Below are 267923 nucleotides of genomic sequence, written 5' to 3'. Positions count from 1 at the left end.
TATCAGGTAATACATTGACTTGTTAAAAAAGTCTATTTTTCTTCTTTTGTTGTTTTTATTTATTTTAATTCCACTATAGTTAACATACAGTGTTATGTTAATTTCAGGTGTACAATATAGTGATTGAACAATTCCATACATCACTCAGTGCTCAACATGACAACACCTATTTCACCCATAACCCCCACCCTCCTCTCTTCTGGTTACCATCAGTTTATTCTTTATAGTTAAGAGTCTGTTTCTTGGTTTATCTCTCTTTTTTTCCTTTGATCATTTGTTTTGTTTCTTAAACTCCACATATGAGTGAAATCATATAACTTATTTCATTCAGCATTATACTCTCTAGCTCCATCATGTTGTTGCAAATGGCAAGATTTCATTCTTTTTTATGGCTGAATAATATTCCATTCTATATATACCATAGCTTGTTTATCCATTCATCAATTAGTGGACACTTGGGCTCCTTCCATAGTTTGGCTATTGTAGATAATGCTGCTATAAACATCCTGGTGCATGTATCACTTTAAATTAGTGTCTTTGTATTTTTGGGGAGGGTGCAATTGCTAGATCATAGGGTAGATCTATTTTTAACTTTTTGAGGAACCTCCATACAGTTCTCCAGAGTGGCTGCACCACCTTGCATTCCCACCAACTGCAAGGGGGTTCCTTTTTCTCCACATTCTTGCTAACACGTTGTTTCTTGTATTGTTGATTTTAGCCATTCTGACAGGTGTGAGATGATATCTCATTGTAGTTTTGATTTGCATTTCCCTGATGGTAAGTGATGTTGAGCACCTTTTTATGTGTCTGTTGGCCATTTGTATGGCTTCTTTAGAGAAATGTCTGTTCATGTCTCGGCCCATTTTTTTAATTGGATTATTCATTTTTGGGTTGTTGAGATTTATCAGTTCTTTATATATTTTGGATACTAATGCTTTGTCAGATATGTCATTTACAAATACCTTCTCCTATTCCATAGGTTCCCTTTTAGTTTTGCTGATTGTTTCCTTTGCTGTGCAGAAGCTTTTAATTTTGATGTAGTCTCAGTAGTTTATTCTTGCTTTTGTTTCCCTTGCCTCAGAAAACATATCTAGAAAGAAGTTGTTGCAGCCATTGTCAAAGAAGTTACTGCCTATGTTCTCTTCTAGGATTTTTATGGCTTCAAGTCTCATATTTAGGTCTTTCATCCATTTTGAAATGACTTTTGTGTATGGTGTAAGAAAGTGGTCCAGTTTCATGCTTTTGCATGTAGTTGACCAGTTTTCCCAACGTTTGATGAAGAGACTTTTTCCCATTGGATATTCTTTCCTGCTCTCTCATAGATTAATTGACCATAAATTGTGGGTTTATTTCTGAGTTTTTTATTCTGTTCCATTGATCTATCTGTCTATATTTGTGGCAGTATGATACTGTTTTGATCATTACAGCTTTGTGATATAAATTGAAGTCTGGAATTGTGATGCCTCTAGCTTTTTTTTTTTTTTTTCTTCAAGATTCCTTTCGCTATTTGGGGTCTTCTGTAGATCCTTACAAATTTTAGGATTGCTTATTCTAGATCTGTGAAAAATACTGGTGGTCTTTTGATAGGGTTTGCTTTAAATATGTAGATTGTTTGGGTAGTATAGACATATTAATAGGATTTGTTCTTCCAACTCATGAGCATAGAATGGTTTTTCATTTCTTTGTGTCATCTTCAATTTCTTTCATCAGTGTATTATAGTTTTCAGAGTACAGGTCTTTCACCTCTTTAATTAGGTTCATTCTTAAGTGTCTTATTATTTTTGGTGCAGTTGTAAATGGGATCAATTCTCTTTCTGCTGCTTCATTATTGGTGTATGGAAATGCCACAGATTTCTGTACATTGATTTTGTATCCTGACACTTCACTGAATTTGTTTATCGGTTCTAGCAGTTTTTGGTGTAGTCTTTCTCATTTTCTATATATAGTATCATGTCATCTGCAAATAGTGAAAGTTTTACTTCTTCCTTACCAATATGGATGCCTTACATTTCTTTGTGTTGTCTCTTTGCTGTGGCTAGGACTTCAAGTACTATATTGAATAAAAGTGGTAAGAGTGGACATCCTTGTCTTGTTCCTAACCTTGGGGGAAAGGCTCTCAGTTTTTCCCCATTGAGGATGATGTTACCTGTGGGTTTTTCATATATGGCCTTAATTATGTTGAGGTATGTTCCCTCTAAACCTACTTTGTTGAGGGTTTTTATTATGAATGGCTGTTGTACTTTATTAAATGCTTTTTGTGCATCTATTGAGAAGATTAAATGGCTCTTCTTTCTCTCATTGATGAGATGTATCATGTTGATTGATTTGTGAATACTGAACCACCCTTGCACCCAGGAATAAATCCCACTTGATTGTGCTGAATGATTTTTTTAATGTATTGTTGGATTTGGTTTGCTAGTATTTTCTTGAGGATTTTGCATCTAAGTTCATCAGAGATATTGGCCTGTAGTTCTGTTTTTTTGTGGTGTCTTTATCTAGTTTTGGTATCAGGGTGATGGGAACCTCCTAGAATAAATTTGGAAGTTTTCCTTCCTTTTCTATTTTTTGGAATAGTTTGAGAAGATTAGGTATTAACTCTTTTTTTAAATGTTTGGAAGAGGGGTGTCTGGGTGGCTCAGTTGTTTGGGTGACTGCCTTCGGCTTAGGTCATGATCCTGGAGTCCCCGGATCGAGTCCCGCTTCGGGCTCCCTGCTCTGTGGGGAGTCTACTTCTCCCTCTGGCCCTCCCCCCTCTCATGTGCTCTCTCTCTCTCATTCTTTCTCTCTCAAATAAATAAATAAAATCTTTCAAAAAAAATAAATGTTTGGAAGAATCCACTTATGAAGCCATCTGATCCTGGACTTCTATTTGTTGGGATTTTTTAGTTACTGATTTAATTTCTTTGCTGATTATCACCACATTCAAATTTTCTATTTCTTCCTGTGTCAGTTTTGGTAATTCATGTTTCTAGGAATTTATCCATTTCTTATAAATTGTCCAATTTTTTGGCACATAGTTTTTTTATAATATTCTCTTATAATTGTATTTCTGTGCTATTGGTTGTTATTTCTCCTTTCTCATTTGTGATTTTATTTATTTGGGTCTTTTCTCTTTCCTGAAAATTAATTTTTAAAATGGCAGTAAGTACATATCTATCAATAATTACTTTAAATATAAATGTAAAAGTGCTTCAATCAAGACATAGAGAGGCAGAATGGATAAAAAAGAACACCCATCTATATTCTGCCTACAAGAGACTCACCTCAGACCTAAAGATGAATACAGAGACTGAAAGTGAAGGGATGGAAATACATTCACTATGCAAATGGAAGGCAAAAAAAGCCAGGGTAACAATACTTATATTAAGACAAAAGAGACCTTAAAAATACAATGTAACAAGACACAAAGAAGGGCATTATATAATGTTAAAATGATCAATCCAGTGAAAGGATATAGCAATCGTAAGTATCTATGCACCCAACACTGGAGTACATAAATACATAAAGAAAATATTAATGACATAAAGGGAGAAATTGATAGTAATACAATAATAGTTGGGGACTTTAAAAATCCACTTACATCAATGGATAGGTCATCCAGGCAGAAAATGAATAAGGAAACAATGTCTTTGAATAACACATTGGACCGGATGGACATAACAGACATATAAAGAACATTCTATACAAAAAGAACTCATTCTTTTCAAGTGCACATGGAACATTCTACAGGATAGATCGCATGTTAGGCCACAAAACAAATCTCAATAAACTTAAGAAGACTGAAATCATATCATGCATCTTTTCCAACCACAACGATATGAAACAAAAAATGAATCACAAGAAAAAAACTGGAAAAAAACACAAACACGTGCAGACTAAACAACATGATACTAAACAACCAATGGGTCAATGAAGAAACCAAAGAAGAAATAAAAAAATACATAAATATGCAAATGAAAACACAATGGTCCAAAATCTCGTTCTTGTTCTTAGAATCTCTGGTTCTAAGAAAGCAGTTCTAAGAGGGTAGTATATAGCAAACAAACCTAACTCAAGAAACAAGATAAAACTCAATCTAACCTTACACCTAAATGAACTCGAAAAAGAAGAACAAACAAAGCCCAAGGTCTGTAGAAGAAAGGAAATAATAAAGACTTCAGAGCTTGGGGTGCCTGGGTGGCTCAGTCGTTAAGTGTCTGCCTTCAGCTCAGGTCATGATTCCAGAGTCCTGGGATCCAGCCCCACATCGGGCTCCCTGCTTCGCAGGAAGACTGCTTTCCCTCTGCCACTCCCCCTGCTTGTGTTCCCTCTCTCGCTGTGTCTCTCTGTCAAATAAATAAATAAAATCTAAAAAAAAAAAAAAAAAAAGACTTAAGAGCAGAAATAAATTACATAGAGATTAAAAAACAAAAAACAATGAAACCAAAGATAGTTCTTTTTTTAAAACTTTTTTTAAAAAGATTTTATTTATTTGACAGAGAGACAGAGAGGGAACACAAGCAGGAGGAGTGGGAGAGGGAGAAGCAGGCTTCCCGCCAAGCAGGGAGCCTGTTGTGGGGCTTGATCCTGGGACCGTGGGATCATAACCTGAGCTTCGCGAAGGCAGACACTTAACGACTGAGCCACCCAGGTGCCCCTAAAACTTTTTTTAAAAGATTTTTATTTACTTACTCGACAGAGAGACACAGCAAGAGAGGGAACACAAGCGGGGGGGGGTGGGAGAGGGAGAAGAAGGCTTCCCACCAAGCAGGGAGCCCGATGCAGGACTCGATCCCAGGAACCGGGGATCATGACCTGAGCCAAAGGCAGATGCTTAAAAACTGAGGCACTCAGGTGCCTCTCAAAGAGAGTTCTTTAAAAAGATAAACAAAATTGACAAACCAATAGCCAGACTCATCAAGAAAAGAAAAAAAGAGGAAGGACAAAAATAAATAAAATCAGAAATGGAGGTAAGAAGTAACAACTGACACCACAGGAATACAAAGGATTATAAGAGAATATTATAAAAAATAATATGCCAACAAACTGAACAATTTAGGAGAAATGGATAAATTTCTAGAAACATACAATCTTCCAAAACTGAACCAGGAAGAAATAGAAAATCTGAATAGACCAATTACAAGTAACGACATTGAAGTAGTAATCAAACTCTACCAAAAAATAAAGGGACCAGATGGATTCACAAATGAATTCTACCAAACATTTAAAGAAGACTCAATGACAGAATGCCTGGGTGGTTCTGTCGGTTAAGTGTCTGCCTTCGGCTCAGGTCATGATCCCAGGGTCCTGGGATAGAGTCCTGCATCGGGCTCCCTGCTCAGTGGGGAGCCTGCTTCTCCCTCTCCCTCTGCCATTCCCTCTGCTTGTGTGCTCTCCCTCTCTCTCTGATAAATAAAATCTTGAAGAAGAAGAAGAAGAGGGAGGAGGAGGAGGAGGAGGAGGAGGAGGAGAAGGAAGGAGGAGAAGAAAGAAGAAGAAGAGGAGGAAGGAGGAGAAGAAGAAGAAGGAGGAGGAGGAGGAGGAGAAGAAGAAGAAGAAGAAAGAAGGAGGAGAAAGGAGAAGGAAGAGAGGGGAGAGGGGGAGGGGGGAGGGGGAGGAGGAGGAGATTCAATGCCTACTCTCCTCAAACAATTCCAAAAAATAAAAGAGGAAGAAAAGGTTCCAAATACATTCTGTGTGGCTAGCATTACCCTGATAACAAAACCAGACAAAACACCACAAAAAAAGAAAACCACAGGCCAATGTCCCTGATAAACAAAGATGTAAAAATCCTCAACAAAATGTTACCAAACCATATTCAACAATACATTAAAAGGATCAGTCACAATGTTCATGTGGGATTTATTCCTCGGCTATAACGATGGTTCAATATTCACAAATCAATCAATGTGATACACATTAACAAAATGAAGAATAAAAAAATCATGTTATCATCTCAATAGATGCAGGAAAAGCATCTGACCAAAATTCAACATCTGTACATTATAAAGATTCTCAGCAAAATGAAAAACCCACAGGTAACATCATACTCAATGGTAAAAAACTGAAAGATTTTCCTCTAAGATCGGGAATAAGACAAGGATGTGCATTCTCTTCACTTTCATTCTCTGTAGTACTGAAAGTCCTAGCCATAGCAATAGACAAGGAAAAGAAGAGACATTTGTATTGGTAAGGAAGAATTTAAATTGCCACTATTTGCAGATGACAGGATACTTTATGTAGAAAACCCTAAAGACTACTACACAATTATTAGAATAAGTGAATTCAGTAAATTTGCAGGGTAAAAAATTAAAACCCAGAAATCAGTTGCATTTCTATACACTAATAACAGAGAAGCAGAGAAATTAAGAAAACAGTTTCATTTACATTTGCACTGAAAAGAATAAATTACCTAGGAATACACTTAACCAAGGAGGTGGAAGACTTATACTCTGAAAATTGTAAAATATTGATGAAACAAATTGAAGATGGCACAAATAAATGGAAAGATATTCTATGCTCATAGATTGGAAAACTAATGTTAAAATGTCCATATACCCAAAGCAATCTACAGAATAATGCAATCCTTACCAAAATACCAATAGATTTTTCACAGAAGTAGAGCAAATAATACTAAAATTTGTGTGGAACCACCAATGACCCCAAGTAGCCAAAGCAATCCTGAGAAAGAAAAAAAAAAAGCTACAGACATCACAGTTCTAGATTTAAGAGACATTACAAAGATGTCATAAGCAAAACAATATGGTACTGGCACAAAAATAGACAAATACATCAATGAAAGAGACAGGGAAACCAGAAATAACCCCACATTTATATGATCAATTGATCTATGACAAAGGAGGCAAAAAATATCCAATGGGGAGAAAACAGAGTCTTCAATAAATGGTGCTGGGAAACTGGACAGCCACATACAAAAGAATGAAACTGGACTGTTTTCTCAAACCATACACAAAAATAAACTCAAAGTGGATTAAAGACCTAAATGTGAGACCTGAAACCATAAAATTCCTGGAAGAAATTATAGACAGTAATTTTTCTGACATCAGCCATAGAAACATTTTTCTGGATCTCTCTCCTGAGGCAAGGGAAGCAAAAGCAAAAATAAACTATTGGGACTACACCAAACTAAAAAGCTTTTGCATAGCAAAGGAAACCATCAACAAAACAAAAAAGGAACCTACTGAATGGGAGAAGATATTTGCCAATGATATATCTGATAATGGGTTAATATCCAAAATATAAGAGGAACATATACAACTCAACACAAAAAAAGCAAATAATCCAATTAAAAATGGACAGAGGACCCGAAGAGACATTTTTGTAAAGAAGACATCCAGGGTGTCTTCTGGGTGGCCTGAGTGGCTCAGTCGGTTAAGCATCTGCTCAGGTCATGATCCCAGGGTCATGGGGTCAAGCCTTTTGTCAGGGTCCCTGCTCAGCAGGGAGTATGCTTCTCTATCTGACCCCCATGCTCTCTTTCTCAATTAAATAAATAAATAAAATCACTTAAAAAAAAAAAAGACATCCAGATGGCCAACAGACTCATGAAAAGAGGCTCAACATTACTAATCATCAGGGATATGCAAATCAATGAGATATCACTTACACCTGTCACAATGGTAGAATGAAAAAGACAAGAAATAACAAATGTTGGCAAGAATAACAAATGTTGGCAAGAGAAAAAGCACTGGCACACTGTTGGTAGGAATGTAAATTGGTACAACAACTGTGGAGAACAGCATAGAGGTTCCTCAAAAAATTAATAATAGAAATAGCATATAATCCAGAGGTGCCTGTGTAGCTCAGTTGGTTAAACATCCAACTTTTGGTTTCAGCTCAGAGCATCATCTCAGTGTCATGAGATCAAGTTGTGTGTCAGCATGGAGCCTGCTTAGGATTCTCTCTCTCTCTCTCCCTCTCCCTCTCCCCCTTCCCCCACTAACACGCGCACTCTCTCTCTCAAATAAATAAATAAATCTTAAAAAAAAAGATATAGTATATGATCCAATAATTCCTCTACTGGGTATTTACCTAAAGAAAACAAAACACTAATTTGAAAAGATGTATGCACCCCTATGTTTACTACAGCGTTATTTACAATAGCCAAGATATGAAAGCAACCCAATGTCCATCGATAGATGAATAAAGAATACACACACACACACTGGAATATTATGTAATCAAAAAAAGGATGAGATCTTGCCAGTTGCAATAACATAAATAGACATAGAAAGTATTATGCTAAGTGAAATCAGAGAAAGATAAATAGCATATGATTTCACTTAAATGTGGAATCTAAAAAGCAAAATGAATAAACAAACCAAAAGCAGAATCAGATATATAAATATAGAAAACAAACTGATGGTAGCTAGAAGGGAGAGGGCTGGGAGATGTCAAAAAGAGTGAAAGGGAATGGAAGATACAGGATTCCAATTATGGAAGTCATGGAATAAAAGGTATAGCACAGGGAATATGTCAATAATATAACAGCATTGTATGGTGACAGGAGGCAGCTACACTTCTGGTGATAGCATAATATATAGAGTTGTTGAATCACTATGTTATATACCTGATACTAATGTACTAATATTGTGTAAACTATACTCAAATAAAAATAAAATTTAAAACCAAAAATTCTAAAATTTATATGGAGAGGCAAAAACCCCAGAATAGCCAACACAATATTGAAAGAGAAAAGCAAATTTGGAGGTTAGATACCACCTGATATCAAGAGTTACTATGAAGATACAGTAATCAATACAGTGAGGTATTGGTGAAAGAACAGACAAGTAGATCAATGGAAAAGAATATAGAGCTCAGAAATAGACACACCTAAATATAGTCAACTGTTGACAAAGGAGCAAAGGCAATACAATGGAAGAAAGATAAGTCTTTTCAACAAATGGTGCTAGAACAGCAGGATATCCAAGTGCAAAAAAAAAAAGTAGACACAGACCTTACAACGTTCACAAAATTTTTTTTAACATTTTATTTATTTATTTGACAGAGAGAGACACAGCAAGAGAAGGAACACAAGCAGGGGGAGTGGGAGAGGGAGAAGCAGGCTTCCCGCTGAGCAGGGAGCCCGATGCGGGGCTTCATCCCAGGACCCTGGGATCATGACCTGAGCCGAAGACAGATGCTTAACGACTGAACCACCCAGGTGCCTCAACCTTCACAAAATTTAACTAAAAATGGATCATAAACCTAAAAAATAAAAGCCAAAACATAGACCTCCTAGTAGATAACATTGTCAGAGAAAGACATACCATAATTTCACTCATGTGTGGAATTTAAGAAACAAAACAAACGATCAAAGGAATAAAAAGAGAGAGAGACAAACCAAGAAACAGACTCTTAACTGTAGAGAACATACTGATCATTTCCAGAAGGGAGGTGGGTGGGGGGATGGGTTAAGTAGGTGATGGGGATTAAGGAGTGCACTTGTAATGTGCATTGGTTGATATGTGGAAGTGTTGAATCACTATATTATACACCTGAAACTAATATTACACTGTATATTAACTAACTGGAATTTGTTTTTTTTTTAAGATTTATTTATTTGAGAAAGAGAAAGAGAGCACTAGGGAGAGGCAGAGGGAGCAGCAGACTCCCTGCTGAGCAGGGAGCCTGATGCAGGCTTGATCCCAGGACCCCCAGATCATGACCTGAGCCGAAGGCAAACGCTTAAGCTACTGAACCACCCAGGTGCCCCAACTAACTGGAATTTAAAAATTTATTTTCTGGTTCTTCTTGTAGTTCTTTCTTTCTTTTCTCTTGCTCTCTTTTTTTGTGGTTGATGAGTATAGTATTTTGTTTGGCTTTCTTTCTCTTTATTTTTTGTTTATCTATCATAGTTATTCGATTTGTGGTCACCATGAGGTTCATATTTAACATTATAAGTAAATAGCAGTCCATATTAATTTGATGGAGATTTAAGTTCAAACACATTCTTTAGCAACAACAACAACAACAATAAAACAGAAAAAGAAAAAGATTTTTTTCTTTTTTTGTTTTCCCCTTGTCTTCCTTTTCTACTCCTTTCTCCATATTTTATGTATATGTTGTCATATTTTACATCTTTTTTCCCCTATATTTCTTATGTCCAGTTATGGCCGTTTGTTTTCCATTTAAAGAAGTTCCTATAACATTTTTTGGAAGCTTGGCATAGTGGTGATAAACTCCTTTATCTTTATCTATCCTTTATCTTGTTTTTCTGGGAAACTCTTTGTCTCTCCTTCAAATCTGGATGATAACATTGCCAGGTATGGCAGTCCTTGTAGGTTTTTTCCTTTCAGTACTTTGAATATAACATGCCACTCCATCTGGCTTGCAAAGTTTTTGCTGAAAAATCAGCTGAGAGCCTTATAGGTTTTCCTTTGTAGGTAACTTTTTATTTCTCTTTTGCTTCTTTTAAGATGCTTTCTTTGTCTTTAACCTTTGGCGTTTTAATTATTATCTGTTGCGATGTGGACCTCCTTGGGTTCAACTTCTCTGGAACTCTCTGTGCCTCTTTGACTTGAATATTTATTTCCCTCCCTAGGTTAAGAAAGTTTTCAGTTATTATATCTTCAGATAAATTTCCTACACCTTTCTCTCTCTTCTTCTGGGACATCTATAATGCAAATGTTTGTTCACTTGATGTTGTCTAAGGAATCTCTTAATCTATCCTCATTATTTTCAGTTCTTTTCTCTTTTTGCTATTCAGCTTGTGTGCTTTCTATTCCCTTGTCTTCCAGATCACTGTTACATTCTTCCACATCCTCTAATCTGTTGATTTCCTCTAGTTTGTTTTTTATTTCAGTTATTGTTTTCTTCAACTCTGACTGCCTCTTTTAATGTCTTCCATCTCTTTATTGAAAGTGTCATTGACTTTGTCGAATCTTTTCTTCAGCCCAGTGAATGTCTTATGATCATTACTTTAAAATCTTTATCGAGCATATTGCTTATCTCTATTTCATTTAGGTCTTTTTCTGAGGTTTTTTTCTTGTTCTTTCTTTTGGAGCATATTCCTCTGTATTTCCATTTATGTGACTTTCTGTGTTTGTTTCCATGGATTAGAACTACTTCTTCTAATGTTTAAGGAGTTGTGTATGGAATCCCCTATGCAGACTGTGTGTGCTTAATGACTTTTTCTGGCTGGCTGGAGTTGTGGCTGTATATACTAGTCTTTTATACCATGGCTTTTTATAGAAAGAATACCAATAAAAAGAATAATAAAAGAAAATAATAAAAGAAGAAAAGAAAACAAAAAGAAAAAAGTAAAGAGAAAGAACAAAAAGAAGAGAATTTTAAAAAGAGAACAGGAAATAAAAGAACAAAACCAAAAAGAAAAAAATAACAAAACAAGACAAATTTTACAAAGTAAAATAAAATTAAATTAAAATTAAAAAAAAAAAAAACCCACACACAACCCACCAAACAGCAGCTTGTTTTCTGTGCCTCAGCACCTCAAGGCAGCTGGTGTGGGCTTGTGGTCCCTGGGCTTGCTGGGGTCAAAGGCTCACTGTAAGCCAACTCTAGTGGCTCTGTACTTTTAAGGTGGAAGGGGAGAGAGTATTCCCGCAATTCCTCAGCACTTTTTAACCATGGCGTTTTTTTCCTGTGTCCCAATGTGTCCAGGGTTGGTGTGGTCTTGTAGACCTGCGCTCGCTGAAGTTGCAAGCTCATAAAGATGACCAGACCCACATGTTACATAGTCTGGACCCTGCTCCAGTCTAGGCTCTTAAGGTGGGGTGGGAACCCCAAACTATGTCGTTCTCCAGTCCCTCTGACTTGGAGAGCTTTCCCACAGCTCCTCCGATGTTTGGCAGATTTCTAGTGTGTCTTTTATATGCTAGTTACTTTTTTAAACTTTGGGTTTTTTCCTATGCCCAAGGACAGAGGGATCTGTTCCTGGTCCCTCAATACTATCCTTCCCCACTACTGTTTGCAGTGTTGGGGGTGGGGATTCCCTTTGTTACTGTAGCTCTGTCGCTCTTGTTCTCTGGCCATTCTCTTTGTCTTTGGTTGTTCAGTCAGACTTCAGTTCTTTCTCACGTGGAATTGTTATGTTAATAGGTGTAAGTTGGTGTGTTCTGTGAAGGAGGTGAATTCAGAGTCTTCCTATGTTGCCATCTTGAATTGGAATCTCCTGTATTTTAAATTTTATTTTCAGTTCTTCACTGCTGGTACATAGTAAAGCAATTGACTTTTATATTTTAACCTTGTATCCTGCAGTCTTGCTATTATAATCATGGAGGTACAGGAGATTTTTTGTCAATTCTTTTGGTTTTTCTACATAGCTGATCATGTCATCTGGGAAAAAAGACAGTTTACTATCTTTCTTTCCAATTTGTATACCTCTTATTTCCCTTCCTTGCCTTATTTCATTAGCTAATACTTGGACTGTGGTGTTGAAAACTAGTGCCTTGTTACTGATCTTAGTGGGAAAATTTATACTAGTCTCTCACCATTAAGTATTATTAGGTATAGGGTTTTTTGTAGATGTTTTTTATTCATTTGAGGAAGATCCCTTCTATTCCTAGATTATTGAGAATTTTAATCATCATGGGTGTTGGATTTTGTCAAATACTTTCTCTGCATATTTTGAAATATTCATGTGGTTTTTCTCTTTTTAGCCTGTCAGTGTGATGGATTACAGTAATTGATTTTTTAATGTTGAACCTGCCTTGCATACCTGAGATAAATCTCACTTAGTAGTGGTATATAAATCTTGTTTGATTCAATTTGCTAATATTTGTTGAGAATTTTTACATTTATGTTCATGAGAGATATTGATCTATAATGTTTTTATGTTTTATTTTTGAAAAATAGAAGTTAGTTTTATGATAGGAGAAAAGGAACATTGTAAATAGAATTTCATTTAATTTTAAATGTACCCATCCAACTTCTGGGAAATAAGAAATGTATTTTATAGGCCTTGCCTCATATTAGGGTAACCTAATTTTGCACACTTAAAACTTCTATTAGGAAATAGTCACATGTTGACCCTCTTGAACTCACAATGTTCATTTAGTAATCAAAATGTAAAAGGCATTTATTTGTCATCATTCAAATCAAGCTCTTTTTTCTTTTTACTTTTTTATCCATTTCTCCCACCCCTCACACTCTGCCTCTGGCAACCACCAATCTGTTCTCTGTATCTATGAGCTTGTTTGTTTTGTTTTTGTTTGTTCATTCTGTATTTTGGGATTCCACATATAATAAAGATCATATGGTACTTGTCTTTCTCTGACTAATTTCACTTAGCATAATGCCCTGTAGGCCTACCCATGTTGTTATAAGTGGCAAGATTTCTTCTTTATTATGGGTGAATAATTTTCCATTGTATATACATACCATAATTTCTTTATTCTTTCACCTATCAGTGGACACTTGGTTTGGTTTTATGTCTTGCCTACTGTATATAATGTTGTAATAAACATAAGGGTGTATATATCTTTTAGAATTAGTTTTTGTTTTTTTTGTGTAGATATCCAATAGTGGAATTACTGGATCATATAGTAGTTCTATTTTTACGTTTTTGATGAACCTCCATACTGTTTTCTATAGTGGCTCACCAATTTACATTTCAACCCACAGCGTATAAGGATTTACTTTTCTCCATATCCTTGCCATCACTTATCTCTTGCCTTTTTTTTTTTTTTTAGTATGGAACGCTTCATGAATTTGCGTGTCATCCTTGTGCAGGGGCCATGCTAATCTTCTCTGTATTGTTCCAATTTTAGTATATGTGCTGCCAAAGCGAGCACTCTCTTGCCTTTTTGATAATAGCTATTCTTACAGTGTGATATGATATCTCATTGTGGTTTTGATTTCATTTCCCTGATGATTAATGAAGTTGAGCATCTTTTATTGTGTCTTTTGACTATCTCTGTGTCTTCTTTGGAAAAGTGTCTGTTGAGATCTCCTGCCCATTTTTTAATTGGATTGTTTGTTTGGTTTTTGCTATTGAGTTATATGTGTTTTTCATATATTTTGGATATTAATCCTTTATTACATATAAGACTTTCAAGTATTTTCTCCCATTCAGTAAGTTGCCTTTCCATTTTGTGAATGGTTTATTTTGTTGCGCAGAAGCTTTTTAGTATTACGTAGTCCCACTTACTTATTTTTGCTTTTGTTGCTTTTGCTTTGGTGTCAGATTCTAAAATTCTCAACAAGACCTATGCCAAAGAGCTTACCACATATGTTTTCTTCTAGTTTTATGGTTTCAGGTCTTACATTAACATCTTTAATCCATTTTAAATTTATCTTTGTGTATAGTGTAATTTACTGGTCTAGTTTTATTCTTTTGCATGTTAGGATTTCTGAACACCATTTAGTGAACAGAGTCTCCTTTCCCCATGGTATATTCTTGCCTCTTTTGTTGTAAATTAATTGGCCATGTAAATGTGGGTTTATTTCTGGGCTCTCTATTCTGTGCCCCTGATCTAGATCTGCTTTTATGCCACTACCACACTGTTTTAATTAGTATAACTTTGTAATGGAGTTTGAAATCAGGGAGTGTGATGCCTCCAGCTTTGGTCTTCTATCTCAAGACTGCTTTGGCTGTTCAAGGTTTTTTGTGGTTCCATAAAAATTTTAGGATTGTTTTTCTGTTTCTTTGAAAAATTCCACTGGAACTTTGATAGGAATTGCACTGAATCTCTAGATTAATTTGGGAAGCGAGGACATTTTAGCAATAATCAGTCTTCCAACCCATGGGCACAGAATATCTTTCCATTTGTTTGTGACTTCACTGTCTTTTATTAATGTCTTACAGTTTTTAGTATACAGGTCTTTCACCTCCTTGGTTAAATTTACTCTTAGGTGTATTTTTTTTTAAGATTTTATTTATTTATTTGACAGAGAGACACACAGCGATACAAGCAGGGGGAGTGGGAGAGGGAGAAGCAGGCTTCCTGCTTAACAACTGAGCCACCCAGGGACCCTCAGGTATATTTTTTTGAAGCAGTTGTAAACAGGGTTGTTTTATTTCTCTTTCTGATAGTTTATGATTAATGTGTAGAAGCATAACAGATTTTTATTATTTTTAATATTTATTTATTTATTTATTTATTTATTTATTTATTTAGAGCATGAGCAGTGGAGGACGGGGCAGAGGGAGATGGAAAGTGAGAATTTAAGCAGGCTCTACACGAGCTCAATCTCACGACCCTGAGATTATGACCTAAAGCTGAAATCAAGAGGCTCCACACAGAGCTCGATATCACGATCCTGAGATTATGACCTAAAGCCGAAATCAAGAGTCAGACACTTAACAGACTGAGGCAGGCACCCCAAAAAGTAATCGATTTTTGAGTATTGATTTTGTATCTTGCAACTTTACTAAATTTGTTTATTAGTGATAACAGGTTTTTTTTTGCTGGAGCCTTTAGGCTTTTCTACATATTAAATCATGTCTTCTGCAAATAGAGACAATTTTACTTCTTTTTTTTCTAATTCTGATAGATTTTTTTTTCTTGCTTAATTGCTCTAGTTAGAATTTCAAGTATTGTGTTGAATAGAAGTGGTGAAAGTGGACACCCTCATCTTCTTCCTGGTCTTAGAGGAAAAGCTTTCAGTCTTTCACCATTAAGTATGTTGTTAGCTGTGGCCTTGTCATATAGGGCCTTTCTTATGTTGAGGCATATTCCCTCTATACCCACTTTATTGAGAATTTTTATCATAAATGAATATTAGTTTTTTGCAAATGCCTTTTCTGCATCTATTGAGATGAGATGATTTTTGTATTTTATTTTGCTAATGTAGTGTATCACATTTACTGGTTTGTGGATGTTGAACCATCCTTGCATCCCTAGAATAAATGCCTCTTGATCATGGTGTATGATCCTTTTTATGTATTGTTGACTTTGGCTTGCTTATATTTTGTTGAGGTTTTTAATGTTTATCAGGGATATTGGCCTGTAACATTGTCTTCTTGTGGCATCTTTGTCAGGTTTTGATACCAGAGTACTGACAGTCCCATAAAATGAGTTTGGATGAATTCCCTCCACTTCAGTTTTTAACAAGAGCTTGAGAAGGGTTGGTGTTAATTCTTTGAATGCTTGGTAGAATTTATCACTGAAGCTGTATGTTCTTGGACTTTTGTTTATTGGGAAGTTTTTGGTTACTGATTCAGTCTCCTTACTAGTAATCAGTTTGTTCAGATTTTCTATGTCAGCATGATTCAGTCTTGGTAGAATGTATGTTTATAGGAATTTATCCATTTCTTTTAGGTTGTCCAAGTGCTTGGCATATACTTGTTCATAGGAGTCTCTTATGATCCTTTGAATTTCTGTGGTATCCAGTTGTAATATCTCTTTCATTTCTGACTTAGAATCCTTTATTTTCTTGATGACTCTTGCAAAAGTCTTGTTACTTTTGTTTATCTTTGCAAAGAACAACCTCTTAGTTTCATTGATCCTATTGTCTTTTTAGTCTCTATTTCATTTATCTCTGCTATAATCTTTTTTATTTCCTTACTCCTATTAACTTTTTTTTTTTTTTGTCCTTTGAGGTGTAAAGTTAGGTTGTTTATTTGAAACATCTCTTGTTTCTTGAGGTAGGCATTTATCACTGTGAACTTTGCTCTGAGAAGTGCTTTGGGTGCATCACACAAATTTTGGTATGTTAGATTTCCATTTTTATTTGTCTCAAGGTATTTTTCTTTCTCTTTTGATATTTTCTTTGCCTCATTGGTTGTTTGGTAGCACGTTGTTTAGTCTCTGCATATTTGTGAATTTTTGAGTCTTCCTGTAATTAATTTCTAATTTTATACTATTGTGCTTGGAAAAAAATGCTTGATATGACTTCACTTCTCCTAAATTTATTATGATTTGTTTTCTGTTCTAACATATGATCTATCCTGCAAAATGTTTCATCTGTGCTTTGGAAGGATATGTACTCTGTTGCTTTTGGATGTAATGTTCTATGTATATCTGTTAAATTCATCTGATCTAATTTATCATTTAGGCCAATGATCCTGTATTGATTTTTTATCTGCATGATCTATCCATTGCTATAAGTGAGGTGTTAAAACCTCCTACTATTCTTTCAAAGAACCAGCTCCTAGTTTCGTTGATCTGTTCTACTGTTCTTTTGGTTTCTAGTTCATTGATTTCTGCTCTGATCTTTATTATTTCTCTTCTCCTGCTGGGTTTAAGCTTTATTTGCTGTTCTTTCTCCAGCTCCTTTAGGTGTAGGGTTAGGTTGTGTATTTGAGACCTTTCTTGTTTCTTGAGAAAGGCTGGTATTGCTATATACTTTCCTCTCAGGACTGCCTTTGCTGTATCCCAAAGATTTTGAACAGTCGTGTTTTCATTTTCATTGGTTTCCATGAATTTTTTTAATTCTTCTTTAATTTCCTGGCTGACCCATTCATTCTTTAGTAGGATGCTCTTTAGTCTCCATGTATTTGAGTTCTTTCCGACTTTCCTCTTGTGATTGAGTTCTAGTTTCAAAGCATTGTGGTCTGAAAATATGCAGGGAATAATCCCAATCTTTTGGTACCGGTTGAGACCTGATTTGTGACCTAGGATGTGATCAATTCTGGAGAATGTTCCATTGGGCACTAAGAAGAATTTGTATTCCGTTGCTTTGGGATGGAATGTTCTGAATATGTCTGTGAAGTCCATTTGGTACAGTGTGTCATTTAAAGTCCTTATTTCCTTGTTGATCTTTTGCTTATATGATCTGTCCATTTCAGCCAGGGGGGTGTTAAAGTCCCCCGCTATTATTGTATTGTTGTCAATATGTTTCTTCGCTTTTGTTATTAATTGCCTTATACAATTGGCTGCTCCCATGTTCGGGGCATAGATATTTACAATTGTTAGATCTTCTTGTTGGATAGACCCTTTAGGTGGGATATAGTGTCCTTCTTCATCTCTTATTGATAAACCCCTGGCCAGACTTATCAAAAAGAAAAATGACCCAAATCAACAAAATCATGAATGAAAGAGGAGAGATCACAACCAACACCAAAGAAATACAAACAATTATAAGAACATATTATGAGCAACTCTATGCCAACAAATTAGATAACCTGGAAGAAATGGGTGCATTCCTAGAGATGTATCAACTACCAAAATTGAACCAGGAAGAAATAGAAAACCTGAACAGACCTATAACCATTAAGGAAATTGAAGCAGTCATCAAAAATCTCCCAACAAACAAAAGCCCAGGGCCAGATGGCTTCCCAGGGGAATTCTATCAGACATTCAAAGAAGAATTAATACCTATTCTTCTGAAACTGTTCAAAAAAATAGAAATGGAAGGAAAACTTCCAAACTCATTTTATGAAGCCACCATTACCTTGATCCCCAAACAAGACAAAGACCCCATCAAAAAGGAGAATTACAGACCAATATCCTTGATGAACATGGATGCAAAAATTCTCACCAAAATACTAGCCAGTAGGATCCAACAGTACATTAAAAGGATTATTCACCATGACCAAGTGGGATTTATCCCTGGGCTGCAAGGCTGGTTCAAAATCTGCAAATCAATCAACGTGATACAATACATTAACAAAAGAAAGAACAAGAATCATATGATCCTCTCAATAGATGCAGAAAAAGCATTTGACAAAGTACAGCATCCTTTCTTGATCAAAACTCTTCAGAGTATAGGGATAGAGGGTACATACCTCAATATCATAAAAGCCATCTATGAAAAACCTACAGCGAATATCATTCTCAATGGGGAAAAAGCTGAGAGCTTTCCCCCTAAGGTCAGGAACGCGGCAGGGATGTCCACTCTCACCACTGCTATTCAACGTAGTATTAGAAGTCCTAGCCACAGCAATCAGACAACAAAAAGAAATCAAAGGCATCCAAATTGGCAAAGAGGAAGTCAAACTCTCACTCTTTGCAGATGATATGATACTGTATGTGGAAAACCCAAAAGACTCCACCCGAAAACTGCTAGAACTCATACAGGAATTCAGTAAAGTAGCAGGACATAAAATCAATGCACAGAAATCAGTGGCATTCCTATACACCAACAACAAGACAGAAGAGAGACAAATCAAGGAGTCGATCCCATTTACAACTGCACCCAAAACCATAAGATATCTAGGAATAAAATTAACCACAGAGGCAAAGGATCTGTACTCAGAAAACTATAAAATACTCATGAAAGAAATTGAGGGAGACACAAAGAAATGGGAAAACGTTCCATGCTCATGGATTGGAAGAACAAACATTGTGAAGATGTCAGTGCTACCTAGAGCAATCTACACATTCAATGCAATCCCCATCAAAATACCATCCACTTTTTTCAAAGAAATGGAACAAATAATCCTAAAATTTGTATGGAACCAGAAGAGACCCCGAATAGCCAGAGTATTATTGAAAAAGAAGAGCAAAGCTGGCGGCATCACAATTCCAGACTTCCAGCTCTATTACAAAGCTGTCATCATCAAGACAGTATGGTACTGGCACAAAAACAGACACATAGATCAATGGAACAGAATCGAGAGCCCGGAAATGGACCCTCAACTCTATGGTCAACTCATCTTGGACAAAGCAGGAAAGAATGTCCAATGGAAAAAAGACAGTCTCTTCAACAAATGGTGTTGGGAAAATTGGACAGCCACATGCAGAAGAATGAAACTGGACCATTTCCTTATACCACACACAAAAATAGACTCCAAATGGTTGAAAGACCTAAGCGTGAGACAGGAGTCCATCAAAATCCTAAAGGAGAACACAGGCAGCGACCTCTTCGACCTTAGCCGCAGCAACTTCTTCCTAGAGACATCGCCAAAAGCAAGGGAAGAAAGGGGAAAAATGAACTACTGGGACTTCATCAAGATAAAAAGCTTTTGCACAGCAAAAGAAACAGTCCACAAAACCAAAAGACAACCGACAGAATGGGAGAAAATATTTGCAAATGACATATCAGATAAAGGGCTAGGATCCAAAATCTATAAAGAACTTATCAAACTCAACACCCAAAGAACAAATGATCCAATCAAGAAATGGGCAGAAGACATGAACAGACATTTTTCCAAAGAAGACATCCAAATGGCCAACAGACCCATGAAAAAGTGCTCAACATCGCTCGGCATCAGGGAAATCCAAATCAAAACCTCCATGAGATACCACCTCACACCAGTCAGAATGGCTAAAATTAAGAAGTCAGGAAATGTCAGATGTTGGCGGGGATGTGGAGAAAGGGGAACCCTCCTACACTGTTGGTGGGAATGCAAGCTGGTGCAGCCACTCTGGAAAAGAGTATGGAGGTTCCTCAAAAAGTTGAAAATAGAGCTACCATAGGATCCAGGATTTGCACTACTGGGTATTTACCCCAAAGATACAAATGTAGGGATCCAAAGGGGTACGTGCACCCCAATGTTTATAGCAGCAATGTCCACAATAGCCAAACTGTGGAAAGAGCCAAGATGTCCATTGACAGATGAATGGATAAAGAAGATGTGGTATATATACACAATGGGATATTATGCAGCCATCAAAAGGAATGAGATCTTGCCATTTGCAACGACGTGGCTGGAACTGAAGGGTGTTATGCTGAGGGAAATAAGTCAATCAGAGAAAGACATGTATCATATGACTTCACTGATATGAGGAATTCTTAATCTCAGGAAACAAACTGAGTGTTGCTGGAGTGGTGGGGGGTGGGAGGGATGGGGTGGCTGGGTGATAGACATTGGGGAGGGTATGTGCTATGGTGAGCGCTGTGAATTGTGCAAGACTGTTGAATCACAGATCTGTACTTCTGAAACAAATAATGCAAGATATGTTAAGAAAAAAGAAAAAGAAGAAGATAGCAGGAGGGGAAGAATGAAGGGGAGTAATTCGGACGGGGAGACGAACCATGAGAGATGATGGACTCTTAAAAGAAACTGAGGGTTCTAGAGGGGAGGACGATAGGGGGATGGGTTAGCCTGGTGATGGGTATTAAAGAGGGCACATTCTGCGTGGAGCACTGGGTGTTATGCACAAACAATGAATCATGGAACACTACATCAAAAACTAATGATGTAATATATGGTGATTAACATAACAATAAAAAAATAAAAAAACCCTCCTACTATTATTATATTGCAGTCTATTTCTCCTTTTAGGCCTATTAATTTTTGCTTTCTATACTTAGGTTTCTTATTGGGTACATAAATATTTATAAGTGTTATATCCTCTTGATGGATTGACCTCTTTATCATGATGTAAGTCCCATTTTTGTCTCTTATTACAACTTTGTTTTAAAGTCTTTTTGTCTGTTATAAGTATAGCTACTCTAGCTGTTTGTTTGTTTCCATTAGCATGGAATATCTTTTTCCATCCTTTCACTTTAAGTCTGTTTGAGTCCTTACATCTAAAGTGATTCTTGTGGGGAGCGTATAGATGGGTCTTGTTTTTTGTTTATGTTTTTGTTTTTTTTTAAAGATTTTATTTATTTAATTGACAGAGAGAGAGAGAGACAGAGAGAGAGGGAACACAAGCAGGGGGAGTGGGAGAGGGAGAAGCAGGCTTCCCGCCGAGCAGGGAGCCCGAAGCGGGGCTCGATCTCAGGACCCTGGGATCATGACCTGAGCCGAAGGCAGTCGCTTAACCAACAGAGCCACCCAGGCGCCCCTTGTTTTTATTTTTTAATCCACTCAGCCAGTCTATGTCTTGATTGAAGAATTTAGTCCATTTGTATTTAAAGTAATTATTGATAAGCATGTGCTTATTGCCATTTCGTTTTTGTTTACTGGCTGGTTTTGTACTTCCTCTCTGTTTCCTTTCTTCTTTTGCTCTCTTCCCTTGTGGCTTAATGACTTCCTTTAGTAGTTTAGTTATATTCCTTTCTCTTTGTCTTTTGTGTATTTATTACAGGTTTTTGCTTTGTTATTACCATGAGGCTTATATATGAAAACTTAGAGTATATTTTAAGTTGATAACAATTTAAATTTGATTCCATCTGAAGCTCAACATCTTTACTCTTACCACTGATAGTTTATATTTTTGATAACACATTTTACATTTTTTTTTTTTTTAAAGTAAGCTCTACACCCAATGTGGAGCTTTAACTTACAACCCAAAGATCAAGGGTCACATGCTATACTGACTGAGCCAGCCTGGTGCCCCACATTTTACATCCTTTTATCTTGTGTAACCCTTAACCAATTAATTGCAATCATAGTATTTTTTTTTTACTAGTTTTGTCTCTTAACCTTTGTGCTCACTTTATAACTGATTAATCCACTATTTTTTTAAAGATTTTATTTATTTGACAGAGACATAGCGAGAGACGGAACACAAGCATGGGGAGTGGGAGAGGGAGAAGCGGGCTTCCCCCTGAGCAGGGAGCCCCAGGCGGGGCTCGATACCAGGACCCTGGGATCATGACCTGAGCGGAAGGCAGACGCTTAACGACTGAGCCACCCAGACACCCCTAATCCACTATTTTGACACGTATTTACCTTCCCAGTGAGATTTATTCTGTCATCCATTTTCTTGTTACTAATTAATGCCCTTTCTTTTCAGCTTAAAGAAGTCCCTTTAACATTTCATAAAACTATTTTAGTGGTGATGAACTCCTTTAGCTTTTGCTTATAGGGAAAAACTATCTCTTCTTCAATTCTGACTGTTAACTGGGTAGGGTAAAAAATTTTTTTAATTTTATTTTTTATTCCAGTATAATTTACAGTGCTATATTATTTTCAGGTAATTTAGCATAATGACTCAACAATCCTCTACTTTCTTCATGCTCTTAATCCCCTTTATTTATTACAACCTTTATCATCCCTCCCCCAGCTCCCTCTGGGAACCCTCAGGTGTTTTTCTGGATTTAAGAGTTTCTTTTTTTATTTGTCTTATTTTTTTCTTTCTTCATTTGTTTTTTTTTTCTTAAATTCCACATATAAGTAAAATCATATGGTATTTGTCTTTCTCTGATTTTGAAAATTTCACTTAAGAATACACCCTCTAGGTCCACCCATGTTGTTGAAATGGCATTTCATTCTTTCTTATGGCTGAGTAATGTTCCATTGTATATATATATATTCCACATCTTCTTTATCCATTCATCTATAGATGGACATTTTGATTGCTTGCATATCTTGGCTGTTGTAGATACTAATGCTGCAGTCAACATAGGGGTATATATATCTTTTTAAATTAGTGTTTTTGTTTTCTTTGGTTAAATGCCCAGTAGTGGAATTACTGGATCATAAGGTAATTCTATTTTTAATTTTTTTTAAAGAAGCTGGAAGTTTCATAATTCCAGATTTCTTTCTTTTAAAGATTATTTATTTATTTGTGAGAGAGCACAAGTAGGGGGAGGGGCAGAGGGAGAGGGAGAAACAGGCTTCCTGCTGAGTGGGCAGCCTGCTATTGGGCTCAGTCCCAGGACCTTGGGATCAAGACCTGAGCTGAAGGCAGATCCTTAACAGACTGAGCCACCCAGGCACCACTATTTTTAATTTTTTGAGGAACCTCCATACTCTTTTCTCTAGTGGCTGCACAAGCTTGCATTCTCAACAACAGTGCATGAGGGTTCCTTTTTCTCCACATCCTCACCAACACTTGTTGTTCTTCTCTTTTTGATTCTAGTCATTCTGATAGGTGTAACGTAATACTTCACTGTGGTTTTAATTTGCATTCCTCTGGTGATTAGAGATATTAAGCATCTTTTCACGTATCTGTTGGCTATGTTTTCCTTGGAAATATGTCTATTCCGGTCCTCTGCCCATTTTTTTCCTCCTCTGCCCAATTTTAATTGGATTATTTTTTTGGTGTTGAGTTATATAAATTTTTTATATATTTTGTGTATTAACCCCTTATTGGATATATCATTTACAAATATCTTCTCCTATTCAGTAGGTTGATGGTTTGGTAGAATTCACCTGTGAGGCCATGTGGTCCTGGACTTTTGGGTTGTTTTGAGTTTGTTAATTACTGATTCAATTTCATTGCTAGTAATGGGTTTGTTCAAATTTTCTATTTCTTTTGAATTCAGTTTTCAGATGTTACACGTTTCTAGGAATTTTCTATTTCTTCTAGGTTGTCCAATGTGTTGTATACAATTTTTTATACTCTTATAATCTTTTGTATTTCTATGACATCAGTTATTTCTCCTCCTTCTTTTCTGATTTTGTTTATTGAATCCTCTTCTCTTTCTTGATGATTCTGGCTAAAGGTTTATCAATTTTGTTAACCTTTTCAAAGAACCAAGTCCTGGTTTCACTGACCTGTTCCATTGTTTTTTACTCTATTTCACTTATTTCCTTCCTTCTACTGGTTTGGGGCTTTGTTTTTTCTTCTTTTTCAACCTCCTTTAGGTGTAAGGTTTGGTTATTTTTTTGAGATTTTTCTTCTCGAGTTAAGACTGTGTTGCTATAAACTTTCCTCTAAGAACAGTTTTTGATATTTCCCAAAGATTTTGGTTTGTTGTTTTTTCATTTCATTTGTCTCCATGTATTTTTTGATTTCCTCTTTGATTTCTTGGTTGTTTCATCCATTGTTTAGTAGCATGTCATTTAGCCTCCATATATTTTTGTCATTTTTTTCTTGTGATTGATTTCCAGTTTTATACCATTGTGGTTGGAAAAGATGCTTAATGTGATTTCAATCTTTTTTAACTTATTGAGACTTGTTTTGTGGCCTTACATGTGATCTATTCTGGAGAATGATCCATGTATATTTGAAAAGATTGTGTTTTCTACTGTTTTTGAATGGAATGGTCTCAATATATCTGTTAATTCCATCTGGTCCAGTGTGTCATTCAAAGCCATGGTTTTCTTGTTGATTTTCTGTATGGATGATTTATCCATTGATTTAAGTGGCGTTTTAAAGTCCCCTACTATTATTGTACTGCCAATTTCTTCCTTTATTTCTGTTAATATTTGTTTTATGTACTTAGGTGTTCCCATGTTGGGTACTTATATATTTATCATTTGTATATCCTCTTATTGATTAGTTCCCTTTATCACTTTATCATATGTCCTTCTTTGTCCCTTGTTACAATCTTTGTTTTGAAGTCTATTTTGTCTAATATACGTATTGCTACCCCAGGTTAGTTTTTTTTTTTCTTTCATTTGGATAGTAAACATTTTTCCACCCCTTCACTTTCAGTCTTTTCAATCTACATGTCTTCAGGTCTGAAATGAATCTCTCATAGGTAGCATATAGAAGGATCTTGCTTTTTTATCTATTCAGTTAATTCTCTTGCTGCTTTTAAAATCTGTTTATCACTATTTTTATGCCATTTAATTACTGTGTGCCTTGATGTGAATCTCCTTGGGTGTTTTTGTTTGATACTTTCTGGGTTTCCTGGAACTGGATGTCTGTTTCCTTCCTCCATGTTATAGAAGTTTCAGCTATTATATTCTTAAATAAATGTTCTCTCTCTTCTACTTCTGGGATCCCTATAGTGTGAATATTATTACACTGGATGATGTAACTGAGTTCCCTTAACCTATTCTCATTTTTTATTATTCTTTTTTCTTTTTGCTATGTAGCTTCGGTTTTTTCCCCCAATACTTTGTCTCCCAGTTCACTAATCCATTTTTCTTTATCCTTTAATCTACTATTGACTTCCTGTAGTGTGTTTTTAATTTTAGTTCTTCTTCTCTGGTTCTTTCTTATATTTTCTATTTCTTTGTCAAAGGTCTCAGATTCTCCACTCTCAAGTCCGGTAGGCATCTTTATGACCATCACTTTGAATTTTTTATTAGGCATATTCCTTATCTCCATTTCATTTAGTCCTTTTGCTGTGGTTCTTGTTCTTCCATTTGTGACATATTCCCATCTCCTCATTTTATTTCTCTGTGTTTGTTTCTATGTGGTAGGAAACTTAGCTATGTATCCTGATCTTGAAAAATGTGGCCTTGTAAGATTTCCTGTGGTGCCCTATAGTGCAATGTTCCCTGTTCACAAGAACCAGGCACATCAGAGGTGTCTCCTATATGGGTTTGGTGTGCTCCACTCTTATAGCTAAGCCTCATTTGCTTTCATTCCAGTCAGCTTCAGTGGCCCATTTTGCCTCTTGTGGGCTCGGTTGGTTCTGTGCTGTTAACAAGCTAGTCCAGGGATGTTGTGGGCATGTAATTGGGCAGGGTCAGCAGTCAGACCAGACACCGTCCTCAGCCCATTTGTCTGGGCTGTGGTCCCACCAACTACAGCCAGCAATCCTTGTCTTGTCCATTGAGAGGCTTTTGTTGGTAGATGTGGCCTGTAGTTAGTCCATATGTTTGCCGCAGACCCTGTGCTAGGGCTGCAGATGCACTGATCAGGAGATCACTCTCTCCACACTACCAGTTTGGCTGCTCGGACTGCAAATGTACTGGTGTGTGTGGTCATTTTCCCTTCTCCACAGGGCAGGAATCACTTTGCCGTGGTGCTGGTCCTTGCCAGGGCTGCATTCAGGACAGAAAGTGGAAGGAGTTGCTTTGATGGGACTCCGGCTTGGTGGGGCAGTTTAGATCCAGAGGACCTGCAGAAAAATGGGAGAGGGGGCATGTGGTATTTGAAAGGTAGGTAGAGGGTGTTCATGCTTTTTCATGCAGACATTCCACTATTTAGGCTGGAGGTGGGGGAGAAATGGTGCCCATCAGTTTTTTTTTTTTCTTGAAGTCTCCTAAAGATCCCTGCTTCTTCAGCACACATTGAGGGATTAGTAATTTTCACTTATACCCCAGGTGCTTTACAAAGTGCTGCTTCTGTGCTGTATCTTGGTGGGGCCTCAGTTTTTTCCTATCATCCTTTGGCTCTCCCAGGACTAAATCTACTAAATTTTACCCAGAGTTAAGCTCCACTGATTGTAAAAATTCATCATGCTAAGCCCTACTGGTTTTCAAAGTCAAATGTTATGGGGACTTGTTTTCCCAATGCAGTTCCCGTGTCTGTGGTGTCTGGTGTGGGGTGTGCTCCTTTCCCTTCTCTGTGCTTGTGGTGTCCCTCCCATTTGTGGTTAGTCTCACTGAGACTTTGGTTCCAGACTGCATCTCTACCCGCCTCTTCTTTCCCATGTGTCCTCCTCTCTACGGTTAACCATTGAAAGTCTGTTCTGCCGGTCTTTGGGTCGTTTTCTGTGTTCAGTGCACCTATGTGGCTGTTATGCAGGTTTGTCTGTGGAACATAATGAATTTAGAATCCTCCTAATCCAGCATCTTCCAAGGATTGCAAGGTTTTTTCCTTCAGCACTTTAAACATACTGTGCCATTCCTTCCTAGTCTACAAAATATCTGCTAAAAAATATACCGTTAGTCTTTTGGTGTTCAATTTTTTTTTTTTTTATTGAACTAGAGTTGACATAGAATGTTACATTAGTTTCAGGTGTACACCAAAGTGATGCGACAACTCTGTACATAATGCTATGCTCACAATTGTAGCCACCATCTCACCTTACATTATTAAAATGCCATTGACTACATGCCATATTCTGTTGCTTTCATCCCCATGAGTTATTCATTACATAACTGAGAAGTTAAGGGTTCCTGTTTATGTAACAAATTGTTTTTCTCTTGCTGCTTTTAATATTTTTTTGTCCTTTAAATTTTGACATTTTAATTATATCTTAGTGTGGGTCTCTTGGTATTCATCTTTTTTGAAATGCTCTGGGCATCTTAGATCTGGATGTCTGTTTCCTTCCTTAGGTTAGGGACGTTTTCAGCCTTTATTACTCAAGACAAGATTTTGGCCCTTTGTTCTTTTTCTGGGACCCTTATGAGTGTTAGTTCACTTGATGTTACCCATAAACCCCTCAAGATATTTTTACCTTTTCCCATTCTTTTTTTTCTGCTCTGATTGGATGAGTTCCACTGCCTTGCCTTACAGTGGACTGATCCTTTTCTCTGTTTCATGCAACCTGCTGTTGAACTAGTGTATTTTTCAGTGAGGTTATTGTATTCTTCAGTTCTGTGACTTTTGTTGATTATTTCAAATCATTCTGAATACCCAAGACATCAATCTGAGGACTGAGAGAACAAACTGCACAACTAGAGGGAGAAAAGAGGCCGCATTGTGGAAGGTAGTTGGTGCAGAGACATGATTTGGGGAGAAAAGAATCACAAATGCTGTGGAGGTGATCACAGAGAGAGGAGAGGGTAAGAAGAGCTTGCAGGGCATTGCACAAGAAAAACACTTCCCTGGGGGCGCCTGGGTGGCTCAGTCGTTAGGTGTCTGCCTTCGGCTCAGGGTCCTGGGATCGAGCCCCGCATTGGGCTCCCTGCTCAGTGGGAAGCCTGCTTCTCCCTCTCCCACTCCCCCTGCTTGTCTTCCCTCTCTCGCTATCTCTCTCTGTCAAATAAATAAAATCTTTAAAAAAAAAAAAAAGAAAAAGAAAAACACTTCCCTAAAACCATTGATGGGGTAAATGAGAGGGGCTGATGATCACAAGTTTTAACAAGCAGTGGAGCTCAAAGACTGAAGGTTTAGAAGTCCATGCCATCGCTGGAGTAGAGTCTGGCAGGCATAGAGCTGCTCCTGTGGAGAAGGAGGGCAGAGGCCCTGGAGTGGACAGTGTGGTTTGAGGGTCCCCTGGGTCACATTGGGAGAGACAGTTTCCCTTCTTGGAGTGCATTTGGCAGAAGCCCACTGCTTCTCAGGGGACGAAAGAGCTGGTAAGTGCCATTAAGCTGCTCCGTTCATTAGCAGAGGAGCAGAGACATCTGCTGAGGGGCAGCTAAGCTAGATGCTGGCTTTTTGATGTGCTTTCCCATAAATTCCAGGCCCCTGTGTGTTCGTGCAACTGCCCTTCTGGGACAAACCAGAACTGGCCATGGTGTGGCGAGACCCACAGCGTGGGTCCATCCTGTGCTGGGTCCCTAAAATTTGGAGTTTTGAAACGCAGCAGGTGCACCTGAGATAAAACACAGGAGCTGTGCTTTTGAGTGGGCAGATGACTCAGACAGAGACAAAGGTGAAGACAGGGATTTGAGGAATGCCTGGCACTCACAAGAGGAGATTGGTCACTCTTATGTGAGGGTTTTCTGAACAGCAGCAGGTGTACACTTCCCTCTCTGGGGATGAGAGAACTGGTTAATGCCATTTTTACCCCTGCCCATCAGCATGCGCAGACTTCAGTGAGCATCACAGCACCCACAGTGGAGGCTCAAGCTGCTTACACCAAGCCCTGCCCCTGCTGCGTCCTTCAGGTGCTTTTTTACTAGGGCAAGCGTGTCTGCGAGCCAGAGCCGCAATGGACTCTTCCCCCAGCAGACCAGCACAAAACCCGCTGGATGCACCAATTCTACCGACCATAGAAAGCTGCAAAGCTGCAGTTCTAGTGGAAACAGGATCTAAGCTCTCTTTTTTTAAGGGGAGGGGTGGGGGAGAGGGAGGGAGAGAATCTCAGCAGGGAGCTGAGCCCCATCATGGAGCTCAATCCCACAACCGTGAGATCATGACCTGAGCCAAAATCAAGATACAGATGCTTAACTGACTGAGCCACCCAGGTGTCCCAGGATCTAGCCTCTTTTAACAAACAGACCAAAACACACCTAGTTAAAACTCACCACACACTGGCCAAGGTCCAAATGCTCCCCACTGCAGGAAAGGAGAAACTCTGCAGAGGACTGACTTGAGGGAAAGAGTAGCCAAAACATAGCAGCAGAGTGCATGCAGCATCCAACAGAGACACTTCCTGAAGCGTCAGGCCCTGGACAGTATATGACCTATTCTTAATATAGTCATCTTCGAAAAAGAAACATAGCAGGCTTTCCTAACACAGAGAAGACAGAGATCTAGACAAAATGCCAAGACGGAGGAAATCATCCCAAAAGAAAGAACAAGAAAATATCACAGCCAAGGATCTAATAAAAATGGATGTAAGTAACATGCCTGAACTAGAATTTAAAACAACAAACATAGGTATATGAGCTGGACTTGAGAAAGGCATGGAATACACCAGGGAGTCTCTTACCACAGAGATAAAATACCTAAAACTAGTCAGGCTGAAATAAAAGATGCTATAACTGAGATGTGGAACCATCTGGAGGTAATAAAACACAAGGAGGAAGAAACAGAGGAATGAGTATGTGACATAGAAGATAAAATTATGGAAAAATAATGAGGCTGAAAAGAAGAGGGAAAGAAAAATATTGGATCATGAATGTAGACTAAGGGAACTCAGTGATTCCATAAAGCGTAATAACATTCATATCATAGGAGTCCCAGAAGAAGAAAAGAGTGGGAAAGGGGCAGAAGGTTTATGTGAGCAAATTATAGCCCAATTTCCCTAATCTGGGGAAGAAAACAGATATCCAAATCCAGGAGGCACAGAGAACTCCCACCAGAATCAACAAAAGCAGGCCAACACTGAGACATATTGTAGTAAAATTTGCAAATACAGGGATAAGGAAAAAATCCTGACAGCAGCAAGGGAAAAGAAATCCCTAACTTACAAGGGAAGACAAATAAGGCTGGCAGTAGACCTGTCCACGGAAACCTGGCAGGCCAGAAGAAAGTAGCATAATATATATTTTCAATGTGCTGAATGGGAAAAACATGCAGCCAAGAATACTATATCCAGCAAGGCTATCATTCAGAATAGAAGGAGAGATAAAGAGTTTCCCAGACAAACAAAAACTAAAGGAGTTCATGACCACTAAGCCATCCCTGCAAGAAATATTAAAGGGGACTCTGGGAAAGAAAGACAAAAAGTGACAAAAACTAGAAAGGAAAAGAAAAAAAATCTCCAGAAACAACTTAACAGGTAAACTCATATCTATCAATAATCACTCTGAATGTAAATGGACTATATTCTCCAATTAAAAGACACAGGTATCAGAGTGGATAATAAAAAAACAAGACCCATCTATGTGCTGCCTACAAGAGACTCACTTTAGACCAAAGGACACCTACAGACTGAAAGTGGGGGAATGGAGAACAATTTATCATGCTAATGGACATCAAAAAAAGGTGGCATACCTATACTTAGACAAACTAGCTAATAAAGGGGTCTATCCAACATGAAGATCTAACAATTGTAAATATTTATGGTTCCGACTTGGGAGCACCCAAATCTATAAAACAATAACAAACATAAAGGAGTTCACTGATAACACAATAATAGTAGGGGACTTTACAGCAATGGAAAGATCATCTAAGCAGAAAATCACCAAGGAAACAATGGCTTGGAATGACACACTGGACCAGAAGGACTTAACAGATATATTAAGAACGTTTCATCCTAAAGCAGCAGAATACATTCTTTTTGAGTGCACATGGAACATTCTCCAGAATAAATCACATACTAGGTCACAAATCAGACCTCAACAAATACAAAAAGATTGAGATTATACCATGCATATTTTCTGACAACACTATAAAACTTGGAGTTGATAGCAAGAAAAAAATTGGAAAGACCACAAATACATGTAGGTTAGAGAACATCCTACTAAAAACTGAATGGTTTGGGGAGCCTGGGTGACTCAGTCGATTAAGCCTCTGCCTTCAGCTTAGGTCACGATCCCAGGGTCCTGGGATCTAGCTTTGTGTCAGGCTCCTTGCTCAACGGGGGAGTCTGCTTCTCCCTCTCTCTCTGACCCTCCCCCTGCTCGTGCTTTCTCTCTCTCTCTTTCAAATAAATAACATCTTAAAAAAAAAAAAGAACGAGTGGGTTAACCAAGAAATTAAAGAAAAATTAAAAAAATACACAGAAGCATATGAAAGTGAAAATACGACAGTCCAAAACCTTGGGGATGCAGCAAAAGCAGTCATAAGAGGGAAGTATACAGCAATACAGGCCTACCTCAAGAAGCAAGGAAAGTCTCAAATATACAACCTAACTTTACACCTAAAGGAGCTAGAGAAGGAAGAGCAAATAAAGCCTAAAGCCAGCAGAAGAAGAAATAATAAAGATTAGAGCCAAAATAAGTGATACAGAAACAGAAAAAAACAGAACAGATCAATGAAACTAGGAGCTGGTTCTTTGAAAGAATTAATGAAACTGTTAAACCTCTAGCCAGACTTACCAAAAACAAGGACCCAAATAAATCAAATCACAAATGAAAGAGGAGAGATCACAACCAACACCACAGAAATACAATTATAAGAGAATATTATGAACAATTATATGCCAAAAAATTAGGCAATCTGGAAGAAATGGATAAATTCTTAAAAACATGTAAACTATCAAAACTCAACCAGGAAGAAATAGAAAATTTAAAAAGACCATAACCAGCAAAGAAACTGAATTAGTAATAAAAAATCCCCCAACAAACAAAAGTCCAGGGCCAGATGGCTTCCCAGGGGAATTCTACCAAACATTTAAAGAAGAGATAATACCTATTCTCAAACTGTTCCAAAGAACAGAAATGGAAAGAAAACTTCCAAATTGCTTTTATGAAGCCAGTATTACTTTGATTCCAAAACCAAAGACCCCACTAAAGGAGGGAATTACAGGCCAATCTCTCTCATGAACATGGATACAAAAATTCTCAACAAGATACTAGCAAATAGAATCCAACAGTACATTAAAAGAATCATTCAGCACAATCAAAATGAGCTTTGAAGGATATGGTAAGGACTTTGGGTTTCACTGAATGATGTGGAGATCTATGGAGTGTTTTAATCAGAAGAGTGACCTATGATCTGATATACAAGTTTTAAAAGGATAAATTTGAATTGCGTTGGGAATGTCAGGAAGACCCATTAGTACACTACTGCAATGAAAATGGATGATTATTTTTCTAAATCATAAACGAACAATGAAATGTACTCTCAAGCAACTGTTAAAATATTTTTTTCTTAGTCAATGTGCAGAATGATAGATTTCCTAACATTAAACCACTCTTGCATCCTTGGGATAAAACTAATCTGATAACATATTTTTAATATGTTTATAAATTGTTTGCTAGTATTTAGAAAATTTGTAATTTGTTGCATTTATGTGCATGATTGGGTTTAGGAAAGTAATTTTGTTCCTCAGACCATCCTTTTCTGGTGTGGTATATCAAGTGTACACTGTGAGACTGGCTTTATAAAAGGAATTGGGATGTTTTCTTAAACCCTAACCTTTTAGTCTCATTTCTAGGATATTTGTAAGACATTCTGGTCTTGGTTTATCTTTTATGGGTGTATTTTTAACTCAGAATTGATTTAATGATTATGTTTTTTCCTTCATCAATTTTGCTAGAGGCTTTTTAAAAAAATTATTTTCAGATAGAGGTTTTGATTTTGTTGATCCTTTATTCTACTTGCTATTAATTTTTCCTCTATTCATTTTAATTTCTTTAGGTTCATTTTGCTATCGTCTTTCTCCTTTACTAGGATGATTAGGGTCATTACATTTTTAATCTTCATTTCCAGTATATGCATTGAAGCAAAGAAACTTTTAAAAAAAATAGTTGTATTTATTTATATTTGGGGTGGGCCGAGGGGTAGGGAGACCATCCCAAGTAGGCTCCATGCCCCCCGTGGAGCCTGACCTGGGGCTCCACCTCACAACCCTGATATCATCACCTGAGCTGAAACTGAGATGCAAATGCTCAACTGAGCCACCCAGATGCCCCGAAGCATATGAACTTCTCTAGCTGTACGTTACCATTTTTTTTTTTTTTAAGATTTTGTCAGAGAAAGAGCGAGCAAGCGAGCACAAGCGCGGGGAGCAGTAAGGAGCAGTAACCAGAGAGAGAAGCAGGCTCCCCGCTGAGCAGGGAGCCTGATGCGGGGCTTGATCCCAGGACCCTCAGATCATGACCCAAGCTGAAGGCAGACGCTTAACTGACTGAGCCACCCAGATGTCCCGTTACCAAATCTTATATGCAGCTTTATTTAAATACTGCTGAACACTTATGTGCATTCTTGTGTACTGCAATGAGAAAAACAGATTTTAAATCTCAAAGAGGTGCGTTTGCAATTTAAGATAAAAAAATCCTAAAAATATGTTTATATCGTCATTCCATTAGAAGTATTTTCTAATTTTTAACATGCTTTGATGTTTCATGAAGTTAATTTTTTCAATTCAAGCATATGGGCATAAGAATTTCTTTTGGACTGTCTTCATAGGTTACTTCTAGTCTTATTGTGCTGTTGTTGTCTGAAAATCTGTATAATGGTCTTTGGTGTTTATTGAGATATGCTTTGTGATTTACTGATATTTTTATAAATATTCCATGTGTAAAGTTTTACCTAACAATTCATAGCTTATGTGAGTCTATTGGATCTAGCTTTTAAAATTCTATTCTTTTAATTACTTATCACCTACTATCAGTTATCACAGATACCTTAGGCCTAAATTTCTTTGTAACTGTCAATTGCTTTATAGATTTCAAAGCTTGAGCTTTTTTTTTAATTCCTGGTGAGAATTGCTCCATTTATTATTATGAAAGCTCACTTTTTATTCCAACACTTTCTTTCACCTTAAAATCAATTTTATCTGATTAATATTTTCACAATTTCATTTGATTGGCATCTTATTCCATCAATTTAAACTATTACATCATTGTGTTTAATAGTTATCTTTGTAAAAACCACATAGTTTTTAAACTGGCAAGTTCATGGTGTTTACATTTACTGTAACTACTGACATTTGGATTTCTATTATTTTGTGTGATTTGTTCTTTGCTTCTCTTTGCCTTCAACAGGGTTTTCTTAACTACAAATTATTTCCTTCCTACTTAACTTTTAATTTAACCTAACTCTTGCGAGCTTTAAAACAGTACACAAATCCTTTCAGGTTTACACTGCTTTTTACCATCACAGTGAACTTAAATAGGAAACCAAATGTAGTCATTTGGCAATGCTGCTGCTGGACACTAGTTCACACTGCCTTCTGGCATTTGCAGGCTATGTGAACCTCTTGCACCTTTTTTCCTTTACACTTAAAAAGGGAGAATTTTTAGGGATAAAGTATTGGGAGGTACTTACAATCAACAGACATTCCTTCCTCATCTCTGGAAGGCTATGTCTTTCCTGTTTAATTACTAGTGACTTAGGTTTTTCAACAAACAAGCAAAACAAACCTAAATCCTATCCAATTCTCCCCAATTCAGCATAAGACGAATAGGAATGAAATGTCAGTTGTTAAGCCTTCTAGACTTAAGTATTTATTTGCATTTCATTGGGCAGTCTAAAGTACATGGGGGTATATTTTTCTAGACGGAGGATCCATTAGCCTTTGATTCTTTTGTTTTTCTGTCCCTATAAGATTAAGCACCAAATGCTCTAATCTAGACGAGGGGCCCTAATCATTTTCTTATCCCAACATCCTAAACTACTTGATACATTTTTGTTAAGAATAACAATTTTCTGGGGCGCCTAGATGTCTCAGTTGGTTAAGCATCTGCCTTCGGCTCAGGTCATGATCCCAGGGTCCTGGGATGGAGCCCCGCATCGGGCTCCCTGCTTGGCTGGGAGCCTGCTTCTCCCTCTCCCCCCACCCCCCACCCCCTTGTGATCTGTGTCAAGTAAATAAATAAAATCTTTAAAAATAAATAAAGAATTGCAATTCTCAAGCAAGAGCTATTATGAGACTTAATGGGGCATGGAGCTCCTCTATGCCTACTGAAAATGTCTAAAGTCTTCAAATTCATTGATTTCTACGTTTTCTCTTCCAGTATATAAAGCTCAATTATTCTGACAACACATCCAACATTAGCAAACTATTTTAGTTTTCAGAATCAATAGCATCTGAAGGTTTGAAAAATTTGCCAATTAAAGACCCTCATCAACAAGCAAACTTTTGTAAATGTTTCTGATGACTTGTCCACAAACTACCATCAAGTCAGTGAAGTTCAATATGTGAAAATTAAACCTAAGGTGTGCAAAACACATGGTTCAATAAGTGGATATATATTTATTCTAATTACATGACTTGACAATGTGCACTGTCATCCAAACATTAATTGCATTTATCAATTGCTATTTGTTCACTAGTATGAAGATGTCAATTTACATACATAAAATGTTTTATATACTTTGATCCTGCCATATGTAAACATTTTTAAGGATGTTTGTGAGCCAAAATTGTATTCCAGTTGTGTATTCCTAGAATGTTACCAACATAACATCTCAAACCATTCTCATGTTGGCTCATTGAAGCTGAGGGTCTATTACATGCAAAAATCAGTTATTATTTTTATAGGCACGTCATACTTGGTTATGATTTTATGCATTGCACTGGTTGCTCTTTGTACAGAAAACAAACTGGGAAATTAAGAAATCAAATGTAGTTTTCTTAAAAAAAAAATAGCTAGTAGGAACTAAACTGCCAGAAATTATTTTACACTAATGACTAGAGTCAGAGTCACCAGGTACAGAAATTATTTTAATAATGGTTGAAGAAAAAATGACTTGGATGCCATATTGTTAGAACTAAAACAATTTGATAATTTCATTAAAAAACTGCTTCTGTATACTGTAGTATTGAACAATGGCTTCATCCTACCAAGTATAAAAGGTAACCACTTTTAATGTGAGTCTCCTTGTAAAACACTAAGCCATAAAATTTTATTTCAGGGACAAAAATACAACACTTAAAACATTACCTTGATTTCCCTCTCTCTAATTACATTTTATCATCTTATTCTGGATGGGTCCGTATGATTTCAAGAGGATTTTACTCAAGGTCTTGGAAGCAAAAAGTTTAGGAAATTGTAAAAAACAAGATGCACAGCACATGTATGTAAATCAGAAAGCAACAAACAATGGAAGGTGGCTAACCCTTAAACAACTATTTTGAATTTCTGAGCCTTGTTATTTTGTCACATTGATATTTGTATTAAAAATAAGGAATGCTGGGTTTCCTAATACACAATAATTCACAAAATTGACCTCTTTTGGTCCAGAACTACTTAAAAGTATTCTACTTGAAAGTATTCTAAAGGCCAAAACATGAAAAATCTAGAAGCCATTATTAAACTTTAGAGATACTATGTATGGAAACTTACAACACGGCTTTCAAGTATGAATTTAAGAGTCAAAACATTCTTCACAGTAAGATTTGGTATTTAAAGGGGACAAAGGTAATAAAATTAGCTATCAAAGTGATAGGATAGCAGTGAAACTATTTTTAAGAATCCATGAAATAAAAGACCTAAAGAATAATCTAAAAAACCCCCACAAAATATGCTTGAGAAAAATAGGATTATTTAAGAGCTTAGAACCGGATGACAGGATAAATAAGATTAACCAGAAATAATAAGATCACTTCCATCTACAAGTTTATACACTATAAAAGTAAAATGTACTGAATTTTACTTATCTCTGTACAGGGTGGGTCATTTTTAGGTATCATTTTACTTCCTTAATAAATCACCCTGTGACTCAGAACATGACAGTAATAGATTCCAAAGCAAAGATTATACTGTTCATTTTTATTATGGTTATGGATTTTGACCTGCTTGACAGAGTCAAATATTCATGATTCTAGTTTTTTTCTTTGATTTGAATGTTCCAAGTCATTTAATAACATATTTTAATAGATGTGCTTTTTCTTTTAGTACCTACTCTAATAATATGCTAGAGGTATCCTTAGGGATCTGCAAGATGAGAGAATGGTTCCCACCTAATAGGTACTTGACCACTGTCATAGACATTTTTCTTCTTTTAAGCAGTGTCAGTTTAATATTCTAAGAATTCCAGGTGCCCTTTTTTGTGTGAAACAAGTACCCCTGAATTTAGCAAGAAAAAATTTAGACATCTGTTTTATAAACCCAAAGCTGTTTTCTTAGGAAACACAGGAATATATGGGAGAACATTAATTTTAGTACATTTTTAAATTAGAGATGTGGAAGCAAAACAGATGAAGTTTTTTGTTTGTTTTGGTCTTTTTGATCTGCATTAATTTTTGTTATTTTATCAAAAGAAAAAATTATATGCTTCCTGGGAACTTTTAAAATGATAAGACCTTGGATTAAATAAGACCTTGACAAAAACAAAAGGTAATTATACACCTGCTTTTTCTTTTTTGCTCAGAAAAGTCTGTTTTCTGAAATTGACTGCTTTAAAAAGCTTAGTTTGCTAAATGGAATGGTAGTTACAAACCACTGTAGAGTAAGAGGATAATAAAATATTAGAACCACACTCGCTAAGCATCCCTACTACCTATGTCATTTGAAAAGTTATCAAGTGGCTCCTTTAAGCAGTGCCATCAGATTTTAAATACTGATAAAATTAAGTTATGCCTATCATTAATTTTGTAGGATCAAATATCACAAAGCCAAATTCCACTTAAAACTTCCAAAGTTTAACCACAAAATAACATTTGCCTTAGAATTGAGGTTTTTGGTTGTAAAATTCTAAAAGGTGAGAAGGGTGAAGTTGTATTTTTCTTGTCATTGAAGAATCACTTCTATGGTATGTAAGACCAATGTCAGGGTTTCAGTTGTTGTGAACTACCAAATATCAGCTATTAAAAAAAATTCCTAATGGGAAGGTTTATAGGTTTATTATTACAACTCAAATTTATGAAAATGGAGGAATGGTTCTATCTATTTTGGGTCAAACTAAAGTCAGCTAATTGGTTTACTGTATTTGCCTCTTGTCAAATATTGATAATTTCTCACAACAGTTCAAGATGTGCTAATTTGGATAAAATGCTTTAACACTTATTATATTGAATATTGAGCCCCAAAATTCACTTTAATATAGACTTCTATCTAGGAAATAATCATAAATATACTAAAAATTGGCCAAGAAACTCTAAGAAATCTTTATTTCTTCTTAATAAAAGTCTAATTAATTATATTTAAACAGAGATGATCTGTTTATTCCAAAAGCCCAATTCTTTGGTGTGCTGTTTCTAGTTATTAAGAATTCTGTATACTGCTAAGGAATTGAAACTTCTCAAACTTATATTATTTAAGCAATCTTTGTTTTTAAAATCACAGTATTATTGGCTATCAGGAGTTGGATTCTGAAATCAAGTAATTTATACTTTTCCCAAAGTGTACTAATCTAGATTAATCATCCTAGATATTTTCTACATACTTAGTTCATATTTGATTATAGGAAAACATTCTAATTTTCTAGGTCTTTTAAAATAACTTCTAAAATAGTGGCCTTTTTGAAAAAATTTTTGTCTAGTACTGCATATATTTCAGTGCAGATTAAAATTAAACTGAACCATGCCTTCCACCCAAAACTGTATTAAGGAGAACATCTTTTCCTTTATTAACATATTCAATAAATAACCACATCATAAGGTTAAAGGGCTTTTAAAAATATCATTTAAGTTGAATGAGTAGGAAAAGTATACATATCATCTTTGGATGTATTTAACTTATTAAGTCAGGTGTTATATAACTGCAAGAAATGGAATGTTATATATCTGACTAAAACAGAGCTACATAAACTGAAGAGAAGAACAGGAAATGTCAGGTATAATTAGACAATTCAGATGCAGAAAGGGCTATTTCCTCATCTGTTTGCAAGAAGTTATGGAGCTACATAGCCCTTAACGAAGTTGGTGGAGATTTTCTTGTTAACTCAAGAAAAAGCTATAAACTCCCTAATGTGTACTGTTGAAATATTCCTAACTTTGATGCGCTTCCTGAAATGAACCTATATATTCAACCTATAAAGGAAAAGTAACTGATGCTTTAAAGAAAAAAAAAGTACTTCATTACTAATGGATATAATTAGTTCACTTTTTAGTATTAAGACAAGGATAAGTTTAAAGACTAGAAGACATTAAAAATATATTGGGTCTGTATGATTTTTTTAATGCAAAAAAGGGACATCTCCCTCAAAAAGGATGAATAAAAATCCCTGCAAAATGCACTGCTCCATACTCTCCCCTTCAGTGCAGACTACATTGTAGAAACAAAATCTCTCTTAAGAGAACTATTTGTGAGAAATAATGACTATCCCTAAAGATATTCAACTCTCAATTTTTACTACTTAAGAAAAGTCAGTATTAATTGTTCTTAATATAAAGGTTTAGCTTTGGGGAAAAGTGAGCCTTTCAAAGTTTTAACTTAGGTTAACCTAGTTGATTGGCATGAAACACAAATGCCCATGGCATTGTCTATGCTTCTAGTAGGTTTGGAAAGTCATTTCAGTCTGCTCCCATACTTAGTTTCAAGCCTCTGGAAGGAAATGAACAATGTGAACAAGTCTGGTGATGAAGCACAGATAAAGTCCTTCAAATATCTTAATTTCACAGTCCTTTGTCCCATGTAATAGATGTAAGAAGCACCAAAATTGGAGCCAAGATCTGAACAGGTAATGTAACAGCAGGAACTATAATTTAATCACATCATATCATATTACACTTATGTAACATTCTATATTTTGCCTGTTGATATGTAACATAGTTAAGTTTATTACAAGCATTATTTCCTAAGACTTACGGTAGAAGTACTTCTTTTCAAGTATTACCGCTTATTTAATAGTGTTTATCTATTTCTTAACATTAAGTAAATCAGTGATAAATGTATATTATGCAATACACATTGTGCCATTTCTCCCTACCCTGTGTTATTAACAAAATCAATTAAGAAAACCAAAACAACTATTAAAACTGAAACAAGGCTATCAACATCACAGATGCATGTCTGAGTAGGTCAACAGCATTTCCCCCTTAACATGAAGGTATTTTCATCAAAAATGCTTCTTATCTTTAGGCTAGTATTTACTTTAGCAGCAGCTGGTCTTCAGGACAAGTAGATCAGAAGTTTCAAGTGAAAATGACACTGAATTACTCTGAGAAAACATCAATCCACATTACTAATAAAAGATGCAAACTGCTGGTGTCACCGTAACATAAAAATTGTGTTTTCCCTTTCAACATGTGATTTATTTCATTTATGTGATGACAATACTTTGGAGTTCTCATGGCACACCAATGAGATTATCTGTTTTCATATTTAAATTCTAACTACAATAACTAGAAAAAAAGTCAGTGCCTCGGTGGCTTTAAACCACATCAATTGCAATGTTTTTCAAAATGATGATGCAATTAAATCTATGCTTCTGCAACAATAGTGCAATACAGTATCCTCTCCTGAATACAGGAGCTGAGGTTTATCCAAGTAGAAGCTTTAAATAAGGTAGATTGTTGCCAAATACGCATCAGTCTCCATGTTTGATATAACATGTATTAGGAAAGCTAAAACTGACTTGTAATCTATACTCAGCTAAAGCTTCACATAAGCAGCAATGGAAATGAACAGAGGTGCACTCAATATAAAACACTTTTCAAAACTACTCCAAAAAACAAATGACAAAAAGTGGTTAAGAACAACTGAACATATGTTGTGGGTACCACATTTAAAAGGAAGAATGGACCTTGTGGTTGCTTGCACTGTTTGAATTATGTGAAGATAAATTTAAGACTTAGTCCACTTCCATCTCTCCAGAAGATTTAGTATGCTGGGAGCTGTCTTTTGTTGTATCTGGTTTAGTTTCAGTCCCACTCTGTCCATCCATCGGTCCATTGTGTTCACTATTAGCTTTTGCTTTGTCTTCAGCAACCTCTACTTTCGGTTTGGGCTTGTAAATGATGGGGTTACAGAAATTATCCAGTTCCTAAAGGCATGAAGAAAAGTGATTATTTTAAAAATACTACAGAAAAAGTTACCATTAACTTTCTAATTTCCACATTAATAGGACATTCCTGAATTTATGTTAGTTCAGTTAGAAAACCAAGTTTCTTCAAATACTTCAATGAAGCATTTACTTCGGCGTTAGTGCATGTTAGTGTTGACAAGGAACTCTTCAATCTTTAATAAAATTCTTTGTATCTAACCTTCCTAAAAACTGGTTCCTCATAATCTAATTTTCTTGGCAGAAATAATTTTTATTTTTTTATTTTTAAGATTTTATTTATTTGAGAGAGAGAGAATGAGAGATAGAGAGCATGAGAGGGAAGAGGGTCAGAGGGAGAAGCAGACTCCCTGCTGAGCAGGGAGCCCGATGTGGGACTCGATCCTGGGACTCCAGGATCATGACCTGATCCGAAGGCAGTCGCTTAACCAACTGAGCCACCCAGGCGCCCGGCAGAAATAATTTTTAATTCATTTCTTTAAATTATGCCTAATGCTCTGAGAATTATGTCAAATAACACCTATTTCATAAATTGGTATTTACATGAAAACAGCTTTAATAAGTGGAATTGTAGAACTATGCTGAAGGAAAAATAAGTCATGAATGTAAATGCAACTTAATAACTTTAAGTACAATGTATTTTCTCTATCTTTGCTTATTTCTTTTTTTTTTTAAAACGTTTTATTTATTTATTCATGAGAGTCAGAGAGAGAGAGAGAGAGAGAGAGAGAGAGAGAGAGAGAGAGAGAGAGAGAGGCAGAGACAGAGGGAGAAGCAGGCTCCCCACCTAGCAGGGAGCCCGATGCGGGGCTCGATCCCAGGACCCTGGGATCATGACCTGAGCTGAAGGCAGACGCTTAACAACTGAGCCAGAACACAAAAATAAAAGACCATTAAAATCTTTCAAGACCAGTGTCACAGAGATTGGGATAGGGATGGAAAGATAGGAGAGCGTTAACACTCTGGGGAAACTGCTCTCATGACACTATGTCTCAATTGATGAGGCGTAAATTATTATGGCTTCTTCACAAAACTTTCTCAAAAGGAAAATACTTTGATTAAAAAAAATACCTGTTTTTGTTTAAAAAAAAAAAACAGCCTTGAAAACATACTGAACTAGATAAGAAAAAAAAAAGCACCTGAAATTCCATCTTCTACAGATTAACATGAACATTTTGGTGAATATCCTTCTAGATGTACGTCCATGCATATAAATACATGCAAAGCTACAGATGTATGAAGATGCTTGCTAAATACAGTGAAAGAACTTCATTTAGATTCTATAATCTTTCCTTTTTCATTCAATATGTTGTATACATCTATCTAAATCTCTCTCTATATCTAAAATTATGTAATGATTGCAAAGTGTTGTATGGATGCTTCAATTTATCTAGTTTCTTACTGCTAGGTATTTGTTTCTTTCAATTTTTTGCTAATTAATAAGCAAGGGTATTTATGTGCCTATACCTGTGCAATGATCAATTTAGGATGAATTCCTAGAATCGTGATTTCTGGGTTAAAGGGTATGTATACTTCCTTTAAATTTCTATACATATACTGATGAGAAATGTTTTAATGAATTCAACCAAGTTGCTCAGGGAGAGCATCTGTTTCTTTGCACCCTTGACAACTTATGACAAAGATTATGAATGTAAACACACAACCATGAATCACATGAAAAGAAATGGGGGAGAAGAACGTGATGAGGATGAACACCTTTTCTTATATTTATCAGACATATATGCCTTTTTTGGTCAATTGCTTATCCTATGTCTTTACTAATTTTTCTGCTTAGATGCTGATTTTTTTTAAAAGATTTTATTTATTTATTTGACAGAGAGAGACACAGTGAGAGAGGGAACACAAACAGGGGGAGTGGGAGAGGGAGAAGCAGGCTTCCCGCCGAGCAGGGAGCCTGATGCAGGGCTCGATCCCAGGACCCTGGGATCATGACCTGAGCCGAAGGCAGACTGAGCCATCCAGGCGCCCTGATGCTGATCTTTATTATAAAATTTGTCTCCATGTTTTTCATGGTGTTTTTTTCTATGATAATCTTTGACATTTTCATGGGTAATGTTTTTTAGACTGGGAAATTGAAGTAAGATTTTTACCACAGAATTTTACAGGTTTCAAATGATGTCAAAGACCAACACTGCCAAGTTTTACAATGGAGATTTTGAAGTCTTATCTAATCCTGAAAAGTCCAAAGTATTTAACAGTAAGTTGTCACATTGCTTTCTTTCTTTCTGCACTACACTTAAAATGTAAAAAAAAAAAAAAAACAGCCTTGTGTATGTGACTAAATCAAGAAACAGGGATGTCCCACCTAGAATCTTTTTTTTTGCAAAATTACAAGTGAGCCTTAAATTTGTTTCTCTAAGTTCTTTTGCAAGTTGATTATTTCTCAAAGTATGGCTCCCATTAAAAATGTTTAATGCTTGGGTGCCCTGGGTGGCTCAGTCATTAAGCGTCTGCCTTCGGCTCAGGTCATGATCCCAGGGTCCTGGGATCAAGTCCCGCATTGGGCTCCCTGCTCGGCGGGGAGTCTGCTTCTCCCTCTCCCACTGCCCCTGCTTGTGTTCCTGCTCTATCCCTCTCTGTCAAATGAAGAAATTTTTTTTTTTTAAAGATTTTATTTATTTAATTGACACAGAGAGAGAGCAAGCGAGAGAGGGAACACCAGCAGGGGTAGTGGCAGAGGGAGAAGCAGGCTTCCCGCCGAGCAGGGAGCCTGATGCGGGACTTGATTCTAGGACCCTGGGATCATGACCTGAGCCGAAGGCAGAGGCTTAATGACTGAGCGACCCAGGCGCCCCAAATAGAGTCTTAAAAAAAAATGTTTAATGCTTGAACCCATTAAAAAGAGAATTTAATAGTTACTTACCTTTGACTTCGCAACTATTTCTGAAACTTTCACCACAGGATCTTGAGTGAGACTTAGTTTGTTCTGTGCATTCATCTTACTGTTCAGCCAACTCATGGCTTCACTGATATATTTTTCAACTTTTTCCACATCAGCAGGATCCAAATGATCGTATCTTTCATCCTATTGAAAAAATTTTAATGTAAAATTGTCAGTAATGCATCAATTAATAATTTCTGTTTAAAAGACTTAGATTCTTATTGAATGTATACCTCACACATATCCATCTGAAGAAGCCACATACAAATTATATAGAATTGAAGAAACTGGGAGAAAGAAAAAAAATCACTGTTTTTTTTTAAAAGGAAAGGCTCTCTGAAGAAGTCAGCTTGGCCACAAAATGCCTAGTGGGGAATATTCAGGGGAACAGTACTTAGCCGAGAGCGCAGCTGCCGGGAATTAGTTCGTCAGGGAATAAAGAGAAGTAAGAGGAGAAGGCATGCTGCCAGCTGGACAGAAAGTTCTCCATCTACAGAACAGCGCGGTAAGTTGCTGAGGGGATTACGTCACATGCTGTCTGAAAAATACAACTGCAGGCACCACACATAGGAAACAATCTAAGAAATCATGGTTTAGGATGGTAGTCACAAGACCAGAAAGAAACGGCAATGCAACATCAAGAGGATTTCCTAATGGATTATAGATTGGACATAGAAAATAAAAGGAAATGGAATGAAAGAGTAGAACTGGGAGAATGGTGATGCTGTGTTTTAAAACCATACACACCTAGGGAATTTGAAGAGATTAAAGCCACATACCTGCCCTGTATTTTAAGTGTGTAAGTACCCTTTACCAATAATTTTCCGACAAAAAAAAAAAATTTTTTTTTTTTGAGAGAGAGTGTATGCATGGGGTGGGGTTGGGGACAGAGGGAAAGGGAAAGAGAGAGAATCCCAAGCAGTCTCCCTGTTCAGCGTGAAGCCCAACACAGGGCTCGATCCTACGACCCTGAGATCATGACCTGAGCCAAAATCAAGAGTTGGATGCTCAAATGACTGAGCCACCCAGGCACCCCTCCAATAAAAAAAAAAAGTTTTAAGTTTGGTGCACAAGCTCTCCGGAATTTGGTGGCAACAACTGCTATCGTTTTGTAGCTGAGAACTTACAGATTTACCCCACCGCCACCAGGTACTACCCCCACATGGCATCATCATCTGCTGGCTTTGTGGCTTTCATACCTTGTTTCTGTATGCTTCTATCACTTTCATAACAAGTTGAATCTTTTTTCCCAAGTCGTTTAAAGCTTTTGGTCTCTCTTCATGTTCCATGTACCTCATTTGAATAGGCTGGCCATATTTCTATTAAGAAATTTTTTTAAAAGAAAAAAGTTATTAACAGAAAACAATTTTTAACAGAAGACAACTTTTATGGGCCTTTACATGTGATGAATAGGAAAGAAAGCTGGCCAGATCAAAATATGCCTCCTCTGTTTCCCTACATGAGGATAAATTCCAGCGTCTACGTCTTTACGCAATCCTACAGACATGCCTGACTAATGCTTGAGGTCTTTCTCTCATTTATTAAGATTACCTCTTGATTCCTCTCAAATCCAAAGGCAACACTTTTAATTCCTTCAAAGTTAGGTGTTAAAAGTTTACAGAACTATTAAATGAGAAGACCGTAAGGACAATACTCCATGCAGAATTCATGTATTTGAAACTTGGTTTCAAATATTTCTGTGTATAACTCTGTAAACAACATGATTACTGGAATTTCTGGATATTATCTATTGAGTATTGTGTTTATTAATTTGATGGAAATTCTGGATCTATGAGTATAGCACTTAAAAAAAAAAAAAAAACACCAAAAAAACCAAACCTTTGGCCCCTTACCCTAAGTGCCTGGAATGGGGACTTTCTAAATGTTAAAATAGCCACTCTAACTTTGAGGAGGGGGATGCATTAGAAGAATGAATACCCATTTTCTTTTATATTCTTTATACACTTAAAAATAATCAACATATTTTAGAATAATTTTAGATTTTCAGAGAAATTATAAAGGAAATAACAGAACATCAAGTACCTCTCATTGCTGTCCTCTAATGTTAACATCTTATACCACCACAGAACATACAACTTGTTAAAACTAAGAAACCAACACTAGTGCATTACTATTAACTGAACTCCAGACCTCATGTGGATTTCATAATTTTCTGTTCCAGGATACCATATTGCATCTATTTACATCACATTTTTTATTCAAAAAAATTTTTTTTAAGATTTTATTTATTTGCAGGGCACCTGGATGGCTCAGTTGTTAAGCGTCTGCCTTCGGCTCAGGTCATGGTCCCAGGGTCCTGGGATCCAGCCCCTCATCAGGCTCCCTGCTCAGCGGGAGGCCTGCTTCTCCCTCTCCCACTCCCCCTGCTTGTGTTCCCTCTCTCGCTGTGTCTCTATCAAATAAATAAGTAAAATATTAAAGAAAGAGATTTTATTTATTTGAGAGAGAGAGAGGACATGCACGTGTGAGAGAGAGTGCATGAGCAGGGGAAGAGCAGAGAGAGAGAGTGAGCACATGGGGGAGGGAGGGGAGGAGCAGAGGGAGAAGCAGACACCCCACTGAGCAGGGAGCCTCTGGGATCATGACCTGAGCCAGACAGATGCTTAACCAAGTGAGCCACCCAGGTGCCCCTTATTGTAAATGTTTTTGAAAAGAGGACCAAGTACTGTATTTTCAACAGCCAACTCAAAAAAAAAAAAAGAAAGAATACTAAGGCCTGTGAAAACTTCTATAATGTTCATTTCAATGGTTACTTATATATTTGGGGTAAAATAATTCTTTCTGAGAGCTGCTTGGCCTTTCAGTTATTTCTACTAGCCTCAGATGCCTGGCTGCTCCTACTACCCAAGATATATACATTCTCTTAGGAAGATGGGGAGTAACACCACCATCAAGATAAAAATGTGATAAAGCCTAGTTTTGCTACCTTAAGCTTAGGTTTTCTAGTTGCTTTCTAATTATTCCATCTGGAAGTAATTTACTGGCATGAAGACAATTCCAACTTTTTCAAGATATTAACTTTTGCTTTTAAGTAACTTCTCTTACACCCCCCACCTCCCCAGTCCTAAAGGGCTGCCTTTTCCCATAGTCTAGGAATTGTTATCAATGTCATCATCTATGTTTTTCCCTTGCTACTCAGAGTGGCTCAGTGACCAGCACCACCATAATTTCTTAGAAGTTTGTTAAAAAACAGAGAATCGTGGGCCCACCACCTCAGATATATACTGAATCACAGTCTGCATTTAGTAAGAGCCCCTGGTAATTATGTGAACATTAAAGTATTGCTATGATCCACACTAGGAAGAAAAGACAAATTTCCTACCATCCTTGTAATCTGAACTTAAAACTTTTTTTTCCCAGGGTAGGGTAGACAAGCAGAAAGGAGTAATAGTGGTCTTTTCTTAAAATCATACCATTGGACCTAGAAAAGGGAGACCTGGGGGCCACATCTCCTTATTTCTTTGTGGAATGATATTCAAGAGCAGGAGCACTATTTTCGAATTTCTTCACTGGTCAGGTGTCCACATCAGTTGCAATGTGAAAATACAAAAGGGCAGTATATTACTCCTCTAAATCATGGCAGTGAAGGGGGAGAGAAGCAGAGAAAGGGTGTATCCTCCAATGGCTAAGAAGGGAGCAGGTTCACAAATCCCTTCTTAATGACATCTCAGAAATAGATGGCTAATATAAAAGTGGTAACACTGCAATCATCTGCTACATATTTCTACCTGAAAATCCTAACAAATATAATTATACATTACTTGATTTCAATTATCATGTAGCATTACTGCCCTCTAAAAATGCTTTTAAGATTAGACATTTCTTCCTACATGTACCTTTAGTATTTTCTAATATATTTATTAAAAATAGACTTTTACAGCATGATTTTTAGGAAGACTTAATGTTCTATTCAAAACTAACATGGACTTTAAAAAATTTACCTTTAGTTCTTGAAGCTTATCCACATAAATTTGTTTAGGTTGGTCTTCTCCTTCTTCATAAAGCCAATTTTCTGTGTCTTCCAATATTGCAGACAGTTTATTCAAGTCCTATACATTTAAAAGACAGTGACTGAAAATGCATGCCTTAGAAATAAAAGTTATCAAAGAAGGACAGAATGTTTTTCAAGTATCAAAGATTAAATTGCAGATTTCTCGGGCTTTTTATTCATAAACGTGTTTTTCACTATACTTTTGCAATTGAGAGAAACAACTAAGAACCATTCCTAAACATGGCTCAAGGAGATTGACGACAGTAACACATTTGGTATGTTTATTTACAAAATTCGTATTAACATTGTCAAACAAATCATTTTTTTTAAAGATTTATTTTAGGGAGAAAGTGTGAATGAATAAGAGCGCATGCGAGTGCAAGTGGAGGAAGGGTTGGGGGGGAGAGAGAGAGCAGACTCCACACTGAGCGTGGAGCCCAACATGAGGCTCAATCTCACGACCCTGAGGATCATGACCTGAGCTGAAATCAAGAGTCAGATGCTTCATCAACTGAGCCACCCACCCAGGTGCCCCTCAAACAAATAGTTCTAATAAAAAATTTTAAAATATAGACTTACTTCTTGAGTGATGAATTTTTCATAGACCGTGCCCAGCTTGTCTCTAAAATCATATACATATTCTTCAACGGCATTCTTAGCATCATTTCTTTCTTTCTCTAATTTATCTTGCATTATCATCTTCCCCTATTCAAAATGTTTAGATTAGCTATTAAGAATATGCAGGAGAGTCATCAGGGAAATGCATATCAAAACCACAATGATCTATCACCTAATACCTGTCAGAATGGCTAGAATCAAAAAGACAAGAAATAACAAGTGTCGCTGAAGGTATGGAGAAAAAGGAACCCTCATGCAGTGTTGGTGGGAACGTAAACTGGTGCAGCAACTGTGGAAAACAGTATGGAGGTTCCTCAAAAAATTAAAAATAGAAGTACCATATGATCCAATAATTCCACTATTGGGTATTTACCCAAAGAAAACAAAAATAATTAGATGTATGCACCCCTCTGTTTATTGCAGCATTATTTACAATACCAAGATACAGAAGCAGCCCATGTCCATTGATAGATGAATGGATAAAGAAGGTGTGGGCTCTGTGTGTGTGTAAGTGTGTGCAATAGAGTACTACTTAGCCATTAAAAAAGGACGAAATCTTGCTATTTGCAACATAAATGGACCTATACTAAGTGAAACAAGTCAAACAAAAACAAAGACCATATTATTTCACTTATATGTGGAATCTAAAAAACAAAACAAATGAATAACAAAGTAGAAACAGCCCCATAAATAGAACTGATGGTTGCCAGAGGGGAGATGGGGGGGGGATGGGCAAAATGGGGTTAAAGGGAGCGGAGATACAGGCTTCCAGTTATGGAATGAGTACATCATGGGGCTAAAAGGTACAACATAGGGAATATAGTCAATAGTATAATAATAATGTATAGTAAAAGATGATGTACAGACTGGTTTATCACTATGCTATATACCTGAAACTAAAGTAACACTGTGTATCAACTAGACTCCAATTAAAAGAAAAAAAAAAAAGAATGTGTATCAGGGAAATGCAAATCAAAACCCTTTCATACCTACTAGAATGACTATAATCAAAGAAATGGATTATAAGAAATGGACAGTGTTGGTGAGGATGTGGAGAATTTTTAACCCTTGCATATTGCTACTGGGAATGTAAAATGCTGCAGCTGTTATGTAAAACAGTTTGTTGGTTCCTCAAAAGGCTAAACAAAGAATTACAATATGACAGCAATTTCACTCCTAAGTATAGAACCAAAGGAATGAAAACAGGAACTCAAAACAGGTATTTGTATGCCCACTACAGCATTATTCACAATAGCCAAAAGGTGGAAACTCAGCTGTCCATTAACAGATGAATGGATAAATAAAATGTACATATATCTCCAATGAAATATTATTCTATTATAAAAAGGTATAAAGTTCTGATACATGTTACAACACAGATGAACTCTGAAAACATGCTAAGTGTATTAAACCAGACACAAAAGGACAAATATTGTATCATTATATTCATATGATTTTTTTTAAAAAATATTTTATTTATTTTTGTCAGAGAGAGAGAGCATAAGCAGGGGTAGTGGCAGGCAGAGCTGGCACAGGAGGCAGAAGGAGAAGCAGGCTCCCCACTGAGCAGGGAGCCCGATGCGGGACTCAATCCCAGGACACTGGGATCATGACCTGAGCCAAAGGCAGATGCTTAACCGACTGAGCCACCCAGGTGTCTCTATATTCATATGATTTATCTAGAATAGACAAATCCAGAGACAGAAAGTGGCTAGAGTTTATTGGGGGTTAGGGGAAGAAAGGAACAGTGAGTTAATAATGATTACAGACTTTCTGGGGTTATGAAAAAGTTTTGGAAATAGGCAGTGGTGACAATTCACAAAACTGTGAATGTAACAATGCCATTGAATAGTTGTAATTTAGTCAAAATGACAAATTTTATGTTATATACATTTTACAATAGTTTAAAAGATTAGTAATGTATAATATTCCAAAAGCTACCAAATTATACACTTTAAATGGGTGTATACAGTTCATAACAAGAACTGTATGGTATGTGAATTATATCTCAATAAAGCTATTTAGAAAACCCCACAAAGACTATGTCATTGTACATACTCGGGTTCAATTCCTTGGCTCCCCATTTACTAGCTTTGAGATCACAGGAAGGTCACTGAACCTCTCTAAGCCTCAGTTTTCTTATCCTAAAACAGAGACTACAACTATCTGTTAGGGCTGTTAGTAAGACTGACATGATTCACATAAAATTTTAGTATAGTGCCTAGCACATAACTCAAATGTTAGCTCTGGAAGGGATATAGTATAGTGGTTGTGATCTTGAGCTTTGGAGACAGATTACCCAGATCCAATTCAAAGGTAACTCTCTGGCCTTGTATGATTTAGTCTACCTGTTCCTGTTTCTTCATCTGTAAAACATAAATCTCTAACAGTACTTATACTTCACAGGTTTGTTTTGAGGATTAAATAAGATATCAATGTGTTTTAAGAGGTTAGCAAATATGATTATTGTTATAATTAAAGGCAAATATGATTATTGTTATAATTAAAGCAAAGAAAGAATCTGAGGATTGTAATACCTGAACCAAATTTTCACTTTAATAGAAATATAGTATTTTATTTATTTTTTAAAGATTTTATTTATTTATTCACGAGAGAGAGAGAGGCAGAGAGAGAAGCAGGCTCCCAAGGAGCAGGGAGCCCAATGTGGCACTCGATCCCAGGACTCCGGGATGATGACCTGAGCCGAAGGCAGACGCTTAACCATATGAGCCACCCAGGCGCCCCAGAAATATAGTATTTTAAACAGAAGACTACAGTGCACTGACATGTGGAATTTAAAATAGTGAGACATTTAAAACTTTAAGAAAAACTGTATACACAAAATTTGCCACAGCAGCACTTGCCTACAATTTATTCCTTTGCAAAAATTAATCTGTCTCAAAACAAATTCTGAATTACTCATGGTCTCTAGGAATGCTTGCTTCACCTAAAATGCAGCCTTTAATAGTTAGTGAATAGACAATATAGGTAGGAACTAAAAAGAGCAAGCATTATAAAGTCAAAATCTCTTGAAGAAATTCCAAAAATAATGTGCACCCATGGCAGTATGGGGCGCTTCAAAGAAAACTGACCTTCTCTAACACTAGCCAAGCCTGTAGAAATTACCACTAAAAAAGTTTTAAAAATAAAATTACTTCTTACACAACTGCTAGTCAAGAAACAAAACTCTTTTCCTCAAGAGACTGTAAAATTAGACACATAGACGTGTAAAGAAAATTTCATAAATGACAACAGATCTTAAGAAGTAGTAAAGGGAAGTCAGAAAACATTTTGAAAAGAGCCTTATCTTTAAGAACAACACATTAGAAAAGCGGAGCTGCTAATACTTCCCCATATGATGTCTGCTGTGTGTTAATGTTAAAGACAGAGTAGTGGAATAAGAATCCTTAGTATTAGAGTGGTCTTTCTTTATAGTGGAGACAATGCATGTTTTTTACATAACTCTGATGAAAGCTACACTGTACATGACATTAATATAGCTCAGTATTTTGTCTAAAAGTAGTTCAATAATTTACTAATTCCTAAGATTTACTAATTTTTTAAAAACCCAATTATTTCTGATATTTCCACCCTGCACCCCCCTAGCCAACTTCGAACTGTACAATTAACTCTATTTCATATAAAACTAAGTCCAAACTTAGGAGTTATGGACTAGGTCCCCAAATTGGGGGGGAGGTAATAATCACTGACTTCTACAAAAATTTCAGAATATACTACCACTTATTTCAACACCAACTCAGATTTATATACCTCATTTTCAATGTAGCTGTTGAGAAGATCTTGGCCCAATTGTCTACACAGGCTACTCTGAATAGGCAGATCAATACTCTTGACTTTTCCTTTTTTAATAGTCTGGTTTAATCGATCTTGTTTGTCTGAGGGAGCTGACTGCAAAGAGAAATGCAAGAGAAGTATAAATTTCTTAAACCAGCTTAAAAATAGATTTAAAAGTGATTTCAGATGAAACAAAAAAGTTATATAAAAACTTTTACCATCTACTATACTTAATACTACTTTAATATGGAAAATATTTTATATTCTGTGTACATTAAATCTTTCTACATAAAAAATACCAGGATGGAAATGCAAATTAAAGCCACAATGAGATGCCACTTCACACCCACTAGGGACATCTATAATGAAAAAAAGGAAAATAACAAGAATTGGTAAGGATGTGGAGAAATTGGAACCCTCATACATTGCTAACAAGATTATAAAATATTGAAACCATTCTGGAAAAACAGTTGGGCAGTTCCTGGGTGATGAAAACGCTGTAAAAATGATTGTAGTAATAGTTGCAAAACTCTGTGAGTGTATTAAAAACAACTGAATTGTACAGTTAAATGGGTGGACTATACGGTATGTAAACTATACGGTATGTAATCTCAAACTGTTGAACAATTAAAGCAAAAAATATCAAGTAAAATTAAAAAATCTAGAAAAATAGGTTTCAGGTTTTTTTTTAAATTTATTTATTTGACAGAGACAGACACAGCAAGAGAGGGAACACAAGCAGGGGGAGTGGGAGAGGGAGAAGCAGGCCTCCTGCAGAGCAGGGAGCCTGACGCGGGGCTCGATCCCAGGACCCTGGGATCATGACCTGAACTGAAGGCAGACGCTTAACGAATGAGCCATCCAGGCGCCCCAAAAGGTTTCAGTTTTTAAACTACTGGAGAGCCTAGGATTTCAAACAGAATCTTTATAACCTCTGAAAAAAAACCTATACAACTAACCGATATAGATTAAATTCTGTTCAGGTTAGAAAAACCTGTTGAAGATGGTATTTAAAACTCAGCCACATTCATCTGGGTGACTGGGTTGGGGTCTCTCCCTTTTATTGGCAATGACTGTCTCAGTAAAATAATGACTTTCAATAAAAGAGTTATCCTTTAAAGTTTTACCCACAAAAATATTTACTTTTGCACAAAGGAAAATATTTTATGATATGCAGAGATGTGACGTTACTGCCAATTTAAGTTTTCTACATTTAGCTTATTGCATTTCCTATTTTTCTGGGATTTTATGGTTTTTAATGAGACAAAAGATTACTGAAAAATGCATCTTCTTTTTCCTACCAAAGAAGTAATTTTACTTATATTGTTAGGGGTTCATTCTTTTAAAAATCCTCTATTATAACTAATCTAACTGTATTTATTCTGGTTATATGCTTCCATACTTTCCCAGACTACTAAGATTTAAAATATCAAGTGTATTAAAAGCATGCAATAAAAAGTAAATACATTACTCAAAATATCAATCTTAAAGAGACACAACTACAAAAATAGTAAAACACACCTTTGTTTTGGTTCCTGTATGATCGATTTCCTCTTCTGGGGTGTGTTCAGCATGACATTTTTGATGTCCTCCTTCTTCTTGGTCAACTTGCATTTTATCCTGGATAGAAAATATATAATTGGCAACATGAGTGTCTTCCTTATTCTATTTTTTTAATAAACAGCATCTTAGTGTTCAAAACTGCTTTGTAATATGTGAACATTGTAAAGCAGAAGGTTGTTTTTCAAATGAGAGTAACTACAAATAAATAGATTAACATGTAAAAGAAAAAGCTCTATTTGATGCTAAGTGAATAACGGTTTCATTCCGCTATGGTCAAATAACTGCAAAAGAAATAGAAAACTGTTCTCAAGTTAAATTCACAAATCAAAATTCACAAACGTAAGCTTACAAAAAAGAGAACATTAAACTTGACTTGAAAAATGTTTATAAAGAACTTGTGGGAAAATGAGAAAGATAAAAAAATACATGTATTACATAAGTTCCTTATATTTTTTAAATGTAGTAAAATACTCAATACATCAAAACTGTCAAAGTAGATGTCTCCAAATTATTACAATGTAAACTTCAAAGATTTTTTAATGTCTAAAGGACAAACTTTTAACCAAGAAGACTGTAAAAATAGACTCTACTTGGTAAACAATCACAAGTAATAGATTTTCGTGGTCTTAACCTTATTTATACCATCCTCCTAAAAAGAAGAAAGCTTGGAATTCAGGAATCAGTATAATTTAAGTCTTCTTATACACCTGGAGTTAAGCAAATGTAAAATACCCAGAAGGCTATCATGAATAAATGCTTATTTGTGCCAAAGAGAAAAAGAAGAAGATCCTTTACACCAGCGTCTTTGGAGTTAAAAGGTCAGGTATCTCTGGGGCGCCTGGGTGGTTCCGTGGAGTAAGAGGCTGATTCTTGGTTTTGGCTCAGGGTCCTGGTGATCAAGCCCCATTTGGGAAGTCTGCTTGTGGATTCTGGCTCTATCTCTCCCTCTGCCCCTCCCACTGCACTCTAATAAATAAATAAATCTTTAAAAAAAATTTTTAAAAAGCCAATTATTTCTGGTATTTCCACCCCGCACCCCCCTAGCCAACTTCAAACTGTACAATTTCCCCCACCGATTGAAAAAAGGTGAAAAAAGTGATATAGTGGTGAGTTGGTGTAATGGAGGAAGACACAAATACACTTAACTCTATTTCATATAAAACTAAGAACAGAATGTTGCCAATTAAGTGGCCAAAATGCTTGATCAGTTAGCATTTTTACTTGATACTTACTGAAAGAGCTCTTCAAACATGTATATATTTATATCTCTAAAAGATAAATCATGTAAACTGGTTAAGGTAGTTCTAAAACTTTACATTCAGAATCCAACTCTTCTGAATCAGTTAATTCAGCTAAGTAGTTTTCTACACAATATTGTCCTCTGTGCCATCAAAAGCATCAGTAACCCAGCATTTGTTTAAAAACTGTTCCAGTATATAGGTCTCAATATTTTCTTATAAGCCACTGATAAAGTTATGATGGTGTTTTCTTTACCATACCAAAAGGAGTCAGTAGATTGTTTTCAGACAACAACCAGGACTCGAATTCCTTCTATGAATAGTCTTTAAAACAATTTGTTGATGGAAATGTCTAGAGGATGCAATTGCCTAGTCATGCCACTGGGAATAGCAACCAAATTCACACACGTACAGGTGATGAGAACTGTATCAGGATTATTGCCATTGGCAAAAATAAGTATGATCATTTGCAAGACCTACCCCAATTTCAGATATATTAAAAAAGTGGAAAACTGTATAGATTACAATTGATTTGAGAGTAATATGTTAACCTTTTGAAATGATTTGAGAAAGTTCATACAAATATCATCCATAGTGGGGAAATTAAAAGAAGTGCTTCTAGACTCTGGCTTCTCTAACAGATTTTATTTTTTTAAAAGATTTTATTTGACAGAGACACAGCGAGAGAGGGAACACAAGCCGGGGGAGTGGGAGTGGGAGAGGGAGAAGCAGGCTTCCCGCTGAGCAGGGAGCCCGATGTGGGGACTCAATCCCAAGACCCTGGGATCATGACCTGAGCCGAAGGCAGACGCTTTAATGACTGAGCCACCCAGGCGCCCTCTAATAGATTTTAAATTGCATGAGGGTTGAGATCATTTTTCTGTTCCCTGCTATATCCAAACACACATGAATTTATCACTATCTTATTTTCTCCTCTAAAATTGAAACAATTATTCCAAAGTCTACTCTGATTTGGTTCACATTTTTTGGGAGGAAGGAAGAAACGACTTTATAATGGTATGTAAGCCTTAGCTTTTAAACTTCTGGATACAGAATTAAAGAAAAAAATCTTAGAGAAAACCATTAAGAAATACAGCATACAGGATGTTTTCTACACAGTATACTCAACCATCATCCTTTGTTAGCAATGATTTGGAAATAAACTACAATTTATTCAACACCTATTATATCCAGCTATGGTAGGGATTTAAAAGGAGGTAATATATGTGGAATGTGCTTGCCAAAAATGACAAGGATATGATCCATAATGTTAACCTTTCTTTTTCTCTTGATTATATATGTTGTAGAAAGAATATTTAGGAACATCTTACTTATCTAGAAGAAATCCCTTATATGGGAACATCAACTACTTGCCAAAACACTCTTACAGTAGGCAAGTAAGTCTCTTGAATGGCCAAAGCAGATGTCACAACTTTTATTTATGTCATACCCTTTATTCACAGGTGAATCCTTTAAGTCCACATCCAGATCATTCTTTCAAGCCCACAGACAAAATAAAAGCAGCAAATAAGAAATGCTAGAGGTGGGAGAAAAATGGGTGCCATATCCTAGGATTCACTATACAGAGAAAACTAAAGGTCTCAGCAGAGACTTTTAAGAAAAAGAGGTGAAGAAAACTGAAATGGTTATGAAAAATTCATCCTAAAGGCATACAGAGTGCTCTCAATTTTAGTAAAAATAAATCTTAATGGATTAAATTTACATGTCTGACTTAAATTACTGTGAACTCCAACTAAGAAAACTAACTTTTCAAAAAAAAAAAAAAAAAGAGGAAAACTTTTCACCTATTATTCTTACTCTTTACTAACAGATTAGGACATTTCTTTTCTCCTCAATTCAAGGAGAATTGAGGAGATAGCAAAATAATACACGGGAAGAAGAATGAAAGAAAATGCCATGATCATTAAATTGGTAAAGAGTAGTAGAATTCTGATCAATGTGGAACATTTTAGAGTAATTATTAATAAAAAGACAAAAAGATAAACCTCCCCAAAGGGAGAAATAGTCCTGAAATTTAACAGAACAAAATCCATTTTGTTTTTAAAGCTTTAGTCTTCTATTTGAGAGAGAGAGAGAGAGCACATGAGCAGGAGGGGCAGAGAGAGAGAGAATCTCAAGCAGACTCCCCGACACAGGGCTTGATCTCACAACCCTGAGATCACAACCTGAGCTGAAATCAAGAGTTGGATGCCCAGAGGCGCCTGGGAGGCTCAGATGGTTAAGCGTCTGCCTTCGGCTCAGGTCATGATCCCAGGATCCTGGGATCGAGTCCCGCATCGGGCTCTCCGCTCCTTGGGAGCCTGCTTCTCCCTCTGCCTCTCTCTGTCTCTGTCTCTCATGAATAAATAAATAAAATCTTTAAAAAAAAAAAAAAAAGAGTTGGATGCCCGACAAACCGTGTCACCCAGGCACCCCCAAAATCCATTCTTAATATACACAAATACACAAAAAAATCTAGGCCAGATCTCCAATTATGATTGGAACAAAAAAAATCTAATATGCCATTAAAAATAACTTATAAAAGGTATACATATAAAAAGATGAAACCTTTGTGGAATGGAATATATCATGTTCTCCTACAATTCCTGCATCTATAGTATACCAAGGGTAAATATAGTGTTAGAGTCATGTAACTCTTTCCTAAGGAAATAAACTGTCTAGAATCTGTATTAACGTTACTGAATGTACAGCACACTCTTATGTTCAAATGCCATAGATATCCCCTAAGCCCAGAAAAATTCTTTATTAAGCATGTACTTTATCTAAAAAAGGGTACATGTATAGTTCAAAATGTATCAGTCTGAATGGTTTTATCTGTAAACTAAAAAGTTAGCCAAAATACATGTTTTTAATGGAAATAAAGAAGAATTTAGGAAAGATGACTCCAAACACACACGTTTCATATAAGGCTATTAAAGATGCAAAACCTCTGAAGAGTTTAAAATGTGAAAGATGTACAGCACTTAAAATTATACTTAAAAAAAAAATCATTCTTTGCTTTCATAAAAAAGTTTATATTGATTCCTACAATAAAATCTCAGAGATTAATATTTTCAACTATTAAGGTATCAGTTATGATTAAGAAATTAAACATTTATTAAAGGAACCTTGCAATAGGTTTTCTACATACCACATCATCTTTGCTTTCATTCTTAAGTGAAGTTTCTGTCTCCATAGGAGCATCACTGTGATCCCCTTCCACATTTTGCTTCTCAATTACCGATGCACTGGCCACACTGAAGATTCCATGGATGTTCACACGAACTTTAACCTTCACTTTGGAACTATCACCATCAGACTGAGGAAAAACATTCTGAATAGTGAAGCTCCCTTAAGGAAAAAAGAGCTTCCATCAGTACATGGGCCTCCAATTAACCTATTCATTCAATAATTTTGACTGTTATCTTTCAGATGATGGCAAATAATCATAAATTATATCCAGAATAATTACTGTGGAAAATGCACTAACCCTAGATCATCTTTTTTTATATCTTAATAAACCTAATATTAAGATTTAGAAGGGTTAAGCAGCCTGCCCAAAATCAATGCTAGGACAAAGGTAAACTGGAATTTCAACAAAGGACAATCTGACCCAAGGCAATATAGCTTTTAAGTATTTTATAATACTGCTATTCTAAAACCAAAATAACAAAATTCAATTTCTGAGTTTGGAAACAAAATGGACATTATCCTTTTGCTGTAAGTTTTGCAAACCATAACCATCTTGGTAATTCACGAATAAAGCAATTTTAAAAAATTTCACCCTATAGCAAAACTGCTAAGTTATTCAGTTACTAGTACCTACAGAGATATTAACTTCTCACTTTAAGAAACTATTTTAATTATTTTTTTAAAAGATCTATTTTAGATCTTTAGATCTAAATAAAGATATCTTTAGATAAAGATATATTTTTTTAAAGAAAAGTATTTTTAGGTAATCTCTACACCTAACGGGGGTTTGAACTCAACCCCAAGATTAAGATTCACACACTCTTCCGACTGAGCCAGCCAGGTGCCCCTCTGCTGTTTTATTTTTAAAAACCCATAATACATAATGATATCCACAGTAGAGAGAGGATACTAGGCAGAAAAACCGGTAAGTAAAAAATTTGGTTGACCTTTGTTATAGGTTGAATTGAGACCTCACCCTCAAATTAATATGAAGTCCTACTCTCAAGTACCTCAGAAGGTGACCTTTTTTGAAGACAGGGTCTTAGCAGAGGTAATCAGGTTAAGATGAGGTTATCAGGGTGCGCTCTAATCCAATGACTGGTGTCCTTATTTGGAGACAGATACACATACAGGGAGAATGTCATGTGAACATGAAGATGGCCATCTACCAACCAAGGACAGAAGCCTGGAAGAGATCCTTTCCTCAAAGCCCTCAGAAGGAATCCTGTCAACACTGTGATTCGTACTTCTAGCTTCTAGAACTGGAGACAACAAATTGTTTAAGCCACTCAGTTGGTGGTACTTTGTTACAGAAGCCCTGGCAAACTAATTCCACCTTCCATTACTTATTTTTACTGCTTTGAATAACATATTTGAGATATTAACATTTCCCCTTTTTAGTCTATCAATAAAAGCAATACAAATAGAAATTTAAAGAATTATATTCTTTCTCTTAAGTGTTATAAAAATCGTACTTTGTTTTATATCTCTAAAATAGATTACTCAGCTAAAACAGTTATTACAGTCCCCAATTCTCACTTTTGTATTAATACAATGATATGCATTCTAGTTGTTGCCAGGGAACCTAAGTTTCAAGTCAGGATATACGGTCAGTCTGGCAGCACAATTTCAACTTACTGATTAAGGAGTTTTTCCATGAAAAATGACCCTCACCCAAACCTTTCAGGCAAATTACAGAGCATTTTAAATAGAGAAGTCAAAATGAATTAAAAATAATCAAACCTGTTACCCAGGATAAACTGTGAGCACTAAAAATGCATGTTTAGAAAAATATATGAGTATCTTTCAGTGCTAGCTTAGCTCGAATATCAATTTATTTATTTCCTTGATTCAAATATTAATATATTTACAAAAGGCAAAAGTTTGTGAAATTTTTTTCTTGAGTTCTCTTACCAATTCTTGGATCAGGATAAGGCACTTCATGTAAATTAGTATAAAATGCTTCTAGTTCAAATGGTTCCTTCTTGTGGAAAGTAATGACTTTTGAAAATGGGGCAGGATGGTTCTTACAGAATACTTCACATTCCCTAAAATGGAGTGGGAAAACAGTTCAAAAGAAATAGAAAGTTTTCTATGAATCTAATTACAGAATCCATGTCATTCCTAATTCAAAAGCGGCAACTGTAAAGACCTCTATCCACAAATGTAAAGAAAAAGAATTACTGGTTTTGCTATGAACATGCAATTTGATAGGTTTATGGCTCAAAGGTTTTAAAATGTCTGTCATAGTAACAGACAATTCTATCCTACTAAAAAAAAAAAAAAGAAAAATTAACTGCGATTAGGTATATTTTGAGGCCAATATACAGGAATCAGTTTTTTGCTCACATATGTGGACCAAATCCTACCCATTAGTTTCCAAAATAAATACTTGTCATATGTAACCCTTTTAATTCTAGTTCCCTTAAAAAAAACTTTTATTTGAAACTAATTTCAAATTTACAGAAAGAAGCAAAAATAAAAACAGCTCAAGGAACAAGGAACACCTGTGTATCTTTTACCTAGATTTACTACTGTCAGCATTTTATTCTATTTGTTTCATCACTTAAGTGCACACTCTGTGTACATGTGTATTTTTTTCCAAACCAGTGGAGGTTGATACATACATTATAGCTCTTTCCGCCTAAGTACTTCAATGTGTACTTCCTAACAGTGATATTCTCTACTATAACCACAGTACAGCTGTCAACTATAAATTTACACTGATACTTTAACATATAATCCATATTCCAATTTTTTCATCTGATGTAATAATGTCCTAGTATTTCCTCCTCTCCAGTACAGGAAGTTTTAAAACCTACGTAACAATTCCCACTCTTAAACAGTTTAACAGAAATGGCTTATAACTATTGTTTATAGTGGCCCAGAAACTCACTCTATAATACTATACCATCACCCTATTCATTATGCAAGGTTTGCAAATCTCATATCCATGGATCTTTCCCTCTATCCTAGTTTTCAAGAACCTACATTATCTTTTACTTTCTTACTGTAATCACTAGGATAGGTTTACTTTTCAATGTAACTCCCCATGTTTCTTATAATTTTTTTCTGGATCACTGTATCTTTAACTGAAATTAACTTTAGTTATCTTTTTAAATTTATTTAGGGGCACCTGGGTGGCTCAGTCGGTTAAGCATCTGCCTTCGGCTCAGGTCATGATCCCAGAGTCCTGGGATCAAGTCCTGTGTTGGACTCCTTGCTCAGTGGGGAGTCTGCTTCTCCCTCTGTCCCTCACCCTGCTCATGCTCACTCTCTCTCTCTTTCTCTCTCAAATAAATAAAATCTTTAAAAAAAATAAAGTTTAAATTAATTTCTTATGCCCAACATGGCGCTCAAACTCACAACCCCAAGATCAAGAGTTGCATGCTCTTCCAACTGAGCCAGCCAGTTAACCCCTGAAGTTAACTTTAAAGAACACCATTTCTTGCCTCAAAATTGACATTAGGACAAGCCATTTAAATGCTCTGCAAAACATTCAGATCAGACTGATAATCCATATTTTCAGAATTCGTGCAAAAATTTTAGTTTCTTTAGGGTGTTGATGTATAGAGCACAGAACAAAATTTCAAAAGCAACGTCAAAACCTAAATACAGGTTCACCTTACTGTACAAATTATAACCTCTGAAAAGTAGTCAAATATATTATTTGAAACACAAGTTTTTATTTTGTAGGGAAGCGAAGCTATTTAAATCTTAAGTAGCTCATGGAAAAGGAAATGTAAATGTCAATAAAAGCATGAAAAGATTGTGGCTCATAATAGAAATGCAAATCTAATAACAAAGTACTTATTTTCACTTTCAGAATGTTATCTTTAAAAGCATAGAAGAAAATGAGCTACAACAGATAATTCAGCAATGTTAAAAGGAATATAAATTAGTATAATCCTTTTGGTGAATAATGTGGCAATACTGATTATAATAATGCTCATATCCTTTGGGTCAATTTCAGTCCTATATAGTTATCTTACAGATAGAGTAAACACAACTAAACAAGATGTGTACAAGGATGTTCCTAATAGCACTGCTTGAATGAGAAAAAATAGGATTTTAGGGTGTACTGGTTAAATTAATTATGGCACACACAATTGCTGAGAAAATAGTCACTGTCTGTTGACATGGAAAGGTAATATATAACATTTTAAAAAGCAAGTTGCACTGGGAGACATTCAGGTAATTTAAAAAGTGCAGCTTTTATTTCTGGATATTCAAAAAATGGATAGATATAAGCATAGCTGTTAACAATGGTGAACTTTGTAAAATGGGCTAAGTAGGAGTTGGGGTATGGCAGATGCAGGTTTTTTAAGTTTTTATATTGCCATATTGCGATTTTATTTGAAAATATGATTTTATAAATACTAATTAAAAATATGCCATGATGGTTTACAGATTATATAATATAGTTCCTTTTCTCTAACATCTTATTTAAAAGTATTTGAGAGTTTTAGAAGCGTAAATTCCTCTAGTTTGGAAAGTAGGTTCAGTTGGTTATTTACAACAAGCTCTAACCAAGGCTTTAAAAGTAACTTACCCAGTTCCATCTTCAAAAGAGGTCTTCCATCTTAATGTGATTGAATAGGGAACAAGGTCTGTTATAGAAAATTCACGCACTTTAAATGCTGGTGAGAGAATCGCACACTGAAAATAAGATGTATACCATATTTAAATCAACAAACACAAAACATACTGTAGGTTACCCTGATTGAACTGCTTAATAAAGTCCTTGCAATAAAATCGTTACATCCTAAAAATTGCTGTTTTTGGTAACAGCTAAAGTGTCAAGAGTATTTTTATGACCTTACAAAAATATATTTTTAAATCTGAAAAGAATTTTAAATGGGAATAATTACAAGAATTCATAAAGTAAATGTTCTTTCACTACAGTACAGACATATTGTCCCATGACAGTTTAAAAACAAATTGGAAAAACACAAGACTTATCTTTCAGGAATAATTTTAATTTATTTTAGCCTATTGACAAGTGGGAACAGATAATATTAAAAGGTCCCTTTTAGGCCTATCACCATATTTCTGGCAAAATATACAATGTAAAAAAAAAAAGGATTAATAATCATACCTGTAATGCACATCCTCTTGCAACAGCTTCATCAGCATTTAATGTGGTACTTATGTCTTTAAGAAAAAATTTAGTGATTTGTTCTTTCACTGCAGGAATTCGAGTTGCTCCCCCTACAATTTCTATACTACTTATGTCTTCACGTTGCAAGTCTGTAAAACAAAATATTTTTAATTGAGAAAAATAAGATAGTCTTTATAAAAATGTGAAAAGACCCTGGAAAGTACTTTTTAAAAAAAAATGGATTTTGTTTTTGCTCAAAACAAGACTAAATAGAAAGAAGATAAAAACAAATTTTGGAGAAAGGCAAAACTTAATAAATATTAACTATGTGTCAGGCACCGCACTTGGTTCAGATGATAGAGTGACAATAAGAACAGACAAGTACCTCATGGGCTCTTCAGAGTCCTTCAATTTTCTAACTTTCACCTCACAAAAACCCATAGAAAGTACTGATTACCAAAAACCTTAACAAAAAGCAATCATGTCCCATTTCTACTGTCTTTTTATCTTAGACTTTATGGTATACTTACATATAAACACCTCCAAATATAACTAGTGTCAGTTTTATGATGTAAACAATAACATGAGCCAGGAGTTGTTCTCATAAACCCAGATTAATACTGCCCTTACTCTTATGAATGAAATTATAATCTCCCTCTCTAAAATGAGAAATACAAATCTTCAAAAAACAAATGGAAGTTTTTATTGCTTTTACCATTTCCTACCCCACTCAAGTGAGTTAACGCCATGATACAATTCTGATGGTTAGTCTAGTAATTTACACTTACTAGCTTGTTCCATTACTGCTTTTAATGGTGGCTCAACCCTGGTGAAGAGGGAAGCACATAATTGTTCAAATTGGGCCCTGTGGGAAAATGAAATAAAATTCATCATTTTGGGATATAAAACTCAAGTATATCTTCTAAACAGAATGAAAAAAAGTCAGACACGATCTAAACATCAAATAAGCCAACACTACTTAACCTGAAAACGTACACCGTACCTGTTCATTTTACTAGAAACATCAAGGTCATTCATGAAACACTCAATATTCAGTGGAAGATCTGATGCATTTGCACTCATTAGCTTCTTCAGTTTTTCACATTCCTGATATAAACGCAACAAGGCCCGAGAATTTTCTTTCACATTTATCTTGTATTTGGTCTTGAACTCCTCACAGAAGTAGTCTACTAAAGCCTCATCAAAGTTCCTGCCACCCAAATATGGATCAAAGGTGGTAGCCAAGACCTGTTTAACCAAAAAATCAGAACTGAATTTTCAGAAATATAAATGCTTTCAAAAAGACAAAAACCAAAAAAAAAACCTATATATATATATAAAACCTTTTAAATTTAAAGTCAAAGCCAAAGAACTTATCAAAAATCACAGGGGTGTCAAAACTTGCTATCACTGATATTAATTACCACTTATATTTAGCCAACATACTTACCCATTCTGAATATCTGTTTTGGGTTGCAGATCCATATATAATTAAAATTAATTCTATTTCTGAAATAACTGAGTTACAACAATTAAAACTTCACTATCTCATATCCATTAGTTCTACAACAGCACTGAACAGGTAGGCCAAAAACCAAGTTCGAGAAAGTCCTAACTATGTAACCAAAAAAAACAACCAAGAAAAGCCAAATCAAAGATTAAATTTAAAATACTGCAATTGGTCAATTTACAGATCAGAAATTAGGCCTTCTACTATTAAAAAAAAAAAGCAGGCTATTTTTATAAAAATACAGAACAAAAGAATACAGAAAAAACCAAAAACAAACAAACAAACAAAAAAAAACAGTAGGAAGTGAAGAGGAGAGACAAGAATATAATAAACTTGTTGAGCAATGAACCCCAGCCGGTGGATGGATGGAAGAGGAGTAGACAAGTCATAGAACTTCAACACTAAACCTCTTGAAAATGCAGGAACAAGATATCTAGTCTCTCTCCAAGGAGGGCACAAATGACTACTGACACTAGTCACTTAAAAAATAGAACCCCACCGCTGGTGTGGCTCATCAGGTTTTTTTCACAAGGATATGTGATGGAACAATAGAGCAAGCCCTACAGAAAGTTGTAAACGTAATGTGATGGGATGTCATCCCAAGACTAGCATGGAGAATTCATGGATTGACTTCTTGCTAGGACCAGTACTACTCAAAATTAAATGCAAAATTGTGTTGGTATGTGACTAGTGCAAACGTGCATCCTTCTGGACAGAAGGGCCACAGATATGGTTACTCTAAAGTATCTACTAAAAAGGAAGGAAGGAAAATGTTAAGTTAAAATTCAAGACTAAATAGCAAAGATTAAAACAATTTACAAAAAACTACCCTATATTCACTATGAGTCATTTCCTTTGAGTTTTCTGATTACAAGGATGTTACTATAAACTGTGAGACAAAAGGCTCTAAAAGGCCCACTGGATAACCGAAAGTATTTCATCTTCTAAATAACTTCTACACATGTGACTAATGGAGAGAGAGAAAGAGAGAACACATAAGTATGGATAAGATGACCAATATAAAAATGAGTATAAAATCCAATACAAACTATAAGATGAGCACAAGAACTAAATGATGCCACATTATAGAAAATTCTGATTAGAACTCCTGGATAAGGAAAGTTTATAAAACAAAGGGAATCATTTTAGAAAATGTTTTCTAAGTATATTTATGGATAGTAATGTACTTAATGTTCCCTGATAGGTGACTTAACATCTTGACAATAATAAAAAGCTAATACATATTACAGTATAAGGCATTCCAAGCATTTTATATACATTAACTCATGTGTCCTCAAAAATGCTGAGTTAATTACTGATATTATCTTCAAGTGGGGAGCCTGAGATTTAAGAAGGTTATGTAACTTGCTCAAGGTCACAGTTTTTAAGTGGCAGAGCACTTAGGTTCTCTATATCGTCTTACATGCTCTTAACCATAAAACTTACATATAGCAAATGATTTATTTACTTACTTTAAGTTTTCCTTTGTTAAAAGCACAAACTGAGACCTGGTAAGCAGAATGTCCCATATCAATAAATATTACATTTCTTGGTTTCTCATCTAATGGGGGAAGATCCTGTTTATAAATTCCATATGCTAGTGCAACTGTGTAAGAACAAAGAAATTATGTTACTATCAAGATAGCAATCACTTGGAAAACAAAAGATAAGTCATTTTGATACTGCACTTTTAATAGAGAGTAATATAAATTGTTAGTTTCAAAGTAAATTAACTTTTTATAATTTGGTTGTTTTTAATTTTATTTTTTCTCTACCCATCTATAACATAAATGATTCTTACAGCAAATGTAAGACATGTTTAACTTCTAGCAAAATACTGTACTACAAAAACCAAAGGTTACAAGAGCTAATACATAATGAGTTTAAAAAAAGATAAATGCTTTACATTAATTGGGAAAAAAACAAAAACTAGAACAGTATTTTTCTGACAGTGATTTTCAAGCTTACCTGACTACTGCTTACCTGCAGTAGTTTCATTCATCAACCTCAAACAATTTAAACCTGCAACCTGGGCTGCAGCCATCACAGATCTTCTCTCAGCATCAGTGAAAAAGCTAGGAATCTGGTATTTTAAAACAGTAATTAAATATATTGGTTTGATGTACTAGATTTTAAACATTTCATCAATTAAAAATGTAAAATAACTGCTCTAAAACTTATGTAGGGCTTAAGGCAAAGAATTGTGTTCTAATAAAATAAACAAGAAAAAAATACTAGTATTTTATTTTTTGGCAACTTCTATACCATAAAGTGTTGACCTAAGTATGAACACAAATTTAAAGCAATTAATAAGATGGAATAATACTTCAGGATTTCCAAAATATGTTCATCTAAATCCTTCTTCTGTTGGGTCTGCTCTATGGAAAAAATGTTTGTTCATCTTTAATAATGAAAAATTGAGAGAGAGAGAATGAGAGAGAGAGAGCACGAGAGGGAAGAGGGTCAGAGAGAGAAGCAGACCCCCTGCTAAGCAGGGAGCCCGATGTGGAGCTCGATCCCGGGACTCCAGGATGATGACCTGAGCCGAAGGCAGTCGCTTAACCAACTGAGCCACCCAGATGCCCTTTAATAATGAAAAATTGAAAGCCCAAGACTGTTAAAATGAGATTAAATACATCTTGGTGTATCTGTATAATGGAATCCTATGTAGCTGTTAGAATCAGGCAGATCTGAATGGTCATGGAACAGTACCTATATTGCATTAGAAAAAAGGACATGTGTAGCATGATTTTGTGCAGGTATATGTTACCCAGGAGAATATAATACCCAAAGGTTTACAGTGGCTATTATCTCAAAGCAAGGCAGGAACTATATTGCAGGGGACTTATGAGGAGCATGTGCTTCTTTTAAAATCACCAAAAAAACATTAAATGTTTAATTAATGTTAATTAAAGCCTTTATCAAAAGATAAACTGAGACTTAAACTTATAGTTAAGATTTACATACACTTAGTTCTGTCAAACTAAGAAGCACTTTGATTTGTGTCTACAGATTTCTGAGAAGCTAATTAAGTAGGAGCGCCTGGGTGGCTCAGTAGGTTAAACATCTGACTTAGGCTCAGGTCAGGATCTTGGGGTCCTGGGATACAGCCCTGCTGAGGGTTCTCTGCTCAGCAGGGAGTCAGCTTCTTCCCCTCTCACCCTACTCATGCCCCTCCCCCTGCATGTGTGCCTTGTGTGCTGCATACGTGTGTGTTCTCTCAAATAAAAAAAAGCTAAGTATATTCATGTACAAAATGACTTGGGGCTCTTCCAATTTAAGTTATCTCCAATTTTATTGCTTTTCGAAGGTAGAATTTTTTTTTTAAAGATTTTATTTGAGAGAGAGAATGAGATAGATAGAGAGAGAGAGAGAGAGAGAGAGAGAGAGAGAGAGAGAGAGAGAGAGAGAGAGCATAAGAGGGGGGAGGGTCAGAGGGAGAAGCAGACTCCCTGCTCAGCAGGGAGCCTGATGCGGGACTCGATCCCGGGACTCCAAGATCATGACCTGAGCCGAAGGCAGTTGCTCAACCAACTGAGCCACCCAGGCGCCCTGAAGCTAGAAATTTCATTTAACAGTTTTTTTTTTTTTTTTTAAGATTTTATCCATTTGACAGAGAGAGACACAGCGAGGGAGGGAACACAAATGGTGGGAGTAGGAGAGGGAGAAGCAGTCTCCCCGCAGAGCAGGGAGCCTGATGCGGGGCTTGATCCCAGGACCCCGGGATCGTGACCTGAGCCGAAGGCAGATGCTTAACAACTGAGCCACCCAGGCGCCCCTATTATTTGCTATTATTAAATGGTCAGAATACAAAATATTAAAGCTCTATTACTTCTCTCATTTAAAAAATTCTAAATACCTATAAAAATCTAATTACTAAATTCCACTGGAGTTCATAATATGATTCTATTTTTCTGAGGACATGAGACTCTCGAACTTAGGTAGGGAAGTTCAATAGTATTAGAAATATACTCACATTTAAGTGGACAACATGTAACTTCAAAAAGTTATCAGTATATAATGGGATCTCAAGAGATAGAGGAAATGATGGAATGTTCTAAGAATCCTTAAAGAAAGACTTTTTCTTTCTGAAAAATACTGCACGATCTCACTTATATGTGGAATCTACAAAAGTTGCATTCATAGAAGCAGAGAGTAGAGTAGTGGTTACAGGGGCAAGGAGGTGGGGGAAATGGGGAGATACGGGCCAAAGATTACAAAGTTTCAGTTATGTAAGATGAATAAATTCTAGAAATCTAATTATAGCATATGGTATCTAAAGTTAGTAATACTGTATTCGATACTGGAAATTTGCTAAGAAAGTAGATCTCAGGTGTTCTTGCCACCAAAAAAAAAAAAAAAAGGTACACGAGGAGATGCACATATTAATTAGCTCAACTGCAGTAATCATTATCATTTCACTATGTATATGTATATCAAAGTGTCATGATGCACACCTTATATGTAAATAATTTTTACTTTAAAGGAGGCACAATGGGGGAGCAGTGCCTGGGTGGCTCAGTTGGTTAAGTGACTGCCTTCGGCTCAGGTCATGATCCTGTAGTCCTGGGACTGAGTCCCACATCGGGCTCCCGGCTCAGTGGGGAGCCTGCTTCTCCCTCTGACCCTCTCCCCTCTCATGCTGTTTCTTACTCTCTCTCTCAAATAAATAAAATCTTAAAAAAAAAAAAAATAGGCACAATGGGATTCTGGAAGGGTGATAAATGTTTATAATATTGATAATGATTGATGGTTGTGTGTAAGCATGTCAAAATTTCTGAAAGTATAACATGTTAAATATATCCAATTTTTCATTTTAAAATAGATTTTTTTTCTTTCTGATACAGAATATATGAATATACATAATCTCAAATTCCCAAATGGGAATTTTCAACTTTGCCATAAAATGTTAAGGTCCCTATAAGTGGGAAGTTAAGGGCGACCAGGAAAGATTCTTAGGGATAACTGGCAGGTATAGCAGTCACTAATCCTATACATTGGTTTTTTAAGATTCACGGATTATCACAACTGACTTTATGGGAAACTAACTTAATCCTAAACTTTACCAAATAAGGTTTTTTTTTTTTTAAAACAAAAAAATAAAAGTGGATTTAGATTTACTAAATTAGATCGGAAAGAATAAAGGGAAGAAAAATATTTCAATAGAATATTAATATACTGGAAGGTGTGATTTAAAAGTACTGAAGTAAAACTTACTGAAATCACACAGTCGGCCACTGGTTTCTTCAAAGCATTTTCTGAAGTCTCTTTAAGTTTAGCCAATAGCATTCCAGTTACTTGCTCAATTGCAAAAGGTCTCTCTTCTTCTAGGTACCGCACCTACAACCAAAAGTTGAGATATTTATTAAGAGTCATTTATTCATCCAATATGTATTTTGTGAGGATCTACTCTATACATGATAGATAGACAACAGTGAAAAAGACAAGTTTTTGCTCAAGTTATATTCTGAAAAGATTATTCTAGTATTACAACCTCTCATCTCTAAAGTTCAAGTGCCTTACACATAGTAATATATCCAAATAGTTCTCAAAAATGTCTTCCTGCATTAGCTCTCTGCCTTTCACAATAGTAATGTTTTTTAAAGATTTTATTTATTTGACAGAGAGAGAGACAGCAAGAGAGGGAACACAAGCAGGGGAAGTGGGAGAGGGAGAAGCAGGCCTCCAGCGGAGCAAAGAGCCTGATGCGGGGCTCGATCCCAGGACCCTGGGATCATGACCTGAGCCGAAGGCAGACGCTTAACGACTGAGCCACCCAGGCACCCCCACAATTTTTTAAAAAGATTTTTATTTGAGAGAGAGAGAGAGAGAGAGAGAGAGAGAGAGAGAGTGCACCCGTGCACATGAGTGGGGGGCAGGGGGGTGGAGAGGGGCAGAAGCAGGCTCCCCACTGAACAGGAAGGCTGATGGGGGCTCAAACCCAGGACCCTGAGATCATGACCCGAATTGAAGGCAGATGCTTAACTGACTGAGCCACCCAGGTGCCTCTCACAAAAGCAATTTTTATCATTCAGTTTCCAGGCACATAATGAAGGAGAAAAAGATCAAATAATCTTTCTTTTGAAAGTTAGAACTCTTCTGGGTTTAAAATGAAAACTTTAGTCAAACAGTTTTAGGAAAAGGAAATGAGAACATCAGGAAAGAAAATTTCTTATTAAAAAAAAAGAGGTATAGTATGTATTATTCCAAGGTTTCTGGGAATAATCATAAATTAAATATTAGAGATGTATATATGAAATTTCAAAATGTTTTTTAGACCAAATAACCACCTCATCTTACACACAGGTTTAAGAGTAGGTTGCATTTAGGGGTGCCTGGGTGGCTCAGTTGTTAAGCATCTGCCTTCGGCTCAGGTCATGATCCCAGACTCCTGGGATCGAGCCCTGCATCGGGCTCCCTGCTCAGCGGGAAGCCTGCCTCTCCCTTTCCCACTCCACCCGCTTGTGTTCCCTCTCTCGCTGTCTCTGTCAAATAAATAAATAAAATCTTTAAAAAAAAAAAAAAAGAGTAGGTTGCATTTAAGCACACAAAAGGAAACTTTACAATACTTCTTGACAAAGGAATACTGGAAGATGTGTGCTTTAAGTAATCAAACCCTTTTATAATAACCAATAAATTTATGAGCAATACAAAGTTACCTTGGAACCCATATAATAACTACATTTAATTTACTGAAGAAAAAATTCTGTCTTACTTCTGTGTCCTCAGTGAACATAATTTTATTCTCTAACACTAAACCTTGGAAGAGCTTCTCTCAAGTAGCACAACATACGTGCATGTAAGTGTATATATGTATATTTATGTGGCCATGTTCATCTGGATGAAGTACATATCAGTACTTCATTCCAGTTTATGGCTAAATAGTATTCCATTGTATAGGTACCACATTGCATTTATCCACTCATCAGCTAATGAACACTTGGACTGTTCCTACTTTTTGGCTATTATGAACAATGTTACTATGAACAATCATGTACAAGTTTTTGTGTACACAGATCATTCAATTCTCTGGTGTATATAAATAAGAGTGAATCTGCTGGGTCAAAAGGTAACAATGTTTTCAGGTATTCTGTTAGTTTCTGAAAAATCAACAAACATGTTTTTGTTAAATAATCTACAACTTACTGTCTTAGGATGTAGAATTAAAAATCAAGAATCCATCTCTTACTTGGAAGTAGAGTTCATCTCTTACTTGGAAGTAGAGTTTGCTTTAATATAGCAATTAATATACTTATGGGGTCTTCTGCCTTTATTGCTTGAAAATTGTTCACCTCTAAAAGTTCTTCAAATAATTTTTCCTTGGGTGCCTGGGTGGCTCAGTTGGTTAAGCGACTGCCTTTGGCTCAGGTCATGATCCTGGAGTCCCGGGATCAAGTCCCACATCGGTCTCCCTGCTTGGCAGGGAGTCTGCTTCTCCCTCTGACCCTCTTCCCTCTCGAGCTCTCTATCTCTCATTCTCTCTCTCTCAAATAAATAAATAAAATCTTAAAAAAAATAATTTTTCCTTGACAATAAAGGTATTGTTTGGATTTTAAAAATTATCTAATTAGAATTTTTTTACACTCACTAAAGCTTACTACAAAAACTGAATCTTGGTACATATGTACTGCATCCAGAGGAAAAAGGTTAAATTACAAACAGGCAATATTATATTTGGTTTCTTGAATTTAAATAAGTTTGTACTCTGAGAAGCTTACCTTAACTCCTGCACTTCCATTAGGCATCTTCTGCAGTTCATAAGGAAGCCTGATCCTTTCGGTTTGCACAATGGGATCATCAAATGATCGCCCGTGAAGCTTTTTGAAGCCATGAATTGTATTTCTTACATTCGTGACTATCTGTTGGCAGTAAACACTTATTTATCAATATTTAATGAATGCAAAATAAACACTATGCTAATACTTAAGACCACCAAGTCTCTTTATTCTACACATTTAAGTTTAGAATTACACACAATCATTTGTCTGGCTTCCAGCTGACAGTAAAATTATACAATAAGAATGTATACATCTTATCTATTACCCCCCAAATTCTCTTCCTATCCTAGGAATGTAGACTCAAAATTAATGTTTTCAAAAAAAGAACAAAAATGTAAAACTTTTCAATACAGTGAAAATCTATCTATAACTTACCTCTTTGTTTTTCCTCAACCTTTTGCTTTAGTGAATTAGGTTTGAGTTCTCTTCCTTCCACATTCATTACTGTGTTTTTACTGAAACACTTTTCCATATTGCCCCCTCTTCTTTCCTCTTACTATCTAGTTCTTTGTGAAACTTCTCATGAAGCAAGAATGCAATTCCTCACGGTTGAGAAGTGCTCCTAGGCTAGTAAATTTAAACTCCTTCTGTGTAGCATGATGCAAAAGTTAAAGTGTCTTAATTTGCAAATGGCTTGTATTTTAGCAAAGTAATTTTTTCTTTAACTAGAACATGTAGTTCACACGACAGAATAATACTGAGATCCAGCTGCTGCCCTCTTAGTTAAAGCCAAATAGATCTTGCTCTTCAATTATGAGATGAAAGCTACTGGGATGCTGAATTACCACAGTGGTCTCTTTAGGAGGAGTAATTTTAGTTTGCTTTCTTCAGAGACTCTGTTATCTATGATACGGTTAGAAGATCACACAGAATATGAGATGTAAACTTTAGTGAAGAAGTCATTTTGGCACAAACACATTTGTTTATGTACAATATGAAAGTGTAGGAGAAGATAAACATTTTCATATACAGGCCAATTAAAAGACAACCTTGATAAGGTCTTAGGCAAAAATTCCTAGATAAATGAGTCAATTATCCTTATAAAGTCAGGAGGGGAAAAAAGCCTCATTAAACAAAGTTATTTTATGAGGAAAAGAAGACCCAAGTACACATTAAAATGTAAGAAGTAATTGTTAAGGGCTTTTGGTTCAGGGAAATAAAGTCTGAGGAAAATGAACCTCTAACAATGTTAAAAGTAAACGTCCTACTTATAAGCACTTCAGAAGCCTAGAAATATGAATACTTAAACAGATTCCATGTAAAGTAGCTACATTGGGTTACTCTGGAAATTAGTTCTTCCATCTTTCCCACCTTCTTTTACAAAGACATTGCTTACTTGTTGAAGTGTATACTCTAGATAGGATACCTCTTAGAAAAGTGACCATACAGGGGAAAAAGTGGTGTCATATGGTAGCAACACCCTAACGTCACAACTAAAAGGACTTTTTAAAAACTAAAACATAAGAAATATTTTGCAACCCCCAAAGCAAAATATATCTATTAAAATACAAAGATATATGGGTCTATCAAATCTCCCTCCTTCACTTTTCTCACTCTTAACTATGTAAAGTGGGAGCTTAGTTACCAAGATTCCATTAAATTCTTCCTGTAAGTCAAAACATCTACATTAACAATTTACCTGGCTCTTAGCTGCATTTCCAATGGCTCGAGTTCTTGATCCCAAAGATATACAGGCCCTAAACAAGCGAAAAACACAAAGTTTGTTCCCATGGTATGTTTAAATTGATATGCCATCATTCTGCCTCTCCTTATGAAAAAAATGAATTAAATGGATTAACATAATCAGGTATATTCTAAAAATAGGTTAATGGACATCAGAACTTTGCATATTTTGGTTTCATAAGTAATGGAATAGTGGTGAGAATGTTAGAATTTTTAGAATAAATGTTGCTAATAGCTGACAATGTTCTGTTGGCCCCCAAAATTGTTTTTCAAATTCTATTGGTCTATGACCTACTAAAAAAATTGACTGTGTTCAGTAAGGCCAGGTTGCATGGATCTAAATCCAGGCTCTGTAATCTTGTAGAAATTACCTAACCATTATTTGTCTCAGTTTCCCATCCAGAAGATAGTGCTGATAATAATACCTACTCACAGGTTTGTGTGAGGATTAAATGAGTGAATATGGGTAAATGCTTTTGAACACTATGATTGCTCTTTTTTATTAGTGCATTTAGATGTAATTCTGCTTATAAAAGCAAGTGTGGAGCAACATTTTCATCAAAATATCATTTCATGTTATAATTTAAGAAAGTGTTTCCATGATTTTAGTTGTAACTACAGGTACCATTCATATCAACCCCTAACTATGAACAATGTGTGTATACTAGCTACAATCACTGTTGTTGGGGAATTTACAGTCTACAGAAAAAAATCAACATATAGGACTATGACCATATGGACTATAATACTAGTGAAAAAGAATAATCACTTAGGAAAAGCAAGTGGAAGAGGTGATTTCTGAATTAAGATCTGAAAGAAGAGAAAAAATTTTAACACACGTCTGTTTTGTTCAAAAGGACATTCCCAGTATGTAGGGATATATCTATTCTCAATATGATAACCAGAGTGAACCTCTTCAAGACTAAGGTCATGAAATTCCCCCTCCAATGGTGTCTTGTCTCACAAAGCAAAAGCTTAAGTCTCCCCAACAGCCAATAAAACCCTTCGTGGTCTGGTGCTTGGCTGCTCTACCCTGTAACTTCAATCTAGGCACACTGGTCTCCTTGCTATTTCTAGAATAATGCAAGCACACTTCTTAGGGCCTTTGTACATGCTATTCTCTATCTCTGGAACACTACTAAATATATCCATCCACATGGCTTACACACCTCTCTCATTTTTTTTCATGTCTCTGCTCAAATGTCAGTTTATCATCAACACCTTTTCTATCTTACATAAACATTTTCTGCTCCTTCCCAACATATACATCTCCTACTGTTTACCTAATTTCATTCTCCTGCATAATGTATCACCATCTGATACAATTTATTTACTGACTGTATCTCCACACCAGGGCATGTACTCCATGAGGGCAGATAACGTGTGCTCCATTCCCTTGATCTGCACTATCCAATATGGTAGCCACTAGCCACACGTGGCTAATAAAATTTAGCCAAATTAAGAAATTCAGTTCCTCAGAATTGACATTTTAAGTGCTCAAGAGCCAACTTTCAAGGGCTTAACAGCTGTATGTGGCCAGTGAGTATACAGAGGACAGAATATACACAGAACAGGGGCACCTGGGTGGCTCAGTCTCTGTTAAGTGTCTGCCTTTGGCTCAGGTCATGATCCCAAGGTCCTGGAATTGAGCCCCGCATCGGGCTCCCTGCTCAGCAGGAAGCCTGCTTCTCCCTCTCCCACTCCCCTTGCTTGTGTTCCCTCTCTCGCTGTCTCTCTCTGTGTCAAATAAATAAATAAAATCTTAAAAAAATATATACACAGAAGAGATATACAGAATAGAAAGTTCTACTGGACAGTACTGGCCTAGATCATTATCTGGTAATATAGTAAAAGTACTTATTGAATGCATAGAAAGATGGCTCCTAAGGGTAATGCTTATTTGGAGAGTAGGAAGAATACAACTTGGCTAGTTTCATTTGACATTTTGATAGTACTGGGGTCAGATTATACAGAGCCTCAAATGACAGGTTATAAATTTAACATTTATTTCAGTAGGTAAAGGGAACTCATTAAAGGCTTTTGGATAAAGAAGAGAACATTCGATGCTTATATAGATGAACTGAAGAGGAAAGATCCCAGAACAATGCCCCCACCCCCGCTTTTTTTAGTAGGCTCCATACCCAGCATGGAGCCCAACATGGGGTCTGAACTCAAAACCTGAAGATCAAGACCTGAGCTGAGATCAAGAGTCTGACGCTTAACTGACTGAACCAATCCAGGTGCCTCCCCCCCCACCCCCTGCTGTCCCCAGAACAGTGCTTTTTAAGGGTTGAACAAGACACTTTTATACTGGGGGCCACAGCATTTTCAGGAAGGGCAAGCAGTTAAATTCATTTAGTTAACAGATTTTGGTTGAGTAATTTATGTCTGGCACTCTGTTAGTTACTAGAGATACAGTGAGGGGAAAAAGACATGGTTTTGGCTCTCTTGGAACTTACAGTGCTCACACAAATGAAAGTAAACTAGGTGCTACAATAGAGAGTATACCTGATGCTAGATGAGTAAATAACAGAACTGACCTAGAGGAGGATCAGGAAAGGCTCACCTGAGGAAGTGATGAGATTTTAACGAAGAGTAAATGATGATGGGAGTGGAATTAAAGGAGATTTGGCAGAGATCATTTTGACCAGTGTGAACTGATGGGAGGAAGGCTAGAACTTATCAGTAATCTATATCAGGATGATGGCAGCTGAGAGGGGAAGAAGGAATTAAGAGATATTTAGGAGGTATGACTCAAAGCACTTAGTGACAGACTGGATCTTCACTGTCTAATATGGTAGCCACCAGCCATATGTGATGATCAAGCACATGAAATGTGGCTAGTATGAATTGAGATGTATTCATTTTAAGTGTGAAACATACTCTGGACTTTGAAAATTTAATATTTAAAAAGGAATATAAAATATCTCATTGATTTTAAAATATGGAAATAAGATTTTGGATATGTTGAGTTAAATCAAATATATAAAATTAATTTCACCTGTTTCTTATCTTTTTGGTGTAACTACTAGAACGTTTATGCATGTTGCTAACATATTTTTACTGAATAGGGCTGGAATAGATAAAAGGAAGAGGCAAGTATCACGACTAATGTCTAGGTTTTCCATTTACATAAGAGGGTAGAGTGGTGTCATTTAATGAGACAGAAAACACTGTAAGAGGGACAGGTTTGAGGATGGACCATCGCAGTGCTAATCTGGACATGCTGAGACTGAGGTATGTTTGAGACATCCAAGCAGATGATCTCTTCCAAATAACTCCTTGATGCAACATAGTCCCTGCCAGAGTAGAGTATTTGCATACCTAATATGGTTATCTATGTGGATGGTTGGCATTCCATCCTAAAGTTCATCAGAGAAAATATAGATTTGCCATCTCTTAGCCTACTTTATTATAATCTGTCCTTTTCTCAACTCCATTATTTGGACACACATAAGAATACTTTTAATTTTTTCATACTAGGCTACCATCACTTCAGTACATAGATAATCTTATTCTTAGGTTGATTCTCAAGAAGTTCACTTCTCTTAGAACACTGGGGCCAAATAATATTGATTCAAGTATCAATTATTAAGTACTAGATTCTTTGAAACATGCTGCACACATATATCACTTCACAGAGAAAGCTAAACAGTTAGCATTATTAGATAATTCTCTAAAGTTAAAAGTAGGCAACTTTTAACGTTTAAACAATTTAGTGTTAGAGCTTGGAAATACCCAGTTTCAATACACAGAAAACCTTCCTCACATGGCTAAAAAAGTGCTTCAAACTCCTTCCTTTAATTTTCTTTCAAAAAGATTCTGGAATGCAACCATTAAATGAATACTTGCTAAGTATTTTCAGAAAAATCAAAATACCCAGCATCTCTCAAAACTTTTACCTGACTTTACTAACACCAAGGGAAATAAACACATTATACCATACTTTAGAGGCTGACACAAAAAAGTTTTTATAGAAAGGATATTCAGTAGTTTACCCAAATGTATATTGCATAATCCATTGATATTATGCTTTCTACACTTTATTTCAGCTGCTATTTAGAAATTCCATCTTATACCTAAAAACAAACAAAGGGTTTACAATGCAGCTTAAATCTATAATTTCCAATCTGATATTGCCACCACAGTGGTAATCCCAGATTCTCAGAGAATGCCACTAAATTCTAAACAAAACTTCTAAATGTCCTATGTCACTTTTGGTAGAGGAGGGGTATGAAAATCAAATGTCAGGTGTTAATTTAAGAAAGCTGTATTTTGGGGCATCTGGGTGGCTCAGTCTGTTAAGCATCCAACTCAGGTCGTAATCTCAGGGTTGTGAAATCAAGCACCATGTTGGGCTCCACCCTCAGTGGAGAGTCTGCTTGAGATTCTCTCTCTCCCTCTACCTCTGACCCCCACCCCCACATGCACTCTATCTCAGATAGATAAATCTTAAAAAAAAAAAGCTGTATTTGTATTTTCCCTTAAAACTTAAGATTAATTTTCTTTCTCTCTTATAATGCCTATTAAGGCCAAGCACGACCAGGCTGGAGAAAACACATACTGCCAAAAGACTATGAGATTCCTCACCTAAGAGGTCAGTACTCTTTAATTTGCTCACTTTGTCAGTCTCCACTAAAGATTCAAAGACTCTTGATTTTACCACTTTCATTTTAAAAATAACCCTATTTTAAAAATTGTCAGCTTTCCCTTGCCAGTTTCCATAAGATCACAATTACTACTTATAGCCTCTTCTGTTATCAACTACATATTAAGAAAACAATAACTGAATGAATGATGATATAAAAGGGCCATCAATTGGTTTAAATCAGGGGGTCAACTCCTGAGATGCCAGAAGCACTCCCCCCCAACACCTCACACCAAGAGCGTCAACCAAAAATGTATCTTCAGATAATTGTCAGATGTGCCCTAATGGGCAAAATTTCCAACTGAGAACCACCGCCTTATAGCACCATTTTCCAAATACTGTTCTGTGGAATATAATTCCCTTGGAGGTTCAAATAAGTTGGGGAAAACATTCTTTCCTGGGAGTTTCAATGCCTATAAACAAATTAACAGATATGAAAGTTCTGCAGTAAAGAAAATATAGGGTTATTATTTCTCAAGGTTAACTATCTGGAAAAAAATTGCCCTAGAAGGAAGTGGGGGAGGAATGTTCTCAAAAAGACTTATGGTTGGGGTGCCTGGGTGGCTCAGATGGTTAAGCCTCTGCCTTTGGCTCAGGTCATGATACCAGGGTCCTGGGATCCAGTCCCACATTGGGCTCCCGGCTCAGCAGAGAGCCTGCTTCTCCCTCTCCCTCTGCACCTCCCCCTGCTCATGCTCTCTCTCTGTATCTCTCTGTTGCAAATGAATAAATAAAAAAAAATCTTAAAAAAAAAAAAGACCTATGGCCACCATTTGCTTTCTAGCTTGCTACTTAGAAAAATAAGATGACTTTTTTTTTTTTAAAGATCAGAGAGAGAGTGAGAGCATGCGTACATGCATGGAGGTGGGGGGAGCAGAGATAGAATCCTCAAGCGGACTCCCAGCTGAGAGTGGAGTCCGACAGGGGGCTCCATCCCAGGACCCTGAGATCATGACCTGAGCCGAAATCGAGTCGGCCGCTTAACCAACTGAGCCACCCAGGTGTCCCCAAAAATAAGATTTCTTTTAGGCGTATATGATTTAGTAATAACAAAAACTTTCCAGTCTTTCAGTATGGACAATGGATAAAACTTTTTAACATATAAAAAATAAAAATTTAAGAGTTTCTAAATGCTTTTTTTTAAAGATTTTATTTATATATTTGACAGAGAGAGACACAGCAAGAGAGGGAACCCAAGCAGGGGGAGTGGGAGAGGGAGAAGCAGGCTCCTGTGAGAAGGAAGCCCGATGTGGGACTCAATCCTGGAACTCCAGGATCATGACCTGAGCGGAAGGCAGACACTTAACGACTGAGCCACCCAGGCGCCCTCCATGTATAATTTTTAACTTCCCACATAACTACTAATGGCGTACTGCTGACCAGAAGCCTTACTGATAACAGTTAACACATATTTTGTTATATATATTATACACTGTGTTCTTGTATTAAGCTAGAGAAGAAATGTTAAGAAAATTATAGGAGAAAATACATTCACAGTAGTGTATTGTATTTATCAAAAAAAAAAAAGTCCACATATCAGTGGACCTGCACAGTTCAAACCCATGTTGTTCAAGGGTCAACTGTACTTAGGTAGATATATTTAAAGAGCTGATTAGTTATATTAAATTAGATGTATTTAACTGTTAGATACATTATTTGAAAAGCTGTTTACCTTAAAAATCGACAGGTCAAATTCCAATAGCAATGCACCATAATCTTAAAGTTCTTTTATTTTTTTTTTTAAGATTTTTTATTTATTTGAGAGAGAGAGAATGGTAGAGAGAGCATGAGAGGGAAGGAGGTCAGAGGGAGAGGCAGACTCCCTGCTGAGCAGGGAGCCCGATGTGGGACTCGATCCTGGGACTCCAGGATCATGACCTGAGCCGAAGGCAGTCGCCCAACCAACTGAGCCACCCAGGCACCCCTTAAAGTTCTTTTGATTATGACTGATTAGACAAGGGGTTTGCAAATTACCATTTGCCACCTATTTTTTTTTTTAAAGATTTTATTTATTTATTTGAGAGAGAGAGAGAGAGAGCACAAGTAGGCAGAGTGGCCGGCAGATGGAGAGGGAGAAACAGGCTCTCTGCTGAGCAGGGAGTCAGATGTGCGGCTCGATCCCAAGACCCCAGGATCATGACCTGAGCCGAAGGCAGCCACTTAACGGAATGAGCCACCCAGGCGCCCCTGCCATCTATTTTTGTAAATAAAACTTCATCAGAACACAGCTATGCTGATTAATTTGTATTGTAGTAACCACATACGAAAGACTACCATAGCATGTTAAACACCTTAAACTCAAAATAGGATAGTATGTAATTTGTACTTATCCTTCCTTGCCTTCTAGAAACTTTTCAGAATTTCTCACCAACAAATTCAAGGCAATAACTAAAGATTCATTTTGTTTTATCATAGAAAATATTCATAGTAAAAGATTTTATAGTCTTGCTTTGGCCATGCTAATGTGTGAGCCATGTGCCTTTCCATTCCACTTAGCACAATTAGTAAAAAAAAAAAAAAAAAAAGTACTCATTGAATTTTTGTTTTTGTCAATAGCAAAATAATAATTTGAAACAACCACTAATAGTAGAGCATCTATCAATGGAATACTGTACAGCCCATTTAAATAAACAAGGTAAATTAGGTCAGAATGGCTAAAATCAACAACACAAGAAACAGGTGTTGGCAAGGATGTGGAAAGGGGAACCCTCTTGCACTGTTGGTGGGAATGCAAACTGGTGCAGCCACTCTGAAAAACAGTATGGAGGCTCCTCAAAAAACCAAAAATAGAACTACCCTGTGATCCAGCAATTGCACTACAAGGTATTTACCCAAAGGATCTAGACAGTATTATGCTAAGCAAAATGAGTCAGAGAAAGACAAGTACTGTATGATTTCACTCGTGGAATTTAAGAAACAAAACAAGCGAGCATAGGGTAAAAAAGAGAGAGGCAAACCAAGAAACAGATTCTGAACTACAGAGAACTAATGGTTACCAGAGGGGAGGTGGGTGGGGGATGGATGAAATAGGTGATGGGGACTAAGGAATGAAGTTGTGATGAGCACTGGGTGTTGTATGGAAGGTCGAATCACTAAATTGTACACCTGAAACTATTACACTGTGTGTTAACTGAAATTAAAAACTTAAAAAAAATAAAAAATGTGGGGTGCCTGGGTGGCTCAGTCATTAACTGTCTGCCTTCAGCTCGGGTCATGATCCCAGGGTCCTGGGATCGAGCCCTTGCATAGGACTCCCTGCTCTGCAGGAAGCTTGCTTCTCCCTCTCTCACTCCCCCGCTTGTGTTTCCTCTCTCGCTGTGTCTCCCTCTATCAAATAAATAAATAAAATCTTAAAAAAAAAATAAATTTAAAAATGAGGTAAATTAGAACTATACACACAAGTTTGAGATGTTCACAATATATGTTGAGACAAAGTTGCAAAATACATACCATGTAATTCTACTTTTGTTAAAAAGCAAACAGAAAAACATCCCAGTTATGTACACATACACTTGCATAAAACTAAAAACATACATATTAAAGTTTACTGGGTGGTTGGGAAGGGTTGGAGATTTACTTTCTCGTTTGTATTTAAAATATTTTAAATCAAAGTTAACATAAGCTCAGAGTAAGATATACAAAACCACTTCATATGGTACAAAGAATATTTAAATAAAATGTAAAAGACTCCCCTCACCTCCCCAACTGCTATCACCATGAAAAGTCCTCCTCCTACCCAACTATAGCTACTATTAATCTCTGGAGTTTGGCATTTCCTATGTATAAAAATGTTTATTTTTAATAACCCAAAGTAGGTGATTTCTACCTGTGTGCACGGAAGAGGACTTCTCAAATGTATAAATAATGTATTCCCATATTTCCAGATTATTCATACACTGGTAAAGAAATAGGGAAAAAGGAAGACAGAACACCAGAGAACTGAATACTAAGTCTGATCATACAGAATTTTGATAAAATACACCTAACAAAAATCTCTTGAAATACTTTCGCTTAAAAAAAAAATCAGTTTTCCTTATTGTAAAATATGTTCAGAAAAATTCAAACCATTACAGACTATGTATTAAAAGCATACCCTCCATAATTCTACCCACAAGAAATATGCAGTTTGTAGTTTACAGTCTTCCACATTGCTTTCCTCCATATACTAATCTATTTTGTGTTGGTATGCATTTTAATGAATTTTTCAAACAAAGTAAGATTTTTTACATGTTCTTAAAATAACTTAAAACCATATTAAAACATTTTAAAACAGTTCTTAGAAACTAGTCAAAAATAGATGAATTTATTGATATTAGAGCAAAGATGCTTCTAAGCCAGATAATTTGTTCCTTTGTTATATCCTCATTAACCTAATATGTATATACCATCCTTATGCTAATGGATAATGGAAGGACACTGAGGTTCTGGGGGTAAAAGAGGCCTGAAACTGAATCAGTTTCATTGCTTTAAGTTCTTGGCCAAAACAGGTAAGTTTGCTTTAGGCTTATGAAAAAAGCTAGTACTACCAAACTCACAGAATTGATGTAATATGTATGACAATAGAAGCACAATGCCTGTCACATAGCAATCACTATTATCAACAAAAGCAGCATGTTTTAGCCGATCACATGCTTTAGTCTAATATTGAATGAAGGTCCTTGGCTACAGTTTTCTTTTCCCATGTATGAAACTAATCACTTTGATATAATTATGCCTGGGATGGAAATTCCAATCCCCACATCTATGCTTAATTGAACAATACAAACTTATCCAAAAATGTGCATACTCAGTTATTCTAAGAATTTATTTGAAAAAATTATAAGGGTCAAAAAAATTATAAGGGTTAAACATTTAGTTACAAAGACAGTTATTGCAGTATGGCTTATAAAAAAATATAAACCATCTCACTGTCCAAAAAGGGATGGATTAAAGAAAAGATTATACCAACACTGAAACTAATGGTATAGAGAAGTATGTATTACATAGAGGTTACCAAACAGACTATAAAGTGTAATCTATCCTTGAAACACAGAGAAAACCATCTGGAAGTTTTATTTCTGGGTGGAGGAATTAAATTTTTACTTTCACTTTTTAATGTGCCTACATCTCTACAGTGAACATGTACTATTTGTGTGACAATTGTTTTAAATAAGAAAATGTTCTGAAATTAATTTTTTCCTCTTCAGCTTATGCATGTTAATTTCCTTCTCCCTCTTCAATTTATCCATGAGAGAAGAGCAGCTAGTACAAGCCCTCCAACTTTACAGAAGGGAAATCTGAAGATTAAGTTAAATTACTTGTTCTTGGTCCCTTAACCGTGGGGCCAAAACTTAAGCAATTATCTTTTCCATTAAACTGTCTTTGGTTTATACACCGGACCTTCCCATGTATATATAATCAAGTATGTTAAAGAATGAAACAAATGTTAAAAAGCATAAATGCCAAAACCAACTAAATGGAACATTTCCTTCCTCTTTCCACAAGGTCCTTTTGCAATGTATTTGTAAACACCTATGTCTTACTACCTTAGTGTCAGTGACTTGGAACAGGGAAAAAGTTTTTGAAAACTAGTTTATCTATATCATTAAATACTGTGGTGTATTTGAAAATTTACAGGTTCTCTAATAGTTATGCTTTTTGCAAGATACGTATTTAATAAACAAAGGTCCAGGGATCTAGAAAAGCTAGGTTTTCACTCAATAATTTAAGCTCCACAGAGTAAATATAGTGTTAAGAACAGACTACAGTCAAGTATTAGTTCAGTAACAATAAAAGATCCTGAGGTAACAGTACACAGCCATGAAAAGAAGGGCAGAGTTGCTGATGCAAGCTAAGAATACTTCCACCTTAGCAATTTTCTAGTTTGGATTAGGTTCATTAAATCTAGGTATTAGTGACTCTTACCCACTGATCAGAAATATCATATTAAATCTCAGCCATGTAGAATTAGCCAATGTGCCTAAGAACAGTAGCAAAGAGACTTATAGAACATGAAAATAAGCAGCCTAATTTTTAAAGAACTCTCTGTAAGTCCGGCCAGGTTCTTTAAAGAGTCATGGCACTACTAAGACTTCTGAGCCAGAAATGCAGTATCTGTCTTAGAGTTCTGGTTTCTGATCTTTTAGGATAAGGCTTTAAGGATTAGAGGAAGGTCCATCCTATATCCCTCACTTTTTCTCCATGGGCTAAGTCCCTGAAGCCAGAGACTGCCCCCATTAACCTCTACTCTGCTGAAAGAGGACAATGGAATTACTGGTTCTTTTCTGGCAGCCCATATCTGTTGTGGCTTAAAACAAGATCTTGCAGACATAAAGTCATAAAACAGTTCACAATTACTGCTTCAGCCTCTCATTGTGCATAAAGGCTGGAAAAAGCCGTAAAAGGAAGCAAAACTTGTAACAGTACTATGAAGATTAACTGATTTATGGTCATATTTGAGAATTTAAACATGCAGAACTTCAATAGAATATAATGTATATATCTAGAAAAATGTGGTATAAAACCTTCCAGAATATTCTTTGAAAGAAACCAAAGCACAGACTGCTTCAAGTAAGCTACTCTTCAACATCTCCTCGACATATTTTTAAATTATTCATAAAATCATAGTAATTTTATCATTTAAAGGCTTAGCTTAACACTGATCTTAAAATTAGTCTCATATTTATATAATTATATTTTGGGTCATCTTAAAGTGTCAAATCAAGATGTTTAGTTACTTTTCCACAGAAAGTAAGACAGGAACAGTTGGTTTGTTCACAAAATTACCAGTAACAGGAGCTGACAATAAAAGCCTAGTTTTTCATAGACCTGTCTTAATTATTGTCTAATTATTCTTTGCCAACAAACTTCGCAGACCAGAGAAACAATGGAACGTGTGGAAACATGTTTCCGTGACATAATGCCACTCCTAAGTCTTTCATTAAGTGTTCATAAAGGAATCATTCCACAATCCTGTTTATACAGGACAGCCGCCTCTGATTCTTCTATTCATTCTGTAGACATTCGCTTTTGATAGGTTCTGGCTGCACCGCTTTCCATTAATGGACATACATTACCAATACAATACAGGAGGCCAACAACTCCCATCCCCGATTCCCTCCCCATTAATGCATCATTAATATACGCCACTAGAAACCAGTCCGATTACCTCGAATTTTCAAGGGCACTGGGGTAAATCCTCGAATACCTCAACAACTTACCAAAAAAAAAAAAAAAAAAAGGCTTTCTGGGCCAGATGAACCTGCAACTCATCTTCTCATGTGTGCAGTCTAAGCTTTCATCTCTTACTTTTCTGAAAAGCCGTCATTCAGAGACAGATGGGGGAAAGAAGGAAGGGCAGAATGAAGAATTCTTTACTCAGCTTATGGGAGATACCAGCCCGCGGCCGATAATCCCACGCAAGCCCTGCTAGAGGTAACCAGACATCTTTTCAGAGATTTGTTCGGGATATCGAGGTGGTTCTGCACCACCCCCCGAAAACTAAAGCAGGCCCGCTGGGGAACAGAGGCCGGGGTGGTGATGTGGGCGTGAGTGGGTACAGAAAGGAGATGAGCCAACTATTAGAGTTAAGTCCCTCGTCCCTTAAGGAAAAGCAGCTTTGCAGCGCGACGAAGTCCGACTCCCACCTGGGCCCGCCAACCAGCGGTCTCCAGAGATTGCAGTTGATGGACTGCACCTGTCATCACAAGGTTCGGCGCGCAGAAGACACCAGCCGGCAGGACCAACGCAGGGTCGGGAGAAGACGTTTGTTAGGGTCGGGGTTATGATCAAGCCAAGGCACTTACGGGGTACACCTGTCGCTGTACTCATTGGCGATGGTCTCGATGCCGCCACTCCTTGCTACAGCGATGTAGCAGTTGAGGAAGCCGAGGTCAATGCCAACCACAGACATCCCGCCGCCCAATGGTCGGGGTGCTGGTGCTGAAGCCTTCTGTGCGGGAACCGCGTCCTTTTTTGAGCTGTTGCTCGAGTAATTGGGGCTCCTACGAGAAGCAAAGGAAAGATGACCCGAAGTCGCTACGCATTAAATCTAGGGCAGCGCGTCCGGGACCAGAGAAGGAGATGGAGGCCTCCAGCACCGCTGGCTCCGCCGCCTCGGTCTCTCGCCACTGCGGTTCGACCGCCTCCAACCGGCAGTTACAGAGGTCTGCGCCTGCGCGCTCGGCCGCCGGGGAGGTGCGCGAGCTGCCGCTCTGCGCCCGAGGCTGCTCCACGCCTCGACTTCGGCTGCTTCCGTCAGTACTCGGGCAACGGCTGCCCGAGAAGCTGAGGGTTCGAGAAAGATCTGGAAAATGGAGGCGGCTGAGCCAGCTGAGGGTGGGAGGGAGAAGGCGGAGCGGGGAGGATCAGGGAGGAGAGGACGCAAAGCGAAGGTAGTTTGCCCGCCATCGCGCGGCAGCTGGGAGAACAGCGACTGGCTTAGGTGAGAGGCAGCCGGCCGGCCCCGGGCTTGGCCAACGTGTTTTGAAGCATCCCTTTTGGGTTGTTTGTGGCAACCAGAGGCACGCCTATCACAGCGGCTGGATACCGCCGAGGCTTGCCCGAAGTGGGACGCGCAGGCCGGCAAGCGCTGGCCTGCACCGCCTCCTCATTCTTTCCCGACTTAGCGCCACCCGCAGCCAGAGTACCCACCCGCCGGCCTCGCCGCCCCGAGGGGCCCATGTGCCGCCAGCGGGCGCGCTCGCAGTCTGACCGCGCGGTCCTGCCGCCCGCCCGCCGCGCCGGGCTCTGTGAGGTGGCGCCCATTGTGCCGCATGGCGGCAGCCTCGCCTGCCAGCAGGGGCGCCGCCGCTCCCGGGGAAAGGAGTCCTTGTCATTTCACTCGCGGCAATGTCTTGTGTGAAAGCCAACGGAACAAATTTTAGGGTTTTGTTTTTCCTTACCAGGGCCTGAAATGCCAAAAAACAAACAAGGAAACAAGAGCACACTGATAACTTTCCCTTCACGTAACTTCCTTTACACCGTTATAAAGATGCAGTCTCCTCCACTAACCCTTACCTCTGAAAGCCAGTTTTACAGAAAACTGATCTTAAGTCTTTCTGTCACTATGACACCAGGCAAGCCAGTGCATTGCTTCCAGACTCGGCCCTTTGATCCGCAGAAAAGGAGCCTAGTGTGGTCCAGATGTCTGCCTTCGTTTGATCGGCATCTGTTGTCTAGCTGAAATGGAAGCAAATTATAATTTACACTTACAAAATTTGGCTGTCTTGTTTCTCCTCGTTCACTTCTTCGTGGGTTTCCTGTTCCTTCTCTCCCAATTCTTCTTGTGTTTCCTGTTCCTTCTCACCCAATTGTTTGTGTGTTTCCTGTTTCCTATTTGTTTCCGTCTTGAAATAGATTTTTTTACTCCTCTCATTGTCCCTACTTGTTCTCTTCTTAAGAGAACTTAGACTTTTTACTACTATCAATGCTGCAACAGCTGCAGCAGCAAGTGTGACTACAGCCCCTGCTGCTGTTGCTAGGAGTAACATGAAATCCATTTTCAAGGGTAATGCTAAGGAAACTGGAAGGTATGGTGTTGTTTTGACTCCAGCATTTCTATATTAAAGAATCCCATCTCTCTCCCATGTCACGAGCACACAGGAAGCCGGGTAGCTCCTGGCTGACGCTGTGGTTCTCTTGGATGTGGCTAGCCTGGGTGGAGGGGCCTCCCAGCAGGCAGGGATTGGGTACTGCCGCCCCCAGCAGAACCCTGGGCCCCCAATCCTACTGGGCGTCTCATGGCCTCCAGCTTTCCTCCTCAGGTGCCTCTTTAGCCATCATCCTTTTGAGATGGTGGCAGCATCTAGATTTTTTCCAGAATTATCCTGAAACTCTCCTAGGACCATTTATTTATCCATGCTTTCTGTCTAGAATTTGAAGGTGTGAGAATGATTCTTCCATTGAAGAACACTTAAAATATTAGAGTAAAAAGAAACAGTTGAGGTCAGGAGCAAGGGGTTACCACCACATTCTTTGCATAATTATGGGGAGGAAATCATAGAATCTAGTGGCTAAAAGCTTTGGGGTCACATAGACTTGGGTTGTAGTCCCGGGCTCACTTAACTTAACAGCAGTAGGACCTTCGCCAAATTACTTAATTCACCAAGTCCCAGGTTCAAAATCTGTTAAAATGACAGATATACCTACTATGCTCTTTTTATGAATAAATAATCTAAGTGTAACAACAGTGTCTTGCAGGCACTGAAAAGGCCGGAAAATGCCTGTTGCTAGAATATAGGAATTATATTGATTTATTCGCATTGATCCATGTATACAGCAACTGTGCTGTACTCTCATAAATTCTAGTATTTGTAGAGTTTCTTGAATTTTCTGTGTATAGAACAATATGGTCTGAGAAATAGCTAATTTTTTCTTCATTTTTAATCCTTCTACTTCTTGCTTTTTGTTGCCTAAACTCTCTGATGTTGAATATGAGCAGTAATGATGAGCATCTTTGTCTTGTGCCTATCGTTAAATACTTCTGTGTTTATAATGTAAGAAACTAAAATTATCCTCCTTTCCTAGCTTGCTAAATTTTTCTCGTAAGTGGACATTGAAACTTAACAAATGTTATCTATTGGTATGACCTTTTTCTTCTCCCTTAATCTATTAATGAGGTGAATATAATAGATTTTTCTAATATCCTTGTGTCCCTGGGATAAGCCAGTGAGGCCATGACATTCTAATTATTTTTAGTTATATTGGATTTGGCTTGTGATTATTTTATTTAGAATGTTTGCATTTATATGTAAGATTAAATTTTCCTTTCTTTACTCATCTTGTTGATATCAGGATTATACTAGCCTCATAGAAGGTGAGAGGTTTCCTCTCTTTTTTCTTTTCTGACAAAGTTTTGGTAAAATAAGCCTGTAAACATCTTGACCTGGAATTTAGGAGATTGATGACCACTGGTTAAGTTTCGTTAGTGGTTATATTCTATGTTTTCTATTATTTCTTGAATCAATATTGATGTATATTTTTATTGACAATTTACCATTTCATCTAAGTTTTCACATGTGTCGGCATCAAGTTGATTATTCACTTGTGAGTTTTGAAACTCTCTTCCGTAGTTACATATCCACTTTTTCATTCTTAATATTGTTTATTTCAATCTTTTTTTTCTTGGTTATTATTACTGCTTTGTTAGAAGAACCAGCTTTTGGTTTTCTTGCCTTCTTTATTATGTCTTTGTTTTCTATTTCATCTGCTCTTTAATATTTCCTTCTATATTTTTATGTTTACTTTGTTATTTTCCTAATCTCCTGAGTTTAACACTTAGATCATTAGTTTTCAGTCTTTCTTGTTTTCTAATATGTATATTTTAGCTACAAATTTCCTTCTAGAAACCATTTTAGCTGAATCTCTAGCTCAATTTTTGAACAACTGAGAAGAGTAGGCAATGAAGATAAAAATATCAGCATTATTACTGATAAAACTGGTATTATAGAAATGCATGTGTCTTATAGGCTTGTAATTATTGCAACACAGAATTAAGCAGACTTATCTAGTCATAATAAAACACCTAGTTCCACATTGAGGCCTGTCCCTGTAAAAATCCAAGAAAGAATGGATCAGAATGTGTGTAGGCTCCCAAGATAAGTGAGAACAAGGCTAAATTATCCCCAAATTCACCAAGTTAAGTCACTTTCCCCACCAAAAAGTCTTTTAGCCAGTGCTTATTTAGGTTTACCAATTTGTTGCTTATTGCATCCCACTCCTTCCTTCTGGGTTCAGTTTTCTTTCAGTAATTTTTTTTTTTAAGATTTTACTTATTTGAGGGCGCCTGGGTGGCTCAGTTGGTTAAGCGACTGCCTTCAGCTCGGGTCATGATCCCGGAGTCCCGAGATCGAGTCCCACATTGGGCTCCTGGCTCAGCGGGGAGCCTGCTTCTCCCTCTGACCCTTTCCCCTCTCATGCTGTTTCTCTCCCTCTCTCAAATAAATAAATAAAATCTTTTTAAAAAAAAGATTTTACTTATTTGAGAGAGAGAGTGAGAGAGAGCACAGGGAGAGGGAGAAGCAGGCTCCCCGCTGAGCAGGGTGCCCGATGCGGGGTTTGATCCCGGGACTCTGGGATCATGACCCAAGCTGAAGGCAGACCCTCAACCAGTTGATCCACCCAGGCGCCCCTCAGTAATTCTTTAAATAAAGGTCTCTGAATGGTGAACTGGTTTTTTGTTCTTTGAAAAATTTTTTCTTACCTTAATTTTTGAATAATTTAGCTGTGTGTATTCTTGATAGTAACCTTCCCTTATCTTTGGGCATCCATTACTATATACTGTTCCTTTAAAAGTCATGTTTGTCTTTTTTTTTCCTTTGATATTGGTAGCTTAATTATGATGTGTCTAGGTGTGGATTTCTAAAAATTTATTCAGAGACTTTTGTTAACCTGAGGATGAATGGTTTTGGGTTTTTTTTTTGTTTGTTTTTTTGTGTGTGTGTTCTTTTGGTTCTGGAGAAGTCTCAGACATTCCCTTGATTATTGCTTCTCACCCCTTCTTTCCAGTTTCTTTTGGATCTCCTATTAGAATGTGTAGATCTCTTTATTCTAACCTCTATGACTCTTAGCCTCTTTTTGTCATGTTTTTAATCTCAAGCACTCTACCAATTTTATTTTATTTTTTAAAGATTTTATTTATTCATTTGACAGAGAGAGACACAGTGAGAGAGGGAACACAAGCAGGGGGAGTAGAGGAGGGAGAAGCAGGCCTCCCACAGAGCAGGGAGCCCAATGCAGGGCTCGATTCCAGGACCCTGGGATCATGACCTGAGCCGAAGGTAGACGCTTAACGACTGAGCCACCCAGGCGCCCCAGCATTCTACCAATTTTAGATGTTCATTTTCAAACTTGTTTGTTCTTTCATACTGTACTATTTTCATTATTTCTCCTTTAAAAAATCTATTAATCATTTTAAACGTTCTAATTTTGTAGTCGATCTTTTAGAGTATTTTATCATATTTTTAGTTCTTGAGGGCTAATTCTAATTGTTTTATCTACCAACTCTGCCACAACGTACTTTCTTACTTCCTCATAAAATTTAAATATTTTGACCATAAATTCATCTTCACTAAGGCTACTTTTACTGTGGGATCTTTGTGTACCCTGGGTCATAGAAGTGTCCCAGAGATGTTTTATATTTGTCAGAACCCTGAGGAGTCTCACTGGTCCTAGAACAGTTTTAATTTTTCAGTTTGGAGTTCACATACCATTCATATAGTGTTTACATATATATACAGTTGACCCTTGAACAATATGGATTTGAACTGCACAGGTCCATTTATATCTGGATTTTTTTTTTTTGTTAACTACAGTACAGTACTATAAATGTACTCTTCCTTATGATTTTCTCAGTAAGATTTTTTTTCTCTAGCTTTATTGTAAGAATACAGCATATAACATGAAAAATATGTGTTGTTTATGTTATTGGTAAGGATTCTAGTCAACAGTAGGCTATTAAGTTTTTTGGGAAATCAAAAATTATACATGGATTTTCAACTATGCAGGGGGTTGCCACCACTAGCTCCCATGTTTGTTCAGGGGTCAACTGTACTTTGTTCTGGCACAAGCCTAGGTGTTTGATTTCTCAGAGATGACTTTTTTCCTACTCACTGCTTTGAGATGGTTGTCAATCCTCTTGTCTATATGGTTTGGTGACTCTTTTCCTAGTCTCTCTTCTTAAAAATAGGACTCTCTCACTCATATGTGGAATTTAAGAAACAAAACAGATGAACATAGGGGGGAAAAACAGAGAGGCAAACCATAAAAAAGACTCTTTAAATATAGAGAACAAACTGAGGATTGCTGGAGGGGAGGTGGGCAGGTGGATGGGTTAAATGGGTGATGGGTATTAAGGAGGGCACTTGTGATAAGAAGTGGGTGTTATATATAAGTGATGAATCTCTAAATTCTACTCTTGAAACTAATATTACATGATATTTTAACTAACTAGAATTTAAAAATTGAAACAAAAAAGAAAGCATATGGGAATAGCCATATGCTTAACTCTTCAAAAAAAAGAAAAGAAAAGAAAAACACTCCTTCCAAGCTTTCAGTACACATGACGTGTTCAGTTTCAGTCCCCTTACCTTACTAGGGCCCAAGCTCATAATTCCTATCTACATGAGGGTGTTGAAAGCACCCTTAAGGTCTGTATATGTTTCTGAATCTTCTGAGATGCTCTACATTATTAGCTCCCAGCAACGTTCCTAGCCTTGAGTATCTTTGTTGCAGACATCTGGTATTTCCCTTTTTATTAAAAAAAAAAAAAAAAAAAAAAAAACCCAACAAACCCTTTTGGATATATTTTATCCAATATGTTCATTATGTTTGTGGGAAAGGGTATCTGTGTAAATTCTATCTGCCATATTGCCAGATATTTAGCTCATATACTTGCAATAAATATTTGATCCAGAATCTCTACTTCCACTGGAATATTGCTGTAATTTGCTTCCTGGTCTCACATTCTTTCCCTATTAACAGTGCCAAGCTGTCTTCTTAAAGCTTTGCTATGACTTTGTTATTCACCTGTTCAAAAAATTAGTGATGGTTCTTTACTGTGTAAATTCTTCACTCTGGCATTCAAAGCCTTTCACAGTTTTGACCCACAATTTACTTTTCCAACTCTATTTCCTATCACTTTTCTACATCAACTGTTTTATCCTAGCCAGCTTGACCACTTACTGTTGTTCAAATATGACAGGTTTCTCCACCAAGTTCTTGTGCCACTGTCTTTCTCTGGGATATAACTCAAATTTTACATGCTTATTAAAATCTTCAATATTGTTTGAAGATATCATGAGGCCTCCCAAGACTGCCTCAAGTTGACTTTGTTTCTTTCCTTTGCTAACACTTTGTACCTTTCTTTCTTATGATATTTTTCACTTTCTGTTCTCCACCCGTTATTTGTTTTGTCCATTTTACTAGATTATAAGCTCTAGATTATGACCTTTGCAAGATTACCCTCGTAATCCTCCAAATACATATGGAATGTATGTTTTTGTATACTTCAAAATTAGTCAAGGCGTTGAACTAAAGAGTATATAATAAATAGTTGTGAAATAAGTAGGAAATTCACCCTAATAATAAATGCTATGGTAGAGATTTGCATTGAAGTCTAGAAGCTTCTGTGTTTGAAGGGCTAGAAATGGGACACCTGTCTGAAGGGAGGGATCCTATGAGGCAGGAAGAGCTCAGAGGAGGCAACTTTAGAATTATGCTTTAAAAAATGAATAACTTTCAAGGTAGATAATGAAAAGGAAGGAGCTAATGGGCAGAAAGAAAAAAAGTAATGAAAAGATAAATGACATTGAAAAAGAAGGTCCAATGGCATCAAAAAGCATATTGTATTTGGGGGATCAGAAGTTACTGGTAAGCCTACAATGCCTAGAAGGACAGATATGATGTACAGCTGAAGTCTAGAGCTAGAGCACAAAGGATACTGTATGCCACAGTAAGAATAAGAAGTCTTTCATTTATCCTGCAGGCCAGCCATTTACCTTTTCAAGAATGAAGACACATTTTTAATGTACAAAAAACTATGCCTCCCAAAGTAACTTTTTTCTTTTTTTTAAGATTGTATTTATTTGACAGAGAGAGACACAGTGAGAGAGGGAACACAAGCAGGGGGAGTGGGAGAGGGAGAAGCAGGCTTCCCACAGAGCAGGGAGCCGGGTGTGGGGCTCAATCCCAGGACCTTGGGACCATGACCTGAGCTGAAGGCAGACGCTTAACCAACTGAGCCACTCAGGTGCCCCCCAAGTAACTTCTTTTAAGCTTTTATTGAAATAGGATGTCCATGTACTACCATGAGTTCAAGAACATTTCAATACAATCCTGTATTTTGCTAATCCCCTAAGCTTGTACATATATGAACAAAATTGCTACATATACATAAAATCCTACTTTAAAATTCAATTTTCATTTTTAATTGGCATATGGACTCCTAAATTACTTGCAAAAACTGCCTCTCAACCTCGCCCAATCCTGATGACCTACAAGTCAGGAAGTACTACTATATTTAGAAACACTGAAATAGATGGAGACTCACACGATCAGATTGAGAGTTTAAAAAATACTTTGGTGGCAGTGTTAAGAATGGATTAGAGCAAGGTGAGAATGGATACAAAAGGGTCACTTAGGAGACTGTGGCAGACTACTAGCTGTCTTTCAAAATCTATTATTTTGTCTTGTATACATGGCTGCTCAAAGGCAGACTGTATTTCCCATCCTCTTTATAACTAAGTATGTCCATGTGACTAAAGTCTCACCAACGTGTATATTCAACATGTGCAACTTCTACCTTGCCTGGTTAAAATCCCTTCCACCTGCTGTGATTTATTTTTCCCTTTTCCTGTCAGTGGGAACACAGATTAGCCAGAGACCCAACTTTGACTATGCAAATGAGTACAGTGTTCTAGGACAAGGGTTCTTTACCCAGGGGGTCCCCATGTCCCTAAGGATCCATAGACAGAATTAAGGGGAGTTGTCTTGAACTAACCTTTAACGGAAATTTAACATTTCTTTCAATTATGAATATAGACACAAATCACAGTAGTATTTTTAAAATGATTTTATTTATTTATTCTGAGAGACACACACACAAACATACACAGTGTGAGTGGAGGGAGGGGCATAGGGAGAGAGAGAGAAGCTCAAGCAAACTCTGAGTGTGAAGCCTGACACTGGGCTCCCTCCCACAACCGTTGAGATCATGACCTGAGCCAAAATCAAGAGTTGGACACTTAACTGACTGAGCCACCCAGGCACCCCACAAATCACAGTAGTATTAATAGTATGTGATTTTTTCCCACTAATAGAAATCAGATATTTTCATACCACATTATAATTATTGGATATATATTATTTTGTTGTTGCTTTTTTGTCTTTGTTTTTTTGTTTTTTTCCCTAGCAAACCTTGCTGTGAGAAAATCATGTAAAATTCACCAAAACAGATGTATAGTTATACTTTTGCCGCTGTGCACCAGGAAGTTCACCTACTCTATTTCTGCAGATTCACAGCCTCCACGAGTTTATCCCCTCTAGCTTAACATTCCTTTACCCACTAAAATGTTAAAATCTTGGGGATTTCAAATGTACTATCTTCTACAACATTTCTGAAAAACAAGAGACTCTTGTATAAAACCTTGGAAACCCTGTTTTCTGTCTTTAAGTCAGTTCCAAATTCTGACAAAAAATTTGTTACTCTCTGCTTATTAATGAAGTTAGAATCAAGGAAAAAAGCTCATATATAACAGTTTTAAACTTTATTATCAATACAGAGACACAAACATTCTCAAAGGTATATTTTTTGTTCCAAGATATATTCACATTAGCCAAATTTTATTTTAAAGATAAAAGTAGGCACACCATTTTATATCTTTTCCATCCACATGTTTATACTATCATAAAGTCATCAATTTTTTATGATCAGATCTAGAATCTGTGCTTATAACAGGTATATGATAAAATAAACTATACATAGTAATACCTGAGCTGTCTTAATAGAGATGTTGTAGAAGAAAGTTTACTTCTGCCCATAAATATGATGCCATCTCCTGATAAGCTTTTAATATTTGTCATATCATATGATTTTAAAAGATGAGAAGACAGTTATATTAAGAGAAGAGCATTTAAAAAGAATATGCTTTCATTTCTTAGATTTTAGTGTTATACATTTTAATTTTTCATCAGAAAAGAAAAAGATTTTAAACTAATAGATATAACACATACTACTTATAAGTCATATGTCTCATTAAAGTTTGAGTCTAAGTAGGAAGGAAACCCACATTTATCTGATTTTTAGTATTTAAAATCCTTGAAAAAGCATATGCTTTATTGTAGAATTAGGATTCTAAAAAATATTGACAGTAATAACACTCTATTAAATTGTATACAAATGGCAGCTATATAATTTGTATGTTTAACAAGTTAAATACATGTATTTCTTAATCTCCTGATGAACTACCTCCAATATCAATATTAAGGAATTCTTTAATTTTATCATATAGTACCAACACCAAAGCACCCCCTGTACCACGAAGGATATTGGAGAAGGCACCACGAAAAAATGCGTTGATTCCCTCATGTTGGTGTATCTTCACAAAGCAGTCTAATGTTCCTTTATATTGCCGTTCAGCCTCACCACTCTATACAAAGGAAGACAAATAGTTTGCCATTGTTTTAATATCTTTCATCCTAAGAGATTTTTTTCAGCACTAAGGACAGATAAAATTAACACTCTGTTGAATAAGTATGTTGCATTAATAGGCATATATTGAATATTGCACCCAGTGGTTGGAGAATACTCATACTTCTCTGGCCCACTTGAAAACTGACCATATATGAGGCTTAAATTTCAAAAGATGGTCATCACATACTATGATTTACCTTCTCACTACATTGCAATTAAGTGAGAAACTGACAGCAAAAAAGACAACTAGAAAACTATCAACTGTTTGGATACTAAGAAAAACACATCTTAGAAGATATATAAAACCTAATAATAACCATGAAACTCCTTAACTAAATTTGTAAGATGAAGCTTGAGTGGTAACTTATAAGGAAATTAATGACGTTGAAATATTAGAAAGGAAAAGCTGAAAATTAATGAGCTACCCAAACATTTTTAAAAACCTAAAGAAAGTAGAAATAAGAAAGTAGCCAGCAGAAATTATGAAATTAAGGAAATAGGAAATAAATACAACAGAAAGCATACAAAGTCAAAGTTAGTTATTTGAAATACAGTTTACTGACATATTTCTAGAAACACTGTTCGAGGAAAAACGAGAAAAGTCTCCAAAGTTATTAGAAACATCAAAGGTATCATCACTGCAGATGATCCAGAGATTAAGAAAAAGCAAGATGATATTACAAACAACTTCATGAAACCTATTTTGAAAACTCAGAAGAAATGGACAAATTCCTCAAAAAGTATAATTTACCAACAGAATAAAAAATAAAACATTAGAATAATATATGAAATTCACTAAAGTAATCTAATCAGTTGTTGAAAATCCTCTTATAGAAAACTACAGGTCCAGATGGCTTTATATGTGAGCCTTACTAAATATTCAATGAATATTTAATTTCAATCTTACAGAAGTTATTCTAGAGAAGAGAAAAAGTGGAAGACTCCCCCATATATTTTATAAGGTTTGCATAACCTTGATACCAAAATTAGACTAGGACAATACAGGAAGGAAAAATTACAAACCAAAGTCACTGAAATAATGTAAAACTTCTGAACAAAAACTAGCAAATCAAACCCAGCTAAAAATATAAAATACAATATATAATGAACAAGCTGGGTTTACTAGACATATACAGTTGGTTTAGCTCTGGAAAACAGGTTAATGTAATATATTAACATATGAAAAAAGAAAAATGAAATCATCTCAACAGATATAGAAAAATGAAATTATCTCAACAGATATAGAAAATCATCTCAACAGATATAGAATCACCATTCATGTTTAAAAACTGTTGTAACCCAAAACAGAAAGGAACAGCCATAATATGATGAAGGATAACTACAAAAACCCCACAGCTAACATTAATTTATGTAACTTTGAAGGCATTCCTATAAGATTAGCAAAAAAGACATGTTGGTAATTATTACTTCTTTTTTTTTTAATTTATTTATTTGATAGAGAGAGAGCACAAGTAGGCAGAGCAGCAGGCAGAGGGAAAGGGAGAAGCAGGCTCTCTGCTGAGCAGGGAGCCTGATGCGGGGCTTGATCCCAGGACCCTGGGATCATGACCTGAGCTGAAGGCAGACGCTTAACCGACTGACCTACCCAGGAGCCCCTAATTATTACTTCTTTAATAACACTGAATCAGAGGTCTCAGTCAGTGCAGAAAGGCAAGAAAAGGAAATAAAAGGTACAAGAATTGATAAGAAAGGGGAAGAAACCTCGCATTAATCACAGATTATATATCTGTGTGTGTAAAACAACAAAAAACCCCCACACAACCTAAGAGTGTATATATAGATTAGCATTTGTAATAGGGTTTAACAAAGTTGTTGGATATAAAATGAAAATACAAAAATTAAAGTACTATTATGGGTTTGCATTGTGTCCCTCCAGAATTCATATATTGAAGTCCCAATCCCCAGTACCTCAGAATATTACTATATTTGGAGACAGGGTATGTATGTATGTATGTATGTATTTATAATGTATTATTTGTTTCAGGGGTACAGGTCTGTGATTCATCAGTCTTACATAATACCTAGGGCTCATTACAACACATACCCTCCCCGATGTCCATCACCCAGTTACCACCCCATTCTCCTCCAACCCTCCAGTTTGTTTCCTATGATTAAGAGTCTCTTATGGTGGGCGCCTGGGTGGCTCAGTTGGTTAAGCAACTGCCTTCGGCTCAGGTCATGATCCTGGAGTCCCAGGATCGAGTCCCACATCGGGCTCCCTGCTCAGCGGGGAGTCTGCTTCTCCCTCTGACCCTCTTCCCTCTCGTGCTCTCTATCTCTCATTCTCTCTCTCTCTCAAATAAATAAATAAAATCTTAAAAAAAAAAAGAGTCTCTTATGGTTTGTCTCCCTTTCTGGTTTTGTCTTGTTTTGTTTTTTCCTCTCTTCCCCTATGATCCTCTGCCTTGTTTCTTAAATTTTCATAAATATCAGTGAGACCATCTGATAATTGTCTTTCTCTGATTGACTTATTTCACTTAGCATAATACCCTCTAGTTCCATCCACGTCATTGTAAATGGCAAGATTCCATTTTTTTGATGGCTGCGTAATATTCCATTGTATATATATACCACATCTTCTTTATCCATTCATCAGACAGGGTCTTTATAAAGGTAATTAAGATTAAATGAGCTGGCTAGGGTAGGCCCTAACCCAATTTGGCTATCTTTATAAGAAGAGAAACAGAAAAAAGACCATGGGAAGACACAAGGAGAAAGCTCTCTACAAGCCAAGGAGAGAAGCCACCAGAAGAAACCAACCCTGCTGGACACCTTGACTCAGACTTCTAGCCTCCAGAACTGTGAGAAAAAATTTCTGTTACTGATGCCACCCAGTCTCTGGTGCTTTGTTATGGCAGTCCTAGTAACACACACATATACCTAAAACCCCATACACTCACAATTTTTTTTTAATTATTTTGATAATAAGTTGCAGATTATCATGTTCCTTACCTTTAAACACTTCCGTGTGAATTTTCTAAAAATAAGAATATTTTCTTGCAAACCCAAAGTACATCAAAACAGTATCATTTACCTAATCCACAGCCTGTATACAAATTGATTTTCCATTTAAAAAGGTTTTTCAATGTATTAAACTAGAGCTACATATAGATCAAGAGGAAACACACATGTAAAAAGGAGTAACTTTAAAAATAGTCTATTAGTGAATAATAATAGTTACGTTTTACCTTTTCAGGTGGCCTACAGGGTTCTCCCAGGACCAATTATAGACATAAAATGAGGATGAGGATAATGATAGTAACTACACATCATAGCATTGTTTTGAGAATTAAATGAGTTAAATTGCAAAATGCTTAGGACAATATCTGGAACACAATAAGCATTATATAACTATCCTAGCTTTCTGGCCTCATTATTTTATTTTCAATTGCCCTCATGAACCTTATCATCTACGTATACTGAACTACTTACTACTACTACTCAAGCCATACCTCCATGTATGTTTTTTCCCCTCTGCTTAGAATGTTCTCTATCTGGAGGAAAAAAATCTATTTACAGAGATTTAGCTCTCCAAGGGGCTACATCTGATCACTTTAAGCATTTAGGTATCCTTCTTCTATTGCATTCCCGGAATCTATGCACATTTCTATTTAAACCATTAACTGTATGCATTCAGTGCTATGCTATGAATTTGGAAGCAGGTTCTACCTTATTTTATTTGTGTTGCTGCAACTTAGCATAGATTAGGCACTCAAATATTTGCTGAATAAATGAATGTAACAAGTAACATCAATGAAGACTGTACCAAAATTTTGATTTGGAGATTTATATTTATTTATGTATTTATTTTTAGGGATTTTATTTATTTGAGAGAGAGAGAAAAAGCATGGAGGAGGGGCAGAGGAGGAGGGAGAGAGAGTTTTAAGCCCAACACAGAGCTCAAGCTCACAACCCCGAGACCATGACCTGAGCAGAAATGAAGAGTCAGACGCTTAACCGACTGTGCCACCCAGGGGCCCCAGAGATTTATACTTAGAGCACACATCATTTTAAACAAGTTTTCATCCGGGGCGCCTGGGTGGCTTGGTCGTTGGGCGTCTGCCTTCGGCTTGGGTCACGATCCCAGGGTCCTGGGATCAGGCCCCGCGTCGGGCTCTCTGATCGGCGGGGAGCCTGCCTCTTCCTTCTCCCTCTCCCACTCCACCTGCCTGTGTTCCCTCTCTTGCTGTGTCTCTCTCTGTCAAGTAAATAAAAATAAAATCTTAAAAAAAAATAAAAAAAATAAACAAGTTTTCATCCTTGGAGTTAAAAATTATTTTTACTAAAATGTATTACAACAAATAATGACATATGTCAGTAGCTTGTGACAGGGTTTATTCTACTTAACCTAATATTCATTTAGGATAGACATACTACTCATCCAATCACTGCCACCCCTCTCCACCTTTCAAACAATATGTTACAGGAGTGGAAGGCATTTCTATTCTAATAACAGAAAAGGAAGAAACTTTTGCTGGACGATGGCTGTTTTGGAATAGGAAAGGATGTAAGACAGAGCACATCATGCATTTATTTTAGTAAGTAAAACAGATGACCTGCCTTTCAGCCAAAATTTCTCTAAAATTTGAATAAATTATATTTGAATATCAAAGATATTGGAAAATTCAATTAAACTCACAAATAATAATATAAAATACCTGCATCATCATGCGTCTTCTAACTGTGTCAAAGGGATAAGAGAGAATTCCAGAGCATGTGGTCACAACTTGAGCAATGAAAAAGGAGACAAGAAATGGGGTTTCCTTTGGTTTTGGTAATAAGCCCTAGAAAAGAAAAACATGTCAAGTAACCATCTAAATTTCCCAAATATCTTAAATTCTTAAGTCAAAGTAGAACTTCCTATAATGAAAGAGGGTTCAATTATACTTAAAATGCAATAAAACACAGTTGGATTTAATGTGAAAAGATTAAAACAGTATCAGGAGATGAATAAGAAAGAAATATGCCACACATGGCTTTACTTTAAAAGCATACCTGAAAAAAGAAAGCATACTTGCTATTACCAGAGATTTGTTATTAATGGCAAACACTAGGGGAGATAGCTGCCAGTGACCAAAAAAGTTCTTAGCTTTCTTCACAGAGTTGAAAAAAAATTAAATAATGCCTGACATTATCATCAATAGGTATTTGATAAGCATCTTTAAAGCTCTAAGCTAGTGAAGAAACACTCCTAAATTTTGTAACTACTACAGGTGATAATAGAGAAAAACAGAGGGAGAGCATACATAAAATTTTCCATGACTAAATAAACATACATAAGAACTTGTTAATTTCCATTAACTTAATCTGTCTAAAAAATACACAAGAAACTGAAAGTAACATGTCTAGACCACAATAAAAATGACCTTCAATTACATTTATACTAATGAGGGAAGGCCAAGACAGTATGTTAAACATATAAAAAAATTTCCCTCAAGTTTTAATCTTATTTATAAACAACACTAATATTAACTTCACTCCTTCCTTTTGGAAGTGACTGAGAGCATGGGATTTTTGTTTGCTACTTAACACAAATTACTTAACTATTCCTAGGTTGTTTATCTTTAAAAAAGGGAGATATTAAAAGCTATCCTAGGATACCGCAGGGAAGTACTTAACAAAGTTCCTAGAACTAAGTAGTAACTCAAAATATGGTAGCCATTATTACAATCTTCCTCTTTCCTACTTCATGGAAATGCTGTTAAAATCTGAAATGAAAAGACAAATTGCAGAATAACCTGGAGAATACAATACAGAATCTAACAGTACCCAATAGATAACTGAGCTTTAGTAGCATTTATTACATTTAACTAGTTATGCCTTGCCTACTTTCTAAAATGATGAGATAGTAAGCTGATTATCTGCATGTCAGAAAGTGATAATAAAATGAATGTAAAATCAGAAAAACTCTTAGAAGATGCCTTTCTATATGCTAAAGATTTGATTTGATTATGATGTAAGCCTAATTAGCATGTTTTCTATTTGCAACATGATGTATAGTGAGTTTTTCAGTTGCAAACAGCACAAAAACTTAATGTTTGGATTTATGCTTTATATCTAAAGTCAGATCCATAATAGAGTTATAATTCAATAAGGTTATGGCAAAGTCACGATTAAACAGGATTCTATAATGTCTCTTATTTCAGCATTTATTTTGATTTCTATAATTAAAAGCAAAAGTTTGTATCTGCTGAACAAACTACTAATTAAAACAATAAAAAGAAACAAACTATGTATTTAATATATATCAGTTAAAGCCCCAAATTACCTTAACTGTGTCATATGCTCCAAAATAGGAGGCTCGGTACACAATGATACCCTGAACTGAAACACCAAATCCTTGGTACAAACCAACAATTCCATCTGATTTTGCTATTTTTATAATACAGTCACCTAAACCCTTGAATTGTCGCTCTTCAGGACCTAAAATAAAGCCATTTAAAATGTATTAGCAACATTATATATCAGACAAACACTTTAATCAAAGTAAATTAATCTTACAGATTTAAAAATTCTGAAACTGCCATTTAGAAATTTTTCTAATAAAAAAGAGCACAAATCAAAATCCTCCAATTTCTTTAAAGAGAATTAAGGTTTCAAATAGTATCTTAAAAGATTTTAACTGAAAATATTAATCTTATAAAAACAATCAAATTCAAGCAATTTGACTGGCTTAAAACATAAAATTACCAGAAGCTACTAATTGGAGTTCAGAAAATGGGAATGAAAAATTCTATGACTTGCTTCAGTTGAAAGGCAGAAAGCCAGATACAGTAAAAAGACAGTTAAAAACCAGCAACTTTAAGGATCATTAACATTTTAGATGAGTTATCATATTTTTCTAGTGTTTACTGGTTTTGATTTTATTTTCCCTTCACCTAGAACTCTTTGACAATATTTTAAAAATATTGTATGTAGAATATAGTTTTCAAAATAAACTAAATTCTCTCAATTCTGAGAGAATAGAAAATTATAGAACTGAACTAAAAACAAGATACAGGAATTTTTGTCACTTTCTTAACAATAACAAGAATATTTGAACTGCCAGTTAAACATGTTAGATGGAACTCATTATTTTCATCTTTGTTCAAACTGCTACCCTTTCTGAGGCATTTTCTCTAATCACTCATCTAAAATTGATGTCACTCCCTGCTCCTAAATATCTTTGCATGTCATTTATTGCTAAATGATAGTATATTTTGGTCATTCATTTCTTTTATTATTTGTGTCTTCCCCTAAACCATAAAGTACATGAGCCATGAGCTCCATGTTTTATATGCGGTGTCTATTTGTATGTCTCTCATCTTATATCTGAGGCAGGGCCTGGGTCCCAGCAAGCACTCAATAAGTATTTGTTGAATAAATCTCTGCTTTCTTAAGAAATTCCACTAAAATGGTAATAAAAGAACAAAACAGGTTTAAAGCCATATAGGCAAGAACAGTACATGGCAGAGAATGAAATCCACAAATTTTAGCAAGATGGAAAGCAGATGGAGAAGTGGTAAGTCAGAGCAGAAAAAAGCTGAAGCCTACGTTCTTACAGAAGAAAAAGCAAGCCATTTTACCCCAATAACCTCAGAAAGACTTAGAAATTAGAGGAAGTAAGTATTGTTCTTATGGTGAAAGCAAAGTAGCATCTGGATGCTCAAAACCTCATCCTTGAGCAGCAAAGTGACTTGCTCCTCTGCCATCCTCAGAACTGAACACAAGCCTCCAGACTGAAGGGGGCCAATTGAGTTACTTCCACAATTGCTGAAAAAAGTCTCACAAGATATATCATTGTGAAATGTCAAGACCATCAGGAACATAAAGTAATGAAAAAGAAAAAAAGTCATACACAAAAGGATTAACAGTTAGGAGATCAGTTTCTTAAGAGCAATATTAGAAACAAGAATCCAGAGAAATGCTTTCAAAATTGTGAAACAAAGTAACTTTAAAGTAGAATTTTACATATGGCCAAATAGTAAGTAAAAGGGTCAAACAGAGACATTTTTAGACATGTAAGATCTCAATCTGTCTCCTATCCACTCTTCTCAAGAAGCTCAGAAAGCTATTAAAGAACATAATCTACCAAAACAAGAGTATAACAAAAACACAGGAAGATGTGATAAATAAAATAAGGAAGGAGAGAGGAAAAGGGAATCTCTAGCATGAGAGCTGTATATGTAACCTGGAGAGTACCATAGTTGAATAAGGAATAACAGGAATAAGTTCATGGAGGGATAGAAGAGGTGGCTCTCTAGGAAAAAACTAGAAGTAAGTTACAAGAAGTCTTTGTATTTGCTCTTTTGTTACTGCAGTGCTGGCCTTCCCCTTCCTTCTTTTGAGGGAAAAGAAAAACATAGTAATCTTTAGGCCCAAGACTCTACCATTTGGTTTAGGGTAAGATTTTAGAATGTATTTCAAGCTGTCATTATAGCATAACTACAATAAATAATGCTTCACTCAAAACACAAAGAAGGGAGAGTTAGTATTTTTGAAAATTCTATACCTTTTCCAATATCAGCACCTAATCGGGTTCGGGCAAAGTCTAGCGGATAAACGACACATAAGGATGTTGCTCCAGCAGCTCCACCAGAAGCTAGGTTTGCCAAAAACCACCTCCAGAACTGAAACATATTAATTAAAAAGTGGTTACTATAGAATCTGTTTAAAATTCTTATTTTTATAAAGGTTAAGAAGCCAGATTTACAAACTTGCTTTTATAAAGTAAACATTTATAATAATGTATATCATATTATCCAAAATATTTCCCTTCATGTCCATGAAGCTTTGTTTCTTTCCAGGCAGTCTGGGAGATACAGTTTAAATGCTGATACACAGAAATTCTAAGATATTTTAATTGCCTCCAGCAAAAGTAGCCCAAATTAGCAAATGAGGCCACATAAGATAATCATCTCTTTAGACTATATAAATTTTTTGTTAATACTCATGTTAGTTATGGCTAAAACGTTAGGCATCTATGGAGGCTTTAGTTGTACCCTTTTTTTGGTACGGGGGGCAATAAGACTTCATAATGTCATATTTTCACTTTGCAATTTTAGTAGATATTTAAACAGCTCAAAATTTAACAGCTCAAAAAATATATTACTTTCAACTGCTGACATGAAAATTGGCAGAAATCAATTATAATATATTTGAGCAGCATGTAACTTAGGCCTTACTAATCTACTACTGGTTCACATGGACTATTGATAAATATTTAAAGTGTGCCCTGCTTAGGTCCAGTAAACTGCTTTTCAGTATCTAGAGCTTACTGGAGAAGAAAGGAATATTTGAATTGGAGTGGTTATAGAAAATCTAGGGTACAAGGCCACTGTATATTCTAGTCAAGTTCAGTTTCTTACTTTATTCTGTAAGTCTCAGATAGCTTTGGAACTCTCAATTTTCTGTTGGCCTAGAAGGACTTTCCTATCTTCTTTAAAAGTATTCTTTTTTTTTTTTTTTTTTTAAGATTTTAGTTATTTATTCATGAGAGACAGAGGAGCAGAGAGAGAGAGAAGCAGAGGGAGAAGCAGGCTCCCAAGGAGCAGGGAGCCCGATGCGGGACTCGATCCCAGGACCCTGGGACCATGACCTGAGCCGAAGGCAGACGCTTAACCATCTGAGCCACCCAGGCGCCCCCTATCTTCTTTAAACAAAAAGTTACTGATTTATACTCTAATTCAAATTCAACTTCTTCCATGACACCTCTGATTTCTAAACCTATCCAAAACTGTGTGTAATCATTTCTCTCCATAAATACTTCAGATCTCAGAGAATTAAAGGTGAATCCTGTGACCAATATGTAAAATATGTCAACATGTTCCAGATTCTCATTTAAATAGTATTTACAATCACTTTCTACTTTCAATTTATAAGTATTTGTATACATGTTTTATCTTACCTCATAAGGACTATAAATTTCTTAAAGTCAGGATTATTGTTATTTATTTAAGGGTTTTACTGAGATATATTTATACACCATACAATTTACCAATGTAAATTCACCATACAAGTCAACGGATTGTTAGTATATTCAGACTGTGCTTCAGAACATTTTCATCACTCCCCCCAAAAAAGCCCAGAAGTCACACAACATCCTCCCCATCCCCCTGAGTCCTAAGTAACCGTTAAGCCACTTTCTGTCCCTAGAGATCTGCCTATTATGGACATTTCCTACACATGGAATAACACAGTATGTATCTTTTGTGACTGGCTTCTTTCATTTAACATAATGTTTTCAAGGCTCATCCATGTGGTAGCAGGATTAACGTTTCATTCTTTTTTATTGCCAAATAATATTCCATTATATGGATTTACCACATGTTATTTACCCATTCATCAGTTCATGGCCATTTTGGTTGTTTGCACTTTTTTGAGGCCAAGATTCTTAATTCATCTGTTTATTTCACAAAACAAGTCATGGGCCTTGCCCAGAATAACAGTAATGCATTCAATAAATATCTGTTTAATGAGGTACTAGTAATCCCACATACTGTCCTCAGACTCTCATGGCTCCTTTTCAGTGAAATTCCTAGGTTTTGTATGGGTACCCATGTTTCATAATCACCCAGAGGCATCTGACCCAAAGGTAGCTAATCCATAATCTAGTACATAATCTGTAACCTGGTAGAAAAAGATGAGCTGGACCAGAGTCTATTTCTTGGGAATTTGACTCTAAAATCCTATGCCAATTAACAGGAAGGACAGAAATGGAAAAGATATTAAATAACTATTTTAGGTCTCAGATCTCTTTGAGATTGTTGCAAGCAATAGAACCTCTTCCAATAAAAATCACATATGTATAAACACACTTTTAGTGGTTTAAGGTATTCCTCAAACATTCATGGATTCCAGGAAGGCAGATCAATGACTTTCTGGGTAGATTATCATATAATTTATTATTCAAACCATGACACTTCTGACAGTGGAAGTGGGGCTTTGGAAAAAATGACACAGGCAGGCAGAACATGTGTAAGTAGTATGGCCAACCTTCTGATGGAAGAAAGGAAGGGGGAAGGAGGAAAGAATGAAAGGAGCAAGGAGAGGGAGAAAAGAAGTATCTATGTTGAATTATAATCTTGCAAGTGTTCATATAACAAAAAAATCTATCCTTCCACAATTAAACATGAAAATAAAACAGACCGAGAGGAGGTGGTGTATCAGTATAAATCAGAGTTTCAGTTATTTTAAGTCAGTAATTTCAGATATTACTATATTGTAAAAGGAGAGAAATCAGGGAGGGAGAGGAGGATGAAAGAATCTGAGGGTTTTGGAGGAAAATAATCTTGTTTATTTTCAACTTTAGACAAATAGATATCGCATTAACAGACTCAATGATGCACTGAAGAACAAATGCCCTAGAACTGAAGTTGTTTCTAACAAAGTTTGTCTGGGCATGAAAGAGCTGAGAGAAGTTCTAGTCTTCCTTGTCAGGGCTGTACTGGAAGCTACTAAAACGTGGCAGAGAAACATTTTGTGCCCAGGCTCAGCTAAGGTTCACTCAGTTTAGTTACCTCAGTTGACAGAGAAATAAGAGTGCAGTTGAAGGATCTGAGTTTGGGAGTTAGAAAGACCTGAACAAATGATTTGGTCAAGTGCTCTCACCTCCAAGTCTTGCTTTCCTTACCTTTACATTTAGGATTAAAAATAACTACCTCAAAGGGTAAGGTGAAAATACAATGAAACAACATATACAGTAGGCATATAGCTCCCCATCATGGTTATTATTATTAATTTTTTTTAAAGAAGGCTCTAAGTCCAGTGTGGAGCCCAACATGGGGCTTGAACTCATGACCCTGAGATCAAGACCTGAGCCAAGATCAAGAGTCTGATGCTTAACTGACTGAGCCAGCCAGGCGCTGCCCCCCCCACCATGGTTATTTTTAAAAAGCTTCTTACTTTGAAAAAATTGCAGAATCACATGCATCCTAAGAAAGGATACAGAGAGAGTCTATAAACCCTCCCAACTAATTTCCCTTAATATCTAGCATAACTATAGTAGAGGAAATCAACATTGATAAAGATTATCTTATTCAGATTTCACCAATTTTACGTGCATTTGTGTGTGTATTTAGATATATGCAGTTTTATCACATATGCAGATTCACGTGACCACCGCCACAGTCAACAGTTCCATGATAAAGATCCCTCGATGCTACCCTTTTACAGCCATAACCACCTCCCTCTCTTCTAGCAACCACCACTATGTTTCTATCTCAATGATTTTGACTTTTCAAGACTGTTATATAAATGAAATCAGAAAGCAAGTAACTTTTGAGATTGAGTTTTTTTCACTTAGCATTCAAAGTTGCTGCATATATCAAGTTTCTTTAAAAAATTATAAAATATACAAAACATAAAATTTATCATTTTAGTCTTTAAAGATTTGAGAGAAAGAGCATGTGGGGGGAGGGGCAAGGGGAGAGGGAGAGAGAGAATCTCAAGCAGACTCCCCACTGAGCATGAAGCCCAACATGGGGCTCTATCTTAGGACCCTGAGATCATGACCTGATCTGAAACCAGAAGTCAGGCACTTAACCCACTGAGTCACCCGTCACCCAGGTGCCCCCCATTTAGCCATTTTTTAAAAAAAGATTTTATTTATTTATTTGACAGAGAGATAGAGAGAGAGCACAAGTAGGCAGAGTGGCAGGCAGAAGGAGAGGGAGAAGCAGGCTCTCCGCTGAGCAAGGAGCTGGACGTGGGGCTCGATCCCAGGATGCCAGGATCATGACCTGAGCCGAAGGCAGCTGCTTAACCAACTGAGCCACCCAGGTGCCCCCCATTTTAGCCATTTTTAAGTTTATAATTCAGTGACACTAAGTACATTCACAATAACATAAAAACCTCACTCTTCTTGGGGCACCTGGGTGGCTCAGTCAGTTAAGCGTCTGACTTCGGCTCAGGTTATGATCTTGGGGTCCTGGGATGGAGTCCCAAGTCAGGCTACCCACTCAGCAGGAAGTCTGTTTGTCCCTCTGCTTCTCCTCCCATTTGTGCTCTCGCTCAAATAAAGAAAATCACTTAAAAACACCCAACACAACACTACTCTCTACTTCCAAAACTTCATCATCCCAAGTAGAAACTCTGTACCCATTAGATAAAACTCTCAGTCTTCCTTTCTTAGCCCCTTATTCTCTTTTTTGTCTCTAGGAATTTGCCTGTTCTAGATACCTAAGTGGGATCATACAATATTTGTTTTATCAAAAGTTTGTTCCTCTTTATTGCTGAATAGTAATTTATGGTGTGATGCACCATAGTTTAACCATTCACCTGTTGAAAGACATCTGGGTTATTTCCAGATTTTGGTCTATTATGAAACAAGCTTCTATGAACATTGTGCACACTGGTTTTTGTGTGCATTTAAGCTTTCATTCTCTGGGATAATGCCTAAAAGTGTAACTATTGGGCTGTATAGTAAGTTCACGTTTAGTTTATAAGAAACTGTTGTCCTCTTTTCTAGAGTGGCAGTTAACATTTTACATTCCCACCAGCAATATAAGAATAATCTAGCTTCTCTACATCCTCACCAACATTTGGTGTTGTCACTATTTTAGCCTTTCTGACAGATGGGCAGTGATATCTCATGGTGGTAGATCAATCACTTTTTTTCTTTTAATTTTATTTTATTATGCTATGTTAATCACCATACATTACATCATTAGTTTTTGATGTACTGTTCCATGATTCATTGTTTGCGTATAACACCCAGTGCTCCATGCAGTACGTGCCCTCTTTAATACCCATCACCAGGCTAACCCATTCCCCTACTCCCTCCCGTCTAGAACCCTCAGTTTGTTTCTCAGAGTCCATAGTCTCTCATGGTTCGTCTCCCCCTCCAGGTCCCCCCCTTCATTTTTCCCTTCCTACTATCTTTTTTTTTTTTTTTTACATATAATGTATTATTTGTTTCAGAGGTACAGGTCTGTGATTGAACAGTCTTACACAATTCACAGCACTCACTGGAGCCCATACCCTCCCCAATGTCCATCACCCAGCCACCCCATCTCTCCCACCCACCACTCTAGCAACCCTCAGTTTGTTTCCTGAGATTAAGAATTCCTCCTATCAGTGAGTTCATATGATACATGTCTTTCTCTGATTGACTTATTTCGCTTAGCATAATACCCTCTAGTTCTATCCACGTCACTGCAAATGGCAAGATTTCGTTTTTTGGTTTTTGATGGATGCATGATATTCCATTGTATATATATACCACATCTTCTTTATCCATTCATCTGTCAATGGACATCTTGGCTCTTTCCATAGTTTGGCTATTGTGGACATTGCTGCTATAAACATTGGGGTGCACATGCCCCTTCAGATCACTACATTTGTATCTTTGGGGTAAATACCCAGTAGTGCAATTGCTGGGTCATAGGGTAGCTCTATTTTCAACTTTTTGAGGAACCTCCATACTGTTTTCCAGAGTGGCTGCACCAGTTTGTATTCCCACCAACAGTGTAGGAGAGTTCCCCTTTCTCCGCATCCCCGCCAACATCTATCATTTCCTGACTTGCTAATTTTAGCCATTCTGACTGGTGTGAGGTGGTATCTCATTGAGGTTTTGATTTGGATTTCCCTGATGCTGAGTGATGTTGAGCACTTTTTCATGTGTCTGTTGGCTATCTGGAGATAAATCACTTTTAAACTCACATACTATATTTGTTTTTTCTTCCTTGCTTCTTTCAAGACCAGATAAGAAACCAAAAATAACAATTTTCTGTTTTTAGTTCTTTTTCTTCACTTTAGGGAGGTAAAGATGAGATAAAATTTTGATGCCCAAAGTCAGAAATAAAAGGGTCATTAATATCCAAATTTAGTAAATAGTATATTTAAATATTACATTACTTAATTGTGACTGAATACCTTTATATTCTAAATAACATAGCATGTTTTCATAGGAATACTAAAGATGTTTTTACCTCAGGCTCTAGTAATTTGAAATTTATTACAGATACTTACCAAGGATCAAAGTTAACTTTAAAACTTTTAGAGCAATGTTATTTATACGTTAGGAATAGATGCCAGTAATATAAATATTGTGGTTAACTCAGGAGTTAATTCTCCATTTGGCTTAGTCTTCTAGAAATTATCTTTTTGGGAAGGTGGGGTGGGAAGTGTTCAGTAGAGTTAAATCAGCAAGCCTGCATTGCCCAAACCCTTCATATACTGAGATCTTCAGGACCAGCCCCTGACCAGTTCCTTCATGAGAATGTCTAAGCCCTCAGAATATCCTACCTGGTAAGAGTCTCTTTGTATGCTGGAGGCTTTGGGCCACACCAGACAGTTTATGCTAACATGAGAATTTATGGTAAACATCTGTTTTTGTATGCTTGGGACACTGGGCTAACTTATATCAGTTTGATCTCCTGGGTTACTGGCGGTGGCTGGAGACTGAGTAGCTAAGGACAGTCACATTCCATGTCTACACAACTCCTAAAAGAATCCTGGACACCAATGTTCAAGTGAGCAACCCTGTTTGGCAACACACCATATGTATTCTCACACATCATTGCTGGGAGAATTAAGTACTGCCCATGTGACTCTACTAGGAGAAGATAACTAGAAGCTTGCATCTAGTTTCTCCTGGACTCTGTCCCTCTGTGCTTTTTCCCTTTGCTGATTTTAACCTATAGTTTTTTCCTGTAAAAAACCATGAGTGTAGTAGCTTTTCTGAGTTCTTTGAGTCCTAGTGAATCACTGAACACGAAGGTGATCTTGGGGACCTCTGATGCAGGTTCTGAGTCAAGAAAAGTTCCAATTATTACAGCTGTCAGCTAAAAAAGACAGGAATATTTTTCCAAGTGCCTACCATAAAGCAAAGTACTATGATAAACACTTTACAAGTAATCTCATCTAAATGTCATAAGCTTTTTTCACATGAGAAAACTAAGGATCACAGAGGTGACTTTAAAAATTCACACAGCTAAATAACAGAGCACCAGGATCCAAATCCAGATCTTCTAAGTCTAAAGAATTTTCTTCATTACCTTTATATCTCCTATGACAAAATAGTGCAAATTACTCATTAAACATTTGTTAATGAAATATAAATTGTGAGGGGTGCCTGGGTGGCTCAGTCAGTTAAGTGTCTGCCTTTGGCTCAGGTCATGATCCCAGGGTCCTGGGATCAAGTCCCACATCGGGTTCCTGGCTTAGCGGGGAGCCTGCTTCTCCCTCTCCCATTCCCCCTGCTCTCACTATCTATCTCTCTCAAATAAATAAATAAATCTTAAAAAAGGAGAGATATAAATTGTGAAAAAATGGGAATAAAGGATATGAAAAGAAATTTAAAAAGGCAGCAACAAATAAATGTTATAAAAACAGCTGTTTTTATAAAGAACCTCCTAGGACAGCTCAATTGATTGGTTGGCTGGTTGGGGGAAAGAGAAAAAGAGAAAGGATAAAGGGGAAGAGAGACTTTGTAAGGGTGAAGGGAAGGCCTTAAGAGTAACATAGGTGGTATAGTGTATATGGAGGCAACAAAACAAATAGAAACAAAAACAAATGACATATAGTTCATACAAATAGGAAATTCTGAAATTGAAATTCTGCAATCAAGGGAGTGATTACCTTGAAAAGAGAAAGTACTTTTTTGATAAAAAAAGAATCCTCCAACTTCAATTTATTGCTTTTCTGTTTTGTTTGATTTGATCTTCCTATGCACTTTAATATCAGCTAAGTAGAGCCTTAGTCACAAAAATGAAACAATGTACTTCTTTAGGAAATTAATTCCTCAGATATGTAGGAATACAGATCTGTTGATTGCTTTTTTTGAACTTTCTTACTGCAGTAGAATAGTGATTATAACATGTATATGTTTTAATATTTCTTCTACCATTCAGCACCTCCTCCCCAAATAAAACATCATAGGTTAAGGCAAATCCAACTATTTCTTAGAAAATAATAGATATTAAAATGTACTTACCTGTTTTTCTTTATTTACTCCAGACATGAAAAGTTGTTTGTATTTGTCTTTAAAAGCAAAATTTAGAGCCTGTGTTGGAAAATATCGGATAACATTTGCCAAATTACCACGCCAATAACTGAAGAAACCTACAAAAGAAAACATATTAAATATAAACTTGTATTATTAAAAAATTCCCATAGTTTTAACAAACTTAGTTATTTGAACTATCTAAAACTTACACCCTTTCTCATGAAAAAAATTAAGTCTACATGTGAATCCACTGAAGAAAAAAGGCAGTGTTAACTCCATGTACCCCATTCCAATTTTGTTAATTTCCAATAAAAAGCCTTAAATACCTTAAAATCTATGGAAAGTATCATCATTTGAATATAATGCTTTTTACTAGTAGAAAAACAAGAGCTCTCTAATATTTGTCAGAGAAGCTAGTAATCCTTAACCTCATTTCCAAATCAGGATATGCAACTCCTATGGTTAGAACAAATTGGTTTGTATATATACATACGAAAATGAGAAAGCATTAAGAGTCTAAAGTGGGGGCCCCTGGGTGGCTCAGTCTGTTCAGCGTCTGACTCTTGATTTTGGCTCAGGTCACGAACTTAGGGTTGTGAGATTGAGCTGCGCATGGGGCTCTGTGCTGGGTGTAGAGCCTGCTTAAAACTCTCTCTCTCTCCCTCTGCCCCTTACCACGACTCCCTCTCAAAAAAAAAAAAAAGAGTCTAAAGTAAACTTATTTTTACCTTCTGGAACCTAGCCAGAAAAGGGATCAATTTACAATTCAAGGCATTCTCCAGAGGCCTGATGGAGAGACTGGAGAAAACTTTCCATGCCCATAATCTTCCCACTTCAAATCTCCATGGACTGACCAATTCTTAAAATGCAGTCATTATGTTACCCCTACAATTCAGAGCTACCTTTATAATCTTTATAATTGAGCTGCCCTAGAATACAATAGGCTATCTCTTCAGCAGCCATAGTTGTTTCTAATGGATTGCAAATTGTCCAATGGTTTGATCTGGCTACTCTGAATAGGATACCTCTAGTCTCAGCTTGGAGAATACCCAGAATCAATCTTCTACAGATAAAAATTCAAATGAAAATAATCTCAGTTGACTGGGCTGATGTTCAAAAACTGAAAGTTATATTTACTTGTTAAATAAGAAAGTCTGATTTGTGGGGGGAAAAAAAACAACACAGAATTTTGGTGAATCCCAAACTGCAAGTAAAGCAATTGCACAAAGATAATTAAGAAGCATATTTAATAGCCAAGAAATAATCTCAGTACTCACAACTGATTCTGTTTTTACTAGGACATGGACCATGTAGTGCTAAATGCTACCATTTCCTGAGTATTTAATATGTGCCAGGCACTGGCCAAAGGCGGTATATTTCATTTAATCACCACATTATGCTTATGATGTAGGTTCTCCTATAGTACCCATATTATACATGCACAAACTGAAACTTTAGAAGTTTAAAAAACTGTCTACAGACATGGTTAATAAATAGCCAACCAGGATTTAGTCAGGTCTTGTGTCTGACAACAAAACTCTATTCCAGGTTTGGGTTTCTGGAGAAATAAATCTTAAAAAGTCCTAAGATTATTAAAGTGTGGTAAATAAACCTCTTTTTAAAAAAAAGAAACTGATTATTATAAAAAACTTTTGAGGCAGTTTAACAAAAACAACAGTACTAAATTCTAGGAACTTCTTTTTATTCAATCCTCATAATCACCCATGAGGATGCTATTAGTCTCTCCATTTTAAAGATGAGGGAACAAATTAAAAAAGAACTTCTAAGGCAGAGGGAAGTTAAGTAAGTCGCCCAAGGTCACTTAAAAAACTGTAGCTCTGGGATTCAAACCCAAGAAATCTGGCTCAATAATTTAGTCCCTTATCTACAATACTTTTCCATATATACTTTAATCAAGTGAATATTTTCTATACTAAGAAAGGTCAACTGTTTTTCTTTAATGGAAGCAAAGTAAAAATCTTAAAACATAAGAAATGTAAGCAAATTATACAGGAATATTTCTTGCTAGTTATGGCCACATTGAATTTTTGAGGGAGATTGGTGAATCTAATTTTTGGAGGTATTTTTAGTGATTTTTAAGTTCTTCGTTGTTAATGAAAACATTTAAGAAAGCATTCGTATTTTCTTAGAGGTTAGATCTCCAGAAAAGAAATACAGAGAATGAAATATGACTGTGTAAATGATACTGAAGAATATGATTTGATTTTCTAGACCATGGTTTATAGTAACACAATGACAGTTTATTGGCAGAAGACAAAGTCGATTTTAAAAGGATGAAAAAGAACATATTGGCCGGAAAATTGTCAATATGATCAAATGGGATTTAAGTTGAAAAAAAATAATTTGTTTTAAAAAAGTAAAGTTTAGAAAAAGTGCCATATATCAAAAGATATTAGAATTTCCATTTTATACATGGCTTTTAAACATTAATAGTCATTTTGGAAATGGCTCACTCAGCTGAATGGTACTGAGTTACTATGGGCTTTAGATTATAAGTTATTAGTAATAATTCTGTAATTATGATTATAGTCTGAATTGATATTTATTTCACAAAAGAATGTCATAGACGGGTGTGGGGGTGGCTCGGTCAGTTAAGCATCTGACTCTTTTTGATTTCAGCTCAGGTCATAATCTTAGGGTTGTGAGATCCAGCCCCACCTCAGGCTCCAAGTCCACAGGGAGTCTGCTTGAGATTTTCTCTCTCACTCTGCCCCTCCCCACCAAGCATGCTAGCTTTCTCTCTCTTTCTCTCAAATAAATAAATAAATCTTTAAAAAAAAGAGTGTCATATATAAGAGCAGTAAAAAGGTTTGTAACTTTGGCTAATGAATTAAACATAAGGGAAGATCTTGAAGACAAAGTCATCTGAAAATTAACACAAGACCATGAAAGAGTACTGGATTTATGAGTCAAGGGGTTTGGTAGAGTTGGCCGAAGAACCTATTCTTTTTAGCAAAAATGCATTTTGCATGAAAGAAACCTAAAAAATTCATCAAAACAAATGTCAATGTCTCAATGAAAATCTTAAACAAACAAAAAATCTAGAAACAAATAAATCCCTAGAAGTATAACAGGAAAACTGGCAGCTCTTAATGGCTTATATCTAAAAAAATATAATCTCACATACATAAAATACTTTTGCATATATTTCACAGAATTCACGGATTCCCTGAAGCTACAGTGCCAGGTCAAGAACTCCTCTCTGGGGGCGCCTGGGTGGCTCAGTTGGTTAAGCCTCTGCCTTCTGCTCAGGTTGTGATGCTGGGGTCCTGGTATCAAGCCCCATGATGGGCTTCCTGCTCAGTAGGTAGCCCGCTTCTCCCTCTCTCTTTGCCCTTTCCCCCGCCCCCCGCCACTTGTGTCCTCTCTCTCAGATAAATAAAATCTTAAAAAAAACCCATTTTAATCTTTTTTTCATAGATCACCCTTAACAAATTTATTCTTATTCCTTTCCTTGCATCTCACTGCTATACCATGCTTTTAGGAGCTTCAAGGTCCCTGCTAAGAGTGCAAAGGAAAAGGAACCTCAAAGTGAAATTGTGAATGTATTTTCTGTAGGAATATTATTTCTGGGGGCCAGGTTTCAGGGTTTTATTCAACTATACTTTAGGTACACTATGTATCTAAGTAGGTTGCCTCAGACAGACTACAAAAACCTACTTTTTGTATAATGCAAATACATTCATTTACAAATGAGTATCAGGAATATATGTCTGTAAATTTAAGAAATAATACATACTGATTAAAGACTTAAAATTTATTAAGTACTGGGACACCTGGGTGGCTCAGTCAGTTAAGCATCTGCCTTTGGCTCAGGTCATGATCCCAGGGTCCTGGGATCGAGCCCCGCATTGGGCTCCCTGCTCGGCGGGAAGCCTGCTTCTCCCTCTCCCACTCCCCCTGCTTGTGTTCCCTCTCTTGCTGTGTCTCTCTGTCAAATAAATAAATAAAATCTTAAAAAAAATAAAATAAAATTTATTAAGTACTAATTGCAACAGACACATGGTTTAACACTTTGTTTAACCTTCACAACTAGCATATTGGGGAGGTACTATTACTATACCCAGTATACAACTGAGGTGATTGAGGCTGACAGAAGTTAAATAAAAATTGCTGAAGGTCACAAGGTGAGGAAAAGGCTGGGACCTGATTCCAGAATCTGACTCCAGACCTAGAGCTATTGAATCTCTACTGCCTCTCTATAAAAATCCACTCTGGGTAAAAACAGTAGTATTTTTTAGTCAGTATAATCCATCCTGGGGGTGCCTGGAAGCCCATTTAAAAAAAAAGAATAATCCATTCTGGATAAAAACAGTAGTATTTTTGGTCAGAATAAAACAAGGGAAAAGAGTGATGCAAATGTAGGAATACTTTGACTCTCTCAAGTCATATAGAATAAAAGGACAGTTTCTTAAGAAACTGTCAAAATTGGTAGAGAAAAACATAGTAATTGTGGTATCTTTCTCTGTTAATAACAAAATATCTAAGTTTTTTACTTAACTGCTAAGAAAAAAATAATCTCTTCAAAATCTAAGGCTGAGAAAAACTATTATAAACTTAATTCTGAGAAAATAATTAAGAATTAAAATAGAACAAACAAATGAATATGGGGGGGAAAAAAGAGAGAATGAGGCAAACCATAAAACAGACTCTTAACTACAGAGAACAAACTGAGGGTTCCTGAAGGGGAGGCAGGTGGGGACACAGGTTAAATGGGTGATAGGAGGGTACTTGTAGTGATGAGCACTGGGTGTTGTATGTAATTCTACACCTGAAACTAACATTACACTGTATGTTAACTAACTGGCATTTAAATAAAAACCTGAAACTAAAAAAAAATAATAATTAAAATAGAGCTGATGGGAAAATGAAAAAAGTTACAGGGCCATTTACTGATGAACTTATTTGCCAAGAATGAGAATGCTAGGCATGTTTGGGTATAAATATTCTAGACTGGTGGGCTACCACATGTTTTGACAATATGCCTATCAGTAAAAAATATGTAAGCATGACTTTCAAATGTATATACACCAAAAAAATTATATACCTTTCCACTATACTACTCTATTATGCACATTTGTAAAATATACCCAAAATAGAAATTAAAAGGATGAAATAAAGATTTTTTCATTTAAAAACCTCTTACTTGGTACCTAGTACGTAGCAGACTTGCTGGGGATAGCATTAAGAATAAATTTCTTGGTCTTATAGAGCTTGTATTCTGAGAGAGAGGGACCAGGGAGACAGACAATGAACAAATAAATATGTCAAGTGGCTATAAGAACAAAAATAGTATATGGAGATGGAGGAATGAGAAAGGGCTATTTAGATAGGGTGGCTGGGAAAAACTTATAGCTAGGAGATATTAGAGCATAATTTAGTATTCATTTGAACAATTAAACAGTATTTTTAGATATCTTACTAATCATGATGTTTTCATACCATCATTTGCTATATATCTCAAGGCACTCTTAGGGTAACGTTCATTCTTAAGAACAGTATACATGAATCTATGTTTCAAATAGTCTTCTTGATCATTTCAAATATTCAAATAGCCTTCTTGTCTCTATAAATCCAATTGAGCAAACATAAACTATGTTTATTATATAATAATTGAGGAAGGGTGCATGTCATCCCCTCTCTAGTGTGTAAATTCATACTTTTTTTCAGAATGCCTTAGTGTCCTGTGATATATAATTCACATTTGGCCCAAGCGTAGGTGCCAGTGCCAACTCATATACCAAATATCATAAAGTTTATTTTCCCATTTTATTTAAAGTGAATGCCTAATATTTTCTTTCCATACCCCAAAACACTGTTTTGAAGATATAAAAAACCTCATGGTCAGAAACTCCTAAAAAATAAAAAAGAGTTCTGGTAGGTGCTTAAAAATGAGCTGCATAGATCAGATCTTTAAAAGATTAGGTTTACAATGTATTAAATAAAACAATTATTTTAATTTAAAATATTCTTACATATATGTATATTGTGCCCAGTGAAAAATTATTGCATAGACACCAAAATGTTAACTGTGGTGATTTTAGTAGTGATTTTACTTTCTGTTTCTTTATATTTTCTAACTTTCTATAATAAACATGGATTATTTGTATAATAAAGGTTTAAACAGCATTAAATTAATGCACACAAAGTTGGAAGGTCCTACAACCAACTAAAGAATAGAATAAATCTTTTTTTTTTTTAAAGATTTTTATTTATTTATTTGACAGAGAGAGACACAGCGAGAGAGGGAACACAAGCAGGGGGAGTGGGAGAGGGAGAAGCAGGCTTCCTGCTGAAGAGGGAGCCTGATGCGGGGCTTGATCCCAGGACCTGAGCTGAAGGCAGACACTTAATGACTGAGCCACCCAGGCGCCCCAAGAATAGAATAAATCTTTAAGAATAGCATCAGCCAAGATAAATCCAGAAGCTTTCATAAGCCAAGGAAAGTTTATAAGAAGTATGAAAGGTACCCAAAGAGATGTTTAAAGCTAAGTTCAGAGCTTTAAAATGAAGAGATCTATCTTTGGGGTAGAAAGAAAGCAGAGATAAGGTAAGATAGTGTGAGAGCATCTACTTGTGCCTAAGGAGTTCATTTTCTCAGGCTCATTTCATGTTGCCTAAAGAAAAGTTATCAGTAAAATTAGAGCAAACATGAAACACAAATGAAACTTCAGAACATTTGAGATGGGGATGTGTCTTGATTTTCAAAAAAACGACAGAAGGTAAATTCCAGAAAATAACAATTTCAGAACTTGATTGCCTCGGTAAATTCCAGAATGATCTACCACTGTGATTCTCAAACTTACCAGACTCAAGTCCTCTATACAGAACAAATATTTTACAATACTTCCTTTACTATCTAGAAATAGGATTCAAAGACTGTGACCTCTTCAACAATTTTTTACAAATCCATATAATGCCCTCTCTACAGGAAGATAAAATAAAGACATTTTGAATAAAATAGGTACTGTAATTAGTAAATTGGTGAGGCATGAATACACCACAGACAAAATAGATACCTGCCTCTACTTAATAATGAATGTTATACTTAAGATACCATTAACATTTCTTTTAAAAGGGCTTAATAAATATATTTGTGTATATAAATGTGCAATCATCATGAATTCAATAGTTAAGTGGTGACCAAATATCACAAGAAGAATTGGTGAGTTTTCCCAATGGTGAACAGTTCTCAGTACAATTTTTTTAGCGGGGCAAGGACAGAGGAAGAGGGAGAGACAGAGAGAATCTTAAGCAGGCTCCGCGCCCATCTGGTGCAGAGCCCCACACAGAGCCTGAGGCGGGGATGCAACTCACAACCCTGAATTCATGACCTGAGTCAAAATCAAGATTCGGACACTTAACCTACTGAGACACCCAGGCGCCTCTTAGTACAATTCTTAACAAAACAAAGTACAACATTCCCTCTACTCACATGGTAGTTGCATTTCTGGAATCAGTGTATATGGAAACTGTCCCAGATAGTTTGTGTTTATAAGTAAATCAGAGTTAGGTTCTAGGCTTAGAAAATCATAAACAGGTTTTACTGCTACAAGAATGCCCAGTGGGAGAACTGAGTCATTCAGGTTGCAGAATAAGTGTTTGTTGTGTAGGACTGGCCGTGTACAGCAGCAGGATGTTTCTCATCCCTGGCTTTTGCCTTTGACATCATTGCAATTAAGGATTATACCCTTCTATCTTTGTGCTAAACAAAAAATTCCCTAGAAGTTTGTAAAAAAAAAAAATGCCCCTAGGTGGCAATATTATCTCTGTTGTGAATTCTAATCTCTTAGCACAGTATACCATGGTGTGTGTATTCATAACAAAGCCTTGTATATAAGAATAGAAAACATCTTAAAGTTCTGCTTATGATCATCTCATTGGAAGGTAAAGAAAACAGGGACTGGAATACTATTCAGAATGCTCTCAATTTACAAGAGCCATATTGAATATGTTTAGGTTTAAATATCATTTAAAACACTTAAAATATAAAATAAATTAGCACTGATCAGCACAATCTGACCAGGATATTTAACTTTACCTGACTAAATATTTAAAGCAGATTAGCTTTAAAGAGTCCCTTACTTCTCTGAAGAGGTCTTAGAATATCACCCAAGAAGAGATAGGTTCCCACTTTTCCTTTAAAAACCCTGGTGGAAATGGGAAGCTTACGGTGATAAATGGGAGTGGAGAAATGTGAAGCACTATGAAAGATCTGACCTCAGCTCCCTAGACGGGCATTCTAAATTTACAACTTAGATGATGCCTTAAAAGTTACACTCAGGGGCATCAGTAGGTTGAGCTGGGTGGCTCAGTCAGTTAAGCATCTGCCTTCGGCTCAGGTTATGATCTCAGGGTCCTGGAATCGAGCCTGGCGAGTTGGGTTCCTTGCTCAGCAGGAATTCTGCTTCTCCCTCTGCCTGCCGTTCCCCCTGCTTGTGCTCTCTCTCTCTCTCAAATAAAATCTTAAAAAAAAAAAAAGAGTTACATTCCACCATAAATACTACACTCAACAGCTCAAGAGGAGTTGTAACTACATCCCTAGGGAGAGAAGGCTTTTTTCATGGAAGAGTAACCATAGACTTAGGAGTGGAAGAAAGGATGGCACTGGAGTTGAAGCCAGTTCACTTCTTGTTCAGAATACACAATAAATAAGCCCATTTCCTTTTTAAAGTTCATATAGAGTTTTCAGTTGAAATCAACTATGTGGGTGAATTATAGAAAATTGTTGATAAATTTATCCTCTTATCCACTTAGCTAACTTAGAAGCAATTCTGCAACTGGAGGATATTTAATGGTTAACAAAGCACTTTCATTATTTAGTCCTTGAAATCATTTCAATAATCCTGGGAAAAAAACCTCCACAATGAAAAAAGATCAAAATTTTAATTAAGGCAGGGCTGATGCAAAATATTACTGTCTTTATTTAAAATTTTGATATTTTGCTCATCTTGGATTTTTCGCATTTTGATTTATATCATTTGTCTTTTTGAGTTTTGGGAGCCCTCCACAAATTTGTGTAGGGGTGAATGCCTCTTCAGTTTCCGCCTTGGTCTTCAGTAGTTCTCAAGAATAAACAGAACTTCTTTTCACTGAATAGGAACCAGAGTACTGGGAGGCTCCGACACTTCCGTATCTGGAGTACTTCTCTTAAAAGTACTATTTCAACAAATATTTAAGCACCTTAAAGCACCTGTTAACATACAGCCAAGTACCTAATGGCATCTCCCTCAATCCTGGGAGGTGAACCACTTTCCTGCTGAGTCAGGCACAACTGCACCAAGGCATAAATCCTGATGTTGAGGAGAAACTTAAGAGAAAGAGAATGTGGTGGCCTCTCCTACCCAGGACTGGTCACGTTATAGGTCTTCTGGGCTCCAGGAAGCCTAGTCTCTTAAGAGTGGTTAAGAAACTGAATTCTCAACAGTGAAGAAATAAACTCATCACCGACCGATGCGGCTGTGGTGCAGTCCATCCCCTCTCGCTCCACCCCTTTTCTGGGAAGCTGACCTAGAATGGGAAAGGCTGGCACGGTGGCCTCTGGTACGCACCTTGCTCGTGGGGAATCCGCACCAGGCAGTCCACCATGCCTTTGTACTGCGCCTCGGCACTGATCTGCTTGGACGATGCCTGCACCTGCAGCAGCAGCTTCACCCGCTCGATGGGGGCCACCGCGGTCTTGGACACAGCCGCTGCGACCCCGCCTGCCAGCAGGTCCTTCCCGAAGGATGTGGGGTCAAAGAGCCGCTTTTCCGACTTCTCTTGCTTCTTCTTCGGCGGTTCACGCTGCATGGTGGGACAATGGAGGTAAAAACAAGCAGCAGCGGTGGGAAACAAGGCTGAGAAAGACGACAGAACGATGCAGAAAACCGCTTCGGCGTCGTCCTGCTGGGAATGCAGCGCTCAGGATGTCGGGATATCAGTGTGCCGGGCCCGGGTTCCCCGGAGCTGCGCAGGCGCCTCCAACCGCCTCCCGCCTTCTGGCACCGGCCACGTGACTCCCGACACGTGGCGCCTTTGTGCCGAGTGGGGCCCTGATAATTCTCCCTGTGGGGTTTCCTTGCTGCCCGCAGGGTCAGCAGGCCATGGGTACTGAATCGCAGAGGTGCAGGAAGGGAGCCGGGAGAGCTAGTCCAGTATAAGGGTATTTAGGAGCCAGAACTAGAACAGAGTAGTAAACCAACCGTGTGGGTTAAGCCAAGTTTAGTTTTAGTTACCAGGGTTATCCTTCCATTTTCTCTTACAAATCGCTTCAATTTCTGCTCCTTTAATTTGGCAGGGATTGTTTATCTAGTCACGTTTTCAGTCTGCCTTTGTTGATAGCACCCCAGTGGCTTAATTTAACATGTTCCTCTTTCTTGATGTTTATTTTTTTTTTTTTAAAGATTTTATTTATTTATTTCAGAGAGAGAGAGAATGAGAGATAGAAAGCACGAGAGGGAAGAGGGTCAGAGGGAGAAGCAGACTCCCCGCTGAGCAGGGAGCCCGATGTGGGACTCGATCCCGGGACTCCAGGATCATGACCTGAGCCGAAGGCAGTCGCCCAACCAACTGAGCCACCCAGGCGCCCAACATGTTCCTCTTTCTTCTGTATTTTATTTAAATTGGTAATTTTATCTGGAGCTGTGGTCCCAATCCATACTGACCGAAGGAGAGCGGGCTGAGCTGTTTTAACTAATACTTGGGCTTAGGGATTCTAATGTGCAAGGCTCAGAACCAATGACCTGTTCTAGAACAGTGTTTCACAGCCTTTTTATTTTACGACCCCTTTACACTTAAAAAATTAGGACCACAAGGATGCTTCTGTTTTTGTGTTACACATATTGATACCGTTTCAGAAACTGAAACGGAAAATTTAAAAATATTAACTTAAAATAACCCATGATATAAATAAACATTTTAAATAAAAAGTAACTATTTTTCGAAACAAAAAAAATGAGAATAGCCTTGTTTTATATTTTTGAAAATCTCTTTAATGCTTGACTTTTGTCCCCACTCTACTGCAATACCACACATCCTGTAGTTGCTGGAAAATTCCGCTGCACTGAGAGAATGAGAGTGCAACAGGCAAATAGCGTCTCAGTGTTAATAAGAAAAGTTTTTAACTCATGGTGTCTCAGAAGAGGGCTTGGTGACATCTATACTCATAGTACACTTTGAGAATTCATCTGGAAGCTTATCAGATTCAGGTCTGACTTTGGGCAAGAATACACAGTAGATGTACATCTATCTTGCACATAATGTCTCTTGCTCTATTTTCTTTCACCTTGCTTTTTTTCACTTTATACATCCTGGAGATCCTTCTGTGATAGCATATAATACATTCCTGATTTCTTTTTATAGCTTGTTTGATGGTTTCTAATAAGTAGAGATTCTATTTTATCATCTCTTACTCTGTAGGACCTCAGTCTGAAACACATCTACAAAAACATGAATGAGTTACTTTTTTGAACTTGAGATTCCAGTTTTTTATTATCTAAGTGTGTTTTTACTTTTAATACTACTTGTCACTAGTACAAAACCACACATTTAGGCCAGGATTCCAGAGCAGGAATTTTGTTTATATTTTGATTACCTCGTATAAAACCAGTTGGCAAGTCCTACTGGTACCATATTTAGTGCTATCTTCATTTCCATAGCAGCTTGACTCTTAACTGGTTTTTCAGCCAAATCTCTCTCCATTTTACATGCTGCTGCCAGATTAATCTTTCTGAAACAATTGCATTAATCATTATTCCTAGACTTAAAAGATTTAGTCTTCTCATTGCACGAACTTCAAAATCCTTTGTGAGATCCATTGCAAATTCAAGAAGTGATTAATGTTTCATCTGCAAAAATGTGAATAATGAAAGTTTTCGGTCTCCTTTAAGGGAATTTGGAGTATTAACAAGCATACAGGGAGAAATTTAAGCGGGCAGGGGGAATACTTGAGTCACACTCCTGGCAAGACTCTTTTTAAGGTGACAAGAGAGGTCAAAGGCACTTCTCTGGTCACAGGGATCATACACATCTCAGAAAAATCAAGTGTTCTGTTGCTCTCCAGGGAGTTTCTCTTCCTTCCTTGCCCCCCTCCTCCTGCCCCTCAACCCCTTCCGACTCTATAGTTGACAGTGTTTATAGCATATTGCTTTATGATATCCTCAAGTGTATTTCTGACATACACTCATTCATAGAAGACAGCAAAAGTGAAAGTACTTAGAAATGTAGCTTTTTTTCTTTTTTTACCTTAAGAGCTATGAATCAGCTCTTTTCAATACACTGAGCTAAAAATGTTTAGCTGCATTGCATTTTATTTACTGATTTAGGGAACAAAAAAAGTTCTGGTGATTGATATGTTGATATTAAAAGTATAGTGTCTCAGGGCCTTTGAGTTGTGCACTCTGCTTTCCTTAGAAATCAGCATGGTTAGTTTTCTCTCTTAGTTTAGGTCTAGGATCATCTCAGCAACCCTTTCCCTGGTCGCCCCATTTCTCACACTTCATATCCCATTTTCTTCCTTCAGTTTTTTTTTTTCCTCTTAGCTTTTATCAATATATTTTACTTATTGTCTTATTTGTGGCCTGCCTCCCCCATGGGAACATCAGGTCCATGAAGGCAGGAATTTTTAGCTGTTTTGTTCACTGCTTTATCCCCGGCATCCAGAACAGTGCTTGGCACAGAGCAGAAAGTCAATTATTTGTTGGGTGAATGCATGAAAAGACAACAAAAGTGCAAATAAACCTCCAAACCATCTTTATTAAAGACTATCAATATAAAAATAGCTTCAATTATATAGAATATAGAACTACAACTCTACAAAATTATTTTCACACAGTTTAGTGTATAAAGTTTTAGTAACATCTAATAGTATATTTTAAAATATCCAAAGTATACATCCTTGTTCTCAGAAGTGTTTAGTGCTGAATATTTTTTCTCAGCTTCTTTCCAACATTTTGTACAGTAGCAGGTATGATTTAGCTGACACCTTGGTTTTTTAACCAATGGATATTTCATAATAATAAATGGTGGTAGTAGGAATAGCTAACACTTTTATAGCACACGTGATATGTGCCAGGCACTATTTAGAGGGAACTTACACAGACAAAAAAAATTATTCACAATATTATTTTCAAGAATGTTTAAAGCAAACCTAGTAAATTGGTTTCATGACTTTCCCCATTTGTGTCAGAAATATAAAAAAGCAGGCACTGCAAATTTACTACCTTGCCAGTATGTATCATCATCAACAGTTCCTTGGCACAAATAAGAAACTCCCTTGCTAAGTACAGTTCTCTAACCTGACAAAAAGAAACAAACAAAAGAACAGTAAAGAAAGGAGAGGGAGAAAGGAGGAAGGTGTAGAATCTAAAATGTAATTTTGGGGGGCTAAAAGATATATGATGGTGATAAAACAGTACTCGATATTTCAAAAAATGATATTCTATAATCTTTTGCATTAATAGTCTGAAAGGGAACATACAATTCAACTTAAGAATGTTTGTGTATCAGCCAAAGCATACCTCTGGGGTATCTGCACTGTCACTTTGTCCCCTTTTATTTAATCAAGTGGCAGATAGGCACTCATTGGCCAATAATTAACTTGATCTTTCAGATGTGTATCTGAACATATTTCGAAAAATGGGCAGCTAGGTTTAGTTACAATGCTTCAGTATCCATTTAGAGATGACAACCACGATATCTGGTTTTATTTCTTAAAAATGCAATGTCTCAAAAAAATGCAATGTCTCTGCAACATGGACATTATAGTATACATCTATAATACAGCAAATGATTTTCCTCTTATTAAGATAAGTAGTCTATTTTGTCTTTTTATTTTTGTTATCGAATGGTGGTCTGAAGATGCTTTGATACCAGGAAAGTAGTTCAAAAGACCAAAATTTCATTAAATGAAACAAAAAAGTCGCTTAATAAAACCCCAGGTTTTAGTTCAGTCTGTTTGAAAATCTGAGGTGACTAATAGCTACAATTTTTAATAAATTTCAGTACTGAAAATAGTTCATGGTGTTTTGGGGGACATAGTAAGAAATTTAAGACATTGAATAAATACTTTTAAACAAAGTGCCTTATTACTCATATATGTCTACAAGCAGGGCTAAGGCAGTGGTTAAGAGTCTACCATTCTGACCAGTATTGTGATCTTAAGGGGAGGATATGTCAAGCCATTTTGTACATTTCAAGAATGGAAGTTTCTTGCTCTGATTTAAATGCTAAATTTAAGGCCCACAAATCAGTAACAGGACAAATACAGTGGTTTGCATTTTAAATACCTGGGTGAAAATCTCTTAAGCTGATTTATAAAGAGGTAACAGTGTTTCTTCTAAGACCAAATGTTTCAAATGGTGCACCCCAACTGTGTTTTCCAGTTAGGTCTAACCTGGAGGGCTCATGTTCCAGGTGTTTGAGGAGAGGGCAATAGAGACGGACTTTAGATGTGTTGGCAAAATTTCCCTTCCAAAGCTTAAGTCCTGAAGAAGAAAAAACCCAGGATTGTAGTCTTGGGGGCATGTGAGAATTCAGGAGGATCCATTGGGTAAATGTTAATTAAAAATTCAGTATTTTGTTATATTTTCCTTTTTTCTCAATCCACCAAATTCTCACAGCCAAAGAAAATTATTATCCCATTAGTTCTCATTCTCTACTAAAGGTCAAGTAAACTATTGTTCATTAAGATACCTTCCTTTGTGAAAACCCAATACATAACAAACCATAATTATAAGGCAAAAATTAGTATTTAACAGAAGAAGTCACCACAGGATTTCTTTAACCCAACTTTTTCAGTGTTTTTAACATGATTAGGTTTAAAAAAGATTTACATACAGCTGTCTTGAAATTCATGAACTATATAAGATGGTGTGCGTACCTGAATATATTTCAATAAAAAGAAAAATAATAAAAGTTTATGTACAAATAGTTTAAAAACTATATCCTAGTCAAAACCGAGCTGACCTAAAAGAGTAAAGAAAATCAAATAAATAGAAAAATAAGTTTAATTTTCATTCCTCAGTTCTTCTACCCCATGGTGAGGTATCTATTAAAACAGTTAAACTAAAGAAAAGAATTTGATCTAATAGGGAATCAGTACTTGGACATTACAAATTTAGGTAGTAAGCAGTAGGCAAGAAGAAAAAAAGCTGCACATTTTACTTAAGAGGGACTTTAGAAGTCTCAATACAGTCATCTCATTTGTAATGAAAATTCTGAACTCAGAGAGGTACAAAAACTTGCTCATGGTCCCAGCACTAATTAGTGACAGGACCTGGTCACACCCTCCTGATTTTGTGATTCTTTTACCAGACATTATTATTAGTCTTGAGAACAATACACAATTTATGAATCGTATATTCTTTCAAGATAAATGTCCTCCATTAATCTTATATAAAACACTTCACATTATTTCAAACTAGTCAATAAATTAACATTATATACCAAAATAGAAATAAGTTAATCCCTTCTTTATATTTTGATCAAGTATCTTTTCAAAAGTCTCACAATACTACATAAGATTTAGTGCATCAAATCCAAGAGCATATCATCTCACTATTTAACATTATTATGTTCAAAACTGAACAGTTAAGAGAAGTTAACCCTTATCTTCTTGTGTGTGGGTTTCAGCAGTTCTAACACCGTTCAATGTTCCACGCACAGTTGCTGTGCATCAAGAAAACATAGCTACAAGGTTAATCCAAAGAACAATTTAAAAGCCATTTCTATGGCAATTTCTGTGACTGAATCATGAAAACAGACATAAAGTTCTTGAAGTTTGGGATGAAGAAAGAGTCTCCTGCAGAGGAAAAGAACACACTCATTTCAGAAATTCAAAAAACAAAAACCACTAATCTAAATCTATAGTAGGGGGAAATACAGCTAGATTTATTTTTAAATAAATAATATATGCCTTAGGTAAATTATTTTTATTTTTCCAGGGTGTAAAAAGCCCATTTTATCAATATATATTACCATATACCTCAGTTTTAAAATATTAATTTAGTCATTATTGTTACAATAAAGCCAACTGTGTTACCATCATTAAGCACAAATAGCTATTAAACATTGCCATTTACTTTCTAAATGTTAATTATTATTAAAACATTGTATGAGGGCGCCTGGGTGGCTCAGTGGATTAAACGTCTGTCTTCGGCTCAGGTCATGATCCCAGGGTCCTGAGATCAAGTCCTGAATTGGGCTCCCTGCTCAGCGGGGGGCCTGCTTCTCCCTCTCCTCCCTGCTCCCGCTCTCTTGTCACTATCTCTGTCTCTCTCAAACAAATAAATAGAATCTTAAAAACAACAACAACAAAAACATTATATGATTGCTCTTTTTGCAGACAGTATTAAATTGGAAAGACCACTGAAACTTTGATTTTTTTAAAGATTTAGTCAACACTAGTATATGTAAATCAGACAATTTAAATCAGGGATATTTTGTCTGACTTCCTTAAATTTCTCTATTCTGTATAGATCTGCATCATCATAATTCAATACCTCTTGATTCTTTCTAGTCCAATTGTGAATGTAGTGAAGGCTCCGCTGTATACCTGCATGTATGCCTGTTTTTATCTCTATTTTCTCTGTGTCCATGCCACGGGCCCTTTGCTGCTCCTAGCTTAATCTTCCAATAGCACAGCTCTGATCACACTACACAGAGTTGAGCTTATGCTGATGCTCCTCCCAAACTTGCTTGGTTACACATCACAGTCACAAGGAGCTTACTAAAATTACAGAGAACCACTACCTTAGATTCCGTTAGTAGGTCTGGGGTGGGCCACAGGCATCTCTGATTTTAACAAGTGACTCAGGTGATTCTAAATCTCATGCACCAACACACAGGATTACTGCTGTGGATAAGGTTTGTCATATAGTTTAGTACTGCATGGTAGGTGTCTAGTAACATTGGTCTCACCTAACTCTGTGTCCCTTCCTCCACCAATTCTTTACCCCAATTCAAAGAACCTTCAGTGCCTCAACATTTCACTCAAAATTAAATTCCTTAGTCAGGAATTGAAGGCTCTCTGCAGTGGTCCTAACTTAGCTTTCCAAACTGATCTTTCATTTTATCTTTGCATCTGTCACTCCCTTATCCTAGCAAGTCAGTCTACTCAACTGCTATGTCTTATGATTTCCCTTGTTTCGGTCTTTGTTCATACTATCTTTTTCCTAGAATGTTCTATTCAAATCTAATTCATTTTCAAACTAGATCAAATGGAATCTGTTAGCCTTTCCTTATAATCCCAATGTAGATTTTTGCCCCTTCCTCAGAACTCCCATAGCATTTGGCTGAATCAACTAATTTATTCTACCTAACTAAAAAAAATCTCTCTATCCATAAATACATATATATTTGAGCATATTTCATATTTCTTCTGGTGGGTATAAGACCGTTCATGCAATGACTATGACTTTATATTTGTGTTTGCCATACCACCCTCCCACCACCACATTTTGTGAAGCACAACTCCATTTACTAAATTGTTACATATTTATCAAGTGACTATGTGCCAGGTGCTGTTGCAGGTGCCAGTGGTGGACAAGACAGACACAATTCCTGACCGCATAAAGCTAACTTTCTAGTGAAGGTGAGACAAGAAAATGGTGGGGGGTGGGAGGGATGGAGTGGCTGGGTGACAGACATTGGGGAGGGTATGTGCTATGGTGAGCGCTGTGAATTGTGGAAGACTGTTGAATCACAGACCTATACCTCTGAAACAAATAATACATTATATGTTAAAAAAAAAAAAGAAGATAGTAGGAAGGGAGAAATGAAGGGGGGGGAATCGGTGGGGGAGACGAACCATGAGAGACTATGGACTCTGAGAAACAAACTGAGGGTTCTAGAGGGGCAGGGGCTGGGGGGATGGGTTAGCCTGGTGATGGGTATTAAAGAGGGCACGTTCTGCATGGAGCACTGGGTGTTATACGCAAACAATGACTCATGGAACACTACATCAAAAACTAATGATGTAATGTATGGTGATTAACATGACATGATAAAATAAAAAAAAGAAAATAAATAATAACTGAGTAGCCACTTTAATGCAGGAAAGAGATCCCGGATTCTCTTTTTGAGGCTAACACTGATCTGAATATCAAGGAACCAGACATACAAAGGTTAAGAGGCAGAACATTTCACACAGAATGGATTGCAGGAACAAGTCAGTGGATGCCAATGTGGCTGTGCAGAGTGGACAGAGAAGGAATGATAGAAGGTGGAAAGAGGTGGGCAAGGGCTAGGTCAGGCAGGGTCTTGTAGTCGGTGGATGGGAGTAAGGGGAAGAAGAAGGAAGAGGAAAAGAAAGGAGAGAGGTTAGAAAAGAAGGAAGGAGGGACGGAAGGAAGGAAATAGCAGTAAAATTGTGGAATCATTATCTTTTAGCGTATTACTACAGTAATTTTCTAAGGTAATTGAATCAGCTTTCTATTTTAATAGAAAAAGCCTTGGCAGTCAGAGAAAGACAAATACCATATGATTTCACTCACATGTAGACATTAAGAAGCAAAACAAACAAAGAAAAAGAGACAAACCAAAAACCAGACTCTTAAATACAGAGAACAAACTGGTGGTTACCAGAGGAGAGGTGGGTGGGGGGATGGGCGAAATACGTGATGGGGAATAAGGAGTGCACTTATCATGATGAGCACTGGGTAATATATAGAATTGTGGTATCATATTTTATACCTGAGACTAATATAACACTGTATGTTAATTATACTTGAATTTAAAAATAAATTTTAAAAAAGAAAGAAAGACTTGAGAGGAATTTAGAGGAGATACTTAGTAAATAAAACAAAATTCTAAAATGTATTAAAATATTATAGTAGTTAGAAGGGCACCCGGCTGGCTCAGTTAGAAGAGCATGCAACTCTGGATCTCGGGGTCATGAGTTCATGCTCCACGTTGGGTGGAGAGATTACTTAAATATAGAAATAAAAGCCTGAAAAATATATATTATAGTTAGATTAATAATTCCATGCCTACCTCTTAAAATGGTTATCTCTTTTTTTCTTTCACTTTTCTAACTTTTTACTTCACTTTCAAATACTTTTTCTCCCCACTTACCCTACTACCCAGTAAGCCATAACTGGTGGTGCTTTTCTCTGATCTGTCCACTTTTCAGGCGAGCATTCAAACAACACACCATATTCTTTCACAGGGTTAAGAGAAGATATGGAATTTGTAGAACCTGAATGATCTCCACGATTTAGTGCTTTCTTTTTCTGTAAATTAAATGTATTATTAGTATTAACTGGTATTAATAATGTTACTTTAAAATGTTTTCACATACAGATTTGAATTGGCTGATCCTAATACTTGAGTGCCTGGAATGACACTCTTCCTATCTGTGGGAAAATATCTATTCTTCATCACACTTAGTTTAAATACCATCTCCTAAGAGATTTCATAGATAAAGTGTCCTTGAAATCTCCCAGAAAGCATTTTGTTCATAGCCCTATATTATTAGTATTTACATTAATTATATTAGCAGTTTATAGGTCTGTCTTCCCCAGTAGATTATATGCTTTTTTCCTGGACAGAGACAATGTGATATTCATCTTTGTGTGTTTTGAAGCAGCAAGGCCTGGTACATAGGAGGTGCTTAATATATAGATTACTAATGACTAGGTTAATAAATAGATAATTTTATAATAACATTAAAACACATACTTAAAACAGTATTGTTCTTCCTTTCATGAATATACTCTAAATTTCCCATTGATTAAAATTATTAGCAAAACAAGGACTCATTTGGAATAAAAAGACTTTTTGTAAGGCTCAGGCTAAAACTTGGTGGAGTGATCCTTGTTTCTTTTGTTTCTCTCAAAATCCTTCTCTAATCGGTCAACAAATCCTTTTTGCTCACCCTCCAAAATATATCCAGAATCCAGAAGCCACTATCATTTTTTGCTTTGAGAATTTCCATAGCCTCCTGACTGGTCCCTGCCTCCAGCCTCACTACCTTACAGAGCTTGTTCTTCATACAGTAGTAGCCTGAGTGATCCTTTCAAAAGTATAGGATCCTGTCCTTCCTCTGCTCAGAACTGTCCCAAGAGCTTCCCATCTCCTTCGGGACAAACCCTGAAGTCCATAAATCTACCAGGCCATGTGCAATCTGGCCGGGCTAACCTCTGCCATCTGGACTCCTAGCACTCTCCTCCCCGCTGGCTCTGGCAGTCACTCCTACTTCTGTGGCTTTGCACACTTGCATTTGTTTTCCTCTGTCTGGAAGCCCTGCCTCCAGACTGCTTCCTCACTTCATTCAGGTCTTTGTTCAAATATGATCCTATCTTACTATTCCTCTTGAAACTTATCCTACCTGACATACTATACTACTTGCCAGTTCATTAGTCTTTCCCATTAGAGGCTTTGATAGAGCAGGCGGTTAGTTAGACGTGAGCTGGAGGCAAAGGTGGTGATAAATACGTGACACATTAGAAGCCTGAGGGCACAACATCCTGACTTAGCGGCTTTTAACATCTTGGCCTAAATTAAGGCTTCCCCAACAGCCCTGGGCTGACAGACCAAGAGCCATGGGTGGAGAAGTGTGCTGTCCTCTTCAACTGCCCCAGGGTAATGGAGAGCTTCATTATAATATATTTACATTGTGGTTTCAACCCCCTCCATGATGACCATGACAGTTCTGGCGGGAACCCTGTAGGACCAGTAACTGGGAATAGGACCTACGCCTAACCAGAGGAGTCTCTTAGGTGACTGGTAACCACCACAGTGTGAGACTGTCCTGGCTGGGACCCATAACCTATGCAAACATAAAAAGAAAAGATACCCCTAACCCTGATGCAGTTGCCATCTCTGGGCCTGCCCACTCTCTCACCTTGAGAGTGTACTATCCTTAATAAACTGCTTTATGCTTGCTACCTTCCTTCTGGCTGTTTTTATTCAAGCACAGATCCTCACGTTAAGTCTTTCATGGGGGAATCCAAGAACCCAGACCTCTATTCACACAATGTGGACTCTCCCACTGGTAACAGCTTCATGAAGAAACGGACTTTGTTCACTGCTATATCCCCAGCACCAGAGTAGTATCTGGTGCATAGTGGATACCTCAATAGTTCAATAATATGGGAAAGGCTAACTTACATTACTATTACTGAATAATTGCATTACTATTACTGAACTATTAATGAAAGATTTCCTTATAGAATCTATCAGTTATATTAAAAGGAAAGGAGGAGCATAAGACCACAAAGTACATAGGGATATATGGTTGGACATAACATTTTGCTGCATACCAATTTCTGAGAGCTCAAAGAAGAAATCCTATAAGGGGCACCTGGGTGGCTCAGTCGGTTAAGTGTCTGACTCTTGATTTCGGTTCAGGTCATTATCTCAGGGTGGTGAGATCAAGCCCCATTTTGGGCTCTGCGCTGAGCACGGAGCCTACTAGGATTCTCTCTCCCTCTCCCTGTGCCCCTCCCCCTGCTTGCACGCTCTCTCTCTCAAAAGAGAAAATTAAAAAAAAAATCCTACAAGACACAGAATTTTATTGCTGAATGAGTTCTACAGCATAATTCAGCCCATTTACTTTATAGCTGAGGAAATAGGAAGAGTCGAGGCTCAGTCCAGGATTCCTTATTCCCAGCCCAAAGTTCTCCTACCTTTAAACCTAAGTTCTTCACAATTTTAGCATTCTTAACACACATATTGCTATATACATTACAATCATCTTCAGAAAGGGGTTTTATTTTTTGTTTTTGGCTGTGTGATGTTTGACCACTGACAAGCAAACTTCTGTATGTTTATCCTTTTCAAGAAATCAACACATACTTTTTCCTGCTATTAAGATAATCTAATTGATTTCTTAATTACATACAATATTACTGCAAGCAAGCAAGAAATCAACCAAGTGGCTAAAAGATTTGCAACAGTATTATGTCTATCACTGTACCTTACCCTATTATGTTACAAAATACCTTATACTACTGATAGAATACTTTAAAGAATTATCAGACTTAACTGGTAGATACTACTGTCCAAGTAATGGCTGACTCACAGATATCAAACATGGAGGCTAATTTACATTATAAACTACCATATTCTACTTTGCTGTAGAAAAACATAGGTCCTCCATTTTCTGGAATAGCATTCCAGGACATCAAAATCAGTATTATGAAACAAAGCTTTTAAGTTAAATATTGTGAGTATAATCCTTTTGGCACTCAAGTTAGATTGTGTACTCTAGTTAGATTGGGTGACTGCTAAAAAGAGTTTAAATAAAAACTGTCATTGTTGGACATACTGGTTAAAGAGTTTTTAGAGAGAATATTTAGAAATCTGGAAACAGAATTGACAAAACTATATTTATACCTCTTCTACCAAAGTCTGTTGGAAAACTGCACGGATGGAGAGACAACACTGATGGAAATTCTTTATTAGTTGAGGGTGGATAGAGCCACTTAGCTGTGCCACCTCTTCATGGGTAGGAGTAATAAAGATCCCTTGCACAGTTTCTAAGGCAACGTAGTGGAAAAGTGTGTTCTCAGGACCAGATGTTAATCTTGAAAAGAACAAAAAAAGAAGAAAAAAAGAAAAAAGATATTTAAGTAAACTTAAAAATATTGCTTCATTTTGAATGTTGTAGACTCCAAGCTTTTAATCAGGGCAGGGAAACTAGGCCAACCATTTAAGTCCCATTTTCTCCTTAACTAGGGTACAGGCTAGGGTTATTATCGATTCCTTAATGGAGGCAAATATCACATGGTATGTAAGGATAAATATACACCAATTACAAACAACTTAACTTTTCCTTTGCTAAACAACCCAAGTTGGCTAAACCCCTCTTTTTCCATGGTTGGTAATAAATAACTCAGCCCCTATCTGGCCCAGATACCTACAAGTCATAAATAAGGTATCAGCCTAGAGTTGACCACATACAAGAACATCTTCCAACAAAATAAACACATTTAAATTAGTAGCATAACAGTCAAATTGATGATCCTGAAGAAAAATAAAATTATTATTACCAACTGCAAAGCTGGGTTAATATTCTGGAATACTACGGCAATTACTTGTAGTGTTCTACTACTCATCATTATAGTCTTCCTTCCCTTCCATGTTCTCTTACTATTTTCATTTCTCCATTCTTCTTCTCCATCCTTTCTTCCCCTATTTAGGTCTCAGACAGGCCAGTAGAATCTATAAATACTGCTTATTTCTACCAGCGGTAAGAAGAGCTAAAGAACAACAATAACAGCAACTACAAAATAATAATAGTTATCATATACTGAGTACCCTCTATGTGCCAGGGTAGGTGCTTTAAAATACCTTAGTCTTAATTCTCATAATGACCCTGTGAGATGTTCAATAGTATTACTACCCTCATTGTAACCATGAGGAAATCAATCTTCAGAGATCTCATTAACTTGCTTGATCCAGGTCCCATAGCTAAGTGGCTGAGCTGAGCGAACTCTGAAGCTTTCTCCACTAAACCTTGCTTTTTCCTATCCGTTGATGACTTCTGATTGGCAATCTTTAAACATATGGACAGAAATTCTCCATTTGCATCTCAAACATTCAAACTGCCCCCATTCTAATCCTAATGTCTATTTAAAAGAAATCCCTCCAGTTGATCAGTTGATTTTTCCCCCCAGCCTTAAGCACAGGGGCAAAGAAAAGGCGTATTTCAGCTCTTAGCTTACAGCCTGCCTTAATCGTCCATGCTAGTTAAACTCCTGTTAAACTGTTAATTAGGCCGTAAGATCAGAATAATTTCTCCTTCTTATCAGTGACTGGCCTTGGTTCTCTTTTGAGACCAGGGATAGACAGGAAAGGAGATCATCTATAAATTTTTCTCATACTTTTCCAGAAGGTAGCTGGCTCACTAACAACTGGTGGCTGATATTTTTCAATTAATAAAAACTTAAATATTTGTCAAGATAAAAGAAATTGGGCGCCTGGGTGGCTCAGTTGGTTAAGCGACTGCCTTCGGCTCAGGTCATGATCCTGGAGTCCCGGGATCGAGTCCCACATCGGGCTCCCGGCTCAGCGGGGAGCCTGCTTCTCCCTCTGACCCTCTCCCTCTCATGCTGTTTCTCTCTCTCTCTCTCTCTCTCAAATAAATAAATAAAAAATCTTTAAAAAAAAAAGATAAAAGAAATTATGATTACTCAAAAAAGAAAATAATTTAAAACATACATTTTAATCCAGAGGTCTTCAAATTCAAGAAAACGTACAGAACAGAAATGATTCTTTAAAAAGAGCTATTAATAATTAGATTCCTTTTTAGGGAGATTTAGAATTAACATTTTTGTTGTCTTTTTAAAAACTTTCTCTCAAAAAAAGCAAACAACAGCAACAACAAAAAACCCTGACAACATGGGGCGCCTGGGTGGCTCAGTCGGTTAAGCGTCTGCCTTCGGCTCAGGTCATGATCCTAGGGTCCCGGGATCGAGCCCCACATCGGGCTCCCCGCTTGGCGGGAAGCCTGCTTCTCTCCCTCCCACTTGTGTTCCCTCTCTCTCTCTCTGTCAGTTAAATAAATAAAATCTTTAAAAAAAAACCAAAAAAACCCTGACAACACAATGAGCAAAATAGCTCTTGAATATCATAAACTCGGGGCGCCTGGGTGGTTCGTTGGTTAAGCCTCTGCCTTCAGCTCAGGTCATGATCCCAGGGTCCTGGGATCGAGCCCCACGTCGGGCTCCCTGCTCAGAGGGGAGACCGCTTCTCCCTCTCCCATTCCCCCTGCTTGTGCTCTCTCTCTCTGTCAATAAATAAATAAAATCTTTAAAAAAAAGAAAGAAAAAGAAAATCATAAACTCAGAGTATATTAACTCAGTGTATACACGGAAAGTTTAAAAATCATCAAACAAGCAATTCCCATTGGGAAGACACAATATTTGTAAAAGTCAGATCAAGACAGATTTATTCTTTGGAAAGTTCATTCCTGCAGCAGAAAATGGATTCAGGGTAGGCTGGGAGTTGGGACACTATTGGTAAAACCAGGTTAGAGAATGGGAGCCCGATCTGCAGGAGGTACAGTAAGGGTTAAATGGATTAAATAATTATGAGAATGTAGAATAGATAGGATTCGGTTACTAAATGAACTGTGGGTACTATTATTTTTAACATGTCATATATTTTTATTTTACAAAAACATGTATGTACAAATTAGGATAATCTATTATATACTGGTTTGTCACACTTTTAAAATTAACTACATAGTATGAACATCTTCCCATGTCAATAAAGAGAATAAATATGCATCTGTAGCATCTTTTTAAATAGACAGCCTATGATTTACATCACATATGAATTTGTTTAAGCCACTGAACTTGGAAAACATTTCCTTTTACTAGAGATAAGGCCAAAATAACATACATATTAAAAAAATAAGATGTAGGGGTAATAAAATTTCACGGCAGTTTTTGTTAAATGGAAGACTAGGGTTCTGGGAAGGTGTTTCAAAGCTCCACAAAGGTTTGATTTAGATTTGCTTAAAAAACATTTTTTTAAAGATTTTATTTATTTATTTATTTATTTGAGAGAGAGAATGAGAGAGAGAGAGCATGAGAGGGGGGAGGGTCAGAGGGAGAAGCAGACTCCCTGCTGAGCAGGGAGCCCGATGTGGGACTCGATCCCGGGACTCCAGGATCATGACCTGAGCCGAAGGCAGTCGCTTAACCAACTGAGCCACCCAGGCGCCCGCTTAAAAAACATTTTTAACTATTAAAAAATTAGCCATGATATTTGAAGGCATTAAATACCAAATTTAACACATTAGATCAGACAAATTACCTTGTTTTTGCCTTAACTTCAGAAAAAAAGCTGTTTCTGACAACTCTGTGACATACATATTTAAACTTACTATAAAATGTTTCAATGATTAAGAAGGTCATAGTGCTGAACTTTTTTGTATGATTTCTATTTGTACATGTCTGCTTGTTCAAATAAAAGTGTGCAATTGTGTTTGTTATACACTAATTGATCCCACACGATATGATTAAACATCAGGCAAAGCTCAGACAGATCTGCTTGTCACCACATAATAGCCACACAAAAAGTGAATATGCAACATTTTATATTTTAATAATTATAGATAAGTTGCTGAAAATGCTCCTCTCACTCAGTTCCTTTTACTTCAGAATTCCCTACTTAATGTAAGTTTGAAGTTTCATCTCTTTTCTAAAATGAGAGACTCTGAGAGATATGCAGCGAGCAAGTTTATTAGGGAGAACTTTGGGGAACAACACCTGTGGGGGGACGTGTGAAGGAAGCAGGATTGAGCAAAGGAGAAGCTGAACCACACTGCAGTCAAAACAAAGGTCTCAGCAAGACACTACTTGGAACTCTGAAGCCTGGATGGCCTTTTAGAGTTGTCAAGTCTTTGTATTCACTTATCTATTAGGCACTAGATGTGGGCTATTCCCAGGGAGATACTGTAATCTTGGCTGAGTCAATAAACTTCCAAAGAGAGCAAGGCCAGTGAGGGACTCAGCTGTAAGTAGTTAACACCCATTAGCCCCCAAACCCCAGCACTGGGAAGGAGTACCCTGGGCTATGGGGTATCTGGGCAGCAGACCACAGAATCCACCAAAGTCTAAAAATAGTAAATTCTATAATTTAAAAATTAGACATACAAAAGGGAGGTTACCTGTGGAAAAGAGATAAAGGGGAACTTTCACATTTTGAAACATTACTCTATTTTTTTAATCTTTTGTCATAGGAGTACATATTCCCTAAACGTGCAATGAAAAACATTAGTAAATTAGCATAGACACTATCTTTAATAATGTTAAGATATATCATAATTACATTTTTTAATTAAATCTCTGTATGGTATGGATTTGTACTTTCTTATTGTAAAATTTTCTCAAAGACACGATGTTTAAGTGAAAAAGAGTATTATAAGGAAGTTTCTTACTTCATTGTGTTATATATTTCCAGTTCTTTTTCTGAAAGGTCCTTTTTCAAGTTCCCTAAATGAAATGGATTTGGAAGAGTAGCCTTCTTTTTAGTGACCTGAAAAATACAGTTAAGTAGATCAGTTTGTATCTAAGAATGGAATCAAACAGCAGAAATAGTGTAAAAACTGAAAATACTTCTAAGAGAACTACTTACTATTTTGCAATGTTTCCTTTAAATATTTCTGATGCTAACTTGTACCTCTTGGTTTATCCTTTGCTAACAGTGATCTCAGGGCCATGTCTTAGGACATGATAGTTCTTCTTGAAAACCTACCAGAGCCATTATCAAGTTTTGTTACATTTTATATGTATATGTACTTGTCTCTCTCTCTAGACTGTACTTCTCAAAAGCATGGGCTGTATCTTATCCAGCTTTGTATCTCCTCTGTGTAGCATGGCTCTTGGCACATAGTAGATGTTCAATCAAGTTTGTTTAATGGCTCAATCATAGAGATTGATTCAATTTCTCTTTTTTTTTCTTTAAAGATTTTACTTATTTATTTGACAGAGAGACACAGTGAGAGAGAGAACACAAGCAGGGGGAGTGGGAGAGGGAGAAGCAGGCCTCCTGTGGAGCAGGGAGCCCCATGCAGGGCTCGATCCCCAGGACCCGGGGATCATGATCTCAGCTGAAGGCAGACGCTTAACTGACTGAGCCACCCAGGCGCCCTGATTCAATTTCTCTCAAGAGCAATTCATGGCTCTTTAAATCTATTACCTCCTAAATTATGCTTCCTACCAATTTCACTGACTGGGATAATGAATAAGAATGTATTTCCTAAATACAACCACTTAGGGCTCCAAGAGCACTGTATTGTTTGGAATTAGAAGATGGAATCTATGGCTATTTATGCCATGACACAGAATCTCATGTTTTATTTGTGCCCCTTCTCAGATTCCTCCTTCTCCATGCCTTGTTGGCATCACCTCCACCAGCCCAAATGACAGTTTCAAAAGTTTTTTGAAAGAGAATCATCATTAGAGTAAGTATAAGATCCCCCAGAGTGATTACTTTGATGATCATTTGGATATGTTATGGTATTTTCGTGAGGAAAAAACATGGAAAAATCATAAAAACCATCTGAAAAATGAACATTCTCTTTGTTTTATAATCACATTTTAAATTCTTGACTATGGAGACCAGACCTTCACAGATGCAGATAAAAACAAAACAAAATAAAACAAAAAAACCCTATAAAAACCTGTAGAGTAACACATACTCACACAAATATTTACACATATATACTTATATATATATTTTTACATTTATATACAAATTTCTGATTTTCTTTTTGTTTCTACTGAATATTTTATTGGTTACTTAGTCAGATCAGCCCTCTAAAATCTCCCACAACTAGGATGTTTTCAGTTAACACTGTGAATACAGAAGGAAGATGAACAGGGAAAGCAGAATTAAGCAATTTCCCTACTTGTAAGTAGTTTCAAACAGCTGTCCTGGATGCTACTATTTTATTACTCTATATTTCTTTCTCTTTTTGGTTCTAAATCACTGGTTTGCCAAAAGTAACCAAAAATACCACTAGTTCAAATGAAGAATGATTTGCCATTACAAATTTTCTTGCATTAAAATTAACAAGACAGAAAACAACAAATTGTTGGCAAGGATGTGGAGAAAGGGGAACACTTTTACACTGCTGGTGGGAATTCAAGTTGGTACAGCCACTTTGGAAAACAGTATGGAGGTTCCTCAGAAAGTTAAAAATAGAACTACCCTATTACCCAGCAATTGCACTACTAGGTATTTATCCCAAAAATACAGACGTAGTGAAAAGAAGGGGCACATGCACCCCAATGTTCACAGCAGCAATGTCCACAATAGCTAAACTGTGGAAGGAGCTGAGATGTTCTTCAACAGATGAATGGATAAAGAAGATGTGGTCCATATATACAGTGGAATATTACTCAACTAACAGAAGGGATGAATACCTACCATTTGCATTGACATGGATGGAACTGGAGGGCATTATGTTACGTGAAATAAGTCAAGCAGAGAAAGACAATTATCATATGGTTTCACTCATATGTGGAACATAAGGAATAGTGCAGAGGACCACAGGGGAGGGAGGGAAAACTGAATGGGAAGAAATCAGAGAGGGAGACAAACGATGAGAGACTCTTGACTCTGGGAAACAAACTGAGGGTTACAGAGGGGAGGGGGGTAGGGGGATGGGGGGTAGCTGAGTGATGGGTATTAAGGAGGGCACATGTGGTAATGAGCACTGGGTGTGTATACGCAACTAATGAATCGTTGAACACTACATCAAAAACTAATGATGTACTATATGTTGGCTAACTGAATATAAAAAAAATTTCTTGCATTTATAAAATAAGAACTTAAAAGACAGCTTAACTCCCAGAATGTACACACTTGAATGAACACGCACCTTAAGCAAGGCCCCACTTTCTTCTGAACCATCAGAGCCCTGAGATTCTCTTTGTTTCCATAAGGCATTGGGTATAGTGTGGGGGCTCAGGCCAACACCTTCTCCACCTTCACAGCCATTGTCAGATCCTCCACTGCTTCGGGAAGGACTGGGCTTACGTGTCTTTAAGGAATAGTCACCAAAAAGAATTCTTCTGCATGTTGGAGAGGTTGCTACCTTGGAAGTACCTGGTAGCCTACTGAGGATAGGTGAGGTTGTCAAATTATCTAATTTTTCATGTGATCCAGTAAGGAACCAGTCAGCACAAGACAAACAGGGGCTTGGAGAAGATGTTAGCCGTTCATTGATGTGACAATCTATTCCTTCCAGTTGTTGAAGAGTTGTTTTGACCTGATCCACATAGATACAGTCTGGTCCAGGATTCCCAACAGCTTTGGATGCACAGCCTCCAGCTTCTAATAGTACACATAACATATAATACTTCTATAAGAAAAAAATATTAATACAGGTTTAGCTACATGAAAATGTTTATATGTAGCATGCATGTATAAATTTATGAATACTAAAAACATATGACATAATCATATGATTATTAAAAACTCCTCCCTCCCTTTCTTTGTTAATTATTCTCAATGCTTCTTGATCATCCCCCCCTTTTTTTTAAAGATTTTATTTATTTTTTGACAGAGAGAGAGACAGCAAAAGAGGGAACACAAGCAGGGGGAGTGGGAGAGGGAGAAGCAGGCTTCCCGTGGAGCAGGGAGCCCGATGAGGAGCTCGATCCCAGGACCCTGGGATCATGACCTGAGCTGAAGGCAGACGCTTAACGATTGAACCACCCAGGCGCCCCTTGATCATCCTTGAAAACAAATATTCATTCATATTGCCTTCTCCTGGTATACCATCAACTATCACTTCTGGCACATGGCACAAGGTAGTTTTCAAAGAGCCACAGTTATTGGAAGTCCTTTCAGTTACAATGACATGTTTATTCTGATTCTATATCCTTTTCATGTCTGTATTTCCCAAGACAAACCAGAGGATAAAACCACTACAGAAATGAAAACAAAAGATCTTAAGAACCTGATAAAATCTTATTCTGGGTTTCATTAATATTTCTCCATGAGTATTAAATGGATGCAAAAGAAAAGGAATAAGGGACATATAACATTTTCTTGAATACTGGTATCTGACATGCTTATAATTTTAAATTATTATGTTCATTTGTGTTTATAAATTGTCATAAATTATTATGTTCATTAGATAGTAAATGGCCAAAAAAATCCAATCCCAAAACACAGACACACACAGACACACACACAGAAACCAAGGTAAACTTACCAATCCAACAATTAGCAAAAAATATCTCCCTTCAGGTTCCTGAAAGACTTCAGTGTTTGAATCTGCAGAAGGTTGGAGGTGATGTCGCGGAAACACTTCTCTCCATATAACCAACTGACCAATTCTTTGTTTTGCTGCTAAAGGCAGTAGGCCGTAGTGGCGACAGTACACAGCAATATCAATAAGATCATCCTTCGGCAAATGACTGCATATCAAATAACCCTTGAATTTAACCACAAAGAACAAAAGTCAACTAGTGATATAAGCAATAATGCCATAATATATTTCTAAGTACTCTAAGAGTACTTCAGTTTTCTTAAAATACTCCAGTTTCAAATGGAATAAAGACATAGTAAAAATAAATGTTTTTTTTTTCCTGAGGTCAATTAGAGATCGAAGATTTATGATAAGTCAACAACAGATAGACTTTAGCACCAAGCAAGGTCACCTGGGTAGTAAAAGCCTGAGTGTTTGGCGACATTGGAAAAGAACTGAATTCTGAGGATAGAAAATGGAGAAGAGAAGCAAGAGGTAAGGTGAGGAGAGACTTATTTTTCACTGTGTACCACTGTACTGTTGGATTCTTCTTTAGATATGTTTTTAAATTGTGTTTAAAAATCTTGAAATATGAAAATACTTAAATTCATTTGATGCTTAATTTGCCGTACATGGAAGTCAACTAAATGTTAGATTTACTAAAAAGATACATGTTTATATCTGAAGATAAGAAAAAAAGTACACTGTTGCAAAAATAAATCAAGAAAGTATTGCTTTTCTCTATTACACATTTGGTTCCTTGAGTATTGTTTCTCCTTTACACATATGCAAATGCTTTAGAATGTCATAAAATCAGAAATATTTATTGTATTCGTAAATATGTAGGTACCAGCTTTTTTTTTTTAAAGACCTTAATTTAACAGTAACTACATTCAAAGGAAAACGGATAAATGTATTTTTCATATTTGTAGAAGTTTGAGAAAATTCACTTTAGGTCTGTTCATATAGCAGTTGGACATTTATAAAAATTTCAAGCTTCAACTTACCTTGTAAAATAGAGAAGATCCTAAAATTGTATACAGCCGCCTCATGTCATAGTAATCCTCAGACTGGAGAAGAAAAACCACAATGGATTTATATTCCTTGTTTTTTCATGATAAAAAAAAAATCTTAGGCTACAATGTTTAAAATGGCAATTATATTATTTCATAACTGAACTTTTCATAGTGCCTTCTTTAGAAATGAATATACCAGGGTATTAGGGTGAAAGATAATGTGCATGTATTTTGGACTGAAAACAATTCTATTTTTTATCTTTTAAGATACTGTTGATTAGAGACCTCTAAGAATAGAACATAAGATTAGTTACTGCAAGAGGGATTAAAACATGTCTATCAAGACAAAAAGCTTCTACTATATATCATCTAAAATATCCCATACTACCAAGTAATATTTTTGAATGATTTTTTTAAATTTCCAAATAATATTTTTGAAAGTAAAATTTGATACAACCTATTTGGTAGCAACTAATTAGTATATATAAAAAAATTCAATATACCCTTTGAGTAATTCTAAAAATCTACAGAAATGCTCAAACAGGAGAATCAAGATTTTTGTATATAAAAAGTTAGTAGCAGAACTATTTGTAATATGCAAAAATTGGAGATAAAGTCAAGTGCAACAATGGAGAATGGTTAATAAAATGAGGTTATGTTCATACCATGGACTATCATAGGTCTGTTAAAAAAATAAAGTTGATCTATATGAGCAGGCACAAAAGGTTTTAGGGTATAGTGCTGAGCAAAGAATACAAGCTACAGAACAAAATATTTACTAAGATCTAATTTTTAAAAAAGAATAGCACCCTCAATGATATACATGTATGTGTATACATGTGTGCTGCTGTGTATGTACCTACGTACATACATGTATAGAAAAAAGTCTGGAAGAATATGTTTCAAACTGTAAGAAAACTGTAAGAACAGTTACAATTAGGGATAGAACTGGGAGAGGGGGATGAGGAGGTAGGACATTTGTTTTTAATAATCACACTTGTATTTCACCCAATATGCATGTATTAATTTTGTAATTAAAAAAAAAAAAGCAACGAGGGGCGCCTGGGTGGCTCAGTCAGTTAAACGTCTGCCTTTGGCTCAGGTCATGATCCCAGGGTCCTGGGATCGAGCCCCACATCGAACTCCTTGCTCGGCGGGAAGCCTGCTTCTCTCTCTGTCTGCCGCTCCCCCTGCTTGTGCTCTCTCTCTCTCTGTCAAATAAATAAATAAAATCTTAAAAATAAAAAAGGCAATGAAACCTAAGGAAAACTAAAAAACTAGAAATAACCTAATTATTTCTCAGTTGGGAAATGGATAAACAGTGTGATACATTCATACAATGGAATACTACTCAGCAATAAAAAGGACTGAATTACAGATGTATACAATGGCATGAATGAATCTCAAATGCATTATGTTAAGTGAACTAAGTCAGGCCCCCCCAAATTACCTATTATCTAATTCAATTTATAGGACATTCTGGGGACAAAAAACAAATCAATAGTTGCCAAGGGCTGGAGGTAGGAAGATGGGTTGACTATAAAGGTGCACAGAAGAATTTATTACCAAATATAAACTATGCCTTAATAATTTTTAAAACTAAAGAAAACAAAATTAGGATATAAGATTAAATCTTAAATCTAATTTCACAGAAAGTTTAGAATAGACCCTTATTTTCATTTTTTAAGGTAAAATTCACTGTGAATTGTTTTGCCAATTTTTAAAAAAGATTTATTTATTTATTTGAGAAACAGAGGAGGGGAAGGGCACAGAGAGAGAGGGAGAGAATCCTCAGGTAGAATCCACAATGAGCGTGGAGCCCAACGCAGGGCTTGATCCCAGGGCCTTGGGATCATGACCTGAGCCAAAACCCAGAGTAGGCCACTTAACCAACTGAGCCACCCAGGTTCCCCTATTTTGCCAGTTTCAACAAATGTGTATAGCTATGTTAAGTATCACCAAAATCAAGATATATAACAATTCCATCAATACTGCTGCCAAATTTTTTGCTGGGTAGTATTCCCTTGCATGAACATACCACAATTTGTCTGTCTATTAACCCACTGATGGACACTTGAGTTACTTGAATTGTTTCCAGTTTTCTTTTGGCTATTACAAATGAAGCTGTTACGAATACTTGTGTACAGGTCTTGTTTGACATAGGTTTTCATTTCTCTTGGGTAATTGGAAGAACAGAATGACTGAATCATGTGGTAGGTATATATTTAGGTTATTAAGAAACTGCCAAACTGTTTTCCTAAGTAGTTGTACCACCTTACATTCTCAATTTATCAATTTTCTTCTTTCTTTATAGATTGTGTCTTGATGTTGTATCCAAGGAATCCCAATAGATCTTTGTCTAATCATAGAAAATATTGTTAGTTCCACTGATCATTAAAGTGATGTTATATAAACCAGAAATTAGAGTTTTAATGAAACCTATCAGATATAAGTTCCTAAAACCTGGATATTTTAATACTTTAAACTGTTCCTAATGCTTAGTGTCTATCTTAAACATTCTCCCTCAGTGAAAAGATTTATGACCTATGAGGAGTTCACCACGTTTAAGTTTCCATTATTTTTACAAACAATATATGCTTCCATTTGCTCAGGATCTTAGTTAAGACTAAGCCACTCTTGAGGTAGCTGGGTGGCTTAGTGGGTTAAGTGTCGGCCTTCAGATCAGGTCATGATCCTGGGGTCCTGGGATGGAGCCCCATGGAGCCTGCTTCTCCCTCTCCCTCTGCTGCTCTCCCTGCTTATAATAATAAATTTTTAAGATAAAAATCTTTAAAAAAAAAAAGACTAAGGTACTCTTTGAAGCAATCAAGATTTTACCAGCAATCTTCTTATGATCCAGCCCTCACTGCTTCTACATCCTAATTTCCCATTTACCTTTTTTTAAAGACTTATTTATTTGAGAGAGAGAGAGAGAGCATGCACACGCAAAGAGAGGGTGAGGCGCAGAGGGAGAAAGAGAATCCTCAAGCAGACTCCCTCCAGGGCTGGGGCAGGGCACCATCCCAGCACCCTGAGATCATGACCTGAGCTGAAATCAGGTCACTTAGCCAACGGAGCCACCCAGGTCCCCCTCTCCCCTGACCATTTACTTTTAAAAGAATTTTTCTTCTTTTGTTTAAGTAGGCTCCATGCCCCACGTGGAGCCCAATATGGGGCTTGAACTCATGACCCTGAGATCAAGACCTGAGCTGAGGCCAAGAGTTAGATGCTTGACTGAGCCACCCAGGCGCCCCTTAAGAGAACTTTTCTTACTGACAATTTTAGCAAATACAAATATAGAATCGTGTAATTAGCTCTTATGTGCCCATAATCACCCAGCTTTAACTATGACCAGTACATGGCTAATCTTGTCTCATCAGTATCCCTCTCTTCTTCTTCCCTCTCCCTGCTGAATTATTTCAAAACCAGTAACGGATGTTATATGATTTCATCTGTAAATACTTCAGAGTATATCTCTAAAACAGAAGGATTTAAAAAAATTATTCTCACCTACTATCCAACATCAGTGTTTATATTTCCTTGTCTCGTAGATGTTGTTTTTAAATTTTATTATGTTATATTAATCACCATACATTACATCATTAGTTTTTGATGCAGTGTTCCATGATTCATTGTTTGCGTATAACACCCAGTGCTCCATGCAGAACATGCCCTCTTTTAATACACATCACCAGGCTAACCCATCCCCCCACCCCCCTCCTCTCTAGAACCCCCAGTTTGTTCCTCAGAGTCCATAGTCTCTCATGGTTCATCTCCCCCTCTGATTTCCCGCCCTTCATTTTTCCCTTCCTACTATCTTCTTCTTTTTTCTTTTTTTAAACAACATATACTGTATTATTTGTTTCAGAGGTACAGGTCTGTGACTCATCAGTCTTATACAATTCTTGTAGATGTTTTTAAAAATTTTGTTTGTTTGAATCAGGATCCAAGTAAGGTCCACATATTAAAATTGGTTGGTATGTTTCTTAAGTCTCTTGTGACTGATAGGCTCTCTCAGTTTCTCCCCGCTCTTTTTATTTGTTGAAGAAATTGTCTTATTGTGTTTCCTAGTCTGGATTTGATGATTATAATCTCGCCCCCCAAATGGGGTCATTTAACATGTCCCTGTCCCTAGTATTTTGTATATAGTGGTAGTTAGATCTTGAGACCTCATCAAGAATATTTTATAGGTAATTTGTGTGCTTCCATCATGAGCCACATACTACTTGGCTGTCTTCCTTTTTAACAACTATTGATGACCTTTGCTTAGACCCATTAATTCATTGTGAAAATTGCAATACGGTAATATTCCAGTTCTGTCATTCTTCCTTGGTATGGTAAGTAGAATACTTCCATAAAGAGAACTCCCCCTCATCTCTATTTGGTAACCTTGAGGTATGGTTCAGATAAAAGGGCAGATAAATGTTTGTTTCCTTCTCTTTTTTGCCAGTTTTCACAGTAATGAATTGGTTCTCTAGCATCCTCCAAAGCTGACCAAGAAGTTTCTTTTTTTCTTGAGTATAATTATGAACTCATAGACTTCAACATATCTGATGGGTTTCAATCTGCTGCAGTTATTACACTTACAGATGCTCAAGTGTGAGCCTCTTCAAGTTGTCTCCTAATTACTGGAACCCTACATTAACCCCAGTAATTTTTTAAAGCTTTCTGGATTTCTGAAATAACAAGACACTGCCAGGCTTATCTTGTATTATTTTCAGCCCCAAATTTGCAAGCGGCCATTTCTCTTAGGAGTCTTGGTTCCTTTTAGTGAGAAGTATTATTTATATGCCATAGCCTGGGTGCTAATGGCATTCATCACTACTGGGATGATCACTATTTCTAGGCCTTTTTATTGGACAGAACTAGGAAATATATTTTTTAAAAAAAGATTAAAAACCATACCGGTACTTCTAATTGAAATTTGTATCTACAGAGTTTTTACTTACTTCAGTATTACAATTCAATTATTTACTTTACTATTAATGTATGTACTTTCTCTCATTATGTAACAAATGTTTTTAACTGAGTAGAAAATTTTAAGGCAAGCAAAATAGATTCTGTTCATGTCAAAATAGAGACCCAATGTTAAATAGTTCAAGATTATTACATGCCCACTTGAAAAATATTTAGAATAATGGCTGATTTATAAAATACGAAATCAACATTGAGCCTTTCCTAAAAGCCATTGGTTCTCTCACCAGTTCTGCAAAATCTGCAGCCTCCAAGTCGCTCAATGCTGTGTCTAGTTCCATCTATGTGAAAAGAAAAAAAAAGTAACACAAACCATTTAACTCATATTAGTTATTGTTTAGTAATGGCCTCATAAAAGTGCTTAATAATTAGTTGAAGAATTGAGTAAGTATCTTTCTCCTTTGTGATATTTAAGAAATGTCCCAAAATAGAACATGTTGCTTTTAAACTTTGGAATTACAGAAAAAAATTTATTTAACATACAGTCACTTTTCAGTTAAATCTTGATTATTGCAAAATGAGCTTCACTCTGTATTCAATGCAAAATAATTTATGAGGTTAAAGAATTGCTTTCCAGTTTTGAGTTAGAAAATTTTTGAACCTATTAAAATTCTTAAGAGAAAAATGATCAATCTTAATGTACCCAATCTATTTTGAGGCTTTTTCCCCCCCCTCTATTTCCTGTGTATTTCTCAACAGTTAGAGTCTTTGAAAATATCAACATTCTTCCCTGTGTCTTTCTTACATTCTATATAAAAGGACTCTCTTTATTTATGGATTAAAACATGAAGGCAAGTGTTCCCCTGGAATCTGGCACAGTTTAGCATCCCTACAGAGTTATTAGAAAAATCTTACTTAGGATTTAGCTTTCGTTTCTATGGAAATTGCCTGAACTCTTTCATGTATTTGTTCCTCCACGAAGCATTCAAAATTTAAAAACAGAATAAATTTAATCTGTAGTTTAATCTGTAATGCATATATATATAAATTGAAAACTATTGGCAATTAAAGCTTGTAGCATATATGTGATTTGTGGAAATGGAAAAGAATCCATTTTTTTTTCTTTTAAAGACCAAGGCACTCTCTGCAGGACTGTTGCACAAACTGTGTCTTACTGAGATGACTAAAGCTTTGGAAACATTAGTCATGCCTTTCAATGCTTTTCACACACTGACTTATTACTCATTTGTGACCTACATTTTTCTGCATCTAGCAAATATTTCATGTACTCCTTTTTAGGGCTATGGTTTCTCTCATGAAAAACTAAAGGACAAAAAGAAAATTACCCACTTGTGAATTTTCATCTCACAAATGTTAATGTTTACAGGTTGCTCTTCCCACCATTGAACTCTATAGGCTAATGTACAAGGTTACTGTAATGTTTCTTGACATTCCTTAAGACAACAGACAAAGTATCTTTTCTCTTAAATTATTCCAGTGTACCTTAGGGAAAATGACATTTAAAAAAAAGAACATCTGACAAACAAAAAAAAGGAAGACATACCACATAATTATGATTTCTGAAATGCATTATAAGTTTGGAAAACGCTTAAATGTTAAAGTAAGATGAGAGATCTAATTTCTATTTATAAAGAAATATTTATCTTTCTAAGTTCACTGTACTGGAGCTCTTACCTCACTAAACAATGGCTTCTTTTAACTCTTACCCACAATCCTGAAAATAACAAAAAGTCTAAAAAAGAGAGAAGATAAAAAAATCACAAGGCAACTGGTTCTGATTTTTATTTATGACCCCCGAGATTACCTTGATTTCCTGCGGAAGCGTGAGCCATCGAACTCCAGGAAGACCGTCTAAAAGCACTGCACTGGAAGCATCATATTGTCGTGCGCTCGGACTGGCACTGGAATGTAGTTTAGCAGGCTGAAGTGCTCTTTGAAAGAACAAGCTGAAAAAATGATCCAAACGAGGAACATTCTCAACCTGGCAAAAGGCACTGAAGAAACAAGAGCTGTAAGTCAGAACGTGTGAAAACGGTGGTTATCTTTTGTATGCTCCTAAAGAGACTGGATCTTTCCCAACTACACAGGCTCTCTTCCTTACTCCTTATGAAGAATTACTGCTGTGTTACTGATGGAATGTGTTAAGAAGTTCATCCTGTCAATATTTTTTACTCAAAAACCTACTTTCAAATGTACTGAGTAGATGGTATTATGGAAGAACCACAGGGCTAACAGAAATGGTGTATCTACAATAGAATGGGCTGGAAGTACCCTTTTTTGGGGGGGGGGGAAGTAAGTTGCTTTTACTTATCTCTTAACCATTTAAACTGCCAATATCTCTCAGGCAAGATGGAATAATAAAGAGATTTTGAGCTTTGTAATAGAACATATCTGGCTTTGACTTTTATCACTACTTTCACTAGGTAGGTATCTCAGGAAGATCATCTAACCTTTCTCTGAACTTCTGTTTCCATCTCTAAAAATGGGGATAATACAACCTGACTCACATGTGAAGTACCTAGTACATAATAAGTACTTATTATGTTTATTACTTACTGAATACAGAAAGCACATAATTAGCCCAAGTAATTTTCCCCTCTTCACTAATGAAGGCAACACTATTGAACTCAAAGAGAGAGAGAAAGAGAAAGGGGAGACAGACTAAACATTTGGTTTTAGCCATGTAAAAATAATACAGCATTGCCTGCAACCATTCATTGGAATAGTCCTCTGGATAACATGATAACTAGTATATATACCATTAATACATCAGACTAATATTCATGGATTCATTCAACAAATAGCTTGAGTGCCAACTATGTTCTAGGCACTATTCTCACTGTTGGAGGTACAGTAGTAAAAATATCAAGAAAAAAGACAAGGTCTCTGCTTCCATGGAGTTCACATTCTGATGGAGAAAGACAACAAATGAACAAACAGTAAAAACATGAACTCATACAAAGGGCCATACAGAGCATAGGATCATGTGAATGGGTGATGTGACCGGTTGGCTAATTTAGATCAAAAGTTGGGTAAGAGTCTGAGAATAGGTATTTAAGCTGAGATCCCAATGCCAAGAAGATCCAGTGAGAGAAAAAAGCACAAAAGCTGTAGGGTGGGAACAAAGTTGGCCAGGGTACCCGCAGAACAGTACAGACTGTGGTTTCAGATCTGAAATCAGAAAGGTGTGTAGGAGCCAGATTATAATGTAAAAAGATCACTTTTTTTTCTTAAGATTTTATTTATTTGACAGAGAGAGAGACAGCAAGAGAGGAACCAAAAGCAGGGGGGAGTGGGAGAGGGAGAAGCAGGCCTCCCACCGAGCAGGGAGCCCGATGTGGGGCTCTATCCCAGGACCCTGGGATCATGACCTGATTCGAAGGCAGACGCTTAACTGACTGAGCCACCCAGGCACCCCTGTAAAAAGATCAATTTTAATTGCATTTAGAAATTTATTAAAGTGGCAGGAACGGAGGCAAGGAAACCAGTTAGATTAGTTTTAGTAGTGAGAGATGCTGGTGGCTGGGCAGGGTAACAGTGAAGATGGAGAGAAATGAATGAATTTGAGATATGTTTTAGAGACAGAGTGTTTAGAATTTGCTGCTAGTTTGGCTGGGAATAGTGAAGGAAACATATCTTTGATCACAACACTAAACTTTGTCAATATATAATCGATTTTCTATGCCTCACAGGGAAATAACCAGCTTACAACTTAAAAAAAATTAAGTCTTTTTAGTCTTATCATAATTTTCCACAATGTGCCTTCAATATCTTTCATAATTAGAAAAAGGCTTATTAAAAATTGCTACAAAATGACTACTAACAACATCTTGGATCCATATTGCTTCTTGGTCTTAAGAACTCAATGGATCATCACATTTACTATCTTAGTTTGCCTTTCAAATTCTCACCAGAACAAAAAGAAACTTAAATTTGCTGCCCATTTGGTGATACTTCCAAGTCAATGGAAGCTAAATTTCAAAATGAAATTCACAGAAATTAAGAGTCCATCTGCCCCTAACCTAGTCCATTGCAACTTGCAGAACAACCCCAGTTGATTGTCTTAAAGTATGGAATTCATTGCAGGAATTTAATCTTTAATTATCTCTGGTTTTATGAAAACATAAAGCTTTAATTAAGGCAAAACACAGCAAGGTTTGCTCACCCAGTGTAAATTTACGGAGGGAGTTTACAACCATATCCTTACTCTTCATTGGTTAAAAATTTTCTTATTTAACAGAAGGTAAAAGCACTGTTTGTGGCTGCCTGGCCTTTTGTAGTTCACACGTTTGGAAAATGCTAATTAGTAATTGGGTTTGAGAGGGATATGTCTCTTCAGAGGCTCGGAGGAGAACTCTACAAACTAGACAGTACCGATGGCACAGTCACGGAAAATTCTTTCAAGGCTGCTTTGAGAACAGCAACAACAAAGATCCATGATAGATAAACAGAGAGCTGATACCACTATTGTTTAGAAAAACGTATAAACTGTTTTTGGATTTTTCTATTGATATACTCTTAGGGCTTTGAAAGCAAAAATCCCACAAACAGAAAAATCTATTTTTCAACCATAATTTTATGGGTTCAAATGTTGAAGTTACCTCAAATTGCCTTCTTCAGATCAAGAAAGATGCATCATATTTTACCGTAAGGTTAAAAAAGCAAGCAGGAAAAATACGCATAATATGAGCCCACGTATATTAAAAAAGTATGTAGATTGTATTCATATTGTATAGAAAATATATGAAATGATACACATGAAACTAGTTAATACCTTTGTTACTGTGTCATTTATTTATTTAAATAGTGCATTTTTTTACTAATTTTTTTAAAGAAGAACCACATTTTAGGATAGTAAATTTGACAATGCTCTTATAAAATCAGAGAAAAACACAACATTTAAAAAATTCGTACTCTTCTGTATCTGTTTTGAAATGTTCGTACATTTGCTACTACAGAAATATGTCAAATCAGAATATAATTGCGGTTTTATCACTATTTCACATTATTTCACTAAACTAACAGGAGATCAAAAAGAAAAAGCAATGGATCAAGTGAAAAACTGCCTAGAGCTATAAAATAAAGCCAGTAATAAAGGATGAAAATATTAGAGGAAGAAGAAAAAACCAAATAACTAACTTGCCAACCAAGGAAAAGTATTAAGTGCAAATGGGATTTAGAATCATACACTTAGGGGCGCCTGGGTGGCTCAGTTGGTTAAGTGACTGCCTTTGGCTCAGGTCCTGAATCCAGGGTCCTGGGATTGAGCCCCACACATCGGGCTCCCTGCTCCTTGGGGAGCCTGGTTCTCCCTCTCCCTCTGCCTGCTGCTCCCCCTGCTTGTGCTCTCTCTCTCTCTCTCTGTCAAATAAATAAAACCTTAAAAAAAAAATGGAAATATCTTCAGTTTAAAAAAAAAAGTCATACACTTAAAACTTGAGATTCATTTTTTATGAGCATTGATATCTTCATTATTTTTAAGATTTTCTTTATTTATTTGACAGAGAGAGAGACAGCGAGAGCAGGAACACAAGCAGGGGGGAGTGGGAGAGGGAGAAGCAGGCTTCCCGCAGAGCAGGGAGCCTGATGTGGGACTTGATCCCAGGACGCTGGATCATGACCTGAGCTGAAAGCAGACGCTTAACGACTGAGCCACCCAGGCGCCCCATCTTCATTATTTTTTAATATTTTTTATTAACTTTTAATTCCAGTATAGTTAGCATACAGTGTTATGTTAGTTTCAGGTGTACAATATAGTGTGATTCAACACCTTCATACAACACCCAGTGACCATCACGTCAGGTACACTCCTTGATCCCCATCACCTATTTCCCCCATCCCCCTCACCTACCTCCCTCCCCTCTGGTAACCATCAGTTTATTCTCTGTGACTAAAAGTTTTTTTTAAAAAACAAATAAACAAAAACTTGAGATTCAATTCACAGAAGTACTTACCTATCTAAAGAACCATACATAAATTTTAAGGTTTGGGCAACATCTCCTATCATATTCCTTAGCTGAGGAAGAGGAACTCTAAAAAAAGCAAAAACGCATTTATAACATAACCAAATGATACATATCTAAAAGAGCAGAACATCTTTACATTTTATACATAAAGAATGTCAAAAGTCTGTATGTCAACTGCTAGTATAGTGGGCTGTTTACTGCATTAGCAATTAAAGACTCCGATTACTAGATCTGGAGTTCTAGCATGGGTCTAGTAGGGACTTTGATATCACCAGCTATATAGAAATTATTTAAGCCTCTCTAGGGTTTAGTTTCCTCATGTGTAAAGTGGGGCAATAATCATTAAGCCCTTCTCAGGTTCATTTTGAGGATTACATAAAATTAATGCATTATAAAGTACTGCAGTACCTGGGCCCATAGAAAAAAATGCTAAATTCTTGACACTTTCCAGTATTACCTAGATCTCAAGTGAACCTCCAACTCCTGTGACAAAAGACACCCCTAAATGAAATAGAGAAAGGAAAGAACATAGAAGAAAGAAATGGACTTAACATTTTTTTCACTGAAGCCTGATAAAAATTCTACAAAGTAGGTCTTATTATTCTTATTATATGATGGGTAAACTGAGGCCCAAGAAATTAAGTAACTTGGGCAAGGACACAAAGGGAGTAGAACCTGCTTGTGGGCATCCATCTTCTTAGTTCTGAAGTTATTCTACTAGCTTACAAGGAGTTCCTGGTTGGGTTTCCCACTATTCACTGCAGCCATCACAGGAAGATGATCTCCCCTCTGAAAACACATATTCCTGGATTATACACCCCACCCGATTTTCTGTGGGGTAGCACTTTTCTCATTTTGCTTGTAAAAGGCACAGTGGCAAACAGGAAGATGCACAGGGTGTGGTATTAAGATAAATGGGAGAAAAATCCTAGGGCTGCCACTTCAATTACTAACCACATGCACAGCATTGGAGGCACAAAGACATATTAATTGGGAATGAGGAGGTGCTTGTGCCTGATCTCTCAATACTCTATTTCTCAATTTGAACAAATTAGAATAATAATTCCTATCTTTCACGGTTATGTGAAACAAGATGGAATGAGGAAAAGAATCTGGTACAGAGTGGAAAAAAAGGGGATCTTCAAATTCATTCCAATTTATCAAGCCAAGCTCTCCAGGATAGGAATGACTAACATTTAGGGACACCCTCTACGCCTACCACCCAGTAATAAAGATTGGGAAATTGGCTAGAACATCCCTATGCAGCACAACCTTGATCCAGAGCTCAGCTGTGACCACCTTTTTTTGGCTTCAGGGTAAAATCCCTCCTGGAAACTGTCTCTATCTGCATAATTAATTTGGCTGGTAGCATCAGAATGTGGCTGAGCAGTCTCTGCTCAGTTCCTTAGCCGGGCCTTCCTTACCCTAGTCTGTCTACACTATGTGTAGCATACCATTGCATTATCTGTTTTCTTTCTTCTACCTTTTGGGCTATTATAAAAGTTGAAAGACAAGTGTTTTACCCTGCCATTACATCCTACAGTAACTTATAATCGGTTTTCAAAACAACTCTACTTTTCATAATCCAACCCACTGGCCTAAGGCAGTACTCTAGAGGGGTTTATCAGAGTCCCTTTTTAGACAGAAAAAATACAAATTAGCTGGTTAAAGAGACACCATGTTATTATATGTCACAGCAACATTACCCCTCACATTAAACATTTTGAACCACACAGGAAACACAGGAAACAAATGAAAATGAAAACACAATGGTCCAAAATCTTGGGGATGCAGCAAAAGCTGTTCTAAGAGGGAAGTTTATAGCAATACAGGCCTACCTTGATAAATTTTAAAAAGTATCAAATAAACAACTGAACCTTACCCCTAAAGAAGCTAGAAAAAGAACAAAGCCCAAAGGCAACAGAAGGAAAAAAATAACAAAGATGAGAGCAGAAACAAAATTAAAAAAAAAAAATTTGAACCACACATTCAGGATAGATCATATCTCTTTCTGTCCCAAATTAGATACCTTTAAAACACAATTGTTTTGATATTTTTCATTGTAGCCTCCTTTGGAGTTCCTGTTTGTGGTATAAAAACATGTCCACAAGTTGTTCAGTACTCTTCCCCTCAAGAGGTAGGGCTTAATTTCCCACCCCCTGAGTGTGGGCTGGACTTAGTTAACTCACTTCTAACAAACAGTATATGGTGGAAATGACTGCATCATTTCTAAGACTAAGTCAGCTTCCCCTCTTTCTCTATTTTGAAGAAATCTATTTCTCTATCACTTGCTTTGGGGGAAGTCAGCTGACATGTAAGGACACTCAAGCAGCTCTATGGAGAGATCCATGTGGCAAGGAATTAAGGCCTCCTGATAATGGCCATGTGTGTAAGTCATCTTGGAAGCAGATGCTCTAGCTGCAGGTCAGCCTTCAGATAACTGTATCCTTGGCCAACATTTTGACTGCAACATTAAGACAGATCCTGAGCCAGAATCACCCAGCTAAGATGCTCATGAATTCCTGACTCACAAAAACACCTATGAGATAATAAATGTCTACTGTTTTAAGTCCCTAAGTTTTGGTGTAATTTGTTATCCAGGAATAGATAACTAATACACTGCTATATAATGAAAGAAATCCGGTTAACAAAATTATCAATAATAGAAAATAGTCATATTCGTGTTCAGATTGGCTGTATAATGCATTTTATAATACTTTTTTTCTTCCTTGGGAAGCTTAAAGCAACACCAAAGGAAAAGTTATCTAGAGGCACCTGGGTGGCTCAGTCGTTGGGCATCTGCCTTTGGCTCAGGTCATGATCCCGGGGTCCTGGGATCGAGCCCTGCGTTGGGCTCCCTGCTCGGCGGGAAGCCTGATTCTCCCACTCCCCCTGCTTGTGTTCCTTCTCTCACTGTCTCTCTCTCTATCTCTGTCAAATAAATAAATAAAATCTTAAAAAAAAAAAAAAGAAAAGTTATCTAAACTGGCATTCCCTAAAGTTGTGTCATTCACATACTATTTATTTTGATATTTGATTACTATTTGGTAGATAATATATGATTCTATGGACCAAAAAGTTAAAACTAAAATGTGCGTATAGTTTAATAGAAGTTGCCCAAGTTTTTTAAAGCAGAGAAGAGTCTAAATTACAAGTTTTAAAAAAATCATTGAACAGGGACACAAGACTCTAACATTAGTTAAATTCTTCTCCTTGGGGCTGTTCTCCATATTCCTATCCCATTTCCCAACAGCTTTTATGTCTAATGACATTAGGAAAGCAATGTAGTAGAAAGAATTCAGAAAGACTCTCCTTCAATTTGCAATTCTGCTTCTTGCCAGTTATGTGACCTTTGGCAAGTTATTTAATCTTCTCTTGGTTTTACTTTCCTCATTTATAAAATGGGGCCAGGGATCACAAAGTACATCTGGAGATGATTTTGAAGATTAAATGAGATTAATGAATGTAAAGTACCTAACACAGTCCCTGGGTTCACGGTCTGCTCATTATAAATGTCAACCCAGCTCTTACCTCCAACTATAAAAATAAGATATATTTCAAAATACTTGCAAAAAGTTAAGAAGGAGAAAATGATAATATAAGATATACCATTAGAGACGTCACTTTAAAGTTAAATATTCGTCAGAGTTGACTCTTGAACAACGCAGGGGCTAGGGGTCCCAATACCCCAGGCAGTTGAAAATCCAAGTATAACTTTTTAACCCCCAAAAACTTAAATACTAATAGCCTACTGTTGACTGAAAGCCTTAGTGATAACATAAACAGTTGATTAAAACATATTTTGTATATCGTATGTATTATATACTGTATTCTAACAATACAGTAAGCTAGAGGAAAGAAAATGTTATTAAAATGTTATTAAGAAAACCATAAGAAGAGAAATCGATACTATAAGTTTGTATCATGTTTATGAGTCATCTATTTGTTAGTACCTATGTCAATACTGTCTTATAGAATACAAAACACTGCAGATGTTACACGTGTTACTAACACTAAAAATTCAAAATGAAAAGATAATGTTAAAAAGAAATTCATATTTATTTACAGATCCATTGATAATGAAGCAGCAGCAATATGATTGCTTTATGGTACCCTAGTGTAATTGACAGTATGGCTTCATGGTAGCCTAGCCCATACACTAGAGAATGAATCATTAAAACATTTTTAGGAAATACCATATTATATTCATAACACAGTACTGGAAACACTGTTACATTTTTTTTTTAAATCACTTACCTGTGATAATAGAATCATATGCAGTTTTCCCCCATTACAAGAAGGAGAGGCATACTGTATGGTAATATAATTTTTTGAAAGCAAAATTATAAAACAGAAAACTAACACGTTATTAGTTTTATATTAAATATCAATCCCCTTATGCCTATGTAAGGATAGACTGTTCCCTTCCACATGAGTCTTGCACACGGTGTTCTACACGATCAACATGTAGATGATGATGATGGTGCCTCAGTTCTTGCTGTATAATTATCGGATTTTCACATGAAGACACACACATACCAACAGGTAAGTTTATGCTATAGGCATGGTGATTATTTATTATACATTAAGTGGAAGTGGGTCATCATAAAGATCTTCATCCCCATCATGTTCATGTTGAGTAGGCTGAGGAGGAGGAGCAGGGGTTGGTCTTGCTGTCTCAGGGGGGGCAGAGGCAGCAGATGTGGAGGAGGAAGGGGAAGCAAGAGAGGCAGGCACACTCAGTGTAACTTTACAGAAATATATGGTAATTTCTCTGCTTTTTCGTTTCTCTAAAAACATTCCTGTATAGTATCAAACCTTCTTCCACCATTTGCTTTATTATCAGTGCCCGTATCATAGAAGGTCCATGTCATAAAAGAAGTCCAAAGCAGTTCCGAATAATCAGAACCCTTTTCCCAGATTATCTAGTATCAATTTGTTTTCTGGCGCTGCTTCTTCTAAGTCTTCTTCTTCATCATTTAGCACTGGTTCAGAAGTACTCATTTTCATCAAGTCATCTTCTGTTCATCCCTCTGATGTGGTATCTATTAGCTCTTGAATTTCTCCAAGATCTCTATCTTCAACCCTTCACCTACCCTGCCCTGCCACCTTTTTGCCATATCCATGATTTGGCATGATTTCCTTAATTCGCTTTTTCCCGATTTCCTTGATTGGCTCTCATAAATCCTGTGAAGTCATGCACAACATCTGGACACCATTTTCTCCAGCAGGAATTTATTGTTTCAGGCTTGATGGCTTTCATGGCCTTTTCTATAACAACAATGGCATCTTCAGTGGTGTAATCCTTCCAGACTTTCATGATGTTCTATCGGGGTTTTCTTCTATTCTTTTAATTCTGACAATCCTTTCCACCGAGCACCAAGTGTAATGAACCTTAGAGGCTGAATTAGAGATGCTGTGTTTGGGGGCAAGTAGACTGACATCTTCAGTGTTGAAGTCATGGGGTTTTCGGGGTCCAGGGGCACTGTCCAGTATCAAAAGAGTTTTCAAAGGCAAAGTACTTTCTGACTTTAGGGACAAGGCATCAATGGAACTAATCCAGAAAAAGGGTTTTCAATGTCCAAGCCTTCTTGTTGTACAACCAGAAGACTGGCAGCTGGTATTTATCTTTTTCCTTCAAGGTTTGGGGTTTACGAGCTTTATACATAAGGGCAGTCCTGATCATAAACCCAAATGCATTGGCACAAAACAGTAGAGTTAGCCTATTCCTTCCTGCCTTAAATCCTGGTGCTCACTTTTCTTCTTTACTAATGTCCTAAGCAACATTTTTTCCCCCAGAATAGGGCACTTTTGTTTGTATTAAAAACCTTGAGGCAGATATCCTTTCTCCTCACTGATTTTCTTAATGGCACCTGGGAACTCATCTGCTGTCTCTTAGCAGAATCTGCTTCTCCTGTTATCTTGACATTTTTAAAGTTAAACCTCCTTATAAAATTGTCAAGCCATCCTTTGTCAGCATTAAATCCTCCCGCTTTAGATACTCCAACTTCTTTTTGCCCTAAGTTGTCATATAATGACTGCTTTTTCTTAAATCATATTAGAGTCAATAGGTATGCCTTTCTTATAGCAAAACTATACCTACCTAAAAGCTGGATTTTCAATACACGATAAAAAGGTACTTCACAAAAAGTGCAGTGCTTTTGCACCTGCTGGTGTAACTGCAGTGACAACCTCATGCATTTCCTTTTCTTTTTTACAATGGCCCGTACACTGGATTTATCTTGAAATGGCAGGCAACTGCAGTTGCAGACCTCAATCTTTTTTTTAAGGCTTTATTTATTTGTCAGAGAGAGAGAGCAAGCACAAGCAGGGGGAGCTGCCGGCAGAGGGAGAGGGAGAAGCAGGTTCGCGCCGAGCAGGGAGTCCAGTGCGGGACTCGATCCAGGACCCTGGGATCACGACCTGAGCGAAGGCAGATGCTTAACTGACTGAGCCACACAGCCACCCTGTGGACCTCAGTCTATAGTACATATCAAGCAATTCAACTTTTTCTTATAATGTCATAAACTTTTCTCTGCTTCTTGGGAGCACTTCCAGCATTACCAGTGGCACTTCATATGGGTCTCCTGGTGATATTCAGGTTTATGTACTGCACTAAACACAATGAAAAATATACAAGAACTGTGAGAAATCACTTTTTACTGCAATATACAATTTACTGGAAAGACAAACTGCTCATACAGACATGATCAGAGTCACAGCAAGTTTTAAGCAGGTAATCATAACACGAGCTCACTGCAATAGCAATAGGAGGTGGCAGTGAAATTATTACAGTAGTATAGTATGCACCATAGTTAATTTTATGCAGTTATGAATTAATACTGTGTCTTTACATTTGTTCACATCTCTCTCAACTGTGAATTGCTCCATCCAAGTGTTTGATAAATTTTTATGAGTTTTGATAAATTTTAACTTTTAATAATAGCCTTGTATATATTTTATGGTAGTAATGATAAAACAGACCAATATCTACATATATTTTATGCATTCATGATATACCTAAATTTTTCTCAATTTTTTCAATATTTCTAGGCTATACAGTTCATCTGCAAGTTTTTTCATACTGTCACAAATCTCCAAAAAATTTTCCAATATATTTATTGAAAAAAATCCCCACATATAAGTAGATCAACACAATTCGAGCCCATGTTGTTCAAGGGGCAACTGTATTTTTGTCAAAGGTGCTCAACATCAGGGCCAAACACCTTTCTGCTTGACCTATAATTCTCCAAAATCTCCAACAGTAAAAAACTATGAACACATAAAATCCAAACCACGAACTTGTCAAAAGCTTGAGCAGAGAAGGTCATTCTTTCAGACATCTCTGTACTGGCCACATCTCAGAAGGAAGTGTACTGAAAGCCCTGCCCTTACTAATTGTTCCCAGCACTTTTCTGTTTTTTTTTTTTAAATCAGTTAATTAGTTAATTAATTAGAGAGAGAAAGAGAGAAAGAGCGAGTGGGGAGAAGGGCAGAGGGAGAGAGAGAGAATCTCAAGCAGGCTCCACGCTCAGCGCATAGCCCGACCCCAGGACCCTGACATCATGACCTGAGCTGAAATGAAGAATTGGATGCTTAACCAACTGAGCCACCCAGGTGCCCCTCTTCTGTATTTTTTAATACCAAATTAACATGGTAGCTATTGCACTGGTGTAACAGATCTTTTTAAACTGTAAAATTGTTTGAAGGAGTTTGCTTTTGACAAAAATATCATAATTTTAATGAAATAGACTTTGTTAGCAGTATTCTAGAAATGATTTTAAGGTTAAAAAAGATCTCAACTTACTCTTCAGCAGGCAGGCCAATTAACAACAACTTGTCAGATTCTTTCCAATAAGCCACATGGATTTGTTTCCCATTTAAAAGAAGGGATGAGCTAAGAAAAAACAGTGAAAATAAAGTTAGAATATCTTTAAATGTCATAAAATTATAAACAGTCACTCATAAAAGATTACACATGGTATGATTTAAGAACTGCATGCTGAATAAGCAAATTTCTTGGCATATACCTAACTGCCACACAGAAAGGGAAAGTAATTATATAACAACAAAAATATATTCTGAAATACTTTTTTAAAACCTACAAAAAGCTCTAGGTCAAACAAAAGTAGACCTATTACAGCAAAAAGTATTGAAATTCTTTCATCAACATTAAATGATTATATGCTATTTTTTTCAAAAGAAAGCTTCCATTAATTCAACAAATCTTTTCTCTCTGCCTATTTATGAACATGATTTATTAAGAGAAATTACAAAAAAAGGAAGACATGGTCCCAGCTCACAAGATAATAATTCAATACAGGACATAAGTACATAAGCAAGTAACCAAAATATAAGTCAGATTTAAACATGTTCTCAAGGAAACGTTTAGAATAATGTATATATTCATTCTGGTGATGGTTTCAGGGTCTATACATCTCTGTTGAAACTGATCAGATTGTACATTTTACATATACGCAGTTTATTATACTTTAATCAACTTGGAAAACAAATTAAATGTGATCTAAAAAGAGATATAATAATGAATTATGAAAACATAGAAAGTATAATGATTCCATCCTGTAGTGCGGGTAGGTGGTGGGAAGAAAAAAAATAAAAATATATTCAGTGTTTTTTTTCTTTAAACTAGAATACATATATCAGTCTTTATCTACTGAGTCCTTAGGATTTAATGTGCCTTCTATACTGCAATAGATAAGTGTGTGGGATTTTAAACATAAATAGATTCTTTTCAAAAGGAGTATTACTTTTGCCTTAACAAAGTTTAAAAATAGGGGTGCCTGGGTGGCTCAGTCGTTAAGCGTCTGCCTTCAGCTCAGGTCATGATCCCAGGGTCCTGGGAACGAGCCCCGCATCGGGCTCCCTGCTCCGCGGGAAGCCTGCTTCCCCCTCTCCCACTCCCCCTGCTTGTGCTCTCTCTCTCGCTGTGTATCTCTCTGTCAAATAAATAAATAAAATCTTAAAAAAAAAAGTTTAAAAATATATATGCTTTTTGACAAATACGAGATTCTTTTTACAGTCATACATTAATATCACTACAGTTTTAAAACAGTGTATACAAGACTTATACATTGCTAAGGAATCCCTGAAATAATAATCACTTCCATATTTATAGTTTCACAAAAAAGTTTTTCTACCTACAATTACTGTTTTCCACGTTTAACCCATATCTTATCAGTAATAACAAGATCTAAACATCAAGTAAAATAACATCTATCCTTTAAAGTGAAAAGAAAAAAATCAAATCCACATGGAGAAACTTCAAACAAATTTTCTTTCCAATAAGATGAAAAAGGAGGCCTGCACCTTGAAAACATTATGCTAAGAAGCATCACAAATAACCACATATTATGATTTCATTCACATGAAATGTCCAGTACAGGTTTTTTTCTTGGATGTGATGAAAATATTCTAAAATTGACTCGTGATGGTTGCACATATCTGTGAATATATAATCACCAAACCATATACTTTAAATGGGCGAATTGTATGATAAACTATATATCAATAAAGCTCTTTAAAAAAATAAAAGGAGGCCTACAACATGCTTTTTCTCCACATCATTATTTAAATTATTTCCTTAACGGTTAATATGTATTGTTATTTTTATTATAATCAAATGCATACTATTGGCTAGACACTATATTTTTTAATCTTTCTAACATCCTCTTCATGTCTTACCATCACTATATTTTTAAAATTAAGTTTTTATTTAATTTATAAAAAAATAAATATTTAATTTATTTACTTAAAAACAGTGTAATATTAGTGTCAAGTATACAGTATAGTGATTCAACACTTCTATACAACACCCGGTGCTCATCACCTATTTAGCTCATCCCCCTACCCACCTCCCCACTGGTAATCAGCAGTTTGTTCTCTATAGTTAAGAATCTGTATCTTTGTTTGCCTCCCTCTCTCTTTTTATCTTCCCTTTGCTTGCTTGTTTTGTTTCTTAAATTTCAAGTGAGTGAAATCACCTGGCATTTGTCTTTCTGACTTATTTTGCTTAGCATAATACTCTCTAGCTTTATCCATGTCATTGCAAAGATAAAAGACTTCACTAAAAAAGAGAAATACAGCAGGTCAATATCCCTGATGGACATGGATGCAAACATTCTCAATAAACTACTGGCAAACAAAATCCAACAATACATTAAAAAAATCATTCACCATGATTAGGTGGGATTTATTCCTGGGTTGCAAGGGTGGTTCAATATTTGCAAATCAATCAACATGATACATCACATTGATAAAAGAAAGGATAAGAAGCATATCATTTCCAATAGATGCAGAAAAAGCATTTGACAAAGTATAACATTCACTCATGACAAAAATACTCAACAAAGTAGGTTTATTTTATTTATTTATTTTAAAAGATTTTATTCATTTATTTGAGAGAGAGTAAGAGAGAGATCACAAACAGGGGGGAAGGATAGAGGAAGAAGCAGACTCCGTGCCAAGCAGGACCCTGGGATCATGAGGTGATCTGCCTTAGAGCCCAAGGCAGATGCTTAACTGACTAAGCCACTCAGGCACCCAACAAAGTAGATTTAGAGGGAACATACCTCAACATAATAAATGCCATATCTGAAAAACCAACAGCTAATATCATCCTTAATGGGGAAAAATTGAAAGCTTTTTCCTTATGGTCAGGAACACGACAGGGATGTCCACCCTCACCACTGTTATTTAACACAGTACTGGAAGTCCTAGCCTCAGCAATCAGACAACAAAAAGAAATAAAAAGGCATCCAAACTGACAAGGAAGAAGTAAAACTTTCACTATTTGCAGGTGACATCATACTCTGTAAAGAAAACCCAAGAAACTCCACCAAAAAATTGCTACAACTGATAACATGAATTCAGTAAAGTCCCAGGATACAAAATCAACATACAAAAATCTGTTGCATTTCTCTACACCAATAATGAAGCAGCAGAAGGAGAAATTAAGGAATCGATCCCATTTACAATTATACCAAAAACCATAAGATATCTAGGAATACACCTAACCAAAGAGGTAAAAGACCTATACTCTGCAAACTATAGAACACTGATGAAAGAAAATGAAGAAGGACACAAAGAAATGGGAAGACATTACATGGTCATGGATGGAAAGAACAAATATTGTTAAATTGTTTATATTACCCAAAGCAATCCACACATTTAATGCAATCCCTATCAAAATACCACCAGCATTTTTCACAGAGCTAGAACATTCAATCCTAAAATTTGTATGGAACCACAAAAGACCCCGAATAGCTAAAGATACCTTGAAAAGGAAAAGCAAAGCAGGAGGCATCACAATTCTGGACTTCAAGCTCTATTACACAGCTGTAATCTAGAAGACAGTATGGTACTTACACAAAAACAGACGTATAGATCAGTGGAACAGAATAGAGAACCCAGAAATGAACCCACACCTATATGGTCAATTAATCTTCAACAAAGAGGAAAGAATATCCAAAAGGAAAAAGTCTCTTCAACAAGTGGTATTGGGAAAACTGGTCAGCTACATGCAAAAGAATGAAACCGGAGCACTTTCTTATACCATACACAAAAATAAGCTCAAACTGGATTAAAGACCTAAATATGACACATGAAACCATTAAAATCCTAGAGGAGAACACAGGCAGTAACTTCTTTGACATTGGCCATAGCAACTTCCTCCCAGATATGTCTCCTAAGACAAGGGAAACAAAAGCAAAAATAAACTATTGGGACTACATCAAAATAAAAAGCTGCACAGCAAAGGAAACCATGAGCAAAATTAAAAGGCAACATATGAAATGGGAGAAGATATTTGCAAATGGCATATCTGATAAAGGGTTAGTATCTAAAATCTATAAGGAACTTATAAAATTCAATGCCCCAAAAATGAATAATCCAATTAAAAAATGGGCATAAGACATGAATAGACGTTTTTCCAAAGAAGATATCCAGATGGCCAACAGACACATGAAAAGATGCTCAACATCAATCATCATCAGGGAAACGGAAACCAAAACTACAATGAGATACCACCTCACACCTGTCAGAATGGCTAAAATCAACAACACAAGAAACAACAGGTGTTGGTGAGGATGTGGAGAAAGGGGAACCCTCTTGCATTGCTGGTGGGAATACAAACCGGGGCAGCCACTCTGGAAAACAGTATGGAGGTTCCTCAAAAAGTTAAAAATAGAACTACCCTATGATCCAGCAATTGCACTACTAGGTATTTACCCAAAGAATACAAAAACACTAATTCAAAGGGATACATATACCTTGATATTTATAAAGCAGCATTATCTACAATAGCTAAATTATGGAAAGAGCCCAAATGTCCCTTCACTGATGAATGGATAGAAAAGATGTGATGTGTGTGTATAAATATAAATATATGTATATATATATATAATGGAATATTACTCAGCCATAAAAAAGAATAAAATCTTGCCATTTGCAATGATGTGGATAGAACTAGAGAGCATTATGCTAAAAGAAATAAGTTAGTAAGAGAAAGACAAATACCATATGATTTCACTCAACATGTTTTTTTGAATGCAAATTTATACACTAAATGTAGCCTCAGTTACTAATGTCTTGAAAATGAATCCAATGATTAAATATAACTTTCATTTAGAAAAACAAAGAAATTCTCCTTCCTATTATCTTGCAGATCTTATCTTTTAAAATCACAGAAAGTGTCATTTTTACCAGAAGATGGGAAAAGTTAAAGCCTTAGAAAATTTAACTTTATATTTTATGTATTATGGGCTCTTAAAAATTTGAGATAAATACTTTTTTTGGTAAAGTCTAAAATTATTGAATTAAGGAAGAAAAATGGTAATCCCATTTATTTAATTTTATTAAATTTATTTTATTAATTTATTTTTTATTTTATTAAAAATTATTTTTTAAAATTTATTTTATTAAAAAAACAAAAATAAAACTCAGAAGTTTTGAGCATTCTCCTCCCATAAGTTAACTGTGGCATTTCAAAGTCAGGGCTTAATAAATCAATGTGGAATGGGATATGTGGCTGTATAACTGACTATATGGTGTATTTTGTTTTTCAAAAAATTATTTCACATAAGTCTTGCTTATCCATCATTGAGTGAACTTGCACAGATGATACTGTATTCTGACTCCTCTTCTTAAAGTGTGTGTTCTCTGTATTTTTCTGTCATAGTTGTAGAATATGAAAAATTCAGTGTTCAGTCATTCTTACCAACCACAGAAGTATTGCCTAGCAAGTTAATAATCAAGACAAAAACATGAAAAAGCCCAGACTCAACATAATGCCATGCTTAAGAGATACCACCTTCATGAATAAATTCTAAAATATAGGTCATTAGTCCAACTTTGTTATTTAAAGGGTGCCAAAACACCCAGATATACAGCTGTACTGAGAACCTACACCTTTATATAGGTGACTGGTAGAAATAATTTGGGTAAGAAACAAAATACCTGCAGATACCATATCTGCTGTATAGATATCTATATTATAGATACAAATACATTTGTATGATGGATACTTGTCTTACTATTTTGTCAGAACCAAGGTACAGAACAGAAAGAAACAGAATTAAAGCTAAATAACAATAAATTCTTACCTAGTAACTTGTGTCCCAGTTACATTTTCCAACATGTCACAGAGTGTGAGAAATATCCCTCTCACACTTTTAAGTTTCTGAGATGCATCAGATACTGGACAATGATAAAGAATTTCCTGCTGTTAAATGAAAAGAAATAGAAATGATCAACCTCTTGTATTTTCCAACCATTATTTTGGTCACGGAAAGTTCAGAATTTACTATGAAGAAAAGAACAAAAAATGAATCCTTTCAACTTCAGAGGAAGCTTTATTCAAACAAACACAAGGAGGGAAGTATGTCTGATATTTCAACACATTACCTAGTATTAAAAACACTACATTTGAAAGTAAGTTACAGATTGTCAAACTGGTCATAATAACAAAATATATACTGAGTAGGACACTGATTAGTTAGAATAATTACAATTAATTTCACTGTTTTAAACTTTAATCTCCTTTACAATAAATTCTAATAATGATATTTTTTATTTTTCATTATATAAATTTTCTTATTTCCTATGGTGGCATATCTACACAGATACCACATGTAACTTGTAAGAGTCTTTAATTACTTTCATTACTGACATTTAAAAGATAACCTTCATCATCTTGGGTGAAATCATCATTAAATCTTTATTTTAACCCAAGACAATACTGTAATTAAATTTACAAAGTAAGAATATAAAATTATAGTAGCGCAGATAGAATGCAGTATTTATGATGTTATGATATCTTATCTGTCTTAAATTTAAGAGGGTTTTCCCACCACAAATTAATCTGAATTCAAACTTTAAAAGAAAGCACATTTTATTTTATTTTTTAAAAATATTTTTTAAATATTTTATTTATTTATTTGACAGAGAGACACAGCGAGAGAGGGCACACAAGCAGGGGGAGTGGGAGAGGGAGAGGGAGAAGCAGGCTTCCCGCTGAGCAGGGAGCTCGATGCGGGGCTCGATCCCAGGACCCTGGGATCATGACCTGAGCTGAAGGCAGATGAAGAAAGCACATTTTAAATCATAGGGAAAAAACTAGATCTATAAGATAATTCACAGAATGCTTAATATTTTTTTTTTTGTTTTCAAGAAGAGCATGTTCCCAGGAAACAGTTTTTACAAAATAAAATAAATTTCAAAATCAGGATGTGCATTGTGCTAGGAGTTTTACACAAAGGGATGAACCATTCTGTAGCTCACTTTTTTTGTTGTGACTTAAGGCAACATGCTATTTTTCTCACAAGGCAAACTAAAAGCTGGCAAAATAAAAATTTCTAGATAGAAACCATAGGGAATTCGGAGTAGCTCCCAGTTATGCTATTTAATATTTAACATCTCTAAATATTAATACAGCTACTATTGAAAGCCCAAACTCCTAAAATATATCTTTTCTTTGGTTCTCTTTCTAAAGAGTGTTCTACATTTTGTTTCGGTCTTTCTTTACGAGAAATAATTATGTGACTTAGTGTCCACGTCTTGGCAACTTTCACATTAGGACAAATATAAATAATGATAAACTGGACACAACTTTTTAATACTTATTGAGCACATTCAGTATATGCAAATTGCTATAGAATATGTTGGCCAAATACACTCTGCCTAACACTCAAATTTTCTTGCACTATTTCTAGTGTAAAAACAGTCACAAAAATTTTATCTTTAGAAATTAGGCCAAACAAACAAAAAAAAAGAAATTAGGCCAAACATCAGTTAAGATCTTCTGTTATGCTTACTTAATAAATTTAAACCTGACTAGTAAATACACATTGCATTTAGCCAAATACCAAACACCACTTTAAACAAATAACCACATAGTCTTTGATTAGCTTTTTGAAATTTCTAAATCTTATAACTTGAAGAAGACAAGTTTTTATTAAATATGTAACTCACATGAAAACAAAATGACCCTATGACATTTCATTGTAAAATAAGTTACACCAGCAAAACAGGTCATTTGAGAAAGTCTCTTCCAATCTCTGCAGCAACCAGCTCAGAAAGCCTCACTATTAAGGACCTGGCAAACTCTATAGTTCCCAACCAATTTAATTAGCTGTATTTTAGGCACTTGTTAGTAGCATGCATTTGCAGCAGCTTCCACTCTGTTCAGTAAGAATAAAAAGCCTCTCCTAATTACAATGTTGATATAGGGCTGTCAATAGACAGAAACCTGTTCATTTGAGAAACATCTACACACTTTCCCATGGAAAGAAAGGCAAAGATGACAAAAGGCTTTAGCGGTATTCTACTCCAAGATGACCTAGAAAATTTCAGGGTGCTACCATCGTGGAATTTTGTTCTGTGTTTTGTATAATAAATGGTTAATTTCCTCATTTGCTTTAAGGTATAAAAGATTAGTAATACATGCAAGAAATCAAAATAATTAACTTTAGGTCTCTTATGTTTTTGGAACACAGAAAATTATAAAAGATACCTAGAAGTAAATTCCTTCTTTTTCCATTTCAATTATTGACTAAATTTTGATATATGAAGATACAACACAAGGAAATGCAGCCCTTGGATAAAATGGCTCTGGCAATCAGAATATACTCTGCAAGGATTTCAAAAGCAAAGAAATGTAAATTAGGTAACAACTTTTTAGACTGCACTTCTGCTTGAAGCACTGTGGTAAACTGGACACTTTGAGACCCTGATGCTGTTTAAAACAAGTAGAGCTATGGCTAGAACATAACTTGCTGAACTGCTGGATATGTAGGAAGTAGAGAGGTTTCTAAGGACAGCTTCTCCATACCCTTTCAACCCCCTTCCCCAGAAGTGCAAAGCAAGCCAGGGCCTCAGCTGGCAATGGTGAGTGGTGGTGGGCAGAAGGACAGAGGCAGGGCTGTCTTGAGGGCTGATGCCTACAATAGTGTCAATCAGGACACTGGGTATTGGGCTAATCACTAAGAAGGTAAGCTGAACCTAGGACCACTGTGTTAAACCTGGACTCCTGAGAAAGCCTGGAGTACCTTAGGTCAGTGGCAGAAGCAGAAGAAGGAAATTCTCTCTGGAGGAAGGCATTCCCACTTTCAAACCACAGGACTCCCAGAGATAAAATCAAGCAGTAAGTCTAGTCAGTGATCACCAAGGACACAAGAAGGCAAACCACCACACGTCAGAGTCCTCTTAGGACTTAGAGATGGTAGAATGGGCAGATGCAGAATAGAGAACACAGAATATGTATGAAATACTTGGAGAAATAAAGTACAGAATCACGAAGACAAGCAAGCAGCAAGAGACTACCAGGAATATTATGGCAGATTTGAAATGTAGATTAAAGACTTTTCAGGAGCACCTGAAAATAAAAATATGATTGCTTAAATAGAAAATAAAAGAGAGAGGTTAAAAATAGTTTGGACATAGTAGAAGCAAGAAATTAAACAAAGAAAATAAAAGATTCCTTACAAAGGAATGGCTGACAATAGACTTACCAGCAATTACCGAAGTCAGAAGACAAAGGAATACTATCTTCAGATTAGAGAAAATAACTTTCTACCTGAATGACATAAGCAATACCATGTGTTGACTTCATCTTCTTCCTCACCACATAGGAAAACTACATTTTCTTACCTCCTTGCATTGGGAGAGACCATATAACTAGTTCCAGTCACTGGAACATGGGCAGAAGTGATGTTCCACCTTTTAAGTTAGGACTCTGAACTGCCTCATGGGATATTAGATGCTTTCTCTCTTCTCTCATTGGTGCACTAGATACAAACGACCCAACAGAGGACTCCGAAGCTTTTGGAAATCATGCGAGCCTTAGATGAAGGGCTCCAACCACTGAGCCACATGAGCAGGAACATTTATATTGAAATGAGAAATAAACTTCTATTATGTTAAGCCACTGGGACATCAGGGTTGTTACAGTGATTGGCCTATTCTAACTAATACAATGTAGAATTATAAAGCACCTTTCAAAAAGAGGTGCAAAAAACACCATCAGATAAATATCAACAAAAAGAATTCACCATCAAGAGACTTTCACTATAAAGAAAGGCCTAAAATATACGTCTTAAGAAGAAGAAATTGATCAAATAAGGACAGTCTGAGATGTAAGAAAGAATAGTGAGTAAAGAAAATGGTAAGAATATATGTAAATTTAAAGGTTCATTTGTATGAATTATAATGCATAAAATATGCATTTTATCATGTACTGCTTACATGTTTTATAATGTATAAAATGTAATAATAATTAATAGTAGCAGGACTAGCATTATTATGCCCAATTTCTGGGATTAAAAAAATAACAGCACAGGGTGCCTGGGTGGCTCGGTTGGTTAAGCGTCTGACTCCTGATTTCAGCTCAGGTCATGATCTCAGGTCGTGACATTGAGCCCTGCCTTGGGCTCCTCACTGGGCGTGCAGCCTGCTTAAGATTCTGTCTCTCTCCCTCTCCCTCTGCCCCTCCCCCCCACTTATGTGCATGCACACACACTCTCTCTCTCTAAAATAAATAAATCTTTTTAAAAAATGATAGCATTAAAATACTGAGGAAAATAGCATGTATGTGAAGAGGGGATAATTGGAATTAAGGTGTATTAAGGGCCTTGAATTATTCTAAAAAAGAGTTAAGGTAGTATTACAGAATCTGTTAAGACAAATATCATAAAATTTTAAGAGCAATCACTAAAAAATAAGAGTATACAGTAACCAATGATAGGTAAGAAAAATATGGAAAAAGTAGTTCAAATAGAAATCTTTAAAGAAGATGGTAGAAACAAATTCAAATAGTTCAGTAATCTGTATAAATGGACTCATTAGGCTTGTCAGAAGACTGCTGTGTGTAAGAGACATACCAAAACCATAAAGACACAGGATGACGGAAAAAAGTGCTTATTATTCACTTGAGAGACTATAAAAGGGCCTTAGTCTTTTCCCTTGCACTTTTGAGAGGGCACTCACCTCTTCCTTTGATGTTTCCGAGTCGAGCTGCAGTGTGAGATACATAACGATGTGAGGAGTGTTTAGGATATTTTGCTGGATACCTTCAACCTCTTCTCCCCACAGAAGTTTTACTAAATCATTTGTGTTTGACTGTGCCTTTTTCTGTCTTGGTTGAGTTGTTTCCTTTTTCACAGCATATGTATTTTCAAAAGTCAGTTTTACCTTTAACAAAACAATGTGTTGATTTTTCAACAAGGAAAGGTCAGCTGCAGTTTTCACAAAGAAGGGTCTGTACATGCACAGACATTTAGATGCACAGAGTATACCTAAAAATTGTCCTACAATATGAACTCTTTGATGTCAACGACCATGTATTCTATTTACATTTCTATCTCCAGCTCTTAGCCTAGTTTTTGGCACATATTATTACAAATATTTATTGAGTAAGAATTTATAATTCTCTGTACAAAAATTCATTATTTAAACTTAATCACTGTATTCTAAGTTACTGATAACAAAGAAATACCATGGAAAAACAAAAATTCATATAATCTCATAATTTCAAAAAGAGCAACACTGTATTATGAATGTTGATAGCTCATCTGGCGAAGGGAAAAGGAAGAGATACAGGATTAAGAGGAACTGCATACAACCAGTTTAGCTTCCCTTTCAAGTGAGGTGATATTCAAGTATTTTTCTCTCAGACACTCTTTGTGGTCCTTGAAAATAAAGACCAATGAGAGAAAAAACTATCAACGTGCTAGATCTGGGACTATGAGCATGAGAAGATTATCTATCAGTTTTATCAAGACAGTTTTATTCTCATGGCCTAATGTCAGACAAGATTGGTAAGAATTCAGAATGTGGCCATTTTCCAGTTGTTGAAAGGCAGCTTCCACTTCTCAATTACTTTTACTTGAAAAAGGAGTTATGTGTCTAGATGCCAGGTGGCCAAAGATAACTTGTTCATTTTAAAGAAGCACAGGTGTGTATCTTGACTAAAAGAAGCTTTCACTAGATATAGCTAATTTGGTGTAGTAAGAACATCACCATAAGCTATATAACCACAAAGTATTCCTAATGTTTAAAATCTTATCAGAATACAGATGAGTAAAACAGGATATTCTAACTGAAATAATTCATAAAGTTTCATATTTAAACATTAAAGTGTAATGACTTTTATAATTAGATTAAATTTTAAGGAAAAAAATAAATTCATGTTTGATCAAGAATAAAAAAGTCTGCTCAATATATGTATATTAAATCATCGCACTGTACACTTTAAAAAATCATGTACAACCTAAATATATACAATTTTTATTTGTCAATCATACCTCAATAAAGCTGGGGGGTGGGTCTAGCCAATATTTAAAAGCAGATAAAATTGTACACATTAAGTTGCATTTGGGAGGAAAATCTTTGAAAGTTATCATCAAGATGGGGCACCTGGGTGGCTCAGTTGGTTAAGCATCTGACTCTTGATTTCGGCTTAGGTCATGATCTCAGGGTCTTGGAAGCGAGCCCCATGTTGGGCTCCATGGTCAGTGGGGAGTCTGCTTGTCTCCCTCTGCCCCTCCCCCTGCTCACTCTCTCTCTCAAATAAGTAAATAAATCTTTAAAAAAAGTTACCAAGATAGTAATAAATAATCCCTAATTTTTAATAATTTATAAGAGGTGCCTTTTTTTTTTACAGATTTTATTTATTTGACAGGGAGAGAGCACATAAGCAGGGGAAGCGGCAGGCAGAGGGACAGGGAGAAGCAGGCTCCCCACTGAGCAGGGAGCCCGATGCGGGACTCGATCCCAGGACCCTGGGATCATGACCTCAGCCGAAGGCAGACGCTTAAGCGACTTAACCACTCACGTGCCCAAGAGGTACCATTTTTAAGGCCAACTTTAAATGTGATAAATACTAACACATATAGTCACTCTTTTTAAAAATGAGCTTTATATATTTATATTTTTCATCAAAAATATAAAAACAGATTATTTTTAAAACATTCGTAATCCCACCAGCCCATCCAACTATTAGTGTTATACTATAAAATAAATTTGTCCTGATGAATAAAACCTTCCAAAAGATAAATATCTAAATATCCTTTTTTGTTGACAAGGAGTGACTATGGTTGTAATCAATTTTGCCTATCTGTAGCTGTCTGTGGCATCTCAAGGGCACTACATTTTCTCTATCTAAAGTGAATTAGGTTAAATAAACATCCTTTCTAAAATAAAAGTCTCATATTTATTTTATTAACAAGTAGAAAAGAAAAGAGACATGAGGTCTAAATTCATTAATATGTATATATTCAGGTCAAGATCAGCAGTAATCTGTACAGAAAGTAGAAGGGGAGAAATTCTTCATAAAATTTTCCTGAGGACTGATGATCATGTTTCTTTACAAAACATGTAATATTCCAAATAGAAAAGTCAACCTTTACTAAATTTTTTATGTTTGCTATAAACCTATTGAAAAATGGGCCCTTAATATTACAACACTATATCAAAAAAGGCTGAGTAGAAAATTAGTGTATTTAGCGGGGAAAGAATAGGCAAACTAAACAAAAATATAAAAAAACTAGAGATCCTATATGGGAACAATCAAGCATCATCCGATGAAACTTAATATAAGATTAAGGTGAGAGACAGCTGAGGAGACACTGTTTTAGAAATGATCTTAGAAGGATGTGAAAAAGAGTATTTTGGTGTGAGGTTTTGACCCAAACAAGCAACAGGTAAGCATTAGATGGCCTGAAAGACTATGTTCTGAGAGTTGCATCTGTTCTAGTGGGCAATGTTCAAAACATGTATACATAAATAGAAATACAAACATAAGCAAAAACATATAAAATCCTTGAACAAGGATCTCATGAAGTGAATGGCTTGGTGGTTGAGGGCCCTTTTATCTAAGAATGGTGGTGTTCCTTGAAAATGTGAGAAATCTAAGAATTTGGGGAAATCCTGAACCCACAGTTTATGCCAGCTTAGATGGGAGCTTTGAGACTGTTCCCAGCATTGGGCTCTGGCGAGGAGCTATATATATGAGCGGAGGGGACGGGAGAAATCTGACTGCAGGGAGCATGAGATGAGCGGCATCCTAGGGATGCAGAAGTCACAGAGACAGGCTGGGTCTGTTGGAGTGTCTGTGAGAGCCGTGCATACCAGCAGTGAAAGAGGAGAAAGGTGGTCTTCGGAGAAAGAAATGTGCCTCAGCACAAGTAGGGCATCTTTTCCAGCTAAGATTCTTGTGGACAGAGAGGTCAAAAGACCGGCTGTGACTCACCAAAAATGACAAAAGGAAATGAGATGGTAAACTCAGAAACTCGCTAATTTTACTTTAGGCAGCAACAACGACCTAAAATTTAAGACTAGTTTGTTATGCTTAGTGAAAAATGACATACTTGCAAACTAATGTTATACTTGGCAAACAACTGCACTTCGTTCCTGTGCTGTAAGGACATTTTCCCCTCACCATGTCAAAAACTCAAATACACACACCACTGAACCATCCATTAAAATTCTTTTAAGGACTATTTTAGCCACCATTCTTCTGATTTAAGTAAAGTTAGCTCCATTATGCAAAGATAATTATCCTTTAGCAAGACATTTTGGAAAGCTTACATGTTAAATAGCTATAAATTTCAGGATATCTGGTTGCCTTGATAAAATGATAATGGATGAGACAAATAACTAAATTAAGAGTTATATGCTATTTTTAAAAAGGGGTTGATATACATAAATATTAAGGATATATTTTATAGAAAACTTTTATTAAGAAACATCTAGAGGGAGCACTTGGGTGGGTTAGTCAGTTGAGCATCTGACTCTTAATTTTGGCTCAGGTCATGATCTCAGGGTCATGGGATGGACCCCACATCGGGCTCCGTGCTTAGTGTGGAGTCTGCTTGGGGTCCCTTCTCTCTCTCCCTCTCCCTCTGCCCCTCCCTCGGCTTGTGCTCTCTAAGTAAATAAAATCTGAAAACAAAAACAAAAACACAACCATCCAATATAAAATAGTTTACATGAAACTTCTTATAAAAGGGTTTCTCTTCCTCCATGGGCATTAACCTGTGACAATGTTTCATCATTCCTCATCGCCTGTCTCCCTCAAAATGTTTTTTTTGTGTGTGTGTATGTGTGTATGTGCAATTTGCCCACACTTTCATCCTTTCCTTCCAGTTCAGGAGATGGTGTGCCTTTCCTCGGATCCAAAGACATGTTCTTCATAACTCATCACTTCCAAAATCTTGTTTAATTATCCTCTCTCTGCTTCTATCTTTAACCCTTCCATTTAACAAGCAATTTCTCTTCAGCCTCTGTCAAACAAACAAGCAAATTCTTTCTTTCTGTTAGCTACCATGCCATCCTCTTCACAGATGGAATCCAGGGAGGTTGTCAGAATCTGAAGCAGCTCCAAAAGCTGACCAGTCTCTCACCTCTGCCTCACGGCCCTCATGGGGTCTCTATCACAACATCTGCACTGCTATCTGCCTGTCTGGTCCTTTCTCCTTTGTCAGGCAGATGCTTTGAATATTCCTCAGTCAAAATTCTGAAGAAAATGAGTCTATATGACTCAGCAAATTCTCTCTCCTTGATCCTCTTCTCTTCAGGCAATCTCACTCAAGATGAAACCTGGAAGGCATCTTGGACTTCTCTTTATTCTGCAGGAAGTACTGTCCTCCTTCCTTTACATTATCTTAAATTTAATCTATTCCTTCCTCCATATCCACAGGTCTTTTTATCAGCTCTCAACTGGACTGCTGTGAAGCCAGTCACCTGGTTTCCCAACCTCTAGTCCCATTAAGAGTGAAATATTCCTAAAATGCAAACCTGATCAAGCCAATCCTCCATTTAAAAATATCCACACAGGGGCGCCTGGGTGGCTCAGTTGGTTAAGCGACTGCCTTCGGCTCAGGTCATGATCCTGGAGTCCCGGGATCGAGTCCTGCATGGGGCTCCCTGCTCAGCGGGGAGTCTGCTTCTCCCTCTTACCCTCCTCCCTCTCATGCTCTCTGTCTCTCATTCTCTCTCTCAAATAAATAAATAAAATCTTAAAAAAAATAAAATAAAATATTCACACAGATGGTACTTCTGGGTTCTGAGAATAGAGTAGATTTACAATTTTTTTTTTAATTTTGCCAGTCTATTTCCCAATTTTTCCACGGCATATACATCACTTTTGTGTAACAAGGAAATAATAAAAGTTGAAACACTCCACCCAACCATCATCTCCTTTAAAAAGACTTTTCCCCCGCTCTCTTGGATCTAAGACATACTTGAAAGGTAATAGTCCAGCACTAATGTTCTACAGGCTGATCTCCTATAAAAGGAGTTGGTTTCCTCCAAAGCTCCAGGAAAATGAACTATGGCCCAGTCCTTAATGCAATCAACCGTGGTCAACTGCAAATTTTGGAGCTCCCTGATCAAGCCAGGAATGGGTGGTATATGCTATAATATATACAATTATGTGCTTGTTGAATAAATGAATGCATAGAGCTACAGCAGTAGATAAAGGTCACAAAGTCAGTAATTAGAACGGTACTTGCACCTTTGTTCTTGTCATTTTAAATACCTAAAACCTCTTTTTCTCAAACCCACAACTTCTTACTTATTTTAAAAAATTTCAAACCTGTAGAAAAGTTGCAATAACATAATAATTACCCATGCATTATTCCTCACCTAGTTTCACCAATTAACATTTTGTCACATTTGCTTTCTCCTTCTCTTCTCTTACTCCCCTCTCCTTCCATCCTCACCCCCACTTTATGTATTCAAAAAAAAAAAATTGGCTGAATCGCTTCAGAATTATCTGCTGACATTTTAAATGCTTTATTGCTAAATACCTGAGCACGTATCTCCTAAGGATAGGGGCCTTCTCCTATATAACCAAATATAATTATCACACTTAGTAATTTGAATATTAAATATAATACTGTTCTCGGGGCGCCTGGGTGGCTCCGTCATTAAGCGTCTGCCTTCGGCTCAGGTCATGATCCCAGAGTCCTGGGATCGAGCCCCGCATCGGGCTCCCTGCTCAGCAGGAAGCCTGTTTCTCCCTCTACCACTCCCCCTGCTTGTGTTCCCTCTCTCGCTGTGTCTTTCTCTGTCAAAAAAATAAATAAAATCTTTAAATAAAAAAATAAAAAAATACAGGGGAGGGGGTGGGGGGATGGGTTAGCTTGGTGATGGGTATTAAAGAGGGCATGTACTGAATGGAGCATTGGGTGTTATATGCAAACAATGAATCATGGAACTCTAAATCAAAAACTAATGATGTATGGTGATGAACATAACATAATAAAATAAAAAAAAAGAGAGAGAGAAAAAGACAAGTAAATAAAATACTGTTCTCAAAGTCTTTTCCCAAATTTCCCCAATTGTCGCAATACAGCTGTTCCCCACTGCAATCCAGGATCAATTAAGGATTAGCCACTGCATTTAGTTATATGTCACTTCATTGTTCCTTAGTCTAGAACAATTCTCCAGCCTTTTTTTTCTTTCATAACAGATAACATTTTTGGAGAATCTAAGACAACTATTTTTGTAGAATGTTAAAACTTGGCTTTAAAAGAAATGATTTGGGCTTTTTGTACCTCATCTAGCATATAGGTTTCACCTCTGGATTTCACTCTGGTATTCTGAATCTATTTTTTAACAGAACTTATTTAAAAATCAAGCACAGAACTGTAGAGTTGGAACTGGGCTCAGATATATTTGCTCAGATCTCTCTGATTATAGATGAGAAAACTGAAACCCAGAACAGTTTGGCAACTTGCTCAGAGCAAGGTTTAAAATGGAGCTCTGACCTCATTCTACCACATTACCACATTGTAGATAGCTCCCAGGCCATCTTCTGTCAGATGACAAAAAGCGTTCAGACCATTTTTATACATCGAGTAGAAGTTTAAAATATTGCCATTAGAGAGTTCCAAATTTAAATGTTAAAAAGTCTCCTATGGTATTCTTTATAAATCAGCATTCCTCTTCTCTTACTGCTTGAATAACTGTTTCAGCTGCCATAGATACAAATCAGGTAAAACAACTTTTTCTGGGACAAGTCCACCTCAGTTAGTTCTGGCCGGGTGGGAATGAAGCCCCACCCAGGCCGTGTGAGAGATGGAAGGATCATGCTCTGGAGTCAGTTTCAGTTCCTTGAGTTATTAATTCTGCAACCTTGGAGAAATCATTAAATCTCTCTTAGATTCTTTTTCTTCAGATACAAAATAGAAACACAATTATTGGTATCTTACAAACTGTTATGAGGAATAAATGAAATTACTAAATAAATGATATTAGCAAAGCACCACATACTGCCTGATATGTACAAACACTAGTTCCCCTCCCAATTCTACTCCTGTCCTCCCTGAGCCTGCTATGAACCCCCTAGTTTACATGGCTGGTAGTTAGAAGCTTATACTTTACCCCCCTTTCAACACTAATGATGTAAGAAAAATGTGGTTTACTAATTAACGTTACTTCTAGTTAAAGGAATTTTAACGATGTTGTAAATCATTATTAAAGACTCATCATGCCAAATGCTGGTGCTTGCTTTTGAGTACAACATGGCTACAATACCAATTCTGCCAGGAAACCAAACAAATGCATACATGTTTATACTCAAGGGGTTAAACTAGAATAAAATATTCCAAAATATTAATCATGAATATCCTCAGGTGATGGGATTTTCGAAGATTTTGTCCCTTACTTCTTCATATTTTCCAATTTTTACAATGAACATGTATTACCTTTATAATAAGAAGAAAGTTTATTTTCTTAAATAGAAAAGATTTTAAAAGATTTAAAAAAGATTTCAATAATATACATCTTATGATGGGGTTATATTCTCAAATTATATGCTGTCAAAATCACTCTGAGCTTACATTAGGAAGGCGAATGTGCTGGAGTATAACATACTCTCTCAATACGATAAATTCAAACAACTCAAAACAGTTTTTCTTCCATTTTCAAAACAAACTGCTGTTTCTTTATTTAGGCACAAGATGTACATATTGGCACGTAAAAGCCATGTGCGTGCCTGTGTGTGTGCATGTGTGTGTATGTGTGTATTTAAATGCAGAACCACACTTAATGCAGCAAGATGCTCATGCCATAAAAGGCAAACTGGGCCAACAGCAGATACACGACTCCTAGTTCCTACTTAACGAGGACGTGTAAACGGTGGGTGGAATCGGACCAAAATATTTAAATCATTATTTCTTCCTCTTTTTTTTTTTACTTCTAAGTATGCACAGCTGAATTTGCAGTTAATTAAACATAAGTATAATGTGACTCCACTGTAAACATAATTCTTTTTGGAAGACAGAAGAGCCGTGGCTGAACTCTGGCAACACTGGCAGATACCTGCAACTGCCAGAGGCAAGAAAGGAGGAGCCCGGACCTGGGGCTGACGTGCGGCCAGTTTTTCAGTTGTTAGAATACTGTAATTCTTCATTACTGATTGGTAAGTAGCTGCTGTCTGAGCCCCCTGAGGTGCCCTAGTAACCTGGCTCACCCTAGGCCCTCTCCACATCTGACAACCAAAGGGGACAACAGTATACCCTACTTCAGCATTATGGCTGGTGTCTGCCTGATTGTTCGTATTTCAAACACCAATCTGTCTCCATCGACATCTCTTTATCCATTCATAGGCACTGCTGGTCACTGGCTGCCATAGTTATTCCAGCACTTTCATTCTGCATTTCCAAAGATAGCTACTTTTATAGAGCATCCATGTGTGTCTTTGCTGTGTGTGTGTGTGTTTTAAGAGAAAGAAGTGAACATAAGGGAGACATTATTTCTTAGACAATAAAGAATTTCATCATGGGTCCTATTATTTCAGAATCTCAAATCAGATGCAGGAAGATTCTGTTTTATCAGGGATTCTGTTCTTCATCCTGATCAATCCAGAAAGTAGTTCATGCTCTCATAGTTTTATAGAATATCCAACCTATCTAAAGCATATCATCCTTCTTACTCCTCAAAAGAGAGAAAGCTAATTCCTGATACTAACAAGAGCAGAGCATTCATAAACAGAAAGTACAGCACTTTCAAAATACATCTAATGACCTAAAAATGTCATCTATGATACAAAATGTCAATGCTTAGACTATCAAAATAACTATTATGAAAGAGATTTATTTTTACCTACAAGGAATGAAAAATAATTCACTAAGTAGCTAAATAAAAGCTCAGGAATAAGGCTAAAACTAGATAACAGAAAAAAAAAATCAAGAAAATAGTATAGTTTTTTTTTCATTTCTTTTTTAAATTTAATTTTATTTAGTTTTTAAAATAAATAAAACCACATTAAAAAACTTTATAGGAATAGTCATTTTAATAAATCAGAGAAAAGAAAATTCCATGACTGTTTAAAATGACTTCTTTAGGAAATGGATTATCATCAACATATAAAGTAGTCATAAAGGCAGGCTGGTCATTACATTTTTTTTTTATTATTGTCATTATTCCTGCTTTACATAGGAGTTTTAGTTGTAGATATTTCTCTCTTTTTAGAATAATCTCCAAAAGCTAAAAATGTTAACAAGAGCTATAATTTTTTAAATAGTCAAGTATGTAAGTGTAACTCACCTTATACAAGATAACTTTCAGAATCTTAAAAATGAAAACAGTACAGGATGTCTTCATTTTCTGTAATTCATCATAAAATACAAAAAAGACTGTTCATACCTGCATAGGTCCAGGAATGCAAGACAGAACTCTCTCTATGTTCTCAGAGGTCACATCAACATCATTCACAGCAAGAAGGACATCACCTGAAAACAGAATAACAAAGGTTGTTGTATGAATATCCAAAAACCAAAAAGATCTAGAATTGGAACATTAAAAGCATCTATTCCAACCTCTTCAAAATACTATGGAACTCATTATTATTATACAGCTCATAGCAGCAGAGCTAAGCTCCCACTCCACTCTTTTCTTATAATACAGGCCAATGTTGTGCCATAACTAAATACAATCTATGGATATTTATTTATTTATTTATTAAAGATTTCATTTATCTATTTGACAGAAAGAGACACAGTGAGGGAGCACAAGCAGGGGGAGTGGGAGAGGGAGAAGCAGGCCTCCTGTGGAGCAGGGAGCCCGATGCGGGGCTCGATGCAGGGCTCGATCCCAGGACCCCGAGATCATGACCTGAGCCGAAGGCAGATGCTTAACGACTGAGCCACCCGGGCACCCCTACAACTTACGGATATTTAAAGAGATGAATATTCTCATTTTGGATACAACTGGGAGAATTATGTAAACTCAAAGGACAAATACAAAATTTGTAGCATAAACCAAGTACTGCACTTAGCAAAATTGAATCTAATCACTTAAACCCACAGTAAAAAAAAATTGGCTGAAATTTTAATTAAATCCATGTGGTACATCATAACTCAATATGCTGTGGCATTCACTGCTATTATTGATCTGTGTCTACACACAGCTCTTTGTTTCCAAGGGCCCAACCATAACAAAATCCACAGCATGTTCTGCGTGCCTGTGTGGCTCAGTTGTTGGGTGTCTCTGCCTTCAGCTCAGGTCATGATCCCAGGGTCCTGGGATGGAGTCCTACACTGGGCTCCCTGCTCAGTGGGGAGTCTGCTTCTCCCTCTGTCCCTCACCCCCACTCGTGCTCTTTCTCTCTCTCAAAAATAAATAAATAAAATTAAAAAAAAAACAATAACAGCAAAATCCACAGAATATTTTGGTAAAAGCTCCTTTTCCATGGCTTTTCTTTAAATGTGTATGTTTATCAAATTTGGTGGCTTTCATAAAATAAAGATCAGTGTTAAAATGGAAATTTACTTTTGTAACATAATTAGAGGTAATATTAAAATAACTGAGTTTTATTAATAGAAATATATACACACCAAGGTTATTTTTTATCATTCCTAAACATACCATTAGGAAACAACCAAATAATTAATATTCATCTAACATAGTTTTACTGAGCACCTACTGTGTGCCATGCACTGTTCTAGGCACTATAGATAGAGAATTGAACAAAACAGACAAAAATCTCTACCATTATGGAGCTTCATACTCTGGGGAAAAAAATTATAAACATGTATATGGATAATAGTGTTGGTAGACGATTCTCCCATCAGTCTCTCCTGTTTTTGTACATCTTTCAAGGCAAGGCACTGAAGTCGTTGTTCTGGATTATTTTTTCAAGGATGGTTGTGTAGTGAACAGCCTTGGACAGTAGTGTTGTAGGGAGTAACCATCTGAAAACACGTCTAACAAAGTTCTAAAAGTAGGAGACATACATGTATTATCATAACATATGAAAATTAATTTTAGAGTGAGTGTAGTATACATAATATTTTAAAATGTTTAGTAGAAAATTTTCTCCTTCTACAACAGAAGTGTTATATCCACTTCTCATTCTCCCAGATATTTGTTTTCCTCAAGTTTTTGTCAGCAACTCTGTGACTCAGAAACGGCAGGCTTCCTGGACATCCTATCACTTCAGTGGGCAAAGTTCTTTCTCAGCAAGCACACAGAGTCATTAGGATGCCCTGTCAAAGGCTGAAAGGAAATGAACTGCATGAAATTGTTTGAACCGTTAGATAAGAAATGAAATCAGTTTATCACAGTGCTTAAATCAATTCCTCAATGTAAAATTAGTCATTTGAGAAAATCCATCATTGCATTCCTGAGCATCTACTTAATATCAAATGTGTACTGAAGGGCATCAAGGGCTATGAAAATATATATGTCAAAGTTTGTTTACTACTCTATTTATACTATATGCAAAATGAATATACAGTTTAAGAAATTATTTTAAAAATAAAACTATTACACATAAATGTAGAAAAAGGGAAAGATATATATACGTATATCTATAAAATGTTGCCTTTGGGTGTATGGGCTTTTCCTTTTTTTGCTTTATTTTTTAAACTGTCTACATTAAACAAATATTACTGTTATAAAAACAAATTAAAACTCATTATTTTACTAAAAAAAAAAACCCCACTGTGGTAGGCAGATAATGGTCCCCTAAAGTTGTTCACATCCTAATCACTGAAATCTGTGAATGTTACCTTACATGGCAAAAGGGATTTGGCATGTTAAGGATGTGATCGGGAGATTATCTAAGTGGCCCAATGTAATCACAGAGTGTTTATAGGCGGGAGGCAGGAGGGTCAGAGTCAGAGAGAGACTTGAAAAATGCTACACTGCTGGCTTTGAAGAGGCAGGAAGGGACCACAAGACAAGGAGCTCAAGTGGCCTCTGAAAAGCTGGCCGAGGAACGGGATTTCTACCCTAGAGAATCCGAAAGGAATGCAGCCCTGTGGATACTTTGATTTTAGTGCAAGAGGGCACATTTTCGACTTCTAACTTCCAGAACTGCAAGATGATAAATTTGTGTTGTTTTAAACGACTAAGTTTGTAGTAATTTGTCACAGCAGCAATAGAAAATGAATACACCTGCCTAACAATACAAAGCAGTCTTGGCTAAGCACCAAATGAGAATCATGGACCATGAATGAAAAAGAACAGGCCTGGATATACAAGGTACAAAGAGGTCACTGGAGAAAAAACTAAATCAATCTTATTAGAAGGAGGGATTCATGACAGAAGGACTGGAAGTATGTATGTGCCAGTGGGGTGGGATCAGACTGCGTTTAAATTGGTCTTTTAAATTAAGCTGAATTTGACTTCAGGGGGAAGAAAATCTCATTTTTTTGAAACATACTTACCATACTGCCACGTTATACATTCAAGTTAATGCATTTACTTTCAAGACATTTACTGAAAAATTCTTAAATCTTGAGAGAATTAACTTTATTATACATTTTTTTGAGCATCAATATCAATCCCTCATTTATAATATGAGGGCATAAGCAGAAAATTATGGTCTCTCCTAATCTATCATTCTAGAAATCCTTGAATAATGGTGGCTCATATATTGTAACTATCATTCAAAACATATGATTAAGTAAAACATCACATTGCCTGATGATGCTGGATGAGAAACTGGTGCAAGGTTTTTATTTCTCATTAAAATAGAAAATAATACTAAAGAAATGTTGAAAAATTACTGATGACCCCAGCACTTATAGCCATAATTATTTTCGCATATTATTTTTAGTCTTTACTTACATTGACACAAATGAGGTATAAAGGAATTTCATCCTTTTAAACCTCTCAATAAGAATTTTTATGTTGGTACATAGTGTTTAGATTACAATTTTAATAGTCAAATAACGCAGACATTTATTAAATTATAATTCAAATAACCATACTCCAGTTTGACATTTTCATGCTTTTTATTTTTATACTTACTTAAAAAATGCTTAAATAAATGTTTTCATGCACATAGTTTTCCTTCTTTTACATCTGGGTTCAGCAAACTTTCTGTAAAGGGCCAGATAAGTAAATATTTTAGGCTCTGCAGGCCATATGGTTTTTGTTGCAGCCACTACTCTACTCTGCAACTGTAGTCCGAAAACAGCAATAGACAATAACATATGAATGTGGCTGGGTTCCAATACAATTTTATTTATGAACACTAACATGTGAATTTCACATAACTTTCATATGTAATAAAATATTGTTCTTTTGATTTTTATTTTTTAATCACTGAAAAGGTAAAAACCATTCTCAGTTTTCAGACTACAAAAATGAGTGGTAGGACTGATCTGACATACAGGTCATGGTTTACAGATCTGTTTTAGATTATTTCTTTTGGATAAGTGTCCCAAAATGGATTAAATGGGTTAAGTGGTACATTGTTGTAGCTTAATCCTTATTTCCAAATTACATTTTGAAAGGATTAAATAATTCCTTTTCTTTTTGGCTTCAAAGAGAAATCCTTTGGCACTTCCTCCACCCATTCAAGTGAAGCACCACAGCAAGTGAAAGAGTTTTGTGAATAGAAATCAGGACTTGTAGGTCCCAGCTTTATCACTGACTGCCCTCTGTTCTGGGGTAAATCACGTAATCTTTCTGGTACTCATCTGTAGAAGGAAGTAACTGCACCAGAAACTCTCTAGGAAGGCCTAAAAACTCTAATTCTATCTTTGCAATGAAGTCACTGCTTGTTTCTTTCCTTTACCACCAGGTCAAGTACCACAGGTAAAATGTGGGAAAGAAATGATGTGAAGGAGGAGAGACAGAAAAACACAGCGGAGTTACTTTCGTTACCAAAATTGAAATATTGGGGCACCTGGGTGGCTCAGTCGGTGAAGCGTGTGACTCTTGGTTTCAGCTTAGGTCACGATCTTGGGGTTGTGAGATCAAGCCCTGCAACGGGCTCCATGCTCAGCTCGGAGTCTGCTTAAGATTCTCTGTCCCTCTCTCTCTGCCCTTCTCCCAGCTTGCTCTCACTCTCTCTCTCTAAAATAAATAAATAGGGATGCCTGGGTGGCTCAGTTGGTTAAGCGTCTGCCTTTGGCTCAGGTCATGATCCCGGAGTCCTGGGATTGAGCCCCACATCTGGCTCCTTGCTCAGGGGGAGCCTGCTTCTCCCTCTGCCTGCCACTCTCCCTGCTTGTGCTATCTCTCTGACAAATGGACAAATAAAATCTTTAAAAATAATAATAAGTAAAAATAAAATAAATAAATCTTTAAAAATAAAGGGAGGAGGGATGCCCGGGTGGCTCGGTTGGTTGGGCAACTGCCTTCAGCTCAGGTCATGATCCTGGAGTCCTGGGATCCAGTCCCGCATCGGGCTCCCTGCTCAGCAGGGAGTCTGCTTCTCCCTCTGACCCTCCCCCCTCTCATGTGCGCTCTCTCTCTCTCTCATTCTCTCTCTCTCAAATAAATAAAATCTTTAAAAAAAATAAAAATAAAGGGAGGAAAAGAAAATTGAAATGTTTCAAGTATTACAAAAGGTGAAAATAAAAATGTGTATCAAATAACAACGTATAAAATATTAAAGAATAAAAACATTCATTAGATACTCACAAAAAATCAAACCTATCTTTTTAAAAAAGCACTTCAAATGTTTTAACTGGAAACAACCAGAATGTCCATCAACAGTGAAATGGAAAAATGAATATACAATGGAATACTACATAGCAACAGCCTGGATATTTCTCACAGATTATAAAATAAAGAAAGTGCAAGACAATACACACTTTATACTTCCTTTTTTTTTTTTAAAGATTTTATTTATCCATTTGACAGAGAGAGACACAGCGAGAGAGGGAGCACAAGCAGGGGTAGAGGGAGAGGGAGAAGCAGGCTTCCTGCTGGGATCCTGACCTGAGCGAAAGGCAGATGCTTAACGACTGAGCCACCCAGGCACCCCTTTATACTTCCTTTAAATGAAGTTTAAGAAGGGGTAAAATTAAAAAAAAAAAGAAGGAGGAGGAGGAAAAATCAACTCTGTTAATAGAAAACTTGACTTTTGGAAGGGAGAGGGTATTAACTGGGAGGAGGCACCATGGAGCCTTCTGGGTACTGGAAATGTTCTTTATCTTGATCTGGTTGGTAGTTACACAGGCATATAACATATGCCAAAATTTGTTGAATGTACACTTAAGATTTGTCCATGTTATGAATATATGTTATGCCTCAAAAAGATTTTTAAAAAGTAAAAAAACTGCAAAAAATGTAAAAGAGAAATAGCACAAGTATGTCATACAAAACAAAGTTATTCAGTGATCGCAGGTGAGAACATTGGAAGTTGCACAAAAAGCACTTAAAATAAAAACTTTTTTTTATTGTTGAGCAGAAACATTCTACAGGGGTATGTGTGTCTAGAACATTAATGTGATTTCTTTAGCCCTATCCTTTCCAATCCTTAAAAAACATCTAGTTAAAATGAGTAAAAATGGGTCATCTTGAAAAAAAAAATCACCAAGGTGATAACGCAGTTTCTAGGATACAGGTAAAGAGAATATGCTTTGGTCTAGGGATAGAGGCTGGCTACCGGTAATTAAGGAGCAATGCGCTGTCAAACTTTTTTTTTCTTTTTAAGATTTATTTATTTGTTTGAGCGAGAGAGCACATGCACACACTCACGCGCATGGGGGTGGGGAGGAGCAGGGTAGGGGCAGAGGGAGAAGGAGAGAGTCTTAAGCAGGCTCCACGCTGGGCATGGAGCCCAACACAGGGCTTGAACTCAACCCTGGGATCATGACCTGAGCTGGAAATCAAGAGTTGGATGCTTAACCAACTGAGCCGCCCTGGTGCCCCTCAGCAGTCAGTCTTTAAGAAAAACTCAGAAATAAAAAATAAAGATGCAAGTCAGCAGCAAGAACAGCAAAAATGGCACTAGAAAATGCAGCAAAACCCCCAAAACCCCAGGAAAGAAGAATCAGAATAGAATAGAGTTCTACTGTCATGAAAGGAAAGAATGAAAAACAGTCACCAGTCTCACTGTGTTGGCCAATGCACTTTAGTCAAAGGAGGGTCATTCTCCAGCTAGACAATGGCAGAAGTCACCAGAGCAAACTGCTTTACCAGGACAAAGTTTTCAAGATCCTTCTGCCTATGGGGTTACCTCACAGTTCGACCACAGACTTCAGTGTAAAATGAAACCATGAAAGAAACAAATGAGAAAATTCAGTGCTGGGGGATTATCAAAGTCACTATGATATTAAAATTGTCCATTATTTATTCCCAAAGTATGTAACTTTAAAAATATACAGCATCGGGGGGGGCGGAGCAAGATGGCGGAGGAGTAGGAGACCTAGATTTTGTCTGGTCTCAGGAATTCAGCTGAATAGGGATCAAACCATTCTGAACACCTACGAACTCAACAGGAGATCGAACAGGAGAGTAGCAACAACTCTGTGAACAGAGAAGCGACCACTTACTGGAAGGTAGGACGTGCGGAGAAGTGAATCCGAGGCGATATTCGGGAGGATAGACGGCGGGGGAGGGGCCTCCGCCGGCCGCTTCTGGCAAGTGCTAGAGCCGCGGAGCACAAAATCGGACCTTTTAAAAGTTGGCTCGGCGGAGGGACGTCGCTGCAGTGGCTAAGCGGGGGGTGGAATCCTTCCGGGACAGTGTGGTCTCAGGACCCTTGGGGTCACAGAGAGACCGGGGGTGCCTGAGTGCAGCAGAGCTCCCAGGTATTGGAGCAGGGAAGCCGGCTGCAGAGACGGAGCAGAGTCGCGGGCTCTCAGCTCTGGGTTGCCACAAACTGTGATCTGCGGCCCAGTCGGGGCACGGCTCCCCCAGCAGGGACCCAACAAGCAGCAGATCCGGGGAGACTCCCCTTCCTTCCCGGGGAGGAGCGGTGCGGGAACGCACTGCAGGGATCTGCTGGGTTTGGAGACTCCGAGCGGGGTCGGGTGCCAGAGATAGCAACGCTCGATCACAGGCCGGGTGAGCACGGAGTGCGGCCGGAGACCGGGGACACGGGAGTGACTGCTTTTCTCTGGGGGCGCACTGAGGAGTGGGGCCCCGAGTTCTCGGCTCCTCCGGGCGGAGACTGGGAGGCCGCCATTTTCGCCCTGGGCCTCCAAAGCTGTACCGAGAGCTTGCAGGGAACAAAAGCTCCTGAGAGCAAACTGGAGCAGCTTCCTTAGCCCGGACCGACAAGGGCGGGGCAATTCCGCCTCCGGCAAAGACATTTGGAAACCACAGCAACAGGCCCCTCCCCCAGAAGATCAGCACAAACAGCCAGCAAGCCAAGACCAAGTTGATCGATCAAGGAGAATAGGAGAACTCCAGCGCTAGGGGAATACTGCACATAGATTCATGGCTTCTTTTTTTTTTTTTTTTTTAACCATGATTCATTATTTCATCAAAGTTAATTTTTGTTGACTTTTTTTTATTTTTCTTTTTCCCTTTTTCAACCAACATCTTATAAATCCCTTTTTTTAAAAAAAAAAACATTTTTTATTTATTTATTTTTTTTTTTCATTTTTAGAGTCATATTTTATCCCTTCATAGTAGTTATCCTTGTTTTTGGCATATATATATATAAGTTGTTCTCTCTTTAAAATTTTGAGGTACAGTTTCTTCTAACAGATCAAAATATACCCTAAACCACTAGTGTATGGCTTTGTTCTAGTCTCCTGCCTGATCACATTCTCTCCCTTTTTCCTTTTTTTTTTTTTTCCTTAAATCTTCTTTCTTTTTTCAAACAACTTATCTTACCAAGTCCTTTTATAAAATCTTTTATAATTTTCATCTTTACACTCATCTTCCATCCCTTCATTGTATCAACCCTTATTTTGTACATATGTCTTTCTTCCTTTAAAATTTTAGGAGGCACTTTTTTCTAACAGACCAAAATACGCCCAAAATCTAGTGTGTGGCACTGATCTATGCACTAGCCTGATCATATTTGATCATATTCTGCCTTTTCTGAATTGTTTTGTTTTTGTTTTTATCTTTTTTTTCTTTTTTTTTTTTTCTTTTTCTCTTTCTTTTTTCTTTCTTTCCCTTTCTTTTCCCCTGGTTTCAGGTCTTTTCGGATTTGTATACAGTATATTTGCTGGGGACGTTGTAAACCTGTTAGCCTTTTGTTCTCTCATTCATCTATTCTCCTCTGGACAAAATGACAAGACGAAAGAAATCACCTCAGCAAAAAGAACAAGAGGTAGTACCGTCAGCCAGGGACCTACTCAATACGGACAATAGTACGATGTCGGACCTAGAGTTCAGAATCATGACTTTAAAGATACTAGCTGGACTTGAAAAAAGCGTGGAAGTTATTAGAGAAACCCTTTCTGGAGAAATAAAAGAACTAAAATCTAACCAAATCGAAATCAAAAAGGCTATTGATGAGGTGCAATCAAAAATGGGGGCACTAAATGCTAGGATAAATGAGGCAGAAGAGAGAATCAGCGATATAGAAGACAAAATGATGGAAAATAAAGAGGCTGAGAAAAAGAGAGAGAAACAACTACAGGATCACGAGGGCAGAATTCGAGAGATAAGTGATACGATAAGACGAAACAACATTAGAATAATTGGGATCCCAGAAGAAGAAGAGAGAGAGAGAGGGGCAGAAGGTATATTGGAGCAAATTATAGCAGAGAACTTCCCTAATGTGAGGAAGGAAACAGGCATTAAAATCCAGGAGGCACAGAGAACCCCTCTCAAAATCAATAAAAATAGGTCAACACCCCGACATCTAATAGTAAAACTTACGAGTCTCAGAGACAAAGAGAAAATCCTGAAAGCAGCTCGGGAGAAGAGATATGTAACCTACAATGGTAGAAACATTAGATTGGCAACAGACCTATCCACAGAGACCTGGCAGGCCAGAAAGGACTGGCAAGATATCTTCAGAGCACTAAACGAGAAAAATATGCAGCCAAGAATACTATATCCAGCTAGGCTATCATTGAAAATAGAAGGAGAGATAAAAAGCTTCCAGAACAAACAAAAACTAAAGGAATTTGCAAACACGAAACCAGCCCTCCAAGAAATATTGAGAGGGGTCCTCTAAGCAAAGAGAGAACCTAAAAACAGCAAAGAGCAGAAACGAACACAGACAACAGACAGTTAACAGTCACCTTACAGGTAATACAATGGCACTAAATTCATACCTTTCAATAGTTACCCTGAATGTAAATGGGCTAAATGCCCCAATCAAAAGACACAGGCTATCAGATTGGATTAAAAAACAAGACCCATCAATATGCTGTCTGCAAGAGACTCATTTTACACCCAAAGACACCCCCAGATTGAAAGTGAGGGGGTGGAAAACCATTTACCATGCTAATGGACACCAAAAGAAAGCTGGGGTGGCAATCCTTATATCAGACAAACTAGATTTTAAAACAAAGACTGTAATAAGAGATGAGGAAGGACACTATATCCTACTTAAAGGGTCTATCCAACAAGAAGATCTAACAATTGTAAATATCTATGCCCCGAACATGGGAGCAGCCAATTATATAAGGCAATTAATAACAAAAGCAAAGAAACACATTGACAACAATACAATAATAGTGGGGGACTTTAACACCCCCCTGACTGAAATGGACAGATCATCTAAGCAAAAGATCAACAAGGAAATAAAGACTTTAAATGACACACTGGACCAAATGGACTTCACAGACATATTCAGAACATTCCATCCCAAAGCAACAGAATACACATTCTTCTCTAGTGCCCATGGAACATTCTCCAGAATTGATCACATCCTAGGTCACAAATCAGGTCTCAATCGGTACCAAAAGATTGGGATCATTCCCTGCATATTTTCAGACCACAATGCTTTGAAACTAGAACTCAACCACAAGAGGAAAGTCGGAAAGAACTCAAATACATGGAGGCTAAAGAGCATCCTACTAAAGAATGAATGGGTCAACCAAGAAATTAAAGAAGAATTAAAAAAATTCATGGAAACCAATGAAAATGAAAACACAACTGTTCAAAATCTTTGGGATACAGCAAAGGCAGTCCTGAGAGGAAAGTATATAGCAATACAAGCCTTTCTCAAGAAACAAGAAAGGTCTCAAATACACAACCTAACCCTACACCTAAAGGAGCTGGAGAAAGAACAGCAAAGAAAGCCTAAACCCAGCAGGAGAAGAGAAATCATAAAGATCAGAGCAGAAATCAATGAACTAGAAACCAAAAGAACAGTAGAACAGATCAATGAAACTAGGAGCTGGTTCTTTGAAAGAATTAACAAGATCGATAAACCCCTGGCCAGACTGATCAAAAAGAAAAGAGAAATGACCCAAATCAACAAAATCATGAATGAAAGAGGAGAGATCACAAGCAACACCAAAGAAATACAAACAATTATAAGAACATATTATGAGCAACTCTATGCCAACAAATTAGATAACCTGGAAGAAATGGGTGCATTCCTAGAGATGTATCAACTACCAAAATTGAACCAGGAAGAAATAGAAAACCTGAACAGACCTATAACCACTAAGGAAATTGAAACAGTCATCAAAAATCTCCCAAGAAACAAAAGCCCAGGGCCAGATGGCTTCCCAGGGGAATTCTATCAGACATTTCAAGAAGAATTAATACCTATTCTCCTGAAACTGTTCCAAAAAATAGAAATGGAAGGGAAACTTCCAAACTCATTTTATGAGGCCAGCATTACCTTGATCCCAAAACCAGACAAAGACCCCACCAAAAAAGAGAATTACAGACCAATATCCTTGATGAACATGGATGCAAAAATTCTCACCAAAATACTAGCCAATAGGATCCAACAGTACATTAAAAGGATTATTCACCACGACCAAGTGGGATTTATTCCTGGGCTGCAAGGCTGGTTCAACATCCGCAAATCAATCAACGTGATACAATACATTAACAAAAGAAAGAACAAGAATCATATGATCCTCTCAATAGATGCAGAAAAAGCATTTGACAAAGTACAACATCCTTTCTTGATCAAAACTCTTCAGAGTATAGGGATAGAGGGTACATACCTCAATATCATAAAAGCCATCTATGAAAAACCTACAGCGAATATCATTCTCAATGGGGAAAGGCTGAGAGCTTTTCCCCTAAGGTCAGGAACGCGGCAGGGATGTCCACTCTCACCACTGCTATTCAACATAGTATTAGAAGTCCTAGCCACAGCAATCAGACAACAAAAAGAAATCAAAGGCATCCAAATCGGCAAAGAGGAAGTCAAACTCTCACTCTTTGCAGATGATATGATACTGTATGTGGAAAACCCAAAAGACTCCACCCCAAAACTGCTAGAACTCATACAGGAATTCAGTAAAGTAGCGGGATATAAAATCAATGCACAGAAATCAGTGGCATTCCTATACACCAACAACAAGACAGAAGAGAGACAAATCAAGGAGTCTATCCCATTTACAATTGCACCCAAAACCATTAGATACCTAGGAATAAATCTAACCAAAGAGGCAAAGGATCTGTACTCAGAAAACTATAAAATACTCAGGAAAGAAATTGAAGAAGACACAAAGAAGTGGAAAAACGTTCCATGCTCATGGATTGGGAGAATCAACATTGTGAAGATGTCAATGCTACCTAGAGCAATCTACACATTCAATGCAATCCCCATCAAAATACCATCCACTTTTTTCAAAGAAACGGAACAAATAATCCTAAAATTTGTATGGAACCAGAAGAGACCCAGAATAGCCAGAGGAATACTGAAAAAGAAAAGCAAAGCTGGCGGCATCACAATTCCGGACTTCCAGCTCTATTACAAAGCTGTCATCATCAAGACAGTATGGTACTGGCACAAAAACAGACACATAGATCAATGGAACAGAATCGAGAGCCCAGAAATGGACCCTCAACTCTATGGTCAACTTATTTTTGACAAAGCAGGAAAGAATGTCCAATGGCAAAAAGACAGTCTCTTCAACAAATGGTGTTGGGAAAATTGGACAGCCACATGCAGAAGAATGAAACTGGACCATTTCCTTACACCACACACAAAAATAGACTCCAAATGGTTGAAAGACCTAAACGTGAGACAGGAGTCCATCCAAATCCTAAAGGAGAACACAGGTAGCAACCTTTTTGACCTTAGCCGCAGCAACTTCTTCCTAGAAACATCGCCAAAGGCACGGGAAGCCAGGGCAAAAATGAACTATTGGGATATCATCAAGATAAAAAGCTTCTGCACAGCAAAAGAAACAGTCCACAAAACCAAAAGAAAACCGACAGAATGGGAGAAAATATTCGCAAATGACATATCAGATAAAGGGCTAGTATCCAAAATCTATAAAGAACTTATCAAACTCAACACCCAAAGAACAAATAATCCAATCAAGAAATGGGCAGAAGACATGAACAGACATTTCTCCAAAGAAGACATCCAAATGGCCAACAGGCACATGAAAAAGTGCTCAACATCGCTTGGCATCAGGGAAATCCAAATCAAAACCTCAATGAGATACCACCTCACACCCGTCAGAATGGCTAAAATTAACAAGTCAGGGAACGACAGATGTTGGCGGGGATGTGGAGAAAGGGGAACCCTCCTACACTGTTGGTGGGAATGCAAGCTGGTGCAACCCCTCTGGAAAACAGTATGGAGATTCCTCAAACAGTTGAAATTAGAGCTACCGTTCGATCCAGCAATTGCACTACTGGGTATTTACCACAAAGATACAAATGTAGGGACCCGAAGGGGTACGTGTACCCCAATGTTTATAGCAGCAATGTCCACCATAGCCAAACTGTGGAAAGAGCCAAGATGCCCATCGACAGATGAATGGATAAAGAAGATGTGGTATATATACACAATGGAATATTATGCAGCCATCAAAAGGAATGAGATCTTGCCATTTGCAACGACGTGGATGGAACTGGAGGGTGTTATGCTGAGTGAAATAAGTCAATCAGAGAAAGACATGTATCACATGACCTCACTGATATGAGGAATTCTTAATCTCAGGAAAGAAACTGAGTGTTACTGGAGTGGTTGGGGGTGTGAGGGATGGGGTGGCTGGGTGATAGATATTGGGGAGGGTATGTGCTATGGTGAGCGCTGTGAATTGTGCAAGACTGTTGAATCACAGATCTGTACTTCGGAAACAAATAACGCAACATATTTTAAGAAAAAAGAAAAAGAAGAAGATAACAGGAGAGGAAGAAAAGGGGAGTATGTCAGAGGGGGAGACGAACCATGAGAGATGATGGACTCTGAAAAACAAACTGAGGGTTCTAGAGGGGAGGGGGGTAGGGGGATGGGTTAGCCTGGTGATGGGTATTGAGGAGGGCACGTTCTGCATGGAGCACTGGGTGTTATGAACAAACAATGAATCATGGAACACTGCACCAAAAACTAATGATGTAATATATGGTGATTAACATAACAATAAAAAATTAAAAAAAAAAAAATATACAGCATCAGGGCGCCTGGGTGGCTCAGTTGGTTAAGCGACTGCCTTCGGCTCAGGTCATGATCCTGGAGTCCCAGGATCGAGTCCCACATCGGGCTCCCTGCTCAGCGGGGGGGTCTGCTTCTCCCTCTGACCCTCTTCCCTCTCATGCTCTCTGTCTCTCATTCTCTCTCTCTCAAATAAATAAATAAAATCTTTAAAAAAAATAAAAAAATAAAAATATACAACATCACCATAAAATTAAAAATCTGAAAAAACAGAAAACAAACCACCTATAATGTCTCCACACAAACCCAACACTAATAGCATTATGCTGTATTTATATTTACTTCCAATTGTTTTCCCTGCACATATTTTTCTACATAGTTTATGCATTTATTTAATAAATGTTTTTGAGGGCTTATTTATCAACCAAGCATTTTGCTATGCACCAAGGATGAAATAATCATTTTATTTTGACAAATCTTTTTTTTTACTTATTGGTAAATCATAAACTTTCCATTATGAAACGGAAATCATGAACTTCATTTTTCTGCCTTTTCATTGCTATTCATACACATGCAGAAAAGTGTACAAACTATAATAGTACAACAATAAATTATCAAAAAGTGAACATACCCACATAACCACACTCAAGTCAAAAAGTATACTACCAGCATCCTGTGTAACTTTAAATTATTTTAAAGATAAACAACAGGACTACCTAGCAGCCTCTTCCTCTCTACAGTTCATTCTCTTTCCTCCCATACAGATGGTGCAAAAAGATCAGGTCGAGAGGTAAGTGGCATTCCTAGAAGGCTCAGCAGACTGGAGTGAGGATCAGGGGAAAGGAAACATGGAATGGGACACTCACTGACCATAACCACCTCTCCACTAGGTTTCAAGGGAAATGGGTAAAAAGAATTTTATTTTATTTTTTAAAGATTTTATTTATTTATTTGACAGAGAGAGACACAGCGAGAGAAGGAACACAAGCATCAAGGGTGGGAGAGGGAGAAGCAGGCTTCCCGCCGAGCAGGGAGCCTGATGCAGGGCTCAGTCCCAGGACCCTGGGATCATAACCTGAGCAGAAGGCAGACGCTTAACGACCGAGCCACCCAGGCGCCCCTGGGTAAAAAGAATTTTAGAGATTTGTCTACAAATCAGGCCAATTAGGTCCTGAGCAGAGGCCCCAGATAAATATAGAAGTTTTCCATCATGTGGTATCCTAAAATTATGGTGGTTGGCAACAACCAGGCAAGATTTCATAAGCATGAATTCTGGCATCCTCTGACAGAATGAAAAGAATAAACCTTAAAGACATTTTATAAAAAAGGAAGTTGAGCACCTGAGAGAATGTAAGCATGATATTAGCTTCTGTTCCAGCTATCCGCTGCTGCATAACAAATGACCCCGAAACTTCGGAGTTTAAAACAACATTTATTATCTTTCCTGGTTCTGGAGTTGACTGGGCTTAGCTGAGGTTTTTACTCGGGGTTCCCCCTGTGGTTGCAGCCACATGATGGTTGGGGCTGGAATTTTCTGGAAGGCTTCTTCACTCATGTGTGGTAGCTGATGCTGCAGGGTGGCTGAGGCCTCAGCTGGGGTGATCAGCCAGAATAGTACTCATGGCCTCTTCATGTGGACCGGCCTTGCTGACACAATGGCAACTGGGTGCAGAAGCTGCATCCCCTTTTATGATCCCACCTCTGAAATCACATAGTACTACTTAAGCTGTAGTCCAGGCCCACAGGGGTAGGGAAGGGAGGACACAAAAACTTAACTCTCCATGGGAGGAGTATCAACACTGCATTGTTAAGAAGAGAATGTGGAGATCTTGTCGCAACCATTTGGAACACACACTGCATAGATGCTCTTCCTATGTGATTTGTTCTTGTAAATCCTATCATGGCACTTATCATACTATGCGAAACTGTCTGCCTATTTCTCACCCACCTCTTGCACCAGAGTAGGAGCTTCTTAAGAGGACTGAGTGGATGTTTAGAGTAATCTTTGTATTCCTGACACTTAGCAGATGCTCAAAAATTTTGTGGACTCAGTGAACAAACAAATGCAACTTGGACTTAAAGAAATATTTCTAAATGTTTCTAAGGTAGCTATAAAAGTTGCTGTATCTAAATCTTGTAGGCTGAGTCAACTTTAAAGACTGTCAGCTTTTAGATTTGTTAATAACTTTTAAGTTTCATTAATAATATATTCTCACATTTGACTAATATAGCTTTTACCTAAGTAACGAAGTTGCCTCTAACTCAAGCATTATATCTAACAGCTGAAAATGTATCAGCAATACAAAATGCTCACCTTAGTATATATTCAGAATAACTTTCGGATATATTTTTTTCCCTTCAAACTGATGAGATATTTTATGACAAGCACCCTTAAAAGGAAATTTATGTATAACATCACTGTTGCTAAATATGCCAAACGAAACAGTTTAAAACCACTCCAAGAACTTAGTGTACTCAAGTGCAAACATACAATTTAAAAGTATTTTTATTCATAAATTACATATTTTTATATCATGCTATTGGATATAGGTCATTCAAATCTAAATTATCACTGTAAAATTAACTTATTTTCTTTTTCTTGTCAGCAAACATAACCAAGATGAAATAAAATGATATAATTCAAAACTCAAAAATTAGTTAAGCTATTCCTTGGCCTAAACAAGGCACACACATATTCAACTCACCAAAGTACTTATTTTAAGAACATCATGCCTTGTAGTACACCATGATTAACAATTTCACTACTGTCCCAAATATCATCAAGCAGTCCTTAATCTGTTGAGACTTTGGATATAATTGTTTTGATCATGACTCACAAGGTATCACTAATCATGAATCTCTGCAAACAAGCACAGTGTTCACCAGCAACACTTACCAATTAATATCTGACCGCTCTTCATAGCAGAGCCTCCTGGCAGCAGGCCATGGACCACAAGTCTCTCTCCACTGCCCTGTTTTCCACTTTTTTTCCAGCTCCACTTGCTCTGATGGATAATCCCAACCAGGACTTCCAGAAGCTTGAGCTGCTCTTTGGCTTTGGTCACAGTTAACTTTTTGGGGTTTACATAAACATTCACATCCTTGTACCGCTGTTGGACAACAACTCCTGTTTTCTGATTGGATTGATGCTTTAGAATGGACACCAGCTCATTGTCATTCCTATTTTTTTTATTGTAGCGCTTAGGTAAAAGACTTTTAGTTTTTAAAATTTTGGTAAACCGCTTGAGTTTAGGTTCATACTTTTTTCCTTCTTTGTAATCATCCTCTTCAATTATAATCTCATTTTCACTGAACCTGACATGGTTCACTGTAGGAGTCTCAGGAAGGAGGCTTTCTTCTTCATCCTCACTCAATTCCAAATAAAATAATTCTCCATTTTTCTGCACACTGTCCAGCCATTCAGGTTCAACCTCACTGTGAAAAATAGAAAAGACGCTCTGAATAGCAGCCAAACATAAGAAAAATAGTTATGTCTTTCGGGCACCAGGGGTGCAGGGAGGTGGGAGGAGGTGAAAGTTCTTTGATTATTTCAAAGTCTCCTTACTGTTTCTGATTTATTATAAGCATCAACATTATTTTCTAGGACACTTTTTAAGAGTCTTGAAGAAATGGGGTTGGAGGAGAGGGTATCAAAAAAGCATAGTGATAGAAAACAAAAAAAGGAGATGGCCTCCTTCTAGAATCTAAGGTATTTTTTTTTCATTTTAATTCAGCCCTTGTAAGGTTATTGCCCACTTTAAACAATTTCATTGGACAATAATTTACATTAATAGTTGATTGTGCAATTGTATCCAGACATAGCCATTTGGAAATTGGACATAAAAACATCCCATTTGCATAGAAACTCTTCAGCACGGCTGTCATGTTAAGAAGAAAGCTAAAGTCTACCATTATTAATAAGATTTGTTTATACAATAAATTTTCAAAAAAACAAACGTTCACCTCACCATAAACTAAAATCTCTGAAAACAACTAGTTTATAATCACAGTTAATAGTGATTGCTTCTATAGCTTATAATTTCCATAAAACTCCTTTTTATGAATAATTGTAGTAAGAAAAGTAAACCACATATTACATAATTCATCATGTGATTGTTAAAAAAAAATTTAACTGGGAAGTAGGCCATTGAAAAAAACAAAAGTACTGCTATTAAAATGACTGAAACAGCATTAAAAAAACAAAATGCTCATCTTTTTTTTTTTTTTATTTGACAGAGAGACACAGCGAGAGAGGGAACACAAGCAGGGGGAGTGGGAGAGGGAGAAGCAGGCCTCCCGCGGAGCAGGGAGCCTGATGTGGGGCTTGATCCCAAGACCCTGGGATCGCGACCTGAGCCAAGGCTGACCTGAGTCACCCAGGCGCCCCAAAATTCTCATCTTAAGGTAACAAACCTAATCACAAACTCCACCCTGCCTGTTTAATGTTATGAAAATTTACCTTTCAAACTATTTTTTAAAGCAAACTGGTTACAGTGGAAAATATAATATGTTAAGAGAGTCTTTACGAAACACCAGCTCTAATATTCTGATGTAAAAGGGTATAATTTGTATTCTAATAGTTCCATCAAATAGAAGACATTTCCATTTTCTGCAGTGTTTATTAGCAACTCTGGTTCTTTTAACTTAACCGACTGAGTCACCCAGGCACCCCTAGAGAGACAGTTGACTGTTAAGTGTCTGATGCTTGAATTCGGCTCAGGTCATGATCTCAGGGTCATGAGATCCAGCCCCGTGTAGGGCTTGGGTACTGGTGTTGGGCTCCACACCAGGCTTGGAGCCTGCTTAAGATTCTCTCTCCACCTCTTCCTCTGTCCCTCCCCCCACTGCATGCACACGCATGCTCTCTCTCTCTCAAAAAAAGTCAACTGTCTCTCTAAAAACTGAAAATTAATTTTAAAAAATGCACTATTCTATTACTCAACTCTGAAATTAACCACCTATCTCATCTGTGGCTGGCAATTAATACAGGATTTTCAACTATATATTAATGGTTAAAAAAAAGGCATACCTAACCCCAAATATCAAAACTAATATTACTTTGGCACTTGTTGGTTCCCAATGTGTGGCATCATGTTAGCACCACTTAGCACCAGGTATTAACCATTTATCAGATGTTTCAACCATATCCATTTGTACCCACAGAAATTAGTATTTAGTAACTCTGTAATTCTACTCTGAAGAATCTAAATAATTGCTTCCAATCATAAAAAATTTAGGTAACTATGTACCATAATTTAAAATGGCACAATGTACATATCATGATTATACACAATTACTTATGAAGATATGTATCAATTTAAACAATGAATGAAATTATTTGCTTCATAATCTTTTAATCTAGTATATTATTTGCATTAAATATGTGACCCCAAAGAAATACTTTTTCCCCTATGCTAAACATGAGGATGTTTCATCTTATCTCTAAAATTTGAATGAGAACCACTTTTTGGCTATGACTTAAAGATGGTGGGGGGGGGCACAGGACATTCAATCATGGTGATGGTAGGGGGCACAGGACATTCAATCATGGAGCAAATGAACAGTGCCAGGTGCTTGGAAGGTACTAGAATTGTAATGATTAAAACATCAGTCCTTTCCTTGTCTAGTGGGGAAGAGAAAGTGAGAAAGAATTCACAATGATACACATGGTAAATGCAAAATAGAGGTCACCTAGTTTAGCCTGGGATTGAGGGTGAGGGCAGGGAGAATTTCTGGTAGAGGATACACAGAAGTAAGTTTTAAAAGAATAAATGGTTGGTGATGGGGATATGGGGGCCTGAAGGGGAAGAAGAAAAGACAATTCCAAGCAGAAATAACAGCATAAGCAGAGGCCTTGAGGGGCTGTCTCTATGCCTATGTGGACAACTAAAACTAGTCTGACCTATGTAGACAACTAAAGAAGGAACATACCTCAACATCATAAAGGCCATATATGAAAAACCCACAGCTAATTTCATCCTCAAAGGGGAAAAACAGAGCTTTTCCTCTAAGGTCAGGAACAAGAGAGGGGTGTCCACTCTCACCACTGTTATTTAACATAGTACTGGAAGTCCTAGCCTCAGCAATCAGACAACAAAAAGAAAAGGCACTTGGCAAAGAAGTAAAACTTTCACCATTTGCAGACAACATGTTATCCTACGTAGAAAACCTGAAAGACTCCACCAAAAAATTGCTGTAATTGATACACAAATTCAGTAAAGTCCCAGGATACAAAATCAATGTACAGAAATCTGTTGCATTGCTCTACACCAACAATGAAGCAGCAGAAGGAGAAATTAAGGAATCAATCCCATTTACAATTACACCAAAAACCATAAGATAATTAGGAATAAACCTAACCACAGAGGTAAAAGATCTGTACTCTGAAACTATAAAACACTGATGAAAGAAATTGAAGATGACACGAAGAAATGGAAAAACATTCCATGGTCATGGATGGAAAGAACAAATATTGTTAAAATGTCTATACTACCCAAAGCAATCTACACATTTAATGCCATCCCTATCAAAATACCACCAGCATTTTTCACAGAGCTAGAACAATCAATCCTAAAATTGTATGGAATCACAAAAGACCCCAAATAGCCAAAGCAATCTTGAAAAAGAAAGGCAAAGCTGGTGACATCACAATTCCAGACTTCAAGTTATATTACAAAGGGGTAGTGATCAAGACAGTATGGTATTGGTGGAAAAACAGACACATAGATCAATGGAACATAACAGAAAACCCAGAAAGGGACTCACAACTATATGGTCAACTTATCTTCAACAAAGCAGTAAAGAATATCCAACAGAAAAAAGACAGTCTCTTCAAAAAATGGTGCTGGGAAAAATGGACAGCTACGTGCAGAAGAATGAAACTAGACCAATTTCTTACACTTTACACAAAAATAAATTCAAAATGGACGAAAGACCTAATGGATGAAAGACCTAAATGAGACCTGAAATATCAAAAATCCTAGAAGAGAACACAGGCAGCAACTTCTCTTCTCTGACATTGGCTGTAGCAACTTTTTTCTAGATAGGTCCCGTGAGGCAAGGGAAACAAAAGCAAAAATGAACTATTGGGACTACATCAAAATAAAAAGGTTTTGTACAGCAAAGGAAACCATCAACAAAACTAAAAGGAAACCTTCAGAATGGGAGAAGATATTTGCAAATGACATATCTGATAAAGGATATGTCCAAAATCTTAAAGAACTTATCAAACTCAACACCCAAAAAACTAATAATCCAGTTAAGAAATGGGCAGAAGACATGAACAGACATTTTTCCAAAGACATACAGATGGCCAACACACATATAAAAAGATGCTCAACATCACTCATCATCAGGGAAATACAAATCCAAACCACAATGAGATACCACCTCACACCTGTCAGTATAGCTAAAATTAACAACACAGGAAACAACAGATGTTGGTGAGGATACGGAGAAAGGGGAACCTCCTTACACTGCTGGTGGAAATGCAAACTGGTGCAGCCACTGTGGAAAAAGTATGGAAGTTCCTCAAAAAGTTAAAAATAAAACTACCATATGATCCAATTGCAGTACCAGGTATTTACCTAAAGGATACAAAAATATTGATTCAAAGGGGTACATGCTCCCCAATGTATATAGCAGCATTATCAACAATAGCCAAAAAATGCAAGCAGCCCAAGTATCCATCAACTGATGAATGGATAAAGAGGTGATACACACACACACACACACACACACAGAGGAATATTATTCAGCCATAAAAAAGAATGAAATGTTGCCATTTGCAATGATGTGGTTGGAGCTAAGAGTATTATGCTAAGTGAAATAAGTCAGAGAAAGACAAATACCGTATGATTTCACTCATACGTGTAATTTAAGAAACAAAACAGATGAATATCCGAGGGGGCGAAGAAAGAGAGGCAAACCACAAACAGATTCTTAATTATAGAGAACAGACATTTTGGAGGGGGGGTGAGCAGGGGAGGGGCTGAATAGGTGATAGGCATTAAGGAGGGCATTTGTTGTGATGAGCACTGGGTGTTGTAAGTGATGAATCACTAAATTCTACTCCTGAAACGAATATTACACTGTATGTTAACTAACTAGGAATTTTAAAAAAATCTTGTAAACAAAACAAAACAAAGCTAGTCTACAGTTGCCAAAGGTGGGGCACAAGAGGAAACGTAGTCAAGTCCTAATTTTACAAGGCCTTTTGGACCATGGCAAGGGGTTTGGATTTTATAGTTTAAGAGTTCTAGATAGAGATTTATGTGTCAGATATCTCTGGATAGATCTACTTTAATAAGAAATTGGAAGAAGGATTTGAGGTAGATAAGATTCAAGTCAAGAGAATAGTTAGGGGGATGTTTAGATACTAGGCAAAGATGGTATCTAAAGCAAGGCAGATATGAAGAATTCTTAATCTCAGGAAACAAACAGGGTTGCTGGAGTGGTGGTGGGTGGGAGGGATGGGGTGGCTGGGTGATAGACATTGGGGAGGGTATGTGCTATGTTGAGCGCTGTGAATTGTGTAAGACTGTTGAATCACAGACCTGTACCTCTGAAACAAATAATTCATTATATATTAAAAAAAAGAAGATAGCAGGAAGGGAAGAATGAAGGGGGGAAACTGGAAGGGGAGACGAACCATGAGAGACTATGGACTCTGAGAAACAAACTGAGGGTTCTAGAGGGGAGGGGGGTGGGGGCATGGGTTAGCCTGGTGATGGGTATTAAAGAGGGCATGTTCTGCATGGAGCAATGGGTGTTATACGCAAACAATGAATCACGGAACACTACATCAAAAACTAATGATGTAGGGGCACCTGGGTGGCTCAGTTGGTTGGGCAGCTGCCTTTGGCTCGGATCATGATCCTGGTGTCCTGGGATCGAGTACTGCATCGGGCTCCCTGCTCAGCAGGGAGTCTGCTTCTCCCTCTCACCCTCCTCCCTCTCATGTACTTTGTCTCTCATTCTTTCTCTCTCAAATAAATAAAATCTTAAAAAAAAAAAAACTAATGATGTAATGTATGGTGATTAACATAACATAATAATAAATAAATAAATAAATAAATAAATAAATAAATAAATAAAGCAAGGCAGAAAACATGGAAAGTAAGAAAAACATTTAAGAAATGCTTGAAAATCCCTGGACTTTGAGACTGATTGAATGAGATGAAGACAGAGGAAGGAATTAATGTCGACCAGATTCCTAGTTGGTGACTGTACTTTCATGCATCCTTTTATGCATACATATGCATAGACTCATTTTATATAAATGGGAACAAAACTACAATACATGTCATCTTCCCTTCCTACTTTTCACTGACATAAATGTTAAATATTCATGTTCTTAAAATCATAAAATCATATAAAAACATATATAGGATTATGCTGTCATTGTTTTGAAAAACTAGAATTATTACATATTCTATTATATATAAATATAATGTGGAGGGGCATCTGGGTGGCTCAGCCATTAAGCATCTGCCTTCGACTCAGGTCATGATCCCAGAGTCCTGGGATCGGGCCCCGCATCGGGCTCCCTGCTTCTCCCTCTCCCACTCCCCCTGCTTGTATTCCCTCTCTCACTGTCTCTCTCTCTCTGTCAAATAAATAACATCTTAAATAAAAAAAATAAAATAAATAAAATGTGGAATCATCTTTCAAATGTGTGTGTATATATACATATATATATGTATATATGTATATATACACATACCTTTAACATGTATCACCCCTAATGGCTGCATTAATGGTTCCTATCAAGGATGAAGCACATTTGGTCATTCACCTCCTTATAAGCTAGCTTTGTGTTCAGTATTTGTTTTACCCTTATGGACAATGATACAGTAACCATCCTTATATGTATGTATACATATACATTTTTAACCAAAGATTATACCAATTCACATTTCCACCAGCAATGAATGAGATCCATTTTCCTCACCTCTAAATTTAAGATACTTCACTTTAAGAGGAAGTAGAAATTAAAAGGAGATAAGAGGAACAGGAACAAAGACAGGGAAATGAATGTACGAGACTCATGAAAGAAGGAAACATGTATAGCAAAAAAAAATGAACTGAGAAGTCACAAAGATCTGGGTTCAAATTCTGTTCTATTGACATTTTTACTTTTCTAAGCTTTAGTTTTTCTCTTCTAGAAAACAGGTTATAGCTACCTCACATGGCTGTTATCAAGAGTAAATTAAAAAATGTGCTTGGCATGGTAAGTGTCAAATAAATGTCAGTCCCTTTCCTCTTGCCCAACAGAATCAAAAATGTAGAGAAACTTATAACTTTATTAGATATAGCACTCATACTTCTGTATTCTTCCAACCCCTAGCAATAAAGGAAGATGTCTCCAATGACCTCTATTTGCTAGGCTCCAGGCTAAGTGCTATTGGCTTAAGAAGCAAACTAGAGGGGTGCCTAGGTGGCTCAGTTGTTAAGTGTCTGCCTTCGGCTCAGGTCATGATCCCAGGGTCCTGGGATCAAGCCCTGCATAGGGATCCCTGCTCAGTGGGAAGCCTGCTTCTCCCTCTCCCACTCCCCCTGCTTGTGTTCCCTCTCTTGCTGTGTCTCTCTGTCAAATAAATAAAATCTTTAAAAAAAAAGAAGCAGACCTCACTGATATGAGGAATTCTGAATCTCAGGAACAAACTGAGTGTTACTGGAGTGGTTGGGGGTGGGAGGGATGGGGTGGCTGGGTGATAGACATTGGGGAGGGTATGTGCTACGGTGAGAGCTGTGAATTGTGCAAGACTGTTGAATCACAGATCTGTACTTCTGAAACAAATAACGCAACATATTTTAAGAAAAAAGAAAAAGAAGAAGATAGCAGGAGAGGAAGAATGAAGGAGAGTAAGTCAGAGGGGGAGACGAACCAGGAGAGATGATGGACTCTGAAAAACAAACTGAGGGTTCTAGAGGAGAGGAGGGTAGGGGGATGGGTTAGCCTGGTGATGGGTATTAAAGAGGGCACATTCTGCATGGAGCACTGGGTGTTATGAACAAACAATGAATCATGGAACACTACACCAAAACAAATGATGTAATATATGGTGATTAACATAACAATAAAAAATTAAAAAAAAAAGAAAAAGTTAATATGAGGGAAAAAAAAAAAAGAAGCAGCAAACTAGATGCGGCCTCTGTGGCTCCCATAGTTCAGTATTCCTGGAAGGTTCCTTATTCCTACTCCAGATGATTAATTCCTACTTAGATAAACATCAAGAGCATAACTGATTAATGTGTTAGAAAGTTTAACAGAGTTGTGAAGACTGTATTCTCAAACTAGTTCTACTAGAAGAGGGTGTATTAAAGACAACAACTACGAAAAAACCAACCTTTCAGTCCAACTATTATTAATAACAAAATTAAATAAATTAATATTATATGTTGATACTCTCTCCTCCAGGAGATGGAGCTTAATCCTTCCTCCCCTTTAATGTGAACTGGACTTAGTGATGCGTTCCCAAAGAACAGAGTATGGAAAGTGAGAAATAGTAACTTCACAGTGAAGAAACCTTGCAGACGTTACCTTAACCAAGAGCTCCAGGTTATGAAAAACAAGAAACTAAGAAATTGTCACAGACCACAGGAAACTAGGGAGACTTAATGACTGAATGCAATATGATATTCTGGATTAGATCCTAGAACAGAAAAAGGACGTAAGTAGATAAATGGTAAAATTCAAATAAAGTCTGGAGTTTATTTAATAGTACTGTACTAATGTTAATTTCTTAGTTCTGGCAAACATACCATAGTTGTATAAGATGTTAAGATCAGGGGAAACTGGGTGAAGGATATAAGGGAACTCTCTGTACTATGTTTGCAACTTTTCTGTAAGTCTAAACTTAATTCCAAAAGAAAATGCTTATTTTGAAAAAGGAATTAACTCTAGCAGCTTTAATTCTGATTTTTTTATAATACAGATTTTCGTAAGTGTTCTTTAATCTCTTTTCTGAGATCCTATGGTACAAACTGCAAAGCTGTCATTGTGTAAATGTCTTTCAATGAGATTATTTTGTTTATTCCACTTTTCTCTGAACAGAAACAATTGTATATTCATTGCTTGCAACGTTTGAGGACAGTTTCATTGGTTTTCAAGGCTCTAAATGATGTAGTAAATATGAGCAGTCCTTCTTCCCAAAGAAAGATTTGCTAATTTGCAAATAACCAAGTTCACTTACATAAACAGTAACATAACTATATTAAAGAAAATGAATTTCAGATAATGCTAATAAGTTTCTCAATTCATATTCAAGAATTCTACGCTGAGGGGCGCCTGGGTGGCTCGGTTGGTTAAGCGTCGGCCTTCAGCTCAGGTCATGATCCCAGGGTCCTGGGATTGACCCTATATCAGGCCCCCTGCTCAGTGGGGAGCCTGCTTCTCCCTCACCCTCTCCCTCTCCCACTCCCCCTGCTTGTGTTCCCTCTTTCACTGTCTCTTTCTTGGTCAAATAAATAAAGCTTAAAAAAAGAAAAAAAGAATTCTACACTGATACTAATTTTTTTCTTCTAAATTATTGAATCTCTCAGGTCTTTATTTACATTGTCAACATTTTTTATCAATTGAAATGGTATTGGGATTTTCTTGGCTACCATAAGAAAAGTTATGAATAGCCAGACCTACTGGTTCATTTCCTTAAGGAAAACAGACTTTTGCTACTACTCCAAACCTGTTACAGTATACTTTGTTTTCCTTTTTAGGGGGCAAAAGCACCAAAGTGGTCAACACACATGGTGCTAATATGTACAGCGGGACAATTCTAGGGACAAAGAAAAACCACACACAATAAAAACACACACAATAAAAATATCATAACAAATAAATATGGATTCTATCTGGTGTTTGTTCAGTACTGGTCTGTCCAACATTTTTCTGTGTTTGTTTTTCTGTGCTCTGTCTACCAGCAATATCTAATTTTCATCCTTGAAGTCTTTTGATCGTTTTCTAGGAGAAAGCCATAGTTTGAATGGTTAAAATCTATGCTAGATGTTATGGCAGCTTGAGGAGTGGGGAGCCTGGGATGGGCTGGTGTTCTTTCTAGCCTAGCCACAGTCACCACTGGAACAAATGTGAAGCATGGTAGAGAAAAGGAAGGGATCAGCCAGTAAATTATTGTGTACTCACTGCATGAAATAAATTTTTACATCAGGAAGACATCTCCATTGGAACTATATTAATAATGACCCCATTCCCAGGACCACATTCCCTACCTCTACCCCCTTCAGTTAAATGGAGCATGCTTACAAAGCACTAAGTTAGGGATAAGATCTGAGCCTGGCAAAATTGAAATCAGAGGCCAGCAAAACATTCTGTGATAGGGCATTTTTGTACTTTTAAAAATGTCAGATGGACTGAGGGCTCATCACCTAGCTAAAATGCAAGTGCCAACAGTGAAGAACAAAAACCGCTATAGAAGAGCCAAGTTTGGAGAAATTAGGTCTAAGAAGTATCAAAAAAGGTAAAGGAGAAGGTAGCACATAAGTGGGACATTGAATGATTTTAAGATAGGAAGAAAGGGTGTTTTGTAGAGAACAAAGGCCATACAAGTGTAGGTGTGGAAGTACACCAGAGATAGGAGAATGAGCGTATGCTTCCGCATAGTAATGTTAAGCACTGAATGTTTGTGTCTCCCCAAAATGTGTATGTTGAAACCCTATCACTCAATGTGATGGTATTAGAGAGGGACCTTTGGGAAGCAATTAGGATTAGATGAGGCGATGAGGATGGAGCCCTGGTGAATGGGATTAGTGCCCTCATAAGGGTCATGAGAAAGCTTGCTTGTTCTCTCTGCTCTCTGCCATGCAAGGATACAAAGAGAAGTCAGCAATCTACAACTTGGAGGAGGGTCTTCACCAGAACCTGACCATGCTGGTACAGTGATCTTGAACTACCAGCCTTCAGAACTGTGAGAAATAAATTTCTGTTGTTTATAAGCTACTCAGTCTATGCTATTTTTTTAATTTTATTTATTTTTTTGAGAGAGAGTGTATGTGAGAGCGGGAATGGGGGTGGGGCTGCATAGGGAGAGGGAGAGAGAGAATCTTAAGCAGGTCCATGCCCAATGCAGAGCCCAATGTGGTGCTCAATCCTAGGACCCTGAGATCATGACCTGAGCCAAAATCAAGAGTCAGATGCTTAACTGACTGAGCCACCCAGGCACCCTATACTATTTTTTAAATAGCAGCCCGAGGTAAGACAAGTGGGAATAAAGAAAGCTTTAAAGAAGGAAGATCATCAAAGATGAGATCAGAGAGGCCAGGGACAGATCTGAAACAGCTTTAAAATCATCCTAAGGAATCTGGAATTTATTTGGGAGGCTACCGAGCTTTTGAGTACTATAGAAAAATGATTTACTGCACTTTTTTTTTTTAAGAACAGTTTTAGGTTCAAAGCAAAATTGAGTTGAAGGTACAGAGAGACTCCCTTCCTCCCACCTCCTCCATTATCAACATCTCCCACCCGAGTGATACATTTGTTCCAATGGATAAACCTATACTCATATATTATAATCACCCCAAATCCATAGTTTACATTACAGTTCACTCTTGGTGGTGTATATTTTACAGGTTTAGGTAAATGCATAATGACATGTATCATCCACCATTATAGTATTATACAGAGTAGTTTCACTGCCCTAACATAATTATCTTACTACTTCAAATTTTAAAATAAAAGTCAGAATAAATGAAGGCCCATAAAGCTTCTCAATCAACACCAGGAAGATAGTTTTCAGGTAAAGAAAAGCCATGTCTTTGGTGAGAAGTATATAGGGGTCTTTCTTTTGTGCATATTTCAAATTTTTCAGAAAAAATAATTTTGAATTAAGAAAAAAGAAAAGCATGTCTTTATTAGGTCATCTACACAAAGATTTTATAGAAATTCTTGAACATTCTGCCTTCAGTTTTCTCTTTAACCACACTGCCGCTTAGAATATGTAGTGTTCTCCCTCCTGAAGATATGGAGGAAGTTGTGAAACCGCTGACAAAGATGCGAAAACTTGTTATAAGAGAGATCTCATAAAACAATAGCTTATAACCAAGAATTCTTCTAACTCTGAACCCCTCAAGACCAGGGAAAACTTGATGAAATTAAAATGTTAACACTTTTAGGCAAGCAAAATAATCTTGTAAAATTTGCATTTCTCTTAGAGAATCCTCTACTGTATGTACATATCAAATCACCACATTGTACACCTTAAATATATACAATTTTTATTTGTCAATTATACTTCCATAAAGCTGGGGGAAAATGAGGAAATGAAACCCAGCTTGGATTGACCCTCTTCCAAATCAAATACATGTCACCTCTACCATCAACTCCTCTTTGTCTCCTTGTCAATCCCTTACCATCAACTGTTCACAATTTTCCTGTTCCTAGGATTTGACAAATCTCACAGTCAACAAAATTCAGTTAAGTAAATACTCTCATTCCCATTTTAAGACGTGAAAACTGATCCTTACAGAAGTTATGTGACACATGTAAGGCCATATGGTTGGTGGCAGGGATAAAGAGACAGGTTGTCTGACCCCTATCTTAATCCAATACTCATTACACTGCACCAGGATGATAATTTCAGGCAACACTTTATAAAGAAATTCCATTGTAACTGAAGTGGTTGAATTATTTGCAATACAACCATCAGTGACCAAGCCTGACATATTAGCTGTTTTTTAAATCTCAGCCTTCTCTTCTGGATCACAGGGATGAGCTAGTTAAGGACATGAATATTTGCTTCATTTTATTTAGCTTCACCGGTAATATTAACACGTGTTTAATTCTATCTTTGATTCAAACTGCCACAATATATCTTTTTATAGTAGGTTCTCTAAGAGAAAAATGATTTAGAACTGTGTTCTAGAAAGCAAATTCTGGCAGCTGTAGGGAAAAAAGACTAGAGATAAAAGACGAGGCATCCAGATCAGTTAGAAGGCTACTCCACTCTTATAAGGGAGAGTCAAGTGCTTTAGTTAGGCAGCGCCTCTGAAGAAAAGAAAGAAGGAGGGGTGGCTATCAGAAAAGGAAATCAACAAGACTGGAGACTTACTAGATCTGAAGACATGAGCAAGGAGAGAGTGATGTCAGTAAGATGGGCAATGCTAGAGGAGAAACAGGGAAGATATGAATTATCTTCAAACATGCTGAGTTGGAAGTAGAGAGAAGGAGTAGCAAAGAATTGCCATTTCTCATCATAAACTTAGCTATACACTGTTCGAATTTCCAATCTATGTAATTTGATAAAAGAAATTAAATTAAAAGAAAAAAGAAGTCAGAGTTCAGAGCAGAAGAAAAAGGGAATTATCCTAAATTGGATGTTAATACAGTATATGGCATCATGACTTTGAAATATTTTGATTCTTCAAGTGTAACATTCCTATGTTAAAACCCAAGAAAAGAATAAATTTTGGTATATTCATACAATGGAATCCTAATCAGAAGTTTAAAAAGAATGAACTACAGGGGCGCCTGGGTGGCTCAGTCGTTAAGCGTCTGCCTTCGGCTCAGGTCATGATCCCAGAGTCCTGGGATCAAGCCCCACATCGGGCTCCCTGCTCCGCGGGAAGCCTGCTTCTCCCTCTCCCACTCCCCCTGCTTGTGTTCCCTCTCTCGCTGTGTCTCTCTCTGTCAAATAAATAAAATTAAAAAAAAAAAAATAAAAAGAATGAACTACATATAGGCAACAACATGGGCAATTCCTATCTCTTAGCTTTGACGAGTAAGATTAGGTTCACATGTTCACATGTCCCTGTGCCTTTGATTATGAAGTGATCTTGTCCAGAGGTGCCTGGGTGGCTCAGTTGGTTAAGTGTCCCATGGTTGGTTTTGGTTCAGGTCATGATCTCAGGGTCGCGAGATTCCACGGCAGGTTCCACACTCAGCGCAGAGTCAGCTTGAGATTCTCCCTTGCCCTCTGCCCCTCCCCCACCTCACATGCTCCCTCTCTTTAAATAAATAAATAAAATCTTAAAAAAAAAAAAAAAAAGAAGTAATTCTGTCCCAACTGGGAAGACCACTTCTGCAGTGGTGACTCTGCAAGTTAGAGAGGTAAATAGGAACAGACCAGAACCTACCCGGTCAGATCAGCAAATCAATTCTCATGTCCTACACGTGAAGAAGGGACAAACATAAAATCTGAATTTTTTTTTTTAAGATTTTATTTATTTATTTGACAGAGAGAGAGACAGCGAGAGAGGGAACACAAGCAGGGGGAGTGGAGAGGGAGAAGCAAGCTTCCCGCCGAGCAGGGAGCCCAATGTGGGGGTCGATCCCAGGCTCCTGGGATCACGACCAAGAGCCGAAGGCAGACGCTTAACAACTGGGCCACCCAGGAGCCCCATAAAATCTGAATCTTGACAGGACTTGAAAATATAGACCAGCCAAACATTTTACAATAGAGATTTACTGTACTTTTACTATTAGGAAGATAAAGACAGTGGAACATCTGGAGTAATGAGTGAATGACTAATGTGGAAAGCTTAATGCCCTTTAAAAAAAAATATATATATATACACACAAATGTTTATATATGTATATATAAAATCCATATTTACATGTATTTTGAATCACAAAAATTTTTTTTTTTTACAAAATGTTTTGAGGTAACAAGTTTTCTTAACACAAGGTCCTCAGACTGCTTATTTCCTAGGAAACAGGGCTAGTTCATTTACCTTCATTCCATTAAAATCAGGGCACTCCATTTGCAATCAGGTCTCCTAAATTTCTATACTGAAACACTCAGCTGTATGACTATGGGTAAATTACAGATTCTCTCTGAGCTAAAAATATGTGTTTCTAAGATGTAGAGAAACCAAGAGCTTGAGTCTCAGAGGTCTATGACTCCCATAGCAAGAGCAAATCAGGTCTCCTGTAATCCATACTTCATCCAGTGCCTCACTTGATAACCATAATTTTTAAATTATTTTTTAAGTGACCACAGCAGAAGATTACACAAAATACTTGATAGTCTCTTCAAGAATGTAATCTGTCCTTATTGAGCCTCTAGAGTATATTAAGCAGTCATTAGTTTTCCCTCACTCTTTTAAAGATAATGGCAAAATTTTACATACCCAGAGGTGGAAATAATTGCCAAGTAATTTTTACTCCTAAATACACATTAAATACTTGTAATTATTGTTCCTAAATAATACACTTAAAATGTCATCCTAAAACTGACTATGCATGGCAGTCTATTATGGGATTGGTTGAGGTTTTGGCACCTAAACCTTTTCACTGTTAGTCATTCATTTCAAACTAGGGCTAATTTACTTTTCCAAAAAGGTCTTAATTCTTAGCAGTAAGAAATAGATTTCTTCAAAATTGAAATAGCATTGGGTCCTATGAATCAAAATAACTTTTTCAATATTATTAAGGATTAAAAAGTGGAAAATAACACTTAGATATTTTGTATTTTAAAAATTCCATTATTGGGACACCTGGGTGGCTCAGTCAGTTAAGCGTCTGCCCGCAGCTCCTGGTCATGATCCCTGGGTCCTAGGATTGAGTCCCACACCTGGCTCCTTGCCCAGCAGGGAGTCGGCTTCTCCCTCTGCCTGCCCCGCCTGCCGCTCCCCCTGCTTGTGGGTTCTCTCTCTGACAAATATATAAATAAAAATCTTTTTAAAAAATAAAAATTACATATGACACTAAGTAGAAAACAAGAAAACCACGAGAACGCATAGGAAAATATAGCAGAAATACCCCCAAATGCTGAGAAGTTGTCCTTGAAGGTGAAGACTATGGGTAGATTTTCTTTTATATATCTACCCATTTTTATAACAGGAAAAAAATCTGTATAATTTAAATAGTTGATTTATAAAACGTGGAGCGTATCCTTCCACTAAAATCACAAAGATCATAACGTCAGAGAAGACACTGCGATAGGATCAAAGAGTTTTGTGACCATCCTAACAGATATACCCGTAAATATAGAACCCGCCACAAAGAGGAGAACCTCCTCGTCTGACAATAATAAAAAGCCCCGAATAGCGAAGAAGGGCACGTCACTGCGGCTCACAATACCGCACAACTGGAACGTGGCTCAAATAAATCCCTTTGATTATAGAACCTCAAACACTCAATCCCAACTACGCCAACATTCTGGCAGTACCCCCCAGCCCACGTGTATACTCTCTGGATTGAAAAGATGGATTTAATTGTCCCTCTTCAAGACTCTTACTCATAATCGCTACTCGCTGAGGAGTATGAACCCGAGTAGCTGACCCGATCTTCGTAATCGCAATCCTCATCTTCTTGTGAAGAGGGGTCTCCAGGGAGCTCATCTGGACTATGACGAGAGCTACACGAAATCGGAGACGCCATCATCAGGAATGCAATAGGTACAAGTCGTGTAATTCAAGTCTCGAAACTACAGCTCGCCCTAACCGCCATGTTGTCTCCGCTAAGGAAGGGGCAGAGGCCACGTGACCACCAACCCTTGGCTGCAATTGGTGGCGGTTGGGTTGCCAGGGAGACGAGGAAGCTTTCCCGAGAGCGCGAGAACTACTCAAAGAAGCCAAAGAGGTGAAATTTCCCGGAGGGCGTCTCAGTTGGAGGAATTCAAGTAGCTAAAACTTCACCGCTTAGCTTCTCCTAAATGCACTCTTGGAGCCGCATAATTTATCAGCGGCGGAGACCCATTGGTGGTTTTTTTTCCCCCCGTTTTCCTTCCAGTTTGCACTTTGCCCTGTGTTTCTACGAGGAACAGCTGCCCAAAGCCTTAGAGGCACGAAGCCTGGGGTTCCCTTGAGGTAAAGGAAACTCCTCTCTACCTTTCCCCGGGGCCTCTGCCTCTTGTGCTGGGAAGGGACACTTTTAAGCAACGCCCTCTAAGAGGTGCTAATGTAAATACGCCCCATTGTTTCTTTGGTTTTCATATTGTTTCGCAATTGCAAATGTTTTTATAGTTTTCCCAAGCAGATATTGTAGAGTGCTTCAAATGGGTGGCAGTGTTGTGAAATCAACTGTATGTTCATTTTGTAACGCAAACTTATAATTTGTTCTCATCACTGAGTTGGAAGTGTAAACTGATGAATTTTATCGGTAATTTACGAGTACCTCCATCAAATATTTTTTTCTAAGTACAAAATAATAGCATTTATTGAAGTCAGCCATTTCTCAAATTATTTGTTCTATTCGTATTCAATGCTAAGTATTCACATCCTATTAAGTAAATATCCTTATACTAAAATAAAGAAACTGAAGCTTAGGTTATTCATCTTTTTGTTCCCAAAGATTTTATTTATTTGACAGAGAGAGAGACAGCGAGAGAGGAAACACAAGCAGGGGGAGTGGGAGAGGGAGAAGCAGGCTTCCCGCGGAGCAGGGAGCCCGATGCGGGACTCGATGCGGGACTCGATGCGGGGCTGGATCCCAGGACGCTGGGATCATGACCTGAGCGGAAGGCAGACGCTTAACGACTGAGCCACGCAGGGGCCCCAGGTTATTCATCTTAATGGTCAATTGGCTAGAAGGCAAAAAAGTCAAACAAAAATTGAACCCAAGTCATTAACTACTAGATTATATTTCCTCCTCAGGACTCAGTAATTCAACTATTACAGATCTATTCCAGGAAAATAAAGGATGCAAAAAATTTATAAAATTTCTGAAAGTGTAAAGCTGAAAGCAATCTAAATGTTTGACAATAGGGGAAAAGTTAAATAATAACATATATGAAATATGAATATTATGAAATAGAAATGTTTTCAAAGAGTAATGCATGGGGGAGATATTCATTTTATAGCAAGTAAAAAAAGGATATAATATTTATGATCTCACTGGATGGGTGCTGGAGATTCAACTTAAACTACCTGGACAGATGGTGGAGACTGAAAGACAAATAGGCAATTTATAAAATACAGTGATAAGTATCATGATAAATGCAGAGTTCTAAGGAATACCCAAGGGAAAATAGACTGAGGTGTCGAAGGCCACAGCAAATTTCTTAGAGGAAGTCTAAACTTCTCTTGTTCTTATGGAATATTATAATCCAAAAAGAGAAGAGAAGTGGGAAATGAGTCCTCGCATGGCCCAAAGTGGTTATATGCATGGACAATTAAAAAAAAAAAAACCTGAGCAGGGGGCGCCTGGGTGGCTCAGTCAGTTAAGTCTCTGCCTTTGGCTCAGGTCATGGTCCAGGTCAGGATCCCCAGGTCAGGCTCCCTGCTCAGCGGGGAGCCTGCTTCTCTCTCCCCCTCTGCTCCTCCCTCTCCACATCTTGCTCTCTCAAGTAAATAAATAAAACCTTAAAAAAAAAAAAAAACCTAAGCAGTAGCAGGCTAACAGTATTTAAACTTTCAAGATGCAATTTAGTTTCATTTGTCACAATACACTATGTACATTTGAATATCCTAAGCATTTTTGTTGTATAATTTTTAAATGTGCTTTTTCAGAATTGTATGCCAGCTATTGAATATTGTTTTGCAGTTTGCTTTGAATTAATTTATAAAATTGTTTTTTTCTTATGTAAGAGGTATAGAGCACAGAGCTTATACTTGTTTATTTAAAATTATAATTTAAAAAAGTTTAAGTCATCCCTGGAAATCCACAAGTTTTTCTTTAAAAGAGGTTTAGATGTCGCTCCGATTGGAAAACGGGGGACTAGTTCATAAAGGGATAATGGGGCAGAGGAGGAGGAGGGTAGCAGGAGAAGATGGCATCTAGGGCACAGATGGAAGGATACGACCTTGCTGACATGTCTTCCTTAAAACTGGTGCCTAGGGGCGCCTGGGTGGCTCAGTCGGTTAAGCGGCTGCCTTCGGCTCAGGTCCTGATCCCAGGATCCTGGGATTGAGTCCCACATCGGTAGGAAAAAAAAAAAAAAAACTTAAAAAAAACACCTCAAACTGGTTCCTAAAGGGGGGTGCAGGTGTGGATGCTGACCTGCCAGTTTTAGTCAGGGAACTGAAATACTATCCATGTGATAATGTTTATCTTCTCAGGTAAGTAGAAGGCAACCTTGCCAGCTGAAAATGATGAAGGAAGTAATGGGGTTAGAAGTTTGAAGAGAATGGATCCAGGAAGGAAGGGAAACAAGTATTTCCATCAGCACTGAGGTCCAAAAAGATGTATTACTTTTAAAATCAGAGAAACATTATTATAAAAAAAAGTTGGAACCACTATAATAGTTATATTATGTTGGTTAAAACATACATACTTATTCTCACCACAATCTCAAATGTTAAAAATTGCTTAAGATTTCATTCCAAAATAAAGAATGCTTGGGGTGCCTGGCTGGCTCAGTTGGAAGAGCATGAGACTTTTGATCTCAGGGTCTTGAGTTCAAGCCCCACCTTAGGTGTAGAGATTACTTTTTTTTTTTTAAGACTTTATTTATTTGACAGAGAGAGAGACAGGGAGAGAGGGAACACAAGCAGGGGGTGTGGGAGAGGGAGAAGCAGGCTTCCCGCTGAGCGAGGAGCCCGATGCGGGGCTCATCCCAGGACGCTGGGATCATGACCCCAGCCGAAGGCAGACGCTTAACTGACTGAGCCACCGAGGCACCCCTAGGTGTAGAGATTACTTAAGTAAATAAACTTTAAAAAAATGCTTTAGGCACCTCTTTAATTTTGTTATTTTAAAATCATCTTATTGGAAGTAAAAAAGAAAAGGACATTTTAAATTTTAACAAAAAAACACATTTTCTTCATATAAATAACACTGAAAATTAAGAAACAAACAGATGAACATAGAGGAAGGGAAGGAAAGATAAAATAAAAACAGGGAGGCAAATCATAAGAGACTCTTAACTCTAGGAAACAAACTGAAGGTTGCTGGAGGGGAGGTGGGTGGGGAGACGGGGTAATTGGGTAATGGGCATTGAAGAGGGCACTTGATGTCATGAGTACTGGATGTTATATGGAACTGTTGAATCACTAAATTCTGCCTCTGAAACTAATAATACACTATGTGTTAACTAAATTGAATTTAAAGAAAATTTTTAAAATATTAAAAAAGAACACTATTTTTTCTCTATAAACATCTAATAATTTCATACCCTGCTCATAAACCTTCAATGTCACCCACCCCATAAAGTCCAAACTATGTAGTCTCTTGACTACAAAAGAAAATTCCAATTCTACAAACAATTGAGCACCAATTAGGAATTAGATGCCTTATTTCCTGCATTAATCAAGTTAATCAAATGTGCCCAACTTGTCACATCAAAAGATCCCCTGGGGTTCTTGTTAAACAGAGAGATTTTAAGGCCTGCCCCGCTTCAACAGGATCAGAATCTCCAGGGAAGTTGGCCTGGAAATCTCTATTTTAAAAAGTGCCCCTGCCCCTCAGTGATCCCTAGGTTAAGGTAAACTTGGGAAACACTGCCCTAAGCCTCCACTCAGTTCTAATGCTTCATACCTGCAGGCCCACTGACCATTTCCCCAGTAGGCTAGAACCCACTCCCACCTTCTGAATTTGAGCCTGGCAGACAGACCTCTCCCTGATCCAGAACCTACCATCTGTATAATCTTGAGCCAATCAACCTCTCCAAGCTGTGTTTCTTTATCTGTGAATTCAGATATTGGTACATACTTCACAGGACTGTTTATAGAGTCCAATAAGTTAATGCATGTACAATACCTAGCACATAAAGTGTCAACAAAACTTAAGCTATTTTATAAATCATTTACTCATGTGGTTCTTTCACTGAGGAATGCTACTTATCCAAAATATCACATTTTACTTCAAGACCTAATTCTAATAGTACCCTTTTCAAGAAGCCTCCCACACTCTTTTCTTATCTCAGTGACAATTCCTCTTTCCACTTTCCCCTTATAATCTATCCAAAAAAGTTCTGTTATAACAAGTATCAGTCTGGGTGTTTCTAAATTATTTAGGAATGTGTCTATCTTTGCTACCAAACAACAAATTCCTGGAAGATATGGCTGTGTTTTTTTTGTTGTTTTTCAATCTTTCATCTTATACAAGGTTGAACAGGAGCAGGAAGTGCCACATAAAAGTATCTTTTAAGAAATGTTCTTTACAATAGCCATGTCTCTGAGTTATGTTAACTTCCTTGGCTAGTCTATTTCCATATGTTAATTTAATAGACAAAATCTGCCCCACCCAAAACGTTACCACTTTGCTTGATCTTTCACAAAAGAAGAAATAATAGCAATCACTTTATATTCTTATTTCAAATTTTCAGGGTGATATTAGCTAATCAAATTTCTCATTTTATATATCACATTTGTACTAACTAAATATCTGACAACCTTAGGTATACTAGAGGTGATGAAGAACAGAAAAGAATAACATGCTATTTTCAGGGCCTTTTAAAAAATACTGTTTCATAATTAGCAATTTCAGGAAGACTTAAAAGAGACTGGGGTATATTCTCAATTTCTATTTTCCACTACACAGATGGCCAGCTGTCTTCTGGACTAAATATGTTTAGTTTAATATATATGACATAAAGTCCTTATTTTTCAGATTACCATCTCAATTAGGCAAACAATACAATTCTGACACAAAATACACCAGATAAGAACATAATTAAATATTTAGCGTCTTTAGCAGTTTCAAGAGCTCTCTGCTTAGTAGTAATGGAAGCTAGCAATGAGAAGTAAGTGAAAACAGGGCCGCGTGAGGTCACGTCCATTAAAAAATTTTAAACCACAAGGAAAGTGCACGGACTTGGCATTCTTTGAAACTAAGTAACATTGTCTTAATTGTGAACAATGAAATCACTCATGAGCTATGTGGTAATACTGACAATCCCAATCATTTTAAACATTATGAATAAATAACTTGGTAGGCCAGCAAAATAGGATTTTAAAAACTGACGCTTCACAATGTGAGATGCTTAAAATTTGGGATAGAGTCATATAAGAATAACATTTCAGCAATCCTATGTTTATAGATTGCATTATGATCTAAAATTCTAATTTTTCGGGGTGGCTGGGTGGCTCAGTCATTAAGCGTCTGCCTTCAGGTCAGGTCATGATCCAGGGGTCCTGGGATTGAGCCCCACATCGGGCTCCCTGCTCAGTGGAGAGCCAGCTTCTCCCTCTCCTGCTCCCCCTGCTTGTGTTCCCTCTCTCGCTGTCTCTCTCTCTGTCAAATGAATAAATAAAATCTTTAAAAATAAAATTCTAATTTTTCTATATAAAAATTGAATTACCTGTAAAAATGTATGGACTTATTCCATAGAGAGCATACATTCTCTATTTCAATAATAATGAAATACAAATAAGAATACAGAGATAAACATAAAAGTAACTGAAGCAGGGGTCCCTGGGTGGCTCAGTCGGTTAAGTGTCTGCCTTTGGCTCGGGTCAGGATCCCCGGGGCCTGTGATGGAGTCCTGCATCGGGCTCCCTGCTCAGTGGGAGGCCTGCTTCTCCCTCTCCCTCTGCCTGCCGCTCCCCCTGCTCCCTCTCTCTCTCTCTGTGTCAAATAAATAAATAAAATCTTTAAAAAGAAAAAAAGTAACTGAAGCAGATGGCACGAAGCTCAAGCCCAAAACCCTTCATTTACTACTTGTCCTCATTTTATACTTTCATTTACAGATTATTTTAAAAATCTGGTGAAACCTTCTACTGCCATAAATCAGTAGCTGCCAACAAGAAGGAAGGGAGGCCTCCTTAAAACAGGAACACAACAGCAACAGAAATTGTGAATGGCTGACAATCTGCCAATGGAGGAAAGTAGGAAACAAAAAGCAGACCCAATAATTAAAAAAAAAAAGTCATAACTTATAAGTGAAATGCCAAGTACCCTCAATAGCACCTAAAAAAAGAAAAGAAAATTACTGCATTGTCAAACCCTACAGTAATTTGATAAGACCGTGAAAATGCTCGATCATTCCTAAGTGCCACGCATTCTCCAGTCAGAGAAGCCACATCTCATCCTGATTCTGGCACTAATAACTGAGTGAATGTGGATGAAGTCAGTTTCATCATCTGAAGACAGTAATAGTAATCCCTGCCTACTGTACAGGGTTGCTAAGAACCAAATGAGATAACCCTTGGAATCTAAAGCCCTACACCTAAAGAAACAGACCAGTGTGTGCTATGTGCTATATTTAAAATTTTTTTATTTCATTTTTTTTAGTTTTTACTTTTCGAGTTTAAAGGATATTTTATTCATAAGGAATATTACCTAATGGGGTACACCTTCACCCCTGAGACTTCTGGATATTTGAGGTATCTTAAATATGCATATTTTTGCTGTTGGCAAAAGTATGAAGTTAGGTCATCAAACATTTTCAGAGACTTACCTCTAGCTCATTTTCTTTGTTGGCTTAGATGTCAAAACACACTACCACTCTGGCCTGGACCAGCGCCATATATTAGCCATTAGGCTTTGGGCAAAAGTCACTTAGCTGAATTTTCTGAATCTTTAGGAATAGCTATTATTCTGTGTTTTGTTTTAATTTTTTAGGACAGTTGTTAATATCATCCTTTATATTTGACAGAACTTTAGTTTTATAGAGCTCTTACATAAGTGAAAATCACACCACGACCCTGTGAGATGGGTATTATCCCTTTATATTACAGAAATAACAGGAAAATACAGATGTTAAAAATCTTGCAAGTCACGCAACTAATAGACCACAGAAATAGGACTCCAAGGGAATGATTAAACTGCAATAGCCTTGTGCATGGATTTTTTTAAAAAGTCTTTGCAAAATACTAATGAGCCCTAATATAACTATTTGGGTACTTCTTATAATCAAAATGACACAAATATATGTTAATTTACTTAAGTAAAAGTAACTGAGAAACAATATTGAAGCTTTCCCCGACTCTGACAACCTATATGTAACTTCTAATCAAAAAACAGGACAGCTTTTTTGCCCCAGCTACTGTTACTTTAGTCTTGACCGTATCTGTAGCTAATACCTCACGCAGAGAAAAGTTTGTGACTTTGCTTCAATTTTGGTTTGGCTGATGTATGTTTTTCAAAAGCACAACAATCTAATGCTTTACAGTTTTGAAAACCATATTCACAACAGGAAATACACAACTAATTAAAAAAACACTCAGAAGACTTACCCTTTAAAATAGATGTAAAAATAGAATAGTCTGCTATTTTCTCTTGTCTATAAATTGTCTATGGCTCAAAACTATTGGTCTCTTTAATGCAATTGCCAAAATTTTGTGGATATCCGACAAGGGATGTTTTAAAGGAAAAATATAAAAATTTTATAAAACTGATATAAAAAAATAGGCCATGCTCTGGACTAGTCAATGAGAGCTATAGTGAGTAGACAAACATGGTTTAAAAGTTATCTGGTCTCTCTAATTTCTATTACATTATATCTAAATTTATATATGCAAGTAAAAGACCTTTGATAGGGGCGCCGGGGTGGCTCAGTTTGTTAAGTGTCTGACTTTGGTTCAGGTCATGATCTCGGGGTCCTGAGATCAAGCCCTGCATCAGGCTCCCTTCTCGGTGGGGGGTGGGGGGGTGGGGGGGTGGGGGGGTGGGGGGGTGGTCTGCCTCCCCTTCTCCCTCTGCCCACCCTCTCCCCTCCCCACTCATGCTCTCTCCCTCTCTCAATAAATAAATACAATATTTTTTAAAAAAGACATTTGATGAAATAGGAACTTGTGTGAAAATATAGCTTCATTAAATGAAAGAGAAACCTCTATAGATGTCTCAATTTTTTAATAAATATGTTTGAAAACATTAAATAATAAATAACCACTAATAAAAATGATGCATTGACAAAACAAAAAGACTTTCATATAATGTTAAAAACAGCACTGTTAGCCATGACACTGACAAACACAATTATAGTTTCAGATTCCAATGGTTCTTATAGCATGTGGGAGCAGTTATTTGTAATTCAGATAGAGCAGTTTTTATATACTGAGCAGGTTTATTCCAGAAACACTCCACTACTTACTTCCGAAATAATCATTTCAGTCTTGATGACTATAGTTTAAACATATTCTCTTGCCCTGGTTCATTCAGACATATTTGTGCTTTGGGTCTGAAACCCTGCAGTGTTAATCAGTTTGGAATTTTTTGGCAACTGACGCTTAAAATATGAATCTGTTATAGCAGGGTCTTAAGCTTAAAACCCCTCCCAGCATCATCAAAGTCATGCTGTGAATGAGTTTTTAGTTAGTGTTTTGGGGGATTATTTCTGGACTGTAATTTTATCAAATGCAGGGGGATTTGTCTTTGGGAAGTTAGAATCCCCTTTTAGCTGCTTGTTTGACAATATTTTATTGTATATGGCAGGGTCTCTCTTGGGGGGAGGGGAGAAGGAAACCAACCGTGGAAAATTGCAGGTTTCAGAAGACAGCTTTTAAATCGAAGAGACCCACTTTCTTCCTTGCACAATGTCTTTCTATTTTACTCATACTTCCAACAGAACAGGGTTTCTATAGCTCATATGGTTTTGTACAAAGACTTAAAAGGGTCACTTGAAACGTTTACAGATGAGAGAACTCACATAAACCTCCCCCTGACAGATATTTACTAAGGGTCACTTACTCTTTCTCACCACAAATGTATTCAAGAGATACTTTTGATATATTTCTAAAAGTTTTTCCCATATTATGTCTTAAGAAGGCCAGGCTTTCCTAGACTTAAAGCAGCATTAACTGCCTGACATTTCATCCATCCTCTCTTAACCTAAAAATGGAAAGAGAATTTGCTATCCACGTGAATTCTTATTTCTTTATTTTCTATAAACTCATCATAGTTACCATGGAATTTAATATTCGTTGGCCTATTTTACATAAAGTATAAGGTTGGACGAAGGTACCAGCAGTAAATTAATCACTAGCAGTTCACGGAAAGTTGGGGTTCTCAACATTCTTAGAGGAACTTTTAAATTTATTTTGTGTAGTTATGCGTGTAGACGCGCGCGCGTGCGTGTGGAGTGGGGGAGTGTGTATGTGTGTGTGGCCTAGGTGTGTGTGTGTGTGTGTTAGAATTTAGATCTGTTAAAAAGTGGCTCATTCTAACTCCAATCACAATCAGAGTTCAAACAATATTCTCAGCTATTTTTTTCCTGGAGAAAGTCTAGAGGTGTTTAAAGAACAGCTTTGCTTAATTGTTTTTAGCTTCTTTAGAAAGTGGTATTTTCTGTAGGTGGGTGGAAAACCCGGTCCCGCGCGGGACCAGAGTCCCAGCGGCGAGACCGCGTGGATCCGGAGCATCCAATTCTTGAAAGGGTGGGGTGCAGGCCCCAACGCCCTCCCGCGGCGAGCACCACACGGAGGAGAATCCCAAGTAAGACTCTTCACGCAGGACCCCCGAAGGAAAGTTGCCCCTCCCCTCGCCAGAATCCCCGGGAACCGAGGACGGTCTTTCCCGGGGCCCCCGGCCCAGCACTGACCTGTGTAAGAGGACGCGCTGCACAGAGTCCAGGTCCTCCAAGTTCCTGGGGGCAGGTCTGGGGATGCGGGACCTGCCCACCTGAAACATGCCCGCTTGAGACTCGCTGCAAAAGCTTACAAGAGGTCACAGGCAGAAGGCGGAGGGGGCGCCGAGGGCTCTGCCGCAGCACTCGCAGCGCCGCCTGCCTCGGGCACAGATGGGGCCGCGGCTGGGGAACCCAGAGCTGAAAGAAAAGGCTGCCAGCTTTGGACACTCAAAAACCTGAGAACGAAGGGCGGCGGTGTGCAGCGACGGCTGTCCCTGCCCTTCGCCCGCTTGCTACCCCGTGCGGATCTTGGAGCCCGGAGGCGGGCAGCACGGCCACCCTGGCGCCAGAGACCCCGGGGCAGGTGGGTGCTCTGTTGGCCGCCACCTCCGCCGGGGCTGGCCAAACCCACAGTCCCCCTCTTCCACGTCTTGGTTCCCCCCACCCCTCCAACTTGTCCGAACAAGCTTCGAGGTCCTTTGCACGCGCGATGAGCCGGCCAGTGCCTCCAGCCGTGCTGTCCCAGGCTGCGCTCTTTCGCCGCCTAGTGCTCCTCACTCTCCCTTCCTGGACAGTAAGTCTGTCCCGGGTAAGGGACACGGCTGTCCAGGCACCGCCCCCAGCAAAGGAAGCTACCACCTGCAGCGTGGAGGACCGTGAACAAGGGAGGAGTGGAGGAGGAAATGAGGAGGCTCTGCGGGCCCTGGCTGCCACAGCAAGGATGGGAGAGTAGGAAAGAGAGGCGAGTTAGGTTTCAGTTTTTGGTGGGAATTTAAATTTGCCTAAAGAAGCTATATACATTCATCAATCTTGGTAAACATATATTGATTACCTGTGATGTGCCAGGCTGAGTTCTAGTCTTCAGAGATAAAAGGATGAATAAAAGGTGGTGGCTGACCAGTCTCACGTGGACTCCATATTCTCTTTTGGGATCTATGTAGTTTAAAAATACACTTCACCCTAGAAGAGAACATAGGAGAAAAGTCTAGATGACCTTGGGTATGGTGATTTTTAAATGCAACATCAAAAGCCCAAGCGATGAAAAAAATTGATGAATTGGACTTCATTAAAATTAAAAACTCTGCAAAAGATACTGTCAAGATAATGAGAAGACAAGCCATGGACTGGGAGGAAATATTTGCTAAAGACATATCAGAAACAGGACTGTTATCCAAAATACACAAAGAATTCTTAAAATAGAACAATAAGAAAAGGAACAACTTGATTTTAAAAAGGCAAAAGACCTGACATACATACTCACCATAGAAGATATACAGACAGCAAAGAAGCATATGAAAACATGCTCCACATTATATGTCATTAGAAAATTGCAAATTAACACAGCAATGAGGTACCACCACACACTTATTAGAATGGCAGAAATCCAAAATACTGGCAACACCATGCTGGTGGGGATGTGTAGCAACAGGAGCATTCATTCATTGGTGGTGGGAATACAAAATGGTACAACCACTTTGGAAGACAGTTTGAAAGTTTCTTACAAAACGAAATATATTTTTACCATATAATTCAGCAATCACACTCATCAGCATTTACCCAAATGAAATGAAAACTTATATTCATACAAAAACCTACACATGGATGTTTATGGCAGCTTTACTCATCATTGCCCGAACTGGGAAGTAACTAAAATGTCCTTCAGTACATGAATGGATAAGCTGTGGTTTATCTAGACAATAGAATATTATTCATTGCTAAAAAGAAATGAGCTGTCAAGCCATGAAAAACATGGAGGAATCTTAAATACATATTACTATGTGAAAAAAGCCAATTTGAAAAGGCAACATACTATGATTTCAGCTGTATGACATTCTGGAAAAGGCAAAGCTATGGAGAAAGTAAAAAGATCAGTGATGTTTATAGCAGCTTTATTCATAATTGCCAAAACTGAGAATCAGTGATTTCCAAAAGGGCTGGGGGGAGACGAATAGGCAGAGCACAGAGGATTTTTAGGGCAGTGAAACTGTTCTGTCTGATACTATAATGGTGGATAAATGGAGAAGAGATTGGAAAATGTTGTTTTAGTTATAAGGTACTACTGATTAGAGATTACAGATTAATTATAAGTAGTGATATATTAATTTTAAGATGCACAGTTATTAGCTGGGACTTGGCTATTCATTGTAGGATTTCCAAATGCCATTATATGTAGAACTTTTCTCTTGGGTTACTTTCTTGAATCCTGGCTGCCAGCGTTCTGGGAACCAAGTGGGTAAAGAGGATCAGCAATGGGGATCTCATCTCTTAATATATGTAGACTTTCACTTAATCCTTCTGTCTTAAATAAATCCTTCTGTCTTGCTTCACCTCTGCTCTATGCTCTGCCTGGTCTGAAAATGTTCATGTCTTTTGATTCAGAAATTAATCTCAAAGAAATGATAAGAAATGAAGATCATGATGTTCATTACAGTATGCTATCATAACAAATGTATAAAAGGTGTAAATATCCAAAATCAGTGTAATACTTATATAGATTAAAGTCCATTCATATAATGAACTGATACGTATTTACTAAAATGAAATTTAAATAGAATGCTTAATGGCATGATGAAATATTTATGACTTAAACTTGAGCAAATATTCAGGAGACAAAATTGTACATTCAGACTTTGTTAACTAAGTAAAAATTAGGGAATTGATTGGATGGATAGTCACCGAATCTTAAAAATGACTGCATCTGGAAGTAGAGTTGTGAGTGATTTTTATTTTCTCTTTTAGGCTTTTCTGTATTTTTCAAAATTTTAAACAATAAATATATATTACTTTTAGAATTAGGATGTATTCACATATAAATATGTAAAAAGAATGATTTGAGAAAAGTTAGTAACTGAATTCTACAGGTGAAAATTTCCAACAGACTTCCATTCTCAGATATACATAAATGGTTTTTCAAAATATTGTGCAATTTAAGGATACATGGATAGCCTGCTTTTTAAAAAAGGCCCATTACAAAATTTTTATATAGGGAATAGTTATTATGTAACTATTTTGGATAATTACTATGTTATCTTAAGTTTTTAGTAATTTACCTTTTGTTTGTAACTATTCGGTAACTTTTCCTTCTGACTTCAAATTTTGTGAGAAGTCTGTGGTGTTATAGATCACTATTCAGTTATGTTTTCATAATAAATCTGAGTTTGCCCTTAAAAGCAAAAAGCTTTCCCTGGCTGATGGCAGAAGAAGTTAGAGTCAGAGTTCTTCCACATGAGAAGAACTGTATAAGACATTGCTGGTTTAGAGATGGAGGGGACTGTTTGAGAAGGAATGTGGGGGACCTCTAGAAGCAGAAAGTGGCCCTGGCTGACTGCCAGCAAGGAAGTGGGGACCTCGGTCTTACAACTACAAAGAGCTAAACTCTGCCAAATAACCTGAATGAACTTGGAACAGGGATTTTCCCCAGACCCTTCAGATAAGGTCTTAACCCAGATGAAATCCCGATGTTGCCTTTGTGAGAATGAAGGCAGAGAACCTACTTCAGCCCTCCTGGACTTTTGACCTATAGCATGGTGAGCTGCTAATAAATGGATGCTGTTTAAGGTTACTAAGTTTGTGGTCATTTTTTAATGCAGGAACTGTTTGCATCATAGAAAACTAATGCAGTGCATTTTCAAGGTTGGTTATGGGAAATTGTCTCTGGAACCAGTGGGTCCTGTGGGTGGAAATATCTCCAGCAGTGCTTGGCAGCTCTGACGCAGGCATGGTTTCCAAGACACTACACTCCGCCGGCTTTGGTCTTAGTGTATCAGCTGGTTCCTCTGCCTTCTCACAAACTCCAAAGATTGGAGTGCTCCCCTCAAGACACATAAGAACTATGTTCAAATATCTGAAAGGCCATCATGTGGAACAGAGATTGTTTTATCCAATACAGCTTCTGAAGTTAGAATTAGGACAAGTGGACTTTTTTTTTTTTTTAATATGAAGGCAGATTTATACTTAATATATCCCGCAAGTTGGAATCCTTGAGAAGCTGACTCTGAAATGGAGATTTCTGTGTAGGAAGTTTATTAGGAAGTGCTGTTGGGATCAACAACTGTGGGGAGAGTGCAGGCAGCAGGACTGGGCGGAGTGAGAAGCTGAGCTGCAGTGCGGTCTCCAAGAGGCCACAGCCAGTCCTACGGGCTTGATATGGGGTGATCCTGCAGAGTTGTCCTGAGTTCAGGCAAGAGGGACATACTTTTGGGGTATTTTCTTATCATTTCAGAAAAGAGTTATGATGTTGGACAAAGTGACTCTCTTCAGCTGAAGGCACTTTCTTTTCTTCTTTTTCTTCCTCCTCTCCTTCTCCTTCTCCTTCTTAGCGGTGGGGAGGGGCAGAAGGAGAAGGAGAGAATCTTAAGTAGGTTCCATGCCAAGCACAGAGCCCAACGCAGAGCTGATTCTCACGACCCTGAGATCATGACCTGAGCTGGAATTAAGAGTCGGATGCTCAACTGACAAGCCCCCCAGCCCCCTGAGGGCAGCTTCTGGAGAGGGACTCAGCTGAGAGGCTCACCTGTCAACATTCCCAGCAGGGTGGGGAATGAATGCCTCCCTCCTAAAAGGGGCAGAGAGGGTGTGGAGAGAGGATTGTGGTGGTGCATCACAGCATCTTATATCATATCTAGACTCACTAGGGTGACAGGGCTCTCTGTCACTGGAGGAGTTGATTAACAGAGGTGGCAGGACCCTAGCAAGGATGTGCACAGTGGAATCTGACACTGAACAGAAAAATGAAGTGGAGTGTGAATGCTTAGACAGTTTCTGAATCCCTTTTTCTTCTCTAGGATTTCTGGTTGCTTCAGTTGTCCATGCCAATGCTGCCTCACTCTTGCAGCTTTGAGGTGATAATCATTTGCGTACTCCCTGACTTAGGAAAAAGACATGATATGAGTGAAAGTGTGAAGCAGAGTCTTACTTCTACCACCCAGGACAACATATGCATAAGATGTCTAGATTTTTTAAATTATAAAAATATCTTGATCTTCACCTAGAGGGATTTGCTTTCTTCAGCTTTTACAGTTGGCAGAACTGGCTTCTCTACTTCCATTTACACCTCAACATTTAGGAGGGGTCTTTCAGCTTCAAGATAGATTGAAATTATTTTCAGTTACTGGGACAGTTTTGTCTGTTGAGTAGGTGCTCCTTTATGAAGGACTTGGAGAATCTACTATTGCACTAGAAAATGGAACAAAAAACGGACTTTGAGGGGGCAGAATGGCACAGTTATAACAAGTTAGCATTTCTGACTTTTTCTCATTTATTTAACAAATCCTTAATGAGTACTCTTAAATAAATCTTACTGTGTTGTCATTTAAAAATGCTTTATCACTTAGTTCTTCTTCTATCTTCCTATCTAGGGGAGGCATCTTGTTCAATGCTCACACTCCCAGAGGGCCAAGGATCCCAGCCACCTTTTCAGGAATTGGATCTCAGCTCCGAACTACCATGCTGTGCCCTGTCTCAGGCTGTTTCCACCGCTCTCCTGCTGGAACTTAGTAGGAGCATCTATACCCCCATTATATGATATGCCATTGATACACATTTGCCATTCCCCAGAGCACTGCAGCCACATTTAGGCTTGTTTTTATCTTAAACATTTAATAAATGTGTGGAGATAGATAGATAGAATGATAGGCTGGTGGATCAAGTTTTATTTGCCTGGTTCCAAATCCTTTCAGCATGCAAATCCTTAGAACAACATAGCTGGGAAGCACTCCTTCCTTCACCTACTCCTCTCCCAGGGGCCTGGCATCTACCTCCGCCTTCAAGAGCTGGGGATCAATTGAGTAGTATAAAAACTGCTAGTGACACCCTTAACTTCTTGAGTTAGAAGATACAACTCAGTCTTAGAATATAGACGTGTGGGTTTTATTTTTTTAAAGATTTTATTTATTTACTTCACAGAGAGAAACACAGTGGGAGAGGGAACACAAGCAGGGGGAGTGGGAGAGGGAGAAGCAGGCTTCCCGCCAAGCAGGGAGCCTGAGCAGGGAGCCCGATGCGGGGCTCGATCCCAGGACCCCGGGATCATGATTTAAGCTGAGGGCAGACGCTTAACTGACTGAGCCACCTAGGTGCCCCTAGACATGTCTTTTGAACATGCTTTGGGGGCTGTGTGTTCGTGTGAGCCGATAACAGTAATGTTATTTAATAATGGATGGTACCACCCTTCATTCTACCGTTAGGGGCTTCACACAGATGAGAGTGACTTTGACCTAAGCATGTGTAAGAACTTGTAAGGAAGGGAAAATAAACAGGGAGGTGCTGCTGCGCCCCTGTGCCTTTGTGAAGTACCTTTGAGTCATCCATGGTCCAAATATAAATAAGGACAACGTAAAGTGGTAACAATAAAGATGATGTGTCCACATAATGGCGAATTAAGGAAATGAAAAGAAACCTAAAGGGAAATGAGGCAATGGCTTCACAGAAAGTCAGTGGTTATCACATCTGGCTCGTGTTTATTTTGGAGGCACATTTATGAATGAAGACACACAAAAACAATACACTGTGTTGAGGAGACAGAGTTAGAATTTGGGGAGGGGAACGTGGGGTAGAGTAGCCGAGAGGAGAGGGCTGTGCAGCTATTCCCAATTCAGACCCTCCTCGCCCTCTGTGTGCGGGGGCCAATTTATAAACCAATAGGCATGCATTGACGATTCATATTTATTTTCTCCTCCTCTCATTGCTTCTTCACTTATTAGCTGGCATTATTCTGTAAAGGTGAACTCCCTCCACCACCTTTTCAAAGGATTACTATGGCCTCCTGGATAGCTAAAAACATATTGAATGTGCTATAATCTGTTCTGTAATTACCTTTGATGCTCAGCTTGTTCCAGCCCTGTGTTCCTTTGAATGTCTTCAGCAGCTTTTCAGGCTTCCCTTACTTTCTGACACAATAAAACATTCCAGACTCATCTGTGATTTTCCTGCCCCAAAGTTATAATCAGCCATTTATCAAAGGAGTCCTTTTTTTTAGTGGGGAGGGAATGACATTTGGACAGCAAGATCTGGGTGTTGGGAGACAATTCTCCATGGTTCTCTTACATTTCTGGACATCTTGTGAGTGATGCAGTAACTGCCTTTTGTTCTAGACTGTTTTTTTCAAGGATGTTTGTGTAGTGAACAGCCTTAGAAGATAGTCTCCCACCAGAGCAAAAGACAAGTTTGTTTATTATTACGATATAATAAAGATAATGTCTTCATCTGTGGTGAATCATGGAGAATGGGAAGGCTGTTCCCATTCTACAAGACAGGATTGCTTAAGTTCAGGATCCTCTTGTAAAGGAACCCATGGAACGTACAGACATCACCTGGCCCTTTCCATGTTGCCCTGTGGGAATGGGGGCTGGGGAGCTGGCAGAGATGCTGATAGTCCAGCGATTGCTATTTCTGTAATAAAGTCCTTTTTGCTAACCCAGGAGTTCCTTGTGTCCGGCTAGCATTCGTGATGCTATGGCAGGCTTGCTTATCAGGTTGTAAGTAGGATGAAGTCTCAGACCCTGTACAGCTCTTGACACTGGGGAATAGGGGTATTTGCTGCCACTAGTATGTCATTGCTTCTATGCCCTTTCAAGGGGAGAACAAGGAAATATATTGAAAAAAAATTAGTTGATGTACTAATACTTCCTATTCCGAAACAATGCCACAAGGCTCTCCCTCTCCTTCCCCTGACCCATATTTAAATTTTTCCTTTTCCACAGAGAGAACCTCAGTTCCCAGAATATCAATATATTCACTCCTTTTTTGTCTCGTGCAATTAGGACATAATACGAATTCGGATTAGAATTATTATGTCAACCAAAGCCAAATCTTTTAAGCCGTTCTTCTTGTCCTTGGAGTATGTCAACTAAGGATACACCCAGATTACTATATTTTAAAGATACTTTTATTTTATTATTATTTTTTGTTTTAGAGAGGGAGAGAGAAAGTAGAGGGAGAGGGAGAGAGAGAGCGAGAGAGAATCTTAAGCAGGCTCCACACTCAGCACAGAGCCTGATGCGGGGCTCCATCTCACAGCTCTGAGATCATGACCTCAACCCAAATCAAGAGTGGGACACAACCGACTGAGTCATCAGGTGTCCCTATTTTAAAGATACTTTAATTAGTTCTGTGATTTTTTTTTCTGTGATTATGTTATCAATTCAGTATATAGCTAGGTTCAGTTGTTTTTATTAAAATTCAACTTTGGAGCTGCATACCTGTATGGATGTTCAATAGTTTATTCAACCAGGCTGTAATGAAAGGGCATTTAGATTGTTCCAAATATTTTGCTATTACTAGTAATGTCACATTGAAAAAACTCTTTTTTGGGGGAGAGGGGGACTGTATCTTCAGGATTATTCCTAGAAGTTAGAATGCTGGAACAAAGAATAAATGCATATACAGTTTTGGTAGACATTGCCAATCCCCACCCAATGGATTACATACCATTTTGTACTACCACCTGGAAAGTTTAAGAATGCCTGTTTCTTCATAGCTTCAAGTGTGCATTGAAATGCTCCTGAATTTTTCCCACTATGAAAGGTAATAAGTGGCATCAGTATTGTGCATTTCTTTTATTATAGGTGAAATCATGCATTTTTTATATGTTTAGGGGTATTTATTTTTTTAATTTTGGGTTTTCTCTTCCTTTTAATTTTTAAAAACTTACTTCCCTCATGGTTTTATTGAGGTATAATCAATGTATAATAAAACTGCACGCATTTAAAATATCCAATCTAGGGGCCCCTGGGTGGCTCAGTCAGTTGAACGTCTGCCTTCAGCTCATGTCATGATCTCCAGGTCCTGGGATCGAGCCCCGCGTTGGGCTCTTCACTAAGTGGGGAGTCTGCTTCTCCCTCTCCCTCTCCCCTGCTTGTGCTTTCTCTGTCTCTCTCTTTCAAATAAATAAATAAAATCTTTAAAAAAATATCCAATTTGTTGAGTTTTAGCATATGTATATGTATAATGAATATACTAATTACCCCCAATAGTTTCCTGTTTGCAATCCGCCTCTTTTTCATCCCTCACTCCCATCCCGGGGCAAGCACTGACCTCCCTTCTGTAACTTACAGATTCCTATTCTGTCAGATTTCCCATGTATTTTGAGGTTCCTCCACTCTGGCTAGTGGGGACATAAGCTATTCCCAGTGCTATCCCATCTCTGACGATTGCTCCTTCTGCTCCTTTCCAGTGGTTCTTTCTCTGGCTCAGGAGTTTCCCTCACATGCATGTTTTTCCCAGTACTTAGCGGAAGGCTCAAGAGGAATCCTCTTCAGGTCCCTGGAGTTCTCTAGTCTACACAGCCCTCTCTCTCTCTCTCTCTTTTTTTTAATGCAGCCCCCTCTTATCTGTGCATTTTTTCCCTCCTGGGTGCTTTGCCACCCCACTTGCCTCCCCAAATTCTAACTCTGTCTTTGCAACTCAGTGGAGTAACTTGACTGTATTTGGCCTCCCCCTCCCTTTGTTGTGGCCTGGAAACTCTCTTGAGGCAGGAAGCTGGGGCCCTCAGAGGCATGACTTCATCTGTTTTGCTTCTCTCAGGGATCATGCCTTGTGCTTCTTGTGGCCCAGTGTCTGAAAACCATTCTTTCATGTGTTTTGTCTGGTTTTTCAGCTGTTTCATATGTGAGAATAATCTAGTCTCTGCTACTCCATTATGGCCATGGTCATAAGGTTCCCCTTATTTTTTAATGAATTTTTTACATATTGGCGAGATCAACCCTCTTTATACATGCTATCTGTTCAAATATTTTCACCCAGTTTGTCATTTATCCTTTGACTTTGTTTATGGTGGTTTATTTTTCTTTTTTTTCTTTTTTTTTAAAGATTTTATTTATTTATTTGAGAGAGAGAAAGAGAGAGAGTACATGAGAAGGGGGAAGATCAGAGGGAGAAGCAGACTCCCTGCCGAGCAGGGAGCCCGATGCGGGACTCAATCCCGGGACTCCAGGATCATGACCTGAGCCGAAGGCAGTCGCTTAACCAACTGAGCCACCCAGGCGCCCCGGTGGTTTATTTTTCATGAAAAAGCTTTTTCTTAGTGCAGTCACATTTATTTAACATTTTCTTTTGTTGCATCTGGACTTCAGGTCACTTTTTAAAATTTTATTTTATTTAAGTCCAATTAATTCACATATAGTGTATTATTAGTTTCAGAGGTAGAGGTCAGTGATTCATCAGTTGCATATAAAACCCAGTGCTCATTACATCACATGCCCTCCCCAATGCCCATTACCCAGTTACCCCAACCCCCAACCCACCTCCCCTCCAGCAACCCTCAGTTTGTTTCCTATGGTTAAGAGTCTTACGGATTGTCTCTCAAGTCACTTTTAGAAAGCTGTCCCCACACTTAGATTATAAAAGAATTGCCCTTATTTTTCTACTACTTGCATGGTTTCTTTTCTTTTTCTTTTATTTATTTTTTTTCAAAGATTTTATTTTTTTGACAGAGAGAGACACAGCGAGAGACGGAACACAAGCAGGAGGAGTGGGAGAGGGAGAAGCAGGCTTCCCGCTGAGCAGGGAGCCTGATGTGGGGCTCGATCCAAGAACCCTGGGATCCTGAACTTAGCCGGAGGCAGACGCTTAATGAATGAGCCACCCAGGCGCCCTCCTTTTCTTTTTATATATGATTTGATTTTTTCAATCTATTTGGAGTTTATTCTTGTGTGTGGTGAGAAGTGTGTATCTAATGTTATCTTCTTCCAGATGACTATACAGGACAGCATTTATTAAAAATTTGACCCTTCCCTATTGATTTGAGATGTTACATTTGTGACAGTAACAAAATAACTTTCATGTATACTTGGGTCTATTTCTCTAATTTCTGTTCTGTTCCACTGGTCTACTCACTAGCACCATGCTTTTTTCATTCTAGAGCTTTTTGTTGTATTTCAGTTTCTGGGAGGGCTATTCTCTCCTTATTGCTGTTATTTTTCAGGGTTTCCTAGATATTCTTCCATTTTTATTTTCCCGCATGAGCTTTAGCATCACCATTTCCTAGCTAAAAAAACAAAAACAAAATAAAAAATAATAAAAAACCCTGGCATTTTTATTGGGATCACATTACATTTATTTTTTATTTTTATTTATTTTTAATTCTTTTTATTAACATATAATGGGGATCACATTACATTTAAATATTAACTTAGGGAGAACTGATATCTTTATTACAATGCATCATCTTATTCATCTTATCTAACAGAGAGATAGGTCTTTCTATTAGTTCAGGCCTATTTTTGCGTTCTGTAGGAGTGTTTAAAGGTTTTTAAAAATATATTCCTTTATTCCTAGGTGTTTTATTTATTTTTTAACCGAAATTTCCTCTCCCATTATGCTAAGAAAGCCTTTGAAAAGATTTTTACACTCACTCCTAGTCTCCCCACCCCTAAAATAAATAAATATGACTTACATACTTTGTCTTGAAGTCAGTACCTTACTTAATAGAGGAACACCAGAACCATCCCCACAAAGACGTGGAACAAAGCACAGATGCTTTTTTATCTGGTTATTGTTTGACTGTATCAAGGCTATTGATTTTCATATGTTAATTTTATATCCTGCTATATTATTGAGTACTTTTTTTGTTTGAGTTAGCTTTATTAGTGATTCTCCTGGGCTAGCAGGTATACCATTATATCATCTGCATACAGAAATTGTTTTACTACTGCTTTTCTGAGTAGTATGTTTGCTTGTTTTCTATTGCCAAATTTCATCATAATATGATGTTAAGTAGTAGTGCAGATTGTGGGCATCCTTGCTTTGTTCTTGTTTTTTGTGGGAATGCCTTCAGTGTTGCCTTATTAAATAAGGTGCTGGCATTAAGACTGGGTTGTGTAAAATCATATCATATTTAGTTTTGGGGGGTTAGTGTAGGGTATATTAGTTTGTTAGAGCTCTCATAACAGAATACCACAGACTGGATGGCTTAAACAACAGAAATTTATTTTCTCATAGTTCTGGAGGCTGGAAGCTGAGATCAGGGTGTTGCAGGTTCTGTTTCTTTTGAAGCCTCTCTCCTCTGTTCGCTGATGTCTACCTTCTCACTGTGTCCTCCATGGTCATACTTCTGTCTGTGTGTCTGTGCCCTAAACCTAATAAGGACGTTATGGATTAGGACCCGCCCTAATGATCCATTTTAACATAAGTTTATCTTTAAAAGCCCTATTTCCACATACATTCTTGGGGGGAGGTTAGGCTTCAATATATGAATTTTGGCGGGGGGGGGGGCACAGTTCAGCCCATAACAGACCATATCAGGAATGAGTAAAAAGTTTTGTCAGGCTTTTTAGCATTAATGAAGATAATTATCATTTTTGTCCTTACTTATATTACCATAATAAATTATAATAATGGGTTTCCTAATATTGAATTATTTTTACATTACTAGAGTAAATCTCATTTGATCACATGTATTACTTCCTTGATGTTTTGGATTCTGTTTGCTAACATTTTTTTGTTTTGTTTTGTTTGCTAATATTTTAATTAAGGACTTTTGCATTAAAATTCCTAAGTAAGATTGGCCTGCAATATTTTTGTCATAGGTTTATCATGTGTACATATCAATGCTATACTTGCTTTGCAAAAGAATTTGGGAGTTTTGTTCTTTCCCTATGTACTAGAATAATATATGTGTCATTGGGATTATCTGATCTTTGCTGTTTTTATGAGAATTTGCCTGTGAAATCATCTGCACTTGGTGTTTTCATGTTGGGTGGTTCCTCAATAACTGTTACTGTTTTTTTCTATACATCTCTTTTAACATTCTGTTTTTACTGGGACCAATTGGATAAATTGCATTTTCTTAGGAAATTATTCAGTTCAGCTAGTTCACATTCATTTACAAAGTAATCTCTTATGACTTTAAAATTATCCTGTTTTAATGGTTATTTCCTGGTTATAATTTCTTATTTTGTGGAAGCCTAGTACAGTTATTGACATGTCTTAAGCATTTGGTTTCAACTCTGTTCTTTGGTGAATACCTATTCCTTGATTGGTGATATTATTTCATTCCTGAAATCCACACCATAAAACATACCATAAATTTACAAGACCAGTGCTCTAACCCCTGAGCTATGGAGCCAACCACAAACATACCATAAATTTAAAAATATTTGTGAATTTTAATGGGAAAATTACAATGTATTCCATCTTGACCAAAGATAACCAAATCACTTTTCATAGATTGAAAATGTATATATCAATTAAATAATGTAAATATAAGTAGTAAACAACAATATGAAAGTAAATAAATTCAAATTGTGCATAAAGTGTAACATGATGAAAATTTCTTATGTTCTCCAAAGGAAAAAGAGATGATTTGATAGTGGGTGGTGGAGGAGGGTGCAAAAGTCATTCCTGAAAGGTGCATTTTTCTTTCCACACGATCTTTATCAGTTTTACCTTAAGAAGGCTCAGGATTATTTTGCACTTAGAAATAAAGTTATAGCAATTGGAAACAACTTCAGAGCAAAATAAAACATCAGAAAGCTTTGAAACACATGGATATGGTCAACAAACTGCAGAGTACAGATCTGTTGGCATAAATAGGTCTGCTTAGCAAAATATTGGATTATCCAGTCATGGAGCTCAATTCAAATGTGCTCCATTTGAAATGTTCTTACCAGAAATGTATTGTGTAAATTAGTCACTATCTTTTTTCTTTTATTATTTTTTTAAAGATTTATCTATTTATTTTAGAGAGAGAGAAAAAGAGAGCACCTGCAAGCTAGGGAGAGAATCTCAAGCAGATTCCCCACTGAGCGTGGAGCTGACTTGGGCTCTATCTCAGGACCCTAAGATCATGACCTGAGCTGAAATCAATAGTTGGTCACTTAACTGGCTGAGCGACCCAGGCACCCCAGTGACTGTCTTTTTCTAAAACTGCAACATTGAAATACCACTTTAAAAAAAAAGATTTTATTTATTTATTTATTTGAGAAAGGGACCACATGCAATCGATGGGAAGGAGAGGGAGAGAGACAAGCAGACTCCATGTTGAGCACGGAGCCTTACCTCTGGCTCAATCTCCCCACCCGGAGATCATGACCTGAGGCAAAATCAAGATTTGGAAGCTTAACTGACTGAGCCACCCAGATGCCCCAAAATATTACTATTTTACAGAGAATTTAATTAGAGTGGTTTGGAAGTAAATATAATTATAACAAGAAAAAAAAAGAGTCTGAAAAGCAATATAACTTTTTAAGAGTTGTTATGATAAAAAGTCATTGAAATCAATAGTCATTTTATGAAATGAGTCTGTATTTCAATGTTATTGCTCTAATGGATAAGAAAAGCCAAAATAATCACATCTAAGTAGTTTATTTTGGTAGGAATATTGATGATTCATCCATCATATTGCTCCTTTAGGCACTGAACATTTCTTAGTCTGGTTATCACATCCTTTCAAATTTTAACTTAGCCCCTTGAGTTATATTTCCAATTGTTCTTGGATAAAATTCCAATTTGTTAATTCATTTAAAAGATCTCACAATCTGGTTCTCAGAAATCTCTCCAAATCTTAAATTTTTCTCCCTTCTCCAAGAACCTTGCGTTTTATGCTCTGCTGACATGCTTTTGCTTTTTAAAATTTTACCTACTCTAGCTCATCCTCAGCCCTTGTAAAAGCTGTTTCTTCACCTTAAATATCCTTAAAGCCTTTTGGTTTTCACCTCATTTTCTCTTACAGAGGAATCTCAGCTTAAATTTCACTTATTTGGGAAGGTGTTCTCTGTCTCCTAGATCAGGTTGGTCATTAGGTTCCCTTGCTCTGGTTCCCACAGTACCCTGTATTTCCTTCATTACAATAGCCTCTATTATAACTGTGGACTTCATTGTAGGTCTTCTGAACTCTCAAGCTCCAAGCAGCAGGCAATGTTTGTCTTATTCATTCCTATCTCTTCAGCATAGGGCAAGCTCCCCGGAAGTATTTCTTGCATGGATGGGAGAATAGATAGATAACACAGACTACTGCAGTAAATAGGTTCCTTTAAGAGTATATCAACCCTACCATTAAAAAAATAGTTTTTTTGACTGCAAAAATCCCTTTATTTGTGTCTGTATCCATCACCCTGCAATGAGAATGAAAGAACTCTGAAGCATAGGCACGGAGAAAGTAATGCCTCCCAGCTGGGACAAGTTTCTTGTGAAAAAGCATGTCTACATTATAAACATTATTACTTTAATCCTTTAGCTTCTTCTGAGAATTGGCATAGAAAAGTTGTGAAAATATTATACGTTATAACCTAAAACCTGTTTTGTATCTGTCCTATAGAGAAGGTATTTTACATAAAAAGAGAATGATTATGAAGCACAGTGGAGATCTGGGAGAGGGTTTTCCATAGTTGATTTGTTTTAGGCTTGACTGTGAGATTTAAATTAGATTCTTTTTTTTTTTTTTAAAGATTTTATTTATTTGAGAGAGAGAATGAGAGATAGAAAGCACAAGAGGGAAGAGGGTCAGAGGGAGAAGCAGACTCCCCGCTGAGCAGGAAGCCCAATGTGGGACTCGATCCCGGGACTCCGGGATCATGACCTGAGCCGAAGGCAGTCGCTTAACCAACTGAGCCACCCAGGCGCCCTTAAATTAGATTCTTAACTCGTTCCTTTAGAAGAATGTAGACCTTTGAAGCGGTATTATTTACAACTTTTTATTTTTAGAGATTTAATGGTTATTTTTAGCCGTAGTGGTCTTATTTTATTAACACTGCAGTTTGAGCTAGTCTGTGCTATTTGTAAAAATTATCAGATTTTAAATGGTGACAAATATGGTGTGAAAGCACTCAAATGATTTTACAAGATGACTTAAGAGCTATGCATAATCAGCCCAAACCTGTATTAAGTTTAAAATCGCTTTCCTTGTTTTAAAAAAGCAAAAGAGCTCCACCTGGTGTTGAACAAAACAATTGAACACTTTTTATTTGATGATTTAGAAATTTTCATTTTCTGTAAGTTGTAATTCAGAATGCTTTTCTCAGTATTCCACTTATAGTAATGCTAAATATTGTTCCCAAATCATGCAGGATTAGCTTTTTTGTGGAAAAAAAAAACGAATGCGTTTCTGATAAAAAGGGGCCTCCCCTCTAATGTTTTAAAGAGTTTTAGGACAGCTTCTCTCCTATGCATGTCCTTCATACTCCTTGCAGTGGAACAGTAACAAAGATCCTCACGGATGGAGGGGCCCCCCCACTGCTGTGCTTTGAGATCCAGCCACCCCGTTTGCCCCAGGCCATACTTCCTATTGGCCCCTCCAGCCAAGGACTGAAAACAGTGATGCACTGAGGCCCACCTCACCCCGGAAGACAGGTGTGACTCCTTTGTTGGCCCACCTTGGCTCCAGGACATCCTTAGGGTTTTGCCAAACCTTCCTTAGACTGCACAGCTGTCTCAGATGCATCCATTCAACTCTCTCTCCATCTTATTCTTGCTGATTAGGCTTGCATTCAGTCTGACAACTCCCTCAGCCTTCCCCAGCTCCCTCCTTATTACTTCGTACACATACATTTCCTTCTAATAAAATCCTTACATTTTTTCATTTATTTATGCATTTTTAATAAAGATTGTATATAATTTAAGGTGTACAACATGAAGAACTGATACATATATGCATGGTGACATGAATACTAGAGTCAAGCTAATTAACATGTCACTTTCTCCTCCATTTTGTGTGTGTGTGTGTGATGAGTGCCCCTGAAATCTACTCTCTTAACCTATTTCCGGTAATCAATGCACTAACATTAAGTATAGTCATCTGCCTGTATATTAGATCTCTGGCTTATTCATCCTACATAACTGTGACTTCGGACCCTTTGACCAATGTCTCCCTATTCCCTCAGCCCCTGACAACCACTCTTCTACTCTCTGCTTCTATGACTTCCACTTAAAAAAATTATTGTTGAAGTGTAATTGACATAGTTATATTAGTTTCAGGTATACAACATACTGGTCAGACAAGTCTATGCATTCCTCAGTGCTCACCATGATAAGTATAGTGAGTCACCATATGATGCTATCACAGTGTTATTGACTATGTTCCTCTGCTGTACTTATCTCTGTGACTTCCTATTTTATAACTGGAAGCTTGTACCTCTTAATTCCCTTCATCTATTGCACCTGTCCTCCTACCCACCTCCCAACTAGCAACCACCAGTATTTAAGAGTCTGGTTTTTTGTTTGTTCATTTGTTTTGTTTTTTATATTCTACATATAAGTGAACTCATAGTATTCATCTTTCTCTGTCTTATTTCACTTAGCATAATACTCTCTAGGGCCATCCATGCTGTTGAGAATGGCAATATATTATTCATTTTTATGGCTGAGTCGTATCCCATTGTGTGTGTGTGTCTAGCACATTTTCTTTATTCATCTACTGAAAGATACTTTTCATTGCTTCCAAATAAATAATGCTGCAATAAAATAGAAGGACATACATCTTTTCAAATTAGTGTTTTTGTTTCCTTTGGATAAATAACCAGTAGTGGAATTCCTGGATCATATACTATTTCTATCTTTAATTTTTTAAAAAAAGATTTTATTTATTTATTTGAGAGAAAGAGAGGGAGAGAGAGCGCAAGCAGGGAGGGACAAAAAGGAGGGAGACAGGGGCACCTGGGTGGCTCAGTCTTAAGCATCTGTCTTCGGCTCAGGTCATGATCCCAGGGTCCTGGGATCGAGCCCCACATCGGTCCCCCTGCTTGTGTTCCCTCTCTCGCTATGTCTTTCTCTGTCAAATAAATAAATAAAAATCTTCAAAAAAAAAAAAAAAAGGGAGGGAGAGAGAGAGAGAGAGAGAGAATCTCAAGCAGACTCCAGGCTGAGCAGGGTGCCCAAAATGGGGCTTGATCTCATGACCCCAAGATCATGATCTGAGCCGAAACCAAGAGTCGGACACTTAACTGTCTAAGCCACCCCGGTGCCCCTCTTTAATTTTTTGAGGAACCTTCATATTGTTTTTCACAATGGTTGCACCAATTTAGATTCCTAGCAATAGTGAAAGAGGGTTCCCTTTCCTCCACATCCCCGCCAACACCTGTTATTTCCCATGTTGCTGATTTTAGCCGTTCTGACAGATGTGAGGTGGCATCTCATTGTGGTTTTGATTTGCATTTCCCTGATGCCAAGTGATATTGAGCATCTTTTCATGTGTCTGTTTACCATCTGAATGTCTTCTTTGGACAAATGTCTATTCAGGTCTCTGCCCATCTTAAATCAGATTATTTGTTTTTTGGTGTTGAGTTGTATAAGTTCTTTATATATTTTAGATGTTAACCCCTTATTGGATATATCATTTGCAAATATCTTTTTCCATTTAGTAGGTTGTCTTTTTGTTTTGTTGATGGTTTTCTTTGCTGTGTAGAAGCTTTTTATTTTGTTTGACTTTATCACTGAAATGGGACACAACGTTATTGAAATATTCTAAAGAATAATCAGTGTTATAGAGTGAAAAACACTTCGCAGTTCTTTTTTTTTAAGATTTTATTTATTTGACAGAGAGAGAGAGACAGCGAGAGAGGGAACACAAGCAGGGGGAGCAGGAGAGGGAGAAGCAGGCTTCCCGCTGAGCAGGGAGCCCAATGTGGGGCACTTCACAGTTCTATGTCCCCCCCACCCTGGCCCCCTGCAGTTCTTGATAGAAAGGCACTTGAGCACCAGTAACTTACAGCTCCTGGAAACTGCCCAGGGGTCTTGTGTCACGGCTTTGTTCTTGGTTTACTTTTGACTCACTGATAGTATTACTGATAGTAAGTATAGTGATAGTATCACTAAGAGGTAATACAACTCTAGGAAAATAAACTTCCCGCTACTTTGTAGTGTGGTAAAATGGAAAGAACCATAGCTGGAGAGAAAGATGATCTGCATTTGAGTTGGCTTTGCTATGTGATGACCCTGAAGACCTTGGGTAAGCCACTTACCTTCTTTCCGCCTCCATTTCCTTATCTGTAAGATGGTGGTACCAATCTTTGACTCACACAGTCATTAGACTTAACTGACATAATTTGCCCAGAAACATTTGGTAAACTAAAGCACCATTTTAAAGTTATATTATCATTGTTTAATTGTATTTGTTTTTAAAAAATATTTTCTTTTTAAGTAATCTCTACACCCAGCGTGGGGCTCAAACTCACAACCCAGAGATCAAGAGTCACATGCTCCACTGACTGAGCCAGCCAGGCACCACTATTTCATTGTATTTTTAATGAAATTATCTGCTAAAGAAGGGAAGTAGGTATTCTGACCTTTTACAGGACGTTTGGATTTTATAGTCCATGCTAAGAGATTTCTTAAATAAAAATATTCTGAAACAACTATTTAAATAAAAATGTTTAAATTGAAGTACAATTGACAGACATAAGCAAAGTTTAAATAAACAGAATTATCTTGCTTTGCTTCTTTCACATACATTATGAATTATTTAATAATAAAGAAAAATATTTTATTATTTAACTACCCTTTGAAAGGTTAAAAATGGAAACAAAAATGAGTATAAATTTAAAACGAGTGAAAGATTTGGATGCGACAGAGAAATAATTCTTCTCCTTAAATTTTGGAGAGTGTTGTTGGAAGGAAGACATATTTATAGCTACCTGACAACTAAAGCAAAGAATGAAAGAAGGCGTTTTTATTTATTTGCAAACATGAGCAATAAAAAATATTTTTGCTCTAATGCTTTTTTTTATTGTGCTCTTTTGGAGATGTTTGTGAAAGTATATTGATAATGTAACTTATCTCCACAAATTCTGTTTTAAACCGTAGCTGATGATGTTATTCAATGATAATAAAAATATTGTCCATAAATTACTCATTTAAAATTAAAACACAACATAATTACACCATTTTACTTTATTTTTCATTTTTTATGTAATCTAAGTGTGGTAAGTATAATGTTATTATTATGAAGTAGTTCAGTTAGACATCCTTACTCTGGTTAACTTAAGCAAAAAGAGAATTAATAAGATACTGGTATCTCACACAGATTCCAAGGAAAAGTTGGCCATGTAGGCCTTTGAATGTGCAGGAACAGGCAGCTTTGGGGATCTAGGGAGCTACTTTGTGTCCTCTCTTTGTTCTGCCCAAGATTCATATTTCTGAAATTAAAGTGTGGTCAAGGTTGCATCCTGTGCCCACCTCTTGGTCCTGAGAAAGACTTTCTCAACAATATCAAGTCCATGCACCAGAAGAGGGGTGGTGGCCCCCCAAAAGGCAAAGAGATACTGGGTAAGAATAAAATAAGGAACACCCCCTGCTTAATGCATTCAATTCAGTTGTTTTCCAATGCCTTTTTCTTTTGATTGTGATAATTATAATCATTTTCCTTAGTTACAGAGACAAATATGCAGTATTCCGTGAAGTTGTGATAAACTCAGATATCCACCAACATGCTTTTTTGTTGTGCTTGCTTGTTCTCTCTAAACAAATGCTGCTTTAGATAGACCAGACACTGGATCTTGACCACGGAGGCATTGGCACTTTTAAATTCTTGGTATGAGTGCCTCTGTGTAAAGTTAAGGCAAGGTACACTGTAACATTGCAGCTTTGACGCATGCCCAGGTAAATTGTGTTTTTTCCTTCTTTCTATTTTCACCATGGCTATTACCAACTGGGAGACTAGAGCAGAGGCAGAAGATGCTCATGGAAATAGAGTTTCATCTCTCGAGTTAGAAGCTCTGTATATGCATGCCCACGGACAGGGCACAAGTGTGGTTTCTGGGACTAATTACCTGTATATTGCTGTTTTTTTTTTAAAAAGATTTTATTTATTTGACAGAGAGAGAGAGAGAGAGCACAAGCAGGGGGAGTGGGAGAGAGAGAAGCAGGCTTCCCGCTGAGCGGGGAGCCCGATGTGGGGCTCGATCCCGGGATCCTGGGATCATGACCTGAGCTGAAGGCAGACGCGTAAGGACTGAGCCACCCAGATGCCCTTGTATGTTGCTGTTTTAAGAATGATTCCAATGAGTTTGGTTTGGTGTTAGCTAGAAAGGCAGGATAGTATTTCAGGAGTGTCAGCTGCCCCGTATCTGAAAAACTCTCCCAACAGCTCCGATTTCTATCACTTTTGTGTATACATTATGATAGCTATTATTTACTCGAGACAACATTTAACTAAATGTCTTGCTACTCCAATTTTGGTGAAATTTAAAACATTATACACATTCAAATTCTATTGTTTATGAGCTTACTTTTTAAGTAGTTATGAAAATGTCATTTACATATTCAATTTATGTTATTAAAACTGATATCCTAACAAGGAACACTAGGGGGCATTCATTGCTCTGTTCAAAGACATTTGTATGCTTTAGTTTTATACTTTTCAAGGCAATTTGTTCATATGCTTGAGAAATAAAGTATGAAAATTTTCATATTCTAAAATATGTCAGCATAGGGAAAATTGATAGTAATTACTGGCAGAGCAATTTAAAGATAATATGTGTTAGAAAATGTAAAAATGTTGGTTAATGGATTTGTATTTTAACAGTTTAGATTTATATAAAATTAGCAAAGCCAGGAGTTTACCAAAAAAAGGCAGCATATCACTGAAAACTAAACAAACAAACAAACAAACGAAAGCAAAAATAAAAAATGGATGAGTGGGCAAAAGAGCACAGGAATACCCAGTATATACTGAGATTATAATGGAAACAAATCCTTAAATAATTTTTAATGCGACAATCTCTCTTGAAATATATGAACAAATAATACAAAATATCAAGTTTTCAGAATTTCTAGCATAGAAAAACAAACCTGACATAACTTTAGACCTACCTTTATTTAAATGCACATGGACTTTAAAAATATAAAAATAAATTGTGATGTAGAAGTAACATCAATGAGTTAAATGAATTTACGCATTCTTCAATTGCTATTTTATTATAAAGTATCACTAAAGTTGCCCCACTTTATTTCCAGTCTAAATCTTTCTTATTTTACTTTCTTATTCTCTGGCACCTTATACTATTAACTTGTTCATTTATAAATGCAACTATTTTATTGGGCACATTCTTTATTCACAAGGCATTGTGTTGGGTATCATAATTCTCAAAATAGTGTGTTAATGCTACAGCAAACTGTGATCAAATAATTTGAGACTACGTACAAATTCTCACAAACTTTTGCTATGAGATAACTGAAAAAAGCAGTGATTTCTTTCAGCCTCAATTTCTTTCGGACTGGTCGTATGGTTAAATATATATTTTCTTGATTTTAGACCACAAAATGTAAAGTCAGACTAACAATTTTGTATACAGGTAACCTTATAAAACTTTGTGGCTTAACAAAAATCCAAGGAAACATTTCTTAGCATTTTTATCCATGATTTTTATATTTATATGTGAAAAATTTTTTTGAATCCGAGTGTGTCATAAACATGAATCCTTTTTTTTTTTTTTTTAGTTTCAGAGGTAGAGTTTAGTGATTCATCAGTTGCATATAACACCCAGTGCTCATTACATCAAGTGCCCCCCTTAACACCCGTCACCTAATTACCCCATCCCCCCCCACCTCTCCTCCAGCTCAGATTAAATCAGAGAGGGAGACAAACCATAAACATGAATCTTAACATGTCTCACCCTTGCCTTTAGAAATCCATTTTTCAGATCAAGGAAGGGTCTAATCAAAGTTAAATAAATTGAAATAATATGTAGAAAGTTCTTTTAAAAGTATAACGTGCTGGGGTGCCTGGGTGGCACAGTCAGTTAAGCATCTGACTCTTGGTTTCGGCTCAGGTCCTGATCTCAGGGCCCTGAGACTGAGTTCTGTGTCATCGGGATCCACGCTCTGGGCAGAGTCTGTTTCAGATTCTCTCCTTCTCCCTCTGCTCCTCCCGCTTGTGCGTGTGCGCTCTCTCTCTACAATAAATAAATAAATCTTAAATAAAAAAAGTAGAATGTGCTGTTTAACTGCAAATAGTTGTCACTTTGGGGTTTGAATTCTGACTTTGATATTTATCAGCTCAATGTTTTTATCTGTAAAAAATGGGGATGACAGCTCATTTTATGACTTTTTTCCTCCCTTTTTGCTTCACTGCTTTCCTGAGAAATGACCATCTAGTTGATGGATAGTTTCTAGGTAGGTGAGAAGGTAGAAGACAAGGGAAAGATAAAAGAAAGAAAGGGGGAAATTATGTCAAGTTAGGGAAAATTATAGAATTATAGAAAAGCGAAATTTTCAATTGTCTTGCAATACTACCAACCTAAAAGATGAGGAAAAAAAATGACAGGAATATTTCCATCTTTTAAGTCACTAACCTTACAATATCATGGTTCTCAAATTTCTGTATATAAGTTATCTGTTTTATGGATTATTTCAACATGTTTTGGAACTTCCACTGGCTTCTCCCAATCAGCACTGTTTCCGGTCTGTCTCCTATATTATAAATCAGTGTGGGGTTAGGAAATGCAATAATAGATTAAGTTAAACATAATTGGAAAAGTAAATTAGTTAGCATTCCAAAGTAAGAAATATGCCTTTTGGATTATTCACTGTTATTCTTTTCTTTCTGCATTTAATTACTCTCTTTAGTGTAGATAATTAGAAAGTTTAACTGATAAATTTGCCTTCCTTTGTATGTGGAATTAGGTCTGAGAGAGCAAAGCACTCACTGTTTTTGTAAAGAGTGGCTCTGTTTTAGAATCAGTGTTTTTGTTCAAATATTGTAGATGTGTCTGGTGTGGGAGGTGGGTGAGGTGTATTCTGGGAAGTAGCTGGTGGTGACATGAGAATCCAGAAGAGCATGTTTAGTTTTAAAAAGCATATTTAATTGTGTAATTACTTTGATGTGTTCTTTTGTTTTTAAGTTTTTATGTTAATCACCCAGGCTCATCAAGACAAGTGCCCTCCTTAGTTCCATAAACTATTTCACCCATCCCCCCACCCATCTCCCCTCTGGTGACCATCAGTTTGTTCTCTATAGTTGAGTCTGTTTCTTGGTTTCTCTCTCTCTCTTCCCCCCCGCCCCTGCTTTGCTCATTTGTTCTGTTTCTTAAAAATTCCACATGAGTGAAATTATATGGTATTTGTCTTTCTCTGATTTCTCTTGACTTATTTCACTTTCTCTGATTTCTCTCTTTCTCTGATTCTCTTGACTTATTTCACTTAGCATTATATTCTCTAGGTCCATCCACATTGTTACAAATGGCAAGATTTAATTCTTTTTATGGCTGAATAACATTCCAAGGTATATGTATGTACCGTATTTTCTTTATCCAGTCATCAATTGATGGACACTAGGGCTGTTTCCATAATTTGGCTATTGTAGGTAATGCTGCTATAAGCGTAGGGGTGCATGAACCCCCTGAATTAGTATTTTTGTATTCTTTGGGTAAATATCCAGTAGTGTGATGCTGGATCATAGGGTAGTTCTATTTTTAACTTTTTGAGGAACTTCCATACAGTTCTCCAGGGTGACTGCTCCAGTTTGCATTCCCACCAACAGTGCAAAAGACTTCCTTTTTCTCCACATCTTCTCCAACACCTATTGTTTCTTGTGTTGTTGATTTTAGCCATTCTGACAGGTATGAGGTGATATCTCATTTGATTTGCATTTTCCTGATGATCAGTGATGTTGAGCATCTTTTCATGTGTCTGTTGGCCATCTGTATGTTTTCCAGACATGAAATGTATATTCATGTCTTTTGCCCATTTTTTAGTTGGATTATTTGATTTTTGGGTGTTGAATTGTATAAGTTCTTTATATAATTTGGATACTAACCCTTTATCAGATATGTCATTTGCAAATATCTTCTCCCATTCCATAGGTTGCCTTTTAGTTGTTTATTTTTTTTTTAATTTTATTTATTTATTTGAGAGAGAGTGAGAGCACAAGCAACTGTAGGGCAGGGGGGAGGGGCACAGGGAGAAGCAGGCTTCCCGCCGAGCAGGGAGCTCAATGCGGGACTCAATCCCAGAGCCCTGGGATCATGACCTGAGCTGAAGGCAGACGCTTAACCTCCCAGGTGCCCAGGTTGCCTTTCAGTTTTGTTGATGGTTTTCCTTCACTGTGCAGAAGGTTTTTACCGTGATGTAGTCCCAGTAGTTCATTTTTGCTTTTGTTTCCCTTGCCTCAGGGGACCTATCTAGAAAAAAGTTGCTATGGCCGATGTCAGAGAAGTTACTGCCTGTGGTTTTCTTCTAGGATTTTTATGGTTTCAGATCTCACATGTAGATCCTTCATCCATTTTGAATTTATTTTCATGTATGGTATAAGAAAGTGGTCTAGTTTCATTCCTTTGCCTGTTGCTGTCCAGTTTTCCCAACACCATTTGCTGAAGAGACGGTCTTTTTCCCATTGGATGTTCTTTGCTGTTTTGTCGAAGATTAGTTGACCATACCCTTGTGGGTTTATTTCTGGATTATCTATTCTGTTCAATTGATATAGGTATCTATTTTTGTGCCAATACCATACTATTTTGATTACTACAGTTTTGTAATATAACTTGAAGTCTGGAATTGTGATGTCTCCCACTTTGCTTTTCCTTTTCAAGATTTCTTTGGCTATTCAGAGTCTTTTGTGGTTCCATAGAAATTTTAGGATTGTTTGTTCTAGCTCTATGAAAAATGCTGTTGGTGTATTGATAGGGATTGTATTAAAAGAGTAGATTGCGGGCGCCTGGGTGGCTCAGTTGGTTAAACGACTGCCTTCGGCTCAGGTCATGATCCTGGAGTCCTGGGATCGAGTCCCACATCGGGCTCCCTGCTCAGCGGGGAGTCTGCTTCTCCCTCTGACCCTCTTCCCTCTCGTGCTCTCTCTCATTCTCTCTCTCTCAAATAAATAAATAAAATCTTTAAAAAAAAAAAAAGAGTAGATTGCTTTGGGTTGTATAGCCATTTTAACGATATTTGTTTTATGGAACGTCTTCCCATTTCTTTGTGTCATCTTCTCTTTCTTTCATCTGTGTTTTATAGTTTTCAGAGGATAGGTCTTTCACCTCTTTGGTTAGGTTTATTCCTAGCTATCTTATTTTTGGTGCAATTTTAAATGGGATTTTTTTTTTTAATTTCTTTTTCTGCTGATTCATTATTGGTGTAGAAAAATGCAACGGATTTCTGTACATTGATTTTGTATCCAGTGAATTTATTGAATTTATCAATTCTACTTTGATGTATTCATTTTTTAAATAGATGTTTATATAAAAATCTGATCTGCCAACTTAGTTTTCCACCAATTCAGGATGCAGAAACCTTCATGGGCTTCACAGTCTCTCGCTTAGCTGCTGCCTTCATGGGAAACTTTGAAACAGCCAGCCATTGCTGTCTAAAAATCCTTGCTTAGCCTCTTTTACTTCCTTGGCATCCCTGATGGCTTGTTCTTGTTGAGCTTTCCTAACTTCAGGTTTCTGATTCCTCTTGGCCATTCTATCAGCAAGAGATGGCACCAATGATGGCCTTCTGGAATTTGACTGCACAGCGGGTTTTTGTCTTTTGGCTTTCCTCTGACTGTCCTTTTTGTGTTTTCTTCTGTAGAGGATAGTCCAGTTTACCTGCTGAGGAATCCTCTTAGAAAGGAATGCCAACTGGCATTTTGCATTAAGAAATTGGGAAACCTTCCTGTCAGTCCTGGTGTTGGGCCCGATCTTGGCCTACCCCAAGGTCTATCTGGGGTAGATCTTGTATCCGCTCAAACTGCACAGCTCGACCTTCATGGCTCTGGCAACCAGGAAGAAGGAAAGATGGTGAAGAACTACTTTGATGCCTTCTTAATCATTATTTTACATTGAAATCTCAAGTAACATTTAAAAAGGGTCAGATATTTTTAGGTTTATCAGAAAGGGGCAATAGATTTAAAAGAAGATTGAGAAACAAATTGTAGACAGCTTCTCTTAGCACAATATGATCTTTTGTTTTGCAAATGAAAGCACTGGAGGATTTCTGGGCATACAGAATACAACTTAATCTTTTAAGTTTTTATTTATTCATGGGGGGTGGGGAGGAGTGCTGTTTCTACTTTGGAAGTGAGGCATATTTGGAACTATTTTTTTTCCCTTTAATCTTGATAATATGATGGGCAATGCCTACTTTTGATAACTACCACAGAAAATGAGGCATTTAGGGCAACAGCATGAGACCAACAGGGCAGCTTCTCTGACAGAATCCTTTGAGAGCATTTGGCACCTTGAAAAAGAGCAAGAAACTTAACTCTAAGCATACCAGCAATCCCATGGTCCATGTCTAATTGCTTCCATTGATATTTGATGGCCCCAATACTTTCTCTTCTCCTTAAGCTACTAACATTACCATGAATTTACCTCACCCTCAGCCTGGTTGTTATCCCCCAACCAAAATCTTTAGTGACCCAGCAACATATTTCATATTGAGTACATGTTCTTCAGCCTCGTATTTAGAGCCCTTCATAACTTACCTGCCCCATGTAACCTCTCATGAGTTCTTATTCCAGTCTCTATACTTTATCTAAACCTATCCAACGTGCTTTTTTTCTAAGATTATACTACATTTTCTCACTCTGCACATTTTCTCCTTCTGTTCCATTTACTAGGAATACCCTGTCCATTTCCATCTGCCAGAATTCTATTAATCTTCAAGATGCATCCACACATAAAATCCTTTATTAAGACCCCTCACTATTGTTTGGCTGTGACACTCCTTTTTTCTAATTATACATTTAGCTTATGTTTTCTCCAGGTTTTATGACCTGCCTTATGTTATAGTTATTTTATATTTTATATTCTGTACTTGAGGACAGAGGAATATCTTTCCCATAAAATTTTATCTTTTCATACAGTGTCCAAAACTGAGCTTGACTTATAGAAGGTGTTCAACAAATATTAGTTGAATTAGGGTTAACTTCCCAATCTATCCATGAACTTCCTACTGACTTATCCTCAGTATTTAGTACAGTTTTAGAATAATGAAATTGCCTGAAATTACAGACTACTCGAAAAGTTGGCATACTTTTAAAGATGTGTACTTCAATTATCAATTATTCTAAAAATCTGCTTTTAAGGAAATGTTTTACTTTCATTCATAGCACAACCAGAAATAAAATATTTTTTCCATCATTTTCTTACTAATATGGGATGATTTCAATGACTGTTTTTCAACAGCTCTGGAAACCATATTGTAAAAGAAATTGTTACAAAGGAGATCATATTTTGTATTGGAACATTATCATTCTCAAGGTCTTCGGTATACTATTACTACCAATATATTTTTAAAAAGTAAGTCTATAAATTCAATAACTCTTAATAGTCATATTTCAGACTTTAAGTATACTCTTGGTTATATGGAATCATCTATTCTGAACTTCCTCAGTTTATTAGGTGAAGAACTGAGGTTCAGAGAGGGTAAGTGACTTGCTCAAGGTCTTAACAGCAGGTCAATGGCAAGGCAGTGAGGAAACCTCAATTTATTTATTTATTTATATGTATTTTTTATCATGTTATGTTAGTCACCATACATTACATCATTAGTTTTTGATGTAGTGTTCCATGATTCATTGTTTGCATATAACACACAACTCTCAGTTAAATAGTTTCTTCAGGATTTCATAATATCTTTTTAACAAAATATACAAAATGAGCTTAAAAGCACTTGACCTATTCATTACACCAGGGTTTGACATGATGTGCCATGAAGTGTAAATATAACTCATTAGATAGTCCTATAGTTTACATTTTTAAAAAATTTTATTTTATTATGTTATGTTAGTCATCATACATTACATCATTAGTTTTTGATGTAGTGCTCCATGATTCATTGTTTGCGTGTAACACCCAGTGCTCCTTTCAATACTTGCCCTCCTTAATACCCATCATCGGGTTAACACATCCCCCCAGCCCCCTCCTCTCTAGAACCCTCAGTTTGTTTCTCAGAGTCCATAGTCTCTCATGGTTTGTCTCCCCCTCCAATTTCCCCCCTTCATTTTTCCCTTCCTACTACCTCCTTTTTTTTTTTTTTAACATATAATGTATTATTCGTTTCAGAGGTACAGGTCTGTGATTCATCAGTCTTACACAAATCACAGCACTCACCATAGCACCTACCCTCCCCAGATGCCCATCCCCCAGCCACCCCATCCCTCCCACCCCCACCACTCCAGCAACCCTCAGTTTGTTTCCTGAGATTAAGAAATCCTCATATCAGGCGCCTGGGTGGCTCAGTTGGTTAAGCGACTGCCTTCGGCTCAGGTCATGATCCTGGGGTCCCTGGATCGAGTCCCGTATCCGGCTCCCCGCTCAGTGAGGAGTCTGCTTCTCCCTCTGACCCTCCCCCCTCTCATGTGCTCTCTCTCTCTCATTCTCTCTGTCTCAAATAAATAAATAAAATCTTTAAAAAAAAAAAAGAAAGAAAACCTTAAAAAAAAAAAGAAATCCTCATATCTGTGAGATCATACGATACTTGTCTTTCTCTGATTGACTTATTTCGCTTACCATAATACTCTCTAGTTCCATCCACGTTGTTGCAAATGGCAAGATTTTGTTTTTTTGATGGCTGCATAATATTCCATTGTGTGTATGTGTGTATATATATACACACACACACACACACACACACACACCCCCCACATCTTCTTTATCCATTCATCTGTTGATGGACATCATGGCTCTTTCCATAGTTTCACTATTGTGGATATTGCTGCTATAAACATTGGGGTGCAGGTGCCCCTTCGGATCACTACATTTTATCTTTGGGGTAAATACCCAGTAGTGCAGTTGCTGGGTCATAGGGTAGCTCTATTTTCAACTTTTTGAGGAACCTCCATACTGTTTTCCAGAGTGACTGCACCAGTTTGCATTCCCACCGACAGTGTAGGAGGGTTCCCCTTTCTCTGCACCCTTGTCAACATCTGTCGATTCCTGACTTGTTAATTTTACCCATTCTGACTGCTGTGGGGTGGTATCTCATTGTGGTTTTGATTTGGATTTCCCTGATGCTGAGTGATGTTGAGCAGTTTTTCATGGTGTCTGTTGGCCATTTGGTTGTCTTCTTTGGAAAAATGTCTGTCCATGTCTTCTGCCCATTTCTTGATTGGATTATTTGCTCTTTGGGTGTTGAGTTTGATAAGCCCTTTATCTGATATGTCATTTGCAAATATCTTCTCCCATTCTGTCGGTTGTCTTTTAGTTTTGTTGACTGTTTCCTTTGCTGTGCAAAAGCCTTTTATCTTGATGAAGTCCCATTTTTGCCCTTGCTTTTAGTTTTGTTGACTGTTTCCTTTGCTGTGCAAAAGCCTTTTATCTTGATGAAGTTCATTTTTGCCCTTGCTTCCCTTGCCTTTAGCAAGAAGTTGCTGCAGCTGAGGTCGAAGAGGTTTCAACCTGTGTTCTCCTCTAGGATTTTGATGGATTCCTGTCTCACATTTAGGTCTTTCATCCATTTTGAGTCTATTTATTGTGTATGGTGTAAGGAAATGGTCCAGTTTCATTCTTCTGCAGGTGGCTGTCCAATTTTCCCAATACCATTTGTTGAAGAGACTGTCTTTTTTCCATTGGACATTCTTTCCTGCTTTGTCAAAGATTAGTTGACCATAGAGTTGAGGGTCCATTTTTGGGCTCTCTATTCTGTTCCCATTGATCTATGTGTCTGTTTTTGTGCCAGTACCATACTGTCTTGATGATTACAGCTTTGTAATAGAGCTTGAAGTCTGGAATTGTGATGCCACCAGCTTTGCTTTTCTTTTTCAACATTCCGCTGGCTATTCAGGGTCTTTTCTGTTTCCATACAAGTTTTAGGATTATTTATTCCATTTCTTTGAAAAAAAGTTGATGGTATTTTGATAGGGATTGCATTAAATGTGTAGATTGCTCTAGGTAGCATTGACATTTTCACCATATTTGTTCTTCCAATCCATGAGCATGGAACGTTTTTCCATTTCTTTGTGCCTTCCTGAATTTCTTTCATGAGTATTCTGTAGTTTTCTGAGTACAGATTCTTTGCCTCTTTGGTTAGATTTATTCCTAGGTATCTTATGGTTTTGGGTGCAGTTGTAAATGGGATCAACTCCTTAATTTCTCTTTCTTCTGTCTTGTTGCTGGTGTATAGAAATGCCACTGATTTCTGTGCATTGATTTTATAGCCTGTCACTTTACTGAATTCCTGTATGAGTTCTAGCAGTTTTGGGGTGGAGTCTTTTGGGTTTTCCACATAAAGTATCATATCATCTGCAAAGAGTGAGAATTTGACTTCTTCTTAGCTGATTTGGATGCCTTTTATTTCTTTTTGTTGTCTGATGGCTGTGGCTAGGACTTCTAGTACTATGTTGAATAGCAGTGGTGATACTGGACATCCTTGCCGTGTTCCTGATCTTAGGGGAAAAGCTCTCAGTTTTTCCCTGTTGAGAATGATATTCGTTGTGGGTTTTTCATAGATGGCTTTTATGAGATTGAAGTATGTACCCTCTATCCCTACCCTCTGAAGAGTTTTAATCAAGAAAGGATGCTGTACTTTGTCAAATGCTTTTTCTGCATCTATTGAGAGGATCATATGGCTCTTGTTCTTTCTTTTATTAATGTATTGTACCACATTGATTGATTTGCTGAGGTTGAACCAACCTTGCAGCCCAGGGATAGGATTTATACTTGGTCGTGGTGAATAATCCTTTTAATGTACTGTTGGATCCTATTGGCTAGTATTTTGGTGAGAATTTTTGCATCCATGTTCCTTAGGGATATTCGTCTGTAATTCTCCTTTTTGGTGGGGTCTTTGTCTGGTTTTGGGATCAAGGTAATGCTCACCTCATAAAATGAGTTTGGAAGTTTTCCTTCCATTTCTATTTTTTTGGAACAGTTTCAGAAGAATAGGTATGAATTCTTTAAATGTTTGGTAGAATTCCGCTGGGAAGCTATCTGGCCCTGGGCTCTTGTTTTTTGGGAGATTTTTGGTAACTACTTCAATTTCCTTAGTGGTTATGGGTCTGTTCAGGTTTTCTATTTCTTCCTGGTTCAGTTTTGGTGGTTTATACATCTCTAGGAATGCATCCATTTCTTCCATATTATCTAATTTACTGGCATATAGTTGCTCATAATATGTTCTTATAATTATTTGTATTTCTTTGGTGTTGGTTGTGATCTCTCCTCTTTCATTCATGATTTTATTTATTTGGGTCATTTCTTTTTTCTTTTTGATAAGTCTGGCCAGGGGTTTATCAATCTTGTTAATTCTTTCAAAGAACAAGCTCCTAGTTTCATTGATCCATTCTACTGTTCTTTTGGTTTCTATTTCATTGATTTCTGCTCTGATCTTTATTATTTCTCTTCTCCTGCCAGGCTTAGGCTTTATTTGCTGTTCTTTCTCCAGCTCTTTCAGGTGTAGGGTTAAGTTGTGTATTTGAGACCTTTCTTGTCTCTTGAGAAAGGCTTGTATTGCTATATACTTTCCTCTTAGGACTGCCTTTGCTGCATCCCAAAGATTCTGAACAGTTGTGTTTTCATTTTCATATGTTTCCATGAATTTTTTAAATTCTTGCTTAATTTCCTGGTTGATCCATTCATTTTTTAGTGGGTTGCTCTTTAGCCTCCATGTATTTGAGTTTTTTCCATATAGTTTACATTTTACTTATCTAAATGTTACTTTAGTTTAATATGTAAAATGTTCAATTGACAAAAAAGTCTGCTTGGCTTATTAAAACTGGAAGTTCTTAGAAAACTGACTTGGCCCCTCATCTCTTTCAAAGCAGTTATTTCTGATTTTGAAATAATTCCTACACTTCTTCCTCCAGATTTTTCTACAGTAAACTATGCATTAAATTTATTCTTGTGAACATTCTTTAAAGAAAAATATCCAAGTATGGAGAACGGAAATATCACCAATCCAGCTTCCTGGAATATAGGCCTCCTGCCCACCCCTTCTTTCTGGAGATGTGTTGTAGAAATGTGGGGGGGGGGTAGGATGATAATATTTATGAGTTGATTTTGTTGTAATAAGAAGTGTTTGAGCTCTCAGTGGCAAAGCATACCGTCGGTTTATTTTCACTCATGTCATCATCTGGAGCACGTCAGGCATTCTCTTGGGGCTACTCTTTTCTCAGAGGTGCCTTGGATATCTGATATTGCCACTTTGGATGTCCAGCTCCATGCATGGGGAAAAGAGAGAGAGAAGGAGAGGGAGAGTGATTGAGAGAGAGAAGAAAAGACTGTGTGAGAACTTTTGTTAAGGACCAGATTTGGCTGTGGTACATAACTTCCACTCATATTCCTTAGGCCAGAACTAGTCACATGAGCCCACCCTGATCCCTTTATGTTGGGAAATGCAACCTTCCTGTGTTTATAGGAGGACAGTGTGCACTTAGTTTGGTTGGTGCTCACAAGTTTTGTCCTTCCCATAGGGTATGGAAATAGGGATAGATATAGGTAAAGGTATAGGTACAGACACACACACGCACACAAACACACGCACACATGCACACATGTGCGTATGTGCACATACGCACGCACGCACACACACACAGAGGCTTTAAAAAAATAGTGGCAGAGTTTTTTTTTTTTAAACTCTTTCCACTGCCTCTTTGAGTGACAACCTGGTATAGAAAACCATGAAATAGTGAGTAAAAGCCTTGAGAAATGAAGTGCAGCTTATTATTAAGCAGGTGGAAGCAGCAGAGCAGAGAACTGAATAACAGGTCTGCCTTTAGTTTTCACTTGGGCCAACCCATAAATTAAGCTTAAATTATGTACATAAAGGATTTATTGAAATCTGCAGCCATAAGAACAATCTGAAGTTAAACAAATTTCTTTAATAAATAAACCTTGTAAGATAAGGCTTAAACCCAGTGGTGTGCTGGGTAATACGTAGTGTGGGAGGAACCCCTGGTTTACAGCACTTGCCAATTTCTATGGTGTAAATGCTTCCACAACTGCCAAACTCGAAAAATTGGGAAATATTTAGCAACTGGCATTCCAACCCAGAACAAGCCAGCTGTAGCACACTTCCACTTAAAGCCCCAGTCCCACATTCAGTTAGTGGAGCCCAAGAAACACTTCTCTGTTTTCTTGTGTAGGCAATCAACAGCCAACACCATCTCCTCCTCTATCTCCACCACAACTGCCACCAAGTATTAACTGCATACAATGGGCCAGGTCCTGTGCTAAGCACTTTATGATTTTTCTTCAAATCCTCCCTAAACCTATGAAGCAGGTCTTATTGTTTCCATTTTACAAATGAGAAAACTGGGGCTTGACTATCCCAAAGTTAAACAATGAGTAAGTAACAGAGCCAGCATAAAAAACAAATCTTAATATAGCCTAAAAGTAGGAAGGCTTTGAAGCTAAAATCTGTGGAAAGCATCTTGTCACCTGGGGAATAAAGAATTAGACTTAGAAAAGTTCTTAGGGAATTTTTCAAAGAACAAAAACTATTATGCAAAACTTATATGTCCTTCTATTAGTTTCAAACTTTAGCTGGCATGAAAGTGTTAAAAATGCCCTTAATATATCATTTAATTTTTTAGTTTTTAAAAAGATTTATTTATTTTACAGAGAGAGAAAAGGGGAAAGAAAGAGTGAGAGAGAGCATGAGTGGGGGGGAGGGTCAGAGGAAGAGGAAGAGAGAATCTGCAGCAGACTTCCTGCTGGGAGTAGAGCCTGACATAGAGCTGGAACCCACCACACCAAGATCATGACCTGAGCTGATATCAAGAATCGGATGCTTAACCAGTTGAGCCATCCAGGTGCCCTTTAATTTTTTAGTTTTTAAAAATATTTGTATTCCTTAGGGGCACCTGGGTGGCTCAGTTGGTTGGGCGACTGCCTTCGGCTTGGGTCATGATCCTGGAGTCCTGGGATTGAGTCCTGTGTCGGGCTCCCTGCTCAGCGGGGAGTCTGCTTCTCCCTCTGACCTTCCCCCTCTCATGCTCTCTCTCTCTCTCTCATTCTCTCTCTCAAATAAATAAATAAATAAATAAAATCTTAAAAAAAATAAAAGTAAAAGTATCTATATTCCTAAGAGAACCCAGAAATGGACCCTCAACTCTATGGTCAACTAATCTTTGACAAAGCAGGAAAGAATATCCAATGGAAAAAAGACAGTCTCTTCAACAAATGGTGTTGGGAAAATTGGCATCCACATGTAGAAGAATGAAATTGGACCATATCCATACACCATACACAAAAATAGACTCAAAATGGATGAAAGACCTAAATGTGAGACAGGAATCCATCAAAATTCTAGAGAAGAACACAGGCAGGAACCTCTGTGACCTTGGCCACAGAAACTTCTTGCTAGACACATCACCAAAGGCAAGGGAAACAAAGGCAAAAATGAACTATTGGGACTTCATCAAGATAAAAGGCTTTTGCACAGCAAAGGAAACAGTCCACAAAACCAAAAGACAACCGACAGAATGGGAGAAGATATTTGCAAATGACATATCAGATAAAGGGCTAGTATCCAAAATCTATAAAGAACTTATCAAACTCAACACCCAAAGAGCAAATAATCCAATCAAGAAATGGGCAGAAGACATGAACAGGCACTTCTCCAAAGAAGACATCCAAATGGCCAGCAGAAACATGAAAAGATACTCAGCATCACTTGGCATCAGGGAAATCCAAATCAAAACCACAGTGAGATACCACCTCACACCAGTCAGAATGGCTAAAATTAGCAAGTCAGAGTCAGGAGATGACACATGTTAGCAAGGATGCAGAGAAAGGGAAATCCTCTTACACTGTTGGTGGGAATGCAAGCTGGTGCAGCCACTCTGGAAAACAGTATGGAGGTTCCTCAAAAAGTTGAAAATAGAGTTACCCTATGACCCAGCAACTGCACTACTGGGTATTTACCCCAAAGATACAAATGTAGTGATCCGAAGGGGCACCTGCACCCCAATGTTTATAGCAGCAATGTCCATAAGAGCCAAACAATAGAAAGAACCCAGATGTTCATTGACAGATGATTGGATAAAGAAGATGTGAGATATATATATATATATATATATATATATATATATATATATATATATACACAATGGAATATTACTCAGCCATAAAAAAATGAAATCTTGTCATTTGCAACAACGTGGATGGAACTAGAGGGTATTATGTTAAATGAAATAAGTCAATCAGGGAAAGACAATTACATATGATCTCACCAATATGTGGAATTTAAGAAACAAAACAGTGGCACATAGGGGAAGGGAGGGGAAAATAAAACAAGACGAAATTAGAGAGGGAGACAAACCATAAGAGACTCTTAATCATAGGAAACAAATTGAGGGTTGCTGGAGGGGCGGGGGTGAGGGAATAGGGTAACTGGGTGATGGATGTTAAGGAGGGCATGTGATGTAACAAGCACTGGGTATTATGTAAGACTGATGAATCAATGACCTCTTCCCTGAAACCAAGTATACATTATATGTTAATTAATTGAATTAAAAAATATTTGTATTCTTTTATTTCCTCTGTAGTTATTTTTATTTTTAACCAGTGGATTTGGAGACAATGTATAGAAAAATGTCCTATTTAGCATAATGAATTATAAAATAAGTGGCATATTTGGACAATAAAAAGTGAATAAAATATCCAAAAAATATTTTTTGAGAGATAGAGAAGTAGTTCCTCAATCAGAAATAGACACTGACAAAGAAATGAGATGTCTTTTTTTTTAAAGAGAGTTTTTTTTAAAGATTTTATTTGTTTCTTTATTTGACAGGGAAAGACACAGTGAGAGAGGGAACACAAGCAGGGGGAGCGGGAGAGGAAGAAGAAGGCTTCCTTCTGAGCAGGGAGCCCAATGCGGGCTCGATCCCAGGACCCTGGGATCATGACCTGAGCCGAAGGCAGATGCTTAACGACTGAGCCACCCAGGTGCCCCAAGAAATGAGATTTCATTTATTTGGGAAATAAGTAAGCTGATGCCAGAGTGCTTAACCATAAGTTACTTGATTTTTTTCCCCATTTATTCACTTATTATGATTAATTATGCAAAATCCATACACTTAATGAATTATTCTTTAAGGCTGATGGGTATTTCATGCTGTATGAAACTTTCAGCTAAAAATTTGTATGTAGATCAGAGCTATCAGGGGAATTACTTCAATTAAGTTAATCCTTCTAATATATACATAATATATGCTTGTGGTGTGGTCTGGAATCCATTTTTGTCATAGAAATAGCACCTGAGATTTTAAAAATATTAAGACCATTAAAATATGTTACTTATTTTTAGAACTTGGAAAATTGCATAAATCCTAGGTCTCACTTACAGATTGTCCACTTATTTGTGTGGTATAAAGTTGCTTAACCAGAGAATGGGATTTAGTCATGTGTGCCTAATGGTTCCATTCCAAATGTACAACTATTCTGAAAGTGAGTTATAGGTTTATATCACACAAATTTACTTAGTTACTGCCTAAAACTTGATTTTGACCATCTGGTCAACATAATAAAATGGATATTTATAAAATATATAATAACCTAAGTGCAGTATAACTAATTTCACCATTGATTCTTACTTTTTAAGTGTGTCTGAATAAAGAATTCTGAACCTCAAATCCCAGATAGTAACTATATTTCTTGGTCCTGAAACAATTTCTCCCTCTTTTTCTCCCACCATCCCACTTAGTTCCGGTCATTTTTTTTTTTTTTTTTTCCCGTTCTGGTCATTTTGCATAACATTTAATGACAATGTATTTATCAACTGGTAAATGTGGCATTTTGCTGTAGTTAAGATAGATGATATTGAAAGATATTAAAAAACTCCCAGAATTCAGAAGTCATCACAAGTCTTCCCTGCTCCCCTGTCGCCCTCCATTCTTTCCTTCTGTAATTAGTTATTGAGCACCTACCATGGGGATATACACATGAATAAGATGAAGTACCATTTTTCCAGGGTCTTGCCCTCAATGTATATTGAATTCCTCAGTTCACCTGTGGGGAGGTTGTGAAGCTTCTGGATTTGAATCAAGATTTTTTTTAAAGATTTTATTTATTTATTTGACAGAGAGAGAGAGACAGCAAGAGAGGGAACACAGCAGGGGGAGTGGGAGAGGGAGAAGCAGGCTTCCTGCTGAGCGGGGAGCCCGATGTGGGGCTCGAACCTGGACCGTGGGATCATGACCTGTGCTGAAGGCAGATGCTTAACGACTGAGCCACCCAGCCACTGCTTTAATCAAGATTTTAATCATTTTATAGAACACCTCTTTCCAAAGTCTTTTCTTCTATTTCTATTTTTTTTTTCAGAATCCATGTAAACCCTAAAGTATGTCAGAATAGGGAGAATTTTGTGGAAAGTACCATTGGTGGAAAGGGCTTTTTATACCAACTGCTATTTGCAGCTCAAACTGCTTATCAAGGGGAAAAAGATGGACTCATTCATTCAGCACATTTACTAATGTTTGCCGATCATGACATTGGATACTTCAAACACTAAAACATATCCACTTGACTTCATGTGGAGACATTATAAGTAATTCTATTTTTAGTAACCTCACTTTTGCAGTCCAGGCCTAAATTTCTAATTGCCAGTTACATAGTGTTATCTGTGTGCCCCACAGGCATCTCCAACTTGGTAAGACACTTAGACTTCCTCAACTGTGTCCACCCTCGGGCCATCTAAGCTCTAATTCTAAAAGAATCACATTTATAAATCATCTCATGGTGGGTTATTTCTTATCTTGCTCATTATTTTATGTAGATGGAGAATTCTCATTTCATAATCATTTCAAATGCCCGAAACCATTCACTTTAGAAGACAGAAGGAACCCTATGAATAGTCCAATTTTGTTATCTGAGGCCAATTTTTTTTTTCCCGAGGCCAATTTTTAATAGACTTCTGAAAACCTTCTCTTCAAATCTGTAGTTGTTCTTAGGCACTGTAATGGACATACAGTAGCATACCTGATCTAAATTTATAAACAATTATATACTCTCTATGGAAAACAAAAAACTGGGGTACCTGGGTGGCTCAGTTGGTTAAGCGTCTGTCTTCGGCTCAGGTCATGATCCCGGGGTCCTGGGATTGAGCCCTGCGTTGAGACCCACATCGGGGTCCCTGCTCAGCGGGAAGCCTGCTTCTCCCTCTCTCACTCCCCCTGCTTGTGTTCCTGCTCTTGCTGTGTCTCTCTGTCAAATAAATAAACAAAAATATTAAAAAAAAAAGAAAAACAAAAAACTGACTAAGTCTTGCTGTGATATTAATATCCTGTTAAACTTTCTGGAATAAGAGTAGCACACATGACTTTATAAGGAATCAGTTTACATACTCTTCCTCAGTGTGCAACTATTATTTGTTATAGCATTTCCTCATCA

The 267923-nt window shown here is 37.1% G+C and overlaps 3 protein-coding genes, 1 non-coding gene and 1 pseudogene across 13 annotated transcripts; all 5 read right to left on the bottom strand.

The window, feature by feature from the left end:
• Positions 1-13647: 13647 nt before the first annotated feature.
• Positions 13648-13754, bottom strand: LOC113926029. The gene has a single exon (XR_003521117.1). It is a non-coding gene; the product is annotated as a U6 spliceosomal RNA (small nuclear RNA).
• Positions 13755-40106: 26352 nt separating this feature from the next.
• Positions 40107-89021, bottom strand: HSPA4L (heat shock protein family A (Hsp70) member 4 like). 2 transcript variants are annotated; one of them, XM_027598608.1, is made up of 20 exons: positions 88656-89021; positions 87248-87445; positions 74772-74829; positions 73073-73213; positions 70572-70694; positions 67338-67437; positions 66827-66960; positions 64848-65092; positions 64633-64709; positions 63842-63993; positions 63296-63402; positions 60658-60791; positions 58703-58902; positions 54272-54370; positions 52727-52864; positions 48917-49042; positions 48288-48395; positions 45525-45644; positions 44308-44469; positions 40107-41405 (listed from the first exon to the last, which is right to left on the bottom strand). In XM_027598608.1, exons 1-20 carry the CDS (start codon positions 88940-88942, stop codon positions 41214-41216), a joined length of 2901 nt encoding a protein of 966 aa, XP_027454409.1. In that variant the 5' UTR covers positions 88943-89021; the 3' UTR covers positions 40107-41213. The 2 variants fall into 2 exon arrangements, with proteins under 2 accessions (XP_027454409.1, XP_027454410.1); XM_027598609.1 differs by lacking the exon at positions 88656-89021 and adding an exon at positions 88095-88174 and having other exon boundaries at positions 41112-41405.
• A 7655-nt stretch (positions 89022-96676) lies between these two features.
• SLC25A31 (solute carrier family 25 member 31) lies at positions 96677-124556 on the bottom strand. 4 transcript variants are annotated; one of them, XM_027600691.1, is made up of 6 exons: positions 124153-124556; positions 114569-114696; positions 106145-106262; positions 104047-104076; positions 102312-102379; positions 96677-97588 (listed from the first exon to the last, which is right to left on the bottom strand). In XM_027600691.1, exons 1-6 carry the CDS (start codon positions 124391-124393, stop codon positions 97388-97390), a joined length of 786 nt encoding a protein of 261 aa, XP_027456492.1. In that variant the 5' UTR covers positions 124394-124556; the 3' UTR covers positions 96677-97387. The 4 variants fall into 4 exon arrangements, with proteins under 4 accessions (XP_027456492.1, XP_027456494.1, XP_027456495.1 ...); XM_027600690.2 differs by having other exon boundaries at positions 96678-97588; positions 102312-102437; positions 103922-104076; positions 124153-124553; XM_027600693.1 differs by lacking the exon at positions 104047-104076 and having other exon boundaries at positions 124153-124555.
• A 2770-nt stretch (positions 124557-127326) lies between these two features.
• Positions 127327-229207, bottom strand: INTU (inturned planar cell polarity protein). Of its 6 annotated transcripts, none has more exons than XM_027599723.1 (16): positions 228727-229207; positions 202311-202849; positions 185380-185465; positions 175714-175917; positions 170835-170953; positions 165023-165112; positions 157204-157281; positions 153054-153243; positions 151516-151569; positions 146306-146368; positions 145263-145484; positions 143922-144404; positions 141474-141571; positions 136919-137108; positions 133655-133812; positions 127327-130382 (listed from the first exon to the last, which is right to left on the bottom strand). In XM_027599723.1, exons 1-16 carry the CDS (start codon positions 228813-228815, stop codon positions 130271-130273), a joined length of 2775 nt encoding a protein of 924 aa, XP_027455524.1. In that variant the 5' UTR covers positions 228816-229207; the 3' UTR covers positions 127327-130270. The 6 variants fall into 6 exon arrangements, with proteins under 6 accessions (XP_027455524.1, XP_027455523.1, XP_027455527.1 ...); XM_027599722.1 differs by lacking the exon at positions 228727-229207 and adding an exon at positions 218605-218876; XM_027599726.1 differs by lacking the exons at positions 133655-133812; positions 228727-229207 and adding an exon at positions 218605-218876.
• A 25622-nt stretch (positions 229208-254829) lies between these two features.
• On the bottom strand, positions 254830-255365 carry LOC113925498 (annotated as a pseudogene).
• Positions 255366-267923: the final 12558 nt, after the last annotated feature.

The sequence above is a fragment of the Zalophus californianus genome, chromosome 2 (assembly GCF_009762305.2).
Source record: "Zalophus californianus isolate mZalCal1 chromosome 2, mZalCal1.pri.v2, whole genome shotgun sequence".
Classification (NCBI taxonomy): domain Eukaryota; kingdom Metazoa; phylum Chordata; class Mammalia; order Carnivora; family Otariidae; genus Zalophus; species Zalophus californianus.
The sequence above is the reverse complement of the archived record's forward strand: the minus strand, read 5'-3'. Positions and strand labels throughout refer to the sequence as shown.

Excerpts from the sequence above, each read along its gene's own strand:
- HSPA4L (XM_027598608.1), bottom strand. The coding sequence starts at position 88,942 with ATGGATTTCATGTTACTCCTAGCAACAGCAGCAGGGGCTGTAGTCACA. Across the intron at positions 52,865-54,271 it reads ATACAGGAACCAAAACAAAG|TCAGCTCCCTCAGACAAACA; the intron begins GTGTGTTTTACT and ends TTCTCTTTGCAG. Across the intron at positions 49,043-52,726 it reads ACAGCTACATTGAAAATGAG|GGGAAGATGATAATGCAAGA; the intron begins GTATATAAATCT and ends CATTTTGAATAG.
- INTU (XM_027599722.1), bottom strand. The coding sequence starts at position 218,750 with ATGATGGCGTCTCCGATTTCGTGTAGCTCTCGTCATAGTCCAGATGAG. Across the intron at positions 170,954-175,713 it reads CGGAAACATCAAAGGAAGAG|CAGGAAATTCTTTATCATTG; the intron begins GTGAGTGCCCTC and ends TTCATTTAACAG. Across the intron at positions 133,813-136,918 it reads AACAGACTTTGGTAGAAGAG|AAAAAGAAAGCACTAAATCG; the intron begins GTATAAATATAG and ends TTTAATTTACAG.
- SLC25A31 (XM_027600690.2), bottom strand. The coding sequence starts at position 124,393 with ATGCAGCGTGAACCGCCGAAGAAGAAGCAAGAGAAGTCGGAAAAGCGG. Across the intron at positions 104,077-106,144 it reads AGGTGCTGATATTGGAAAAG|GTCCTGAAGAGCGACAATTC; the intron begins GTATAGAATTTT and ends GCTTTATTTTAG. Across the intron at positions 102,438-103,921 it reads GAGCATATGACACAGTTAAG|GGCTTATTACCAAAACCAAA; the intron begins GTAATTTGGGGC and ends TTTCTTTTCTAG.